Source organism: Cyprinus carpio, chromosome B21, assembly GCF_018340385.1.
Source record: "Cyprinus carpio isolate SPL01 chromosome B21, ASM1834038v1, whole genome shotgun sequence".
Lineage (NCBI taxonomy): Eukaryota > Metazoa > Chordata > Actinopteri > Cypriniformes > Cyprinidae > Cyprinus > Cyprinus carpio.
In genome coordinates this window covers 17,154,150-17,442,507 of record NC_056617.1, presented here as the reverse complement: position 1 = coordinate 17,442,507, position 288,358 = coordinate 17,154,150, and the positions used below count along the sequence as shown (strand labels likewise).

Sequence of the window (288,358 nt, the reverse complement as noted above, 5' to 3'; positions counted from 1 at the left end):
ACTGCACCTTTACTATAAACAAGGCATTACACCTATACACTAAAACGGACCCAACCGGTCATTTTTGGCAACTTTTGTTAAACGTGTTGGTGATTCACTGGATTTTGTCCAGGCTTTTCCAGGCAGATCTGTGCTTTGTTTACAACTGAACAGTGGCAGCTACTTAGCTACTCACTAACATGTATCTTTAACCTTCTAGCTGTGCCTCTCCATTATGAGTTGATACATACAATATGAACTCATACTTTGAGCGTGAAGTGATGCATGGTAATATTTCATCCTAATTGATGAGCCTGCTTGATAAAAATGACACATATTAGGAAATTCTTCGCTCATGAGCAGGACCAGCTGTGTTCCTCATGCTCCTCATCGCACTGTAAGTGTCCTCCTCCTCCTTTGGTTTGCCTGGCGGGTTTCTCTAGTGCTGAACAGGGCCTCTAAGTCAATAAATCTCTGGGAGGACATTTCAGCACAGGGCCGAGTGTGTCTGCTCAGTGCAAATAAAATAGCAGAACTTCCACCTGGTGAAGATGTTAGCATCGCAACATTTGATCAGATGTTCCCCTGCTATCGGATACAAATACTGTCATTTTATTTTACTAGACAAATTATTTACAGTGGCAATATAAGCACACTGCAAAAATGGTTTTCTTACTAGGTTTTTTTTGTTTTTTGTTTTCTAGTATAAATATCGAAACATTCTTGAATCAAGATAAATTTATTTGAGAAGCAAAAGAACTTACAACATTAAGTCTTGTTTCCTGAAAAATGCATCAAGATTTTATTAGTTTTCCCTTAAAACAAGAAAAAAATATCACCCATAATCTTAATTCAAACACTTTGAAGGTGCTAATAAATGCAGTAAATGACTGCAGATTAAGGGTGCGCTACTCAACCACATCAATACTACTTCATAATAATGACCTGCATGGGTGTGTGGCACAATTTATTCTATTATTTAAAATAACCATTCGGAAACGTGCCTGGTTTTTTAGAATATTAGTAATATTGACCCAGTTGCAATGTAGACAAAGATTTTGTGGTCAAATGTGACCAAGATATATATTAACAAAGGTAGATACAACATCTAACAATGTTCACTTCTCAGTAAACAACAGCTACAGTGAGTTCATGTAAGCCTCATGCTGTAGGACTGCTTTTCATCAGCCGAGACTGAGCATTGTGTTAAAACAGAAGGAAGAATGGAACGGCTGCAAGATTGGAACTGCTCGGGAGACGGTTTATCTTTCAGCAAAACAATCTCAAACACACTGGAGTGGTTTAAGAACAACAAGTTGAGTGTCCTACACTGGTCCAGTCAAAGCTCAGATCTTAATCCAACTGAGAATCTGCAGAACTATTTGAAAACCGCAGTACTCAAACATCATCAAACAAAACTAAACAACTGGAACGCATCTGCCTGGAGTCATGGGCTGAAATTATACCTGAGAAATTTACAAAATTGGTATGTCCCTCAAAAGGTGGTGATTTACAACAAAACATGGTGATTTTTGCAAATATTAGATTTTATTTTTTATTTTATTTAGTTATATATCTATTTAAATGACAGAATGCAACTTGAGAAAATGCTTTTGAAAGCCACTAAGTATTAAATCCTGTAGAAAGACACATGTGCTCACTGAAATTCCAAACATGTTGTACTTTGTCAGCTAAAATATTCAGGTCAGGCAATTGGGCTATAGCTAAATGGGCGATTACATAAACTGTTGTCCATACATCTACAACAGCATGTTCACATTTCAGGGAGTGGTGTGTGTGTGTGTGTTTGTGTGTGTGTGTGTGTGTGTGTGTGTGTGTGTGTGTGTGTGTGTGTGTGTGTTTGTGTGTGTGTGTGTGTCATAGCACTTGCCTGGTAGCACAACCATTTTGAGGCTTGCTGCTTTCAAGCCCTGCACTTGTTAATCCCAACTCTTTCCTTCTGTCAAGTTAACAAAAACAAACAGATAATTTATCTACGTGGCTGAGCACACGGAACCAAGCTCTGGGGGAGTGGTGCGCGTCACGTTGACCTCATCTTCGGCGAGAAGCATTTGTTTGTTTCCTGCTGCTCGTCAGCGAACGTGTTATTTATTCTGCAGAAAGAATGTTATACTCTCTAAGCCTGGCACAGCACATCAGTGAGGAATTCTGTCTGAGAGTCGAAGTCGCTGCCTGACGTCATTTTATCAGCATGTTCATTCCAAGAGATTCACCACAGTGGAATAAACCAGCAGGTACTCAAGCTGGGTCAGGAGGGGGCTTTGGAAAATATCACTACTTTCTTAACCCTAAATATAGAGGATGCAGGTTTTTTAACACGTGGGTAGTCAAAATATTTTTTAAAAAGTACATCAGATGCCCCAGTCACTTAAATTAAAACCAAAATCTATAACTAAAGCAGCAGCCTTAAAGGGATAGTTCACCCAAAAATGAAAATTACCCCATGGTTAAGCCATCCTAGGTGTATATGACTTTCTTCTTTCAGATGAATACAATTGGAGTTTATTTAAAAAGCATATTAAAAAATGTCCTTGCTCTTCCAAGCTTTTTAATGGCAGCTAATGGGGGTCGAGGTTTTGAAGTCAAAAGAAGTGCATCCATCCATCATAAAAAGTGCTCCACATGGCTCACACCCAGATACAGCACATTACAATAATATAAAGGGGATGACACAAAGGCATGAACAATCTTCTCCATATCTTCAAAAGAGAGTATAGACTTCAATTTAGATATTAATCTAAGATGCAGCATTAATCTGCCGGTCAAATTTAAAGTCAGAGTCAAAAATGGCACCAAGGTTTGTAATGCTAGACATTTTTTTTTTTTTTTCAGGAAACATCCCTAGGCAATTATTAACACCCTCTGCACACCCCCTTAATATTATCAAATAAAATCATCTCTGTCTTATCCTCATTCAACTGGAGAAAGTTATTTGCCAACCAGCACTTGACCTCAGTCAAGCATTCATTTCATATAGGGACTGAATGGGACATTTATGCCCATCTTTCAGTGGTAAATAAATTTGAGAATCATCCATAAAACAAATAATAGTGAATCCCAAATTTCTCAAAAATAGTACCTAGAGGGAGCATATAAAGGGAAAATAAAATTTGTCCCAAAATAGAACCCTGAGGAACCCCACACACAAGAGGGGCAACAGTAGAAGAACAATTCCCTAAACTAAAAGTCCTATCTTTCAAATAAAAAGAAAACCATTTCAGGCCTAAACCCTGAATGCCAACCTGGTCCCTAAGACAATCGATAAGAATATTATGACCTACTGTATCAAATGCCACAGTAAGATCTAACAGAAGTAAAACAAACACTTAGGATGTCTTGAGGGTGAGTAAATCATCAATTTTTATTTTTGGGTGAACTATCCCTTTAAATTCATCACTGATCAAAATACCACAAAATAAAATCAGAGAAATAATTAATTACTTTTTGAATGTTTAAAAAGTATCTTCTATGAAGTAACAAATGTAATCTGTCTATATCTGTCTTTACCATGTGAGCTATCAGCCTTTTGAAACCAATAAGAGCCGCAGCTCAGAATGTCTAATGTATAGGCTACACAGAGTCTCTAGTGATGCACCAAAAGACTCTTTTAATGGGTCATTTATTTATAAATCAAACCCAGATGGAACATTTAATAAAAGTAAAGTCATTTGCAGTCTTCGTGTGGTGAAAGTGTTGTTGAAGCTCTCTCTCTCTCTCTCTCTTTCTCTCTTACTTTTGGCTGCTCCCGTTAGGAGTCACCACAGTGGATCATCCACATATTTATTTGGCAAAGATTTTTACACCGGATAATTGCTGCAGAAGCTCAAGCAAAATATAACCTAGCAAAGCACCATCATGTGCAGCCAGTGCCATTTTTACACATGCAATAATAAGTCCATAATGTTTGGAGAGTTTGTTTATTATTGAATTGTAGCAGGAATTTATATCAAGTTCCTTGGTTACATGTGTTGTAATCAAATACAGAAACTTGTTTATGTGAGACAAATAAAAAACAGTGTTGAATAAAATTTCACTGTAGTATCATTCAAAAACAATTGCAGAACCGAATAATTACACGTAGGAGAATTAGTTTTCTTATTTTTTATTTTTTTTAAATGACGGAATTAATTACTTGCTATTAAATATTTTGATCCATTGACAACCTTACTGATATCATGATTTATTGTGGTAATAAATTAGTTTATTTGACTGTCTATAGCTAACCCAATTTTGCAATGAGTTCTGACCCTTGAAAAACAGCAAACAGATAAGTGCAACATTACCCCATACACTTTTAAGAACCAGACATCCCGCTGTCTTTACTGGGTGTCCGTAAACTAGCCTGCCTGGACCTGGATTGGGTTAATTATTTCCCTGTGTTAATTTTACCTCCTCTTTCCTGGGAGCAGGGGTCACCCCTGTGTTTTTTATAATACCTCCTTGTGCTGGGGTATGATAAAGAGACAGCGAGTCATAAAGGGCAGCCGCCACCAGAGACTGGCGCGCCCTGAATTCATGCGCTGCTCAGCCGGGGCCAGTAAATCTGAGCATTAGTGTGAAGGAAGTATGATCCATAAAGTGCTAAGTGACGCTGTCTGCTCCTCCTCCGTCGCCCATGGCCCAGTGTGGAGGCATTATTGAGACTCTGTAAGTGCAAGCTGTCCTGCTGTCTGCTAAATGAGCTCCTTCCAGCCCCAGTAGTGAGGCGGCAGGGAAGGGCAGAGGTGTTTGGGTCAGGATGAAAATAGATGCTTTAAAAGGCAGTAAACTGTGTTACCTAAGGTAAGATTGCAAATGTTTAGGGCTTCTCTTGTGGTACCAATAAAACACTCCAGACTCCAGATGAATGCTGCCGTCACAGTTTAATGAAATTAGTGCAGTAAAGTCTTGGCACAGTCTTCATCAACGCAATTACTAAATAATCACAAACTTCTTTAAGTGCATTAAGTTTAGGGTTAGGTAAGTTTTCCCAAATGGTTTATTGCAGTTTATGTACATTCACAAGCCCTTATTTTAATCACAGAATGCTTTTGTTGTATGGAAAACAGCAGCATGAACATTCTACTAAACATATTTTGTATTCCATGCAATAAAATTATATCTTTTGAAGACTTTTTTATCTTTTAAAGAAGAATGCAAAGTGGTATATTTATTCTTGATAATCCCCTATGAATTATAAGTAAAATATTCAAACAGTGGTTACAGATTAACAGTGTTTACTTTTTTACATGAGCAATTCTAACAATATAGTGCATGCAAAAATGTTTTCTGAAGGAGGCCTAGGTTTTGTGTGGGTTTGTGTCCAAAATTCGTTTAACCAAAAATAGAGTAAATTTTAGCCCTGATGCAAAACCATCAATTTCTGAATCTCACAGCTGAACTCCACTTCAGGGTTTTTGTGTTGCTGGATCATGATCCCAACCCCGGATCTGTGGACAGCATTTTGCGGCATGTAAAGTAAAACAATCTACAGGGACAGCATTTGACTGCGGAAATTATTCATTAACAAACTTGGGTTTTACGGTCATATTTTTCTCATGTTGGCTCTGTAAGCACAGCGATTGCCAGAGGAAAAGATCTGGCCTGTACTTGACTCGCAGTGGAAGGATAGAGTGTCAAGAAGGACGGATGACCTGTCTGGCCACATTTCTTTCCAATTTTTTGTTCCTTTTTCCTCCATTCCACAATCGAAGATCTTGGAAAAGATTTGAAAATAGAACAAATTGCTCAATGAAAAAGTCCCTCAGGCTCTTGTTTGCTGTTTATGTCCTTGCGAGAGTGGCCTTAGCTGGCCTGTCCATGTTTGTCCCGATCCACAAACTGTTCCATCCCCCTCTGGGACGCAAGCCTGCATGTGCTTTGGAGGAAAACCACACAAGAGAGACCTAGCAGGGGGTAGAAAGTTCCAGAAAAAGCCGTGGCCGCTCAGAGCCAAGACTCCAGCGAGAAACCCAAGTGGATGTGGTGAAAATGTCAAATTACCAAAAAGGAAATGGAGGGGAAACCTCAAGGCAAACGAGAGCAGCGATATGCATTCGTATTTTGCAACACTCTGAGCTGCATCTAGGAAAAGAGGCCTGAGATTATCTGATTTTGGAGATTTGGTTTGCTTAATATGTAATAAAAAACAAAAAAATAAAAAAACAGCGACCAACATGCCACAGAACGGCTCCACAGCGGCTCCATCCCGGTTTTAGAGGACAGAGACCGCCAACAGTTTCCTCTTCACTCTATAACAAACAGAGAGAGGCCGGGCCCCCGGGGCTTCCTGTATCCCACACAGAGCCCGCAAATAAACACAATCACGTTCTTTAAACGTTCAACTACTTCCCCTCCACATTTCTTCCCTCTCTTTCTTAGAAACACTGTTTGACCAGCTACGTAACTTTTTCTCTGAAAAGGAACGCTACATGCCTTCATGCGGCATCTGGATGACAAAAACATGGAGTGGAATGTTTAGAGTCGTCCTGTAAATACATCTCCTCCCCCTGTATTCTGCACATATTCCCTGGCTGCACTGTCAGATCTAAAGAACCAGATATGAGTAAAGTTTTTGCAATGCTAATATTATATGCATTCATATATTTTACTCAGAAATCTTGATGTTGATTATAAAGTAGAGATAGACAGAATAGAAAACAATTGCACAGCATAGCTTATAAAACCACCAAAATATAACATTTGACTTTAAATGTGGTTTACAGGCCATTTGACTTAATTTAAAAGTTAAACTTATAAATTGAAACACAAATCTATCTAATTTTGTAATAAAAAAGCAGGTTTATAAATGGTAGTTCACTTGCCTAAATCCAGAATCCTTGTCTAATAGAAAATAATATACCCTATACATGTCCTCATCTGGTTTCAGCAATAGCTACACTTTAACCTAATAATTATTCTCTATCTTCGTACTCCAGTGCTCACTGCTTTGTGGAGTCATAATTGAATTATGACCATGTTCTCCTGTTGAAAGCTGAATCTTACTCCTCTGTGTAAAACAAAACCACGAAAGACCTCATTCGCAGCAATAAATGAAACAACTGGAAGGCAATGAATTTCTTTCCCACTTGTGGCAATAAAGAGAACAAACGTGAGCAGATTTTATGCAAATAAATCCCCAAGACAAATACTGGAATTTGAATGATTTTAATGTTAACTGTCAAGTAAATTGAAAATATTGAGTTCCTGTGGAGGGCAAAGGGACTGTTTGGTGCTGCCTTTGAACCCTTTTTGATTTGTAAAGAAGTCTACAGTAGAGTTAAGTGTAAGTTTTCTTAAAAACTTGAGTGTATGAGAGAAGTTTGTTTCCCTGTCCTAGAAGTTTTAAAGCTAATCAGAGCCTAAAAAGATTCTGTAGTAATATTAACCCATTTTTGCTTGACACACTCCCTAGAAAAGAAAAATCAGAAATGAAAACTGTTTGTTGAGGCAGCAATGAGATTAATTTTGTATTAATTTTGCTCAAATAAAATAAATATTGTAGCAACAATATTTAAGCAGTTGTGGGGGGGAAGAAATACATCAAGAATAAAAGTTTTTATTTATTTATTTATTTTATTTTATTTTTTGTAAAAGAAAACACTTTGTTTTTACTATTTTTTACTTAATATAACAATTCTCTGAAATCTTAAATTTTATGTTAAATCAGTTACCTATTAAAAAACGAGTCTCTCAGTTCCCATTAGTGGCAAATGTGACAACTTGCATGAAAACATTTCCTGCGAGCAAGATCTAAACCAGACCAAAATTATTAATACATTTATTATGGACTGTTTGAACATTATGTGTACCACATGTGTGTGTTGTGACAGGTTTTACATGTTTGCAAAACTTAGCTTTGACACATGCATGTACAAATCGTCACATGCAATCAAGAGCATGCACTTTTAATTATTGTTTGCAATTGTGTGCACTAAAACATCAGTTTTAACCCATTTTAGACTCCTCAGACGGAATTTAATTTACAAAAGTAACCCGTGGAAACAAATTGGTCAATTTTAGGATTTTACCAAGTACAATGTTAAAAAAAAACATGTATGTACACAATTAGAGAATTGTATCAAATTAGTAATTTAAATGTTAGTACAAAGTTAAAGATATTTAATACAAAATTTATCGAAAGACCCTGCTAATCTTACAGAACAGAACAGAATTCTGAAATTTCATTATGAACTTAGACCAAATTATCTTAGGTGTGCTATTTACAATCATTTAATTCCTCTTAATGAATGTCAACAACTGACCCATTTCTGTCTGTTATTTATTTATTCTACGTAAGTTTAGGAAAAACATCTAAGACTGAGTTAATTTCATGAAACATTCAACTATGTCTCAGAAGAGCAACCTCGGAGAGCGGCAGAGATGGAAATGATTAGATTTGTTTTCTGCAGAACCGTCAGCTGCAACAGTCGGAGTGCCAAATGCAAAGGTTTCTCAGCCTCGCAGGTGCATATTATCTGCAAGCTTTGTCATGTCAAACTTTATTTAAAAACTCTCCCAACTGACTGCCATCCAGACGCTCTCAGTTTTTTCATACAGTGATGTACTCAAATGAGCCTATAACTCAAAGAGCGGTAGATACTTTCTTTAGCGCAAACTGCATCTTGCCATCGTAACTTTTTTACATGATATGCATGCATATTTGCGTGCACATGGATTGTAATTACAGTGACTATGATTCTTGTAGATCCAAAAGAAGCATAAGCAAGGGAATTTCTAATTGCACAAAGTTGTGTGTATTCACATGCTGTTTTGTACCTTTTTCCGACATTGGCAGGGAAAGCCCACCAGGCATGCAGTCGGCCACCAGGATCAAACAGTTCCAACAATCACTGCACAATTAGCAATCACGCTTAATGCACTCCCACTAATTTGGGCCAATCATCTGGTATTTCCACTTGATGCCCACATCCTTGTGCTTTCATCCACCCTTGGTGCATTGAATGATTACAGTGCTTAACACCGCTCTCCTGGAAATAGCTATTTTAGGGAACACTTTGTCTGGCATGTGCTGTCATATTTTAATTCAGGTTCATAACACAAAACCAATTCAATGCAATGCACATTATGTGTATCGGTGAGAAGAAAATGGCCCATTCTGCCAGTTCACGCTAATACTGATGTTGAATTTTAGTGCACTTGGGTGAGATGTGCCCACCTGTCCACATCTGCACTGAGATGAGCGCGCTTCCCTGTGTGTCCCGGGAGCCTCTGCATCTCACTGAATGACTTTTTTCATCTTGATCTAGTTAACCTACGACATGCCTCTTTTTCCCTGGTGAAAAAAACATCCTGGATAAATATTTGAGCAGGCAGTGCGAGTACGCTCGGTCCCGGTTCTCTCAGAGGCCCTTCCTGGCCTGTGTCAGCCAAGATTAATGTAGATTCACTAATGCACTGGGGTGGGAGGCTCACAGACACACGCTTACACACATACACGCTTCTCCACCAGATCTCCTGTGCCCTGAAGTTTGTGGAAGGACTTTGGACATGAGTTTAGAAAAGTAAAGATGACCGTGGGGACATCATTTTGGCTGGTTTTTGAGATGTTAGGAAAGTGGACTGTGTTTGCAGTGAAAGAACCAGATGATAGACGGATGGACAGGGGAGAAACTGGATTTGTTAAAAAGGATGGACTTTGGTGGGGGTGGAAATGAGTTATTAGGGATGGATGCTCCAAAAACGGCTTTGTTAATACTCAGGTATAAGTATAAATATAAGCATAAATCCCGCTTAACTTTGTTTGTTTGTTGTCGTCTTCTAAATAATGCCGAGTGGGACTTGAGGAAGTGACGTCGGTCGCGTCTGCGCAGTGAGACACAGGAAACAGAAATACTGCAAAATAATAATAACGACTAAATGAGACGAAATAACATTAAAACATTTCATTTCGTCTCGTTTTGGTCAACGAAAATGAAGAGACATTTTAGCATAGTTTTTATTTTATAAACCACATTTAGTCTTGTTTTTATTCGTCAACAATATTGCATTATACATTTAATTATAGTCATTGTGACATGACCAGCATTTACGTTGCGTCTCGTCTCGTTTTCGTCACATGATAAAGGTTTGTTGACGACGATATTTAGTCATAATTTTCGTTGACGAAAGCAACACTATTTGTGGGTTGGTTATGTAGTCACTTTTCATTCTGCTGTTGATGGAAAAGATGCCCGGTTATGAGAGAGGTTTTAGGATCTCCAGCCAAGCACCAGCACTTTTTGGTGAAACAGTTTTGGTGAAACCATGGGGCTTGATGGGCTGGAGGAAAGGGTCTTGCCAATTTTGTAAGGCTGGACAGAGGCTTAACTGACATATCTGGATAAGATATAAAATCTTATAATTTGATCATAAAGAAATTTAGTTTTTAGAAATGTAGGGGAGTATTTATCAATTGGGAAGCATGTGAATGTGGAAGACCTACAAGTAGAGAAAGTAAAGGATTACGAGCAATTTGGACCTAATAAGTTGTGATGGATAGCCAGACCATTTTCAAAGAATGGATTTCAAAAACGAGTACCATGACCCACCACGTCCTCAACAAGAAGCCAACATTTCACACACACCTGACTGTTCTGCGTTCTTGGGTTACAGACCTCACAGTGCTCCTTTGAGGCATAGCCTTGATGGGCTCGATGGGTTTTTAACTTTCAACAGACTCTTGTGGTGCTTGGGTTGTGTAGGGTGCGATTTAAACATGACTCTATTGTTTTACACTTTATAATCGTTACTCCTTTGAGACCTAGTCCAACTTTTCTAGGTCTAATGTGTATTAATGCATCAGTTTGACATAAAACGATCTCATTAGCTTCAGCATCTCTAACCAAAAGAACTTCAGTTGAGTAATTGTTACAAAAGCATATTACATACCACAGTGACATGCAGAGGAGATATATTTCAAGCTGTGGTCACCACTTCAGTTTGGTTCCTGTTGCGGCATTCCTTTGAACGTCACTGTGGAAAAAGCTTACTCCATCATTACAGCTCAGAGCACAGAGGAATTCTCAACGTTCAGAGCCGAGTTGAAATGGGAATGTGGAAGTGTGGTGTGACACTGCAAAAATCTCTAGTTCCTGGATGTTAAAAACCTCATCTATATTCTGTGTTTTCCCACAGTTGTTCTGAAAGTCTTAGAGTCCTCAAGGGGTCATAAAATGAGGAATCATATTTTTACTGGATCTACTGAAATGAATATACTATGAAAACACTTTAAATCGCAGAGCTTTCTTTGAGGTCTAAAACTATGCTGCAAAATGTCATTCCAAACTTCAACGACTTACATATTGAAGAATAAGAAAGAGTAAGATTATTATTAAACAGCATAAAAACTGTAAGAGCGAAATGCTGTTACATTAGTCAAATGATGAATAAGAGTGTCCAAGATAATGCAAAGGAAAACACAAAAATCTTCTCTAATTTCTTTTGTTGGTTTCAAAATTGTTTTATACCATTCTCAACAAAAGTTTACATACAGTATATCATGACTTACTCATGCACCATATAACGTTTTACAACCTGAATATGAAAGTTTATTTAAAAAATTTAAATAGAATAATAAAATAAACAAAATAAAATAAAGATGGAAGCATTTTAAACACCAGAATTGTCTTGTGTTGATTGATTGATTGATTGATTGATTGATTGATGGGTAGAATAGTAATACTTCTTTCTAATGTATAGATTTTTTTCAAGTATTAAATTTTATTTAACAATTTTTAATTTAACAAACAGGTTTTTTTTTTTTTAGTGTATCTCAAGTTATTATCCACTCTGTTATTGTGACTACTGTCCCTTCAAATGAAATGCAAAATTAAATGACATTTAAATCATAAAGCTGACACACAACTATTTTTATTAATTCAATATCAATCTGGTATGTAATTTTTTTTTTTTTTTTTCAGGCAACAGATGCAGTCTGTTTTAATTCTTTGACAAATGTCTCTAGTTCCTCTTTGAACACATTGGATACTAATGGATAAATGTAAAATGCACAATCAGAAGACTTAAAAAACTAAAATCATACTAAAGCTCAGAGAGAGGGTGTAAAATGGTAAATCTTATGACTGTTTCTGTGCCAATTAAAATAGACCTCAGAGTAAATAAGCAAATGATATAAAATGGGTTTGGCCATTTTTTTTCCCCAATCCAACCTCATTTTACAAGATGTACATTAGAGCATTCTTAATGGCTTGGAGTGAAAAATCATGAAGGTTCAAATTTAGCAACTTGTGTATTTTTAGCTCGTCATATCTCATGACATTTGTTGTATCATGCATCAGGAAGCCAATGTGTGGCTCAGAGGATGTTTGTAAAACTAAGAGCGATCGCACCCGCTGTTTGCTCAAGTGTGGTAATCCATAGCTCGGTTTGCTGAAAGTCAAAGTTCATCTTTCTTATCATTGCCAGGACTTCAGTTCCTGTAGCACAGGAGAGACAGGCATAAAACAGGCCACCAGTAACCCCCACCAGGTATGGGTTTGTGTAGCTTTTTACTTTTAATCAGATCGGCCTAATGCCTACAGGTCGCCCACGCAGTGTGAGCCGGAGGAAACAATTGATACATATGCTTGTCCCTTTCCCCCTCCTCCTCCTCTCCGGAGTGGGACAACAAAGCATCTTTGTAACCCCAAGGAAGAGACACAGTGGACCTTTATATGTGTGTCTAGTGCATCCAAAAAAAAGAAAAACCCATAAAACCTTTGTTCAGTCGCCTTCCTGTGAGGTCATACGTATTACATAAGGGCTTGCTTCCTGTTGCACTGACTTGGTGCTTTTAGGCCAGATGTTGGATGGTTTCTCAGGAGTGGGCTATGTTTGTTGTGAGGTCCTGTGACAACATCCGGTAAAGAGCATATTCAGTCTATCATAAAGAGGCGGCGCTCAAGGGCTAGTTACCTTGCAAATGAAAATTCACACTCACGTCATTCTTGGGTTTGAAACCTAAGACTTTCTTCTGTCGAACACAAAAAAAGACATTTGAACATTTGTTTTCCATGCTCTTTCAATTACAATAAAGGTCACAAAACAGTTATTCTTGAATTCTTGCCTTACTAGAATGTCTCTTGTACCATTTGTCATTTTTCCCTATTCCTTGATGCCCTTGATGAACAATCAAATGTGGAGTGCTGTGGGTTTCCAGGACCAGGACTGAAAGACATTGGATAAGCACATCTGTATACAGCAGGTTTTCTTCACTCTGGTCCTCAAAGGTCTACTATCCTGCAGAGTTTAGCTCTAACTGAACAGGCTAATCAAAGTCTTCAGAATTACTTGAAAGTTTCAAGTTTTGATCAGGGTTGGAGCTAAACTTTGCAGAACAGTCGATCTCAAGAGCCAGAGCTCAGAAACCCTCTCACTCAATAGAAGACTAGAATATGCTGCAGAGTGTCCACCTCAACTGAAGATGGACAACCAGTTTTAGACCTTTCTTTGGCATTAGCTATTGAAATCCTCTTACTAAAATTTCCTTGCAGATAAACACACAATATACAAGCCACAACTTCAAAAGAAGATTAACACAATATGCTACAGAAGGTCCTTCTTAAACTCAGTTCTTGAACTCTTTGGTGTGTCTTACAACCTAAGATCACGCTCCAGGTGAGGCTCGACCTCATAAACGTGGTGTTGTCCCACTGCATACTGGTATATAAGTGCCACAAGGCTGATTGCAAAACTTAAGGAAGGTCCAACTTCCAAGTCTCAGTCAATGCTAAAGAGTGTCTACCACATTCAAGTGAGGCTTGAACTTATAACTCACTGCCCACAAACTGATTACACCACTGGGGCAAGACACTATAAGAAAGCCATCCAATATATTAAGTTTTATAATGAGTCTACTTAGATTAGCCAGATTAGTCTTGCTCAATGGAAGATCAGTAAAGACTGTACACCTGTTTTAAGCTGTTGAGCTCTGTGTTTGCCACCAATGTCCTAAAACCAGATGGGGCTCAAACTCTGCATTGTTTTTCTACATACCTTATAAGTATTGCACACTGTCTGATTACACTACTGGAGACATTTGTTAATGTAAATATAAAACATACTAAGAAAAGGTCAATCAAAAACCTTCAGCTTTTAAATGATTAAGTGTGCATACGCAACATATTCCAACCTCAAATATAGACTAACACATAAGGACCAGACTCACAGCCTCACCACTAAATATATAGAAGCGATATTTTCAAATTTTCTAAGTATTGTTCTGAAACCTTTTGAGTTAGATATAAAATTCCATATGTCAGTACCTCACTCTTACCTCTAGCAGACTGTAGATGGTATGTCATGTATGAGGTGAGAGATGGGTGACGTTTCTGACCAATAAGAGCAAATTCTTTCAAAAAATAAATTGAACCCAAAAGCAAAGATTTTAAGGTCACCACTTATAGGAATTCGTGTTCAGTCCATTAGTACTCAGTGAATTTCCTGTTCATTTTTGTGTGTTGTGACTTTACTTGGTTTATTATTTTATTTTATTTTATTTTATTTTATTTTATTTTATTTTATTTTATTTTATTTTTATTATTTTGTATTTTATTTAATTGTTTGTTTGTTTGTTTATTTATTTATTTATTTATTTATTTATTTTAGTGGACCAAAAACTATTTGGATATTTAAAAGCCACATTAAGATGACATAATAAAGCAAAATATCAGCCCAATTTTAAAAGAAATATAGCACAAGCACGTGCATCTTTAATAAAATATTTTACTATAATAAAATAAAAGATTTACTATTCAAAAGGAAGACTTGGATGCAGGTTATTAAATATTGCAAGTTGCTAAGTATCCAAATACTTTTTGAGACTACTGTATATTTACATTACCATTCACTATCATATTTAAAGTAAGTTAACAGATCTCTTAAAATTATTATTTTTTTTTTTATACTTATTTTGCTGTCCTAAAAACTGCAATGAAGTAAAAAAGCAACGGCGTGAGGACTTGTTAAGCGGGTTGCAGCTGTCTTCGGTCTGAACGCCATGCATGTATAAAATGTCTCTGCGGTCGTGTCGGTCTGTACACTAGAGGAAGTGTTTGGCTTTTGACAATGAGCTCCCTAGGAATGCACCACTGCAGAGGCCAAGTGGGCGTGTTGCACTTCTGATATCGAAAGCCAAGTTTGGTTGGCTCCGAGTCTCCGACCCCTCCGGAGCCTCAGGGGGCTGCTGCACTCAGTGGAAGGACTGTTTTTCACACAGCCCACAGATGATAAGCAAGCACTGTGTGTGTGTGTATACTTGTAGTGTTAGTATTTGAAACATGAAAATCTGCAAACTGTGAAACCAAAACATTGTTTCTAAACTGAAGCATTTATGCATTCTCAGTTTGCTTGTTGCTTCCTGTTCCTGATGTCCAAGGACAAAAGCATTGTCCAGCTTTGGGAGATGGGGTATTTCATCATGAATATTGACAGGGAAGAATCCTTCCAATAAAACATGGCAAATTTATGGGGCAAAAGTAAATGAGAATTTGTAAGACAGCCCTGCAATGCATTTTACAACTGTCTGCATTTGGAGCACTGAAAATCCATTTGGGCTGGGTGTTAGCATAGACCAGGCCTCTGATACGGACCGCCAATAAATGGTGATAAGAAGTGCTTTCCGGAGCGGTGGTGGAGAGGGAAAATGATGCAAGACAGTAGCCCTTTGTTTAAAAAGTTGCTCACTTGGGTCCATGCCATGGAGTTTGCAAAATGAGTGTGGCGAGCCGATTCAAGCTGGAAGATTTGGCTAATTCTCAGGGCTCTGTGTCTGGCCTTTCTTATTTTGCACTTTTTCTCAACTAAGATGATTTAAGATTACATTTAAATTTATACATTTAGCAGATGTGTCTATCCAAAACGACACAGCATGCAAGGTGTGGATTATTTTATTTTATTTTATTTTATTTTATTTTATTTTATTTTATTTTATTTTATTTTATTTTATTTTATTTTATTTTATTTTAAATATTCTCAACATATTCTAAAGACTAATTTACTTGAGAAGCAAAATGACTTGAGAAATTAAATTGTGTTAGTTTTTACTTAAAACAAGAAAGAATACAGAAGAGAAATAGAGAAGAAAAATAATCTTGTTTTCCCTTTGAATTAAGATTATTTTTCTTACCACATTGACAGATTTTTTTTCTTCTTTGTTTTAAGCAAAAACTAAATTTAGATACATTTTTCAGAAAACAAGACTTAATATCCTAAGTCATTTTTCTTCTCAGGTAAATTCATCTTTATTCAAAAATATTAAGATTTTTGTACTAGAAGTGAAAAATACAAAGAGTAAGAAGTAAGAATACTAAATACTAAGTTTAAAACTTAGTAGTAAAGTAGTAAAGTTATAATTGTCGTGAATAATTTAAAATGCAGTGTAACAATAAATTTATGATAATGTATTAACTGTGCTTACAACTATTCATGAGGTTGTAGAATGCATTAAAAGGTGCATTACAAGGCATTATTATTGCATTAAAACTACTTTTACAATACATTAAGGCTTTAAGTGAAATGTTAATCATAAAGTTCTTTACTTAGAAAATACTCTACATATAACTTCTGTATAACTAAAATGGATTTTAGCTGTGTTTGCATAATGCATAGCAATGGCCACCCTGGCAGGTATAGGTCTAGTATAACCTTGTTTCAAATGATTTTAAATGACACACACACACACATGAACCAGTGGACGTTCCATGAAGAGTTGAACCTCTCCATTTTGACTTCAGCTTTGCAAATCACTGAGCTTCACTCTTGTTTGCCTCTCTGGTGCATTGCATTCATATCCGAGCCTGGTGAGGGAGGGCTGGGGGCTGACAGAGAGATACAGAATGAGAATGAGAGGGGAGGGCATGAGTACAGCACCAGATGTGCTCAGGAGTTTTGCAATATGTCATTTGCAAGAGGACATTTTCTTGAACCAAGTCAGCATGGATGAGTTCACTTCGGAAATGCGCAGACTGAATTGTACAAAATGACTGGCCACATGACTTAGTGAGAGCAGATGGCAGATAGAGCAGCGAGGAGAAAAGTTCAGGTCTTTGATGCATGCAGTGAGTTGGTTTAAAGCAGGGGTGTCCAACCCTGCTCCTGGAGGGCAAGTGTCCTACAGAGTTTAGTTCTTACCCCAATTAAACACACCTGAACCAGCTAATCAAGGTCTACGGGATCACTAGAAACTTCCAGGCAAGTACACTTAGGGCGGGCTGGAGATGAAATCTGCAGGACTGGACACACAGAATCTTCTGTACAGTGAACAGACTAATGATTTTCAAATGGTGTGCAATTAAATGGGACAAATAAAAGTCCTGTAGACTTACTCTGAAGCAGGAACCCAGAATGTCAGGAGCTAAATTTACATGCAACCAAATAATCCATTAGTAATTGGACTGATGGCTCAGTTAAACTGAAATGACTTCATATAAACAATTCAACTGGTCAGACTCAATCCAAATAAAATTTTTAATGTATCGGACTGATATTCACAAATAAAACCTTTAAAGCCTAAATACAGTCGGCAGGCTATACACTATATCACAGTTGCATGACTTAAACATCACCGCCATTAAGCTTCTTCCAACTCTTTTAGTCTTTATTTAAAAAAAAAAAAAATAATAATATTTTCCCTAAAATTTTGATTTAGAATAGTTTGCAAGATTGTGATTAAAACACAGTAAAGGCTTTAAAATCAGACTATTGAGTAGAAGAGTTTACCTATTCAACGTGATGACATTCAGTGTCACTGATAACATCTATAGTCCCATTTAGCCACTTGTTCGCAACCAAAAAGGCAAGTAAAAGCTTAAAACAAGGGGGTATTACTGATGTATTTTGTGTATTAGAATAAAATAAGTTTGTGCTAACCACAGACCTTATTTATGGCATTTAACACACACAAAACATGGACTTCAGCACAAGTGCTAAAATGTGATCTTGTTTCCAGCCTACAAAAAAATGTCATCCCTGCAGCAGTCTGTCATACTCACAGTAGCTCTGGTAACATTATCACACTGGCTTTATCTGGTTCTAAACACAGCAACCGGGCAGTAAACCTATACTTTCTTCAGAATGCATGTAATGCACATGGAAACAAACATGAATCAGATCGCAATGTTTAGGGGTTCATATAAATAGAATGTGAAATCAGATCGGATTTATGAAAATGTGTGCATGCAGACATACCTATAGAGACTTGGAGGTGGGCTCTGTTGACATGGGCCAATATGAAAGCACCTAGCAACTACCCAGAATAGCCTAGAGAACCCTAGATACTACACAGAAGACTATAGCAACTAAAACCCACTCCAAATACATAGCCACCACAAAGCAACGCCCTGGCAATGACTTGCAGCATAACAGTGAATTTTGCACAAGAAAGGGGCATACTCACATTAAATTGAAAAAATGTTCATTAATCAATTGAAGTCAGTATGAAAGTATAAAGTGCCAAAATATAGTGGTTTTGAATGGGTGACATTTACCTTGACTTTTCCGGAGATTTTGCTAAAATGTAACCTTCTGTGTCATGGCACACACACACACAGAGGTCAATTTGTTGAGAGGTCACTTTCTGATTTTCATAGCTCATGTATGTAGGTACATAGGTGAACGTACTTATGTGAGTGTGTTTGGATGGATGTCAACAGATTCATGGCTGTGTGAGTCATCTGGGTTCGTAAAGCTTTTATGTGAGCTGCAGCCCCAGATCCTTGAGAGACAATATCTTGATACAAAAGCAATCTCATGTAAAGTAAGAGCCTCTCCCTGTAGCCAGAGGCCTGTGCAGGAAACCAGGACTGCACCTCGTCCTCCATGTGCAAAGATGATTTAGGGACACTCAGAGAGATATTATATACCTGCAGAACTGTTTTAATGTTTAATGTTTTAACTCAAAATATCGTATCTGCCCTTTAGCATCCAATGGCCATATATTTACGTTTCGGAGAACTATATAATTTATTATTAAATTAAAAGATACTAATAAGTGTTTTGAAAAACATTTTATGATGTAACCGGGTATTATTAAAAGCACTAAAATACTGTATCTGAATGGTTTAGTCCCTTACATGACCATTTCATAACCCTCTGAATTACTTAATTCTGACTGGTCACTTTTGGGATTCAATGGCATATTTTTGTGCAGTAATTACTAAAATGTGTAATTATCTATAGTGCCAGGAAAACAATTCCATATATAGCTTTAAGCTGCATGACTTCATCAAATGATAAAAAGATTTAATCTATTATTTTATGTCCATTTATTTGGAAATTAACCAGCTCATCTACAATATTTCTTAATTGACTACATTGTTTATTTATTTATTTATTTATTTATTTTTTTTTTTACCCACAAATCCACTTCAAAAAATGATTTTCTTACTTAGTATTTTTGTCTTGTTATCCATAACAGATACCGAAACATTCTTAAATCAAGATACATTTACTTGAGAGGCAAAGTGACTTAAGATATTTGGTCTTCTTTTGAGGAAAATATTTAAATTTTGTTTGTTTTTGCTTAAAACAAGAAAACGTTATCTGCCAATGGGGTCAGAGAAATAATCATGTTTTCCCTTTGAATTAAGATTACTTTTCTTTCTTTTAAGCAAAAATGAACATTTATACATTGGAAAAATAAATAAATAAATATATATGTGTGTGTATAATATATTATAATATATTATTTTATTTTTGCAGTGTGTCTTAAATAATCATATTTTCCAATAGCGTGTACTGTATGAATGCATTGACACTGAAGACACAACACACAAAGTTTTATATTTAACAATATATATTTTTTAATTTCATTGTACATTCCGTTTTGACATAAGCTTTTATTCACAAACAAAAGTAGGCATCTAAATAAATACTATATAAAATAGAACTTCAAAATAAATATATCTATAAAGGGACATTTTCATATGTGTGAGAGATTTTTTTTTTTTTTTTTTTTTGCTTTTTGCTTTTTTAAACAAAACAAAAGCACATTGCTCTTTTCTTTAATCCTCAACATGAACAATGAAGCCAAAATAATGCAGAGAGTACAAGCCCAGTTTGAAAGGCAGCTTAAAGTGGGTTAAAAAAGAAGAATGGGTTTCTAGTGACCAAGAAACTGTATCACGAATAGTCACAGCGTCCTGATGAAAATCTCTCACCAACAGCTCGACAGAAGGAAGATCGTTCAATTCCATCGTGCATGCCACAATATTAGGCGAACAACCATAAAGTTTACATTTTACAGCTGTATCGTTCTCCGTAGTTGACAGAATTGTGAAATACGAAAAATAAAAGCGAGAAGGTGGGGCGAAAAAGCAACACCGAATAGGATGGAATGGAATGTTACTTGAGAGGGATCCCCGTTCCTCCCAGACAAGTTCACACACAGCAGCTGTGTATGTCAATCAAGCACTGAAGATGTTGCACCATTTTAGGAGGAAGGAGGAAAAACAAAATGCTTGGCCACATTGGGGTGAAAAAGCGTTATTTTGAGCGTGACGAAACGCCGTTCCCTCTGCGAATTCAATTAAATCTACAGTTTCAGGGGCACTGAGGAACCGGGAGTTAGCCGAGCCTCTCTCGTGCTAATGAGGCATGGCTAGCATTAACAGAGGTATTTTTATTGCCTGGCACACTTTTCTAAATCAAGTGCTTGTAATCGAAATACCTAAACACCCTACCTTCTATGCCACAGCCACATAATCTTTACCCCCCAGCCCTCCCAAAAATATAATAATTCATTTATATACTTTTGTACTGAATTGTAATTAAACTGTACCATGCAATTTCTCAGGACATTTGAAACATATAGCTAGTTTTTCTTAAAACTATTTACAAGAACGTGTAACCTGCATAGGTCGAAATCTAAGATATCTATGGTACATTTGCAACTCTTCCCTATGCAGCTATGCAAGCTTCTCCATTCAGAACTACTCTGGCACCTATCCATGGGTTAGATTGCAAAAAGACTTAAACCCTAGCCTTATACATTCAAGACTAAGAACAGTAGTGTATTTCTGCTTTTCGGATTTGTGCAACAAGTACAAATGTTGGAGTATGTGGGACTAAATGAGTGAACCGTGGGTTTGTGTCGAACAGGCCGACAATTTTCCCTCATGCTCCCAGACTCTAGGAATCCTGGGAAGTAGAGCACCGTACCTTTAAGAGCTTCGCACTAATTGGCTAGAGTACAACAATGCATGCCCACTTGGAAACAAACGGTTATAAAAATGGTCAACGAAATCTCTATGGTGCACTCCTTTGGCAAAATCTCTATACTATACATATAACAAAATATATATGTGGAGAAAGCAGTTCGATACTAGGGCACGTCCATGTAGCGTTATGTTTGGTGCGTAGTAAACTAGAGGAATTTTTCCAACTACAGTGAAACACTTTGTACATGCTACTGTACATAATACTGTGCTTTTGCCTTATTATAATGGTGATACAATTGGCATGTTTTGTTTAGAAGCGACAGAGTAGTATACGCTAACTTTATAGCTTCTCCTTGTCCCGTAACTACTGGCCCAATTCTCCTGGTAGCTTATGAATGCTTGGTGTCTGAATTGCTGTGTTTTGACCACTGCCGTTCCCTTAACTCGAGTCACCCGACTAGTTCCAAGCTGAATTCACATGCTGCTCGTAATTCAGATGAACTGATGATCCCTGAGGTCATTGTCTACAACAAATTGAACCACTAACATTTGGAAGAGTCATTATGGAAGTTTATGTATGCTATGGCATGTTTTCAAAGGGAATTATGAAAGCTATTTTACCCATTTGCCATCAAAAACAAACATTCTGTCCCCACAGAAGATAGAAAACATCCTGTCACGTGGCTATAGGCGGTCACCAATGTCTTTCGCAACAGTTAAGGGAACTTAGAATCCTTCAATGAAACCAAATTACCTCCCGTGTTTGCATTTCAAACAACAGAAGAAATAAAGCTCTATAACAAGCTTGTAAATGTACTGTGCACAGAGATGAAGTCTGGTTATTTTGATTGTGACATGTGTTATCAGCTTGGAATTCACTGCAACCTTTCGGCAGTGCCAGATCCGGAGAGGGATTGCCAAAGTATAGAGTATTCTTGAATGGGTGATATTTACTTTGGCTTCTCAAAGCCGCCCAAAGAGAAAATAAACATCAGAGAAGGGATTGGAATCTTTCAAACAGACATTTTGCTCAAATGCAGCATTCTGTGTCAGCAAGTTATTTTACTAGGGGGTGAAATGGCAAAGACTTTGATCCCACGGCCATCACGCGAACCCCAGGAGAAGAAAACGCAGGCCTTTCCTTTGTTGTAGTACTTTACGAATGAGTAAAATAATGATTTGTGCCCTTTGGTCAGTCAAATGTTGCTACTGATTTACGGCAGGGTGCCTTGAGCGTGAGGATCATGCGTGAACTTTAAGTACCGTGATTTTGGGAAGTACACCGCTATCGGAGAAGGTCCTGCGAACTTTGCTCGCGAGTCACTTTGTACTCTCCGTTTCTGGCACGCCATCATGAGGCCTGTTTTTCCAGCTGACAGGCCTTGACCTCTGCCACCTTGCAGGCTTGGGTGCTTTTGCAGCGGCAGCCTGGGCGGCTGATGCCGTCGTAGCACTTCTGCGAAAGCTTGGCACAACCAGTGGCGGGCAAATAACACATCAGGCAGGGCAGCACCAATGAAACGGCCGCCATGAAGGACCAGCGTGCGCAACAGTTCGAGTGCGAGCAGGAGCATGGCTTGTCAGCACAGGAGCCTTCCTCATCCTCATCAGTGCAGTGGTAGAAGACGCCCTTGACTAGACACATGCAAGTGACAGAGTCCACTAGGTTCTGCGCTGAGCACAGGCACTCTTGGTTGCAAACCCAACACGAGGGCAGGGCCCGGGGCAAAGTGCACTCCGTGCATCGGCATTTGCCACATTTCTCGCACAACAGTGCATGCTTCTTCTCCACTGGCAATGCTGTAACCGCCTTCACATTCTGAGTCTTGGAGCTCAGCGCCTTGGGTTGCTCTGCACCTAGGGTCCTGCTGTGGCCATTGCCAGTAGTGTACGGATCCACAACAGGGGTGGGGGCTGCATGGTCCAGCAGCCTTTGGTCGGAGGAGGTGCTGCTGCTGCTGCTGATGGAGCTGGGCCGACCACTGAAGGAAATCCAGGGATGTGTGGTGGCATCCGGGACCTCGCAGCGGGACAGATGAGGATGGTGGGGGGCTCCCAGCAGGACTTCCTGCCCCCTCTTGCTTGCCTTGTGGCTTGGTGGCTGTTGTGAGATCACAGCAGGGGTGTCGATGTAGTCATTCTCCAAATGTAAAGATTTCATTTGGTCAATGGGGTAAATAGTTAATGGGTGCTGGAGCCGTCCGTAGGGAATGCGGCTGTCCAGCAAAGGCTGCACCATGATGGAGGAGGAGACTCCAGGAATGTGGTGAGGAACCCTTGACTCCATCTGTAGGTTGTGTTCCTCATATACCAGAGCTCAGGTCAGCATTTAGCACTCCTGCAAAGACCACAGCACAGCTTAGTACTGAAAACCACCCTCACAGAATTCTGATCAGATAACCTAACGATGGGTTTGTGTGGAAAAAGACCACAAATACATCTAAAATGGGCCCTTTGCATAACAGAGAAAATTGCATGTAACATTGTTAGGTATATTTCATTACAACTCATTATTAGGATTTAAAAAAGGAACCTGTATAAACTTTCACTTCCACAATCAGATTTATTAGTATCAAGTACAAGCCTGCGCTAGTGTTCTGATGGGAGGGGTTTATTCTGAATAAAACAAACATCAAGTAGATTAAACTAGGGTTAAGATTCACAACTTTTCTTAAACAATTAAATTACCATTTACTACGCTGATGGAGTTAGATTAGGTAAAATACTCTCCTAAACGCGGCTGCACGTTTTAAACAGTTAATCCAGTGAAATCTTTTCGTTGTATGGTCCTTTAAAATCGTACACAGCCAATCTGTTTGCTACAGAAAGCTGAAGAAAACTGTAGGCTATATGAAATGACAAATATCTACCTGTTGCTAGATTTTTGCTTGAGCTATGAAATATATTAAATATTGAAGTGGCGTTGCTTCTGCGCTTCTCTTTGTAAGCAAGCCTGCAGCCTCTAAAGCAGTTTCGTCTGAAGCGACGATTTATATGTTCGCGTGCCACAATTACCTACAGTTTCATACAACGCATACAAAATTCAAACGGCGTGTTTAAGAAGAACCATTACATATTAACCAAAATCTAAAAAAACTAAGGATCATTAATACAACTATGTCTGATATGTCTCTGACTAATCTCCGTTAAGTGCTAAAACTGTTTTAATGCTGAAGATGAGCTTCAGTGCCTCGAGCTGCAGAGAAGCGTCACGCAATGGTTTAAGATTTTAGAACGCGAACAAACGTGGATCATGATACGCAACACGAAATAGCCTGCTGTCGCTTCCCCGATCGAAGGAAACGACGCGTATACGGTTAACCTCGAATTCTCACCTGTTCTACGTGTACATTTCATTCTTAAATCGCCCACGATCCTGTCGTGGTTAGCTACCGTAGTTAAATATTTACACAAGGCGCAAATACACCTACAATGCGTTGCTAAAGAACGGCTGTATCGGCGCTTTGTGATAAACCAGCAGAATAGAAACGACTCGATTTGAAGCAAGAATATAAACTCGGTGTTATAGCGTTGTCCTTGACACTTGGATTAGATTTTTATATATATAAAAATAATAATAATATAATTATATATATATATATATATATATATATATATATATATATATACATATATATATATATAAACACTAATATTTTAAGATAAATGAAAAAACTCACTTATATTAGAAAACAGATCATTTCTTCTCAGATGAGTGTTGCGATATATTCCAGTAGGCTACCAGAGAGAGAATGATAGATAGATCCAAACGAAGCCGCGAAGGGGGAAAAAATCCGGACGACTATCCGTGCGATGTGCTCTGCTGCAGTAAGAACACAGTCTTCATACGATGTTGCAACTACATGAGGGAAATGGCTTTTTATGAATGGGAGGGTAAGAAACGTACTGCGCAGATGCTTTGACAGGTTTTTTTTTTTTTTTTTTGTGAATGGGAGGGCATTACGACTCGGGGGTTACACTTTTATGAATGGGAGAGCTCCGGATTTTACTGCGCGTGCGCCGTTTCAAGATTTCATGAATGGAAGAATGGGGGCTTTTCGTCACAAGGGCAATGTCAAAGCGGATTACATGAAGAAGGCGGCTACTACTGCTTTAATTCATGTTCTCTATACATTGCCTTATTCGTGCGTGTCTTCCAAATGTCCTGACCTGTTACGGTATGGAAGCATTCTTAATCATCTTGAAAGGAAATATAAGGCAACTGCGTAGGCTGGACAGTTTGAACATATGCCGTTGTCATGTGTTATTTTTGATATGACGCAGTGGATATATGAAATTGCACGATAACGTTTTAGTCCAAAACACTTTTGAGTTTCATCACCGCGGGTTAATTTGTAAGCCTCGAGTGGCGTGCACTTTATCCTCGGTTTGGGTAATCAGAAAACAGGTCAGGAACGATCGGTCTTACTTAAAATGGAAGTGGGAAAGATAGAGAGTGAGAGAGTTTGCATTTAAGCGGTCCCATTTTCATTTGTCATTTCCAGTTTGGCTGCAATGGAGTAGCACAAAAATGTTTATGACGCAGCAGCAGCATGAGGTCATGCAGGATCAACAAAAGAACAGGATGTTGTCGATTTGTAACGATCCCACAAGTAGGAAATGTGTGTGAATTTTCTTTTTAACATCCCTGTGTCTACCCTTCCCCCCAAAAGGATAGTTCCCAGCTTGTGGCTTGACTAATGCTGTCAGATGTTAATGGGCAGCCTCTACATTAGCACACATTTCCATGACAACATCTGCTTTCATATTAAAAATACAATCACAGCATTTGATGTGCTAAATTTAGGAGAAAAAGGGGTTCATTATTATTATAGCTTTGTTGTATGCAGTGTATACTGCACTAAAATGTAACTCTATGAAAAAAAAAAAAAAAAGAAACAGCACATTTAGTATTGATTAGATGGCAACCTGGGGGAAGGAGACAGAGCTAAATATAGTACATGTACTATTTGAACTCTGTGTGTTCCATTTGGTGCAAATGACCACAAACTGAGAATAGGGTTATCAAATGGGGCAATTAAACATCTCCAACACACAATGGGTTCCATACCATGGAAATGGTTTCTGCCTAATGTCATATAAATCTAATGATAAATCACTGATAAATAGGTTTATTTATTTATGTATTTCTACCCTAGTGAAATATGAATATAGCCTACTAAAACATATTTGAAATACATTTATTTCATGTTAAGTATACTAAAAAATACATATTTATGTACTTAATAAAAAATGCACTGCAATTGTACTTTTAGTATACTAAACTGGTATACTAAACATACTTTAGTATGCTAAATTGGAACAACTGATTTTGTACTTAATGCACTTTAATTGTGCAAATGTAGTGCTGTAGTCCAACTAAAGATATACTGAAGTATATTTGATTGTGCTCAAGTTGAGCTATTGCAAGTATACTGTAAGTACACTTTGAATATATTGCATTTAAAGACTGATATTATGCAAAGATCATATAGTCCTCATCAATAGTGACATTAAAACACATTTAAGCTTAATATTAAGAAATGTGCATTGTGCACAAGTAGTACTCCAAATAAAGTTTAATTAGAATTTTCATATCAGTAATCTCGTGCAATATGTCAGTAAATATGTTAATAGATTTGAACTTTACTAAGTGTGAAATAAATGTCTTTTAAATATATTAATTTTTACTAAGGTTGAAACTTTTTGGTTTTTAAGGTTAGATTGTTAAGAGATTTATTTATTTATCTGTGCAACCAGTTAAGGTTCATAAATAAAGCATTTTAAATTAACAACCCCACTGTACTATGCATAAAATTTAATCACCTAGTGCTTTAATCACCTTCATAAATGCAAAAAAAGTATAATTTTTTTTTCATGGATGCTCAATCCTTTTACTTAAATATGTGCTGTTGCTTTCAGGCCAGACTACAGTGGTGACCTGATTTAAAAAGCAGCAGCCTGTGGCCAATTGGGGGGTCCCTAGGTTTCAAGCCAAGCCCACAGGAAGGAGCTTGTGTGAGGGATATATGCGGAGAATGCAAGCCTTTGGAGATCTGGGCCTATGTGGGAAGAAGGGGTAGGCCCCTTCGTGTCCCCTGCTGATACAGAGGGGAAAGCTGAGCTCTTGGTGAGATGGTGACCCTCGACCCTTCTTCAGAGAATTGACAGGAGCGGTCCTGAACTCTAACCCATGGGACAAACTAGCGATGAAGTGTGACTTGTTGCTGGGGGCGTGGACCTGCCATTCAGGCCACAAGCATTCTGGGCATTCCACGCGCCATTCCCCTTACATAGCAGACTTCCCTCTCCCATGAGAACCCACACAGTACCCTTTTATCCAAAACACACAAAAAAAAACATCACAAAGTTCCCATTACTCACCATCAGTGCAAGACACACTAACCTAAATTTCCACACATACAAGCCTTTATAGAGAAAAAAAAACAAGAAAAGAGAAATAAACATACGAAATTGGTACCAGAAAGGACACTCAGCCTCTTTATGTATGTGTGTGTTTGCATACATGACAAGTGCCCACTTCCTGTGACAGCAGCTGGTTCTCGGCCTGCAGAACTGGATTAAATCAAAAGAAATGTGTGAGGCCTGTAATTACACTTCTACTGTTCCTCTTGTTAAACAACCTGATCTTATCTATAAAGTATAGCAGCAACTAGAGTTTACTTAGTGCTTAGTTTTCTTTGACCATTTTTATTGAAGTTATATGTTGTACGTATATGTGCTCTGTCAGGCTTGAGTAAGCAGTTATACATCTGGCCATAATGCCATCCGGTGCGGTTGGGTGGTAAAGTATAAGGGCAACCTGCGTGCTGTCCTCAGCGCTCCTTGTTGACATGAGAATGCCTGACCTTCATTAGTAGTGCATCATGGAGTTACTAACAGCGGGGAGCTATATTTGAGACCTGAATCAGCAATGCTGGCCCAAGCAAAGCACAGTGGATCAGCATTATCCATCCCAAAGAGGCCTTTGTTGACAAGCTATCGGCTAAAATAAGCTCCAGCCGGGAGGAGGCACACATCCCCATCAGCAGCCCACTTCCTGTGAGACAGCAATTTTCTGAATGATGAAGAAGAAGCTTGCACACATCCCTGGACGTTACTCTAGTTATTTATTTGTTCAGCATTAATGATTAATGAGCAGGAGGGCTTTGAGTGTCAGTCAGTGAAATAAGATTAGGAAGTTAGGATATTCCAATGGACCGATGAAGTGCTAACCTCCAGTGATATCCGCATCATTTGCACCCTTAGGAATTTGTTACATTTTTCACAGACCCAAAATCCTCAATATGTCCAGGGGTTTAGCTGCTTCTCTAGAATTTCCATTTTGTTAATTAGCCCTATTGTCTGCATATCAATCTGATTAGCTCTGGGGGATCTAGGTGGTGGGTGCTGAGTAGAGGAGGAAGTGCGGGGCTTTGATCTCTGCTAATGAGCTGCCAATACAGCCCTCAAGGGCTACTTCCTGGGGCCAGCTGGAAGCCTGCAAGTTAGGCCACCTGAAACAACATGTACTCTTTCCCTTTCCAAGTGCCTTCACCCCACCTGCTCTTCCCCCATTTTTCATCAATGGTAACCCTTCCCCCATATTGAACTCTGTGATAATTGGAGATAGAGGTGGGCTACAGTCACCCAGGGTTCTATTGTCCCCAGTGTATTAATTCACTCTCTAGCCAGACTTGTGGCCTGATGGATGTTCCCGGTGACACTTAGCTTCATTTAATTCAACTTTTTCTTTTGAGAAGCGACGGGTGTGATATTCAGTTTGTTCTGTCACTTTCCTCAAGCCAAGTCAGATTCTTTTTAAAGTTTGAACTTTGAATTATGAAACCCTTGCACACAAAACTTCCTAATTTCAAAACCAGACACCTCCAGTCTTTGTACACTGTTTGTCCATTACGCAAATTCACAAATGGAGGATGTAAGTTTGATGTACACTCTATTTTAAGATGGTTTCAGAATAACACATCATTTAGAACATTCGGTCTGATCATTTTCAAAATGCCGCGCCTGGAATGTCCAAACAGGAGTTTGTGATTCACATCCCTTAATCCTCACCACTTCCAGTAAAACCTCTCACCGCTGGGTATCCTCTCACTCCTTTGTGACCGTGGGAGAGGGTTGAAACAGAAAACTCAGCCAATCCTCAGAAGCTCTGTTTCACATCCATTCTCTTCCTTGATCCAGCTCAGGTACCTGCAGTCCTGGGAAAGAAGCGACTGGCCATGTCTTTCCCCACTGGACATTGAGCCATGCTGAGGTTGATGGCGAGCACACAGCAACCCCTTTGATGGGCGTGGGGACAGGGCGACACGGGACACTTCCTGGGCTGAATGGCGCCCCGACACTCGACACCTGGGACAGCGGCGCTACGGCGCTGGCCTAGTGCCAACCTCAACGAGGCACCTTTGTGCTCCTGGGCTCGGTAACCTATCTGGAAAGATCTCTCAGTGTTGGTTCCCATGCATCACTCCACTTTACTTCACACTGCCTTTGTGCCCAACTTGCTCGGGACTCTCCTCACTTCCTTTTGCCTTGATCCAGGATGTAATTGCTTGGTCCTAGTGAAAAGCAAGTATGAATTTGAAAGGAGGGGTCTAACCTTTGCTTTGCAGTAGCATTGTGGATCAGGCCACTGAATGCAGTTACTTGTACATGTAAAACTGTTCTCCGGGATTAATTTGAAGGCATTGTTCAAACACGGGTTATCTGGTGTCCCACTGTCTTTACTGCTGCTCTTTATGTCTTCCTCACAAAGAGGTACAAAGTGCTACATTCTCCCACAAAAAAAGCAAGCACAATGACTTCTTGTTGGGACAGCCCGTTATTGATCTTGAAGCAGGACATCAACCATAACTAGAAAGTATACAAATTTAGCAAGAAACGATAACTGCAGTGAATCAAGCACATTAAGACAGGGGTGTCAAGCCTGTCGAGATGTGAAGTTCCTAACCACAACAAGGCATACAATGGCTAACATGTGTGCAGGAGAACAGGTTTGCTCGTTTTGAGGTGCTGCCTCTGAGCCCTGGGCGGCTCAGTCCAAACCCACCAACCCGTCTAGCTTGTCAGACACACAAGGCTGTCTCCCCAGGATGGTTTAGTGCATTGTACAAAGTGACAAACCCATCAAAGCAACCGGGCCCAAATAAAAGGTCTTTTTATGACTTTCCTTCAAAGAGCGGCTAGGAGTTCAAAGCACACACAGTGAGCACAAGTCGATGGAAAGTTCAGAATCATACGGAGAGGCAAAGAGATGTGGGGGCAGGGGGGTTGGTGAGAGCCTCAAAGGGGATTCAATATTGCTCATGAAAGGCCTCCCCAACCTGGCATACTCTGTGTTCTCCTAGGCAGTAAATCTTAAACATTAGGTTATCATTCTCCTGTATACACCACCTTGCCACCGTACTAAATATATTTCAATTTCATAAACATATGACATATTCGCAGTATCTTCAACAGCATATGGTGTGTCTTTTGAAGGCGAAGCAGTCAGTAGCTGTGCAGTTTAGCCTGCTCGGCAAAGATAAGAATGCAGCTCGCAGTTGGGACAAATGATTTCGCTTCCCGCCCTCAATTTGTGCCTCTCTTTTCAGAAACAGAGAGAGCTCTCTAATTAAAAATGGATGTCACTTGTGGTAAAAATCTTTATTGATGTGCATACAGTTGTATGCCTAACATCAAATGTTTCTCTGATGCTAAGGCATGTTAAGCCCCAGTTCCATCTCAATTTATTGTGTTATGCACAATGTAATGTGAGCTTTCAAAAAGTACACAGCTTTGATGCAGAACTGCATCTTGTAATGCATTCTGAATGCAGTTTCTGACTAAACCCCAGTCGAGTTTCGCTGTAATGAAGTGAATCAGCCCAGATTTTTTGCTATCATGCAGTAGTGAGGAATGATGTGTCATCAAGAGAACCATGTGTCCAGTTTATCAACGTGCCTTCTGCAGTCGCAGGATTCATTTTTGATGAGTCATGTTGAATCATTGTAGAGCTCATGTCAATGTGACTCTCACACAGACAACAAGTACATTAGATGAACAAGTTTACCAGTGGAAACTCGAGAACTGGGGTAAACTTGCAATGACCCAAATCTGCGTATATCTGATGCTCAGAGGTGAATCCATTGTTCTGCTATGTACAGTATGCCACTATTTATAGAGAAACATGTCAGTGTGCTTGTGGAGCAACGGTAGTGGCAGAAAGATCCACCTTGGATATCTGTTTCATGAACAAGAGTTAAGATCAGTCTCCCTCAACCAAGCCTGGTTAACTCTCCAAATAAACATTCACAGTGAAGCAAAGAATCAACTCCAATCAAATGCAAACTATGAGCATGTGTGTGCGGCCTCACTAATTACAAAGCAGCCTGAGTTTACATTGGCTGAGAGGCAGCGAGTGCTGTGGGCTGATCCACTAACCAGCTGACAGATTGGCCATCCTGAAGTTTGGCTTCAGTGACTGTCATTCCATTCGCTCTGCGCCTATACCATATCAAGTCACCCGTGCCATTGTATAAATAAAGGTATGATTTCCGCTCGCAGATATATAATGCAGGTATCTCCTTACCAAGCCCTCCCTTCCCACTGGCTTTGTGCCTCTGCAGTGTTCCTGAAATCCCCCAGCCCTTTTAATCCCCACAGCAACAAGGGTCTGTTTCTCTGCTTTATACTGAAGTAGGCCTCTGAGGCCTGCTGTATGCCTTGGCCTGTTGGCTAGAAGCCTCCTATTTACAATTTCCCTATTCCTGTTTTTAATGTTGTTTCGAGAGCAGCCACAAAGGGCCAGTTTTGTCCAGCATGAACAAGGGAGCCATTAGAACAGAGATGGAGGAAGGAAGGAAGGAAGGAAGGAAGGGAGATTTGGGAGGGTGGGTTGGTTGGGGGAGGGGGGGTGTTCAGGTGCCCCAGAGGGGATTAGTTATCCCAACTGCTCCCTTTGGGGCAAGACATGGAAGGCATTTTATTTCAGGAGTGAGTGAGGGACAACTAGGATGCACTGAGGAAATTCCAACAAGAATGCTATGTCCCAGTGATATGAATCCGGAGATGTGTAATCCGGAGAAATTTGCATGCACATGTGTTCTCAGAGGTGTCTTAAAGACATACTAGATTTTTAAAACTTTACTCATTAGACACCAAACTGAGATCTAACTACAGGTGCTGGCATATCAGGAAGCTGATTACAGTGCATCTACATATCTGGGAAAATATGCAGCCTGCATGTAAAGCTATTTTAACATTAGGCAATTTCTAGAATGTCACAAAGTTGTCCCCTATTATTCCCTTAAAATGTGAAATATTACCACAATGTGCAATATTATTTATTTGTTATACTACCTTATAATGTGTAATATCATTTATGTATGTTTCTACCTTATTCTTCTACTATAAAGCTGACTCTTGAGAAACGCACAAGTATTCCAGTGTAGCTGAACTATAATTTACCTGTGCAAATGGCAATAAATTCAAATTTGATTCAAATGTCCCAAAGCATCAGTTCTTGCTATAGAGATGGCTTTTCTCTATGTATTGTCTATGGAATAATTCCCCAGGGTAACCCAGGACTGGCCAGCCCTCGTAGTGGAAAAGCAACACAAATTTTTCTTTTCTCCATATGGCAGCCATTTGTCTCAAAGAGCTCCGTCAAACATAAATAATATGTTATGAAAAAAGGGGCAGAAAGCATTACTTCCTCTGGGATAGGATCTCTGGAGGCCTGGGCCCGTATTCGTGAAAATTCTTAGTGCTAAGAGTTACTCTTAGTACGAAAATTCTAAGAAAATTCTTAGAAATGTGGGTGTTTCCTCTTAAAAATTAAAGAAAAGATCCTAGTAAAGAAAAAAGTAATTCAGAAAGAATCTTAACCCTTTAAAAGAGGTCTTAAAGTCCAAAATTGTTAGGAGGACGAACGAGGCTAAGAGTTTCTTTAGCAGTGGAGAAAATGGACAAAACATGAAGAGGGAGAAGAAATGTGTTGCACAATGCATGACAGTGAGTTAATAAGATGCTACACATTAGATGGTGCAGGGATTATGTTTGTGACCGATCTTGTTAGAGACACACTAACATCTCTGACACTGCACAGAAATGCCATAGTGCCAGAAATGGAAATAATCACTACATTAACATATCTGGCAACCGGAAAAATGCAGCTTTGCAGCAGAGATGATTTGGGTCTGTCACAACCTTCTATAAGCAAAGTGATCACACTAACAATTACAGCGCTTTCAGAACCTTAATGTGTCGCTGTTCATTTCCTATAAAATACATTAAGTATGACAGCATGGTAAATTAAAAATATATATACATATATAATGTGTGTGTGTGTGTGTGTGAGAGAGAGAGAGAGAGAGAGCGTATGGTAAAATGGGAAAAATTACACCTGTAATTTCAGAGTGAAGGCTTATAATAGACCCTACTCTTAAAAGCGTAAAAATAAAAAACTCTTTTATTTGCTTCTTGGACAAACAACCAATCACGGTCTTCAAAAGTCATAGCTAGCAACAGGGTCAGCCCCACCTCCTCACAAGATAAAAGTTTTTGTCTTTTCCTTGCTCAGAGTTGCTCTCAGATTGGTCCTGAATCACTTTTAAGCTAAGACTCCTACGTATACATTTTTAAGATAAATTAGGAGCTCTCTGAGAGGATTCTTAGAATCTTTAAGACTACAGGCCCTGGTGTCCTTCACACACAGACAAAAAAAAAAGAGCAAAAAAGAGACTGGTGCAGACTGGCTGCAACATACAAGTCTGGAGAACGCATGTAACCCTTAATCAAAACAGGCCCAGAAAATTCAGCCCATCTGTTTGTTTGCAGTGCATACTGGACTCAAGCTATCCGGAAATTACAGCGATGGGGAAAAAAAATCTGCTGAAATATAACACAATTCATCTGATTCATTCTACAAGACACTAGACATCTCTATAACCTAAAGACATGCTACTAACTTTTTCATTAGCACAGCAGTACTTCTGCTGTTGTCAAGGGTAGTTTTCTAGTAACAGTGTTCAACATGTATCAGTGTAGCACAGCAAACTCTGTTAATTTGTAATATTGTATTGTACTTAACAACTAACATGTTTGACCTAAATGTCCTTAGTGTTTCTTTTAGTATATGAAACATTTTAATTCATTTTAGTGAGTCGACCCATTTAAAATTAACTTAAAAAAGAGCTATGTTTATGTTCCCAGGGTTAATATTTTTTATTTTGTCAAATGCTGCTGTTTTAAACTCGATTAGGGTATGTTTGTTATGGAATTGTTTATGTTTGTTACGTAAATTGATTGATTCAGATGTTGAATTTGTGCTGTCACACAATTCAGATCGTCAACTGAATAATAAATATAGCTGCAATGCAATTTGCTCTTTCTTTTTTCAAAGGCTTCAACTCTACTTTTGCTTCCAAGTAACCTCCTGAACACTGGACATCTCAGCACTGATGCAATTAAAAAGAAATAGAGAAAAATGAATCCTTTAACTCTATATCAACTTCTCTCTTTCCTTCTGTTTCTTCAGCAGCCCACGAAGGGATCATGATTAACATTCGTTCAATTCGCTGAGGGACACGCATTCTAAGCCCTTCCTTCCTGCTGCAAGTGGAATTCTCATTAAGTCATAACTACTTTTCAAGAGCAGCATTCCTGCTTAGGAGTCCCTCCAAGACTCCAGCAAGATGATTTTCTTAGCTGCAAATTAATTGCTGAAGAAGACAAAGAAAGAGGGTAATTTTTCTTAGACCTGACACAAGGTCATTTATAAAAGAAAGAGCAAGTATGACTGTCACGCATTAACGGATGAGGTCTTGTCAGGAAGTAAAATCATTTTGTATTCAGACATGCACAGTGTTTAAACTTTTGATATGTGACATCCATCAATTTGTTAAAGTCAATGTGAAGTCAAAATGGACCTTATTTACCTCCTCAATGCACTTTTCTGTTTTTATTGTGCATTGTTCATCATTATTCCATTTTTTTTTTTTTTTTAGGTTTATCTTCATAATTTTCCAATGAATATAACTACTTGCTCCACCTCTAAAATGACCTTTCTTCTCAGCTGATGTCACAAATCACTCTAACTTTTCTGCCCTCTGGCCAATCTCCACTTTTCATGATCCAATCCAATCCTAATGGATAAAGTCAAGCCCCACCCTACATTTTACTCGTTGATTATCTGGTTTTACTCAGATTATGAAGAGGTTGTATTTCATGTTGATTAGAAACTATAATTGTCAGGGAAAGTCCGGACTTTCCATTAATATGCACACCAGCACTAATGGAATCATGTAAACATAAACACTTTGTTTTAAGGTGTGCTTGATTTCCGTCTAGCCAGAGAAAATAACTGATGGAGCTGCCTGTTCCTGGGTTTCCTTCTAGTACTGGAGGGCTGGGCACAGGCCTTCTCGATCTTACCTGGGCTGAATGGTTCTAACTGGGGTAACTGAAATTGTGTGCCCCCCTACTTGACTCATTTAGTAATTTGTCTGGCTCTTTTCCTTCTTCCCTACGGCTTGTAAAACGATCCAGCAACTTAATTTCCCCTTTCCCAAAAAGATGGATGCTTATCCCGTAGGAGAATGAGAGGAAAGGGCTGTAGGCACTTAAAAATAACTCTTAAAACATAAGACTGATAGCAACATCTTTATGTAAAAGAGCCTCTCACAAACACAAATGCATGTGAAATCACATATAGTTCCAGTTTACATAATGTTTTCTATATAAAAAGTATGGTTAGTGATGGTGTCAGATTACAATATCGTGGTATGCAATGCTTAACATACAGCATGTCATGTACATGCAAATATATTGTCAAAAAGGATTTAGTTGCATTTAGTCAAATGGTCTAGGAGACAAATGCATTGTGACAATATTTGCCTGAATTGTTTGATGTCAGCAGATCAAGTAGCAGTTTTATTCCACCCATAGCTATGGTGTGTGCTGACCGCCGCTTTGCTGATGTGCAGGGGTGCCGGGGACCGGAGGCACACTTCTAGACTTGTGGATCAGGCAGAAAATGCATTATGGTCTGTTATGGCTGGCTGATCGCTCCCATTCAAACAGTGAGCTGCTCACAAAAGGGCCAGGGCTGAGTTCAAATAATGGATCGACACCCACCCCCTCTCCACCCTAACCACCCCATTTAGATGATCACGAGGCACTTTTGGTGGCAGGGCAGATTCTGTGCCCCCTATCCTGGTCTTGTTGTTGCGTACTGGTGATGAACAGCAGGCCTATTGGTTGGACTTCCTGTGTTTCAAAGAGAGTGTTGCTGACCATCAGGAAGTGAAGCCTGAAAGGCGGTACATGGATGCAGGGTTGCTCATTCAGACGGAGAAGAGCCCTTAGGGAGGGGGAAGTTGGGGATTTAGTTCAAAGCAACCACAGACAACTTAGACAACACAGAGAGTTACGAAGTAATGGTATGCATTTACTAATCAAGCAATTCTCAGTAAGTGTGTCCCTCACAGGCAAAACTAGCTGACAAGACAGTTTTTTTCTAAGGTCATGCTAATATGACTACAAACACTTTTTTTGTGTGAGTAAAGTTATAAAAGCTTTTTGTGTGAGTAAAGTTACTGCTTTACACTATCCGCATTTTAGAGGAGAGTAGGCCTGATCTTTAACATCTTTGCTAGTTTGCACCGCTACACCAACATAGCCTTGAAAAAACAGAATTTGAAAACAGCTTTCTCTTACTTTAATTTCCACCTAATGTTTTGCTTTTTTGGTTACTAAATGTAGTTGATGGAGTTGATACTTCTTTGCGTGAAACATATTTCCGTGTATATACTTATACTTATGTTTGTGCCACCAATGGTTCGCCATTTCGCAAAGTCACCATCTGGTCTTTACAACATTAATCTACAGCTTCTAGCGAGTGACAGTTAATTTGCACCATAATACTGTAGAGTCTGATTGGACGCACAGGGTTTTCTTTTTAGAAGCTGGTAAGTCTATTTATTCTACTATTCCAACGATGCATGATTATACAATTAGCTGCATTCACCATTGTTTTCCCCTGCTCTCCGTAACCCTACCTTGAAACAAGTATGTGACTGGAAGAAAAAATATATTGCAATGCAAAACTCATAATGGAAATATATATTTTCCTCCCATTATATATTTAAACATATAATCATGCATAATTAGAACAGAGAAAAAATAGCCTTATCAGCTTCTAAAAAGTAGAAAAAAAGAGTGTTCAAACAAACTCTACAGTATTATAGCACTAATTCAAAGTCAAAGAAACTTTACAGTGTTAAACAGCAGAATGATGTTTCAACAGACGTATTGTGTGACATGTTGAGCATGAAGACAATGAAAAACCACCCAGACTACATTAAATGAAGATTCACTTGCAACTATACTTGGTTTGTGCTTCGTACTGAGAAAAAGTGACTGCACAGAATGTAAAACTATTAAAATTCTAGAGACATTTAAAACCCTAACACTCATGGACGACTTCACCTAACAGTTGTGCCACTTTTGTGGTATTTCAACCAAAAACCTGTATCTTATTTACTACCCACTCTCAGACCAGCAGAATCAGACACTCTCTGTGCTAGTACAGTGATGTATTGTATTTAATTGAAGTCATTGCCATTCATTTCACCTCAAACAGGTTTATTTTTCCTTTCAAAGCATGACAGTTCACCAGGCAGCCATCTTGGGAACTTGTTGGTTTTCAGTCATGCAAGTACAGATCCTATCTAATTGAGAAATACCAAAATTTCAAAAATCACCAAACTTATGTTTCAGGAGCACATTTCAAATCAGCAAATACAATGTACATGAATGGTATCACAAACATTGTTTCTTACCCCCAAACAACACTATAAAAAATGTATGTTAAAATTTGGTCCAGCCTATGCACATGCACATTGTGGAGCAAAGGTTATGCGCAAGTTAAATGTAAAGAGCAGATGGTGTCTTTGCCTCTATTCCAATTGGCTACTTCATTAGGGAGGCAGAGTGGGATCCATGCTATTTACCTTACCTAATGTTGCTCTATTAGCACCTACTGAAGCAGTCAGTAAATGGAAGTTTGAGTACATTTGTTTGATGTAATTTATTAAATGATGGAGCACACTATAGGCCTGTTTTACTAAGCAGGGCAAATTAGCGCGAGAGCTAAAAGAGCTAAAAAGAGCGCAGATGGCGGTGGACATTTCTGCGGGTGATTTACTAAAAACGCGCAAATTAAAGAACACAGATGCAACATCTCATTTACATATCAACTAACACAGTATTCCAAGTGCAGCGCTAATTTGAGCAGTCACAAATAAAGAATAAAGAAATAAAGAAGCCATAGTACGTTGTTAAGAACCAGAGGCCAAAAAATGCTAGAAGTTGCAAGAAGTTTTGATAGACCTGGTATTGCATGACTCCTAGTTGAGGGTTCCAAGTCGTATTTTATTTCCTGAACCAAATTAAAAATAACATGGCTTGACAAATGATGTGTTTGTGTTCTTCTTGCATTCCAAATAAATTACATGTGCAAAAAAAATCCTCTTCAAGTGCAAAATAGTTTAAGACTTGCTTTTTGGGGGGCATTAAATAATGACACAAATACTAATAATTTGGCAAGCACAAACGTTAGTAAAATGTGTTGCGTGATCCATTTGAATACTCTCATCCCATAAATTTTGCGTCTAAAAGGGAAACGCCTAGAAATGCATATTCAGTAAGGTCAGGCGCAAAAATAACTGTGTCCGTGCCTTTTCAGTGCTAATTCTTCACTGCGTGTCTTTAGTAAAACCTGACAGTACTATTTTAACGACAAATGACGATTTGCACAAGCTGTTAGTAAAACTTGCCCTATAACTGGCATACTGTATATCCAGGTCACCGGGTCACCACTGTCATGGCAGGTCAGGCAAAATGAGGAGAACAGGATCTATTTGAAGCACTTTCACTTTAACAAAAACAAAGTAATACAAACCAAAAGTCCATGAAACGGACCATAACTGCAATGTTGGGGAAAGTAACTTTTAAAAGTAATCCATTACGATATTGTGTTACTCCATAAAAAGTAACTAATTGCGTTACTTTTCGTCACCTGAGCTAGGCTTGCTTATTCCCAGAAGTTATATTTTGGGGAACTCTTAAGGCCCTTTCATTCCAAAAGTGAAATTAATAAGCCTCATGCTGAAGGAAACGCAAGTAACAGAACATAACTGCAGTGTTGAGGAAAGCTACTTTTATTTGTAGTGTATTTTTATATTTTTTTTTTATATATTTTAGTTTATGATTGCGTTTGTTTGTTGCTTTTTATGGATGGTTTTGTGTTAATTTTTTTTTGCATTACTTTTTGTCACCTGGGCTGGGCTTGTTTATTTTTTTTTAAATAATCCCCCCCAAAACATTTTGGCAACTGAAAAGGCCCTTTCACACCAAAAGTGAAATTAAGGAAGAGCCTCTAGTAAATTTCCTTGAGATCTTTTCTTGTAAATTTAAAAGTAATGAAAAACTCAGCCCAACTGTCTACTTCTCTCCTTTCCGTGGCTCTCTTCTTCTCTCCTTCTCTGCACACAGCCTGGTTTTCATGCTCTCTGGTCCATTCTCCTCCTGTTCTTTCCTCATTTACTGTAAAGTAACAGTGGCGTCTTTCAGCTCTTGGAGAGTAAATGAAGTTGTAGCCCTCTCTGGCTGTGTGTTGTGGGCCCAGGCTGGAGACAGGACTCACGGTCCACCTCAAGCTCTCAGCTTCTGCTGGACGTATGGTAATATAGCACACGTGTGAACCAGATCCTCTGTCCTCTCTTTCGCAACTTCAGTATTTTCCCCACAGACATTTCAAGAGGATATCTGCTCAGTTGTTACATGTGCTGTCAGATACGCTGACACGAAGGCACCCGTCCAGTTTTGTAATGGCACGAAGTCAAAATCTGCCTTTCCTCGATGCTGGTTTGCAGTATTGTGTAATCAGCTCGTGTAGGTCATGCTTAGGTGAACTATGCAATAGAGCTGGTTGTTTTCGAAAAGCACATAATTTTTAATGATTACTCATAGCTGTACGGGGGGGAGTTGTTATTGTAGCTGTGCTATTACCCAAATCTGGTGGTACTTATGGTGCGGTGGGTTGTTTTTATTGTGTAATGAGTACATCTGAGTTCAACCTCAATCATTTATACCAATAGATCACACTGGAGTAGCTTTATCAATGTTCCGCATCATGTCGTTAACTTAGTACAGATATGGACTTGTAGGGTCAGCACAACAAATTAAAGAGAAAGAAAGAAAGAAAGAAAGAAAGAAAGAAAGCCTTTATAAAAATAAAGCCTCTTTTTGGACCATTAGGATTATATACATTACCAGTCAATAATTGGAGTAATTAAGATTTTTTCATGATTTTAAAATAAGTCTCTTATGCTCACTAAAGGTGAATTTTTTTGATCAACATTTAAATGGTAATATTGTGAAATATTATTACAATTTAAAAATATTTTTTTCTAGTTTAATATATATTAAAATGTAATTTATACCTGTGATGCAAAGTTGATTTATTGGCAGTAGCAAGTCTGCTTACTTGCTCTGTGTAGCAGATCTATTCCACCGAGACCAAACACATTAACATTGTCATGTATATTACCATGCAAATCACTCAGAGAGATGTCATGATAGAAGTATATATATTCTAATGGTCCATTTATCAAAAGCAACTAACAGTGCATTAAAACTGTACCTTTTTATATTTTATCAGTACACCTGGCCCATACAAGTTCTTGATAGATTCAGCATTTAATATGAATATGATTGAACAAATTTCAGCTGTTTGAAGGATCACATTGCTTGTCTTCGCATCACTGTGTGTCTTCGCTAATGTAAAACACCTTTGTAATGTAAAAAAAAAAACCAATCTCAAGCCTTCCTCTTCCTCTCGTTGTAATCCATCTCACAGCCTCTCCTGTCTTCTTGTGCTCCCCCTGCTCTTGGAGAGGCTGAGAGTTAGTGGCTGATAAGGGTGATGTCATACCTCCGCTTCCTGGGGATGTGAGTAACTGTATACGCTGTGCTGAGGGGCACGGTGGGGAAACCTCGCCAGAGCACAAGTGCTCTGAACACACACACACACAACTCCGTGAATGCCGTGTCCACCTCCATTTCGAAGCTTTGCAGAACATTTTAATGGTGCTCACACATCCTGTTAATCTCAAGATGCAAACACAAATGCAGATGCACAGTGGTTTTGGAGAAAATATAATTTTTTGTTCATGAAGTGATCTTGCTTATTTTGACTTACAAAGTTCTGATATTACAACATGACCTAATTATTATTTGCAGGTTTTAAGTCCATATCTTGATATTGTGCATGTCAGTGTCTAACTAAAAAAAAAAAAAAAAAAAACATTCAAACAAATAAATAAATAAATAAAGCAGACCTACAATTAATGTACTTTATGAATATGAATACTGATGCTGTTGATTATTACAAACCTTTCTTTACCTCGCTTTCCTTTTGAAGTCAATATGAAATAAAATAGTTTCTATTTACATTCTTAATTTACATTTCTGGTCTGGTCTTCATCAATTCTTGCATTCCAAAGGGGGAGAATATTTATAATAAAAATCTTTTTCAATTTTTATAATTTACATTTATATTATATAGTTCTGTAGCTAAAATGATGCAGCGGAAGTCCTTTCAAATTAAATTAAATTAAATTAAATTAAATTAAATTAAATTAAATTAAATTAAATTAAATTAAATTATTGATTAATAATAATAAGAATAATTCCAATAAAATATTATAAATCAAAGGCCCCTAATTCACCGCAAATGCAAACTTTGGTATCTTACACCAACTTTCCCATCCTTTTTTTGAATATCCTGTTTCATTTGTACATACATCCCAATACGGAAGTAAAATGTGTTTTGGAATAACATTTCATGTTTACTTTGAGCCCAACACCTGCATTACCCGCTCTGAATAGCCCAGTTGTCTTGTACACATTCTTTTCATTCTACTAACACAATTCTCTGGTTCATGTCATAAAAGGAGGCATAAAACAGAAGACAATTCCTTTTGTCATTGTCAAATGAAAACCTAAGCCCTTTTAAGAATGTAAACTGATATTTCCCCATTTATGGTACGGAAACGTGAGTCTACATGTATCTGTCAGCAAGCTGTCCTTTGCAAAGTATCTCTTTCCTGTAAGAGATTACTGTCTTGGAGGTTTGCTATGTAGGTTTAAAAAGATCAGGATGTGGTCCATCTTGTAATTTACACCATAAAAAAAAAAAAAAAAAAAAAACAAGGAACAAGTAAAGTTGCTCACAACGGAAAACCAGCAGAATGTCAGTCGTTTAATACTCAGTGTTTCTCTCTTTAGAAGATCTCGAGTCAGTCGTGTGTGTGATTTAAGGAGTGAATAGACAGAAGTTCTGCTTCTGCTCCTCACAAACTTTCACCCACATCCTTTTAATTCCACATGCATACAGAGACGCAGGCGAGCAGTGATGTGTGAGCTCGCCTCCGCTGGCGGGGCCCCAAAGGCTGCTGTTCTTCTCTAGTCTACCATGGAACTGCTCCTTTCACCAGCTCCAAAGGGACCTCTGATTAGAAATCCTTCTCTGCTACTGAATCTCATGTCCTTCTCTTGCTGTGGAGTCTGACAGAAGCTAACACAAAGACAAAGCAAACGCTAAGTCTTCGCTGGCCTGGTTTTAAACTGTCATTATCATTTATTTAGTATATAGGTTACAGCAATGTATTCAAAAAGTCACACAAAAAACTGAAGAATGACATTCAAACTTTACAAACTTAAACTTATTTGAGAACAGTGTTAGTTTTACAATTCAGTATGATAATAATATTAATAATAATAATAATAATAATAATAATAATAATAATAATAATAATACAATTAAATAAAATAATAAAATAAAATGAAAAATAAATAAAATTCAGTATGCAAATATTACAACAATACCATCAATATCTGTTAGATTTTGAATAGAACTAAAACTTAAATTAAAAAAAAGTAACAAACTTAAACTGATCTTGAATAAATCTTTTAAATTCAGTTGAGCTGAATTAATACAGAAAATTATGAAGAATAAAAATGTAAAGCAAAAATTAAGTGCATGTATTTTTTTTTTTTTTTTTTTTTGAATATGTTGCTTATTGTTATAAAATGTTTATATGTTGTGTTTTTGAAATAAGTATAAGTGTAATATATATATATATATATATATACACACACAATTAATAATATTTTGTTTTAATGATATATAGTTAACAATATAATATATTATAGGAAATATAGTTTTAAGTAAGTAAATTTTTTATTGTTAGGTTCTGCATAAAAGAAATGCAAGCTGAACATGATGTGATGCCATCTTTGAAGTGTAAATTTAAATGGTTAAATAGATAATAGACAGAATAATCACAATACAGTATACCAGTGAATACAAGAAAGGTCAATTGCAATCAATTCAGCAAATATTACTTTGATTCAAGTACTGTTGGTTAGAGAGCTAAAGTATAATGCTTTCCAAAAAAAAAAAAAAAAAAAAAAAAACCTTCATTACTCCTTATCTGTAACCTTATCAAAGGTTGAATTAATCATAACATTCTAGAGAAGATGAATGAATAAATGAGCTGCATTCCGAGCACTGTAAAAACAGCAGTCACAGAGGAGTAAAAAGAAAGACTACAGCACACAGTTAGAAAAACAGGGAGAAAGAGACCTCTCAGCTCATCTCTCACACACATCTGTGTCCAGAGCTCTCAGACTCTTCCAGACAGGAAGCGACACGTCTCTCCTGACGACTCCAGAATAATGCGGGTAGTATTGTTGATAATCTCTTATAACCTCTTATTACAACAACTGCTGCTGTTATGGGGCATTTTTTTTACTCCAGCAGCCTGTCCTACCAGAAATGAACTCTCAATGCAATGCCAACAACACCTGCAGGCTTCCTGACCAACCCATTACTGTAAATACACAGATGACTGATGCGTTTACATACACAGGCCTAGCATTTTCTGTAATGCTTCTACAGTAAAGCTGGAAGTTCTTTTCTATTGTAGGACACAACTGTAATTTTGTAGGGTGTTTCAATCAGTCATCAGAACGATAGCTTCTTTTTTTTAAATCTGAGAACTGCTAAAAGACAAGTTTTGTTTGGTACAATAGATGTTAGGTAAATATCCTCTTTATACAGCACTCTGTTTGTTTTCTGTCTTCTATGTGCAGACTTTTATATGATTACGGATTTTAAAAGTCACTTTCGTAATATGGAATTTTTGATGTGAGATTAGTGCTCTGTGTATTTTCATTCTAATGTGAGGTTAGTTGGTATTGACCTTTTTTTTTTTTTTTGATTTTGACATCTGTACATGAAATATTTTGAGTAACCTAAAGTGCAAGGCAAGGGGAACTGTGACTAGGAAGGAAAACCTTTTGATGTTTGATAATGGAGAAAAAAGAAAAAAAGTAGACTAGGTTACAGCAGGGGGCCAGTTCTCCTCTGGCTATACAGTCCAAATATTTTAGTATAATGTGTTTGTATAGTATATTCTGAAAAGGTCCTGCTCCATTTAGGATTCTCTGAAAGGATGTTTGACTCTTCTGCGTAATGTCTCACAAATCTACTTTTATATCCTCCCAGGAAGTGTCCGATTATCTGTCCTAAAATTAGGACTTTGGTCAACAGGGACTTTTAGGGCCGGGGGAGTGTTTGCGTGGCTTCACTCGAGACATTCCGTCCACAGGAAACTGCTCCGTGCCTCCTGCGCCCGGCCTGATCCACTCCCACATTGAGACAATGGCTCGCTTCAAAAAGGCTATTTGTTTGGACATTCCTGTGAATAAGGGAATAATTACAGCAGCTCTCCTGCTCTTTCACAAGAGAGGATGCAACTTAAAAAAGAGGCAAAGAATGAAGGACAAAAAAGAATGGGTGTGTGTATACATAGATAAGTGTGTGTGTGTTTGTGTGTGTGTGTGTGTATCCTGCAGCATTGACATCATAAAGGAAAGGAGATGCCTGGGTTATACTTGGTATGCGAGGCATTCACCATAAATAGGGCCACGACTCAATGGTTTTTGTTTGTTGTTAGGTTAGATGGTGGCTATTTTAATTCCAATGGGATTCTATCTAGAGAATGGCTGGAAAAGGAAAAAGGAAGTGATGATGGACGTTAAACCATGAGACATTCGGAGGCCACATTTTTTTATAGATGACGGTCCTCGGATGTACTTTTTTGTGGAAAAAGGAGGTGTGCGTGTTACACGCTGCCTTCTAAAAAGAGATTTTTCCATGAGAACATTAAAGGCTTAGTTCACACAGAATGGAAATTGTCATTGTTGACATATGTAGTTACAAATCTGTATTATTTTCGTCACAAAAGGAGATGTGTACCAAAAAAAAAATAAATGACAGAAAAGCACTATAAAATAGGGATGCATGATATTGGATTTTTCCGATATCTGATATGCCGATATTTTTCAAATCATTTTGGCCGATACCGATACCGATATATTTCCTTTTGTTTGGAAACAACACCAAGTCTCTCCTGTGCAGAAATTATAAACAAAATATTTTTAATTTTGGTTAGTTTTTAACAAGAACTTATTTGTTAGAATAAAAGAAACAGTAATGAACTACATTAAAGCTTTGAAAAAAAAAAAAAACTATAGCCTAAATAAACTATATATCAAATCGCTGCATTATTTTCCCAGAAAGATGTGGTTAACCCTAACATTTTATTTTAAGAATTAAAATTTGTAGATGGTCTAAAGCAGAAGAGTTGTAAAAAAAAAAAAAAAAAAAAAAAAAAAAAACAGAAATTCTTTAAGAGCTTATGATTTGTTTAAAAAATTAAACATGTTATACATTAATAAATAAATCATTATATATAAATGTATTTAATTTACAAGTGTCATGTTTAATTTTTTTTTTCTCCATGTAAGCTATGGCTTCTGACCTTTAAATCAAAACATACCCATTACTGAATGATATCAATTACTGCTTTATTTAATCAGAAAAACAGTCTAAGTAGGCCAACAGCGCCCCCTACAGATTAAAACCCCTTACAGAACGGGCGTTAGGACCTGGGGGAGGCCGCCGCTGTATGTGCTACTGTTGACTCTATCATACACGGAATGCGTCATTCTGTATTGCTTATTAAATTAGATTAAATGTAGTGATCCAAACCAGTCGATCTAATCATCATTCAGACAAAACTTTGCTTCAAGAATGAGCCACACTGCTGACTTGATCTAATCACTAGCACACCCTGAGCACATGTGAGTTAATGTATTCCTCTTATCGCAAGACATATCGGCATATTTTTTTTCATATCGGGCCGATACCGATTTTTACATTTAAAGCCATTATCGACCGATTTCGATATCAGAACGATAATATCATGCATTCCTACTATACAATTATCATAAAAGCATCCATATGAGTCATGTGATATATTTCTGTTTAGAATAATATAACTGCTTTTTGTGAGAAACACGGTTATATAAAAAGTTGGAAATCCTTGATGTCAGATCTGGAGTACCGATCAGTGTCAGGTAGATTACCTACAAATTGTAGTCCATTACTGATTACAGATTACATGATTAAAACTGTAGTAATCTAGGTTATTTATTTTAGGTAATGTGTTCTGACAACTTTTTGGATTACTTTAGATTACTTTTATCGATCTTGTTTTAAATTTACCATTAAATGTAGCATATTGATTTAAAAAAAAAAACCAAAGAGAAAGAAAATATATTCCATTATTTGACATCAGCATCATGAAATTCATTAAACATTACAGTTTTCCAAACTGGTCTTAATGTAAAAACTGGAGTGCGTTTATGAGTTGATAAAAAGCTTCCTCAGAGATATTTCAAGTAAATATTTTATGTCAAAGGGTTTTGGATTTTGACAAAAACATTTGGGATTCCCTGCATTTCATGAACAAACATTAATGAACATGAAAACAGCAATGAAATTACACGCCCAAAGTCTTCTAGGTTTGAAATATTTTTGTTCAGAATTACTGAAAGTCAGGAACTGAAGGTCAGATATGATAATGACAAAGTGTTTCAGAACTATACACCACCATTGTTTAGTAACTTGCATAATTGTGCAAAATCATTTGCATGAGTATGGAAGCAGATTAGTCTCAAATATAATTCACGCAAAAAAACACGATTCACACATGCGTAGACAATTTCACATGCATGAAACCTAATTCACGTACACACAAAAAAAAATTCACGTGCGTGAAAAAAAATATATATTCACAAAAAGCAATTCACATGCGCAAAAAAAATTATATATTCATAAAATGCATTTCACAAATGCAAAACACAATTCGTAGATATACAACTGTGCACAAAAACCTTTGAATGTTTTAAAATGTACGAGTGTCTGAATGTACAAATCGTCATTTACTACGAATCCACTCGGATTTGTGTGTGTGTGTTTTTGAGACTTTCCTGCAGAGCTCTCTTCCCACGTGGGTCTGTCGTACTCTTTAGCCAATCAGATGCGAGCTTACCATTCAACCAATCATATCATAAGCCACTGAGAGTGCATTCAAGGAGCACGATTCTGGGCACCTTTTGCGCCATATAGATTAATTAGAACGGAAATTAAGCCTTTACATCAGTAATCCCATAGACAGTAAAAGAAATGGACACAGCGACCCAATTGGAACTCAATTGAGACAAGTGAAGCCCATTTTAAGCGATTTTTAGCACTTCCGTTTCTGACGTGCAGACTCAAACTAAGCTTGATGACTTCAGCAACCTGTCTGACAGATGTAAATCTTCTAGTAGCTGTGCGTGCAAACTGCCATCGTTAATCTTGCAGAGACGGCGAGCTTGAGCGGGGAGTTCTTTGGCGTGAGTGAGCAGGAGTAAGTATTCTGTTTAATTATTTGTATAGTATTTTAAAATGTAACGCCAGGGCTTCTATGGGCTTCTCTCTTGACGTCTCCCTGATTGCCTGCGAGCTTCTGAATGCACTCTCGGTGGCTTATGATATGATTGGTTGAATGGTAAGCTCGCATCTGATTGGCTAAAGAGTACGACAGACCCACGTGGGAAGAGAGCTCTGCCAGGAAAGTCTCAAAAACACACACACACAAATCCGAGTGGATTCGTAGTAAATGACGATTTGTACATTCAGACACTCGTACATTTTAAACATTCAAAGGTTTTTGTGCACAGTTGTATATCTACGAATTGTGTTTTGCATTTGTGAAATGTATTTTATGAATGTATAATTTTATTTTGCGCATGTGAATTGCTTTTTGTGAATATATATTTTTTTTCACGCACGTGAATTTTTTTTGTGTGTACGTGAATTAGGTTTCATGCATGTGAAATTATCTATGCATGTGTGAATCGTGTTTTTTGCGTGAATTATATTTGAGACTAATCTGCTTCCATACATGAGTTTAGAAAGAGAATTTAGAATAAATAATGGATACTATACAATTTATGAATAATATGTAATCATGTAATCCATAAGAGTAACTGTAATCCGAATACGAGCATTTTAAAATGTCATTTAATCCAGGGCACTCCATTTTTGGAATCTGATTACGTAATCCAGATTACATGTAATCAGTTACTACCAGCACTGGTACTACCAATATACACAAACATGAAACATTTGACAGCTCAGAACTCACCTTCATTTTATTCCAAACCTGGATTACTTTTTTTTCTTCTTCTGTGAACCCAAAAGAAGATATTTTTTAATGAGAAAAAACAATATGAAAGCCTGTTGTTGTGGTTGTTGTGTTCTGCAGAATTTTGAGTGAACCCTTTATGTTAGATTATGTCATGTTTATGTCATATTTGGTTAAATTTCGGTTGTGTGATGATCAGGTGACCAAAATTCAGTGTCAATTCAACTTTGTCAGTGTTAATTTGATGTCCAATACTGACATCAGCTGACACTAATATGTGTTGTTTTTTGCTTGTGTAATCAAAATCCAATGTTAAGTCAACGTCAAATTGGCGTCAAATACTGACGTCACCCCGATTTTCATTCTCAACCAAAATGCAACGTCTGTTCAACGTCAACCGGACATTATATTGACGTCCTGTGCCTGCTGGGTTCAAGTTTCCTCAAATCGCATGTCTTCAGTAGACTTTAGAACAAATCGCACAAATTGTATGTACACGTGCATTTGGACATTCTTGGAGTTTGACAGTCACCATTCACTTTCATTGTGTGGAAAAGAGCGTGCAAACATTCTTCTAAATATATCTTATTTGTGTTCCACAGAAGAAAGACACAAAAAAGAAAGTTACATTTTCTTTTCAGGAGAACCCTGTTATGTTATTCCTTGACATAGTTTAAGACAATTTTCTCAAACCCCAATGACTGGGCTTCTGTGCAGCAAAAAAAAAAAAAAAGTGATTATCATAACATGCGCTATATGATCCAGTTTCATGCCAAAAATAAAGCTCTTCAGCACACATCACATAATAGGGCAGTTTAGATGAGATCAGTCTCTCTGATGGCCACTTAATTATTGAAGCTAATGTCAATATTCTATTTCCTGAGGATGTATAACAGCTCATCAAAGAAATGGGACAGGGATAAAAGATTGTAATATTCCATTCACACTCTCCTGCCAAGAGGGTTTATAATCAGGAAGTATGAAAGACAGGAGGTGGACTTCCTGTACTTCTGGATGGAGATGTAATAGCTTGTGCTGTATCACATCATGGGAATATCGAGAACGCATCCTGCAGAGAGCCTCGCTTGTGTTAGTGTGACGCACAAAGGGAGAGTACAGCTGCCATGTATTTGTTATCGTAACACTGCGCTCATCTTTAGATAGTTCGGAGGATGAGAGTCTATTTTTAGCTCTTTCCGCCGATGAATCGGTCAGTTATGTGCCTAAGAATGGGAGGTGTGACAAACCAGAATGTGGTGTGTGAGCTGGGGTTCTGGTTGTTATGGAAATCTCACTGATATCTCACAGCCTCTCACAGGAAGTGGAAAAGGTGAACAACACGCTAAATGCGTGAGTTACTAAGCACAGAGCTGAAGGACGCCTGTTCCCGAAAGTCAATTCATTTCCGTGTGGTCTTGTCTTCTTTTACTGAAATGCACGTTCTTTGTGTCATTTTTAAAACCTTTGGATATAAGATTGCATAATATGTCAAAAGCTTATTAAATCACTATTTGCCGCAAAATATAAATCTATTGAATCTTACTTTGGGCTAGTTACTAGTTTGGGCCAACATTGCTCAAATCTCGCAGGTCCTGTATTGATTATTATTTTTTCCTGTTGAGGTGATTTAGTTTTTAGTTTATAAGCAGCACAACTGTTTCCAACACTGATGATAAATCAGCATATTATACTGATTTCTGAAGGATCATGTGACACTGAAGACTGAAGTAATGATGCTGAAAATTCAGCTTTGCATCACTGAAATAAATGCTATTTTAAAGTATATTAAAATAGAAAACCATTATTTTAATGACAATAATTTTTCACAATATTAATGTTTTTTCTGTATTTTTGATCAAATAAATGCAGCCTTGATGAGCATAAAATACTTCTTTAAAAAAACAAAATATCTTTTGAATGGCATTGTATAAGTGTACTACATTTTACAACATGAATTAACTTTGTCGTTTCATAAAAAGGTCAAATTATCTGATATTTTGAGAGATGTATTGCTTGACACACACATGAGGGTCTACGAGAGTCCTCAGTGACACCATTTTCATGTTTTATTTTTTTGACACCATGTTTCTGCATGTTGGTTACACAACATGATTTTGTGGATTTTATAAATACACTAATAGACAGGACAAAAAAATAAAAGAGAGTCAAGACATTGACGCAATAACCTGGCAACCTCCCAGGACAATGTAGCGTTGTGATTAATGAGCATGAATTATTGCACAGTGGTGAATGAACCTCGCTACATAATTGTACACGGCTGAGTGAAAAATTCTGGGACCAAATATTGATGAGTTAATTGGTACTACAGAGTGCTCCAGAAAACCTGGAAATGAGTTTCAGCACTTCTGGTTCCATCGTCATGAAGGTTTGGGTTTTTGATTAAATGCCTGAAGCAAGGTCTGTGGTTAACACAAGCTCAAAATCTTTCACATTTTATTCTACCACATAAAATACATCAGTAAAACCACCATTGTGCTTTTTAAAAAAGTTTTTACTTAAAGGACGTGGCTAACCAGTTTATAGCCCGTGTTTAGCTTTTTGCTTCTGCCGATTGTATTTGGGGTTTAAAAAATCATAGTTGTGTTTATTTGTGAAAATTATCATGATGAACAAGGAACACTGTATGTCAAAAATAATAATAATAAATAAATAAATAATTGTTTAAAAAATATATATTTAAAAAAAATGACCACAAATATATTTGCTAAAATATGCTTCAAATATATATTTGCATAAATATGATTGAAACTATATTTTACAAATATTAATATATTTAAAATAAAACATATATAAATATATACATATATATAAAAATATATATATTTTATGCTAGGCTATATATTTCAATTCAAGATTTACAGAAAATCGTGTCTATAACACATCTGAACATATAACACATTTGAATAAAATTAAATGATAAAATAAGCTTATGAAACAATATAATAATATGATTATTCGTATAAAATAAGTATTATTAAATTATTATTAATGTAGTTTTGATCTCTTGGCTATTCCATCCACATTTGCATTTAGCACAAATGGATGCTACTGTAAAATTGGAAATTTATTTTTTTTGCCCCTGAAATACATTTTGAAATATATTTTGGTAGATGAGGGTTGAAACTAAATATATTTTCTATTTCAAAAATTTATTTCATTGAGCTTCACTGTTTACAACATATATTTGGCATATATTTATATCCAAAAGGCAATGTAAAAATCGTTTTTTGTTTTTTTTTTTTTTCGCAATCAGGGTTATGCCAACTTCCAAGTTGGCCTACAAAAATAGATTATCAGTGCAGCACACTACAGATGACCTTAGTGGCCCTGGGACCCTCAGACAACAGCCCTGCAATAGCGTTACAAACGAACGCTTAAAGAGCACAAGGATTCCTGGAGAAAGTGTCCACACAGGCCAGATCTGCAGTTTTGAACACTAGAAGGCCTGGATCCTAATAAGCCGTTCTCCGAGGCCCTACCGCAAGCATGCGAGGCGCACCGTAAAGAATTCTCCATTCCACCCCAACACCCCCCACTCTTTTTTTTTTTTCTATATTCTTTTTATATTCTCCCCTTTTGAGTCTTATATTTTTTGGAGGCTCTGGGGATTTTGAAGTGCTTCAGCAGATGGAAAGCAGTCTTTAATTACAGTGGAATCAGCTGACCGGCATGCATCCCTCTCTTTCCGTCCTGGATGGAATGGAACACGCTCCGCTTCTAGATGAGAGTTTGAAGATTACTCCAGAGGCACTTTGCGGGGGGTTGTGTGTGTGTGTACTTGAGGTAATGAAGGAGTGTTTGTACAATTTTTGGAGGATTTGTCTTCCGCTTTGACAGGGGTCTGTCAAAGTGCTTTATAATGCTGGTATCTTGGCTGCAGTTGCGCTGGGGGAGTCCCAGAGGAAGCTGTTGCTTGTTCAGTTTACAGTGAATGGCTCCCTTCCTGCTCCAACCGTGGCCCCAAAGGCTGGAGGCCAGGGTGCAGAGCTGTGTGTGTGTGTGTGAGAGAGAGAGAGAGCGCTCTCCCCTGTGCTTGTGTGGGTGGATATGCAATCCTACATCTGTTTGTTTGATAATGTGTGTGTGTTTGTCTTTTAACGCTCGCAGATTTGCACTATTAAAACATTTCTTGGACTTTCTTATTTCATTTTTTTAACTTTTAACTGTTTACAGAAGGGGGTCTCATTTCCTGGCATGACTGCTGCAATTAGCCATTTGTTTCAGCTGTCGCTCCATAAAGTTCAGTACCTTTACATAAGCAAGACAGCCCATTATCTGCATTCTTTTGTCTATACTAAATATCAGTCTGCAACCTGGAAATAATTTACACTCAAACTCTTACAAGAAAGTTTCAGTAATATATTCTGAGGTTACTCAGAAATGTGTGGAGGACTGCCATTTTCTGCCCAAGTCAACTGAAAAGTGGTTCATTAGATACATTACCGCCATCTGCTGGGGAAAGTACAATCTTTGTCCAAAACTTGTCCTGATGAATTTAACATTAGATTGTAAATTGATTTTCTCAAAAACAAAACAGTGAAACAAAATAGTGGCTTTTGCCCAGAACTGACTGCCATGATACTTGAGGATGGTTGTCAGGGTGTTGCTTTAAGGTTGCCACGTTGTTCTGGATGGTTTTTTTTTTTTCCTGGTTTAACTCTGAAATCTAAAAAAAAAAAAAAAAAATAATAAAACAGCTCTCCTAAAAATTAAAACAAAAGTAACAGTGACTTGCTTCTGTTGTACTATTTTTTTTTCAATCAGTGATGTAAAACTAACCTTAAAATAATAATAATAATAATAATAATAACAATAATAATAACCTGGAATAAATGTAAATATTATAAATAAAATTTTATAATTACAAAACAACAAATTCTACCAAAAAGAAAGAAGAAGAAAAAAAAGTTTAGTTAATAATTTGTAATTATTAACTAAACCTTTGTTTTTGTTGATTGAAATTAAGCTTAATTAAAATATAACATTTTAGATGAAACACTTAAAAAAATTAAACTAAAATGAGTGCCAAGTAACTGGAAAATGATTAAGTACTAAAATGAATCAAATAAAACTAAAGCTAAACATAAATATTAGGGGGAAGAACTAATAAAAATGACACACATAGCAAAATTAATACAAATTTATTAGAATATTTTTCAAAATATTCATAAATACAATGATAGTGTATAAATAATGTTAAAATAACACTGTTTGATAACATGGGACCTAGCATGACTGATAATAATGTAAGAAGCAGTACTGGAGGTTTATCCGTCTCAAAGAGCTCATTAGGTGGATCTTGTTTAATTGTTTAACTCAGTATTGTGTTCAACATTACACCGGGCCAAAGAAAAGTTCTTTTGTTTCCCTTGGGTTGTTCTGTATTCTCCTACTCCTGCTAAACACATGTTCTAAGTACTGGTGGAAACAAGCCAAAAACACAGTAAGGTGGGATGCACAACGCAGAAATATTGAGCAAAATTCCAAAAAATGTGCTGTTATTATAATAACTTTGGTATACATGGCAAAAACTCTTCAAAAGGAGTCCTCAACAGGTCTGAGTTGAAAAAAATAAAATAACATAAATATATATATTAATAATAATTCAAAAAATGCATATTGAAAGAACATGTTTTGATTATGTATTTTAAAGATTTGAAATATGTGACTTCACAGCTATTGAGGATATATTTTGGAGTTCACAATAATAATAAACGATAAACTCATTTGATTCGAATGTGTTTTGAACAGAACCATCAGTTTTATTGGCTTTTATTTGATGTTAAATGGTTAAAATAATGTATTTTTGCCCTACTAAAAGTACTTTTTCACAGTATTTTCACAGTGAAGCTAGGCTATTTGAGATATATTTCAGTCCTTACATACAGCCTAAATATACAGTATATGTGTACTTATGCAGTAGCCTTTATATGCAGTATAATTTTTTTTAATAAAAAAATTCAAAGGCTATATCAAAATAATTGTATTTGTAACAATACAATAGCAATCTTTTTAAAAAAATCTTTCTTTACATTCACATTTACTGACAAAAGACTCTCTATCTCCCTATACACACACACACACACACACTCACCTGCAAACACACACACACATACATAAAAGTAACGGCTAATTAAGCATCGTCTTTGTATTTAGAGAGCTTGAGTTGTTTTAAGGGCCTCTGATCAACACACAAGTTACTGTATGCTGCCATCCACCGGAATTGGCAGGAAGTAGATTGCATTTTGGCCCCTGTGTGTTTTGGAGCCGTTTTTTGCCCATCCATTCTTTTTGATCCCCACGTACCAGTCCCCGTTCTCCTGATACCTCTGTGAGCGGTATGTGTTGTAGTGGTTCTCCTCGATCTTCTCAATGAAGTAACACTCATCGTTCAACATGACCTGACACACAAAACACACACCAGGACCAGGTTGGATTTTTGTGATCAAAATTACATTCAATTTGATATGAAACTAATTAAAAAACTTACAGTGCCATAAAGTTTTCCATATTTGTCCATTGCCAGGTATAGTCCAGTCTCATGACCCCGAATGGCCACTAATCCTGCTTTCACTGCTTTTACCTTTAAAAGAGCTGTCATGCAATAAGTTTTACAGTAAGGTAACAGGTTCTTTTTACGTTACAAATAATTAGTCTACATTTTTACACCGTGTAGTAGTAGTAGTAGTAAGCTTTTATCATTATTTCATAGATATTTTAGTTAACATTTGTACATGTTAGAACATACTTTATGTCTCATGTATATCAAGTATGCTTGGAGAAATAATAAATAAATAAATAGATAAAAATCTGTATACTGCATACTTACTGTAGACGTCGTTCTCTTGTCGACTCGCGTCCACAGTCCCGTTAGGTTGGATCCGGAGATGGTATCCTCCATTCCTGCAGTAAAGTTTTTGCAGAGAGTTATGTTTGGGTTCTTTCTGCTCGGTGGTCGTCGGTAGGAGTGTGAAAGCGGTGATATCCCGCTCGGTCATGGCGCAGAAGTGCTGCTCTGAGACGCGCTGGTCACATCAACACCCCTGTGACTGAAATGGATGCGTCTTCCGAGCTCAACTACCACTTATAACAGCTATGTGTCACGCAGCCTCCTTCACACCGTCTTATTATAAACAGTCAAAAAGGTCCTGCTATTTTGAAACATAATTATAGTCCTTATCATTTTGGTCCATAAGAAGTATACTGCTAATTTGAAATATCAATTTTGGAAAGAAAAAAAATCTATATCTATTATTATATTGTTCTGTTCTTTTTAGGCCTATATATACGATTACACACAGTGTAATCTAGGTTACTGATTTAAGACAATGTATTCTGACTACTTTTTAGATTACCTTTAGATTACTTTTTTATCTAACTTGTTTTAAACTTAACATGAGACATACCATATTGATGTATTGTAAAAAAAAAAGCAAAGAGAATATATATATATATATATATATATATATATATATATATATATATATATATATATATATATATATATATATATATATATTCCATATATATATATATATATATATATATATATATATATATATATATATATATATATATATATATATTCCATTTTTTGATACCTACATCATAAAATGCATTACACATTACATTATAAAGGGTTTCCCAAACTGGGCTTAATGTAAGAACTACAGGGGAGTTGTGAGTTGATAAAAATGTAAAATAAATTATTTAAACCCTTGAACACCAAAAAAAAAAAAAAAAAAAAAAAAAAAAAAAATTAATTTGTTTACCTGGATGTCAATATGACAATTAAGCAACACTGAATTGTAAACTTGCAAATGTGTTGTTAAATTAATTTAATATTAACTTCATCAGAGATATATAAGTTACTGCAATTAGTTTAAATATTATATTAATTTTTTTTGATATTTTTTGTTTAGATTTATTATTTGTAATCTTTTCATTTGTAATTTATTTTATTGAGTTGAATTTATATATTATATCTGTTATCGCTTATTTTAAAAACAACAACAAAACCTAAAATGCATTGTTCATTATTAATCATGTTAATTGTTGATTATTATTAATAACTGGATAATTATTGACATTATTGTAAGATCCGGCTTGTAAGCAGGATTGACAGTACATATGCACAAGATTCCCATAATGGAAATACTTTATAGATCAACATTTGTATTTATGGGCCTAAAGCCGTTCAAGAACCCTGCTTAAGGCCAAAAAGGTAGTCGCTACTAGTTTTGTTTTCATTCACCTCAAAAGGCCTGAGCCAGACAGCACATCTGAAGTGGTTTGGAAAGCTATCAGAGACATGTTCGGAAGCAAGAAAAAACAAACAGTGCAGGAATTTTCCAAGCAGCCACTGCACGAATATATTGTATTTATTGAAAATAGAGCCTTAGTGCCAGACAGTTTGTCGAGAACACCGAGCAAAGCAGCCAGTGAGAATGACGGCCCTCAACAGAGTGCTAATGAACTGGGCAGGACAGCAACACTTGAGACTTACCTGTGACTTTGTTTCAGAGCTGCAAAGAGAAATGCAGGCTCATTGTACAGTAGCTTTGAGTTTTTTGACTTTGGATAACCCAGGTACTCCTAGATGGTGTTACTGAATACTTTCCAAAGCAAAAACTTCAGCTTTTGATGTCTATCCAATGCCTTCAGACAAGCGTGTGTGACGTGGGCCTGCGATATGCTCGGAAAAGCTACTTGTGTAACATCATCTGGTCATCAGCTGACCGTGTCTTTTCACTGAGGCATTTGCTCGGTTCCTGTAACTCCAATAGATGTGGTCAGATCTGTTAGAAGATATGTGACCTCATCCTGCCCAGACAGTGAACTATGTTGAGTTCATTTCAAGACATGATATATTTAGGTCTGAGCAGCTTTCCTGAACCTTTGACATACAGTAATAGTATAAATGTGTCGTTACTAAACATACAGACAAATGACTATTTATATATCCATTTGTGTTCTGTATTTTAAAATAACTTTGTATAGTCCAAATAAGCATAACAGATGCCTATTGGAAAGGGTTTAAACAATATTTTTCATGCTTATTCCATGAGCCATAAACAATTATTGCACATACACCTGTGGAACAGGCACTAACAGTTTACAGGCAGCAAACAATTAATGTCACGGTTCCAATAACGTAGGACAGTAAGTATGGAAGCCCGTTTCCGCCACTGAATAAAAAATGAAACAAGGTAATTGTGACTTTTTTTCTCATAATTCTGATTTTTTTTTTTTTGAAATGCGACTTTATATCTCACAGTTTTTTTCTCGCAATTCTGACTTTATATTTTCTGACAATTGTGAGTTCTTATCTCGCCTTTCTGATATTCTGATAAGTTATAAAGTCAGAATTGATGATATAAACTCACAATTGCAAGATATAAAGTCAGAATTGATTATATAAACTCACAATTGCAAGTTATAAAGTCAGAATTGTGAGATATAAATTTGCAATTCCGAGAAAAAAAGTCAGAATTGCAAGTTTATATCTCGCAATTCTGATTTTATAACTCGCAATTCTGACTTTATAACTTGCAATTGCGAAAAAAAAAGTCAGAATTGTGAATTTATATCACACAATTCTGAGAAAAAAAGTCAGAATTGTGAGATAAAACGTCTCAATTACCTTGTTTTATTTATTTTTTTATATTGGCGGAAACGGGCTTCCATAGTAAAAAGCTTTCTACTGACTAAAAATACCAGAAGAAAGATGTCCAGGGTTTCTGCTGCAGGAGGCATGAGGACTGAGCAATAAACTGGTATATCCTATAAGATGCCTAAAACAATGCTACAGGGAGACAGGAAGGACTGCTATTTATTACTACAGTGGCAAAATACAGTACAATTTTCACTATATAATACAGTAATGTTGTGAAATATTATTATAACTTAAAGGAACTGTTTTATTTTAAATGTAATTTATAACTGTGATTTCTGAACCTTCAGAAATCATACTAAAATGTTAATTTGATGCTTAAGTACAATTTTTGATTATTATTAATGAGGAAAACAGTTGTTTTTTTTGTTTTTTTTTGGAAACCGTGATACATTTTATTAATGATTCTTTAATAAATATAACATTCAAAAGATAATAGTTGGGTAAAACTTTATTTTGATAGTCCACTTTAGACATTCTACTACAGTAACAGTAAGTAACTCTGCAACTCCATGTCAGCTAGAAGTCATTAGAGTATTAGTAGACTGCTTAATATCTTCTAACACTTTATTTCGATGTGTCCACAACATACAACATGCTGACTAAGAGAAACTTTGCAAGTATATGTCAACTTATTCTTCTAACCCTAAACCTAACCTTACAGTCTACCCTGAGAGTTAGTAGACAAGACATGTATTTGCAAATGAATGAGAATTAGTTGACATGTAGTTGCAAAGTTACTTATAGTTCATAGAATGTCTAAAGTGGACAAAATAAATTGTAACCCATAGTTCATTTGATATTTTGACCAATTTACTGCATGCTTGCAGAATAAAATTATAAAAAAATAAAAAAATAAAAAATCACTGAAGTTACTATCAACCCAACATTATAATGCAAAAACAGCTGTAGTGTCAAATAAAGAACCTGGCTTCACAGAGAACTGTCACTTTAGGAGCTGAATACAGTATTTCCAGCATTTCTAGAACATGCATTAGAGTTTTGAAATAATTATTTGATTTTGAGATATGTTTGCAGTGTTTTGGTAGACATAGTGTATTGTGTTAGTGTATTATTGTATTTTGAAAATTAGTGATTAGAGTTTAGTTTACGATGTGTGATTTTGAGCATGAAACAATACATTACAGTACATTTTCATTACTGCACATTTCTGCACAGCAAAAAAATTATATACTGCAATATTAAAAATAATTAAATAGTTTAAATAATTAAAAATAACTTATAACTACACTTACCACTTTTAATCAAGCATCCATTCCTTACTTTCTTGAGCTGAAGCAACATATTATTACTTATTCTAATGTTGAAATGTAAGTTGTGATAACTAATTGCAGCAATCATTCATAGCTTAAAAATAATAAAACTGATCAAAACTAATAAAAAAAAAATGCACCATAAATTTAAATTTAAAATACAGGAGCCAAAAGTTCCAATAGAATTTTCATGGTTGCTTTATACTTCTGCGTGCATTAATTCATTTAATGCATGTACCTTCTGGGACACATGGTGGCAGTATACTCCATGTCAGAGATGCAGATGGTTGTGCTGGACCAATTCATGAAAATGATATGAGGCAGTTTTTATGACACTGAGGTTCCCACGCCTAGGGGCAGGTGTTCATGAGATACAATACTGTGGAAGCTTGAGAATTTATCAGCCATAGGCATTTGGGAGTAGAAACTGTGAAAAACAAGATTCAACATGTTTCTTTCTTAACCATTATATTCACACATCTTCTAGCCTACTTCTGCATTGCTCTTCACTGGGTTAGGCATTTTAGAGGATGGCAATTAAGGACCCACAGCACAACAAATGCCTTGTATGTCTCAAAAAATCCATGTTCAACTTTCTCAGTGCAACATATCTTTGTTGCACTGCCCCTGTTTTGTGTAATTTCTGCATTTACTTATTAATGCAATTGTATCTTTCAGTTTCTCTGCAACTATAGCAACCCCAAAGTGAACTTCCTCAAGATCAATGGCAATATGGCATTTGTTCTTGTTTCAGCTGATGTTATAAATATCGGCTTTTCATTATCAGTGTTGCCTAAAATGGCTTTAAGAGATACTGACAGGTTTGAACAAGACTCTGAAATATATATGCAGCAAAAGTGGAACAAACCCTGGAGCAAAGTGGGAGCAAGGAATTCTGGATGGTTGCAAAAAAAAAAAAATGACCATGTTTCTGTTTCAGTATTTCTCAACTGTCCTAGAGCAACTAAGTGGTCTATATGGACAGACAGACAGACACACAGACAGATAGACGGACAGATAGACAGACAGGCAGACAGACAGACAGTCAGACAGACAGACAGACAGACAGACAGACAGACAGTCAGACAGACAGACAGACAGACAGACAGACAGATAGACAGACAGACAGACAGACAGGCAGACAGATAGATAGACAGACAGACAGACAGTCAGACAGACAGACAGACAGACAGACAGACAGACAGACAGACAGACAGCTAGACAGACAGACAGACAGACAGATAGATAGATAGATCGATAGATCGATAGATCGATAGATAGATCAAAGAAGGATAAATGGACAGAGAGGCAGAAAGACAGATTGACATACAGATGGATAGACAGACAGACAGACAGACAGATAGATGGACAGACAGACAGAAAGACAGATGGACAGACAGACAGAAAGACGGATAGACGGACAGACAGACAGACAGACAGACAGACAGACAGACGGATAGACAGACAGACAGACAGACAGACAGACAGACAGCTAGACAGACAGACAGACAGATACAGACAGACAGCTAGACAGACAGACAGACAGCCAGACAGACAGACAGACAGATAGATAGATAGATAGATAGATAGATAGATAGATAGATAGATAGATAGATAGATATACAGACAGACAGACAGACAGACAGACAGACAGACAGATAGACAGTCAGTCAGTCAGACAGACAGACAGATAGATCTGTTTGTTTTTGGTTTTAATATTTTTTAGTGTTATAATTAGGTAGTTAAAGTCACAAAGGAAATTATGTACGTTGAGTAGTGTTAGGAATGTAGTGAATAATTTGGGTATGAATATAATATTTTGCCAATAATAATCTTTCCTATATATTCTATGTTATGTTTACAATGAGAAAAATAACAGAATATATCACACAGTTATGATTAGCAAGGAATTTTGACAAGTCAGAGCAAAATTCTTTCACAAGGGGGCATTTGAAAAAAAAAAAAGATAAAAAAAGATGATCAATAGAATACTGAAATTACAATTCTAATGTGCATTACCAAATTTTGATGTAAGCAAAGATTTAATTGTCGACTAATTCTTCTACTTTGTTGGGGTCACAAAAATTATAAAGAGCCATCCAATTAATCTTATCAAGAATTCCAATAATAATAATAATAATAATAATAATAATAATAATAATAATAATCCCCTCAGTGTAATGTTTTTTTCTTGACTGAAAAACATTTCTTATCATTTTATTACTACATTTTGGGGCCGTACACAAAGAATAATACAACCATCAACATAAAAGTGGAATAAAAAAAAAAAAAAAAAAATCCAACAACAACTGTATGATCTGAACTATTTTTTATTTTATTTTATTTTATTTAATTTTTTTTCAATTGAGAACATGTAAAACAACATTACAGAAAAAAACAGGCAACAAAAACAGAAACTCCAAAGATGATTGAGCAAAAAAAAAAAAAAAGAAAAAAAAAAAGGACACATTCAAAAGACACCAAATACAGCTTCATAATATCTTACAATAGAGGTAGCTTTTGATTTTTTTTTACAATTTTAAGAGACTTCATTAACAGAGTGAGTTTGTTAAAGAAAACCTCGTATAAAGGAGGAGATTTTGACAATCTACATTTATGAATGAAAAATTTGCCATTCAGGATGATAAAGGTTACAAAATTGTGAATATTTTTATCATCATTCTCAAAGTAGCAAATAATTTCTTTCAGATTCAGTGTTATCATTAGATTGATTTTAACTGAAAAAGTAAGAAAACAGTCTTTCCAAAATGACTTAACACTCTAGCAGTCAACAAACAGATGATTTAAAGACTCCTCACAGTTCTTACAAAATAAAATTAGAAAGCCACATATTAGTTGGATATATTTTGTGTAAGATCTTCAGGTGAATTTCTCTTACTTTGTTTTAAAATAAAAAAAAATTGTAAGGGAGCAGCCATGCTTTTCTTTAATTAACATCTCTTAAAATGGAATTCCAGTAAAATGTCCCTCTTGGAGTAACCCTCTTTTGTTTATGATCTGAACTAACATGAAATCCCCGCATTGCTGTGACATCATCGCCCTTGAAGCAGCTAACCAATCACATTCCTATCCTGTCGCACACAAAGCGTGCGTATCGCGTTCCCAGGCCGCTTTGGAATCCCGCGACGCTATTGGCTGAACGACATGTCAATCACAGGATTATCCGCTTCATGGTAGGTTGGTACAGACGCGTTTAAAAACGCCCAAGCAGGAGTCCGCAACATTACCGCGTTTTGTTTTATCATCACCCTGAAGCGAAACATTGTGACGTCGTCATGAGATGCGCGCGGGTCTTCTGTGGATTCCCTTGATTGACAGATCGCGGCCAAATATTTCATTCTTTTGCGCAGCGGCGTTGTAGGCAAGATGCACTTGTGATTTTTTCGTTCCCGACCACAGCTATGTAGTGTCTTCTTCAATGCTTTTTATGATTAGTTAAAGTTGCATTTAAGTTGCAAGTATGGGACTGCCTGCGTTAGAGTTCAGCGACTGCTATGTGGACAGCCCCCAGTTCCGAGAGAGGCTGAAGTCTCATGAACTGGAACTGGAGAAGACCAATAAGTTCATCAAGGAGCTGATTAAGGATGGGAAAGCTTTAATTCAAGCCCTGAAAAGTAAGATGTGTTTGCTTTGCTTACGAATGTTGCGGGGCATGCACTTTGTTTCGTTGTCTTGTGTAATAAACAAACTGTTACAGATGAATAAACACAGCTTAAAGAGTCAGAGAGTCTTACTAGACACTCTAGACACAGTAGAGAGCTTAAGATTCGTAAGACTACTTTTAAGTGAATCATTTGTCACTTTTAAGCCTGTTATAAACTGGAATAGTTTACATCTAGTGGCCCCAAAAGTATTTGGAATCTTTAGTCACACTTGAAAACGGCTGAATATCATTGTACCACGAAATAGCACACGAAATGTTCTCAGATATCTTGTTTCAGAGCTATATTGCAAGTACCATAAAACAACCAGGTTATTGTAGTGGATGTAGGAAGTCATTACTCAGGTTTACACAGGTGTTCTGGCAGATACACTTCTTCACATTAACTGCAACTAACATTTCACCAGTGCATCACACTGTCACAGTGATCTCCTGCAGTGACCCACGGATACAGATTTCCACTCCACTCCCCATTACCTTTAAAAACAAACACTGACTCCAGCAGAACGGGACTGACACCAGACTGGCTCTCTGTGTGTTAAAACCTAGAGACGTGCTCATGTGGTAAGGTTTTGAACACAGTACCGAGGTGTGTCCCAGCTCCCAAGTTTGACAGCTTTATATTCCTCCGGGTTTGTGATGTAATAGCCTCATCTTTGATGTGGTTTCTAGTATTGGAATCATCAGCTTTAACAACATTTGTCTGGGCGAGTCATAATTAAGGATGGGAAAAGAGAGAGATGTTTGCTTTCAAGCTTTGAAAATACGATATGTTAGGTTTCTCTATTACCCTTCTGTAAAAAAAATAAAATAAAATGTTCTGTTTCTCCGTTGCTAATTTTTGACAAATAACTGGTTCACTCAGTGGCTTGCAGTATGTGATGTTTGACCTATCATGAGTAAGAGTAACCTGCTTCATAAACAATAACCACATTAACTTGTTATTTTGCACCGATCATACAACTTCTTCCCACAGTCGGAGACCTGAAATCACATTTAATAACCATGTGAACTCTATATAGCTCTTGTATTCTGTTCAGATGTATTTTTGATATCCTAATTGACATTAAAAGACGGATGGTAAGTTGAGGAGGTTCTTAGGAAATAAGCAAATGTTCTAAGTGACTCATGTTTTGGCAACACCCAAAATAATGGCACAAGGAAGGACTATTTCACAGAGGAAAGCATGTCATTTTTAGACATATGGTATAGGGTGTCGGTAATTGTTAAGGTATTGTTACTTTTCAGGTTTACTATAAGTATGTCGTCTTTTACTTGAGGCGTTAAAAACAAAAAGTGTGTTGTGCGTGGCCAAAACTTGGTGAAACAGAGATAGAGAGATGTAAATGGGTGCTTAGTGTTGGGTGATATGCTCAATTGTCATATCATTCTCGTCAGCCTGGGAGATCACCGATATACGATATTATCGTGCTAATTTATTGAATCATTTATTTATTAGGTTTCATTGCCGGAAAGTGAACCAAAGGCGAAAATCAGCCTAATCTTACAGCCTAAGCCTAATAGAAATATTGTAAGTTACTAATTATAAGGCTTACATTTTCTCAGATATTCAAACAACTACAGAAAATGAGCCAAGAACATTTACAATACCGAAGAACACCATCACAAGCTCAGTCTAGCCTAGCCCAAGTTTCTGTAATTTAAAAAAAAAACCTCTGTTATAATCAGTGAAGCCGTTTACACTGTGTGTGATGATTAAATCTCTTATACTTACATCGCACGTACATCTACACTTTGTTGTTTATGATGAGAGAATTCGCACCAGAGCTGAATTCAGTCAGCGAGCGTGCACAGAACAACTAAACTCTGCTTTTTCAGCGATGACTCATCTAAACGCCTCTGATTGGCCACTGCATTCATTTAACTCAGCAGAATCGTGTGTGATTGGTTATAATGCACAACACTGTAAAAACATGATAAAAGAACACGTAAGCCCTTATATTACGTAGACAGTATTACTATCTTGATATAATAATAATAATATTAATAATCGTCTTGCTATTGTCAAAGGCATCAGCCACAGGTGATATCTCTGACTATCGTTGATACAAGATACTATCGTCTATCAGCACAACCCTAGCTTGGGTTTTGTTATGCAGTTGCTAAGGTATGTTTAGGAGGTGGTTGCACAAAATCACAAGAATATTCTGGTCTCTAGATATGGCTCAGGTTCAGTGTAACTCTATGGGGTTTAAATGAAATTATGAAGGCTTGTATATTAAAGTTAATATGTAGCTATGTCACTGCAGTCACATTTCTACTGATTGACTATGGCTTGTAAAATTTTGAATTGGAGTATAGTCACTAGATTTTTTGTTGCTACATCCAAAGAGCAAGCAAATCACACTCTCACACAAACTTGTTGCGCAGTGCTCTGTATATCACAATCTCTGAATTCCCTATCAGTGTACTCTTCCTCTTTTTTTCTTAAGTAAACGTGTGTATGAGTTTGTTTTACTTCATGCCACCAATGATTCATTTGTAATTTCCTTGTTTCTCCATCTGTCCCGAGCGGGCTGGTCACCTCTGAACCTCTGTAGGTCAGCGTGAAAGGCTGCGGCACCGCTGTCAGCTGCGCTTGATCGATGAGCCCAGAGCTGCAGTACATTTTGAAGCTGACGAATTCACGAACATTAGGCTTGTGCATCGCTGTCACACAATTTTTAGCGTGAAAACATTTTTATGTTTGTTGGAGTGGTTAAAGTAACATTGTGGCTGATGGTGAATATGGATTGTTGGCAGGTCAGGGTGCGAATTACAGAAGTTTGAAGTAGAGGTTATAAACACATTGTTTCAACAAAGTTCACACAATGTTTCAGTATACGCAAGTTAGGGTAGAAGTCAGAACACATTTCAACCTAATAGATGCTTGTGAACAGAAGTCACATTGGTCTGAAGCGGTTACTGTGGCAACAGTATGCTGGCTTCTGTTTTGGATGGAAAAAAAATATGCATTATTTTATTATAATTTCTGTATGAATTGCTTTAGCAATAGATCAGTATAAATTAACCGGGCCGGTTGATGATTTTGAGATTATTGCGTTAGCTAATATAAACACCTGATTGATGGATTAATTGTTTGAAGGGTAACAATCTACATTTTCAATCAGATCTTTTTTTGTGAATTTTGTGTAAAAGAAGTGACATTTAAGCTCTTATTTGTATAAAATCACAGCAATCATTAAATTGAATTACAGTGTCTGTAAAAATACTTGAACACACAAGCCATATTTACAGTGCTGGTAACTGATTACATGTAATCTGGATTAGCTGTGTAGCTATCAGATTCCAAAAATGCAGTACTTGTAATTAGATTATTACGTTTTAAAATTCTCATAATCAGATTACAGTTACTTTTTAATGGATTACATTAATACAAATAATTCACACAATGGCAGTAAAATATTCATAATGTAGATAGTCTCCCTAATTTATAGTTTCTAAAAAAAACAAAAAACTATAATATAATAATAATATAATAATATATATATATATGTGTGTGTGTGTGTGTATGTGTGTGTGTGTGTATATATATATATATTTAGTGTTGTTAAACGATTAATCGCATCCAAAATAAAAGTTTTTGTTTACATAATATGTGTGTATACTGTGTATATTTGTTATGTGTATATAAATAAAAACACATGGATGTATATATTAATGCAATACAGTATATGTTATGTTTATATGTTAAATATATTTATATATAATATAAAATAAGAATATCAATATATGCATGTAAATACATGTAAGTGTTTTCAAAATATTTACTGTGTGTGTATTTATATATAGGCCTGCATAATAAATATACACAGTACACATACATATATTATGTAAAAGATTTATTTAATTTTAGTTTGGATGCGATTAATCGTTTGATAGCACTAAAATATATACATATATATATATATATATGTATGTATATATATATGTATATGTATATATATATATATATGTATATGTATATGTATATATATGTATATATATGTATATATATATATATATATATATAATATATATATATATATATATATATATATGTGTGTGTGTGTATATATATATATATATATATATATATATATATATCACACACACACACACACACACACACACACACACACACACACACACACATTATAATACAACTTATAATTCACAAAATCTGTTTGTCAGGTATGTCTCAAAGACACAGTCTTTGTTTCACACACTGCAGTGAGTTTCTCAGGGTATAAAGGGAAAGAAACATGTTACCTCCCAAAGGATGAGGCTGATTTCACACTGCACAGCTGTGAATGGAGAGAAGATACATTCAGTAGTGCTTCCCTGCAGGGATCAGGGCACATCCACAGATTCACGCATGAGAGGACAACAAAGAAACAGCGTGTGTGTTTTAGTTTGGTTAGTGCTCCATGAGGAGTGGGTTGGAAGGGAAATTAGGGCAGCCTCCGCTTGATAATTATTGTCGCTCTATAATCTCAGCCCTCTGTGTCTGGAGGCAACCTACGATAGCTGATGTGGCTTCTCTTTAAGACTCCAGTCTATTGCGTTGAGCATGAGTGAAGCAGGATTATCGTTAGAAGGATTACATATCCTCTTTAATAAAGAAACTCAGATACACTGTGAGATTATAACTGCATTAAGTGTGCTCTAACACACAGGATTACAATCAAACAAGGCTCTCTATTACTAACTATAAGTGATGGATTATGGATGCATTAATAATGTATGGTTGGAATGTTCCTTAAAATGAATCTGTCTTTTGGAAAGGTACTTGGAATACATAACCAGTTACCTAAAACATTATTATTTGAGTAATATATTATGCAATATGAGTTGACTTATCATCATTACTATAGCTCATATTTAGTGTTAGACATTTGAACAAACCCTTAAGCTTATGTTTTTAACTATTTTTGTAACTCATACCACTCATTCCATGCTTTTGAGAGGTGTTTTGTTATTCCTTATCAAATTCCTTGGCGGTCTGACTGAAGGTTGGCATGACATTTTTCTTTTCCTTTTTTTTTCCAGAAAGAAATGTTTTCTGAAAACTGTTAAACCTACCTAAAAAGCACTGTTTATTTAATATGTATCTCTGTTCTGTTGTATTTATTTAAGCCTGTTGACTGTTAAATGGATCCAGTCCATGTTCATTAGAAATTATTTGATGATGCAGGAATAAAACTGCTAGTATAATTTAATGCAGGTGTTTTTGAACTTTGCTGATTTAAAACATGATCAAAATACTGTGTATTTTGATGCCAAAATTTCAAATAAGAGAGGAAGTGATAAATATCGGTATCGGTATCGGAATCGGCCAGTAAGTGTATGTTAAAATCGGTACCGTATCAGCCCCAAAAAATCCTATTGGTGCATCCCTAGTCAAGTGTTACCTATATTTTCTTCATAAACGTTACTGTATATATTAGCCAATATTAAAAGGTTGATTTCATACGCAAGCTCATTTCCTCAATTTTTATGTAGATCACATCTAACACTCACATTTAAAAGTTAATCTTTAAAAACCCTAACAATTTAAATTCACTTGTAGCATTTAAAATGATTGAATTTTGTTTTTTAAATGACTGATTTTAGTATTTCATTTTTTATTGGTTTAGAAAAAAGTCCCATACGGTTTTAATATTGGCCACTTATTTGGCCACAGCATAAAAAAATAATTATTGGCTTGTCATTTGCCAGAATTTGAATATTGTGCATCCTCGGGAAAAAAATAATAAATAATAAAAATGAATGAATGAATAAATAAAAAGTAGTTTAATTGTTATGTGCTAGTATTGGTTTTATGTTTATAATAAAAAGACAATTTAAAGTTAAAGGGTTATCATCATCACCTTGTTGGGTTCATTTTAGTTAATCATGAAGTTGTCTGCATAAATCTGGAAAAAGATGTACAGTCCCACAGTTTTCAACATCCCTTTCCAGGCAGGAAAAAGGAAGCATCGCTCACTTGCTTCATTCATCGGAATGTTCCGGGTTCATTATGAGTCAAGTTCTGTTGACAGAATTATTTTGTTATACTCAACGTTATCGCTTAACAAAATCATTTCAGCCGTCAATATGCTATTCATAGAGCTTAACTTGTATTTAACTGGGAATATTCCTAAAAGTTTAGGCTGGGATGCAAAATTCAGCTTACATTTATCTTTTTCTGTTGCAAAAAGACAAGAGAAACGTTCTGATCAAAGCTCCTTTGAAGTGTCAAGAGGCATGAATTTGTGGTGAGGAGGAAATGTATTGTCTTGTTTGTGGTTTTAGTTTAGGCCGTCTGCTCTGGGATAAGCTGTTTTTTTCTTGTATGATGTGAAGTATGAGGCCTTTAGCTGATGGGCTGTATTTCAGGAACGCTCATAACGAGGGATCATTCCACAGTTTTGCTGCATTGGTCTCGCATAGACATTCTCACTTGTTAAGACTTCCTGTTTAGTCGTATCCTCTTTGACCAAAACATCCATCATGAATTCAATGCATATGTCACAATCTTTCCATGCTACAAATTGAGCTACCAATTTTGTCATGTCTGTCAGCTTCAAGTGGAAGTCACGTCTTTTACATTTTCATTTTTCTGTCTAACAGAAAAGAATTGTTCACACAAATATAAAAAAAAAAGTTTCAGAAATTGACAGTACATTCACCATGAATGTAGGTCAACTCTTCTTAGGCTCTTAATTATAAACATAACTAAGAGCAGCTTTGTCGTTCTTCAAAATATCTTATTTTTTCTTTCATTAAAATTTTTCTCTCTTTTTTGGGATGAACTAATCCTTTACTGTTGAAACAGAACCCCCACAAAGGTAAACTGATGCAGGAGCTCCAGATTTATTTGAATCTGGTTTGTGGACTTAGATGAACCTTTGCTTGAACATGACCTATGTTGACCTGTGTTGCTTGTTTCATCGGTGAGCTTTGCCAGGGCTTTTTAATTAGCGAGCCACAGCAGTCAGGGGTTGAGGAGCCATGTGCGGTTTGGAAACTAGCTCAGCCTGTGTGAAATCTTGTGTGCGTGTGCCACAGTTTAAGTTCTGTTTTACATTAAATTGATCTTATTTTAACATTCTCCTGCTGTACCCTAACAGTTAATGAGTTGGAGGGCAGAGAGAGGACACAGGAGATGTTTTCTTGGATTGCTTCATGACTGTGTGAAATGCATTTAGGTACCTGCACAGGAAATTATTCTGCAGTTCAGCAAGTTTAAAGGAATAAAAGAGCCAAAACAAACTTTTAAAGCCTTAATATAAGAGATTCCAGTAAGGAAAAAACAACAACTCTTAAATTCTAGGAATGCTAATAAAATAGTAATACTAGAGCTTTGACAATCAGTGATGCACCAAAGTTATTTTTTTTTTTAATTAAATTAAATTTATTTAATAATCAGTGTTTGTATAAATAAAAAGTTTAGTATAAATATTTAAAATTAAGGTATTTTTTATATCAACATATTAATATATTGTACCATAGGATAATAATGTTTTGCTACAATTTGTTTGTTGAAATATAGACATTTAAACTGTGACTAATAATTTGAAGTTTCAAATCAAATGCATTTGATTACATTTACAGTATAATATAATGCCGTGCTTCAGAAAAGCGTAATAAATTTCATTAAATTCATTCACAATATGTACAGTTATTATTATGCATAATATGCTAAAAAAGGCTCAAGTCTAGATGTTTGTATCCCATTCTGGGCATGTTCAAAATTTTAATCATAACACGGTTGTCAATTATTAAATGTTTAGCTACTTACATATTACGTCTCACTTTTTGACCTTAAAACTGAAGCGTCAGACTTTCAGATTTTCAGATTTGAAAGACTAAGGTAAAATTTGTTTGAGCTCAGTCTTTAGTTTCTGGAGTTTGGCTTTCACACACAAACAAACGCATCTGTATGGCTCAGTTTTTGAGCCAGTAATATGCCAGATCTCTCCACAGTTACAAATAATTTTTGTGACTTAATCTTTATCTGTTATCTTAACTTAAGCCATTTAGTCTGAAGGTCAAATACTCCTTAAAGTTATAGAATTTAGTCTTTCTCCTTTAGGAAAACAAACCAAAACCATAATTTTCTGAAGCAACCATGCCATTTTAATTTGCTTCTACAAACCTTTGAGCTCTTTTACTGTGACTGGTGTTTCACGGGACTCATAATCACAAGTGCAGTGCTGTACCAGGTGACCCACTGAGCAAGTTTACATCAAAAACCAAACTGTATAAGCATAGGTTGTGTTAAAGAATATTGAAAATAAGCTTCCATCAGTGAACAATGCAGCAACACAATGGAAATTCAAACCCAGGTTTGAGCCCCAAGTGGCACATATAATTCCCTTCCATGAACTCAGACTTGTCTGACGATGAGTAACAATGGTAACTAATAGTATGGTGTCATCATATCACAGGCTCTGTGGAATGTAACAAATGGTTAAATGTCTGCTTATAAGTAGACCTGCAGTAGCACAAAATTTCAGTTGGCCAAAGCACTTCTGCATTTTGCTTGTAGCTCTAATTGCAACCTGCCATATTTGGGCTTAATTAGCATGCTGCTGAAACTTGCTGTAGGTGTCACGTACAGCATTTTCCAGGCTTTGCTGTCTCATCTGGAGAGGAAAGCAAAACGCAGGTGTATTTTGACAAGATGTAGGAGGGTCAGGCAGATGTTCTTAATGATTTTTCCCCATCATTGTGCCAAATATTGTCTGACTGCTCCACAGTCAGCCTCTCTGCTGTCTGTTATACAGTAAAAACCTCTCTTTGGCCTGTTGACAGCACAGGAACCAAAGGGAAGTGGGCGTTCAAGCATGAGACAATACAGAGTATTGCTAAGAACACAGGCTTTTGTTCCATCTGACAAACCCAGAAATCACCGTAAACACTTTGGAATTTTGGAACACATGTCTCAGGATTCTAAGAGACTTAGATTGATGCATTTAGAGATGAACGTTACTGTCCATATATGAGTATATTCCATATACTCATCAGTCCCAAAATCTACTACAATCACTGTCCCAAATTCCTCTTTTCCAAAGCCGTAAAATGTGTAGGCTTTGGGTAAAGTCCCCTTCGGTTATTTAACTCTCTCTGTCTCTTTGTGAATGCTGAGCATTGTGGCCGGAGGCCGCTCTGCCGTGTTTTGACACTCTGTGTGTAGAACCAGTGAGTCCCCAAGAGGAGCGCGGTAAGACAATGGGCCAGTGTTCACAGGGTCTGGCTGGGCCGGACAGAACCGTTGAAGTCGAGATACTCATTGGCCCTTGGAGATGAGGCAGGGACTTGAAATGTCCTGCCAGCATGTGACGGGTGATCAAGTTCTTCTCATTAACCTGTCAAATGAATGCTTGATGTTGCTGCTCTACTTTAAAGCAAAAGTTGTCCAAGATTGCGGGCTCAACCGCTAAACTACATTGGAAAACTTGCTGGAAGAATTGTTTTAGAAAGATTTCAACATGATTAATTAGGGACAGCAGAATGTTTCAGAAAATTGCCAGGATTCATTGGCTGTAATATCTGAAGAATTGAGGGGAAATGGGAGCACTGTTTTCAAGTTTATTCTCTTTTGATAGGTGCCTGAAAGTTTTCAGTTCCCTCTATAAGAGTTTCAATAACTCTTTAACTACTTTATTTTTGCCTTTTGCAAGCTTTATAATGAGATTGAGTGGATTTTTAAAAATTAACAATTATAATATACTGTAGCTATATCCATTTTTATAGCATTAGCCACAGAAGCAGTGGGTTAGCATTAAACTAGATTGCTGATATGAAGGCAGACATTTCAGATGCCTAAGGTGTCCACTTGTTTCTTTACAGGGCTTGCAAAATTTCAAAATCCCTGGAAGCCCTTCGGGCAGGCATTCTTCAGGTTTTGGTAGCCCAAAATTAATAAACTAGCCCAAATAAAAAAAGACATTGGCTGAACTTTACTGTGGACAAATCAGCATGATCAGCAAAAACTAGTAGCATATAGAGATGTAACGATTCACTAAACTTATGATGCGATAAAATTCACAATACATATTACACAATAATTTTCTTACAATTTATTTATATATTTACTTTTTGTACAAAATGAGATTTAAGACAAATTATAAATGAAAAGCTGTCCTTTTATTATTTATTATTTATTTGTTTATTATTCAGACAAAATGCTGCATATTTCTTTGTGAAAATTAAAAGAAATCTCTTCATATAAACAAAGGCTTTGCCTGGGCTTTATTTAAAAATCAGAGACAACCATTTGAAATGCTATCCAAAAAGATGCTAAATACATGTTATTTGGACTGTATAATTTAAAAATTTGAAGCAAAAACAGAATGGTCTGACTTTAGCTTTGTAAATGAGACGCAAATGTCACTCTCAAACAGCAGGTGGCGCTTATGGAACAGCAGGTGTTTATAGCCTGCTGCCCCTTTAAGACTGAATGCACGGATCTAATATTATAATGCACAGGAGAATTCTTTCTCCACTGTATACGTCCACTTAAAACATAACCGACTGTGTTTACAAGCATACTTACAGAGACAATTATTTTGACATAATTTTGTGTGTATGTGTTCATTCAGAAGCAAGGATACGCGAAAGAGGAATCAATTCTGTGTACACGCATTGTCTGAAATGCGGCTGTCTGTGCGCGCTTTGAATGAGTGCACGCAAGCTCAGAATGTGCGCAAATAGTTTAAAACGCATGAATGTTTAAATCGGCAAGACTTAGAAACAAGTGCAAATGATCAACTACGATCCGTTTCACCCTTACAAGCGAGTGAACAACGCGAATCAAGTTAGGAATTTTACTTCACTATTCAAGATAGCCAGTCGGGCAGGATGGTGAAACATTTTGGTAGCCTGTCTGGAAAACAAAATAGCTCCGGGACGTCGGGCTAGCGATTTTGCCAGCCCTGCTTTATTTTTTCAAAATCTTCCTAAAAAATACTCCAAAATACCACTGATACTACAATTATTGATTTTACCAAAACTACTACTCAAAGTATATCTATAATATTTTGTTGTGCTTGAAATTGCAATTTAATTATAATTATGCACAACATCTTTAAATGCACAACAAATAATTTTCTAAATAAATGAAATTAAAGTATATTTGACCATAAATGCCTGTCTGCACATGCAACAGTACCTTTGAATCTCATTTTAAAGACAATAGAATTATAAAATGACATATAAAATAGGTAAGACCTATTTAAGTGTTGAAAAGCACTCTTAAGCGTAACTAATTGCATTTAATACCATTCAAATCTATAATACGTTTGAATTGAATTGTAAATAACATGAAATTAAGTGTCCAAAAACATTATTCATTATTCATTTCAAAATGAAGTTCTTTTAAATTACATTATTTCTGTAATAAGTACATAAAAGTATGCTAAAGAGTACTTTTTTCCCACAAGGTTAAATAGATATAACACCATAAAAGTAGTCCAAATGACTTATCAGGTGCTTTTTTTTTATTGTTGTAGAATTTACTGACCAAACTAACAGACCTAAAAAGAAGCTCTTGTCCACTGAAAATCTTAACTACCCTAGCTCAGGAAACTGTGAATAGCACACAAATCCTTTGGACCACTTTAATAATACATTTATAGTATGGTGCTTTTGTGTCCTGTTTGAAGCTAGGCTCAGGTTCCCATTTACACTTTAAACAAATGTGTAGGTGAGGACAGCATTTTAATTTTTATTAGACCTAGTATTTCATTAGAATACATTACCTCCTCAGGTTAAAATGAATCTTATTTTATATAGTGAGGGATGTGATGGACTGAGGCAGTGTGAAAAGGAATTCACTCTGCAGGTCATTCTGTGAGGGAAATGATGAATAATTAACCAGGATCACTGACTGGGCTGCAGAAGGTCTGTCACTGGCTCTTATCGTCTCTTACAGACTTTTACTAGCCGTGCCATAAGTTTTAACAAAAGCGCTGTGTCTGCAAGCGGTCACAAGGGCCGGCGGCCCCATCCTATTCATCCACAAGCTGAGGGGTAGTCATGGCCTAATGGATAGAGAGTTGGACTTGTAACCTGAAGGTTGCGGGTTTGAGTCTCAGGTCCGGTGGGGATTGTAGGTGGGGGAGTAAATGTCCAGCGCTCTCTTCCCCCTCAACACCACAACTGAGGTGAGACCCTTGATCAAAGCACCGAACCCTCAACTGCTCCCCAGGCACTGCAGCCTACTGCTCCGGGGATGTGTGCATTTGGATGGGTTAAATGCAGAGCACTTATTCTGAGTATGGGTCACCATACTTGGCCACACGTCACTTCACTTTTACTTTCAATGCAACTGTCAGAACTGTGCAAACTAAAACAATGCTTGTATTGTATAGGATTAGGATATAGATTCAACATAAGGTCACCTTCTGTATATTAGTATTTACCTCACCTTGTGGAAAAGCTATGTGTGATGAGCTTTGATTCACAAGACTCGAAATTACGACCATTTAAGTCACATATGCTCCCTAAATTTAATGTGTGTGCGACGTCAAAAAAAATTTGGGAGCATTTGTGCGAGTGCAAATAATTGTTAAGGGGCGACTTGTTTTCATTTCTCTACAAAACGTTGGCTTATTACTGCAAAGTATGTGCCTGCTGAGAGCTCATACAGTGATCATATAATCAATTAAACTTCATCTTTACGTTCTTACGTTTAAAGCAGATTTTAGGCTGGTTAATATTAGCCGTCAATCACTCCCTTTCACTGCGCTCCGTTATCACATGACAGCTAACTAGCGCGGAAAATGTAAAGAGATGAAGAGAGAAGATGAAAAGAACACTGTTAAACAGGGCTCTCGACATTAACACTTGAGTTTTCATATTTATTACATATGATACAGTTAAGTAACATTACACAACCAAGAATGCTATTTTCCCGAATATCCTGAATAAAACCATTAAGACTGAAAATGTGACACTGATTTCATACGACAGTTCAGTAAACTGTAAATAGTTAAAATTAAATCACTTACATTTTCTACGCAATATTATCTGTTTTTGTTCTGTTTCAGCAGCGAAAATAGTTCCAAACAAAGATCACAACAGAACTATGGAGCAAAAATATGCAGATTTAAATGTCAAAGCTGATAGAACACCGATGAGAATATTGCTCATATTAAATATAGTTGTGTTGCTAAATTTTTGCTGGTGCTAAAAATTCACAAAACCTAAACCGTTGTTACAGTATATTTTACAGTAAAATGTAAAAATGTTATGTCCTACTTAAATGGGGAAAAAGTAAACTAATTTTATTTAATCTGAATTATTTTCAACCTTGACACATTTGCATTTTATTGTAAATAAAATTAAATTAAGTGTCAAAAACATAACATTCAGTTCACAGTTAAGTATATACTGTGTGTGTGTATATATATATATATATATATATATATATATATATATATATATATATATATATATATATATATATATATATATATATATATATATATATTATTAATATTATTAATAACTTCTGTAGCAAATGTAGCTATTGCTCATTGTGAGGTTAACTAATTAGATCTTATTGAAAAGTGATACCTATTGGTCTTTACAATTCTTTTGCACTTTAATCTGTGTAAAACTGTTTAACTTTATAAATTTTTTGTGTATTGCTTTATAGTATTTAAATTTTCAGTTATTTTTTTGTTTGAAGTATATATATATATATATATATATATATATATATATATATATATATATATTATACATATATATATATATATATATATATATATATATATATATATATATATATATACTTATGTATATATATATATATATATATATATGTATAAATGCTAGTTTTAAGAATTTCAATTTTAATGAGGCTTTTCCCTTCATTATTATGTCAAGACAGCTAATGTCATCCTGACATTTCTGCTGTTATGCTCCTCATCTACGTCACTGTAATCTGAAGCCATAAATGACAGATGGGTGCCACCCCCACACGATAAGGTGTGCATTATCTTGGTGGTCTCTGGAGGAGGCAGGCAAGCCCAGCGCCGTGTGAGCGTGTTGTGATAGGCCAACGGCTCTGGACTGTGAGCAGGGAGGCCCCGGGCTGCTGCTGGCACTTTATATGCCAACTCAAACAAACCACAACACACTGGCAATGAGTGGGAGAGCGCAGGCAAGCTCCTGGGCCATTTCCCTCCCATACTGCTCCAAAAATAACCCCTGCTGACAGTGTTTTAATCTCCACACAACCCCCTCTAGTCTCTCCAGGGGTTCGAGGAAAACTGTAAGGCAGAGAGACTTCCACAATTCAAGCCAAGTGCTTGCTTTAGAAAGAACGAGTGAGCCGTGGGTAAAATCTGGGAGTGATTTGCAGATCAGCACAGAGTGATTTGGTGATTAGCACCTGTGCACTGATCCAAAACCTCAGCAGCCTGTGAGAGCTTTTCTTAGCTCAGTATTGAGTGAGCTCCTCATGATGCCTAACCTCATCAAACAGTTTACAAGATGCATTCTCAGTTAGTTCACAGTATAAATAAACCCAAAGACATTCAAAGCCAAAGCGTTGTATAAAAATTTGAAATTTGAAGAATGTGCTGATATATATTTTCCTTGAAACGAGGCAGTCAAACAAATGTCAGTCTCTCAGTGTTATTGCCTCATAAACTTCATGGGATCATATGAATTTTGCCTTATATAATTTCATTGTGAATTTTTTGTTGCGATGCACAAAGGTTGAAACAGATACAGCCGACACAGCAATACTGGCTCAGTCAATAGCATGGGTTTGGAAAGAAGCTTTTATTATTTTGGGATAAATGAATGGATTTAGGTGGATTCATTGTTATTTTTTATTTAAGTTTAAATTTTCTTTTTCAGTATATACACTTTAAACACATTTAAATGTGCAGAGGCTTAAAACAAACTAATGTCCACAAATTAAATAAATATAAAAATAAATGAGCGCATACAAAATAAATATAAAATAGTTTAATGAAAAGTTATTAAAAGTTAAAAATAATACAAATAAATATACATTTAAAACTAAATACAGAAAATAATAATTAAAGAAAAAAGGTAATAAAATAAATTATTTATTCCTTTATTTATTTTCCTGTTATGACATTTATGTATATATGTATGTATGCATTTTTAACTTTAAATAATTAAAAATTTGCTAAATATTAAACCTAATCATTAGGGTTTTTAAGACTTTAAGCGAGCATAGATGATGGTAAATGTATTAAAAAATTATTCTAATGTAGAGAGATGCTTTCCAAAACAATGTGGCACTCCAATGAGGCGTGAAGACAGCAGCTGACCTACTAAAGCTTGTCTTCTTTCATTGTGTCATGAATTGTCAGGTTATCCAAAGCAGTGCTGCTGTATCACATTTCCTTAGAACAGAGGATTTTAAAAGTTAAAATGAGGACTGTTCAAAAAGAAGTTTTGAAAGTGAGTGGCCAGTTATTTCTTCATGTGACAGCGGCAGGCTCTGAAGCCAGTGAAGGTACTGAAGCTTGTGAATTTGTTCTTCCGGCCTATTATTCCTGTGCCCGGAACCCTAGAGTGCCAACAACAGCATAGCAACGAAAGAATACAGCCCGTTCACCTCTGAACTGAGCACTTAGAAACTGCTGTCCGCATGTATAGAATTATAAATGGGGAACTTCAGGTTATTTCGGTGATCTCAGTGGTGTTTTTTGTCTCAGAAAAGGGAAGAAACAACCTCCAAGAGTTTCAGTGGTGTTGCAGTAGCAATGCCATAAATGTAGCTATTTGTTTAGCGTGAGAATAGCGCAGCTATTCCAAAATAGCGTGCCGCTACAACCAGCTATTTGTTTTAGTAAAGTAGTGCTGAAGCTGGATGTTGCACACTCACTTGAAGTTAACCTTTTAAACCTAATTTAATAATAGTAATTGCTTTTTTTTTTCCTATTCTACATTATTATATCTATATGATTCCTAAACTTTCTTGAAGCTTTTTCTTTTTTAATGCATATATATATATATATATATATATATATATATATATATATATATATATATATATATATATATATATATATATATATATATGTATATATATGTGTATATATATATGTGTAATACACACACTATATATATATATATATATATATATATATTTGTTACTGGACGTAGAAACACAAATAGCCATCTTTGTTACTGGACGTGTGTGTGTGTATTTTTTTCTTTCTCAGAATTGAACTTTAGAACTCACAAATTGTGAGTTTATATCTCACAATTCTGAGAAAAGCCAGCATTGCGAAATAAAACTTGCAATTGCAAGAAAAAATTCAGAACTGCGAGTTAAATAACTACAAGGATTAATTCAATCTATAGTCTAACATAACTCAAACTATATAGTCTATAGTTCAAATATACTTTATAATTATACTCTCTTAAGAGAGTAACCCAAACAGGGAGGAATTAGTTACTAAAATGACAGGAAATAAAGTAAAAGGAAACATGTGATATTGGCCAGAATATTGGTATTATTGGTGCATTCCTTAAAAAAATAAATTAAAAAAAGTAAATAAATAAAAATTAAATAAAAGTAAATTTACTAACTACATAAATAATCCAGCTGTTTTTTTTTTCAAATTTGGGCGATTTTCAGTTGTAGTCCTATACATGGATCCATATTTCATTAAAACTAGACTTTAATTTAACGAAAATGTGAGTAATGTGTTAAACTGCTGTTTTGCAGTTACCAAGGTCTTGTTAGGTGTTTTTTTACTGTCTTAAGTCAGACTACTGAAGGTCTTTATGAAAATATAAGACTAATTCTAAGATTTTCTTCCAAGTTTATGAATGCTTGGAAAAAGTGTTAGCATACAAGTTACTTGTAACATTCTATTTTTGAAATGTCTGAACTGAAGCTGTACTACAAATATCTCGTCAACCGTTTCAAAGTAGCTTCCTCAGGACTGAGTTTCAGGTCTTCGCTCATAGCATTTCATTGCTTTCTTCTCAAATGGACAGATGTTTTGGTTTCATGCAACCCTCCAAGTCCTTGAGGGTTTTCCTTTGGGGTGTCTGTTAGGTACAGGCACCCTCCCCCAGGCCTTCTGCCTCATCCAGATAACAGTGATCACCCGCCGCCTGTTTACTGACTAGCAATCAATCCCATTCAGCACGTCCCTTGGGCTGCACCAAGACTGGCAGGTGTTTTCATGTTCTTCTGATCGAGCAAAAAGCAGCTTATGCTATCATACATGTGCAGGCATTATTAAACACTTGCTGCAAGTGTTGAAACAGCACAGAAGCAAACAAACACAAGTAAGCGCAAAAAGCACATGCTTGTAGGGTTAAAGTTATCCGTCACGGCTTGCCATAATAATGGGATTTCCCCGCTGACCTAGAATCCTCTTCCTAGCGGAGATCCCAATGCCTCCGCAGAATGCATTCAGCTCGGGACGTGTGCTTTTGGTTTTTGCCCTCCCTTTCTCCTGCAGAAATCACACTTAGCACATGTTCAGCATGTTGGCACGGTGAGCTCATGAATAATTTGAATGATTAATTTCTGTTTGGGGAAAGCAAGCAATGCTTGAAGCAGTTCTAAGAGGATCAAAGTGCATATTGATCCAGATTTCTTTGAATCTGGATTTTGTATCATTATCTCTTTAGAGGCTAATTTGTGGCTGTATTAATTAAAAGAGACAAGCCAGACAAGTACTTGCGTTAAGTGTTAGTCAACATGAAATGAAAATAACCCTATTTCTTTGAGAGTTAAATGTTATTCCCTATATTAAATAAGTTACGTTGTTATAGTGCATTGCACTAAAGCAGATTATTAATATATTATCTGGAAAATATGAAACCTATAAAGCCTATTGTATCATTATTGTATCTGTATCAAATTTTTAATAGTGGTCGACCAATATTGGCTTTTTGACAGCTGATGACGATATCTTGGAAAGCAGGGGGCCGATAGCCGATATAAAGATGATATAATTTTTTACGAATTTTAATTCATATTTAAAAAATTTGACATAATTTGACAATGGATTAAAAATTAAATGTGTAAAATAAACATACTTATACTTTAGATGACCATAGTATTTTTCACAAATAAATAAATATTTAATAAAAATATAATTAAAAAGGAAGTAAACACTAGGTGCGTTTACATGGACACTTTTTGCTTCCATCGGAATGAATTCATTCTGATTGACGAATCCGAACGTAGTGTTTACATGAATGCTAAATAAAGTGATCGGGTTGATATCCGCGTTTATATGTCACAAGCTTCTGATCGGATTTACTCTTTTGACATGTGCACACTGCATGAATATACAGAGTTTCCCGCTGCTGTCGCACACTGTTTTAAAAAGCACACGTGATATTTATCTACTCCGGGTCCTAATTAGGCGACGACCAGCACATGAACTGTTGTGCTGCTTAACGTTACTTTAAAAAAATAAAAAAGTAGTACAAGTGCCCCTTCCCGCACCCAAAACTAGTTGTCTGTTGATGAGAGTCTTAAACAAGGACTGGTGGGACGTGGTCCTGTTCCACTTCACATACGCTGAGTGAAAGGGGAGTTTTATAATGACAGGACACTTATTTATGACACTTTGTTCGCCTGGAAGAATAGCTCGTTCTGCGCGTCATACATCATTACACTATTTTTACGTCACTGTGCATGCGCAGTACTTTCCAGTTCGGATTTCAATCCGATGAAGTGTTTACATATCCTCTCGCTCGGATTACAAAAGGAATAAACCACCCCTTACAATCCGATCGAAATTTTAGTCGGATCTGGCCAATTCGATCCGATTGACGTGTTTACATGTGACTTTTTTATTCTGATTGTGCTTCTAGTCCTATTACGATTGGATTAGTAGGGTCCATGTCAACACAGCTACTGTAACCAACAAGGCACTGAGTATTCTGGGAAGTTTGTGTGCATTGGGAATCATATTTTTCAAATAAAGCCAAGGTAACACTCATTTTACATACAGCACACAGAGAAAATGACATGAATATGACAGTGGGGGAATGCATAAAGCACAGAATAATTTGAATTCATGAGTTTAAAGTTTAAAGCATTCAGTTCACACGGACCGACCATCACACACCGAACATGCCTTTCTCAGCGCCGTCAAAATAAAAGTCCCAACTCGAACACATCGGCCAAGCAGAAAAACTTATTGACCGATGCCAATATTTGAAAAATGCCAAATATCGGCAGATTTATCGGCCTTGGCAATATATATGTGTCGACCACTAATTTCTACTGCCTCTTAATTATCAGCATCATGAAAAACCTGTTGTACACAATCACCTGCTTGGTAGTTTATAATTTTTTTTAGCAAGTAAAAGGCCTTTTAGTATAATTCTAAAATGTTCCACTTTCAGGTCTATGCTGTTATAAAGATCTCAGGTATTTTAATAACAAGCTATACAATTTTCATCTAACATTTTGGCCATATATGGTTGTGAGTTCGAGTCTCAGGCCGGCAGTAATTGTAGTTGGGGGGAGTGCATGTACAGTGCTCTCTCCACCTTCAATACCTTGACTAGGTGCCCTTGATGAGGAGCCCTTGGGAAAGGCAACTGATCCCTGGGTGCTGCATGGTAAGTGGATGAGCATTGATGGGTGTGTGTTCACGGTGTGTGTGTGTTCACTGCTGTGTGTGTACACTTTGGATGGGTTAAAAGCAGAGCACGAATTCTGATACCATACTTGGTCACCATACTTGGCTGTATGTCACGTCAGTGAAGTCACTTCACTTCAATTGGTGTAAATACTGACTTCTTTATATTTTCTTATTTATATCCAGGAATTCTTTATAATTGGCAACTGCTTGCATGCAATTCAAAGAAAAAGTCAGAATTGCAAGATAAAAAGTCGCAATTCCCCTTTCTTTTTAATTCAGTAGCGGGAACTGGCTTACATAAGAAAGGGTATGAAGTAAAAAAAAAGAAAAAAATGCCTGAAACTGAGGTTAGTGGGACCTTTTTAGGTCCAGTCACATCGAAAGATTTATGGTGGAATCTTAAAGAATGACTCACTGCAGATGTAACGCTTCAGAATTTATTCCAATATTTCACTGAAGTATGTGCTCATATGGATTCAAAAAGGTTTGGACAAAGCTCTGAATATTCACACGCTATACAACCACCTCTGTTTGGGAAGTTTACTTGGACATATCCACAATGCGTTCATTGTTGACATGTTTAGCTATCTACTGACTGAAAGTACTGCATGCACATTTAAGTTGTGCTTCTTTCCAAGATCTGTCACATTCATAATGAGAGCTGATGGAAAGAGGTCATAGAGTCACCTCCATAACCCGTCAGCCAGAATTACGGATGCAGTTCTTTCAGGTCAAGTGTCATACAGCTAGAGCTGTGAGCCAGGTGCAGGAATGCTAATTACACCCAATCATTTTGTTGGATTAATTGACTTGTTTTTAATTGTCCACAATGGCTCTTTTGTAATCCAGCTGGGCCAGTTGTACTGTCCTTTACTATAATGAGGTTACAGCAAAGTTGGTTAGCAACATATGATGAGACTATATGCCTGCAGAAGCATAATCTGTATCATGTGTCGAAGAATATGGTACAATGCTTCATTTAGCACTTTTTAGACTCATGCGAAAACCACCGGCTTGAATGGCAGTGTTGTTCTACAGTCTTATCCATCTACATTACTGTTTATGACACTGTTTAATTCATTTAACATATGAAACTACTTTAGATATTCAGCCTTAGAGGAAAACATCAGATAACAGACTATTTTTTTCCAGTCTTGTTAGCCTGAATTTTCTGTTGATGGTGAATCTCTTACAATGCAACTGTGTCCTGTTTTATATTTTCCTTCAGAGATACAAATGCATCACAAAAGCATAAGTTAATTTCATGCCTTCATTCTTAAGACTGTTTCATTGTTCTGTGATGTTATATTTCCACAAGGCAACTTGAAATTCCCCATAAACACAGTAATCTAGTGACTCAATTGTCATTCATGTGACAGAAATGCTACTTTACTGCTGTGTATGTGAGAATAGCACTTTAACAGCACTGTAGCACTATTACGAGCTATAGCTTTGCACTACACCTGATCCTATAATTAAACTTTAATGTGTAACTTATGCAGCACTGTTTGTACATTGGAAACTATTGATACTTAAAATCATGCAGCTTGTTGAGGAAAAAGTATGATATAACATATTATGGGTGTGCAATATTTATTATAGGCTATATATTGTTGTTTTAACGATATGCAAGCTGATATTATCCAATATGTCACTCACTTTACAAAAAACAAAAAACAAAAACACTTCTTAAGAATCTTGCTTATGTTTTTTTTATTGTTAAGTAATAACACACAAGCAAGAGTGCTGTTTTCCTGAATATTAGCGCATGGGTGCGATTAATTTTGTACATCAGTTCAGAATGAGAAGTGAATATTGAGAGAGTTACATTATAAGACACAAATTTTCCTTTTCTCTATTTTGCCTATGAAAATGGTTCCAAAAAACTTGTCTAGAACATATGCGTGTCTCAGAGCAAAACACAGCGGTATTTTGTTCTGGAATGTATGTTTCTGTACAAATCAATGATTCAATAATCCATTCATAAAGTCAGCCACTTGCTTCCTTTCTAAGGCCTTGTTTACACTGCCAGGTAAATGTGACCCAATTTTTTAAATTATTTATTTATTTATTTTTCTTAATTGCTCATTGTGACTCGTTTTGTTAGCACAAGTCACATTATTTTCATGAGGAAGCACATGTGGAGGCAGTAAATGACAACAACGCATGCGCGATGTTTCAGGCGGTATGGCAAGTGTAAACACATGAATCGAATATGGCTCACAATTGAAAGAACGTGTAAATGGACAGCCAAAAACATCGGATATAGGCAACATATCAGAATTGGGCATCAAGACCTGCAGTGTAAACGAGGCCTAAATGAATCAACCATTTTGTAGGAATTGTTTGAATGAATGAGTCACTGAATCATTCATTAATCACTCATTAAGGGACTTGCTGCCACCTACTGGCAGTTTTAGTGTCATATTTATTTATATATGACAGGCCTAAACCAGCCAAAGTGGCAGCATAAAAATCAAGATATAATTTTTATATGTCTAAAATACATCTAATTATATTTTGCATAGGGTCTTAAACAGTACAATAGTGATGCTTTTGGACGTAAAAAGTCTCATTTGAAAAGGAGTACGCTTTAGCATAATTTTACAGAGAGCATTTATTATGGACATTAAAAACACACAACAAAAGATAAATAGTTAATTTTCAATTATTTTAAGTGTACCTAAGTGTATTTTGAAACATAGCAATGAAAGTTTCTTTTAAGTACACTTGCAATAAGTGGCCTTATATTTCATTAATATTATATTATAACAAGTACAGTTATTTAAAAATATAATTTTAAGATTTCAAGTACACTGCATTCACTGCATAAAATTATGCACATTTCTTTTTTTTTAACAAGGGTTAAACTAAAAGTTTTATGTAAAGTGACTATCTTACTGTAAGAAATGCTTTGGGTAAACCATGCATGCATGAACGTTTTATTCTGTTGCTCATGCAGTGTTGAGCCCTTTCCTGTTGCAGACCAGCATTTAGTTTCATTGTTGCAGCAGCGTGTTAAAAATGTCTGAAATCAACAGAGCCGGAAACTAGTGGAGGGGAAGGGTCGTACTGCGCTTCCGTATAGAACTTAGGAGTGATTTCATTTCTTTTTTTAGTATGACCTCCAAACCTCTTTTTCCTCTCTGGTTGCTGTGTCAGCGACAGCCAAACCAAAAGCCAAAATCTCTAACGTAGGATTCCGTCAGAGGGGGGAACAAGGAAGAAAGAAATCTTCCTGACTTTTTTGGGAACCTCTTTGTCGCAGTTGCTAGGAGACCGGAGCTATGTGGCCGAACATTGCATTGAGAGCGGGATAGAGAGGGTAGAAAATAGATATGGGACAGGCCAAAGAATAGAAAAGATGGGGGAAGGCTTGAAAGATGAAACGCCATTGAGACCAACCTCCTTATTTATTTGTTTTTGCATCCTTACACTAAAAAAAGTCTTTTTAATGGCTCTTAAATGGCTTTGCTGACAGAGACTGGACATGAATTCATCCTCCTTTCTGCCATCTTGGCATTAGGCTTCTGATAGGTCTTAGAAACTTCTGGAAACCCAAATAAGATAGTCTTTTTTTTATTGATGTTTGTCAACCCATGTGAAAATATTTTATATTTATATTATTATAATTAATTTTTAACTGTTAAATATATACGTTTGTGTGTGTGTGTGTGTGTGTGTGTGTGTGTGTGTGTGTGTGTGTATATATATAAATTCAAATTTAAAAAGTTTTCACCCCCCGGCTCTTAATGCATTGTGTTTCCTTCTGGAGCATCAGTGAATGTTTGAACCTTTTTTAATAGTTGTGTTTGAGTCCCTCAATTGTCTTCAGAATCATACAGTCACTGCTGGAAAGGGTTCAGATATGCAAAAGATGCTGAAAACTGAAGAATCTGCGGGAGCTATAGGATTTATTTGAAGAACAGTTCTCAGTTTAACTGTTCAGAACAAACAAGGGACTCATGAACAACCATCACAAAACACAAAAATATTCGTGGATAGGGATTTAACGATTCACTCAACTCACGATTCAATTCGATTAACGATTTTGATTTCACAATTCAATTTGATTCACTTTTTTTTTTAAACAACATGATATTTAAGACAAATTAATTAAATGTGACAGATAAATTAAATGAGTCCTTTTGTTATTGCTTTGACAAAATCCTGTACATTTCTTTGTGAAATTGAAATAACTATAATAATATACTAATATAGCACTTGCATATTATTGCTCTTTTGTTGGTTTTGATTGCTTATATTTGTGTCATTTGTAAGTCGCTTTAGATAAAAGTGTCTGCTAAATGACAAAATTTAAATAGAATGTACATGTACAATAACAAAACTAAACTGAAATTTTAAAACAAGCCCCAAATCAAATAAATAACACAAATAAAATAAATCTCTTCATAGAAACAAAATAAGGCTTTGTCTGTGCTCTTTACATTTAAAATTAGAGGCAACCACTGCATTTTAATCATGATCCAAACAAAGATGCTGCATACACAACATGAACAATTTTAAATTTAATTTAAATTAGATTGTATAATTTCGAAATTTTAAAGCAAAAACAGAATGGTTTGACTTCAGTTTTGTGAAACTATACATAAAAATATCTGCATGAAACAGCGGACGAGCTGAACGAGACACAGATTCACTCTCTGCCAGCAGGTGGCGCTTAAAGCGTTTCATTGGTTTCTGCTGTAAACGAAGCAGTGCTGCACTTATGAACTTTAATATGCATTATACAGAGGCAAGATGAAAAGAAAAAATACCATATAAACTTTTCTAAAGACAGTAAGTTCCCCTCAGACATGCATTCATATAAACTCCTATCCCTAAATTAATTGCGATTTGTTTAGCATCTCAACCGATTTGAATCGTCACATATTTGAATTGATTTTCAACCGGCTCGTGATTAATCGTTACATCCCTATTCATGGATCATCCAGGTAACCACACACAGTATTAAGAACCAAGGGGTTCACAAACTTTTGAAGGGGGTTATTTTAATAATTTCAGCCACTATATGTAAACATATTTTATGAAAAATATATTACTCAGGACAATACTAAATAAAAATAACATGCATTTTGTATGATCTCTCTTATTTTGTTAAAATTATTCACATTTTCAGAGATTCTGCAAGGGGTTCCCAAACTTTTGCATGCCACTGTACATATTGTTGGTCTTTTGTTAGTTTTGATTGCTTCTATTGTCCTCATTTGTAAGTCGCTTTGGATATAAGCGTCTGTAAAATGACTTAATGTAAATTTAATGTAATATTAATATATGCACACGAGTCTCTACCCGCCCACCAAGTGTTGTCCCGTGCCGCACTCTGCTGCGTTGGGTCCTGCGATCGTGCAGGTCTCTACTTGGAAGGTGCCTGTTACAATGTTATGATCGAGGCTCTGGACTCTGAGCATAACTTGTTTTTCTATAACAAACTATTGGCGCTTACCAACTGCATGGTACTGCACGGTACGGCTCGGTAAGGTTGGGGGTTTTTTCACTGGGTACAGTACCTGGTACCTGGTACTTTTTAGTACCACCTCGGTTGAGGTTCCAAGTGACTACCTGTGTCACTGAACTTGCGACATATACACAAAAGAACTGCTAGATTTAAATAAGCAAGCCAGCGAAGGATCGAACACAACTGTTTTGAACGAGCACACTTTTTTTTAGCAAGCAGCTTTAGCAAAGTTTCGTTGTCTGTTGAGGAAATACAGATGTTCCTCTCGTTGATAGCAGAGGAGCGGATCCAGCGAGAGCTTGATGGGGCCACGCTGAATGAAAAAGTTTTTTTTTTTAGGAGTCGTGGCAGTAGAGGTGGCGCAACTATAATGACATGTGAATAATCCCACCCACTCTAAAGTGACACTAAACTGCAGTGGAAACGCAAACTGTGCCGAGCCGTGTTATACCGTACTGAGCCGTGCCGAGTCGAGTCGTACCATGAGTGAAAAAAGCCATAAAAAAATATTTAAAGAAAAAAGTTAGTTGCCATGGCAGTGGCAAATAGCTTTGGTTTTATATGTAATTTGATTACATTAATGTTATAAATAGAGATTTACAATAAATATCTTAACTGCTACTATGTAAAAGGAATACTTCTGTAAAAAAGCACCATTTTTGTTTAAAGTGTTTGCAAACCAAATGTTATTTCACTTTTGTACATATAGTAGTACTTTTAAATGTAAAAAGTGCACAATACACTACTTTTGAATTCAGTATTGAATTTTGTGCATACAATGCGATTAACCACGATTAATCACACAAAATCATGCGATTAATCGTATTTAAAAATGTTAATCATTGCACAGCACTAATATATATATTTTAATAATTCTACATTATATTATTATTATTATTGTGTGTGTGTATTACACCCACACACAAATGTCTTGCATATTTCTTATTTCTTATATATAAATATAAGAACATTTGTATATATATAAATTAACCAAATTTCAAAGACATAAAAATATAAACATATAAATTACCTATAAAAATGAGTACTTAAGTGGGTCCTGATGTCCTCTAAATTTAAGCTAATTGCTAATAAAATATTAAACAAGAAAAATAAGAAATTAGTAAATACCAACATTTTAAACATTTGTCACCAACAATTAAAAATGCTTTTTTATTTTAAACATATTTTCTGAACACTCTTTATTTATGTTATTGGTTGCACAGATAGCCCCACCCCAAATGCATATTTTGGGAAATAAACCTAAACAATTTTAAATAGCTTTCTTTGCATATTATTCAAATAAACAAACAAATAACAAACAACACACACTTCAACTTTAAGTTTTTGTGTGAAACTGCATGACAGTCATGGCAACGGTTAATGACATTCTAAAGCATCCAGTGCCATTCACCTATGTTTTGCTTTTATTTTTTCCCGCACACACACACACAAACACACCTGTTCGCTGTGTTTCATGCTGACACTTGCTGGTTGAATGAAAAGCAGCTTTAGCCGAGACAATGGGTGTGTATCCAGCACATGTTGGACTGCTCTCTTTTGTACTGTACAGGACAAACAGATCCAAGTCACGAGATCCCTCCTGTTTACCTTTCCAGCAAAATCAAAACATGCAGGGTTGTTTGTGTGTGCACTTACCACACTTTGAATATACAAAACAGCCACATCTCACCAATGGGAAGAGAAAAATTGCAAAATGTGGCCTTAAAACTTTACACATTTCCCTTATCCTATTAGGATTTTTCCAATATGTCCACTATGTTGAGACTGTTTTGTTTACTGTACCTTTAAGACCAATATATGTTATTGGTCTTTGTTATACTTATTTGAATGTACCATATGGTGCAGTTCATCAGGGAGGGCTGAATAGCTCTTGATTTATTAACGTGCATGGACATGGCTGTGATGTCATAACATGAAGACTTGTGCAACTTAGTTTCAATAAGTGGTCATTTTGGACCGGGGATTGAGTTTGGAGTTGTGAACGTTACATAGAAGATCAGGTTCTTTTAGAAAAGCAAGAAAATCTGGTTTTTCACGATATGCCAACATTAATTTTCATCTTTGTTCCTTGTTTTCTACCTGTTTTTCACTCTTGTCATCTCACACTTCTGTGAGACTGTTTACACAAGTGAAAGCAATTAACAGGATATTGTATAACGAGTGTTGAGGTTAAAGTCTCTTTTATTGTGCACACTGTGGGATGTCTGATGTTTCTTCTTTCTGTTTCTATGCTGGTTTACTCTTTTTGCCTTCAGGAAGCAGCTGCTGTACATCATCATCATTTTTAACTGAAGTACTGCTTGCATGCAATCTGGTGGACCAATCTATTGGTCTTAACAAGTTCAACCATATTGACCCAATGCATGTGATGAAACTTTAGTGTGGCATCACTAAATATTAAAAACAATTGCTCATTTATGTCATGAATAATGCAATTATTGTACCAATTGCACACATTTTTTGAGTAGCGATGAAGTTGCAATTCAATGCATTTAAAATATGTAATACTGAATAACAGTTAAATCAAATGCTTTACATATGCTTTGGTATGTTTGTCAGCAAATCAGTACTTTAAAGCATGGCAAATTATTGAAACAGTAATTAAAAAATTACTTTAAAACTATTAATTTGACATTAGGTGCTTAAAAGTGTTTTAAAACAGTTATGAAAATATACTCTTTAAGTACTTTTAAGTGGCCTTTTATTCATTCTGTATTATTTGCATGTGCAATAAAACTGCTTTTAACAGAACATGACAAGTGTGCATTCAATACAATTAAGCACCCATCTTCTTCCTCTTTTTTAATTTATTATTTTTTTTTTTTTTTCAAAAGGAGACTCAGTCTGTGTGTTGCTCAACATACAATGCTTTCTTCTGCTTTGGCTTGTTTTGGAAATATTTTCATTTGTGGAACAAAAATTTACAAAATAGCTTGTTTAATGAACTGGGAAAAAATGACTAATTGAATTTTACGAAAAAAAAAAATTAAGGTAATTGGTTGCAATCAGTATATTTTAGCTACATTTAAATAAACAAATTTAGTTGACTAACTTTCAGTATTTTGTTTTTATTTAAATGTAGCTAAAATAAATTGCTTGCAACAACTTAGTTTTTTTTTCAGTGTATAAGTTCCTTAATATTAATTTTTGTTTATTGAATTATTGTATGAAAGCAGTATCATACTTATGTTTTTCCAGACAGCAATATCTTTGATTAGCAATTTAAATGTTGTTTTAGAAAATATATGTATTACCTCAACTGGAAATGTTGAGAGTAAACAAAGAGGGCAAAAGTATGACACAGAACCAACATGACCAAAGACAAACCAGAGACGGTGTTTGCTACAGGGCTACTTGCTCCTGCTTTGCTAATTGTATCCTTATGTATAATTCTGACTTGATGTTTGACATTTTTAATCATATGCATATGCTAATGACTCTGCCATCTAAACAACCATAATCTCCACAAAGTGCTCTGTGCTGATTACACTGTTATTTGAATACCATGAATTATTAATGCTGCACCAGCCAATCAGTGTTTGGTGGATGGGGCTATTATGCAAATTTAGTTTCACGATATCTAACAGGCAGAAAAAAAGGCAGATTTGACTAATTTTGGCTTTTCTGTGCAGATGACATTGGGAAAAAAAGTGCTGTAGCTCTACAAAAACATATCTGTACATACAATTTACTGCATTTTCTAACTGAAATGAACACTAGTTATCAATTAATAAAGAATTTTTTCACAGTTTCTTGCACAATATTATGTTTTGACCTCAAACACTTTAAGATGCATAGGGCGTACATGTTCATGAAAACTACATTTTTATGTATGGGTTTTCTGATATAGTAAACTTGCTCTGTAGCTCACCTGATACAGCATTGCACATGCAATGGTGAACTCTCTGGAACAAGTCCCGTTAAACACAAGTTGCGATAATTTGTTATTCGTTTAGCACTTCTCACTAGACATTTCCTATCCGAACATTTTAATTGGAAAGTTTCATGACGTGTGTAAGAAACAATGTAATATCATTTTGCATTTTGCGACTTCTAATGAGCCAAACATTTTAGTGTTTACCCCACTGTCAGTGCTTCTACATTTCTAGTGTAATTCCATTTCAATGATTCCAGTCAAATGTTTATTGGTGTGACATCCTTGACCCAAATTGTGTTGGTTTGAGTCAGCTAGTGGGACAGTGCCTTTAGTCATTAAGTTGCAGTGAATCATGTTGTAGTTGCTGACATTGCAGGGATTAAGTATCCGGTTATAACACACTTCCTACCCTATTATTCATTTCCTTTTCCTGTGGCATACCACTATCCTCCACTCTGAAGGACTTGTGTATCAGTGTTCGGAAATCCACTTTCATGGTCCATCGTTGCTCCATCAGAATCTGCTTCCTGTGTGCATGCTACGACAGCAGAGAAAACACAAGTTTTATTTTACTGGCATTTAAACGCTCTGACTATTACACTGGCATTTGTATGCCTTGAGAGCTGCTAACAGAGGAAATGTATTCCAGCGGCCATTTCTGGAAGGTTAAACAAGTCATTTCATGCTCATTGAGTTGCTAACACTGCTGTAACTGTACTTCAGCTGCAAGCGCCAACAGTGCAGCCACTGAACAAATCCCGGCTGGCCACAGTTTCATCTTATCTTGGTGACTAAACCAAATGAGCAGAAATTGTAGTGCTCTGAAACTGACCCAAAAACAACAAGAGGCAATTCCACAGAGGTCAATTAGAGGATGTAGAGTGTAACTGCAGGGCTTCGTTCTGTGAGCGAATGCTCGTCTGTCTCCTTCATGTTGGTGTACTGTGTAATCTACAAAGTTAAAAATGCATAATTGGCCTTGTTTCGAAAAGAAATTACATTTTGTGTGCTAAAACATCAAAAAAGGTAGAAGCTAAAACCGTATAATCCTTTAATGTACACACCGCTTCACTCTGGGAGCCATTTTTTTGTCACTGAATAAAAATAAAAAGTTAATTGTGACTTTTTATCTCCCAATCCTGACTTCTTTCTTGCAATTCTGACTTCTTTTTATTTTCTCAGAATTGCATGATATACACTCGCATTTGCAAGTTATAAAGTCAGAGCTACATGATAGAAATTTGCAATTGTGAATTACAAAGTCTGAATTGTGTTCAGCTCACAATTCTGAGAAATAGTCACAATTATGAGAAATGAAGTCAAAATTGCGAGATATTACTCACAATTTTGACTTTTTTTTCTCAGAATAATATAAACCTGCAATTGTGAGTTATAATGTTAGAATTGCGTGATAGAAATTCGCAATTGTTAGTTACAAAGTCTGAAGTGCGAGATATAAACTCTGAGAAATTCTGAGAAATGAAGTCATAATTCTGAGTTTATTTTCAGAATTGCGACTTTATTTCCCAGAAGTGTAAGTTTATATATTAACTTACAAGATATAAACTCACAATTTGTGAAAATACAATGTTTGCGAGATATAAACTTGTAATTGCAAGAAAAAAGTCTGATTTGCGAGATGTAAAAAGGCAGAATTGAACTTTGAGATAAAAAGTTGCAGTTACCTTTTTAAAAACAAAATTTTTAAAAATCAGTTGCGGAAACATTCACTACGTATACCAATGTAAAATGTAAGTAATTTCTTGATGTTATTCATCAGAGTATCTGTTAAATGACATAGTTACCAAACATTTATTGGTGGAAAATAAAAAAGGAAATGCACTGGTTCATGCCGGTCTCTCTTCATCCTGTGTAGTCTGTTTTGTAGATTTTGCAATAGAAACTGACTCTGTGCCCTGCCTTAACAGTGTGATCTATCGCAATGACGTCATTACAAGTATGACTTAATGTTTATTTCTCTGTAGTTTATGTGAATTCCCATTCGCATGTGCAACATGTTTGGTCTTTGATGACCTTGTTATGGTCCATATGTCAAAAAGTGTTCATTTTGTTATGAATGAACGAACTTGAATGCATATCTGCATCTTCTTCTAATTACATCTTCATTGATTTTTACCTACTAGAGTTCCAAGTAAAATGTCTCACAGGACATTATAATGTGTGTGTCTAGCAGTGATGTGGTGGTGTTTTGCTGAGTAGACTTTGGCTTCTGACTAGCTCTCGCTGTGTGGCCCAGTGCAGATCCCTGCTGGTAAAGTGCTGTGTGTAATGGAAGCTCTGCAGTTTGGGCCATCTGGAGAGATGTGTCTTCCAGGTCTTCACTGGCTTCCATCAAGAAGGCTTTTATCATCTGTTCTGCTCTATATTAAGAACATTTCTGAATTAATATATTAGAAAATTGTATCATCATTTACCCATTTGGCGTGCACTGCAAAATAATGAAAGTAAAAAAGACCTCGGGTTGCCAAATTCCAAATTGTCAAAAAAAAAAAAAAAAACTCAAAATTATCATAGAGCAGCCTATGTGACTCATACACTAGCTTTGTGAGAGGAACAGAACAAAATTTACATTATCCATTTGCACCGTAGCTCTCAAAATCAAATATGGTCCTTTTGCATGTGCCACATAACTTGTAAAAATAAAAATAAATAAATAAAATAATGCACACTTGTAGTGTATTTCAAAGCTTAAAAGTATATAAAAAACTGTACTTGCATATAATTGTTAAAATAAGCATTTTGTAAAATGGCAATTTTTAAAGAACATTTTACAGTAAATAATTGTTTTAATACTCTTGTCATGCTATAAAGCAGACTTATTTTGCATAGTTCTTCATTGTAGGGTGTTGTTAAATTTAGTTAATATATTGTACATGTACTACTAACTTAATCATTACAAATGTGTAATTACAGTACAAATACATTTCAGTACATGGTATATAAGTTAATAGATATGACGTTAATGTATATTTTAGTTTACCATAAATGCTTGAATGAATATATTCGACAAGATACTTTTTTTGTAATTTTGTAAAGAAATTGTACTTTTTAAATATACCAATATCCCATTTTTCTTTAAAATTCCATTCAATTTTTATTTGCAGTCAATTTCACAGCTTCGGCAAAGAATACTCTGTGAATTTGAAGTTGCCCATAATTTTAGTTTTTACCAAAATCTGCAGTAAAAATTTGAACAGAATTCTTTAGACTGATTTTTAGGTTTATGATGCAGGCACATAGTTGTGAATGCGTAACAGCCATACAGCATATGTTCAACAGAGTCAGTAGTTTGTACAAAGTGACTGCTAAATGTCTGCCGTAAAGGTCTTTAGAGACAATTTACACTCCTTCACTTGGCTGAAGCTGAGTTATGTGCTCCTGGACCTCAGCCATGGCTCTGTTCATCATGACATCTTTCTGCTAGCATTCCAAAACACTTCCAGGTTACACTGCAGACTGTTGAATTGCACACATGTTGAGAAGCATGAGAAACATGTTGAGATGAAACTGTATTTCATTACGCTATAAGATGTCATGTGTTTAAAGCTACCCTTTCGATAAAACATCTAACCAAATGCTAACTACATTGACATTTTCTAATGGGGGACAAAAAAACAAGAAAGCAAACCGAGCTCCTGATAAGTTGCTTGCAAATGTTGTTATTGTCGTACGTTTGTTGTTTTAGAGTACTCCTCAATACTAGTCAGAAAGACGGCTGTAGGTCTTTGTATGATTTGTTCATTAGCAATGAAGCAACTTTTATCTCATTCTAATGATTTCAAACCACTGCCACAAAAAAAGCACGTGTTCTGGAACATCTGAAAAAGTTGATGAGCATGATGATGAAGGATTTGGGAGGGCCGATCCTCCCTCATAGAAACAAATGCGAGCTCCCTGCAGACAGCAGCTGGTATCCGTTCCAGACCAGCAGTGCTCCGTCTCATCCCAGGACAGGAAACTTTCCAAACAAGAGCAGATTACATACTTCAAGCGTTTCCATTTTCTCACTTCAACAAACGACATCAACGACAAACCTTACATCATAGAGAGGTCTATAAGAAGTCTCTGATAGTATCAGAAAATTAAATTAACATTTTATGACATGACAATGGTTATTTTAGCTTTATAAAAGCCTCTTTGCAGACAAGCAACATGTTAACTAAAGCTCAGACGTCACATAAGGGTGCGTCAGCAGCATTCCACTGGAGCCTTTGGAAAGAAAACTGCTGCATCTTTTTATTTGATTTTCTGTTGGCTTGTATTTGTGAGTGTTTGTGCATGCATATACAACTATATGTGCACATTCCTTCCTTGGACGGCACCACTGTGTCGCCGGGTGGAAGGCAGGAAGCAGAGGACACTGGAGGAGAAACATTTTGGGGAATTCTGTGTTCTTATGCGCATGTGGATGTCAACAGAAGCTGCTTATTTTTAGCTCTGGTCACTAATTAAAGGGGTCATATGATGTTGCTAAAAACAACATTATTTTGTGTATTTGGTGTAATGCAATGTGTCTATGTGGTTTAAGGTTCAAAAAACCGTATTATTTTCCACATACTGTACATTATTGTTTCTCCTCTATGCTCCGCCTTTCTGAAACACGTCAATTTTTACAAAGCTCATCGCTCTGAAAAGCGAGGTGTGCTCTGATTGGCCAGTTATCCAGTGCATTGTGATTGGCTGAATACCTCAAGCATGTGACGGAAATGTTACACCCCTTTACATACTGTGATGCCGTGTGTCCCGGCGCGTCAAGACAAAACCAATAAAACCCATTATAAGCGAGGCATTTGTTGCATCCAGTGGGGACATAATTACTGATTATAATGACTTATACTGTCTTTTTACACATTGCATTGCGTATCGTGCTGTGTAAACATAAAACCATGTCTGCATTTGTGATTGGAGAAACGACAAACAACAAGCGCTACTCTAAACTGCTCAATACTCACGTTTGAATCATCAGTGGCAAATCCTTTACATATGAAAATGTACTTACAGGCTGTGAGTCAGAAGTGCCAGACTGTCCTTGCAAAGTTGGAATTGCTCCACTTTATTGAAACAGACACCAGCATTATAGTCTTCTCTCCCAGGATCAGGAAACAGTCCTCCATTCAATGCGTTGCACACATCTGAATATTAGGGTTGAACTGTTCCGGAACAGTGTTGTAAATACAACTTAACCACTGATTTCTAGTCGTGTCCTCTTTTGGAAGACCAAACAAAGTAGTTTCGCTTTAACAGCGAAACACACAGTGTCTCAACAACATGGCGCCGGCGGCAACAGTGAGAATAAAAGTTATGCGTTCTTTCTTTGCGTGATCTTTTTAACCTCCAAGCTTGGTAAGCCAAAGCAAGCTATTGCCAAACAGAATCATATTTCTTTCCATGAAGAACTGGGTCAGTATGTTTCACAAGAAGTAAATACATGTCCTGAAAAAAGAATAATGCATTTGTTACTGGCAGACTTGCCCTTGAGTTGATGATCAATTGTATCACTTGTGTCATTAGTATTGGAGAGAGTTTGCACACAGTTTGCCCAAAATGTGCTTTTGACACTTTGACAACCACATACAGAATGTCTGCTTCATATCGCACTGAGTGATACTTTTAAAAAGAGCTGCTATGCCAAATCCCTTAGCAGAGCTCTAGGAATTTGAACTTATTATTAGTAGTATTTATTTTTGTAGTACAAGTAGTACATTTTCAAAACTTTTAGTACAAGTCAGATAACATTTTTTCAAGGATTTCAGCATATTTTCAATTGTTAGTAAAATACACAAAATTACAAAGTATCCTTTCCACTACACATAATGCGTGTTTCATCTACTTTATATACATTTTGGTCACACTTTAGTTTTGGGACCAGTTCTGACTATTAACTATTAACTACAATGTTTGCCTCAATAAACTCCTAATTTGCTGCTTATTAATAGTTAGTAAGGTAAGTTTAGGTATGGGGTAGGACTGAGGGGTCAAAATATGGTCAGAATATGACATTAATATGTGCTTTATAAGTACTAATAATAGACATTATGCTAGTAATGCATACTAATAAGCAGAGAAAATGGTCCCTAAACTAAAGTGGAAAAAAATATTTTAATCACAGTGATTTCATAATGCTATTACTTTAAAACTATTCAATTACATCTCTTCCCATTCAGTTTATCTTTCATTTAATTCAGCTGATCTTAATAATTAAACAATCGTATGATTTGTATAGATATAGAGTCTATAGAACTGGTTTGCAATTTCCAAATATAATGAATTCTTATTAAAGTACAGTATATGCAATTTACATAGTTTCTCAGTTGTTTGTTTTTCTGATTTGTTTGTTAATAACATTTGTTTGTTATTAAGATTTTTTCCAAAGTTATGACAATCTAAAACCACGGGGTCTGCCTTCGGTTTATAATCTGATCTGACCAGCCAAATTCTCATTCCATGACAAACAGTGTTTATTTTTAGGGACTCGTTCTAAGCCCTGTCTCTCCTTAGTTCTTTTTGGACATTTTCCCCCTCGCAGTCTCTTTTTCTCGTTCCCTCACTGAACTCTTACTCACTTTGTCGGTCGCGTGTCTTGAAAGATCCAGACACCACAAAGTTTCCAAAGCGCAGTACATGTTCTCTCGCTTCCTGGCTTAAAACATTGTGGTTTTGTCACCTGGTGCTATTCTCATCAAAGAAATTTGAACATATCTCATCACATCTTTTACAGATTTGTCCACTGCGAAGAGAAAGTTTGCAGAGTCGCTGAACGAGTTTAAATTCCAGTGCATCGGCGATGCAGAAACAGATGATGAGATATGCATTGGTAAGATCATAACATTGTTTCTTTTGAATGTTTGTTGTTCCTTAGTGTATTATGCAAGAAACAAAAAGATTATACTACAGTTTTAAACCCCAAAGGGTTATTCATTTGAACTCAACTTTATAACACTTTCTTTGTTGAGTACAAATCGATCCATGGCCATCTGATCCCACTCCAGGTCTTGCACAATGTATTAATTACAAGCTTTTAACTCAAAAAGACAGGTTTTATTGAGCGCCGTCCACAACGACAGTTTCATTTCATCCCTACTACGCCACAATTAAACCAAGGTTTCAGCTCAACTTATATGTTTTTGCAATATTTCCTCTTGGTGGTGTGGCATCAAAGGCTTCAGTGTTGGAACCTGTGGGAATTTTTGTGGCTTTCTGTAAGTCCTGGCACCTTACATGGAAACTTGCTGAAATCCTGCTTTGCTGAATCTGAAGAAAGAACATGTATTGACTTGCCTTTATTCTGATCTCATCTTCAGTTGCAGCCTCGCAGTCCTTCAGTCTTACTTACTTTCTGTTGACCTTGTTCCTTATGAAGTCTAATATGAAAACTGTATTACATCTGGAAGTTTTCTTAGTAATGCATCCGCTGTGTGTCTGAGGTTGGGTATCTTGATGAGTTTGCTACTTTAGTTATGATAGAAATTCTAGTGCTAAGCAGTGGAATCGGCATTACTTTTGCACTTTTCAATACTGTCAGTTGTATATAATGGCCTTAATATAATTGGACTTTGCATAGCAGCACCCTAATACAACACTAAAGAAGTGCACTTAATTGTATTAAGTGTGTACTTGTAGTCATCTTCAAATCTTAAAAGTACATTTAAAGCACTGCCCTTGCAGATAATACAATATTAATGAAATAAGGCTACTTAAAAGTAGTAGTTTCTTAACACAGACTTTTAAAAAAGATACATTGTATTTGTCAAAATAATAAAAGTACATTTTAAATAATGTACACTTGTTTTAATGTGTTGACTTACTGTACATAATTTAGCACATGCAAAGTAATTATATTTTTAACTGTAGTGTGTTATTTGATATTACATTTAGGCCCGGTTTCACAAACAGGGTGTAGCTTAAGTCAGGACTAGGCCTTAGTTAAATTAAGATATTTAAGCAACTTTTACAAAAATGCCATAGAAGAAAACATTATTTACAGGTGTGCATCTTGACACAGAACAATGACACTGACATATTTTAAGATATGTCAGAGCAAGATATTTTCACTTGAGACAGCTAGATTGTAATTTTTTTGTAGGTGTTAAACACAGTCATTGCAGTTGGTAGTTGAAGTTGGTATTTGGCCTGTATTTATTTTATTTTTTTTTAGATCGCTAAACAAGCTGGCTCTGTTTTATCACCTTCTAATGGCTGTCACAGACTTTTGTATGTTAAACACAAACCTGATTGCATAATTTTGCTGAGTCGCGCTGTGGAAAGTGATGCTCTTATCTCGGTTTTGAATAACCATTTCTTACTTGAATTCTCAAGCTGTCCGTGGTGAACTATAAAATGACAAATGTCTGACTTCACTGCTTGAAGATGCAAATTATGCTAATGTGGTCAAGATGCTGTGTGTGATGACCAGTCTTATTTCTTTTCTTTCAAAGCCAAATCACTACAGGAGTTTGCTGGAGTCTTACAGAACCTGGAAGATGAGAGGACACGAATGGTCAGCAGGTTTTTTTCATATTCCATCATCAGTTTCATTATCACTGTGTTCATAACTAATAGTTAAAACGAATAGTTCACTAAAAATGAATCTTGCTCCCTTTCATTTCCTGAGTTAGACAGTATGATGATATAAAGTTCTGTCATGAGAGTTTTGCAAAGTAATATACATGACAATGTTATTGTGTTTGGTCTTGGTGGAATAGTTCTACCACGCTGCTGTTGCTGCTGCACATATAACATATATGAATAACCCTTAATATACAGTAACATGCATTAAATTACTTAGTAGCAGATCTTTACAGGTGGAGCTGGGGAAGGTGGAGGGCTTCTAAAGCGCACTGCAACTGCCATAGCAAGCACTAGCCGAGTATTTGAATGTTGAGCTGCAAGCTCATTGGCTGCTGATACAAAAAGAACCAATCAGCTGCGGCTTGTGAATAATGATGTCATTACATCAGATTAAGTTAGACCTATCAGACTGCGTCATCTAGAGTTTCATGACAGAACTTTGTATTTGTGGTCAAAAGTTTACATATACCTTGCAGAATCTGCAAAATGTTCATTATTTTCACAAAAATAAGAGGGATCATACAAAATGCATGTTATTTTTTATTAAGTATTGTTCTGAATAAGATATTTTACATAAAATATGTTTATATATGGTTCACAAGAAAATAAATAAAACTAAGAGGACTAAATAAACTAAATAAAACTAAGAGATAGAGAATCGGCTATAGCATTTATGTCCTAGTGCTATTGACAAAATCTGACACGTAGCAGAAAACTACCACCTACTCTGCAAACTCTAACAAGCTTTGTAGCTCATATGTGTGATTTCACTTTGACACGTCTGGTAGGTGGTTTATGGTTGCCAAGCAAAGTTGCTGTTCGCCAATGTGTGGTCACACCAACATAGGAACTTTTATGAATAATCTTATCTTTTGGTTTGGATTGCATCCATCCATCCATCCGTCTAAAAAAAGGTTACATTTCTAAATTGCCACAATTACCAAAACAATCTGTGTGGACATATGTGTGAAACTAATTAAATAAATAAATACATAAATTAATAATCATACTGTTATGTCTGCAGTATAAAGTCTTAATGCTTTAACATGAAGCAGTACTAGGGCTTGGGGATGTTGCAATATATATAAATAAATATTTAACATTAACTTTAAGGGATAAAAATATTAATCCATTTAGTTTTTAGTGAGAGTAAGCAGTTCTCAAAACATAGGTGGCAAAGAATGGGGACAAACTAGATGATAAATGGGGAGAAACGCTGGTGATAGATGGTAAAACGAACTCTAAGGCTTGTGTCTCCTCAGATTGAAAATGCCAATGATGTGTTGATCTCGCCACTGGAGCGTTTCAGGAAGGAGCAGATTGGAGCTGCAAAGGTGAGAGCAGAAGTTCAAATCGCTTTATGTGGTAATGGTATTCATTGAAGAGAGAGGCTTATTTTTTGCAGTTTTATCAAGAAGTACCTTGTTTGAAGGCGTTTTTGTCACTTATGATTATGTTACATAGTCAAAACCTGCAGATTAAATGTGGGCCAAGCAATCACAGATCAAAGTGCTTCTAAGAAACTGCTGTAACTTGTTTAAACAGCACTGCCATCTGTTGGTTATGATGTGTAAACACTTATTGTAGACGAATACAAACAGATGCAATAAATCTGTTTGACATGTAGCGAAGAATTGTGCATGCTTCATTTTCATTGTTTTTTATTTCTTGAAACAATGGTTCAGATTTATTGCCAACTTTACAGCTCATGCATGCCGCTTGCAGGCGTTTGATTCCCTAATGACAAATTCGGCTCTCACACACCACACCCGGTGGCTTTTGTCCATTATTGTGCATGTGCATGTGGTTATTAGACACTTACAGGTGTCTGGAGCTCAAAGGCCAAGCCCCTTAAGAAAATTAAAGCAGAAAAGCAAAAAATGAGCCATTGTAAAGTATTTTACATCGTTTAAATGTACTTATTACACAAATGGTGTACTTTAAAAGAATGTACGTAAGTGTGGAACTGAATGTAATGTTTTTGGACACTTAATTGCATGTTATTTGCAATTTAAAGTAAAATGTGATAGAGTTTAAATTTATATTAAATGCAATTTGTTGAACTTAAGATTTTAGCACACCTGTATAAGTAATTTCATTACTTACAGTATATTGTTTTTGAAAAATGGTTAAAATTTTACTGCCGAATGTACTCACAAGCATATATGGTGATGGTATGAGAGCTTCAGCATCCACCCCAAACACACTACTTGATTTTAATTTTTATTTTTAGTTTAATTTTATGTGTGTGAAACTACCCACTGTAGCTGCTTTTAAAAATGTTAAGTGCTGTATTTCCAGTTTCAAATGAATATGGATGTATACATACATACATGCAAATCTCTACATATAACATTTCAGCTTGTTTGTTTGTTTAGCTCTTGTCATTTCAGTTTGAGTCAGAGTTTGCATTTTTATCCCACAGGAGGCCAAAAAGAAATATGATAAAGAGACAGAGAAGTACTGCACAGTGTTGGAGAAACACCTCAGTCTATCTGCAAAGAAAAAGGAAGCACACCTTCATGAAGTATGTTCTGCTATTAATGCTGTTTTACTTGAGACTAAAATACCATTTTGCATGCGGTTGCACTTTAGACTAGCAATCATCTTGTTTGACTTCCTGTGAAACAGTAAACTGGGGGCAGATATATCGAAAGGCTTGACTTCCTTTGTAATAGCAAAAGCATTTGGTTTGCCATTGTAGACATGTTAACACGACAACGATGTAGTCAAAAATGGAAACGTTTTTCCTTGCGTTTTTAAAAAAGTTTCACATATATACGATAACGTTTTCAAAAACGTTTTTTATCCGTGAAAACGGCCAAAAAACGCTGTATTACGTATGGCAGGCCAGTAGTTGGCGCTGTCACCTTGTTAGTAAACAGTACCTGTAGGGAAGTGACAATATGTTGTATATGATGCGTCTCTGCTGTTGGTTGTAATATTAGTGAAGTAAATCCACACTTTGCTGAAGAAATGTTAGCATACTCTATAGCAGCAACAACAGTACCATGAACTCCGCCATTGTTGTGTATGTTTGTTCGCACTTGCCTTTAAAATTGACACGTACTGCGCACGTCTACATACCTAACACGTACTACACACGTGTGACGTCTCCGTTTTCAAAGATTCCCTTTTTGGGTGTTTACACTGAAATGATAAAGGTGGCATTTTCAAAAACTTGCACTTTGAAACCCGTTTTCAAAATTATGCGTTTTCAGTCCTCAAAACGCCATTGTCATGTAAAAGGAACAGTCAAAACGCTTAAAAAGTTTCCCGTTTTTGCCTGAAAACGTTGTCGTGTAAATGGCCCCTAAAAGCTATAAACACCCAGATTGAGTTGATGGATATTTGTATGTTTGTTTTTTTATTTATTTATTTATTTATTTATTTTTATCAAATCTACCCAGGCGGATAACCAGGTGGACATTGTAAGGCAGCATTTCTATGAGGTCTCGCTGGAATATGTCTTCAAAGTGCAGGAAGTCCAGGAGAGGAAGATGTTTGAGTTTGTGGAGCCGGTAAAACTTCAACACATTTTCATGTCCTTCTTTTTATATTATATTATATTCTAATTATATATTATATAATTACAATATATTATATTATTATATTGATGGCTCTTTTTTGTGTGTAGTTGCTGGCTTTTCTACAGGGTCTGTTTACATATTATCATCATGGGTACGAACTGGCCAAAGACTTCAACCATTTCAAGACAGACCTCACAATCAGCATTCAAAATGTGAGTGCATTTCTTACAACAGACCCTCATAGATGCTGATGTTACCAATTAGGAGAGCAGAATTAGTAGTCTGTGTGTATTTTTTGACTGTACTGTACTAAAGCATAAAAAATAATACATATGCTCACAAGTTCACATACTTGTTTCTTTGAATAACAATGCTACAGTTTTGCTTTGAAATGTGCGTTCAGAGTCAGAATGTGTTTCTGGTCTGTGTGATTCCGCCCACTGCCAGTTTACCGTTTGACACACTGTGTGGAAAACACAGCATACTGCAGCCATAGAAGCAAGCTAACAAACTGGGTCAGAGATCACAGACTCTACCCGACCTAAGCATCGACATCCACCCAAAAAGCTCTATGATCAGAAGCATATTAAAACACAGATAAATCATAAGGCTCATCACCTTCCATTGTGAACTGCACTTGTTCCTGTGCAACCTGCGTGAGTGTGGAGTCTGAGGAGGAGGGCACTGCAGTACCCATTTCAACCACTAGCTGTCAATATTGCATACTGCACCTTTAAGTAAATCATCATGTCTTGTTTGAAGTGAAGTCCAATCTTTTAGTTAAGGATGAGTCTTCAAAGCCGAATCACTATAGGAGTTTGCAGGAGTTTGCTCAAACCCAGTACCTGACAGGTGCAGTTAGTTTGCAAATAACAACTGCCATAAAACTAGCCGCTTCGCAATGTACCTGCTCAATGATCTGTTATATTTAAGGAGTGCAGTAGTTTAATGTGTTTTGCATTGCAGGTTTTTTTTTTTTACAGTGGCATGTTTTCACAAGCATTCTTAAATCTTTGTATCTTTTTGAACATTCACCTTCTCCTTAAATTGTCTTTGTTGTATTTCAGACGCGGAACCGGTTTGAGAGCACTCGCTCAGAGGTGGAATGCTTGATGAAGAAGATGAAGGAAAACCCGCACGAACATAAGAGCATCAGTCCGAACACAATGGAGGGATACCTGTTTGTGCAAGAGAAACGTAAGTTGAAAAGTGTGGAGCTTTTCCCGGATTTCTTAGAGACAACTAACTGATCACACTGGCTTGTGGCCACTGTTGAGGGTATGTGATGATTTGTGTGTGTGTGTGAATGTATGTGAGTCATGTTTACCTGTCATCATGCAAAATGACATCCATTATCTTTGCTTGTCTTTTCGATCCAAATGGCATGCCAACATTCAGAGAAGTCTCTGTTCACGTTGACACAAAAATTGTGGCAAAACAGCTTGGTAGCCCCACTATCATGAAGCATTGAGATTGACGTCGTTCAACATCATTATTCTCCCTGCATTCTCAAACGACTTGTGTATATATAGCTAAATATTTAGCAATACACTTAAAATGTAATGTATTTTATACTTATTACTGACTCTAAGTCAGTTATCTTATATCCCTAGGCCAGTGCTTCCCAAACTGTGGGCCAAAATCAGAGTCCTAGAACTAGACTGTCAGTGAAAATGTTCTTTGATAATGTAACTTGCAATGTTTTTGTTCGCATTATCTTGCAATGTTAAAATCACATTAAATATAAACTCAGTCGTATTAAAAATATGTTATAGCATGACACCCATATCTGTTAATTAAATGAACATACAGGTTGTTTATGCATATTACATTATTAGGTTACTTTGACCATCGCCCACTATAGATCATAACCTATAAAGGTGAGAATTAAGATATTTCATGATGATTCAGTTTGAAAAAAATAAATAAATAAAAATAACTCGTGCCCCCTCAAAAATAATGAGTGCATGATGCCCCTGAAAGAGACAATCTGTTTATTAAATATATTTAATATAAAAATATATCTAAATACATCTATGTACTATTAATCTATATTTTTTAAGGGGTGGGGGGGGGGCTTTTACTATGTTTTTGGGGGGCCTTACCCTTCTGAAGTTTGGGAAGCTCTGCCCTAGGCTATTGTTATTTTTTTATGATTTCATTGCTTTGCTATCCACAGTGCTTCATGGGATAAGTATGTGTCTTGTGTCTATGAAAATAAAGCATGTTCGGTTTTCTCCAAACAGATTTAATCACAGTGGTTCACGCGTGTATCTTAGAAGTTGATAAATTAAATGTCATATGTATAATCATAATTTGTGTGTAAAGGAATAGAAGTGTTTTACTGTCTGTACATGTAAAAGCATGTTTTTGCAATGAACCTGGGTTGGTAATTCATGGCTCTGAGCTCTTTACTGAAGATTTTTTGAAATCCCTATTAAGAAATGAATGAATTTTTATCCCAAAGATGGACAGCAACTGTTATGCTCTTGTACAGTATTGCATTTCACTTCACTCTGTTCTTTTCCTTTTTATAAATGCTTCAAAGTTTTACACAACCAAAGTCTTTAAAGAGTTTACCATATCTTTCCATATCTATCACACACAAAACTTTAATGGCTTAAAATAGTGTTTCCCAACCCTGTTCCTGGAGGCACATTAACACTGAATTCTGTGATCCTTTTACTGTTTATCTCTCTTTTTCTTACATGGCTCCCTGTTTTTTACCGAATCAGGTTCCTTCGTGTCCACATGGGTGAAGTACTACTGCATCTATCACCGAGAGCCCAAACGCATGACCATGATGCTGTTTGATCAGAAGTCAGGGGCCAAAAATGTAAGTAGTTCAGCTTTCTCTTTCTCTGTCACATACAGTCCCTCTCGCACCCTTTCACTCAGCAGTATGTGTAACCTTTGGCACAGGCCACGTGTGTGTTCCTCATGCTGGCATTGACAAGACTCTGATCTTGGCACGAGAATCGGCGTATCGCATCATTGAGCTGGCACCAGTGTCAGCTCCTGGCTCTGTGCCCGACCCGGTCTCCACAGCCACACGCAGGGTCAATAGCACGACTCTCGCACCAGGGACTGCATACAGACACTACTATCCCACTACTAGACACACAAACCTGCCAATCGCAAGAGAGAAGCAAACAGAAAACGTGTTTTATTATCATAAAAAAATTGAATACAGAGTCATATTGTTTCATGTTTTGCATGGTTATTTTATTGCTGACATATTTACAAGGAAATGTACATTCTGTTGAAACAAAAACCCTTTAATTTAATGTGGGTAAATTTCAGACATAAAAATAGCTTTGGAATTTGAATGGTTTCACAGCAAAATGCAAAACTGTGACGCTTCATTGACTGACGCGCTTCACTCGGCAGCTACAATGGAGTGCTATAAAATAATTTATTTTATTTAATACTCACTTATAAAGTATAATAGTATTATCACACTTTATTTATTATTTTATTTTTAAAAAATAACTAAAGTTCAATAAAACTATTATTAGTATTATTAATTTTTTTTATTTTTTATTGTTATGTTTAATTGGTCACACTATGTGCAGTGTGAGCACCAAACCAAATCTCCAGGTGCTCTCCTGAGAACCAGACTGAAAAACATATGTGCACCCCTGTATATGTTTACATGTCATATTTAGTGCTTAAAAAGAAATTTCATTCATCAAATTCGTCAAAATTTACATTTGAATTAGAATCCTGTTTTTTTAATAAACATTAACAATAAACATTCTGTACATCATACACGTTTTCACATTTTTCATTTACTATTCTGTTTTGGTTTTCAACCCATTGTTTATGTATTGCATCTGTAACGTCAGTTACAACAGTCATTTCAGCTCATCCTTCAGATAGTTCAAATGAACATGTTTACAGTAAATAGACTTCTAATGGAGGCTTAGCAGGCAAGAGGGATTATGAGCAGGAATTACAAACTCATATTTTAAAGCACACTGTGTGGAAACCAGTTGTTAGATAACAAATTGACTGCCTGTCCACCAATCTTCAACATATTTGGCATTATATTATCATTAATGAGCTATACTGTATAAACTGATCAGCCACAACATTAAAACACTGACAGTAAAGTGAATAACACTGGGTTACACTTTAGCTTGAGGACCAGTTCTCAGTCTGAACCAACTATTATCTATGGCATTTACCTCAATAAACTGCTAATTGCTGCTTACTAATAGTTAATAGTGATGCAAGGTCGTTCCAAACCTATCTTTTAATCATCAAATTAAGATATTTTTAATGAAATCAGAGATTTTTATGACTCTGCATAGACAGAAAAGCAAATGGCACGTTCAAGGCCAAAAAAGGTAGTAAGGACAGCATTAAAATAATACTTTTTGTGCTCAGAAAAACTAAAATAACGATCTTATTCAACACCTTATTCTTCTCTTCCCTGTCAGTCTTTGACGCTCGTTCGTGACATAATGTAAGCCTAAAGGCCCGTTCACACCAAGAACGATAACTATAAAGATAACTATAAAGATAACGATATTAGCGTTCACACCAGCGAACAATATCGTCTGTTTATTCTAAGCGCACGCTCGTCTGCCGCTTTAAATTCTCAAGCTTGTTATAGCAGGATTGATTCTGATTGGCTGTCAATGTTTGTATCGTTCATCGTTCTGAAAATGAATATTACGATGTCGTTTCTCTGTGCCTTTTTCGTTATAGTTGTAGTGTGGACTCTGCTGTTCTTTAATACTGAGAACGATTTTTAGAACTATATCTTTATCGTTATCTTTATAGTTATCGTTCTTGATGTGAATGGGCCTTAAGGGATTTTTTTCAGCTGTTAAGGCCCGTTCACACCAAGCACGATAACTATAAAGATAACGATAAAGATATAGTTCTAAAAATCGTTCTCAGTATTAAAGAACAGCAGAGTCCACACTACAACTATAACGATAAAGGCACAGAGAAACGATATCGTTGGAATCAATTTTCAGAACGATGAACGATACAAACACTGACAGCCAATCAGAATCCGTCCTGCTATAACGAGCTTGAGAATTTAAAGCAGCAGACGCACATGCACTTAGAATAAACAGATGATATCGTTCGCTGGTGTGAACGCTAATATCGTTATCTTTATATGTAAACGGGGCTTTAGTCTTATGAATTACAACAGTAATAGCACACCTCTTCTCTCAAGCCACACAATTTGATAAGTCATGTTTGTAGCACAGACGGTGTGGGATGTGTTGTGCACCAAATTGTAATACTTCAGGTTAAGGGTTTGAACGCTTTTATCACTGAAAATATGACCTTGTCCCAAATGGTGAGTTTATTGTATATATAAATGCAGTCTTGCAGACTTATTGTAGACTAGACGTGTTTCACCTCTCCAGACACTGCATTCTGTAAGCATACTCAGTTTGTTTAGTATCTTGTCCTTGCGCTAGCATTACGCCAATCACCTTTTCTGCAATGTGAAGAGAGAAGAAAATCTAGAGAGAAGTCACTTAGCAGAAAGGCGTGATGGAAACAATTAGACTGTCAGTGAGGAGGTCACTGAAGGAGAGAACGACAGCGCTCTGGTAATGAACTCCAGAGGTATGTGTGTAATGTGTTGCTAGTCGGTAAAGGAGCTGTGAAGTGTTGGAATAAAAATAGCTGGCCCCATTTGAACACCCATTCCTTGGCCACACTTTGCAAGGGAGTAACCTGACACTTTATCATTCATTTATAATCATTTATGTGATGACAGTGTAGTTGGTAAATATAGAACATCTGGTCACATTTTCCTCTCGGCCATCCAGGCTCACATAAATACCGAATAAGTGAAATGCTGAAAATGTGATGCCAAAATTTGGGCCTATAGTAAACCATTTTTTTCTTTTCAGGGAGATGAGGAAAGCTTTACGCTGAAATCTTGCACCAGAAGGAAAACAGACTCCATCGAGAAGAGGTTCTGTTTTGACATTGAAGCCGTGGACCGGTGAGTTGACTATGAGCATACCTGCCACCAGATGGCGCTTTGGTCCACGTAACATCCAGTGGGAGACACACTTCCTGGCTGCTGCTCAGGAAAGGGGTGGAGATTTGGACTAGGTCTGCCAGGCATGAAGAGAGTGCACTGTAGATAGCTTCGACCTGTCATAACTGTTGCAGTGACTAGGAAGAGAGAAATAAAGTGGCCATCTTATGGGTTGTAGGCAGGGGAAGGGAACCGATTTCTTTACACTTATTAAAAAAGACGCTCTAAGCCCTAATGACACAACGTTGTAATAAAAAAATAAAATAAAAAAAATTGTCTTGCATCCCAGCAAAATTGTGTCACGTAATAAGATTTATTTCTAGAGAACATTATGTAATTTTTTTTCTTTCCCCACTAATATTCGAATTTTAAGCATAAACTGTTTGAAGTTGCAAGAATAATAATTTTAATCCTGAATATACATTATCATCAAACGTTTACCAACGCTGTGTTTATTTAAAAGTGAAATTAAAGACAAATGTAATATTGCAAAAGGTTTCTATTTTAAATAAATGCTCTTCTTTTGAACTTGATGTAATTATTTTAGAAAACAAAACCTTTTTTTTTTAAGATTTATGATAGGAGCCAAAATTAATATGTAAGCCAAAGTAATGTTTGATAATGATTAAGCACCATATTAGAAAGATTTCTGAAGAATGATACTAAAGACTTAAGCTTTGCCATCACAGAAATAATTTTCATTTTAAAACGTATTGAAATAGAACTTTTATTTTAAATTAAATTGATTTGCCATCATGGATATAAATGACATTTTAATACATATTAAATCAGAACTTGAAAAAAGTTTTAATTTATGCAGTTTTAGTTCTATCTATCTATCTATCTATCTATCTATCTATACAATATATATATATATATATATATATATATATATATATATATATATATATATACCTATATATATATATATATATATATATATATATATATATATATATATTGTACTGGAAAAAAAGGGAGAAGTTTTAATGTTACTGGGGAAAAAAACATGAAATTTATTTTTTTTTTTATGTGGTTTGAAAAATTCTTCTTAAAAATGTAGCCAGATTTTTAGAAAATATGTCTAAGTATGAATGGTCAGATTCAGATTCAGGTGTTTTAAATGTATTTACAATATAATGTTCAGCACACTGGACATTATATATAGTGTTTTTACTTGAAAATATTTATACAGATACTTTTATAAAGAACAGTGACAAAAACAGTTATTAAGAATGTGGTAATGTTATGAAGTGTATATAGATGTGTCTGAATTGACTCATTTTGCTTGGTATTGGTGTGTCATAGTGAACTTGGAAAATTTTCTAGTTTTCCATCTTCTCTTGCCACATCAACAGCTACTCTCATAAAACACTCTTTTATAGTTGTGTGTGAACACTTAACTCATTACTATGGTAACCAATGTAGATATACCAGATATTGATGACGTTATTTGAACAAATGGATCATATTTCAAGCTTTGCATAATTACAGTACAGACAGTCCGTCTTTTAACAGTCCAGTGCTTTAATGCAGCTCTTATTTTACCAAGCAAAACACTTTCTCTGCTTTAGCGAGAGCCAGTTTACCGTGCCGTGTGTTGGAAAACCTCTTAATATTTCAGTATGGCAGCTCTATCGGTAAATCAGAAGCACACACTCACACACCATTAACTCGCGTGACAACTGAAGGTTAGGCCATGCCAGGTCAGCCAGAGTTATGGTAATAGGACTGGGTCTGTTTAATTGAGTTTGTGGTCAGAAAACCCAGATGGATTTACAATGTGGTAGTGCACTGCTGGTGTGGGGGACGATGTCATTTTGTGTATGCCATGCTGAGTATGTGATGTCATTTTTTTATTGGATTATGTTTTTGTGAGTTTGCAATTAGAAAAGTAGGAGCCTATTGTAAAATTGCAGTGTGTTTTGTGTAAAATACACTTTTGAATAGTTCATGGATGATGCTTTTACACTAGTGAAAAAGAAGTACTTTATAGAATACTTTTTAAAAAAAGAGTACTTATTAAAGAAATACTGTACTTTAGAAGAATGTACTTGGTAAAAATGAAATCCACTGTTTAACTTATAATTAAATGAAAATGTATTACGCAGTTAATTTAAATAAATTGCTGATTTAATATGTTCAACACATCCAAATAAGTTTACTTCTTTAAACGTAAAAGATTATAAAATCTCTTTTAATTTGACAATGTACTTAAGTGTGTAAAGAAACCATAAATCATAAAAATCATAAAAATGTACTCTTTAAGTGCACCTTCAGTGCAAGTGGCATTTTATTTACTTATTATTATATTATCTGCAAACTACAGTATTTTTTTTTTTAAACTATACTTTTAAGATTTAAAGTACACAACAAGTGCATATTGAATACAGTTAAGCACAATTATTTTTCATAAGTGTGTCTCTGTAGATTTTTAAGAAAATGAATTTTCCTCAAACACACATGCTCAGCAGTGTTTAAACTAACAGTGTCCTACAAATATACATGCATCACAGGAGAATTGTGTGTGTGTGTGTGCATGTTGACTGTCCTGCTGTGCATGCTTGCGTGTGGATGGGTGCATGTTTCAGGCCTGGCGTGATCACCATGCAGGCGCTGTCAGAGGAAGACCGCAGACTCTGGATGGAAGCCATGGATGGAAGAGAACCGGTACTTTATCTGAGACATCAGAAATTTCTTTTGCACTCAAATATGATAGGATTCATCTTAAGAGCATTTCACATGCTTGGCACTGCTGTGCATCAGATAAATGTATTCTCATTTGGAACGTATATTCTTGAGACTTATTGTGTCTCATAAATATGCGTATTCAGGCCTTCTTTTTAATCTGAATTCAAAATGTAGTGGTTTAGTTGAGTGTTGGCTTCATAATTGAATCTGTAATGTATTGTAGGATGATTTAGGCTCTGTTCCATAATCTAGTGAGCTGTCTCACTAGAGTACTACCTACATAGACTTTAAGGGCAGTATGATAATTGAATGGGACATTATCAGTTACTGATGAAACATTCTTTAGGCATCAGCTCGATTAGTGCTTATCACAAAAACACACAGGACGCTCAACAAACTGATTTCAACAGAGTTTGCTGTTAGAATGCTACTAGGCCCTAATTAGCATAAACATTCATAGAGCACACAAATATTTTGTTAAACAGTAAAATTTCTATTTATTTGACTATTTTTGATTAACATTAATTGGCTTTGAATGAAATATCTGGTTCAGTCCTGAAACTCTAAATGGTGCAGTTCTTCTGAAAACCTCCACCTCCCCCAGCTCCACCTGTCTAGATCGGCTACTGGATTTATTTATGCCTGTTCATGCAGCAGCACACACAGGAGCATGCTTAAATATTCTGAGGGTTGTCATGATTATAGATATATATAGAATTATATTATATATTCGTAATCCACATTTAAGTCATCCACTATCTTTTTTTTTTTTCACTGAGGTTGTCGTAGTGCATTTTGATATTGCCTTCTCAACAAAGGCTCACTAGGTTTTGTAATAACCATGATGTCTTAGCATGCTAAATGACTCTTTTAGTGTGACAAAGCTTTTCGAAAGCATTTAGCGAACAGATTATGCATGTAAAATAGTGCAGATGAGGCAGTGGTATTGTGTGCTATAATAGCTTCTCAGCTGGTATTATAAAATTGTACTTGTTATGCAGATTTTTTTTTTTTTTTTTTTTTTTTTTTTTTTTTAAAGCTGTTATGTTAACAGCCATTTACTTGACCAAAATGTGTTGTCTCTCAGGTATACACCCTGAATCGTGACAGCCAGAATGAAGCTAGTAAGTAGTGCTATTTCAGTCCTTTAAAAAACAAACAAACACATAATTCAGTTGAATCACAGAATCGTACACACTTATCATGCTGTTTTCATTTTGTTTATTACTGTTTTACCGTGAAGTTGTATTGAGGTTTATTTTTTTTCCCTCTCCTAATGAAATTTCTATTTAAGTGGCTCAATTAGATGTCATCGGCTTCAACGTTGTCAAAAAATTCATCTATGCCATAGAAACCAGAGGTACACCTCTTGTTGTTTTTCAGTTCAGACATAGAGGGCAGATGGTGGCCAGTACATGAGTAAGTGTGACAGTCTATGGTTTTCTCTTATCAGGTATTGATGAACAGGGGCTATACAGGATCGTCGGTGTCAGCTCCAGAGTGCAGAAACTACTCAGCCTGGCCATGGGTGAGCACTCCGCCGCTGGTGGTCATTTTGTTTTAATGAAACCAGGAGATTAACATGAAAAAGAATTTCAGCCATAAATGTCACATATACAATTTCTCAGCCTTAAAACGGTTTTGAGTAACACAGTGTCTGTCCTGAGAGTGATAAGTAGGCTAATTCAGAATATGTACACTTTTTTCACATTTCTTCTGAATTTATAGAAATATCGTAATGCAGTGTACCAGTACTGTCTTTGTTGGATACCGAATGCTTTATTGGAATAGCCAAAATCACAATGCTAGAATTCACTCCTACACTTTGGCTTATTATAAATGAAATGGAAGGTGGATCAATGGCATATGAGACTTTTTTTTGTCGCAATCTAATCATTTATTATTTTAAGAAAATGCAAAATGCATTCATACATCGGTTTGAATACTCCTTTTCTATGTTGATAATTTTTTTAATTTAAGAATTCAAATTTGATATGATGTGTTTTAGGGGCATAAAGTCATAAAAAGTGCACTTTGTAATAATTTCACAAGAAATACATTTTAAATAATTAAGTTCTAATAATATTTTTTCATGTTTTACACATGTACTTTTAATTAAAACTTTAATATTACATTTAAAGTAAATATATTTTAAAACGACTAAATACATCATGTACTAAATTGTACATAAACTTCATCATTACAAATGGTAATTACAAATATATTTAAATGCATAACATACAAGTTTGAGTAGAAATTACATTGAATTTTAATTCATATTCAAGTATATCAAAAAATTTCAACTAACTGCATTTTATATAAATTTATACTATAAAGCATTTTCACGTTTAAAGGGATAGTTCACCCAAAAATGAAAATTCCTTCATTAATTACTCACCCTCATGTCGGTCCAAACCTGTAAGACCTTTGTTCGTCTTCAGAACACAAATTAAGCTATTGTTGATGAAATCCGAGACCTTTCTGACCCTGCATAGACAAAAATGTGACTGACAAGTTCAAGGCCCAGAAAGTTAGTAAATAAAATAGTTAATATTGATAAAATAGTCTATGTGACATCAGTGGTTCACATTTAGTCTTGTGAATGGCGTCGACTGACACGGAATAGAAGAAATTGTTGAATAAAGGTGTTATTTTTGTTTTCTTGGGGCACAAAAAGTATTCTCATAGCTTCATAACATTACGGTTAAACCACTGATGTCACATGGACTATTTTATCAATGTTCTTGGTACCTTTCTGGACTTTGAACGTGTCAGTTGCTATGTTGTCTATGCAGGGTCAGAAAGGTCTTGGATTTCATCAAAAATATCTTAATTTGTGTTTCGAAGATGAACAAAGGTCTTATAGGTTTGGAAATGCATGGGAGTGAGTAATTAATGACAGAATTTTAATTTTTTGGTGAACTATCCCTTTAATTCCAAATAGCATGCAATTGTGCTTGAAAACATTGCATTCCATTTCACACTTAATTAAAATCTTTTAAATTGTATTATTTCCATAATAAGAATTGTTTTTAAACGTACGCTAAAATATGGTATTACTTTATGCATGATGTCTAATGTATATGAGTATATAAGCATGTATATAAGAGAGTACAGTTCTAAGAAATTGACACATGTATTAAAAATAGTTTTAAACAAGATTTTTAATAGCTTTTCCTTTTTTTAATCATGTATGTTCTTATTTGTCACTGACACTGGTGACTAGTTGTCACAGTGATCACTTGCATTTTTTTTTAGACAGCTTTGTTCATTTTAATGTGAGCGCTAGTTGTCACATTGTCACATTAATTATCACTGTAGACAGCTTTGTTGATTTATAGTGGAATGTGTTTTGGTTTGTCGCACTACGCCCTTGCAGTGTAGACAGATATATTGGTTATTATGTGAGCGACCTAGTTTTTTGATGCATTGATCTCGTACAGACAGATATGTTGATTACAATGCACTGAGCTTGCTTTTGGTCACTATGCCAAAATCCATGCATCCACCTCCCATATTACAATATTTTTACTGCACTTTTAAAGCACATCTGCCTCAACTAATATCAAACAGAGTTATCTGAAGTATTAAATTTGTGTGTAAAGCTTCACTTTGCGAGGAACCATTATTCTCAGCTGCTTAAGTACAAACGCAAACCTCTTCACATGCAAAAAGTGACAGGAATGCCGTCACACCCTGCGGTGAAAGCAGAATGAATAGATTTTATTGATGTTGTGGTGTTATTCACCCGATCACCAGTATTTAACTGCCTGCCTCAGAGTGATAATGATATACTTTGACAGTTTTGCTTTAGGAAATGGTTTGCAATTTCGATGCTGATTGGCTGTTGCCAGCACGCATATGCATAGTTTGCATGCACATACTGGCACTGTGCTGAGTGGGTAATTCCAAAGGTTCAACAGAGGTCACCTGCAAACTAAATCTGCCATAAACCATAATACCTTCCTCTAGACCCCAAAACCTGTGCAGATGTGGAGCTGGACAGCACAGAATGGGAGATCAAGACCATCACCAGTGCAATAAAGCATTACCTCAGGTAACAATCTGCCCCTTCACATATGACCACATGACAACAAACAGGCTAAATTACACAGAATTTGTGTTAGCTGTCTTAATTTAACTGGCTCCTGTAGTCTCAAAAGTTAGCCTGACTGCTAAGGCATCAGTCCTACAATTGCTTATACTCAGAGCTGTTTACTTAAGTATGCCATGCAACCCACAAAATAAATTTAGAGCTAGTAGGCCTATGCTTAGCATTTGAAGAATGAGAAATATTTAATGTCAATAACTTTGCTTTATTTACCAGTACAAATAGTTACAAAGTTAAGACTTCTTATATTGAGTGTGTCAAGTCGAGTTTCTTACCCGCTTACATTATTTGATTTAATGTTATGTAATATTGAGATGTAATTTAGTTACTTATTTATGTGATATTTTTATTAAATGAAATGCTTAAATGTACCGACAAGCAATTATGGTAAACTGAAATATGCTTTAATATGCTTTAATGTCATTTCTTTTGAAACTTGCATGTATTATAGTACATTCCAAGTGCATTGAAAATATATTGATTTTAATTGTACGTAATTACATTTAATTGTAACATTACAGTTGAAAGTATGATTATGTTGAATATGCTTTAGTATGTTAGTTTAAACATTAAAATTGAGTATTTTTTATTAAGGCTATTTACATAAGATTATTGAAACATAATGATTTAAAATGTAGTTTAAAGTAAGGTTTTATTTAAAAATGATTACAATATGCACTTTTTAAAAATGTACTCAAGTGTGTTAAGAAACATCGTCATGAAAGTATACTTAAACACTTGTAAAAGTACACTTATCTGGACTTTTATTTCATTAATATTATATTATTTGCAAGTACATTTCTTTAACAGAGTGTCTATTTACACTAGGTGCAAATAGCTGCCTTGTTGGCAGAGGCTGTTTGCTCTTAATATAAATAGCATATCGCAAAAACAAAACTATTGTCACTTAGTGTAAATAGAATCCATTGCTATTTGCACTTAGTGTTAATAGCATCTGTCACTAAGAAAATATGCTATTTTCTCTTAGTGTAATAGCCTCTATTGCTATTTGCACTCTATCGCTATTAACACTTACCACTGTGCAAATAGCTGCTGCCTTTTTTCTTTAAATATACTTTTATACTTTTATAAGTGCACATTCAATACAATTAATAAGTACACTTATTTTCACAAGGGAGAACATGGCACCCCATGTGGCGACCACCCACAACATGCTAGCACCGTGGCAGTTTGGCATTAGCAATAAGCAAATAATTTTCAAAAAAATATACAAATATAGTAAATCATGTTATAAACATGAGATATTGCAATTACCACTTACGTTTTTGTCTGAAAATATAAAAATACAGTCTAACACACAGTCTGATTATTCATGCAATTCAGCAACATTGCTAATGATAATCTACAAATTAGTCTGCAGGCTAAAAATAAAACCTCTCGGAAGTTAGCAAATAAGTAGTAAACAACTTTAAAATGGTAAAGGAAGACATATGATCCTCATGCATCCAAATATTTTCAGTGTACTCTGTCTCGATGCCATGATTTCTTCTGTTTTTGAGTCTGACTGTTATCTAATCGCTAATCTCTTCTCTTCTTCTGTGCTATCAGGATGCTGCCGGCCCCTCTCATGACCTACCAGTACCAGAGGAGCTTCATCATAGCAGCCAGTGAGTGTCTGGCCTTATTTCCCCTCCTCTGATCTATTTTGACTATTTGAATCTATTTGACTACAGTTCGACACAGTGCAGAGTAGGAGTGTTCAAGCTAATAGGACGCGGTCAGAAACAGGAAACTGAGGTTTAGAGGAAAGAAAATGGATTTACAGTGTGGCGGCTTTGGTCTGAGACACCAAGGGATGTTGTTTCTTTTCCAGATCGTCTTTTGTACCATAAACTTTGATTTTCACACTGCAAAAAAACTGACCTCGATTAGAAATTTCACAATTTCGATTTAAGCACAAACTTAATTACGTTTTATTAGATTTGTACTATTTGCTAAAATTATTTAAAATATTTAAATATTAAAATTATATTATAAATTATTAAAATCAATTAAACTTTTTTAACTAATTAAGGAAGAAAAAATAATTACAGATTTTAAATACTAAAATAAATATTCTCTGAAAACAAGATTTAATGTAACTTTGCTGCTCAAGTTAATGTATCTTGCGTTAAGGATGTTTCAATACATTTGTACATGAAAAAAAGACTGATTACAAAGATGTTTTTTTTTTGCGTTCTATCTCATGCTATCTTCATCTTATCTCATTTGCTTTCTGCTGTCGTTCCTTTTTTTGTCTCTGTTTTTCTCTCTTTCTTGCTGTGCTTTTTTTGCCAGTGCTTAAGGGTGACGTTAGGCCCTTGTCCTCATATGAACCTTTTTTTTTTTTTTGAGAGCTCCACCCCTCCACCCCTCCCTGTCTGCCTTTCATTTTCTCTCTTTTTTCCACCTCTCCCCTAGTTCATTCCTCTCCATGTGAGCCATTTATGTGATAAAGAGCAAGGTGCCATCTGGAGTTTGCCCATGAGCAGAGAGAGAGAAAGAGAGAGATGGGAATACGGGAGTGAGAGACGATGTGAATGTGTATGTAACTGGAGGAGAAGAGAAAATCAAAAAAGTGAAAATGTGTGTGTGCGGTCTAAAGGTTCAGTTTCTGATCAGCATGACCAAATACATGTCTGGTCTGGTTATGTGCTGTCTTTTTTAAACAGGGGTTTTTGCAGTTTAATATTTGAACACTTTGTATTATCAACAGATCATTTTCTTAATCTATATGTTGTATATAAGATAATAAGACTTGTTTTCAGACAATATATTCCTGTGTTGAACATACTGTATATATATATACATATATATATACATACATACATACATATATATATATATACATACATACATACATACACATATATATATATACACATATATATACACATATATATATATATACATATATATATATATTTAGGTACTTATATTAATATTTATTTACTTTTCACTAAGGAATTGGTCAGACAATACACACACACACACACATAATTATAATTCAGTTGTATACCATGTCATAAAAAAAGTTGTGGTGCTGTTGCAGGCATTGTGTGTTTAAATTTGGGCTGTGGCATTTTCAATGAAGCAATGAAGTTGAGGCTACAAAAATATAATTATGCACACACTGCAAAAATTATTTTCTAACTTAGTGTTTTTGTTTTTTTTCCTAGTGTAAAAATATAAACATTGTTGAATCAAGATGCATTTACTTGAGAAGCTAAATAAAGATATTAAGTCTTGTTTTTTTTTTTGTTTTTTGAAAAAAAAAAAGAGGAAATTTCGTAAATTTTTGCTTAAAACAAGAAAAAAAAAAATCTGCCGAAAATCTTACTTCAAGAGCAAATCAATATTATTTTTCTTGCCCCATTGGCAGATATTTTTTCTTATTTTAAGCGAAGAAAAAAATAACATTTTTGGAAAAGAAGACTAAATATCTTAAGTAAATGTTAAATGTTGCTGTGTTGATGTTAAGTTAAGTTAAATCTTGATTTAAAAATGTTTGTATGCTTACACTAGTAATTAATTTAATTTAATTACATTTTTTGTCCCTTGTCATGTCTAAACAACTTAATTTATACCTCTCTTCTCTCGCTGTACTCTTGTTACTGGGGATTATTAGGATATCATGGCAGCCAGATAGATGACTCTAATATTTCAGTGACCTTTAAGAGCCCGCATCTGGCGGCTTAGCTTTGCCCTTAATGGACTCTGCTGTAGCCGTCACTTACACTAGGTGGCACTGTGCTTTTACAACAAGACAGACACAAACACGCAAACACGTGAGCATTAATGTCAGTTTAACTGGAATAATGTGTCTGTGTTGGTCCAGAGTGTGTCAGGAAGTGACCTCACAGAATCAGGAATGGGATCTTTTGTTCTGTTTCACAACATCAGCAACAGATGCAGCATTTCAGACCTGAAATGTGTCTGTACACAGTGAGACTGGACTCCCATTCCCAGGCAAACAGCAGTAAAACGCCTACAGTTCATGCGGAGCAAAAGGAAATGTGCTTTTCCTTTGCAACCGCTCATTCTCTCGCTTCCTCTTTCTCTGTCTTCCTAGAACTAGACAATCCCGAGGCGAGGGTGGCAGAGATCCACTCCATAGTGCACCGTCTCCCGGAGAAGAACCGCCAGATGCTGGAGCTTCTTATGAAACACTTGGCCAAGTAAGTTTTGGTGTTGACGGCCCCTTTTTACTGTGTTACAAATCCAGCAAAGCCAAAGACCGAAGAGAAAACCACAACCCTGCTGATGGTAATAAAGGCCTGAACTTCCCCTTTGTGTTTGCCCAGCTGAAAAGCGCGGATTGTTTCCCTTCACCTGTCCTTTCCTCCATCTCTCATTCCCAGCTCTGTTTTCTCTTGTGCAAGTTTAATTTGACACCCTGAGGGCCGAGCTCTGCGGGGGCGTTCCTCGGTGACGCTGGCAGATCGAGGAGTATTTTGGAATTTTACGGAAAACTCCAGAGTGAAAATGCTTTACGCAAAGCAGCTTGATGCAAAAGATCAGATTCATGATCCAAAAGAATTACAGGAAGTAGAAGTTTAATGCCCACTTTGCATGCGGATTCAATGCCTCACTTGCTGTATGCCCTCAGGACAAGTTTGGAAATTATGCTGTAGTGAGGAATGACTAGTTTTTTGACAGTAGCAATGAAAAACAAGGTTCAAAGGGAATCGTTTAATATTGACAGTATGCTGATTAGATGAAATTATTGTTGTAAAGGTTTTACCGTGGGTTCTGTTGACACCGAATCATCATTTACAGAAGGACTGTTTAGCTTGCTCATCACATTCACAAACATTACAGCTGTTTGATACTGATTAGACGTTAATTTGCCACAAGCAGTATAAAAAAAAATGTTAATATTACCTAAAATGATATATAATGTACTAATAATTGTGTAACTGCAAGAGTAGTTTAATATCTGTTCAGCAGTTTAAAAAATCCTAAAAAGCTACACCATTGAAGTCCACATGAAATCACTTGATGAACAGAATGATATTTCCTGTGTTGACATATTTCCTTATGAGACAGGAAGTTGAAGTGGGGCGTATCAAATGGCTTTCCTTTTTTTAATTAGACAGTAGGCTTTAGTTTAAAACCTGTTGTTTTGAGTTTTTAGGTACTGTAACAGTTTATTAAAACTTTTGACAATTTTTTTTTTTTTTTATTGGATATATCAAGATTTTATGGCTCATGATATTGGAGAATTGTTTGCTGGTATTTATATGCCCATAAAGTAAGATGAAATTCTGATATGTTGTTTTGTGAATATATTATTTATATGTTGTGAGCAAAAGTGGAATTTTTTTATTATATTATTTGTATGTTGAGTTTTCACTCTATATCTCTCCCAATAATGTCTTAAGATTATATTTAAATGCTTTATTTCGTGATCAAAGCTCTGTAGTTTTATCATGGGGGGCAAAACATAATGCAATGCACTACAATGACTGAAAAATGTACAAATATTAATTTCTCAAAAGCCTGATGTATCATATTCAAAACTCGCATTTGAATGAGATTTGTCTAAATTTATGTATTTATTTTTTCAGCCCAGTTAGTGTTCGTCTTGAAATATTATCAAGAATAGCCAAGAATTACCAAGATTTTACAGCAAAAAACACATGTACCACCTGAAGATGGATATTTTTTGATTCATACTAAAAGCCTTTACTTGCTAAAAAGTATAAAATTTCAATCAGTCAACAAAAGGCATTAAGTAGAAGTACAACAGGTTTTTCAGCAAAGTTTTTTTCAAGTAATTTGGAAGCCTTAGATATTTGTGTATCAAGTATGATACAGTAGGCTTTATGGGGTTCAGTGATGTCTTCGATCAAAGCCAAGGCAAACTTACTAAATACACTTTATATTAGGTGGCTTTAACTACTATGTACTTACATCAAAAAGGTACAATGTACTTATTTTGTTCATATTGTATGCAAAACACTTTTGCTGCTACTGAGGTGGGATATGGGTAAGGTCAGGGACAGGTTTCGTGGTATGGGTTGGTTTAAAGGTGGGTTAGGGTGTAAGGAATGAGTCAACAGTGTAATTATAAATGTAATTACAGAAATTAATTGCAGATGTAATTACATGCAGGTATTTAAATAAATATATATAAGTATGATGTTAAGACGTGTATGTACACAATAAGTGCATTGTATTGTATTTAATTTAAATGTAAGTACATAGTAGTTAAGGCCACCTAATATAAAGTGGAACCTAAGAATGCATAATATTTTACTGCAAATTTAACAAAGAACATTTCCATTATTTTTGTTGATTTTATTGATTAGTTATTACAGTCCTATTTTTGTTATCAATAAAGCTAACTATACAGAAAAGCACCACACTACAATAAGAAGTAAATGACTTCAGATGTCTTACTCTCTCATCAGAGTGGCCAGTCACCACCAGCAGAATTTGATGACGGTTGCTAACCTCGGCGTAGTGTTCGGCCCTACGCTGCTGAGGCCTCAGGAAGAGACTGTCGCTGCAATCATGGACATCAAGTTCCAGAACATTGTGATAGAAATCCTGATCGAGAACCACGAGCGGGTATGTTTATGAATGACTACTAGCTGACCAGGGGTGCGTTTCCCAAAAAAACTATGGTCGTTAGTACCATTTAACTCTATTGGTAATGACGAAACTTGCGACCATAGTTGCTTTTGGGAAACGCTCCCCAGAGTAGCCAGTCATCACCATATTATATACTAGGAAAATTGTTTAAGGATTAAAAAAAAAAGTTTTGTGGTGATGATCTACACAGCTGATGAGTTAAATGGCTCATTAGGTTGTTTAGTCAGTTGGTCACTTCTTTTCTAAGTGTAATCACCCTACGGTGCACGAGCTGTGTTGCTCACACCTAGGTGTTAATGAAGGATGTAATTTCTCTATTGAAGTGCCCCTATTATACCTTTTTGACTATTACCTTTCATGCAGTATGTCATGTAGCTGTTTGTGAACATAAACTATCTGCAAAGTTGTGAAGCCGACAGTGCACAATAGATAAAGTTATTATCTGTCAAAAAAAAGAGTCGACTCGCAATTGCCGAAACGAGTTGTCAGGAATTTGAATCTTATTCTGTTACGGCTCTATGTCACGAAGTAACACATTTGCATAATGTCCGCCCACGTTTTAGGTCGGAAACTTGCCTGCCCACAAACACAGTAAAGTTTCTATGAGGTTAACATAATTTCGAGAAGACGCTGTTTCCTACGCTGTAAGAGAGAATTTGTTTGATCACATCTCATAATTACCACAAACTTGTCAACACTTGACACTTACCACTGAGAAACATCCTGCTCCAGTCGTGCTTGTGAATCAGTCTCTTGTCAATCAACCACTTCAACCGTTTCATCATCAGACTCCAGCTCGAGTTGGTAAGCTACAATCCATAGAATCTTTTCTATGTATTGACAAGTCTCCAGTCATTCTATCAAGGCAATTGGTGTTTGTTTCCGACACGCGCTGTACACGGTAGACCAATCCAGAGCGGTAGAGAGATCTCTGGACCAATCACAAAGGACTGCGCCATCTGACCAATCACAGCAGTGAGGGCTCACGGAAAGGAGGGGTTTCGAAAGACTGATTCTTTGAACTGTTCACACGAGTCGTTTATGAATCATTTAGATATGAGGTCAAATTAAATCTATTTTCTGAGAAAACTAACATGTTTTTTGACCTTGCATGCATGTAAACCTGTTTTAGAAGACTCATAAAACAATATTGGCAACCTTAAAAATGGCATAATAGGGGCACTTTAAAGGAGGCAACATGCAAATCGGCTCAAGGCTGATTTCTTAAGCTGAGCCCCCCGCCACATGACATAGGGTCACTTCCTCCTGGGGTAAAGTGGGTGGGTTTTAAGATCAAGACTGTCACTATGTCCTGTACAATTAACCTTCCCATGTCCCATCCCCTTAAAGACACGGCACACACGTATGTTCCACTGTGAATGAGGTTAACCTGTAATGAATCTTTCAGCTTCAGCTCAAAAGCATGGATGGCTACCTATCCCATATCTCTCAACAAATACACACAGTTATGTACAGCAGGAAACAAAGCGTAGACTGACTGTAACATAAACCTGATCCTCCAAAAGCTTTTCATTCACAAACACACAATAGGCTGTTTGCATACAGCTTTGCATAAAGACTTGTGACCGCCATAAATTCATTTTCACGGCAACTGTTTTCTAAATGAATGTTATTGATATTTTTGCAAATTCGTCTGTGCATAAGTTCACCTCTTTTTTATTAATAATTTTTTTTTGGACCTCATAATCCTTAACTCTTTCGCTGCCATTGATAGGATTTTCCAGCTTTCCGTGTTTTCACTGTTATATGGCAGGGGGCGCTATAACACATCTTCTGAAAGAGTATTGAATCCCTGGATCAAAACACACCGAAGAAGAAACAGAAACAAGTGATCACATATATGAATAGATGCATAAATATATAATAACATGTTCCTCAAACAGCATATAAATCAAAACTGCGTAACGTTACTGAATGAAATGTTGACTCTGGTAGTGGTTTAGGACTGAAAAGCTTGACTCCATCTATGTTTTGATCATTGATCTGAATCTGATCCAGATGAAGTCTTTTATAAAAATGTTATTTCCTCAGCATTTTGTTTAAAATGTTACTTACTTGCCCTCTTATCTACATTCATGTGTTGATAAAAAAAAGAATGCATGAAGCTAGAATAAAATGTGCTAGAATAAAATTCTGCGTTTTTCCGTTAAGAGAATGGCGATTATCTCTCGAATCGATTCTGAGCTTAGTCTTTAACAGCAGATGGCCCTGGTTGCATTAGAAACAGCCTTATTCTGCTTGCTTCCAGTTCCTTACACACATGCCACTTGAACCTAAAATAATCATTCATAAAGTTTGAAAAGGTTAAAGCGAATTACACGAGTGGGCTGTGATTACATTAATCTCTTGTTATGAAAGCATAAAAGCCTAGGTGCAAGTACATTTAACCATTTACATTTCTCAGCCGAATGCACAAGTGCTCTTCTTCATGAGCGTTTGAGTGTGCAGTTAAAAATTAATCTCAGAATCAATTCCAGAGAGAATCGCAATGCATTCAGAAAATCACAGAATCGATCCACGAATCAATTTATCATCCCACCCCTATACTGGTGGCCATGAAAATTTTGTGAAAATGATCAAAAATGCAGCCAGTGACTGGCAACATTTAAAAAAAAAACACTGGTGGGGAATGAGTTCATTCTTTCAGAATGGTTTAGAAAGGCTGCTGAAACAAATTATATCTTTGAGGGATGTGACAGTCTTGCAATGCAGAATTCTTTGTTATAAGCCATTATGTAGTCATTCACAGACGTCAACACCTAATGTGGAATACAAAACTCAACAATGGTGACTGCCAACAAATTATATTCACATAAAAAGATAACGCCAGCTGCTAAATATAACAGTTTAGTATATTTCCAATGTGTTAATACTAGGGCTGCCCCCTAATAATAAGAAGAAGAGGCTTGGTCGACTAAAATTTTATTAGTCGCTTAGTTGCAGAAAAAAAATAAAAAATAATCCACAGGCAGTCACACAGCTGAAGCAAGGTCGAGGGCAGCCCTAGTTAATAAAATACACAAAATCACAATTATCCTTTAAAATTCATATAAGTGTTTCATCAATTTATATCAATGAAAGAAGTACTACAGTCCCATAAAACACTGTGAACAACATACTTGAAATAAAAATGATGAATAAAATCTATTTACTATATCATTTTGACAGCTAGTGGTTGAAATTGGTACTGAAGTCCAAATTCAAAATGGAGAGAGTCTGAAGAGACTCATTTCTCCTGCCCCTCCTCGACTTGACGCTCACACTGGTTGCCAGATAGAGGACCCAGTTTGTTTGCTGGTTTCCATGGCTACAATACACTGCTTTTTCCACCAGCTGGCAGCCCAAGGTATCGAAATCCTGTTGGGTAAATTTTAATAGGAGCCAGAGTTGCAGTATAGTAAATTTACAGTTGAATTGCAAAAAAGTTTTTATAGTGCATATTTATACATGCGATGTTGCAGGAAACATGAGAACCAATTAATTTATCAGTAACATAACATTTGATATTAAACTGACTGTGATTCATGCTCAAATATTCATATGTGCAAATGAGATTTGAGGGGTTTGGTGGAGGGGAGGAATTCAGTGCAGAACTCTGTCTGTTTGTACACATAGCTAACTTATGACTTCAGACTTGGAATGGCGTGTATGAGTCATAGGGACCTTTTTTGTATCTTTTGGAGCCTGACAGCCACTGGTAGCAGATTGATAGCTGTCATACAGTATTTTTGTATGCAAAAAAAGAATAGCTTTTTTTTAGTGAAGAAAAATAAATAAATCTAATTGTCAATTTATGACTAGATATATCTGCGTGGTCATATCCTCCCAGCATCAGTAGCAGCATTTCAGTCTGTTCTGTTTTTGTGGAGACACTCATCCCATCATTGTGGAGCTTTGACATTTTCATGCTGATTTGAATTTCCTTTCGGCTCTGCAGATTTTCAAAGACATGCCAGTGTCTGGAGGAGGGCAGGGCAACTCCCAGCTCAACCTGCCCAGGCGGAGAAGTGCAGACAGCAAGGCCCCGTCCTGCAGTGAGAGACCCCTCACACTTTTCCACACCCCCTCATTTTCAGAGAAAGACAAAGGTACACCAGCAAGTTGTTTCTTTATAAAGTTAAAAATAAACATAAATTATAATTTTTTAAGAATAAAAATTATGCTAAATTTATGCTTCCTTTTTGGTCAAATAACAAAATATTAAAACAAACAAAATAATATATATATATATATATATATATATATATATATATATATATATATATATATATATATATATATATATATATATATATATGAAAGTGACTGTGAAAGTGACATGACATTCAGCCAAGTATGGTGACCCATACTCAGAATTGGTGCACTGCATTTAACCCATCCAAAGTGCACACACACAGCAGTGAACACACACACACACACTGTGTACACACACCCGGAGCAGTGGGCATCCATTTATGATGCGGCACCCGGGGAGCAGTTGGGGGTTCGGGCCTTGCTCAAGGGCACTCTCTAACCACTAGGCCACGACTTCCCCGGGAATAAATTGTTGTGCTAAAAATAACAATGGAATTAATCAGGTTAATTTCAGGTTTAAAGTTGGCACACCTATGACCAGACACCACCCTCTTTGCATTTTCTTTAAAACATTTTGCGGTCAACCTCCTCTGTGCATGCGAGGAGTGAACTAGTCGCAAGCATTAGATGCCATTCAGTTATTGTCTGAAGACAAAAATCACTAGCAGTATAACTAGAATTGCTTATTGAAAAATATAAACCGCCATTCAAAAAAAATGCAAACCAGTAGATCCCACCAAACCTTGTTTCAGCCACAGGCTGGAGTAATTACATTAGCCTACTATGTACTCTACATTAGGATAGCAACATTTCTGCTTGCCTATCAGCAGTGGAGAAGAGGAACAGTGTGGATGTTAACTCCAGTGCAGACTTGCCATCAGTAAATTGCAACAGCATACTCAACTGGACTCGACTCAACAACATGCCCACCGGAGACGGAGACCAAGATGGGCTTCAGCTGTCCAAGCAGAGTCGGCCTAATTCACTGTAAGTGCACAGTACTTTCTTTAAAGCTAAAGTGTGTTAAAATATTGTCTCCTCTTTTCTTTGTTGCCGGTATTTATTTAAGTGTCCTGGCTAGCCCAACACAACAACATTGGCTGAACCAATGCCATGAGTTTGTTCAACCAACAGAAGGTAGGGAGAGTGTTCAGAATCTTAAAAGCCAGATTTTCCAAAGATCAAACCAAGTAGGTTCTGTTTTGTGTCGAAAACCTAAATACAGTGAAAACCTGAAATTTTTGGCTCTCACTTGAAAGTCCAGATCGCACAGATTCGTATTGGGATTACTGGGTCTTGCCAAGGAACAGTACTTGTGACTGTACCTTTAGTTAGGGTTGCTTGCACCAAAAAGTTGTCATAATCTAGTTTTAGTTTGACCATTTTCTCTCTGACCTGTAATGGACTTAAAGATGTTCTTATATAATTGGCGTCTGGCACCATGTCTAAAGCACATGCGATAACTTCTTTGTTGTTGGTTCAATGTTAGAGCATGTCAACTCTAACAGTAATAAAAAAAACTTAATACATCATCTTTAATTTGCAAAGAGAGCAAGGAAAATCATGTTTTCCTTGATACAGCACCTTCAAAGCAAAAACACACAAATAGAAACATGCTCTCTCTCCCAAGACCTGCAACAATGCTTTTCCCTGTAACCTTTCCAATCTCCTACAGGCTTTTTCCACTGTTGGTTCTCTAACAAGACACACTGTTTGCTGTCTCTGGTGGGCCATGGGTTAATGGATTTTTAAATTTTGGGTCCATTTTGAGATCTCTTAACTGTGCACAGCTATGGGATGAGAATGTGGGAAGTTTTTTAATGCTGCTTCACTATAGCATAAGCACAGACAGAGCAGATGTTTACTTCACTCTTGAATGACAGGGACAAACATGCAAAATAGCCACCCAGTCTCCATGTTCTCAAGAACTTGAGCTCATTGCTTTTTTTTTTTTGGAAACCTATTCGAAATCTGAATTTTCTCAAAAATTTTACTTTGCTGACTGCACTGAGGTCAGTTTAAACTTTTCGAAAACGTTTGTATCTTATTAGTGGTGTTTGATAAGGTGAACATTTCTGTTACTTTAGAGTGAAAGCTCTAATCCTAAGAATTACATTTTACCGCAAACTTTAACTTATCCTCAGGGGCCCCTGACACGAATGGTATCTTAAATTCATGTGGCTTTTTGGGGTGAGGTTTGTCATTACTTTTCAGTGCAAGAGGACTTAATGTTTCTTGCAATAGAAAAAAATAAATAAATAAAACTTACACTGAAATAGAGCTTTGAGTAATATTTTCAGAACAGAATATGATATACAGTATAGACCAGAAACTAATATTCAGAGAACAATATGCTAAAATACATGCTGCTGTATAAAGTCATCCTGTTAAAGTACTAAAATGTGTGTTCCTCAGGGGTCAATGTTGGGACCACTTTTTTTTTACATTATATGTTAATGGTTTGCCTGAATGTCAAATGTATGAAGATGGTGCAAATATTTATATATCAGCAAAGACTACAAATACAAATTTGAGCAGTTTTTGTATAATTAGACCTTACATACCAAGTAAAATTATGTATGTACTGTATGTAGTAGATTTTTTTATTATCTCAAATATTGTGTCACTGGAGTCAAGCTCATCGTTCTATTATTATTATATATCTATATAAACAATTTTTCAAACAAAAATGGTTTACTTAGTTTTATACATTTCTCATGTTTCGAAAATAATATTAAATATGCAAGTGGTTTTACCCCATAGGTTATTTTTCAATTAATAAGGAAATAAGAGAGGGGGGTTGGACGTACTGAGACCAGTGTTGGGCATTAACGCATTACTTAATAACACGTTACTGTAATTTGAATACTTTTTTAGTAACAGAGTAATGTAACATGTTAAAATTTTCAAAATAGTAATTAGAGTATAGTTACAAGCCGAGGCCTCTATACATCACTGCCGTGACATCACATTGCTGACAGACATCACATTGCTGACAGAATGCAGTGTTTTATAAACTAGAGATTGTAAAAAGGATGTAGCACATGCACTGTCAAGTCAAGTGCCAGTGGATTAGAGACCTGTTCTCCTGCGAGACCCGACGCAACAGAGTGCAGTGCGGGACAAGATGAGTGAGTGCTGGTGCAGGCGGGTAGACACTTGTGTGTGTGCGGGATGTGGGAAATTAAAATGATTCACTGGATTCCCGCAAAATAGAAATATCTAAACAGAAAGTATCTAAAACAAATAAAGTGTTATTCATCTATTGCACAAAAGCAACAAGAGCTAATATAAAACAAAAATTTTGATTCCACTTTATATTAGGTGGCCTTAACCTCTATGTACTTACATAGTACAAAAAAAAAAAATTCCAATGTACTTATTTTGTTCATATTGCATTACAAAACAGTTTTCTGCTATTGAGGTGGGATACGGGTAATGTTAGGGACAGGTTTGGTGGTATGGGTAGGTTTAAGAGTGGGTTTAGGTGTAAGGGATGGTTCAACAGTGTTATTACAGTATAAATGTAATTACAGAAATTAGTTACAGATGTATTTACATGCAGGTATTTTTAAAAATATAAGTACAGTGTAAAAACAGGTATGTACGCAATAAGTGCATTGTATTAAATTATTAATTTAAATTTAAGTACATAGTAGTTAAGGCCACCTAATATAAAGTGGGACCAAAATGATAAACAGGCGCAATCGTAGGCAGAGTTTCTATTTAGGCTATAACACGTGTTTGTTGCATTGAGCAATGGTGATTTCTGGAACACAATGGCCAGGCAGGAGTGCAGTGCTGCAGTGTGCATGCTCACGAATCCTCTCATTATAACACACGAATTGTAGACATTATGAAATATTCATTAAGCATATATTCATTGTGTTATAACAGAGCTTTGTGAGATTGCGATGAACTGAGATTTCATCTTTTTAGAGATTATAAAAGCAGCGCTATTTCCTAGCATTCTGCCATGGCAAACCATGTACACAGCAGCCTATGCTTGCTTTGGTTAAAAATAACAGTTTTCTGTTTTGTGAATGTTGATGCTTTAATAACAAATATTTATTGGGAGCTTCTATCCTGGGATTTCATGTAAATTTCATGGATGTAGCCACAGAAGTAACATAACTAGTAATGTAACTAATTACTTTTGAAATAAAGTAATCAGAACAGTAACATGATTACTTTTAAAAGGAGTAATCAGTAATTTAATTACATTTTCAGAGTAACTTGCCCAACACTGACCAAGGCACAGAACAGCCTTGGGAAAGTCATAAATTTCACTAAAGTACAGTTTTGGAATACTTTACCAAATAAAGTTTAAAAGACAAAATTAAAACAATTCAGTAAAGCTAATAAAATAACTTAAACAGAATCAATCTTTAGTTATTCAGGGCATACAAAGCTAGTTAATTAATTATTGTTGATTTTTCCCCACATGTGTTACCATGTTTTGATTTGAAGCTAGATTTTTTATTTATTTACTTTTTTCTTTTTTAAATTTGTTTTGCATTTTAGATTGATTACTGGTTGTTGTATTTCTTAGGACAAGTTATACATAGAACATCAGCTATAATATGTAACAAACAATAAATTAAATAAATAGAGACATCATAGAGCAACTATGTACACTGGCCTTAGCAACCACTCAGAGCACCTTCACATAATCACATAACAATGCCTTACCACAGGGGTTTTCAAACTTTTTGGAAACAGGGACCCTTTACAGGGCAGAACATTTTTCAAGGACTCCGTCATAATTATAATAAATGGTCTCCATTTTATATGTACTGTTTAATTTTATATGTACTGACTGCTCTGCTGATCTGGAGTTCCTGATTATCAAGTGCAGGCCATTCTATCTACCACGTGAGTTTACTTGCATTATTGCTGCTGCAGTTTATGTACCTCCGGATGCTAATGCTAACGTGGCTATGAAAGAACTTTGTGCTGCTATTAGCAAGTTACAAACCCTGCACCCGGATGGAGCCTTTATTGTTGCTGGGGACTTCAATCACTGCACTTTAAGATCTGTTCTCCCTAAATTTAACCAAAATGTCTCCTGCACTACAAGGGGACATAAAACATTGGACCACGTTTATACTAATGTGACTGATGCCTACAAAGTCACACCCCTCCCCCACCTGGGTCAGTCTGACCACCTCTCTTTGTTCCTGCTCCCCAAGTATACCCCGGTCATCAAATGTGTGAAACCTACAATAAGGACTGTTAAAATCTGGCTGGAAGGTGCTGACTCCACTCTTCAACATCAATTCCAGCACACAGACTGGAGTGAGTTTGCTGCCCAGGCCACCACAGACTCTCAGATTAACATTGACATTTACACCAACTCTGTCTTGGAGCACATCAACAGATGTGTGGGCAGAGTGACCACACACAAAAAAAAAAAAATTTTTCCCCAATCAGTAGCCCTGGATGAACAGAGAGGTTCGCCTCCTGCTCAAAGCAAGAGATGCAGCCTTCAGGTCTGGAGACCGGGAGGCTTACAGCTCAGCCAGAGCCAACCTGAGGAAGGGTATCTGCCAGGCCAAACTCGCGCATAAACAGAGGATTGAAGAACACTTAAATTCTTCAGACCCCCGGCGTATGTGGCAAGGCATACAATCTATCACAGATTACAAACCACCTAACACTGTGCCCCCCTCCAGCTCTGCCTCCCTCCCTGACGAGCTCAATCACTTTTATGCTCGTTTTGATAAAAATAATAAGGAGATCTCACTCAAAGCTGAGCATCAATCCAGTGAACTGCCTCTCACACTCTCCACCTCAGCTGTTTACTCCGCTCTGCGTAAGGTGAATGCACGGAAGGCAGCTGGCCCTGACGGAATACCTGGTCGTGTGCTTAAAGCCTGTGCGGAGCAACTGGCTGAGGTCTTCACGGACATTTTCAATCTGTCCCTGGCCCAAACAACTGTCCCAACTATCTTCAAAACCTCCACCATCGTACCAGTACCGAAACACTCCACTGCCTCGGTCCCTAACAACTTCCGTCCTGTTGCACTCACCCCCATCATTGCCAAGTGCTTTGAAAGGCTAATTGCATCCCACTTAAAATCCTGTCTCCCTGCTAAACTAGACCCATTTCAATTTGCCTATCGCCGCAACAGGTCTACAGAGGACGCCATCTCAACGGCACTTCACTCTGCCCTCACCCACCTGGACAGTCAAAACACACATGTGAGAATGCTGTTCATTGATTTCAGTTCTGCATTTAATACTGTAATCCCTCCCAAGCTGATCTCCAAGCTCAGCCAGCTTGGAATCAGCACATCCATCTGCAACTGGATTCTTGACTTTTTGACCTAACAGACCTCAGTCTGTTAAATTAGATAACCTCTCCTCCTCCATCATCACCCTGAACACCGGCGTGCCACAGGGCTGCGTACTGAGCCCTCTCCTGTATTCCCTATTCACCCATGACTGCGTTCCTGTTTATGGCTCCAACACCATAATCAAATTTGCAGATGACACCACGGTGGTAGGTCTGATCAAGGACGACCATGAGTCAGCCTACAGGGATGAGGTGCAGCACCTAGCTGTGTGGTGTGCCACCAACAATCTAGAACTAAACACCCAGAAGACAAAGGAGATCATTGTGGACTTCAGGCGGACTAGGAGTCATGCACACACCCCCATCTACGTCAACGGAGCTGTAGTGGAGCGTGTGTCGAGGTTCAAGTTCCTTGGCATCCACATCTCTGATGACCTCACCTGGTCCCATAACACCTCCACCCTGGTCAAAAAGGCACAGCAGCGCCTTTACTTCTTACGGAGCCTTAAGAAAGTTCACCTGAGTCCCAGGATCCTTGTGGAATTCTACCCGCTGTACCATTGAGAGCATACTCACAAACTGCATCTCAGTATGGTACAGCAATTGCTCCGCATCTGACCGCAAAGCACTCCAGCGAGTGGTGAAAACTGCTCAACGGATCACCAGCACCCAGTTAACTTCCATTGAGGACATCTATCACAAGCGCTGTTTGGGCAGGGCAAGAAACATCATCAAGGATGCCTCTCACCCTAACCATGGACTTTTCACTCTCCTTCCATCCGGCAGACGTTACAGGAGCCTACGATCTCGGACTAGCAGGCTCAGGAAGAGCTTCTTCCCCGAGGCCGTGACCCTTCTGAACGCCACACCACCAATCTAACCGGCACCTACTTTATTACTGCACTGGTCAAAGTACTTTTTGCACTATTTGCACTACTCATATTTTGCACATACTGCACACTGTTCTAGTTATCGCACTGTAAACTAAGTTGTTACTGTACAAAGCACAGTAAACTATTCTATAAAAATATAATTACACTACTGTTTTTGCATAGAATTCATTTTAACAATACATTTGCACACTCATCCAACTGTATTTATTACCACTGTTCTCACGTTGCTGCTGTTCATAATGTGTATATATAATCCTACATTGCTCTGTTCATAATGTACATACAATCCTACACTGCATTCCTATTTATATTCTATGCATACTCTGCTCAATACTGTATATAGAAACCCCACTGTACATTCTGTAAATCATAGCTTCACTTATTCTGCACCTTTTATGTATATAAAACACTATATTCTTGCACTTCTGGTTAGATGCTAACTGCATTTCATTAGCTCTGTACTTGTACTCTGCATAATGACAATAAAGTTGAATCTAATCTAATCTAATAATACAAGACAATATTTTGCTTTGCATATTTTTTAATATTTAATATTTTTTGCAACTTTTCCATATTTTATGGAAAGTTGCATCAGGTCAAGAAAAAACACACAAGTCGCATTTTATTATTTCTTTCAGAAATAATGTAATTACTGATAATTAAATATGAATGACAAGAAACAATATTCATTATAAATTATAGGCCTATAGCAAACTTATTTGAGCCAAAACTGAACCTGAACCTCGTGGTCTGATGTACCTCTTATTCAGCATGAATCGTTTTCCACGAATGCATCGTTAGAAGCGGTGTAATATTTGGTTGCTAAACTATTATTATTCATCTAAGGCATGCTTTGTACTTCTCTCTTGTCCGAGTTTACCGTGTGGGAGGCGCAAACACAAACACTTGGATTATCATCGGTACTTTTATCCGTTTGGTAAGAGTAAGACATAATTCAAAACAGTCTATTTGTATTTGTGTACCTTCAAAATAACAGTGAAATGTTGTACTTTTGTAAGATAAAGAAAAGAACAAAAATGCACTTGCAGTCTCGCTCTCCGTGAACCTTGTCACACAGACATTAGAAACATATTTATTGAAGCCTTTAAGTGCCCAATTTTAAGTGTTTGCATTTTGCTTAGGCTATTTGACATTAACTGCATTATATGTCACTTTTGGAATGTAAATCAAAGCATGTTTAGGAAGATTAAAAAACACGACTTGTAGTCTGGAAAATACGATACAGCACATTATTTTGCGGACCCCCTGGCTTTGGGTCACGGACCACAGTTTGAAAACCCCTGCCTTAGCAAGAACAAGGACACAATAACAGTACCAAATAGAATAATGATTTATCTCTGTTTGCTCTAAAGTAGACAATCTTTATTACTGTTTGGAGATCATAATGATCATGCACATAGTTTTTAGTTGTAGCTTTTGTTTCAGGGTCAAAAGGGCAGGTTGTTTTATCAGAGACTGAACAACGTTTTGATACAATCTGCGTTTCATTTTCACTACCTTACATTGGCGACAGTCTTTGCTTGCTTTGAGGTTTTATAATGTGAACGGAAATTATGAAACCCAGCACAGCCTTCAGATTCTCTCAATTTCCTGCCATCATATTTACTGTTGAGATCCATGACTGCTGAGGTCTTGATTTTAACTGGTGTTCCCTATGATTCTGTCCTCGAGCCTTTCCCAATCTCACCCTCCCAGTAGGATATCATGCTCTCATGTTTCACATTATAAAAAATCGTGTTGTGTAAAACTTTGAAAGTTTCCTGTGAAATACACTCACAACGATACCAAGATAATTGCGGAAAAAGCAAGTGATTCTCTAGTGATTCTGGCCTCTCAAGTATTTTTGTGGAATACTGTCATAGAAATATTTTCCTCTCTGAACATCATACACAAAGTCATTAATCAGCCTCAGGGCAAGTCAAGACATGCTCTGCTCTGACGTGGCTGAAGTAGCAAGCACTCTTGCAGTGTTGCCATGTCGGTTTATTATAATCAACTTTATAAACAAAAATTTAGTGTATTTCACCTTCCTCCTTTTTAATGTTTCATGCAGGTTTATACTTATGAAATTAATAATCTGATCTGGATCTGTTCTTGATCTATATTTTGATGAGTCAAGTTGCTTATTTTAGGCTTGTTTTGTCTGCCCATGTTGCTTGGCTTTCTGGCATTTGCCAACACTTCACTCTCTCTCTCTCTCTCTCTATCTCTCTCTCTCTCTGTTGCTCAGTTAACATCACACTCTTGTTGCAAAACATGCAAATAACAGAGCAAATCCACCATGTTTAACAGAGCAAGCAGCCAAACTCCAGGATTTCCCAGTTTCGAAGGTTGCAGAAACACACACAAGACTATGTAATGGGAAGCACACAGAGAACCAAGTAACAAATGTGAATGCATAATTAATAAACATGTATAATTTAGATTTTATTGATCCAATGTGTGAATTCTGGGTATTCTGTTAAGCCATGCTAATAATTTTTATTCAGCAATATTTCACCTTGACCCAGTTTGAAGGTAAAAGAAGAAAGAAAGCCAACTGCTACGATTGAGTGATTTCTTTCACTGATAAGAAGGTCCATATGAGAATCAGTTAGGTGGATAGCATGAACATTTTGACCATGCAGACAGAAGATTTATTTTTTTTTGTCTGGTGTATTTTTTTCTTATATTGAATCAAACTCAAGTTCATTGGTGCAGACCTTTTTGGCAGGTGTGAATACAGCAATCGCACTCGGGTGCAGACCAAACCCCCGTACTGAGACCCAACTGAAAAGGTGGTCTCGGTCCTCTTCCAAACGAACTCTGGTACGGTTCGTTTAAGGTGCGAATGTGACCCAACCTCGATCCGACCCAATTGCAGAAATCACACTCAGAAATGGATAGATCACGCATATAGTGCTGTTATTTGCGTTTCAATGGCTTAAATTACTTGTTTTTACACCACAATGCTTAAAAACACATGCAAATGATGAGTTTTCGTGACCATGCCGCACAGCAACGTGACGCGAGCGCGTTAAATAGGCTAAAGCTTGCCGCAAAAATTACCATGACTATATGTTGGGGGAAAATAGTAAGGAGATATTTGAATTATTTATTAATAAACTATTTTTTTATGAGTCAGTTGATGATCCTGACTCGCCATCTCATCAGTGGACACACCTTTAGAAAGAAATGCATCATTACAGATTACATAATAATAAGAGTTTTGTAGTAATTTAAATTTTTCTATAGATATATTCATCATGTCTGTAAGGAAAATATTCGGTGGAAAAATGTGTTTTGGTGCATTTTGTTAAGCGCTCCTGTTCAAAGACCGAGACGGCAAGCGCATCCTATTTGTTTTCTTTATTTAAAAAAAAGCACAACGTTTTCTTGTTACTGTGAGTCCACACAAATAAAAATAGAACTTTACAGTTCGGAACCATGTATTATTCTAACCTATTATGAGCAAAAATGACGGCGTATTTAATTTGTTTCCACTGATGTCCTGAAGCGCGCTTGTCCGAATATCAGTCAGTATCTGGTGTGACCACCATTTGCCTCACGCAGTGCAACACATATCCTTTGCATAGAGTTGATCAGGTTGTTGTCTCCAAAGTGCCAGATGCCATCGAATGTGAGCATTTGCCCACTCAAGTCGGTTACGACGACGAACTGCAGTCAGGTCGAGATCCCGATGAGGACGACGAGAATGCCGATGAGCTTCCCTGAGACGGTTTCTGACAGTTTGTGCAGAAATTCTTTGGTTATGCAAACCGATTGTTGCAGCAGCTGCCCGGGAAGCTGGTCTCAGATGATCTTGGAGGTGAAGATGCTGGATGTGGAGGTCCTGGGCTGGTGTGGTTACACGTGTTCAGCGGTTGTGAGGCTGGTTGGATGTACTGCCAAATTCTCTGAAACGCCTTTGGAGATGGCTTATGGTAGAGAAATGAACATTCAATTCATGGGCAACAGCTCTGGTGGACATTCCTGCAATGTCTGTGGCATTATGCTGTGTGATAAAACTGCAGATTTTAGAGTGGCCTTTTATTGTGGCCAGCCTAAGGCACACCTGTGCAATAATCAAGCTGTCTAATCAGCATCTTGATATGCCACACCTGTGAGGTGGATGGATTATCTCAGCAAAGGAGAAGTGCTCACTAACACAGATTTATGAACAATATTTGAGAGAAATAGGCCTTTTGTGTATATAGAAAAAGTCTTAGATCTTTGAGTTCAGCTCATGAAAAATGGGGGCAAAAACAAAAGTGTTGCATTTATAATTTTGTTCAGTGTAGAAACAACTCAAAACTAAATAATTACTGCTAATTACAGTTTTTTTTTGTTTTGAATATATGAATAACTGCAGTTACATAAACAACTTTAGGTTATTGCTAAAAAAAAAAAAAAGTCTGCCGTGAAATGCAGAAACATTAAACAAAATAAAATTCAGCAGTTTATTTAAATATGGCATGATAGTAGTTTGGTAGTATCTAAATACTTTTGTGGATTTAGCATAAAATCCTGTTTTTGCAATCCCAGCAACACCTATTTGTTTTGTTTTGTAGTCAGTGAAGGTTAATCCAGTTAAACGTCTTATGATATTATGAGATTAATAGTCACAGCACTGCTCTGTGTGTATGTGCTCGGTTGTAAATCAGCTGGGAGGATTGGTGGCTCAAAGCCACAGGACTGAGATGAATGTTGTCGTCTATATATAGACATATATATATTAAGTGTGGCAGTACTGATATACCCATCCCAAAGGCCCCTGAGGACCCAGCAGGTTGTAAATCAATGAAGACCTGGAGATTGATGAACTACTTGAGAAAACGTGTAATCAGCTGAATTATGTTGGCTCTCACAGTCTTGAAAATAAAAGTGGTACCTTTACTAGAAATTAAAGTAGCTTAATGCAAAGGGAAAGTGCATGCAAACATCCACACTCATATGAAAGCCATAGGAAATTGTAATAATACATATTATGGAAAGTAAACGTCAAACACATAAAGGTAATACATCTCTCCATTCGTTCATTTTCTAAACTGTTTGTATGGATTAGGGTTGTGGGATGCATCTCTTGCCACTGTAGACAGGGAGACACCCTGGAGAATTGGCCAGTCTATTGAGAGTAGGTGGCGCTGTGACCAAATTCACATGGTATTCTCAAATCAATTTTCTATTGAGAAGTACGTGTAATGAATAATGCATTTCTTGTCAAAATATAGAAGCTTTTCCAAAATGACGACTTCCTCCTCGACATCTTCGTTAGTAACTTTTTTGGAATTATAGAAAAAAAGTAAGCAAATCTGTAAACTGATTCTTGAAAAAAACCAATGGCCATAGTAATAGACATGAAGATTTGGGCAAAATGATTACAAAGTTATAACAAGTTTTGGTCCATTGTTATGAAGCTTTGGCCAGTAGGTGGCATTGAACATCTAGTACAGTCAGGCTTGGTGTCAGAGATTCCAGCAAGTTTCACCATAGTATTCTACTTCCTGTCCGATCTGATCCCAGATTTGTGTCAATAATAGTTCTGAAGAGAATATAGTAAATATGTTTTTGAAATAAGACTTAATGCTCTCGAAGGCTGCATTTATTTGGTCAAAAGTACTTTAAAAAAAGTGGTTTTGTGAAATGTTATTGCAATTTAAAATAACTGTTTTCTGTTTGAATATATTTTAAAATGTAATTTATTCCTTTGATGGAAACACTGAATTATTAGCAGCCATTACTCTAGTTTTCAGTGTCACATGATCTTTCATAATTACAATTTTTCATAAACAAATCATTCTGATATGTTGATTTGGTGCTCAAAAACATTTATTATTAATGTTGAAAATAATTTTTATAGTGCTTAATATTTTTGTGGAAACCGTGAAACACTACCAAAAGTTTAGGGTTTTTATTTATTTATTACTTTTTTTTTTAACAGATTACTATTTTTATTCATCAGTGACAGTAGTGATAGTAATATATATTCCTAATGTTACAAAATATATATTTTAAATAAATGCTGTTATTTTTAGCTTTCTGTTTATATATATATATATATATATATATATATATATATATATATATATATATATATATATATATATATATATATATATATATATATATATATATATATATATATATAAATCTTTTATTCATTACAAAAAATAAACAAATTACACATTTTAATATCTGCTATGACTTTGCCACAAAGAAATAAATATAAATAGTTAATGGTTACTAAAAATGGATCCACACACATTTATTTTAGTGTCACATGTTCAGAATAAATATTTGAAATGAGATGCCCTTGCCAACATAGCATTTGCCAACACAATATATACATATTTTAGTTAAAATAATTTTATTAACCAAATCATTAGGTTTTATCTTTCTGCTGGAATATATAGTTCCTGGCAAGGTTAAATATCGAGATAAACAGATATTTGGCGTCATAACTGTATATTGCATGTTTTATCATTTCTAGAGTGGTTTTATTGAGTAATGAGCACTGGAACTTTCCATTTTATAAACAGTAAATACAGAAGGAAAGGGCTCATATGTATGTATGCAGCATAATGCATTTAGGCTTTGACTAAGTGAGAGTCCTTTAACACTACGGATGTATGGACGTTTAGATTATTAAAGTTAACTCACCACTTGTGGTCATGCTGTTCCCATGACAACCCCACTATCTATCTACTGTGAATAGATGCTGATCAGGTTAGTGATGAGTGTGTTTGTGTGTGACCGATGCTTGGCTACAAGTTCCACAGTGTCCAATAAGCAGCTTCATTTGTGCAAATACAATACTGATTATGATGATTTTCACTTACTTTCACTTTTATGCCTCACTTATGATTCACTCACAGGAACAGCAGCAGCATTGTTTCATTAAGCTCAATGGTGATGTGTATCATTTCTGTCACCAAACGGAACTGCAAAAATAATGAGGGTTTCCGGGGTTTCCATCTTCAAGTGGTTGGACAAACAGATAGTCGCACTCCAAACTTGTGCCATTGGTTGAGCCAGTGTTGGTGGTCAGAATGCTGAAACAAACACAAATATTTTATGCTCCTTAATATTTAGAAAGTGCGAGCTTCAGGCATACACACACACACACACAAAAAGAAAAAAAAAACATGTCGGTAAAAGTTAGGAGATCCTATTGATATAAACAATTATTTAGTGCTGTCAAACAATTAATTGATCAGTTGACCAAAATTAAAGTTTTTGTGTACATTTATTATGTATAAAAATACACACACATACAATATATATTTTGAAAATTATATACATTACATTTTTTTAAGTATATAAATACATGTGTGTGTATTTATATATACATAATAAATATACACAGTACACACACATATATTATGTGAATAAAAATGACAACACTACTATTAAATATTAAATAATAATTCAATAGTTTAGTTAATCTCTTTTTTTTGTATATTCATGAATGTTAAGCTGAGACAAAAAAATGTTTCAAATGTTAATATTGTTTCTATATTTACAGTCAAAATCCCAAAGTTCGCAGCAGCATGTCGTCAAGGTAAGTTTGTCCAGTTTTCAGTTTAACAGCCAGCATTGAAGTTTTCATAGACAATTTTGAAAGGGTGATTTAAAAAAATAATAATAATAATAAAATAAATAAATAAATTACATGAATACAAACCCTGTCAGGTTAATGTGAGGCTACTCATGTTACATTAACACAAATTATGACTAATGCATGTATAACTCAGTTCGGCTAAATGTGACAATTCAGTCATCGTTTACTCACCAAATCTTTGTCTGACTTTCATTCTCCAGTGGAAATCAAAAAGAGATGCTTTGGCAAATATTCACACTGCTACAGTGTTTCACATGCAGCATGCACAGAGACCAATGGCTGTCATTTCAGGAGCTTGACATGAACATCGTCAACACATCTCTTTTTGTGTTCACAGGACATGAAAGACACGAGTTGTGTAAATCATGACAGAATGGTCATTTTTGCCTGAACTTTTTCTGTTAGCATGAAACTCTCAAGCATGTTTAACTGCATTTATGTCTGTTTCTTTAAACCGATGATGCAACTCCCTCTTGAAGTCTCTTGTGAAAGCTGCAGCTCAGCAGCTGCTGTAACATAAATGTCGGTGCTGGGATCACATAGTGTGTGCCTGCGTGTGTGTTTGTCGCAGCCCGGCTTCACCCAGTCCCACCTCACCGCGCTCCCCCTCGTGGCCGATGTTCTCTGCCCCCTCCAGCCCCCAGCTGGCCTCCAGCACCTCCAGCGAATCCTCCCCCGTCAGGTGTGTGTCCTGCTCTGGCCTGCTTAGGCAGCTATCTATAGCAGTGCAGTATTCTAATCGTTCAGTGTTAAGCTTCAGCTTTGCACATTCACACCTTCCCTCCTCACATCTGAGCATATACATCAACTAACTTCATCACTCTGATGCACTGCGGGGAATAATATACCGTTCTTTATGGGAAGTGTCATTTCTGTCATTGAATAAACTGTATGTATGATCAGGGGTGGACCTGTTGGGGGTCTTAAACACTTCTGGTCATTGCGTTCAAGAAATTAACATATATGTCTGTGATTGGCTACATTGCTCAACGCTGCAAATATCTTTTGCCAATATCAGAGGGGGCCCCTGATTTCACTTACCTCGCTTAAATGTTAAGTCCGCCCCTGTGTATGATGATGTATTTCATGTTTAATGATCAGAATAAATGTGCACCAATCAAATTTTGGTTGCACTTTATTTTACAGTACGTGTACATACAGTGTACTTACCTAAGAAAGTACTGGGTTAAATAAGGTAACTGCATAAGTTGAGGTTAGTTTTAGGGGAACGTTCAGGGTTATTACCTAGTTATTACCCAGTTATTGTAATTATTGTGATAAGTACACGTGGAACAGGACTGTAAAATAAAGTGCATATTTTTCTTAAAGGTGCTGTATGTAAGTTTTTGACTCTACTAAAGCATAAAAATACCATAATATGTTTGTAGATATTTAAGAAACATGCTAAGTTAACATACTTGTTTATCTGAAAAACAATGCTACAGTCAGTTATTCTTTGAAAATGTGTGTTCCGGGTCGGAATGACGGTCTCTGTTTTGGTTTGTGAAACCCACCCAAAGCCAGTTTACCCAATTGTATTTCGGCACCCCGGGTTGCTAGTTGGCAGAAAACACAGCACATTTCATTCATCTTGCGCTCGTTCCTGTTTGTGTCGTCAATCTGGCAACCTGCCTGTGTGTCAAGTCTGAGGAGGAGGGGCCAGGTGAAAAAACCCTCTCCAATATTTTGAATTTGGACTGCAATACCTAGTTCAACCACTCTGTGTCAATCCTACATACAGCACATTTAATCTTTACTCTGGTACTACTGTGGTGATAATATGGTATATTAATGTACAGTGGAGAATACAGTTGTACTTTCTGCTACTTTTTTATCAGTCTTATTTAACTGTTATTCAAAAATTATATATACATAATTCACAATATATCTGTACCATAATGGTCATTAGCTTATTAGATTTATTATTATTATTATTATTATTATTATTATTATTTATCAGTATCAGTAGTTATTGTATATTTGCTCATAGCCCTTATTTTTATTTGTATATTACCTTTTCTGTCTTCTAGAACTCACTTAAATTTAATCTTTAAATTTAATAAAGTAATAATATTCATCCATTAAGTAAACCTTTTCTTCATACTGTACATGATTATTTTGATTTGTAATTCACTTGTAGCATTTAAAATGACTGATGTTTTATTTAGTGCTTTATTATTAATTTGTTTTATTTTTTTTTTTTTTAGACAAAACAATATCAAATATTAATATTAGCCAGTATTTTCATATGGGTGCATCTCTATTATATAATATGGGGCATAATTACATACAGTATTTACATGCTAACACAAGGTATTTCAAAAACCAACATGATCTAAATATTTAACTAGTAAAGGATAACATTACCCCGGCATCATTTTCAACAAGCTATGGTGATATCATGGTACTTTTGAGATATGTTTTATTTACTGATGTTAAAGCACTGAACATTTGAAGTCAAGTCAAGTTTTTTTTTTTTTTAATGAATTTAGTGCATTAGCCTGCTTAAACATGCGTGCATTTGGAGCAGTTCCAGCTTGACGTACCACATTCAAGTTTATTTTTTTTTTTTTTTTAACTCTATGGGCCCTATCATACACCTGGCGCAATGTGAAGCAAGGCGCAGCGCAAGTGTGTTTGCTAGTTTCAGTCCAGCGCCGTTCGCATTTTCCCGTCCAGCGCCACGTCATTTAATTAGCAAATGCATTTGCGTCCATTTGTGCGCCCATGGGCGTGCTGGTCTAAAAAGGAGGTGTGTTCAAATAGCGCATTGCTATTTTAAGGAGCTGAAAATAGGCTGCGCCATAGACCAACTCAAACCTGGTTTGTATTATGTCTGGATGTTTTTTTTTCTTTGTTATTTGAAGAGTGTGTTAGTATAGGCGGGTCCACAACGCGCGCGCACGCTGCTTATTAAACACAGGGATGCACAGCAGCACATGCCAAATATTAAAAGTTAAAGGATTCCAATACATTAGAATTTTTTGTAGGCTTATTAAATATAGAAAATGCCTACATGTCATAATGGATAGTAATCGCATGTATCAGAATTAGGCTATCTATTTGCTTGCACACGAGCAGCTCCGTTTCATCTCGGTGACGCATTCTGTCTTTGCGCTTGCCAAATTCCGCCGTGTAAATAGCAAATCCGTCATGGCACTAGCGCAACTGGCTCTTAAAGGGAATGGAATATCTATTTTTTCTCATTAATAGTATAGGGACAACCCATTTAGACCATGCGCCCAGGCGCGCCAACCGTTTTTCTGTCGTTAAAATAGCAAAAGTGGATTTGGACACGCCCTGAGTGCACCTGCACCATGCGCGTTACACTTTGCGCTAAGATCATTAAAATAGGGCCCTATGTCTTTGAATTACTTTCATGTAGGTATTTTTCTTATACTGATTGCAAATAAATGAATTAATCTGCAAATTATGCACTTAATTTAAAGTTTTAAAAGATTGATGTGTGTGTGTGTGTGTATATATACATATTTATATATATATTTGTATCTTCTCCAGTCCTCCGCTACGGAAGGCACGTGCACTATATGCCTGCAAGGCTGAACATGACTCTGAGCTGTCCTTTATCGCAGGCACCATATTCGAGAATGGTAAGTCCCCAGCAAGGGGGATCTCCATCTTTAGCCCTCAGTGGGTGTATTGCATATATCTGGTTAGCTAAGCAGGTTAGAGGCTTTAGCGTCGGCATAAGAGGAGCAAACTGATATCTCTGCTTTGTTCCACCTTTTGCCCCTTAACAGGTATCAGAGCTCCAAGCTGCCACAGTCTGACACTTGACACCTCTTAGCAGTAGATCAGATTATTGTTTAATGAAACCTCAGGTGTGTTCACAGCCGCTCTACTGCTAGAGCAGATAGGGCTGGGTAAAAAAAAAAAAAAATGATTTCTCGATTTTCATCGATTCTCATTTTTACTAAACTATATTGATTATCAAATCCATCCATTAAATTACAATAAGCTTACCGCTTTGTTAATTTTGATGTGAAACAAAGTCTCAGATTTCAAATTCTGTCCATTTTATTACACTATTTAAACAATAAATACCATTTTGGCACTGTTTAATGTGGATTATTACACAGCTCTCTGCAATACTTGATTCTGATTGGTCAGTCACGACATTCCGAGGTCATTTTCTCCGTTAGTAATTATATGCTTAATGTATCACTCTGCTGCCGCTGATCAAGGTTTTGTGTCTAATTATTTACTTTTGTGACAAGCAGCCGTGTAATAAGCAGATCACTGTAGCGTTCAAGAGAAGCGGCAGTGCAAAGCGCACGTGAACTGATCATCTCTTCCGCTTTACTACCAGTTACAGCACAAAATAAACACAAATAATCATTGGAAGGTGTGTTAAAAGAGAGTACAACTTACCGAAATCCGTATCCCTTCTCATAGATTCACTCAATCAGTGTTTCAACCTCAGAAAGATGTCAATATAAACAATACATCACGTAACATCACATATTCAGTGACCATAAACTCGTTAGTCAGCTAGAAAAATGAACTCTACTGAGGAGCATTTTGCTAAATATATGCACCATATAACATATTCATTACAATTTTTACTATTCTTCAGTATTTAGTTTGTTTAAATAAATCCCTCATGTATTTTTATGACAGCCACCATTTAAAGGTTTATATTTCAAAAAATGAATTGGAGTAGAAATTTGCCTATGTAATTGTAAAGTTAGTATTATAATGTTGTTATTATAAAAACATGAGTGTAACTTAAGTGTTTGTAAACAAATCAGTTCATTTCAGTCTTCATGTAATGCAGCACCAACTAACTCTCATGTATATTTTACAGCATTATGAGATATTTTTGCTTGAGAAAATTTGCCATGTTCTGTACCTGATGCATCCAAAATAATTGATATCGTATTGAATCACAAGCTTGTGAATCTAAATCGAATCGTGAAATTTGTGTCAACACCCAGCCCTATTAAATAGAGGCTTCAAAATGCTTCGAAAGATTATTTGTTAGGCCTCTTTGAGAGATACAGTCAACTTGATTATTTTTAACGCTATCTCACGACCAATTCGCATGTATTTTACAAAGCAGCTAATTCATATGAATTGGTATGACCTCACTCGTATGATTTTGTACGATTGTCTAGACCCCAGTGACGGTTAGGGTTAGGGGTAGGCCATACATACGAATTGGGGAACTCATAAAATACATACGATTTAGCAAAAATCTTATAAATTCGTGAGGGTGAGGATATACGAAATTAGCCACCTCGTAAAATATGTACGAATTGCCATGAAATCAGGTTGTTATTATTTGTGGGTGATGCTGCACATAGAGTCTTAACTTGAATCTGGAATGGTCCTTATTCCTTTCGCACTGTGGAAATAGAAAATAAACGGGATAAAGTTGTCAGTGGCAACCAAAATGATCTTCCGTTTGCATCTTTGTCTCTTAGTTCATCCGTCAAGGGAACCAGGCTGGCTGGAGGGCACCTTGGACGGGAAGACGGGGTTAATTCCGGAGAACTACGTGGAGTTTGTGTAGCTGGGAGTCAGTGAAAGCGGTGAGGCACAGAGCCCGCTTTTGAAAACAACTGAACTTCAGTCAGTCAGAAGAGCCGAGTTCATATGCCTGAGGGTGTCTGTGTGATAGTATGTTTTTTTGGCAACTGTGGCGTTCCCCTAGCGTGAAATTGTTCCACGCATCCCACAGTGCATTGCCGTTGTTTAACACAAAGTTCAACGCAAAGTAAAAGGGAAAGTAAACAAGCCCTGGGACCCAGCTGTTGCTTCTATCTCGGCCACAGTCAAGCAATTGCATTTTTAGGGGCTCGTTATGAATTATGGATGTTTTTATTACCATTATTGTTTTTGTTTTTTAAATAATGCTTTTATATGTGAGCACTTCCTGGTTCTCCATGATGTAAAATGTGTGATGTTTCTAGGCAGTCTGAGGCTTTTTGAATGTCTTTTGTATCCTTCAGGTCCTCGCAGCTGTTTGGTTGAGAACTACTAAGAGATAACTGTTAATTATGCACTCTTTTGTATATCGGGAAGCATTTAAAAAAATATTCAGAATTTTCTCCTTTCTTAACATGTAAGTGGAAAAGTGTAAATTATCTCAATGTGAATTAACGTCATATGTAAACCACTCTTATTTAAGCATTATCTTGGATGAGATTTGTGTTCGTTTGGGGTGTATTAACATTGTAAATAAGTGATAATTGATGAGGTATAATTTTTTGTAAAATGTGAATTATATATATTTTTATTGTAGCACACTAACTTAATTTTTGATAGCCTAATTGATCTTTTTAATTGTTTTTTTTTTTTTTTTTTTTTCTGAGCCTTAATATTCTTTAGGATGTCAAATAAATGAAAACATGGTTCAGTTGTTTAGATTTTTTTTTCTATCAAATAAAATAACGTTCATCAAATTTCCATTTAAACATGTTTTTTTTTTTTTTTTTTAATAACAAAACTGCTTTGAAGTCTATTTGGACCTGGGGCCTGTTTCATAAAACAAGTTTACCAAATAAGCCAGGCTTATTTCAGTTAGTCTGACTTATTTTGAACCAAATCAGCTGACAATAAGTCAGACTAACTGAAATAAACCTGGTTTATTTGGTGAACTTGTTTTATGAAACAGCCCCCATGTTTGTTTGGTACATATGAACTATTCTATAGATACAGGCATTAAACAAGTTTTGTGACAGTGTAGATTTATGTCAACATTCAGATACAATGAAAAAAAAAAAATAATAATAATAATTTCCCAGTATAACAAAGACACTACCCTTCTTCTGAACAAATGTTGTCCAACATTTAATCAAATATGTGTAAAGATCGACAGTGACTACAGGAGAGGTGTAATACAGAAGTCATACAAAACTATTGTTTCAAACAAACAGACATCGTATTTCATTTACATTGGATTATTTTACATATAACTGAAATGCAAACAAAACAAAACAGACTTTAATGAAAGCCATATACCAGTGAAGTATAATTTGCCCTTAATCTTTAAAGATAGTATCTGCATGAATTTTTGTACAAAATATACTATGTCAGGCCAGTATTAGGGTAGTGCTAATTCTCAGGCTTTGATACATTACTTTTACACACAGCTTTATTTATGTTTTTACTAGTTAATTTTACACCATTATACATGAGATCAAAGCCTAAATCTTTATAAAAGAAATATAAAAGGATAAAATAATGTAAAAAGAGCCTAGAATTGGGTAGTAAGTGCTACTGTAAAATGTAACTGCTTTAAATATTGATTTTTATTTTATTTGTTTTTTTTTGTTTAAATCTGCATTGCTTTGGTCACTCTGTTGCACTATACAAAATACACTTGCATCTCTGACATAACTTGAAGCTGTCATTCTGTAAAACAGTAATTACTCATAGATTCCCTATAGATTTATAGAATTTACATTTACTGTACATACAACATGACACTTTTTTTTTTCAAAAGTGCATCTGCAATACAGATAATCTTGACAAAAAAAAGATAGCAATACAACTTTATGTATTAAAATTATTTCCTTGTAAAATGATATATATCAAAGATAATCTGTGTAATTATATTTTAGTTTAAGTTGCTTTTAAAAAGGATTTTAGACATTTCAGCATACTTCAGAATTTATACAACCTATGTTTTATGGCTCAAAAACTCCCTTTGCAAGGCCTGCTGTGAAACAAATAGAAAACTCACAAACCTAGCGAGGGATCTGTAAAAAATAGTCTCTTAAAATACGCTAAAATATTTGGGGAAGCCTGAGATATGCACTGTGACATTTCAATTTGACATCAGCCGTTGGAAATGAGCATTAAACAAACAGTGTCCCTGTAACACTCCAAAAGCACGAGTCCAGTGACACACTGCAGATTCTCTCACATGCTGGCAAAAAAGGGCTGCACTGCTGGAAATGAACCTTTTACCCTCTGATCGCCATGAGTTGTTTGATACTGTGCATGGCAAAATTAATTGCAAATTGAGTCAAATGAACATAGTTGTATATTGTTTAAAAATAGTTTTGTTAGGTCAATATTTGAATGTTCAATTGTTTTATGTACACAAACACTAGAAATTCCAGAAATATGCAGGATACTCAGGTGCAAAAACAAACAAACAAAAAGAATATTATAGAAGGAGTATTATATAAATGAAAATTCTGTCAATATTTACTCACCTGTGTGTTATTCCAAACCTGGTTGCCTTTTTTTTTTTTTTTTTTTTTACCTATCTCTTGGAACACAAAAGATGAAATTGTGAAGAATCTTCATGAAGCAGTTTTCAGACAGAAAAAAAACACTACATATAAGTTTGGAACAACGTGATAAAAATGACAGAATTTTCATTTTTGGATGAATTATTTCTTCTAAGATGGTAATCAAGCATAAATGGTGCAAAAACCCTGAAGCGCAGACACCAATGTCAGTTGACACGTAACAATGAGCAAACACATGTCCGAGCACGAGAACCACAAATGTTCCTTTTGTTCTGAAGTTACCACAAAAGAGTGCGTTTGTGGCTTGGCACCACAGGGACACATCAAAGACACAGACAAGAAAAGTGGGTCAAAACTTGTGGCCCTCATATGGGTTACCAGATTTAGATTATGCAGAGAGAATTCCAAAAACATTCAATTAAAAACGGGATGACAGAAAATAAAAAAGTCTGAGATGCTGGTGGATGTGCAACTTTTAACACGCACAAACATTCACCAAATGACATGAACACACGACAGTCGACAGGAGGGGAATGCTGGGATACACTAATCTCAATGGGACCAGACTGGATGGAAATCTGACAAATGAACCCTGAACTCATTCACTGATTTCATGACTTAGCATCACGTGTAGTGTAGTATTTGCTGTCAGTCATGGAACAGATCTTGATTTGAATTGAATTATATTGTGGAATTTTCATGCAAAATTGTTTTACGATTTGGAGATTCAATGAGACTTTAAAAATACATTATATGGTCTTATGCTTCATCAGCGGCATCCAAAAATTCCTCTGGGGAGCACTGAGCTGCCACCTACAGTGAACCATCACGGCAGGTTCAGACAAGGGCAGAAACAGACATGATGAATGTGAATCATCGACATAAATTTTCTATGCCAGGTCATTGTGTTAGCCTGAGAAATGTTCAAAACTGATTCGCAAAGCGCAAAAAAGGCACATTTTCCTTTTTTGATATACCTTTGTAAACATTTCAGCAGTGTACATGCAAAAAAAATGGGAAATTATCATTAAAAAATGTTCTCAAATCTCAGTCACATTCCGTAAGGTAAGAAAAGGGTGGCGTTAAGGCATTGTTATGATCTAAGGCAGTCATTTCTGATGGAACAGAAGAGGCTTGACACTCCCATCTTTAAATTTTGGTAGCTGATGGCTGATGATCTCCGCCAACATCTCAGGAAACTCCACGCTCAGAGATTTATTCACAAATGTGTAGAAACAGAAGTTGAGAAGCTCCTCCACCATCTGTGGACAAAAGTAGCATTACAATAAACACTGCATGACCCCAACAATGCAACCTAATGCGTGTACATTCATAAGTAGAGATCGACTGATATATCTGCAGATATTCTGTATTTTTAATTATCGGCACTGGGCAATGCATTTTCTGTTTGGCTGGTAACTTAATAAAAAGCGGGACTTTTATTCTGACATCAATAAGAACCCAGCGCACATACTTCATTGGCTTACTGTCTTTATTTAACAATTCTGCCTAATAAAAGGCAAAAAGCTCTCTCTCTCTCTCTCTCTCTCTATATATATATATATGCATTTATACCTTTTAAACAAGTCTAGAGTGCCTATAAACTAAATATTGAGGATTATTACCAGTACAGGGTAGATTAGATGCAAATCGTAGCCCATTACTGATTACAAATTACATAATGAAAATTGTAGTTAATAATGTAATGTGTTGGATTTCACAAACTAGGTAACGTAGTCTGAGTACCTTTTGATTATTTTCGAGCTACCTTGTAAACAATATCTTTCATTCATTGTTATCAATACTAAAAACTGCATTAAACATCGCATTAGACCAAGGTTTTCCAAACTGGGGTTGGTGAGGAGATGAAAAGCTAATAATGAATGAAATCACCAAATGTCAAAGTGGCCTATCCATTTTCTGTGCAATTATAGTCACCTCCGGGTGTGTGCAGTTCCATAAAACTGGAAGATTTTCCAAATGTGTATAAGCGGTAAGATTTTTTAAAAAACATAAGAATTAGGCCGAATCAACACATTATTACTACTGTACTGCCATTGTGTAAATAATATGTAATCATGTAATCTATAATCTGATTACAGATACTTTAAAATGAAATTATAAGTACTTAATTTCGGAATCTGATGACGTAATCCAGATTACATGTGATCAGTTACTACCCAGCACTGTTTCTCACTGCAAAGACAATGCACTTGAATGTGTTCCTAAACGCAGGGGTGCCCAGTCCTGCTCCTGGAGCTCCAACCCTAATCAAACACATCTGAAGCAGCTAATTAAGATTTTAAGGAACACTTACTTATTACAGGCAGATGTGCTTGGAACTGAACTCTGTGGGAAGGTTGTGAACAGGACTGGGCATTCTGTCTTAACTCAATGCACCATGTACGCAACGTGCTGACCGAACGCTTACGTACATGCATAAAGTACGTTTCTGGCCTGGCGTGTTCTTTTCTCTTGTAGATGCAATAAAACCATCTGCCAGTAACGCATCTAGTTTGCTTTTGCTGATTGTTAGAGATGCCAGCTTACCTCCTGCATTGAGTCCAAAAGCTTAGTGAGCTGGTAGAACCTCTGCCAGTTCTGGCTGGAGTTCTCCTCTCGTTTAACAATGGCTTTGCCCAGCTCCTTGATGTACGACATGCGGATTTCATCAAACACAGCTTGGCTTTTAAGGCCGTCCTTTGGTACTGTGGAAACAGATGGGGTCAGGATGAGACGTTTACTTTACATTATTGCCTTTAAATCCAGAAAATATTCTAAGGAGAAACAAATTCTGTATCTCATTAAAGAGTCAGACTTAAACAAATGCCACATGCAAATACTAAAAGGACTTTCACACTGGAGAAAGCTCTGACATAGCATTTCACAGATCACCTGCTGTCAGAATTGCTCTAATTAGAAAAACTGCAATCTTCAAGCTTTATGAAAGGTCAGATGCGACATCGAAACAGAAGTGGCTTCGACAGTTAAGCAGAACCTCTGGAGGCTTTTTACTCACTGATATGCTTTCTTCCGTCTTAACCGCTTTGCAAAAGCACAAGGAGGTCAATTAAGTATTTCGCTGTCATCAACAAGACTGAGCACATGGATACATTTTGCCTTTGTAAGCGTCGTCATAGGGACAAATAATTCTGAATGCGAAAATGTAGAGATATTCAAGTTGACAGATTGTTATCACGGTAAATCCAACATGACGTGAAGATCTGCGTAAGTATTAGAAAAACTCTGGAATACAAAAAGCGTGTTTTGGAAAGCCACTATTGGACAGTGGCTGGTTATGAGAGTGTTGTATGTGTTCACATTTTTCCTCAATGTTTTTGTGACTTGATTTTGCAGCATTCTCTGATTCATGAGCTCTGGTGTGCTGAGGCAGCCCAGTTCTAAAAGTGAGAGTAAATGCACAAAAACAAAGCACATCTTTCAGTGGATTGAGGGGAAATAAAGTTTATACACCAAAGGTCAAAGAAAAGGATTGGAATAATTACGATTTTTAATGTTTTTTGAAAGCAGTCTATGCTCTTCAAGACTGCATTTATTTAAATATAAACATTTTAATGCATTTTAAAATGTCATTTAAAGCTCAGTTTTCTACAGTTATTATTCCAGTCTTCAGTGGCACATGATACTCTGGAAATCATTCAAATATGCTGATTTGGTGCTCAGTTATTAATGTCTCTTATTACTATCAGTGTTAAAACAGTTTGTACAGTTTACAATTTAGTTGGAAATCATGATCCATCCATCAGAATTCTTCGATAAATAGAAATAAAAGCATCCTAATGTTAGTGTAATCTATTAACTACACATTGTATCTATTTAGTCGAACAGCATATGAATGTCATGTCATAAAATATTTCGAAAATGACTGAATTTGTATTTAACGTGATAATTTAATAAAAACATTGTAAGTGACTAATTATAATGCTTACATTTACTCAGTCATTTAAAAAGCAGCTACAGAAAACGAGCAAAGAACATTTACATTTCCAAAGAACATCATCACTGACTTAAAAAGCAGCTAAATGTATTGATCTATATCGCACAATTTTGACTTTATAACACAGATTGCAAGTTTATATCATATATATATATATATATATATATATATATATATATATATATATATATATATATATATATTTTTTTATTTTATTTTTTTTACGGGAATCTAACAGGAAGTAATGATTTTCAAAAATGTAATTAAATCTCTTAAAGAATAAGTTGAAAAATTTCTAATGCCTTTGTGTTGAGACACAACATAAAACCACTTCATGAAAACAGGTTATTAAAACAAAAGTCTAGACCATCTGTGAGGGCCCCAGAGGCACGAGGCCCTGTGTGGGCGCTCCGCCCCCGTGACAGTCTCATCAGATCACATCCAAGTCAAAGGAAAATATGCAAACCTGAAGTAAATGTGAATGTGTTTCACGTAATGGCTGTTGGCCCTGAGGCGTTCAGATCAGTGGTGTATCAGCCAGGGATCTGAGGCCCAGGCATGCTGGATTTCAGCCCAGGCAAACACTTAAGACTCAAATGAACCTATGCAAAGCGCCGCAGAGGTTGATAGTCTCTGTGCAATTATATCTTGATCTCTTATCAGATGAGACAGCATGATTTCAACACAGAGAGATCTGATGTGCAAATGCTGTGGCTTATTGGTAAGCATGCCGGCTTTCAGGCTGTTTACCAATTGTGTATTATACACTGCCAACTATGTGTAAAAATAGTACTGAAAGTTAAACAGACTGCGGGCATGCAAAGTATTCTCTCTACACTGTTTTCATATACCGTAACCTCACATGTGCATGTTTAATTCGGCAAGTTGTGTCCAGTTATCATTTGGCCGGTCAGCACAGCCGTCTATTAGGCAGTCATAGCTGAGGTTTAACATTATTACAAGGACATAAAAGATCACAGTCTTTGCCATTTGCTTGAGAAGTAGATCATGGACGTCTTCAAGATCGATCATTGCCTAAATAAGTCTCTGGGATGCAGAGCACTTGATAACAGTCAGATTCATAAAATGATGATGATCCAGGAACAAATGCCTGACCTCAAGACCTATTTTCATTGACAATATAGAAATGGTTTAGTAGTCAGAGCCGATAGCCTCGTGGGCAGCATGTCGAAATGTAGCACCGTTGCGCTTCGGGCGTCCCATGTTTGAGTCCCGGCTCGTGGACCTTTTCCGATTCCATCCCCCCTCTATCTCTCCAACTTGACTTCCTGTCTAACTACTGTCCTATCAAATAAAAGGCAAAAATGCCAAAAATAAATCTAAAAAAGAAATGGTTTAGTAAAACCAGAGAAAGACTTCATGAATAAATGCAATTTCATTAAGAAGCATAAAAGTGCATCCTAGGGTTTCCTTTTTCTATTATTTTGGGATTTAAAGAAAATGAAAATAAAAGTGTTTTTATGAGTCAACCTGTGACTTGATCTCTAGGTTTATTCAAGTTAGATCACTAACAAGCATCATAGTGAGTATCCCAAATAGCCAGTAAAGGATATACTGTGTAAAGTCAGCATAGGGCCGTGGCCCCAAAGAGTATTTTGACTCAGAAGTCACATATTAAAAATTAAGGAATGCTTAAGTGTCTCTCAAGGTCACACAGATGTTCAAGCAACGTAACAACAGGTGAAGTTCATCACATATGAACATGTTCCACTAATGTCTGAAAACAACACAGTGTCCAAATACATTATTTAGTCACACTTTATTTTAAAGGTCAAATCCTCACTATTATCTACACTTTTTGCCTAATTTGCTGTTTATTAACAGTTTGGTAGGTTAGGTATGGGCTTGGATTAAGGAATCCAAAATATGGTCATGCAGGATAAGGCATTAATACAGTATGTGCTTTTTGCATTAGTACTTATACTAATAAACAGCCAATATGCATGCTGATAAGCAACTAGTTGATAGTGAGAATTGGTCCTTAACATAAAGTGACACCATTATTTTTCATTTTGAACAAATTATTGTTTTCATTTGGTGAAATGTTTGTGCTGTCTTTAAAAAAATGTTTTTTGATGTCACTGTACATGCACACTTCCTGTATGTAATTGTGCTGACTGCGGATACCTGTGCTGAGGAGCAGGAGCACTTTCATGCAGAGATACTCGTCGTAGGACACCTGCAGCCTGACCAGCTCATTGGCGATCTTCAGCATCTGGTTACACTGGTCACTCATGTAGGGTAGTTTCATCCTCTCCCTTTAACACACACAGAGAAACATTCTTATTCTGCAAGCATTTCACAGCATCAAAGAGAGAGAGAGAGAGAGAGAGAGAGAGAGAGAGAGAGAGAGAGAGAGAGAAAAAACATCATGACCAGCAGAAGAAACTTTTAACATCTGACAAAATGATTGTTGACATGGACATACAGCAACATGCCAACAAAATGATCCATATTTAACTATTTATTGATGATGAAAATATTTTTTTATATGATTTGCTCAAGCAAACGTGTAACACAATTAATTATAGCTACCTATTTAATTAATTTATAAATTAAATTTATTAATTAAAGGCAATTTGCCATGTCACATTTTACATTTTAGCATTTATTGATGATGGATGATATATTGAAAGAAAAGAGTATGTGGTATGAATTTGCAGTTTCCAAACTGACAAATGCAAAGTCTATACTGCAGTCAAAATTCAAAAAATGGTGAAAATGCATTGTGTCCATTGTTTGGTATTCCTAAGATATTTACAAAAGTAACACGGATTCATTTGTAATAGACTTACAATATTCCACTAAACAATGCATGCATAATTGAATCGCTTTTACAAACACAGTTGTACAATATATTTGTAAATATTATACACAATTTTAAAAGTTAGACTTTTAGATGCTATTAGATGCTATTTTAGTAATGCAAATTGTAAATTAACTTACGTTGAATATCATATAAAAATGTTATAATAAATATAATATAAATACTGAATATTGAACTGAAATATAATAATATTAAATGAAATGTATAATTATTATAAATATAAATTTGGATGTTATATATAATGCCTATATAATATTCAATATAATGCATTCAGTTATATTAAATATCTGGGGGTTTTCAGCCTTAAACATAAAGCCTTTTTTTGCATGTACTTTGCATCTAAAATGCATTTAAAGAACGTTTTATAAATGTTATCACACTACATGTAAATGAACATTAACACAATGACAATACACCAACACACCAGACTAATCCAGCAAATGTTTTCCATTTTTTGAATAGGAGACTTTGGGTTTTGAATTAATGCTCATTTGACTGCCTTTTAGATTACGTGTCATTTTACTACGACAAGACACAAGCTTAAAAACCACATAATCTGTCACCAAAAGCCAAAACATTCCAATTGTGGGTAGTAAAGGTGAACTCACTCATTGATGACGAGGTCTGGAGCAAAACACAGCATGCCCCCGTTACACTGCTGGTAGGATCTCCAGCCCAAGCCGAAAGACATTAGGAAGAGCCAGGAGCACTGCAGGAGCGTCATCTGGTCATCCAGGTGCAGGTTTCTGAAGCCTTAACGTGACAGACATTAACACTTAAACACCATCTCAAGAGTCCTACAAAAGCAACATAGTTCAAAATATAAAGAACAATCTTTGCTTAAACAAAGAAATGCAAAGCATCACTGAAGAACCATCATTTTGAGCTTTGCTTTAAAATGTTAAATGGTTTTAATTACAATTTGATTTTGAGATTTAGTTTCAGCCGGTAAAATAATAATATATGATTGCTGTTGCTTAAAAAACCCTCTGATGCAGCTTTATTATGACATCTCTGTTCTGATTTTGATGTCACTAAAATCAAAACCAACTCTTTGGCTCATGTATAATCATCTTTCCTGATTTCAAAACCTTCCAGAGACACCGAGCTTTGTTCATAAAACTGGAGCGGATCAAATTTGTGTAAATCGTTCATGAAACCACTGTTACATAAAATGTCAGATTAAATTGAATGAATTAATTCATCATTAGGGATCAGATATATCCATCACAGAAGGAAAAAGAGAGGGTTCACTAACTTTTGACTTTCACATGCCATGTTTTCAAATCTCTGAAAGTAATTATTTGTCAGAATGCTACAGAATGCTAAAATGGCTACAGTATAATGTTGTCTTTTTAAAGAGGACGTACAGCTCACAGAAATGAGTTTGCTCAAGCATGTGGCTCTTACATAATCCTCTTCCACAAGTATTATGAAGATATATTTGCATACTGCAAAATAATCCATACAACATACTCTCTAAGGATAGACACTTTATACCATTGTAATGATTACAGCCCGGCCAATATGGGTTTTTGGGAGGCTGATGCCGATACCGATATTATGGAGTAAAAAAAGACCGATATCGATATATCGGCCGATATCCTTTATTTGTAGGCTATATTATAGTACAGTGTAGACAAAAGTTTGGACACACTTCCCATTCGTGTGTCCACACTTTTGACTGGTACTGTATATAGTAGGGGTGCACGATAAATATCGGCCGATAATTAATGCGCATCTCGTCAGTAAAGCCGGTTCTCTAATCGGCGGTAAATTCCATAAGGTGCTTGATTTCTCATAGAGCAGCTGTTAGTACACCGAACCATTGTTAACTGACAAGCTGTGCAAATCCATGCTGATAATGAACATGGATTTGCGCAGCTTGTCAGTTAACAATGGCTCTATGTAGTAACAGCTGCTCTATGTGAAATCAAGCACCTGATGGAATTTACCGCTGATATCGTATTGTATATTGTTCCAGCTGGTTAGGAAACGGTGTTACATGTATAAATTGAAAAATAATGATTCAAAACAAAACAAAAGGTTGTGTTATGATTAACTGTATATCAGCTAATATCGAGGACTCACCAGGAAGAGCTTTGGCCCACTTGACGGCAGAGACGACCTGGCGGCCTCCCAGGCGGTTAAGTGTCGTCATGAGGCGGGTGGAGGTGTCTGGGATGGTGCTGTCATAGCCCGCGTAAATGATCTCAGGCTCAATGGCTTTGAGCAGGGACAGCATGGTGGGCACCAGCTGGGGCATGGCTTTGGGCACCAGCGAACACATGCGCTCATCAGGCAGAGCTGGGGCCTGCTCACTTGAGGATGAATGACCCTGTAATCGCAACTGTTTCTTCTTTTTCCGAGCTAAGATGAAGGGGAGAAATTTGATTATTTATAATTCAATGAATAGAAATTTCATCTGAATGTTGAACACAAGGCATATCGGTGAATAGTTACTTAATTCTTGCATGACTAAATCTGTGACTAAATACACTTTTATCTTTTGAATCGTGATACAATCTTTGGGAAATTAATCCCCATAGCTTCTATTGCTGCACAGATTTTGTAAACGAGTCAGTAAGAAGGATGTCAAAGATGAATAGAAAGGAAATCTTTTTAAAGTCTAGTATAAATCATATCTGCCAAGTTAGTGGTGAGAAATATAATATTTGTATTCATGTTAGTTTCAACCATTGTTGAAAAATGCTTGCATCTTCAAAAAAGCAAAAATGGCAAGAATTTCTGTAAACAAGTCAAGTGAAATTTATTCGCAATACACATTGTTTCAATTCAGCCTTATTAGAAAGCTGTACTATCTTCATGCTTTAACACTGAGCAGTTTTAGGGAAGGGCAATATGACAAAGTTGCAGAACAGACTATTTATTGGTTAAAAAACTGTTGCTTTGCCTTATAATGATATATAATTTGAGCTTCACATCATTCATTTTTGCATTGTTACATCACATCTGTAAATAAAGAGAAGGTCTCTGGGTGGGAGGGGAGTTGTTATTTCTGACAGCTTGTAGCCATAACTAATGAGCTTAATCAATAATGGATTTTTCAAAATTGCAGCCATCTGAGCTGAGTTGTTAAAAGAAATAAAAAGAGTAGAGCTGACTTTTTTGGACTGTTTTTCAACAGCTCAGAGTCCAGTCATTTAAAAAAATGGAATTTACTGTATAATGTGGAATGTTATGGAATTTGGCAAATTTTGGACAAATAAATCGAAAGTAGGTCAGTTCACTTACATTGCGATATGGCTGGTTAGTGTCTGAGTATTAGGCAGCAAAAATACTTTCAAATATGAATCCTGCATGTTCTGTGTGTCTCTGTGTGAACGAATGATGCAGACACACTGTTTCGCTTACTACACATAATGAAGTGTAGAACACGCAAGTCTCACTCGACTGGAAAGGTGCTTCACATTTCCGGTCTCTGGTGTTTCTAGTCAAATTAACATATTTTCAGAGCCGTTAAACCTATGAAAATGGTTTTAAAAAGCACATTACACCATAATTTCATAATTATGTCGCCTGTCATAGTTTAATGAGTGCATAGATGACATGACTGGACATGCTAGCTGCATTGAAAAAACAGATGAGGGCATATATCCTAAATACAGCTCCCGATCGGGGTGAAGTTCAAGGAATTATGTCCAAAATGCGGTTCTAGATATGGGTTAATTTGATGGAATTTTGTGCAAAAATTTATTGTGGTAGACTTTATTTTATTATTTTAAATATTATGACATTTTTATATTTAGTTATACTGGAAAAGTTTCCATTCAGTCAATCTTTTTTACACCATTTTAACATGGATTTCTATGGAGACTGGAACGCGAGAGCACCCAAACAGAAGTAAGAATCCTTCATGGCGCCACTCATCGGTTACTCAGGAAGAAGGTGGATATTAAAGGCAATGCTCTCAAGTGAAGTGACGCCCATAGGATAAGAACTGCTTTCTAGTCATTTACAGTGAATTCAAGCAAGTACTAATTAGGGTTGCTATTACGTCCTCAATATGATTATGACTGTCAAATGATCATGAGGCAGAAATTTGAGCATGCCATGTATGAGGTGTACTCCCGCTCATACTGATTCCTTAAATAAAGGAGTATTCCAGTGTCCTTTCTTGTATGAATCTTTTGAATTTCAGCACAGATACCATACAAATGGAGCTTGCAGATACATGTACGCCCTGAATTCTGATGTGTGAATGCCTCTTGAAGGTTTTCTCTTTTAAAATTATTCAGCTGTTCTGCTGATTGAGAGCTTACCATCAAACCCAATGTCATTCTGTCCCACTTTTTAAATTTTCTGCCATAAATGTTTCTATGGCAACTAAAAGCCTCTCTGGTACATCCCCAGATTTAGTTTGCACCTAACTGCATCAAGGGTTTGTTTTTTTTCGTTTGGTGCTTCACGCAAATAAATCATCCACAATCGGGTGAGACAATTTTAAAGCCTTCCACAGAGATGGACAAATTCTGCCCAATAACTATGAAGTACATCAGCACGCTGTCATCAAGAAACTGCTGCAGGTTCTTAACGATTTTGGCCATTTTATACCTTCTTTCATCTTTTGTGCATTGAAGGAAAAATCTTTACAAACAATTTTTGGTCTCACTATGTTTCCACCACCTACTTAAGGATGTGGACAGGAGAAAATGCATACAGCACAAGGAAAAAGCAAAGTGATTTGTAGGATCAGTAATCCACATTCATAAAAAAAATACTGGAACTCAGTTTTTTTGATAAATTACAAAACTATAAATTATTTGTTGTCATTTGGTTTGTCAAAATTTCACAAACATAAATGTGAATGGGTCTTTCCTTCAAAGCTATTCACTTTAAATCTTTTGGGAACAAAAACAAGTGGAAGGAAATGATGGTAAGATATTATTTTTGGAAAGTCAAATTCCTCTCGATTGTCATTCTTAATTGCTCACTGGTTTGTGACCCCGTGCAGTGGCATATAAAGGCCATATAAAGCACTCAAACAAACCGCTCATCAATCTATCAGAGCGTCCTCACCTTCCAAGTTCATGCCGGCCTGAAGACACTTGCGAAAGCGGCATGCCGGGCAGTTTTTTCTTCTTATCTTGTCGATGATGCAATCGTTCCTTCCTGCGCAGAGATAGTTGTGCTGCCCTGGAAGAAATACAGGTATTACTCACAGCTTCATGGTCAAACATTTTAAAGGACCACTGATGTTTTGGGGTTCAGCATCACACCCCCCAAACCCAGACAGAGATGTAATTACAGTGGTAAAGTGACGACTGAATCCATATACTACTACTGTGTTAGTAGACTGTAGGGCTGCCCTCGATTTATGATTTTTCTGGAATCATTCGTTTGAAGCATTAGTCCACTAATCACACGTTCATTAATAAACCATTTAAATCATAATATTGCACCTTTAATTGCCTACATTGCCAAATAAGCACTCAAGCGCATGCATAAAGCTTGCCATGGCACACTGGCAGAAGTAATGATTATGAATGTGTCAGGGAAAAACAGTAAGGAGGCTGCATTAACATTTTATTATTACGTCGGGGTCCTGATCACCCTGTTGGGGTTTATTCTGAGATAACAACCGGCTGGATGTACATTATCCCTTACATATTTCACTTATAAACTAGAGATTTTTTGTTTTCAGTTTAAAAGATGAAGTAGGCGACACTGACTCGTCATGTTTCATATGGATTACATAATCTGAGAATATTTGTTTTCCATTTGAATTGGTTTATTTGAAAGTAGACATTTCACTCTCTATAGATATATATATTTTTATGTCTGAAAGGCAAGCATACACTGAGTTTCAAAGTTTCGCGCTCAAGTTCACAGAGATGGCAGAAAGCGCATCCTGTTTGCTTTCATTATTTTACAAAAGTGCCATGTTTTGTTGTTACTTTGAGTGCACACAAATAAACGTAGACTTTGCAGATTTGAAAGATGTATTACTCTTATCTGTATGAGCTACAGTGAGGGAGTATTTTAAGAGCCGGTGAACCGCACTGGTGCCTCCATCTGTCCTGCAGTATTTGAAAGGTGTATTAATTTTATTTTTATTCTGTCCTGCAGTGAAAAGTTTTGATTCAGTGCAGTGAGCGCACTACTGTTCAGTTTAAAGTTGTTGCTATTAAAATTTTTTAGATGATTTTTCTTGTTTGATGTCGGTTTATGATTGGCAAGCGTTTGGATGTCCTGCCTGATGTATTACCACATAGACCAGCCGCTAACGATCTTCATTGACTTTACCAATGTAGATTTTTATTGATTTATTTATATTTTCTGTGACTAAGCAACTAATAAACTTTTGGTCGACCAAGCCTCTTCTGGTCGACTAACGGTTTGTCGACTATTAGGGGGCAGCCCAAGTAGACTGTATTATCACTAAGAGTCAGGCAATGTAATAAACTGATTGAACTCATGTTTTAAAGGTAAAATGTAAACGTAAAACTAACTAAAGCTGGCTTGAGCCTAATATGATGGTCTTTCCAAAGTAGTAAGTCTTGAATCACATCTCTTTAATATCCATTGTTGACAATAGAATAATCAAATATGAATATGTAACAGTATGGAAACCTGATTAATAAAAAGCTAATAATAAAAGCTTTTTTTTAAAACTTTGGAGTGAAAAATGTATAAAAAACAGTGTTCTTTTACTTAATATTACTGGATATATATATTAAAAGTTTATTTTAGCCTTTGGCACTGGACCAGTATTAAGTTATTGGGTTATATTTGTTGTATTTGTTGCAATAGAAAATTGTCTTTGTCTGGGTTATAGATTTTTCTTTTATGTCAAAAATCATTAGGATATTAGGTAAAGATCATGTTCCGTGAAGATTTATTAAACATAATTTTTAATTAGTGATACGCATTGCTAAGAACTTCATTTGGAAAACTTTAAAGGTGATTTTCTCAATATATATATATGTATGTTTGTTTGTTTTTTTGCACCCTCAGATTCCAGATATTGAAATAGTTGTATCTTGGCCAAATATTGTCTTATCCTAACAAACCATACATCAATGGAAAGCTTATTTATTCAGCTTTCAGATTCCATATAAATCGAAAAATTGACCCTTACGGTGGTTTTGTGGTCCAGGGTCACACACACACACACACACACACACACACACACACACACACACACACACACACACACACACATATATATACTGTATACAGTGGTGTGAAAAAGTGTTGGCCCCCTTCCTGATTTCTTATTTTTTTGCATGTTTGTCACACTTTAATGTTTCAGATCAAACAAATTTTAATATCAGTGGTGGATAACACAAGTGAACACAACATGCAGTTTTTAAATGAATGTTTTTATTATTAAGAGAAAACAAAATCCAAAACTGCATGGCCCTGTGTGAAGAAGTGTTTTCCCCCCGTTAAAACTGTGAGTTATCACACCTGAGTTCAATTTCTCTAGCCACACCCAGATCTGATTACTGCCACACCTGTTCGCAATCAAGAAATCTCTTAAATAGGACTAACGTAGACAAAAGTTTAACTTTTGGAAGGTGTGTGTCCCATTACGTCTGGCGTAAAAGTAACACCGCTTTTCAGAAAAAGAATATCATACCAACAGTAAAATATGGTGGTGGTGTGATGATCTGTTTTGCTGCTTCAGGACCGGGAAGACTTGCTGTGATAAATGGAACCATGAATTCTGCTGTTTACCAAAAAATCCTGAAGGAGAATGTCCGGCCATCTGTTCATTCAAACTGAAGCGAACTTGGGTTCTGCAGCAGGACAGTGATCCAAAACACACCTGCAAGTCCACCTCTGAATGGCTGAAGATAAACAAAATGAAGACTTTGGAGTGGCCTAGTCAAAGTCCTGACCTGAATCCTATTGAGATGCTGTGGCATTTCATGCTCGAAAACCCTCCAATGTGGCTGAATTACAACAATTCTGCATAGATGAGTGAACCAAAATTCCTCCAATGCGCTGTAACAGACTCATGCGCTGTAACAGACTCATTACGCTTGATTGCAGTTGTTGCTGCTAAGGGTGGCCCAACCAGTTATTAGGTTTAGGGGGCAAACACTTTTTCACACAGGGCCATGTAGTTTTGGATTTTGTTCTCCCTTAACAATAAAAACCTTAATTTAAAAACTGCATGTTGTGTTCACTTGTGTTATCTTTTACTAACATTTAAATTTGCTTGATGATCTGAAACATTAAAGTGTGTGTGTGTGTGTGTGTGTGTGTGTGTGTGTGTGTGTGTTATGTAATAAGTTTATTTTTGGGTGAACTAACACTCCAGCTCTGATGTACATATCTTGCCAGCCCAACCATCACATCTTTATTCATTCCTAGTCGAGAGAATCCAAAACTTCAAAAGCTTTGAAAAAGCCCTTCCAAGCCAGAAATGTTTGGAATTAGTACAGAATGATAAGCCAAAACAGATATAATAAGAATATAAGATATAAGAATAATCAAACGCCACCTCAACCAGTCAACTGCTAACCACTCACTCAAAGACCTTTGAGGATTTCTCCATTTGGTGTGGAGAACATGCCATCCAATAGTCTGTAGAGACCCAACTTGCAGAATTGTTCATTTTGCATCCAACAGCCAAATACAGTATTCAGTGTAGCTAAAAGCAGGGTTTCTTTTTTCTATTTTTCAGTAACCAAAAACACTGCCAGGAGATTTTTGTTTGACAATCTAATTAGAAAGCTATACAGAATCTTCTTTAATTGTTATTTTATATTTTATTCAATAATGAAAAACTTACTCGGTTAATAACGTAACTAATGCTCCCAGAAACAAAAACTGATAGTGTGGAACTGCATTCGGTAATGACAATTGCATTTACATCAAACTTACACAGAGAAGCTGAAGAATACTTCAGATAATATATCTTCATTTATATTTAACCATTAACCTCACAATAATTTGTTAGATTTATGGCTAATAAATGAATCTGTTGCTCCGGCTATCACCACCTTGAAATATCAGAAAATTCACTTGCAGTGAGAACAGTGTGATCTCATACTTTATATGAGAATACTGTCAATCAGATACTTCCTGTCTGATGCTGTCCTGTAATTGGATTATACCTCAACTAACCTGACTTTTTTTTACTGAGCTCCCTTACAAACAGAGCTTTGAAATGTCTGCCAACTTGCCTAAATTGATTTTTCTGTGCTGAAGCAAAGTCGAAGAAAAGTTCACAAAAGACAATTTATCCTTATCTTCATCCCGCAGATCACCACTCCAAGCCATTTCTTTTTATTAAAGGTTTGAATAAAACAATAATGTCATGCTCAAACATGTTTAGCTGGCTTGAAGCACTGTGACTCATGTGTCTTCCCATTAGTCATGGTAAAGACACATCAACAAAACCCATCAATACCAACACAGTCATACAGCAACTCAGAGGGACCAACTGGGATGCAAGGAAAATCAAGCAGTGCAACTATGATGATTATCAGAATGCAAACTATAAGTGACTAATAACTAATGCAGTTTACATGCTTGTGGAGAGGGTCAGAAATTAACTTTGGATGAAAAATGACACCATAAGTGACAAAAATATCCTACGTATATATAAATGATTGGAAACATTTGAACTTAGGGACCAGTTCTCACTATTAACTAGTTGTTTTTAGTATGCATATTACTAGCATACTGGCTGTTTAATAGTACTTATACAGCACATATTAATGTCTTATTCTGCATGACCATATTTAAGATCCCCTAATCAAACTTAACAACTACCTTAGTATTAATAAGCAGCAAATTAGACATTTATTTGATGCAAAAGTCACAGTTATTAGTTAGTTAATAGTGAGAATTGGTCCCCAAACTAAAGTAACCAAAATATTTACTAATTCAGAGGCAAGTGCTGTTGCAATTGGTTTTATTATGTGATAAAAAAAATAAAATAAAAAAAATCAGCTCTGAAAAAGACATAAGGTAAGTTATAGGCTATAATCTAATACATGGACCTGTCAATTATTTCACATTTTTCCAATGTTTATTGTGTTATGATATGTTGTACATTATTTTCAGCTACTTGAATTTAATGCTGAATCGGTTTTATCTGTGGAGAGGGTCAGAAATTAACTTTGGGTTTTATTTAAATTGATTAAATTGACATTATTGGAAAACATGTTATATTATTATTAAAAATATACTGATTTTATATAGTTTTAACTGATATATAGAAATATATTTATTCAAAAAGAAATTTAAGAAATCATATAAATGTAACATATAAAAAGAAATTTCATGCCATAATAAAGGTTAAAAAGAAATTTAAGAAATCATATAAATGTAACATTTCTTGTAACATATAAAAAGAAATTTCATGCTATAATAAAGGATATTGCCCCTCAAGAAATTTTTTACATTTCTGACAGTGTTTGTGAGTGATTTCTTTTTCCTGCTCTGATGATTGAACTTCATTAGATCTGTGTTACTGCTATGAATTATTACTAAAGACAAAAGCATTTTAACACAAGTGCATTGTGGGGCGAATGAAACTGGAAGCAAAAGTATTATTTAAGGTGAATTTATTTACCATCTGTGTTTTGTCGTGCTCTCCATCCCACCATTGCCAAAGCAACCGAAGAAATGAGGGAAGAAAAACAAAAATAACAGATATAAATGTTTCAAGTGCTGAAAACACAGCTCAGTTCATGCTGACACAAAATGTGAAGCTAGTCATTTCATTCGTTTGGTTGCAACTATGAGTTTTAAAATATAAAAAGTCCTTGATAACACTTTAATTTAGGGGCCAATTCTCACTATTAACAAGTTGTTTATTAGCATGCATATCACTTGCATATTGGCTGTTTATTAGTACGTACTTATAAAGAATACATTAATGCGTTATTTTGCATAACTATATTATAGATTCCTTAATCCAACAACACACTTGAAGTTAACAACTAACTTATTAACTATTAATAAACAGCAAAGAGGCAAAAGTCACAGCTAATAGTTAGTTAATCATAAGAACTGGTCCCCAAACTAAAGTGTGACCAAATCCTCTATACAAGGCACATTCATATCTGTTATTTTTGCATAAAGGAGACCTATTTTTCCCTGCTTCTTTTGACTTTTAGCTTCTTTACCACAAAAACAGCCGCTTTAAAAGTCCTCGCTCTGAGCTTTAAACAGTGCCCTAACCAGGTACACAACTAGTCTCTCCACATTAAATGCTAAAATACTGTGCAATGCAACAAATAATATATGATGTTTAACATCAGAAATGTAAACCAACCTATTTGTCAATTTTAGCCAACATTAAACAAAATTCTTGTTGGTTAAAAAGATTTACAAAGACAAGACAACTATTGATTATGCGTCACTTTATTGTGTCACTTTTAATACTGTGCTACTGTACCTTTAAGACTTATATATGCAAATTATCTTTGTTATGATTGGACATGATCTTTAACTTGTTCTTTCATTCATAGAGACAAGCCAAGTTGTTGAATACTGAATATGGGCGGATATAAAACTGAGCTTAAATAGAGGTAATGCAAATCATTATGCAAATTACTTATTGATCATCAGCATATAACTAATGAAACTTAAATTAAACAATATCTTATTCCTCAGCGTTCATTTCCAAAAAAATAAAAAATCCTTCTGATATAGACATGGACATTTTAACTATTACCAATCTATACCAACAGAAAGGTATATTTTTATTAAATCAGGATTGTTATTTAACACATTTTCTTGGCACTCTAGAGTGCAGCAGTCCACATTTAGCATCTTGCTTCTAAAGTATTCAACTTCAGTTAAAAGACTGATTGAATCAAAACCAATCTGCTCCAAAATGAATCACAACCTCATAAACTTTGATTTGAAGAAAAAAGACAAGACTGCTTACTTCTTTTATGAAGCAATTAACTATGCATCCCATAAAGCACTGCTTTGATTAAGACAATCAAATGAGAGTACAATTTGAAACTATTGATTTAGAATCACTGACTCATGAATAGAAACCACTGGCAAAATATTTAGAATCAAATACTTTTCTAATTTGTGGATTATGGATAGCTCTTCACCAGGACTTTGGTTATCTTCCATGGTTTCCTATTAATGCAATTGCTCTGACTCTGAATTGTGTAACTGGCTTCTACAGAAACAGCATCTCTTCAACCTCTGAGCACATATATTCTGTTCTGAAAGATTTATATATTATCTAATTACTGTGGCGAAAATGAATTGGATTTTTACTTTTTGAATGCCAATGTTTTGCTCTAAAGAGAATGGATGGCAGATGATGCCAAAGGAGTGGATATTGTAGCAATATTATGCAGGTGGACTCGGTTTCAGTATTCAGATGGAGCATGTGTTAAAACAGGAGGGAATTCTATCGAGGAGCCAAGCACATGAGCTTTACTGCTGCGTGCACTTTTTCTAAACGCATTCTGTGCTCCAAACATTAGAAAATATCTAATCTCAAAGTCACACCTCTGCAGGAAACCACGCATTGACAACATGTTTTCTCTGTGAATAATTAAGGCAAACCTGATCATCTGTCTTTTAAGGTTTCAGAAAACTGTGATTGATGGAGTAGATCACACAAAAAATATTCAAAGGATACCAATTAAAGTCACACCCTGACTAGTGCTACTGTTTGAGATTCAATTAGGAAAAAAAACAAAAACAGGATGGTTGAAAAAATTATATTCAAAATATAATTTAAACAAAACTGTATTTCTTGGAAAAGAAACAAATCATTAATATTTCAGACTCTACACTATTTTCTAGGTCAGTGATTTGTGACATTGACCATATGAACAAAAAACTGTACTAAAGGTCAGATGTTCCTGCTTTGATTGAAGCACGAAATGACTTTGGGAACATTCTCAAATCATGCAGAATAACATGGATCAGCATTGCTCCAGTGCTTAATCATTGCTTGTAATGGCAGTTTATGCTGCCATTATAGCAAAATGGGGGCAAAGAAATTGATTCAACTTTAATTCAAATTATTACAATAATATAATTTGTATTGAAAAAAAATGGAAAGACACAAAACATGCTTTTACAGTTTTTCTCAATCGATTTGACACTTTTCTCCAATGTAATGAACTTGTTCTCAAAACAACTATCATAGCTATCTAAAAACAAACTTATCTTAACCAAACAGTTCAACTTTACCTCAAAATGAAGCACTGCTATTTCTTCTAGTAATGCATTTATTAAAAGTAAATATTTAAAGTGGTCATATAATGCTGCTAAAAAGAACATTATTTGGTGTATTTGGTGTAATTAAATGTGTTTATGCAGTTAAAGGTTAAAAAAAAAACATTATTTTCCACATACTGTACATTATTGTTCCTCCTCTGTGCCCCGCCTTCTGAAACACGTTGATTTTTACAAAGCGAGGTGTGCTCTGATTGGCCAGCTATCCAGTGCATTGTGATTGGCCGAATGCATCAAGCTTGTGACGAAAATGTTACGCCCCTTAACATATTACGATGCCCTGTCCGGCCGGAGCAACGAGACATAAACATAAAAACCATTGTAAATGTGATATAAACATGATTTCTATTCGTGTCCTCTTTTGGAAGGCAAAAACAAAGTAGTTTCGCTTTCTCAACGAAACAGCATCACACATTGCGGCCTTGAGTGAGCCGCGGCCGGCTTGAGTGAGCAGAGGTGGGTGGCTTGAGAATGGCGCAGCTGATGGATTTGACGAAGGAGCTTGCAGCAACCACATGTGACGACCCCGGGCTGGAATCCGCTTTGTCAACGATGAAAGCCGATTCGGCAATCCACAGTGCAAAGTTGATGTATTTCCTCAGCGACCAGCACGGATCAGCTCCAGGCATGAAGAAGCGGATATCGTCCTCTTTTGGAAGGCCAAACAAAGTAGTTTCGCTTTCACAGTGAAACACACAGCTTCTATACGACATGTCAGCGGCGGCAACAACAATACTACAACGAGAATAAAAGGTACGCCTTCTTTCTTTGCGTGAACATCTGGGTGGCATTATGCAAATCTTCCCACATACTGACGTAGAGATGTGGGGGCGTGTTAGAATGAGCCGTTTTAAGGGGGTGTGGACGAGTATTAACTTTGATAAAGAATATCTCTTTGGATTTGAGACTTTAGTCTTTGCAACTTCACAGATCTTCTTTATTCACCAAGAGCTTGTAACACTCCAAAGAGAAAGGAAAATTTGAAATCGCATCATATGAACCTTTAATATCAAATCTGTTGGTGTGTTCTTTGTTGATTATAAAACATAACCAGTGGTAGATTCAGAAATATGCTAATGAAAACAAGTTTATTGCATTTTTTTAGCAGGGAGTTTTGTTTTATATAAAGTCAGAGTTGGAAACGTCTTGGGAAAAAAAAGCATATTTTGTTAACACTTTAGAATAATGTTCCAGTAGTTAATGTTAGTTAACTTCTTTAGTTAATATTAACTAAGCAAGAACAATCCTTCTACAGCATTTATTAATCTTAGTTAATGTTAATTTCAACATTTACTAATGCATTTATCAAATCAAAAGTTTTGCTTGTTAACATTAGTTAATGCACTGTGAATTCGCATAAACTAATAATTAATAGCTGTATTTTAATTAACTAACATTAACAAAGATTAATAAATACAGTAATAAATGTATTGTTCATTGTTTGTTCATGTTAATTTATACATTAACTAACATTAACTAATGGAACCTTATTCTAAAGTGTTACCTGTATTTTTTCAAAACAATTGTGTGTGTGCAATTATTATGTGTGCAAATTGTATAATATCCAAGGTACACATTTCTAGTAATTGTAATGTTAATGCTCATATTATATTTCCAGAAAGTTTTGGAATATTTGTCCTCTCCCCAGACTTGGGTGAGGACTGGAATTGAGAACCGCTGCTACTGTCATTATAATCAGTAATTATGTCCCCACTGGATGCAACAAATGCCTAGTTTATAACAGGTTTTACTGTTTTTGTTTCGGCTCTCGGGACACAAGGCATCACAGTATAGTAAGGGGCATAACATTTCCGTCACACACTTGAGGTATTCAGCCAATTACAGCACACTGGATAGCTGGCAAATCAGAGCACACTTTGCTTTTCAGAACGATGAGCTTTGTAAAAATCTTAACGTTTCAGAAGGCGGGGCACAGAGGAGAAACAATAATGTACAGTATGTGGAAAATAATGTGTTTTTTTTTTTTTTTTTTACTTAAACCACATAGACACATTTCATTACACCAAATAATGTTCTTTTTAGCAACATCATATGACCCCTTTTAAGGGTTCATTAGTTTGAATGTACATTGATCCAAAAAATATCATAACATCTTAGTTGATGATTCAGTATACTTTATTTTTGACAAAAACTTCCCATGATTCAGTAGTGACAGCACATTTTTAGATAATTTTGAACCTAGCTTAATGATGCTAATCAGCACATGGTTAGCTAACACAGTTCTGAACAGTGGTATAGTGTTGGGTAAGTTACTCAAAAAAAAGGAATCCACTACAAATTACTAATTAATTACTTCTTTAAAACTGTAATTTGATTACTGATTACTGCATTTAAAAATTAATCAGATTACTTATTACTTAACTTTCAAGTTACTTTCATGTTTACTTTACTTTTCAAGTTATCAAACCTTAACAATACACTTCAAAGAGAAACTGAGTTCTTTCATTAATTTAATATTGACTGAAAAATTACATAAGTATTATTTGTATACACTCCCAATATTAACAAAAATTTTTAAAAGGGTTTTTTAGAATAAAGAAAACAAATAGGGTGCTCTTTCTGCATTCTTAGTCTCTGTGAATATCTTCCTGAAACAAGTCACTAAAATGAACGAAAATAACATGAGAAATACAGTATATCTAAAGAAACCTTGAAGTGTCAATTATTAAATGAAGTAAGCCATGTCCGAAAACAAATATTTTCTGATAAAATAATCCATATGAAACCAACGCGAGGTACAGTCTTTCCCGTCTGAGCTCACCTATAACGTGATCATGCCCATGCACATTGCGGGCTATAAGATAATCATCCATGCAAAACCAGGCTTGAGACGCGCGAACATGTTAATGTCCACATCACCTCCGTGAACAAAGAAAGATTCAAGTTCATCTTGGCTACTTTTCGTTTTTGGAAGAATGCACGCTGTGAGGAATAAGCCTTGAATTGTGATGCCGACGAGGCTTAATCCAGCGGCTGATCTCATTCAGATGTGTCATTTATTTTTACTTATATTACTGTTACTGTGACATAAACTTGTACACATTCACTTGTTGAACTTTCCCCAAACTACAATGCCAGACTAAAATATGTGAAATTGAGTGCAACATTTTGAAATTTATTTTGAAAAAATTAGCTCCTATCACCTATGTGAAAAACTAATTGCCCTTACTTAACTTAAAATCTGTTTGTGAATCTGTTTGACTTTTTCAGCTGGTGAAAAACTAGTGTTCTAATAATTTTGGCCACCACTGTATATACAAGTGTGTGTTTGCTGTATACATGAATTATCCTGAATTATTGATCATGCCTTTCATTTTCATCTGGAAGAGAATTTCATTGCATTTTATCTATACTACATATTTGATGTGCTTGCATCATAGGAGAAAAAAATGTACGGTTGAATCCATGCTTGACAAGCTCCCGTCACAACATCGCCGCAGGACTCTTCCTTTGTGGCTGGTGGTGTTGTTCTGGACCACCATGTCAACAATGCTTCTGTTCCATTCAAAATAATCTTGATTGTCCACCTGAATGATCTCAAAATCAAGCGTAGCATCAGTTCTGGCAGGCCACATTAGTCAAGCTGACTCTCAACTGATCCATGTCTACCTATAGAAATGTGACACCTATCACAGCACTCATATATATGCTCCTTCAGTATCATCACCAGCTTTCACATTGCTTAATAGCTTATCAATGGCAAATTCAGCAGGCAAAAACCATCATCTCACTAGGAATTGTGTAACCGGGAATTTAGAGAGACAAATTAATTCCCCTTATGAACTTCACCTCGATTTATTCAAGTCTGTTAACTTGAACACGTGCTTTTGCAGCGGGGTTTGTGTTCGATTTTCCTCACACATTCATGGATAAACGGCAATAACTCCAAAACAACAAAAAATTTGAAAACAGTATTTTCGCCAAAAGGGCAAAGCTGATAATGTTTCTCAACATTATTTTTCACTTGATATAATAGGCACTGCCCCGCACAAACTGTTGTAACGTGCTAAGGTCCTTCAGTATTATCACCAGCTTTCACGTTGCTCTATAGCTAATTACCCTCCTCTATCCCCAACTCCTCCTCTCGTCAGTCAGGATTCAGCCTTCTGATGCTCATTGAATCAGACTAATTTCTTAAATGTTACATTCAATTTTGAACCTTTATGATATCTGCAGTGCATTCATGTTGGTTCTGTTCTGTTTACCCTGGGGGGTTATTGCTGCTCTCCCTGCTCTTATCCATGCTAGGGTGCATGAATGCCCAGGGAGTTCTTGCCCAGAACGGAACCATACTGCCAATCCAAACTGACATTTACAGTAATTAATAGAAGTTGTCCCAGGAAAAAAAAAAAAATCTGTATTATCAACAATCATAGTACAACACTTTATAAGTGTTTTGATATTTTACATGGTCAGTTTGGGTAATTCTGATTTCATTCCACTCAGTTGTCCTCTTTGTATACTTTCCCTTTTATTATTACTCTAAAACAACTGTGATAAATGTGTTAACGATTAGGAAAACTGCATTTCCTGTGTTGTGTGTATAATTAATTAATTAGAGTTGTTATCAGTTTAGGGCCAATCGAAAATATACCATGTTCTTTGATAGAATGACAAATTACAAAGTTTTGTTTGTTGTGTTTGGACAAAGGGTACATAAATGTTTGGGATTTGTGTAAAAGCTTTTTTCAAACATTTTAAAGTATTGGTTGGTTGTATGAACTATTGTGAATACATTGGAGAGTTTTGTGCACATTTGTTTGAGAAAATTATTTGCATGATTTGTAATCTGTATGAAATTAATGAAAACGCACAATCTGGACAATTACAAAGTGTTCAGTCCACTGTGTTAAATGATTTGAGAACAGTGACCTGAGTTTGGAGAAATGTGTCAAATCGATTGAGAAAAACTGTAAACACAAGCAGGAAATGGCTACTTATCACCACATATTGAGTGATTTACATTATGATCACAATAATAAATTCATTAATAACAGCAATATATAAGTAAATATGATTAAATCAAGTCAATATAGCCATTTTACAATTATTGGCTGACTATCCGAATTATTAATTTGAAATTCTACAGTGTACATATACTGTTATTAAATATTGCATGAAATAAGTTTTTTTTATTATTTTATTTCAATTAATTTCAGCAATTTTCTTTGAAACTCATTTGCTACCATAAAATTACTATTAATAGTTTTCCCGCCTGTTTGATGTATTTCCTGTTGAAATGGGAGGTTGAGGCATACATACTACATAGAATACATTGAACATAGTAAGAGCTCATCTGCAAATTTGAAGAGACATTCCAAAAATAAAATCACACTTTTAATGTGACCTAACAGACATGGATTAAAATAAAACTCAGTTACGGGTGGCTATATACAAGCATTTTATCTACCATCAAACATCATTCAAAATGTATGCAACAAGACACCTTGACAATAAATGCGATTCCTTTGTTTTTCACCATTTGATAAAATGAGAATCAAAGCATTTATAAGCCCAGTGCTTTCCACTGAGTCAGCTCTACTGTCAAAACAGGAGCATGAAGAAGTATGTGTGTGTCCTTCAGGCTCACCCTCCACGGCTCTTTTGAAGAAAACCTTGCAGCTGCCACAGGTGAGCACCCCATAATGACATCCAGAGGCCTCATCGGAGCATACCAGGCAGATCTTATGAGTGTTTCCACCGGGCTTGACTGATCCTGATGGACTGGAGCTGCTCACTTCAGGCCTGGCCAAAGAGCTAGAACACAAAATCAAAGAGAGTTTTAGACATTTCAAATAAAAACATTATAGATAACTTCTGTCCAATCATCAACATACAAACCCGATTCCAAAAAATTTGGGACACTGTACAAATTGTGAATAAAAACAGAATGCAATGATGTGGAAGTTTCAAATTGCAATATTTTATTCAGAATACAACATAGTTGACATATCAAATGTTTAAACTGAGAAAATGTATCATTTTAATGGAAAAATAAGTTGATTTTAAATTTCATGGCATCAACACATCTCAAAAAAGTTGGGACAAGGCCATGTTTACCACTGTGTGGTATCCCCTCTTCTTTTTATAACAGTCTGCAAACGTCTGGGGACTGAGGAGACAAGTTGCTCAAGTTTAGGAATAAATGTTGTCCCATTCTTGGCTAATACAGGCTTCTAGTTACTCAACTGTCTTAGGTCTTCTTTGTCACATCTTCCTCTTTATGATGTGCCAAATGTTTTATATGGGTGAAAGATCTGGACTAGAGGGTGGCCATTTCAGTACCCAGATCCTTCTTCAACGCAGCCATGATGTTTTAATTGATGCAGCATGTGGTCTGGCATTGTCATGTTGGAAAATGCAAGGTCTTCCCTGAATGAGACGATGTCTGGATAGGATCATATGTTGTTCTAGAACTTGGATATACCTTTCAGCATTGATGGTGCCTTTCCAGATGTGTAAGCTGCCCATGCCACACGCACTCATGCAACCCTATACCATCAGAAATGCAGACTTCTGAACTGAGCACTGATAACAACTTGGGTTGTCCTTGTCCTCTTTAGTCCGGTTGACATGGCGTCCCAGTTTTCCAAAAAGAACTTCAAATTTTGATTCGTCTGACCACAGAACAGTTTTCCACTTTGCCACAGTCCATTTTAAATGAGCCTTGGCTCAGAGAAAACGCCTGAGCTTCTGGATCATGTTTAGATATGGCTTCTTTTTTGACCTATAGAGTTTTAGCCGTCAACGGCGAATGGCACGGTGGATTGTGTTCACCGGCAATGTTTTCTGGAAGTATTCCTGAGCCCATGTTGTGATTTCCATTACAGTAGCATTCCTGTATGTGATGCAGTGCTGTCTTAGGGCCCGAAGATCACGGGCATCCAGTATGGTTTTCCGGCCTTGACCCTTACGCACAGAGATTGTTCCAGATTCTCTGAATGTTTGGATGATATTATGCACTGTAGATGATGATAACTTCAAACTCTTTGCAATTTTTCTCTGAGAAACTCCTTTCTGATATTGGTCCACTATTTTTAGCCGCAGAATTGGGGGAATTGGTGATCCTTTGCCCATCTGAGAGACACTGCCACTCTGAGAGGCTCTTTTTATACCCAATCATGTTGCCAATTGACCTAATAAGTTGCAAATTGGTCCTCCAGCTGTTACTTATATGTACATTTAACTTTTCCGGCATCTTATTGCTACCTGTCCCAACTTTTTTGAAATGTGTAGCTCACATGAAATCCAAAATGAGCCAATATTTGGCATGACAATTCAAAATGTCTCACTTTCAACATTTGATATGTTATCCATATTCTACTGTGAATAAAATATAAGTTTATGAGATTTGTAAATTATTCCATTCCTTTTTTACTCACAATTTGTACAGTGTCCCAACTTTTTTGGAATCGGGTTTGTATATAGGCTACTTATAAAATCTTGATGTTTAGTTAGAAACTGGTTCCCTTCCGAGAGAACATCGAACTGTGTCCTCTAGCAGTCACTTTGGGGAATGCCTTCAGCATGACCAATGTTTAAAGCATACATCTAAACATGACAATGATACTGGCCGGCGACAGCCTATGATGTCATTACTGGCACGACCACAGTATAAAAAGGGCACCGGGAGAACACTAAGCCCCTAGCCCTCCAGCTCAAGTGAGCCTTATATTTTTACCTGCTCTGCATGTGGAGATTGAGAAGGCTTGGAAAAATCTGTTTTTATCCCACATCTATAGGTTTCAACATACTTGTTATGACAATATTGAGGGGATGCATGAGAACGGTTATGAGAAAATACCCCTTATTGTATAGATGCTGGCTTGCTATCTCTCTGTGGGTAAGACATCTTCTCTTAAGCCTCCCTCCCTGCCATCCGAACCCCTTCAAGATACATCTCGTTTGAATGCCAGAGTGTATGCAGCAGCAGGTCAGGCTGCAGCTTCGTTGCACACCATGGCGATGCTTCAGGCTTATTAGGCTGACCTGTTGAAAGACCTGGATAAATGTCAGGGTCTATCCCCTGATGAAGTGGCCGAGTTGCATTGCACCACAGATCTCACTCTCCGTGCCACTAAGTCATGGTGGTTATGGAGAGGCATCTGTGGGTGAACCTGGCAGATATCAGGATGAAAGAATCCTTTCTCCTTGATGCACCAGTTTCCCCTTCTGAGCTTTTCGGTGATGGCTGACGGTGGTCGAGAAGTTTAAGGAGGCCAAGAAAAAAAGCCGGCTGCCTTTAAATCTTTCATTCAATGAAGGTCCAGATCTGAACCTGAACAACAAAGAGGTCCTGGCCCATCTCGATCTAAGGCTCAGAAGTGGGCACAGAAGACTAGTGTCGCAACTTCAGGTAGAGCTCAAAGGAGGTGTGAGTCAAAGGGTAAAAGGCAAGATTTGAGGGAGGTGATCAGACGAGGAGTTCTCAACACTCTCGTCCGGACCAGAGTAAAACCTGAGCTATCTTCTCACCTCCCTGTGAGAGTATTAACATCTGCTCTCATCTTCCTTTTCTATGTCTCATAGAACTACCTACTGATGGTCCGGACCCAAGCGCTCTTCGGACCTTGCCTTCAGATTATATCCGTGAGCTTGAGTCATGCGCGGGAGCAATGACTGGTGAGTACGATCCATTTAATCTACTCTATTGCAAGTTTTATGTGAATTCACTAACTAGTTTTCTCCGCAGCACTACTTGGACCTGTCCCTGTTTTTCTGATTTTGTTTTAGGGTTAGGACCTCTGTGAGCACCTTCCCTGCTGAAGTCAGAACCTTTTGCTGTTGACCGATTGTGGTGATGGTCTCACCCGTCGGTACTGGATTCAGGCTGGATGGTAGCCCTACATCTTCGGCTTCATGCCTACTGGACCACGCAGCCATGTCACTAAGCTTCTGCAGGAGCCTCCTTAGCCATCAAATCCCCAGTATTATGCTGCAACCTCAGGACTCTCGGGTCCTCCATTCAGGCTGAGCATCTTTCAGAGTTTAATGCTTCGTGACATTCTCCCTGGTGTCCTGGCTGGGTGTTTGCTTCGAGAAGCTGCCCCAGCCAGAAAGCGATGCTCATGTCTCGCCCGAGGGGTCTCTTGAGATTTGAGTCATCCTCGCAACCATAATGCATGCTCTCTGTGCAAGAGCTCCTCGCGCTGAGCCGTTGAGTGGCTTAACATGCCTTAACTTCACTCTGCAGTTCGACAGATGGTCAGACCCATGGGACCTCTCTGTCACACTGCCCTTATGGTTAAACCAGTGATTCGCCCCTTCGTGGAGTGGTTTTGAATACACTGCATTCCCTGAGGTACAAGTGAGATGTGTTTCCGTGGAAACCCTTCCTGAGTGCTTCGGCTCTGAGAAGCAGTATGCATGAATGGATTATTGGGTCCCGTTGCCCCTACAGGTTCATTTTGGACCTGGTTAAACGGGACCCATGTTATCTATCTAGAGAGTATAAGACTGCTCAAAGCCTCATTAGTTGACAGTCTCTCATTGGGCCCTTTTAGACTGCCCCTTCTAATCTAGCACTGCCTTCTGGTCGAGCTTGGAATTGCTCCCCTCACTGTGAGGGTTAGCTATGAGCCTACGCTCCCAGTTTGTGGTTTGAGGGCCCGCCTCTGCTTGAGAGCCAAGAATGCTGCTCCCGAGAACTCCTTATGTAACAATACTGAGTTGTTAGGCCAGTCCCTGTCGCTTCCTTGGTATGTTGCCTCTATGCTGGGACCCTGTTGGATTGTGTGATCCCCTCTTAGCTGGATCCCATTTCTTATGCTCCATTTACAATCAATCTGCTCCTCGGACATTGTCGTGCTCCCCTCACTGTGGGAGGGTCTTTATGAGCTTGCCGGTCCTGGGCAGATTATGTGAGTCCTCCTCTCTACTTAAGAGCTAGGTACTTTGCCCCTGGGCTAATGATCACTTCAAGCTGGGTTCCCCTCTCTTTGCTAAAGGTCGAGCCCTCCACTCTTTGAACTCCATCACATCAACATCAGGTGGTTTGACTGCTTGCTGCCTCCCTGATAAGTTGCCCCTATTTGGTTGCGCTTACCAGTGCTCCCCTCACCTTAGAGGGTTACCTTTGGGCATGCCGCTCCCAATTGAGCATCTGAGGTCTCCGCTCATGGGGTCCTCCACTTCATTGAGCTCTAGTCAGCAGTCATGCTAGGTTGCTGGGCCACCTTCTGCCTCCCTGCCAGGCTGCTTTTTGGTCGAGCTAGCAGTGCTCCCCTTACCATAGAGGGTCACATGTGAGCACGCCGCTCTCTTCTGAGTATCGGTGTTTCCCTCTCATTCAAGAGTCAAATCCTTTGCTCCGTGGGCTCTGCCAGACAGTCATGTCAAGAGCTCTGCCTTCCTCTTTAGCCTGCTCTCTTGGTGAACTTAGCAGTGCTCCCCTCACCCTAGAGGGTTACCTGTAAACACTCCACTCACTTCTGGGTGTCTGAGTTTCCTCTCTGCCTGAGATTCAAGTTCTCCACCCCAGAGCTCTGTGAGTCTGCAACACCAGGTTGTTAGGTATTTCTGTCTCCCTGATATGCTGCTCTTGTGGTTAAGATTTTAGTGCTCCCCTCATTCTAGAGCAGGGGTAGGCAACGTCGGTCCTGGAGTGCCGATGTCCTGCAGAGTTTAGATTCAACCATGAGAAAAATCCTTACTTGTCTGTAGACTTAGTAATCATGAAGACCTTGAATAGCTTGTTTGGTTGTGTTTGATTAGGGTTATAGCTAAACTCTGCAGGACAGTGGAACTCCAGGATTAACGTTGCCTAAGCTTCCAGTTCAAATGTGGATGTTACCCTCTCGGTCTAAGAGCTGGATGCTAGGCCCCTTCTAGTTATGTATAACCACATGCTCCGTAGCCTGTTCTGTGACTGCTATGGTTGAGTTGACAGTGCTCCATGGAAGGTTTGCAGCACAACTGTTTCCAGCACTGATAATAAATCAGCATTTTAGAATGATTTCTGAAGGACCATGTGACACTGAAGAATGGAGTAATGATGCTGAAAATTCAGCTTTGCATCACAGGAATAAATTAGTATTGTATTGTATATTAAAATAGAAAAAAACTTTATTTTACATCATAATAACATTTCACAATATTACATTCTTTCCTGTATTTTTTATTAAATAAATGCAGCCTTGATGAGCATAAGAAACTCCTGTAAAAACATTAAAAATCATTCTGATCCCAAACTTTAGACCGGTAGTATATACATATTTCTGTCATGACAACTCTTGGAGGGATTGGCATGGTAATGTACATGGCAGTGTTAATGTATTTGGTCTTGGCAGAATAGATCTGCTACGCTACGCAGTACAGAGACTTGCTACTGCCAATATATCCACAACATGCTGCTGTGAGCATGTAAGAAATACTGCTGCTGCAAATATAATACATGAAATAACCCCCATATAGCATACATTAATGACCTCATACAGGTGCAGCTGAGGAAGGTGGAGGATTTCTGAAGAAAGCTACAACTGCTACGGTAAGCTCTAGTCATGTATTTGAATGCTGAGCAGTGAGGTCACTGGCTACCGATACAGGAGAGCACCAATCAGCTGTGCCATGTGATATTGATGTCATTAGGTCAGATTGAGTTAGACCTATCGGACTGCGCCATCTAGAGTGTCCTGCCAGAACTCTGTATATTATGTGTATACATATATATATATATATATATATATATATATACACACACACACACACACACACACACACACACACACAGATATGACACTCTGTATATATACTCTGTGTGTATTGTCAGTAGCAGAACTTTCCACTCCCAGTGCTTTTATGATAATTTGCCATGTTTAGTAAATCTGGCCCTTAGTGTTTTGATGGAAAAGAAAAGTAGGGATGTCTGACTGATACTGATTAGTTGACACTTATGTCCATGTTATATGAATTATTTATTTCATGGCAAATAAATTAACAATAAAACAAAATAACTTAGTAAATAAGTAAATTTAGGCATCAGCTTTATAATACGCATAATGAAAATGGATATTCATTTAGCCACAGATCACATTTAACAATATTAAATTATTAGTGTTTTTAAAGATTTTAAATGAGCATGAGGATGAATGTAATCTAAATATTTATTTAACATCAAACATTAAATTTTTTTTTAAAAATTAAAAATGTATATCAGCTGATAACCAAAATAGTAAATATACCAATATATCATGCATACCTAAAGAAAATAAATTCACGACAGTAAAAGTTAACGTACATAAAATCTTGTATGGTTTCCATTTTATCGGGTACAGTAACTATTTTGCTAGTCTTTATTGTATAAATGATTAACAGAGAGTGAATTCACGAGTGAATTTATTCAAATTCCAAATGGATAATAGCCTAGAAATCGGGTAAAACAAAAAAAAGTGACGTGACATACAGCCAAGTATGGTGACCCATACTCAGAATTCGTGCTCTGCATTTAACCCATCCAAAGTGCACACACACAGCAGTGAACACACACTCCGTGAACGCACACCCGGAGCAGTGAGCAGCCATTTATGCTGCGGCGCCCGGGGAGCAGTTGGGGTTCGGTGCCTTGCTTAAGGGCATCTCAGTCGTGGTATTGCCAGCCCGAGACTCGAACCCACAACCGTAGGGTTTGGAGTCAAACTCTCTAACATTAGGCCATGACTTCCCCAAAATTAGCTCTCTCTATTTAATCACTCAAAAGCTGTTAATCATTTTAGTTTAGTTTACTGCAATCTCACAAATTTTCGTATTTATATCATGTCTGCACTTTAGGGGTGGGCGATATGAGCTAAAATTCATATCACAATATTTTACACTGTCCAGGCGATATCGATAATACATTGCGAATAATATATTGAGAAAAAAAATTACAGGCAAAATATTTTAATCTTATATAAAAAAAGTGAGGGATTGGACATAGACCTGAAATCATCAATGTTGTAAACATTTGTGCTGCTTTTTTCATGATTCTTTTAGTTATGAATATTTGAAATTGTTCTCGTGTTGCTTCGCGCCGCATCCACAGCAGAGAACATCACTGGGTTCTATTTGCTTTGCTTCGATTTTCAAAATCGAATCGCAATCGCGATTTAGATGTTGCGGTTTTGCTAATCGCAAAGCCTGCGATGTGGACGCTATATTACTCTGTTCCAGAGCATATGCATTACTGCCAGCCTTGAGTGGCAGCCTTACTTACCAGTAGAGTAAGCGCACCTCCGTTCTCCCCAATCAGAACTGCTCTAGCCAACTGCGTAAACACCCACCATTAAAAAAAAGCGGGTGAGAGAGTGTGTGTGTGATTATGGACTGTAAAAAAAAGTCTGTAGTTTTTACAAAATAATTTTGGCAGCTGTGGTTGCCAGAATACTTTTGTAAAAAATACAGAAAAACTGTCAACACAATTACGGCCAAAAACTGTAAATTTTACAGTATAAAACTGTTATTTACAAACAAGAAAATTTGAATGTAAACCAGTAAATTCAACAACGCACACTGCTATTAAAATCTGTTTTGTACCTTTAACATACTGACAACCACCATAATAATGCAGGTGGTAAAAGAGAAAAAACCACATGAAGAATCGAAGTTCATCACAAGTAGCTTCGCCACAAGCAGAAGTTTATATTAATATATAGAAGGTGCACAAAGTCATTCATGCAAACACAAAACACCATCATGGGTGACACACGATACTTAAACAATTCAATAAACTTTCATTAAACAGCAGAAGATGTAACATAAAGCCCAAATGTACAACTGATAACAAAAAACTATTAAAAAAAACATGATTATTTAAACAAAATACTTTCAAATGTGGAGCGTCACACAGGGAATTCTGGGAATATCAGTTTACAGTTTTTGACTGTAAATTATACATTGATTTGTTCTTTTTTTATTTCTAAAAACTGTAAAATTAACAGCATTTTACTGTAAAATTACATGAAATGTCTGGTTAGATCTTTTACAGTTTTTCCCTGTATATAGTACAGGAACTTACTGTTAACCTATTAACACTTTTTTTTTGTAGCGTTTTTACAAAATTGTACAGTTAAAATGACACTTATTTTTTACAGTGTGGATTATAAATTTTTTTTTGTATAGTTTTTAAATAATTGTGAAGTTATTATGTAATTTGTTTTTTCTTCGGCTTCGAAATGACAGACACCAAACAAAAATGTAACGTTAATTTGCAAGAGCTGTGTCACAACTTATATCAAGAGCTCCCTTATCGGTTCTGCTTTCAGTACCGGAGAATAAAAAATACATTCTTAGATGTTTTTGTTAGTACATGAACATTATCTTGCACATTTTATCTCCCCAACAGATTCTAATTTGAAAGTTTATAATTCATGTTCGCTATTCCCAATTCAGAAAAGCACACACACAGCCTGTGTCTCTGAATGCTTCTCATACTCGCTCCTCTCATCTCCGTCTCACGGAGGAGCCGTTACACTTGCCGCACACACGCAGCCTGTCTCGTAATACTCGGTTATACTCGCGCGCAGACCCACAACGCACGTCTCCACGTGGCAATAAGGACGAGGTAGATGCACGAGCGCAACCTGTGGCAACTCACGCCTGGCTCCAGGTTTAAAACAAGTGTAAATTCAGTCTAACTGCTTTGCTAATTTCACTTGGATGAAATGAAACATTCAGCACACTTGTTCTTAAAATCCCAACTGCTTAAAAATAATAAATCAGCCTATGTAACACTTTTATAATTGACTGAAGTAATACAGTTCTTTATTTGCACAAAATAATTACTAAATTTCACAGAAAAGATTAGTTTAAGAAAATTCTGTAAAAGTAGTAATATAATATTCCCTGCTGAAAAAAACAAACAAACAAACAAACAATAGAACCCCTCTCAAAACACAATAGAAAATGTAATGGATTTATTTATACTGAGAATTATATTGGCTTTAATTTCATATGTTATCGCCAGGATGCACGTCAGTGCTGTAACCATTATTATAAGGATACAACAAGCACTGTAACATGATTGATATGCAGACATTGCACTGTAAATAGCTAATTATTAAGATATACATCACTCTATCAGAGTTGGCCTAAATGTCTTTTTGATTGTATCCGTCATGTTTATTTAAATTTAATTAGGGATATTATATTAATGCTGATCCATTTTGTTTATTTAGATTTTATATTATTCTAACATAGCTATTACAAACATTTAAAAAAAATAATAAAATAATAAAAATACAACCATTAAATTTATATCAAGACTTTACCTCTCTAATAATGCCTCAGTCAGGTCAAAGAAATGTTCTATTAATTGCTTTTCATACTTTCGTCTGATACAACACTCAAAAAGAGTCTCGAGAGAGAGAGAGAGAGAGAGAGAGAGAGAGAGAGAGAGCTGTCGTAATGGAATGGATGGTTTATGTCTTTAGCACAGAGAATGAGCACGAAAAATAATATTTGATTCATGAACAAATTACTGACAGAACTATAAGACTATCAGAGGAAAGAATAGACAACAGTTACACCCCATTTTTTCATAAAGAACAAACAAAATTGTGATTAGTAGAGTTTTATTTCTAAAATGAATCTAATACAAAAAAAAAAACTAATACAAAATAAACATAGCTTACATGCCAAACTCTTTCATTCAAAAAAGAGTCACCGTTGCTTAAATAAAGTTTGAATACACTAGTAGTTTAAAGGGGTCATATGTTGCTTTTTTAAAGATCATTATTTTGTGTATTTGGAGTAACAGAATATGTTGACATGCTTTAATGTTCAAAAAACATTATTTTTCAAATACTGTACAATATTTTAGGTCCTCTATGCCCCGCCTTTCTCAAACGCTTCAACACTAACTGCGGTTACTGAAACCACGCCTTCTTTCTTTGCATGAACATTTGGGCGGCATTATGCAAATATTTCCACATAGTGACGTAGAAATGTGGGAGCGTGTTTGAGAAAGAGCCATTTGGGGGGGGGGGGGGGGGGAGAGTCTTAACTTTGATGAAGAATATCTCTTTGGATTTGAGACTTTAGTCTTTGCAACTTTACAGATCTTCTTCATGCACCAAGAGCTTGTAACACTCCAAAGAGAAAGGAAAAATTGAAATTGTATCATATGAACCCTTTAAAATCACAGTATAATATAATTTGTGTAAGCCTATGAAACACACTTATATCTCGTAATTACAGTTTCATTTACATTAAATACTAGCTTCAATAACAGCCCCACTTTACGCATGCACATTAAAATCCAATACTGCACATGCTCGTCAAACATCTAATACATATTGGATCTGATCCAGCTATGTCATCGTGCTACAGGCTGCAGCGAGGACCTCTTGGCCCATTTTGGGAACCACTGGAGTAGGCGATTTGTGCTCTATTAATTTGGTCTGTTACGATGCTCTATGTGTTTGATTACTAATGCCTGTGTAGTACAGGGTTGCACACAGAGGACAAAAATGTTCAGCCTCGACTCTTTATCATCATTTGTGTTCAAGTGTATCAAATTGAACAAAACTATATAAATGCAAAATTTGAATTCATGAATATATAACGGTATCCACGGTATAGCAAAATCCATATCATGGAACAACATAATACCGGTAGTCACTTTCACACTGATATAGTGCCCACCCCTAAAACATATTTTTGAGGCTCAACAATGGTGTTGAATGATGAATTAGCACATCATTTGTCTAAGCATTTTAAAAACACCAAAAAGACATGTAGACAACGTTAAAAATGTACAAATTTTCACCACAGGAGGTCTTTAAACTCTCTTGAGACTTAAAAATGCATGTAGATTAACCCAGCCTTTATCGTTCAACATGACGCTCTCTGAGGTTAACACTACTAATTAGCTGGCAGGAGATGCTCAGGACAGCTAATAATCATTGGTGGCAGAGTGCCATGAAGCCACTGGTCATCAACAACTGTTGCAGCGATTTCACTCTTCCGATACAGCTTCATTTGTGCTGGTTTACCTCTTTGATGATCTGCTTTTGGTATTACAAATCCCAGACACCTTGTCGTGTAACCAGAACTGTCTCGCAGGTTAGCCAACATGCCACACGCTGCCATATTTAGCTCCCATCTGCATGAACACATTAAGCCATTTGTCAGCTGATTGACAGGTTATTCAGAGCGAAGAAATATGCTGTTACAAATGAGTAATACCTTCCCACCCATGTAAAGAACTACACAGATTGCAATAAGGGTTTCAGAATACTGTAACACCAGGCCCCACATTTAGCTCTCAAGAATGCTTGTATTCTCAAAGCCAAGAAGTCTGACCTAGAGTTAGGTCTGTGGTTCGACTAGAAGGATCACTAGAAAGATGACACTAGTTATAAACCGACGAAGCAGGAACCACTGAAATCACTTACTCTGTGACTACAATTCAGGTAAAACAAGCAGTAAGATGAGCAATTGCATCATTTAAACATTTGGTTCTCCCTGTGAGTTACAAACGCTTATCAATACGAGGACTGTGTTTAAGGCATTTGGTGATATTGTGAAATCATCCGTTTTCATAAACCAACAGTATTTAATTAGTGTTCATAGAGATCGAGTTGCTATAATTCTTTCCCAGCAATGATCAGGACAAACCTGTGGTGCGCATGGTTAGGAACTGACATATACAAAGTGTATTTTATATGCATTCTAGAAATACATATTGCACGTTTCCAAGTTGGTGAAAACAGTACATGAAAGTAAGAAATATTAAATCCTAAGAATTCTTAAATAGCCAAAACAGCCGCCTTTAACTGTGAAAAGTAAAAATGTGCAGTTAAGCAGCTTTTTCTAATGGGTGTATAATTGTATTTGTACTTTATTTAATTCATTAGTATTAAAATGTCTTTTGAATTGCAAAACAATTAATTACAGTATTGATGTCAGCTGTGCTGCATCTGTAGCTTACACATAGACAGAAAAAAATTATATTTAAACTAACCAGAGGAAGAGCCGTTTTCAAAAGGTAGTATTATGAAAACAGCAGTAGCATAGCTGCCACTTTATGTACAGTACTAATATTATTTGCTCATATTTTAAACAAAGTTATGTCAGCAGTAACTTAAAATAATAAACAAAGAAGGTCTGCAATGCTTCACACTGCACAAGACAAACATCATAGTTTGCACTGATGCTAGACTTATTATTAGAAAATCCAATCTTTTGGTTTGCGTAATTTGTGTTCTACTGAAGAAACAAAGTCACCTACATCTTGAATGCCCTGGGGGTAAGCAGATAAACATCAAATTTTCATTTTTGGGTGAACTATCCCTTTAAGTATGAACAACTGAAGTATTTTGGCACTACTGATGGTGAAAAGATGCAAATTAATTTGGAGCTTCCATAAAGCACGTCCTAGACTGAAACGTGTCATTGTGTTCAAACAGTAAGTCTTTGAGGGCTGAAATGTAGTGCTAGGCACTATGTTTGTTTGTGTGTTTCTTCCATAGCCACTGTATGGGCATTTTTGGCACTGTAGACTTTTTAGAAAGAAAATTATTATTATTATTATTTTCTATTTCTTTTAAGGAAACGTCTCAGGTTACGCATGTAACCATGGTTCCCTGAGAATAGGGAACGAGACGCTACGTCCTCTAGAGGGCGCTATGGGAACGCTGTCAGCGTTGCCAGTGCCTGAAGCATGAATGAAAAAAAAAACGACAATGAACTTGACATTGGCAGGCGGAAGCCTATGACGTAAGCTAATGAGCGACTGCGGATATAAAAGGGCACTTGTAGAACGCATCACCCTCTTTTTTGTCTGAGGAGACACGGCATGATTCCGAAGCATGGCACAGAGACGCAGCGTCTCGTTCTCTATTCTCAGGGAACCATGGTTACATGCGTAACCTGAGACGTTCCCTTTCGAAAGGGAACTCCACGCTGCGTCCTCTAGAGGGCGCTCTGGGAACGGTATATACAACACCGCCATGCTGAGGGAAAAGTGCCTAGGTAACCATTTCCCCAAGTCAGGACTTTAGGAACAGCATCCCTACTAGCGAAACGCTAGGCTTTACGTGCAGGCTCACGCTCAATCATCATAGACTAACTCACCATCCAAGTCTGGAGCTCTAAGAGTGGAGGTCTCAGTATTTACGAATCTCTGAAGCGAGAGGAGACCCAGCTACACTCCACGCCAGCGGCAGGTAGTGACTACTGCCTAGGCGGAGCTCTGGGGAGCGGAGGCTTCAGCAAGATGAGGCCTCTCTCTCCCTCTCTAAAATGAGAGGAAAGCTACGACGCTCAACCCTGCAGGGGAGCTCTTAAGAGTGGAGGCCTCAGCATAACAGCCTGACAACACTCAGTGCTAAAGACAGTTAGCGAGGCTCACAGAAAAAGGAGCCTACATACCAATAGTACTGTTTTAGCAGAGCTCTGGGGAGCGGCGGCTCCAGCAGAATGACTCTCAAAATTAGAGGAAGCCTACCATGCTCAACCCTCTTAGAGAAGCTCTTAAGAGTAGAGGCCTGAGCATGACAACTCTCTAGAGTGAGAGGCGGCCTGACAACACTCAACGCTAAAGACAGTTGGCGAGGCTCACAAAAGAAGAGCCTACCTACCAATATTACAGTCCGAGCGGAGCTAAGGAGAGCGTAGACTCCAGCAGAATGACTCTCTACATGAGAGGAAACCTACCATGCTCAATCCTGGTAGGGGAGCTCTTAAGAGTGGAAGCCTCAGCCTAGCCACACTCAACTTCAAAGGCAATAGTGAGGTCTCTAATGCCTAGGCGGAGCTCTGAAGAGCGAAGGCTTCAGCAGGATGACTCTCTTAAACGAGAGGAAGCCTAACGCTCAACCCTCTCAGAGAAGCTCTTAAGAGTGGAGGCCTCAGCATGATGACTCTCTAAAGCTAGAGGAGACCTAGCCACACTCAGCATCAAGGCAGTTAGTGAGGCTCAGTAGAAGAGCCTACACCCCTCTACTGCCTAGGCGGAGCTGTGGGGAGCGGAGGATTCAGCAGAATGACTCTCTGAAACGAGAGGAAACCCATAACCCTCAACCCTGGCAGGGGAGCTCTTAAGAGTGGAGGCCTCAACATAACAACTCTCTAAAACGAGAGGAGACCTGGCTACACTCAGCGCCAGAGGCAGTAAGCGAGGCTCTCAAAAAAAAAAAAAAAAAATCATATCACTGCCCCTGACGGAGCTCCAAAGAGCGAAGGCTTCAGCAGGATGACTCTCTTAAAAGAGAGGAAGCCTAACACTCAAACCATCTTAGAGAAGCTCTTAAGAGTGGAGGCCTCAGCATGACGACTCTCTAAAACGAGAGGAGACCTGACTACACTCAGCGCTAGAGACAGTTAGCGAGGCTCCCCAAAGAAGAGGAGCCTACCAACCAATATTACTGTCCAAGCGGCGCTATGGAGAGTGGAGGCTTCAGCAGAATGACTCTCTTAAATGAGAGGAAACCTACACACTCAATCCTAGTTTGAGCTCTTAAGAGTGGAGGCCTCAGCATAACGACTCTCTAAACGAGAGGAGACCTAGCCACACTCAGCGTCAAGGCAGTTAGTGAGGCTCAGTAGAAGAGCCTACACCGCTATACTGCCTAGGCGGAGCTCTGGGGAGCAGAGGCTTCAGCAGAATGACTCTAAAACGAGAGGAAACCTACAACGCTCAACCCTGGCAGGGGAGCTCTTAAGAGTGGAGGCCTCAGCATAACGACTCTCTAAAGCGAGAGGAGACCTGGCTACACTCAGCCCCAGAGGCAGTAAGCGAGGCTCAAAAAGAGCCTACAAACTCATATCACTGCCCCTGATGGAGCTCTAAAGAGCGAAGGCTTCAGCAGGATGACTCTCTTAAACGAGAAGAAGCCTAACACTCAACCCTCTTAGAGAAGCTCTTAAGAGTGGAGGCCTCAGCATGACAACTCTCTAAAACTAGAGGAGACCTGACTACACTCAGCGCTAGAGACAGTTAGCGAGGCTCCCCAAAGAAGAGGAGCCTACCAACCAATATTACTGTCCAAGCGGAGCTATGGAGAGTGGAGGCTTCAGCAGAATGACTCTCTTAAATGAGAGGAAACCTCACACTCAATCCTAGTTTGAGCTCTTAAGAGTGGAGGCCTCAGCATAGCGACTCTCTAAAACGAGAGGAGACCTAGCCACATTCAGCGTCAAAGGCAGTTAGTGAGGCTCAGTAGAAGAGCCTACACCCCTATACTGCCTAGGCGGAGCTCTGGGGAGCGGAGGCTTCCGCAGAATGACTCTCTAAAACAAGAGGAAACCTACAACGCTCAACCCTGGCAGGGGAGCTCTTAAGAGTAGAGGCCTCAGCATAACGACTCTCTAAAGTGAGAGGAGACCTGGCTACACTCAGCGCCAGAGGCAGTAAGCGAGGCTCAAAAAAGAGCCTACAAACTCATATCACTGCCCCTGACGGAGCTCTAAAGAGCGAAGGCTTCAGCAGGACGACTCTCTTAAACGAGAGAAAGCCTAGCACTCACCCCTCCTAGAGAAGCTCTTAAGAGTGGAGGCCTCAGCATGACGACTCTCTAGAACGAGAGGAGACCTGACTACACTCAGCGCTAAAGACAGTCAGTGAGGCTCCCCAAGGAAGAGGAGCCTACCTACAAAAAGTACTGTCCAAGCGGAGCTATGGAGAGTGGAGGCTTCAGCAGAATGAGTCTCTTAAATGAGACGAAACCTACACTCTCAATCCTGGTTTGAGTTCTTAAGAGTGGAGGCCTCAGCATAACGACTCTCTAAAACGAGAGGAGACCTAGCTACACTCAGCGTCAAAGGCAGTTAGTGAAGCTCAGTAGAAGAGCCTACAAACTCATATCACTGCCCCTAAGGAGCTCTAAAGAGTGAAGGCTTCAGCAGGATGACTCTCTTAAACGAGAGGAAGCCTAACACTCAACCCTCCTAGAGAAGCTCTTAAGAGTGGAGGCCTCAGCATGACGACTCTCTAGAACGAGAGGAGACCTGACTACACTCAGCGCTAGAGATAGTTAGCAAGGCTCCCCAAAGAAGAGGAGCCTACCTACAAAAAGTACTGTCCAAGCGGAGCTATGGAGAGTGGAGGCTTCAGCAGAATGACTCTCTTAAATGAGAGGAAATCTAACAACGCTCAACCCTGGCAGGGGAGCTCTTAAGAGTGGAGGTCTCAGCATAACGACTCTCTAAAGCGAGAGGAGACCTGGCTACACTCAGCGCCGGAGGCAGTAAGCGAGGCTCAAAGAAGGAGCCTACAAACTAAATCACTGCCCATGACGGAGCTCTTAAGAGTGAAAGCTTCAGCAGGATGACACTCTAAAACGAGAGGAAGCCAAGCACTCAACCCTCTTAGAGAAGCTCTTAAGAGTGGAGGCCTCAGCATGACGACCCTCAGGAGCGAGAGGAGGCCTGACAACACTCAGAGCTAAAAAATAGTTAGTGAGGCTCACAAAAAAGGAGCCTACAAGCCAATAGTGCTTTCTAAGCGGAGCTATGGAGAGCGGAGGCTTCAGCAGGATAACACTCTTAAACGTGAGGAAGCCTACCAACACCCACCTAGTTGAGGAGCTCTTAAGAGTGGAGGTCTCAACGTAACGTTTCTCTAAACAAGAGAGGACCTGACTACTCAATGCTAGACGCAGTTAGTGAGGCTCACATAGAGCCTACATACCAGTTCTGTCTAAGCGGCTCCACAGAGCTCCGTTGAGAGAACCAGGAACTGTGATCTCAGCCTAGGCCCCTCAAGAACCGCTGATCAGGGAGGCTCACAGAGAGCCTCACACCTGGGCTGAGAAGATGAGGAGGCTCAGAGGAGGCTCAAACAAGAGCCTAACAACTCAAAAAAAAAAAAAACTTGCCTTTTTTTTTTTTTTTTTTTTTTTTTTTCAAGTCAGGAGCCTCCTTCACCAAAAATGTAGATAACCCACATTATACACCGTTCCTATTCTAAAAATCTATACAAAAGGAATTCTGGAAGAAAAAAGCATTCCACGTCAGATTCCTTCCATGCCCCGCCTACAATACCCGTGATCGGCCTGATTAACTGCCTCGGCAGCCGCGAGACCCGAAACGCAGGGGAGAGGCGCTAAATTTTCAAAAGAATCAGGCATTCTCAATGCAATCACCTCTCGCAGCGTGGCTATCTCCCCTGAGAGCCGTACATTCTGATCAAAACACTTAATTCCCTCAAGAATCAGGCGAGAACAGAAACCGCTGCGAATGCATCGCATTAAGCTTGTTCAACTCCACCGAGAGGCGAACGCGCTCGTGCAAACGCTGGCAAAAACTCGAGTACAGACCTCTGCTCTAGTAGTTCCGCGAATGCAACAGTGAGCGCATCCTACTCCCTCGTGAGTCAAACGCACATGCTTAGTACACAAGGCTTGAAGACAAAAAAGAGGTTGATGCGTTCTACAAGTGCCCTTTTATATCCGCAGTCGCTCATTAGCTTACGTCATAGGCTTCCGCCTGCCAATGTCAAGTTCATTGTCGTTTTTTCATTCATGCTTCAGGCACTGGCAACGCTGACAGCGTTCCCATAGCGCCCTCTAGAGGACGCAGCGTGGAGTTCCCTTTCGAAAGGGAACTTACTTTTTACAAAAAAATTGAAACGTGACTTTTTTCATAAGACATCTTGATTTCAATAATTGGTTTATAGCACCAAACCAATAGAGGATTATGAAAAATGCAAACTGTTCTCCCAAATGCTAAAGTCACAAGGTTGCATTACATGTGATCCCCATTTCCTATATGAGATGCTCCCTTCTCTGTTTATTTTTGGGAGATGTTCCTCACAGCAAGATGGTGAAAGATACTCTTCTCCCAGAACCAAGCACACACTAGCAGATACAGCAGAGCACACATGCTCCTCAATGACACATCCTGAGATTTCTGAAGAGGAATATTTTAAAACACTTCACACAAGTGAAGTGCATCAAAACTACCAAATGAATGTTTGGGAAATTAGACCTGACATGTGGCACATATTTGCTTTATTTACAGAAATGTGCCGCTCCTCTCAAACTCAATTCTCTGAGGTATTAGACACAAGTAAGAGCCATGTGTTTAATAAATTATAATCACATTAGTCTTTTGCCTGAGGCAAAGTGCCTGATCCAAACAGTGCCTTAAAACGACTTGCTAATGTGCAAAAACAATTTTGCTAAATCAATATCGGAACATTTCACAGCTATAAAACCCAAAACTGCAATTCAAAAAACACCAAAACATTTTGAGAGTCCAACTGCAGGCCCATTTTATCTTTATTCTGAAGAGCAAATCTGTGCAAATAGCAGGTGAGTGATATATAAAATGTGCTAAAGATACATGCTGAATGAATTTTTAGTCAAACGGAGGGGCTGTTATTGCTGAGACTGCTCGTCAAACAGGAAAGTTTAGTTTCACAACAGCCATGCTGCTGCACAAAATTCCTATTACGTCCCATTATTCACAGCTCTGATGGCGGTAACGTGCAAAGATGCAGTCCGTGCATTTCGCATTTGCATGTGAAAATGACTGAGTGGGAATGTGGAATGTTATTGGGGTGATATCTGACACCCCAGTCAACAAATTCGATTTAAAAACTCCTTAATTCATCTTTTTTTTTTTTTGTATCCTGAACATGGTGCTTTTAAAGCAGCCTGCCAAATTTTTTAACTTTTAAAAACAGTTTGACTCTCCAGACCCCTGACTTCTCCAATTATCTGCCCAGTGTAGTCATTGAATATAAGGATTTTAAAGTCCTTTTTTAAAACCTGCACAAATAAATATCAGCATGTTTCCTTTAGAACTGGGTACAATTAAAAAATAAAAGTACTGGATTCAACAAATAAATTATTACACAAACATTTAAGGCTACAATATAGACAAAACATTGCATCTCTAAAGTGGCATTTAGGTATTTTTACACAGAGCCAGCATGAATGCATTTATTACACTGCAATTCATACCGCAAAAATAATGCTAGGAAACAGAGTTTGAAATGGGCATTAATTGGTTTAAAAAACTGAATAGTGAAATATGAAATTATTATTTTTATTTCTTTTTAAATAAAATGAGACTTTACATATGAAACTAAAATTGCCAGAATGTGGCATCCTAGATGGCTAGTCTGATTTTTAACTAAATTGGCTCAGGCCATATTCAGATGATACTGATTATTAAACGTTTTTATATAGACCAACCCGTTCTTATATATTGTATCAGCAAATTCAACAAAGATCATGCTAAAATGGAAGTTAGGCTATGACTTCTCTCATTACATGATGACCTGAGGGAACGTCTACCATTCCGGCACAAGGCCAACTACTGGTCAAGAGTCATTTTTTGCTAATAACTTTTAAAAAAGTATGTCCAAAAATCCTGAGATTGGTCATATTAGTATCTGTGTGGCATCAAGCGATACCCAGATTTTCCACGTTGAATATATTTTATGAACGCTTAGATGTACATAAACTTGATGCTTGTGGATTCGGCATCATGCCATAAAGAAACCTATGAAGTTCTGGGCTATTAAAAGTTACAACAAAATATTTACAGTTTTTGTCAATTTTGTCTGATGGACATCATTCTTACTTGTTCGAATGCAATAGTATATGCATTTCAACAGTCTGTCAATTGTGTCAAATGCATCAGAGTAAATTATGAAAGTAAAAATTATTTAATGTGGCATAATGAAAAAGATCATTTCTGTCACTGCTGTGTACTGACAAACATACAAAATCCCAGAAAATATAGACATATATTTTTTGTCAATATCACACAGTGAATCATCGATGTAGAAATCTTCCAAAAAAAACAATTGCCTCTAAAAATTGGCATCAGTGCTCTTAAACTAAAAAATGCAGAGCCCTGAATACAATGTTCATTGGAGTCTAGCCAATGTCACATACATATCACATGTGTTGGACTGATAGAGGGAAGGGCCTAACGTTTGACTTCCCCTGAGAAAAAGACATGAGTTCTTTGGCCCTTTGAGTGAAAAGAGTTCTCACGGGTGTCACTGAAAGAGTGTATCTGAGAGTGTTTTCTTCAGCTGCAGAGCCCTGCCCTCTCTTCCTCCCTTCACTTTCACTCCAGCTCTGAGGTGCTTATATAATATCTAAACTGCCATTACAGCTGCACTTGCAAAGCTTGAGCTCACCCAAATCTCGCTACACATGAAAAGTTATTTTCCATAAAAAAATGTAAAAAGCATAACAAGCTCCATAATCAACAATTTCTTCAGTTTGAATACATTTTTATTCTCTTAAACCAGTATTATATATCTGCACATTTTGGTATAACCATTTAAGGATTGCTACTATACTGTAATACCATTATTACAATGTAGGGCAATGCTAATAAGCTAATAATAATAATAATAAAAACAATAATTATATATATATATATATATATATATATGGACAATAAATGCTGATTTTAGAATTCTAAAATATTCTGTACAAATAAATGAACATTAAAACACTAAAAACTCAAATCTGCTAACATCATACAAATTACAGTGCATTTACATTTATGTATTTGGCAGATGCTTTTATCCAAAGTGACTTGCATTGCATTCAAGGTATACATTGACCCCCTTGCGATTCCAAACACGATGCTCTACTGTCTGAGCTACAAGAATGCTGGGTAGCAATATATCATGCTTTAATACTGTAGCTAGCTGAACAAATTCACATTAATAGTAGCAAATACAGAACTCTCAAGAGAAAAGAACTTCTACTTCCACTCATGTTGATGTTTGCTAGTTTATGTTATTCTCTTTAGCCAATCAAGCGTGATTAGCCAAACTTGCCATGTTTCTCATTACCACTAATTTCCAGAGATGCTGCCAATAGAACACTGAGTTTGCATGCTGCTACTGCAGCTAAATATGAATCAATTTGTCATTCACTACTGAAGATTGTGACCTAAAATGTCGCTGTCTGTTTTTTAAAGTTTAATAAATGCATCTATTAAACCTCCACAACCCTTGATCGAGAATTTAAATGCAGAGGGCGTGACAACAAACCCACAGTGTCGCTTTTGTGCATCCAATTTGTGTCTGGAACGCTGAAGAATGAGCCTTTTGTTTTCTTCACAGTCTTTATTTTCAGGAATATAATTTGGACTCATCACTGAGTACCATCTGACCTTGCACTCACTAAACTATTTTAGGCTCTCTCTGGATGCATTAATCTCTTTAAGCAATGGCATTCACCGATGTGGTGTCCTTCCAGGGGCGTCATGCACTCATGATTTTTGAGGGGGGGCTGGGATGGGGGCTTGTCATGTGACACAGCAGCCACAATAGCACTGTATAACTGATATAGGCTTAGGGGTGTGCGATATGATGATTTTTGATTGTGGATTATAAAAATGTCTACATGATCTGCTTTTGAAGAAAAATCGTAGTATCGTGCTACAGCGCACATTCTATCAGTTACAGTTCTGGTGCCTCCGTCTCAATAAACTGTACAACACCACATACATTCAGTGTTAGAGGTCGAGTTACACTCAAAGGACATTGCACTTACTGTATGCGCAGTCACAAAAGTACATTATTTGCATATTTGTTTTAAAACCGTGCCAGTTAAAGGGGTCATATGATGCTGCTAAAAAGAACATTATTTTGTGTATTTGGTGTAATGAAATGTGTTAATGCGGTTTAAGGTAAAAAAACCATATTATTTTCCACATACTCTACTTTATTGTTTCTCCTCTGTGCCCCGCCTTCTGAAATGCATAGATTTTCACAAGGCTCATCTCTCTGAAAAGCGAGGTGTGCTGTGATTGGCCAGCTATCTAGCGCATTGTGATTGGCCGAATGCCTCAAGCGTGAGACGGAAATGTTACACCTCTTAACATATTGTGAAGCCTTGTCCAGCCGGAGCGACGAGCCAAAAAAACCCCATTATAAACGTGATTTCTAGTCGTGTTTTCTTTTGGAAGGCAAAAAAAAAGTAGTTTCACTTTTTCAACGAAACAACGTCACAAACCGTGGCCTTGAGTGAGCAGAGGCCAGAGGCCTAGAGTGAGCCGGTTGAATGAGCATAGGCAGGCGGCTTGAGAACGGTGCGGCAGGCGGATTCTACTGTAGCGTATCAGAACAGAACCAGACAAATTAAAGATTCGATCGGGAGCATGGTTGAAACATGAGGAGCCGAATTCCACAGAAAGGCAACAGGATGTTGTAAATCAACTCCTACCACCACAGTCTGAAGAAAGATAAACAACCAGCTCTTTCAGAGAACAGCTTTCAACATTAACACCATTAGAACAATTATTGACAATTTCAATTCAGAGAAGAGATTGTCAAATTTGGGGCAAGTAATCCAGATTGATGGTCAAAGAGATGCACAGCCTGACCATCACATGTAAACCCATGATGGTAATCATGATCACATGGATTGACTTCCCCCACCTACAAGAGAAGAACCAGACTGAAATTCCTTTAAGGGGACCTTTTAACCTTATGTCAGAGAATGGCACACAAACTGTCTTTTACAGATGCATAGATGCACCAAAATGAACTCAAAAAAAGACTTATAAAGGAATATCAGTCCATTGCTTAACTCCATATCATAATATGAAACTCACACATTTGACTATCATGTTTCTAATCACTTGTTTTGTATGTCTTTTTAATAACTATTGAATAGCTTAAGTGTTCATATTCATGTTTAGTATGTGTGTGTATGAATCTTCTTACTTGAAATGTTTCTGACCATCAGTTATTTGTCAAATGTATCATATTTTTATCATAGGAATCATGTCCAATATTATACCCTGCAAGAGCGGGAAAATTCGGACCACATGATTGATAAGATAACATGTGATTTATGAATGGGTAGGACAAACAACGCAACACCCCGAGCAAAGACAATATCTAATTGGTCAAGACAACATTTGAGGTGTGATTAAATACTCAGGACACCATCAAATTTGACTTTTAGCTTTGGCTTTTAGCCATGCTTTTTGTCACTACGTTTAGCGTTCTTTGAGCGCGGTTCGAGCGTGCTTCGGCCTGCACACCTGCTGCTACTTAGCCACGATGAGAAGAAACACCACCTAGTCTCGTCGAACTTTACTTCTATTCTTTTACTTTATTTTCTTTTCTTTTCCGTTGAGTTTCGTGTTCTGAGTTAAATTTTGTAATGCTGTGTCTCCGAGTCTGACCTCGCGTGCCCGTCTAAAACTTCAACCAGCCCACAACTCCGCATCGTCAGCCATCGCCCAACCACGGGCTTCCCAAGATGTCACGTCACCGACTACTGAACTTCCAGCCAATCAGCGACCTCAGGAAACCCCCTTTTCAATGACAACAAAGGGAACCCCCTTTACACAGGCAATGCAAGTAACGTACCTCCAGACTCTGATCTAAACTGGTGTAGCTATCTAATATAATTTTAACCTCATTGAGAAACTCAGTGCGAGGGTTAATTAAGTTATTGATGGTTGTTCATGTTTATGCAATTTCACGTATTGCTGTAAACTTGGGATTTCACATTTTCATTCTCTTAAACTCATTCTTCCCTAACTTTCTATCTTCCTGCAACTTGTGTGAATGTGTGAGTGCGTGTGCTTATCTGTTAGATTAGTTTATATGTCTTAGATTTATCTAATAAAGCCTTATTCTTATTGAAAAGAGAAGTATCTTGTTTTGTGCTCACAAGTTAATGTCTTAAACTGACAATCTTTTTACTGTGCTAGTTAATAGTGTTTTCACTATACTTTGGATATTGATATCCATTGCAGAGTTGATGTTATATGGGTTGTTCAATGAATCGCTGGCCGTCTCAGTGATCAGCCGTGAAACAGTGATTCTGTTCTAATTCCCTTTAAAATCTTAAATGATTCCCTTTGAGCTAAATTGACCTGATTCCCTTACACTGCGAAGGAGCGTACCTTGGTCTTGCAGCAACCACATGTGACGACCCCGGGCTGGACGCCGCTTCGTCCACGGTGAAAGCCGATTTGGCGATCCACAGCGCAAAGTTGATGTATTTCCTCAGCGACCAGCACGGATGAAGCGGATATCATCCTCTTTTGGAAGGCCAAACAAAGTAGTTTCACTTTCACAGTGAAACACACAGCTTCTATACGACATGGTGGCGTCGGCGGCAACAACAATACTACAACGACATTAAAATATACGCCTTTTTTTATTTGAGGGGACATCCAGGCGGCATTATGCAGATCTTCCCACATACTGACATAGAGATGTGGGTGCGTGTTAGAACGATCCGTTTCAGGGGGGTGTAGACGAGTCTCAATTTTTATAAAAAAATATCTCTTTGGATTTGAGACTTTAGTCTTTGGAACTTCACAGATCTTCTTTATGCACCAAGAGCTTGTAACACTCCAAAGAGAAAGGAAAATTTGAAATCACATCATATGACCCCTTTAACATTTCATTAATGCTCAGACTAACTAGTATAACCAATTTGACAAAAAAATTGTGAATCGTGACATGTAAAAAAAACAACAACAAAAAAAAACATTGTGTTATGATATTTTTGCCATATTGCCCACCCCTATATAGGCTCATGTTTTATTTTATTTTTTTATTTTTATTCAAAATATTTCCAAATGTGTTAACTAGCAGGAACTATCTTGATTCTCAAACATGTGTTAGTAAATGCGTTGTTATTTGATCTATAATAGGTGATGTGGGGAAAAAAATAATAGTGTAATCTATTAACTACACATAAAAACCCGACTTTTTACTTAAGTACCAGATATGGGTGTCATGCCATAAAATATTTTTAATATGATTGACTTTGTATTTAATGTGAATTTAATAACAATATTGTAAGTTACAATATTATAACATTTTCTTTTTACAGAGAGCAAAGAACATTTACATTATCAAAGAACATTTTCACTTCAGTCTAGCCAGAGTTCAGGCACTCTCAAAAACTCCCATTAAAATCACTGAAGCGGTTTACACTGTGAAATTAATATCTTACTTACATTCGTAAACACATCTGCACTTTGTTGTTTATAATTCAGTCAGCGAGCAAGTGAACAAAACACACATTTCGGCGATGACTCATCTGAACGCCTCTTATTGGCCATTGCATTCATAAGCTCAACAGAATCGTGTGTGATTGGTCACGCTTTCATCAAAGCGAATTAAATGAATCCTCTGTGCTAACCACTGATGGTGTTAAGAAAAAAAATCTGACTTGCTTGCTTTGCTTAAAAGCAAAGTTTTCCCATCTAAATAAACTTGGCAAAGGCTCTTCGACTGTCATTTGTAATATTGATAATAACTGAAATAGTGACTTGAGTGAGGCTGGGTATCGAGTTCAATAATTTTTAGGCACAGACCGAATTGCCTCGATGCCAAACTTCGATACCTAAGGGGTTAATCTCGTCAATGTCAGTAAGCCAATAAGCTTGCAACACTAGGTGTGTTTGACTAGAAATGGTGCCGCACAGATTGATTGGTGTTTGACATCTGCGAGAGCAATTCAAAAGCATACGGAGCAGTCTGCTCTGTATAGCTCTGGCAGTACTGTAATACAACGATTGGTCTTGTGCAGTGCCACGTCAAGTTAAACACACCTACTAGTTTACACTGGTTACATACAGAGATGTGGTGCACACATGAGGCTGTAGTGTGAAAGCGTCCCAAACCCCATAGATGTAAGGCTACATTTACACTGTTGCAATTTTGTTTTGAAATGAAAACGATCCTAGTCCATACTGGCGTCAGTGGAAAAACAGTGGAAAGAATAGAAATGATGATTCTGTCTAAGCTATGCATTTTAAAATGAACATGCACTAGTGTAAACATAGCCTAACAGATGTGTAAACTAAAAATGATTGGATCTATAATAAAACTATTTGCATTGATTTATTGTGTTGGTTACATTTTTGTTCCTTTGTGAAGTTTTTGTTAAAAATGTAGGTGTAGACGTAGTACATATCCCTCAGTTCGAGGGCTACCATAAGCTGTCCTACCTGCCTGTAGATGTATGCCTTTGGCATACCTCCGTGCACTCTGTTCTCGCAGACATGATACGTCATCAGCGCTTTCCAAAGCAAGACCGAGCGAGAATGGAAGGCATTATTTTTGTAATATTGTGCACTTTGTACTGTAATGAGACATGAGGGAATCTGACAGTGTTGCAGTCAATCCTCCACCAACAGCGTCTCTCAACCTGTCGCTGGTTAGCCTCTGATCTGACTGTGCACATTCATGAGTTTTGGAGGAGGCGTGGCTTTGGAGAGTGATTTACAGGTAGGGTGGGATCTTATGCTTTCAAAGCTAGCTTGCTATTGCTAGCCTCTCCGAAATCACCTACCCTACATTTAAAAAAATCTGGCATACAAGTAGACAACCTTGAGAAATGCTTTTAACAATTTTCAGTTAGTGAAGTTTAGTTCACGGTGCCATTTTGTCAGTGCTGTATTTAATTCTTTACCTGTAAAATATATATTTAAAACTCACAAAAAACAAAACATCATTGAAAATATTGTGCCAAAAATGATGCTCAATTAATTTCTCTGAAAATTCTGGTCATCAGTGGGTTAAAATACTTTTGCTTTGCATGTAAGAAAACAACAGACTTACTCTACTACATTTTATTGCAAAGCAGCGTGTTGAATACAGCAACTGTGCTTAAGTCATCAGTAGCCTATCACTGCACTGCAACAGAAAGTCCACAGTTCCATGTAAGTCATCAATCTTTTAGCACGTCTGTAGAATCACGTCAGAACGATAAAATGAATGAACACAGAAGGAAATAAACAAAAGGCAGAGACAGCACGGGCTTCTCTGCAAAATGGCTTCAGCTTCCATTTTAAAGTCTTGACAAAGAGACAAATATCTCCAGTACGGCATGAGGAAACCCAAGGCCAGCGCGGTGGGCCGGCCAACAGCTAGTCATGACGCCAGAATTTTACCTCCATAACACCTTTCTGAAACCTCAAGACTGCATCCTAGTGAGTAAAAAAATTCAAGCTGTAACATTTTCAAGGACGTTTTTGTAGGTTGTGGTGACACTTCTAACGTTCCAGCTTGCAGAAAAGCAGGGTGAATGTTCAAATGATGCTGCTTTTCACTACCACAGGGCAGCAATAAAGGAATTCATGGATTGGGTGCAGAGAAGCCAATTCGATTAACACCTGACACATCTTCACTGTTAAAGCAGACGAATGGTTAGGGAGTCGGTGGACACTGCCATGTCCTTGTCCGTTTTATGCGATTAGCCTTCATTTAGAACATTACAGCTGCAGCAAAACTAATGGGAACACATTGTTTGTACACATCTGACAGATTAAAGTAGCCAGACATCTGTGAACTTTTATTTCTACACATTTTGGAGATTTCCATAGCTGTTGGTTTCTTTCTTAGAAAAATAAAGAAAGTAAATGCTCTGTGGTGCTCTTTAGATCCTCGCTAAAGAACAAATCAATGTTCAAAGCTTTCAATCTAGGTTAGTTAAACAAAAAAGTAAAACTGTGTGGGGGGAGCAGAAACACTTTTTCAGAGAATAGTCATGTGAGATCAAGTAAACAATTCAAGGAAAATGCTGATCCGAACAGCAAACTGCAAAGAGAAAAACGTGCGAAGAACAATTTCTGTGAGAAAAAAAAAAAACAATTACAGAATAGTAGGCAATTTTGAAAATGCATGCACAAATGTAGGTTTTTTTTTTTAACTGATAAATAAATTGTGATAAATAAATGGAGATGTTGAAACGCTTTTTAGGTAGAGTGAATCTGTTAAAATAGCCTATTGAAGAGACCGGACATGAGCTACTCCCAAAACTATGACAACAGTGACAAGTACTTATTACAACAAAGAGAAATATGAGCAATATGAAGTGCCTAAAATAGCTAGTTAGTCTAATAAGCGTACCCATACCTTTCATTTCAATTTGGCGCTTACAGTAGAAAATGACATACCTAAACTTAATTATTTAATTTTATGACTGCTAGATTATAGTCCTAGTCATGGTCTTTATCAAAAGCCATTTTTGACACTTTTTGGTGAATTAAAAGCAAGCAGTAATGTAACTGAAATTAAAACAACATAACAGAAGCCTAAATTTATTTTAAAGAAGATAAAGAAAAATTAAATATGCAAAAACGTTTCACGTGTAAGTGTTGTCAGTTAAGATGTTCTAAAAAGGCTATTTCAAAATACTACATAAACATCAAGGGCTAATACACAGTTGTTGGCTTGTGATTTTAAACTCTATATTGATATTTTTCTGCTCCTCTTCTCTGCATCGCTTCCTGCCTTGTGCCCCTGATAATTTAATTTTTTCACTATTTTTTTCAAAATGATACTTTAAGAGCACATAAACTGCATGCACCATGCATAATTAATGTGTTATGATGACGTATTATAATTATGTCATGACGCAGAAAGTGTTTAAATTAGTCCAACATGAAAATGTCAAATCTTATGATTTTTCGTTGAGGTCAATTTTATTTTATTCGAACATTATTTTAATCAGTTCGATGAACGATTATTAGGCTAATAAAATTATGTTAACTGTCAGAAAAAATTTGGCTTAATATATGGGTGTAGGAGCGCATGATGGTCACAAGAGGGCCGACCAAAAAAAAAAAACTTTAGTGTGGCGCCCCCCCCTAGTCATTTTGCGCCCTAGGCAACTGCCTATGTCACCTATTAAATTGGGATGCACTTTTAGATCACCTTTAAATTGTAAAATGTGTTATCTGCTGTTACTATGAAATCAGGATGAGCATAAATCCCTAGCAACAAATACATGCTTGAAAGGTATGAAAGGTATATAGGGATTTTTTGTCCTACTGTTTAACATGCTATTCTCACTTGTGAAACTAATTCTTAAATGACCTGATAAACTGATAATAATATAAAAAAATAAAAATAAAAAAAAATAATAATAAAAATAATAATATATTTATATAAATAAAGATGGGAAGGGGTGTCTAATTTAAATGTACAACATCCAAACACTTTCTGTATGTGAGGTTTAGGAAGCTGCTTTTCTATGGAGAGACCACAATTAAACCCCCATACAAATAAAATAATGATGCAGCAGTCTCTGCAAACCATTAAAGACAACACAAAAAAATACTGCAGTACGCCATGATGCGAATTATAAAAAAAAAAAAAAAAAACTTTCATGGGAAATTTGATGTTCCCTTTCAGTGGGTTGTTTTGGGAGAAATGTAGTTTTCTGACGAAATCGGGATATCGCTTCGATAGACCAATCTACTTTGAGTGTAAACTAAACGAGCCAATGCACATTGGCATGCAATTATTGCATCCAGCTGCCGCTGATCACAGCGTGAGTATAATAAGGCAGCAGGTGCAATGCATACCAGCTTTTCGCTTCGGAGCCGAGCGTTAGTATCGTTCTGCTCAACTGTGTCTGCTGTGAACTACGAGTTCAGCACGCTCTCTGAAGCTTCATGTGTTGGCGAGACGGCGCTTCAGCGGTGGTCGTTCCAGCGTCGAGTGGATTGCACACTTCAGGCTGCACTACCCCCTGTCGTGTTGCAAGCGGCCAATTCCCCTGTGCGCCTCAGCACTAAAAGAGCATTTCCTAAAGAGCAAATTTCTCTAAAAGAGCTTCATGGGTGCATCTTTGTAACGACGACGGATCGTCCTTATAAGGATGCCGTTTCACCCGTGCGTTTCTGGGTGCGGTCATTACCTGGCAACGGGTGATGGTCACGATTGTTGCCTCACGTGTCTGGGCAAACACGCTGAGGTAGCTTTCGTGGATGAGTCATCTTCTCTCTGCGGGAAGATGACCATCTCGGAACTGCGAACTGCGCTCCGCTTCCTTCAAAAAAGGGGGCTGAGTCTCGTTGCCGCTGCCGCGATCTGGGGCTCGTTCTGGCGGCCGACAGACGAAAACCATTTCCAGCAGTAGCACGGGCGGTTTGAGGATTATAGTGGTGGCAAACCCCGCAGGGACGGTGGCAGAGCCTGAATTGGATCCGGAGATGACAGATATGCTTTTCCGGGCCGCCGAGAGGGTAGGGCTCGAGTGGAAATCTCCACCGCGTCCCGAGCACTCGAGGCAGGATGATTGGTTTCTCAAGGTGGTGCGCGCTGGTTTTCAGCGCCCCAACCTGGTGCCTTTCTTCCCGGAAGTGCATGACGAGCTCACCAGGTCGTGGATGGCACCTTTTACTGCCAGAAACTGGCTGGTGGGCTCCTCCTCCCTCACCACTCTCGATGGCAGTGCAGCGAAGGGGTATTCGGTGAATCCCCCAGTGGAGCGGGCAGTAGCGATGCAAGTGTGTCCTAAGTCTGCCTCCTGCTGGCGGGGAGACCCGGTGCTTCCTTCCCGGGCCTACAGGCATTCGTCTGGTCTAACCGGCGGTGCCTATATGGCTTGCGGGGAAGCTGCTTCTGCCTTACACGATGTGGCGTTACTGCAGGTGTACCAGGCCAAGGCACTGAAGGACCTGCATGAGAGTGGTCATGATCCAGAAGTTCTGAAAGAACTCAGAAACGCCACTGGCCTTTTGCTCCGAGCGACGAAGGTCACCGTGCATTCTCTGGGTTGTGCGTTGTCCACGCTTGTGGTCCAGGAGCGCCATCTCTGGCTGAGTCTGGTTGAAATGAAGGACGCCAACAAAGATCAGTTCCTTAATGCCTGTGTCCCAGACCGGCCTCTTCGGTGACGTGGTCGAGAACCTGGCCCAGCAGTTCTCGGCTGCACGGGAGCAGAGTGAGGCGGTCCAACCTTCTGCCCGGCGGGCAGCTGCTGCCTCCACCCGTCCGCCGGTTGCAGTGCCCCAGCCTGCTCATCGCCGAGGGTGGCCCCCTGCGTGCCTCCACCCGTCCGCCGGTTGCGCAGCAGCTGCCTCCAGCAAGTGGCGCCGTAGAGCTGGGCGTAGGCAGGCCGCCCCACCCGTCCTGGCCCCCGTCAAACCTGGCGGTGAGTGGAAGAGCAAGAGGCCCCAGGACGGGTGGCCCAGAGAGAGGTAGCCGCTTTCTGGGGGATGGTGAACGCACCTCTCCCTCCCCTGGAGGAGGGCCAGGGGAGAATCTGGAAGAGAGAGAGTGGTTTTCTCTGTCTCTGGGTCCCAGGAGGGCACGGAGAGTTGCGGACGGCCAAACACCGGACCTCACTCATCCTCCTCATTCGCCAGATGGCAGCAGCGGGCGGTTCGAGAGCGTCAACAAAGCCCCTACTCACGCACCCTCTGCCAACCCGTGGAACCAGGTGAGCTCTGCACCCCACACTCGCACCACAATCAGGCCTGCTCACAAGCCGCCCGAGTTGGGTCCCTGTTTTCCACCTCGCTGCCCCACTGCGGGTACGGCTGTGGTTCCGCTGGTCCCGCTTATACGGTTTCTAAGCGCCTGGTCAGCGCTGCCCAGCCCGTCTCGCTGGCTCCTGCGGACCATCAGCCTCGGCTATGCGATTCAGTTCGCCCGGCGTCCCCCCAAGTCCAGCGGTATCCGCTTCACTACGGTGAAAGCGTCCGATGCCCCTGTTCTGCGGGAAGAGATCGCAGTCCTACTGGCGAAGGACGCGATAGAGCCGGTCCCTCCAGCTGATATGAGGATGGGATTTTACAGCCCTTACTTCATTGTACCCAAGAAAGGCGGTGGGTTATGACCGATCTTGGATCTGCAAGTTTTGAACCGGGCCCTTCATCGGCTACCGTTCAAGATGTTGACGCAGAAACGCATCTTCGGGTGCCCGAGATTGGTTTGCAGCGATCGACCTGAAGGACGCGTACTTTCATGTGTCGATCCTTCCGCGCCGCAGACCTTTTCTGCGGTTTGCGTTCGAAGGACGGGCATATCGGTACAAGGTCCTGCCCTTCTGGCTGTCCCTACCTCCCCCGTGTCTTCACGAAAGTCGCGGAGGTGGCTCTTGTTCCCCTCAGAGAGCAGGGTGTTCGCATTCTCAACTATCTAGATAATTGGCTGATACTGGCACAATCTCAGGATCAGTTGTGTGAGCACAGGGACCTGATGCTCCGGCACCTCAGCCTGTTGGGCCTTCGGGTCAACTGGGAAAAGAGCAAACTCTCGCAAACGGATCTCTTTTCTCGGTATGGAGTTGGATTCGGTCGAACAGGCAGCACACCTCACAGAGGAACGTGCGCAGTCGGTGCTAGCCTGCTTGAATACATTCATGGGCAGGACAGCGGTCCCACTGAAACTTTTTCAGAGGCTCCTGGGGCATATGGCGGCTGCCGCTCGGCCTGTTACATATGAGACCGCTCCAGCACTGGTTTTATGGCCGAGTCCCGAGGTGGGCGTGGAAGCGCGGCACTCACCGGGTCCAAGTTACACCGGCCTGTCGCCAAACCCTCACCCCGTGGTCAGATCTTGCATTTCTCAGGGCAGGGGTGCCTCTAGAGCAGATCTCAAGGCATGCTGTGGTTTACACGGATGCCTCCACCACCGGCTGGGGGGCCACGTACAACGGGCATGCAGTCTCAGGGGTTTGGACGGGCCCGCAGCTGCAGTGGCACATCAATTGCCTAGAGTTGTTAGCAGTGCACCTTGCCTTGAACCGTCTCAAAGGTCACTTACGAGGCAAGCATGTGCTGGTCCGAACGGACAACACGGCGACCGTTGCGTACATCAACCTACAAGGTGGTCTGCGCTCCCGTTGCATGTCGCAACTCGCCCACCACCTCCTCCTTTGGTGTCGGAAGGTTCTGAGGTCACTTCGTGCCATTCACTTTCCGGGCCTGCTCAATTGTACAGCCAACAAGCTGTCTCAAGCAATGCTCCCGGGAGAATGGCGACTCCATCCCCTGATGGTCCAGCTGATTTGGAGATGGTTCAGAGCCGCTCAGGTAGACCTGTTTGCTTCTCCAGAGACCTCTCACTGCCAGTTGTTCTACTCCCTGACCAAGGGAACTCTCGGCACGGACGCACTGGCACACAGCTGACCGCGGGGCCTACGCAAGTATGCGTTTCCCCCAGTGAGCCTTCTTGCACAGACACTGTGCAAATCCGGGAGGACGAGGAGCAAGTCTTGCTAGTGGCGCCGTATTGGCCCACGCGGACCTGGTTCCCCGAACTAGTGCTCCTCGCGACAGCCCCTCCTTGGCCGATCCCTCTGAGGAAGGATCTACTGACTCAGAGACGGGGGCACCATTTGGCACCCGCGTCCAGACCTTTGGAAACTCCATGTCTGGTCCCTGGACGGGACGCGGAGGTTCTAGGTGACCTGCCCCAGGAGGTAGTGAACACCATCACTTCGGCAAGAGCACCGTCTACGAGACACGCTTACGCCTTGAAGTGGAACCTGGTCGTCGAGTGGTGTTCTTCTCGCCGAGAAGACCCCCGAAGATGCCCGATTGCGGTTGTGCTTTCCTTTCTGCAGCAAGGGCTGGAGTGAAGGCTGTCTCCCTCCACCCTCAAAGTCCAGGTGGCCGCTATTGCTGCGTACCATGACCCAGTGAATGGGAAGTCTTTAGGTAAGCATGACCTCGTCATCAGGTTCCTTAGAGGTGCCAGGAGGTTAAATCCTTCCCGGCCCCCCTCCATACCCTCTTGGGACCTGACTCTGGTGCTGAAATCACTACAGCAGGGCCCATTCGAACCTTTGCATTCAGTCGAGCCAAAGTTTCTTTCATTGAAAAGTCTGCTCCTGCTTTCACTGGCCTCCATCAAGAGGGTAGGGGACTTGCACGCATTTTCGGTCGACGATTCGTGCCTAGAGTTTGGCCCGGCTGACTCCCAGGTAATCCTGAGGCCCCAGCCCGGCTACGTGCCCAAGGTTCCCACTACACCCTTCAAAGACCAAGTGGTGAACCTGCAAGCGCTGCCCCTGGAGGAGGCAGACCCAGCCCTGGCTGTCCCGTCCAGGCATTGAGATTATATGTAGACCGGACACAAAGCTTCAGGACCTCAGATCAGCTCTTTGTCTGTTACGGAGGCCGGCAAAAGGGGAATGCCGTCTCTAAGCAGAGGATGGACCACTGGATTGTGGATGCCATTGCCCTGGCTTATCAGGCACAGGGTGTGCCCTGCCCGTTCATGTTGCGAGCTCACTTAACTAGAAGTGTTGCATCCTCCTGGGCGCTGGCTCGTGGTGCCTCGCTGACAGATATTTGTAGAGCTGTGGGCTGGGCGACCCCTAACAGGTTTGCTGGGTTCTATAGCCTTCGTGTAGAGCCGGTATCCTCCTGTGTTCTCACCTCAAACGGGTAGTGGCACCGAGAGGCCCCGGTTAGTGTCGGCTTGCTAAAACTGCTCCAGAGTTTTAGTACTGTAGACCCTGTTGAGATCCTCCATCACCCTAGGCAGCTGGATGCGGCGGAACGTCCGGCTCCAGGCCTTCATGATGAATCCGTGAGAACCATGGAAGGGTGGGTTCCATATTGAGACCTAAGTGGTACTCGTATGCGTATAGTCCACGGTATAGCCTTAGAGCCTGTGTTTCCATGGCAGACTTCTGCCTTTCCAAGAGGGTTTGAATCACCTCAAATTTCTCCATATACACCTAAACGGATGCTATATGTGTATTTGCTTCCGAAAACTCCTTTGGGAAGGATGGGGCTTCCGCAGCGTCCCCGTTCCAGGTGGAACGGGTATGTTTTCTCAGTGTTATCCAGTCTCACCCAGTGAGGTTGTGCTTTGACAATGGTGAGTGGAACTACTTGTTCCAAGCCCCGGCCTACACCTAATAGGGGCGCAGGCGGCTCGCACAGGGCACTGGAAGGGGCAGCACCCATGGCGCTTTGGTAGGGATCCCGCTTTCGTCGGTCACCGACGTGGCGTCGAGAGTGACCGACTGAAAGGGAATGTCTCGGTTATGTATGGTAACCTTCGTTCCCTGAAGGAGGGAACGGAGACGTCCTGTCGCCATGGTTGCTGTACCACCGCTGAGCAGCCGGGTCTCCGGCTAGTGTCTTGGTCGATAACCTGGTATGCATTGCACCTGCTGCCTTATTATACTCACGCTGTGATCAGCGGCAGCTGGATGCAATAATTGCATGCCAATGTGCATTGGCTCGTTTAGTTTACACTTGAAGTAGATTGGTCTATCGAAGCGATATCCCGTTTTCGTCGGTCACCGACGTGGCATCTCCGTTCCCTCCTTCAGGGAACGAGGGTTACCATACGTAACGGAGACGTTATTTTAAGCATTATGCAGTTTCTGAAATAATGTTGTATGTTTGTTTGTCAGTCTGCTTGACTACCAGCAGGTAGCACTTCACAACAGCAGTGAAGTGTGCATTTGAAGGTTGCTTGTTCAAGTGAACATTGAGAAATAAATGAATTTCCAATGACCAATATGGAAACATTTGGATTTGTGGTGAACAAGAGGTGAGTCTATACATTTACATTAAGCCATATGTCAGTTTTGCCTTCTCTCTTGAGATCTGGTCTCCAATTTCCCCACACATATAGTATAACATCACATTTGTGTAAATATAATTCAGTTTGGTTTAGCTATGAAATTTCATGTAATTTATTTTGCTTTTTATGCTCAAGGACTTGTATTTTTACCATTTCCATGGTAATGCAATTTCCGATTTCAAAAAGGTTTTCACAGGATGAATTCTGAGGTTTTAAGTTTTAAAAATGATATGCAAGTTACGCGTATTACTAAGATATGTAAGAGTGGACCGGTGGCACTTAAGAGGTTAAACCTAGCCAACAAGCCATATGTGTTGTAATTACTACATTTTTGTGTCAGTCCATGTTCATATTTACTGAAAACAATGTGCTGTTACTTACTGAGAGAGAAAGAGAGAGAGTGCACGGTGATTCACTCCCACTGTTTGTGAAGTTACTTCTCACACAAGGTTTTCAAATTACTTTACAAGTTATTTAATGAAGAAATATAGCATTATAATTAGTTCACCCGCGCCAGACAGAGACTGCAACAGTGCCGCTGGATGTCGTGCCAAACCTCCCCTACTTATTTTGTGCTTGACAGAAGAAAAAGTGTTTGAAACAACTTTACAGTGAGCAAATTACATAATTTTTGGGTGAACAATCCCTTTAATTTTTTATTAAATTGCACAACATGATGCCTCTGAAGGACCCTGCCATTTCTACCGAAACTGAAAATGAAAGAAAAAAAACCCCAATAAAATTAATATGTACACTGCCAAAAAAATGTAATAAACATTTATTAATCAGAGTATAGCATCAAGTCAGGTAAACTCCTGGGATTTTGATCTGGTCAGTTGGGTGTAAGTGGTTGTTGTTAATATGTTTATTTTGGTTTGGTGTTAATGAAATTAACAACAGGTGCACTAGATGGGCAACAATGAGACAGCCCCCAAAACAGGAAGGGTTTTCAGGTGGAGGCCACTGACATTTTTCCCTAATCAACTTCTCTGACTGTTTTTCACAAGTTTTGCATTTGGCTATGGTCAGTGTCACTACTGGTAGCATGAGGCGATACCTGGACCCTACAGAGGTTGCACAGGCAGTTCAACTCCTCCAGGATGACACATCAATACGTGCCATTGCCAGTAGGTTTGCGGTGTCTCCCAGCACAGTCTCAAGAGCATGGAGGAGATTCCAGGACACAGGCAGTTTCTCTAGGAGACCTGGGCAGGGCCATAGAAGGTCCTTAACCCATCAGCAAGACTGGTATCTGCTCCTTTGTGCAAGGAGAACAGGATGAGCACTGCCAGAGCCCTACAGAATGACCTCCAGCAGGCCACTGGTGTGAATGTCCCTGACCAAACAATCAGAAACAGACTTCATGAGGGTGGCCTGAGGGTCCGACGTCCTCTATTTGGTCCTGTGCTCACTGCCCGGCACTGTGAATCTCTACTGTGAAGCTCTATTTGCCACTGAACACCAGAATTGGCAGGTTCGCCACTGGCGCCCTGTGCTTTTCACAGATGAGAGCAGGTTCACCCTGAGCACGTGTTATGTGAAAGGGTCTGGAGAAGCCGTGGAGAATGTTATGCTGCCTGTAACACCATTCAGCATTAGGGATGCTCCGATACCACTTTTTCCAGTACTCGGCCGATACAGTACTCTTATTTTTGGTACCTGCCGATACAGAGTAGGCTACAAATACGGTATTTTCATTGTAAATTTTTTACATATTGGGTACAGAAACCAAAAGAATATGTATAATATTAGTAGGTTAACTTCATTTATCAAATAGATATATCCTTAAGTTATACCCTTTGATTGTTTGGTTATTTTTTTAATAGCATTAGAGCCAGTCCATTCCATCAAACAATGTGGCATTTGAGTATAGATATCCAGAATTATATTTTTTCCCATTGAGATCTGATGTTTTCAAATTGTTCCTTTAATTTTTTTTCCTTTAATTTTTTTTGAGCAGTTTTATATATATATATATATATATATATATATATATATATATATATATATATATATATATATATATATATATATGTATATTAGGGCTGTGAGATTAATCGAAATCGTAATAAAATCACGATTTGAGCGTGCGCGATTTCCCGCGGTCCCGACCTCCCGCAGTATGCTATCCGATCTAATCAGAATGCAGCGCACCTAAGTGGAGCGCGAGAACAGAACAGACTGGGCATATGCCTAACTCCAAGTTCACACACTCTGTCTGTGATGCATATTTTTTCTGAGCCCATGTGAATGGATCAAAACGTTCACACTGCACGGGGTAAAAGATGTGAACAGAAAAGGTTAGAAATCGAAAGGTGCGAAAAGAATGAATATCTAGCGCATGAGCATAGAGAGAGTTGTGAGTGAGTGAGTGAGAGGAGACATGTTTTAATTGCGCGCACTCTCTCCGGACGAGAGCAGCGTGTATCTGAGCACGCGTGACTGGTTTTGTGATAGAGAAAAGGAAATCTGCGTGCGAGCGGAGAGATTCACCCTTGCACATTATTTTAATGTGCTTTTGCGTTACAATAACTCGCTCTCGCTGCTGCTTCTGCACCGCATACACATACTGTATACGCACTGCAGACGGAGTACGTGTGAACCTTGGCCAATAAATATATTTCAGCACCTGAGACACTGCTACAATGACCTCTATGACCAATGCATGGCAAAAAAAAAAAAAAAAAAAAAGCCCTGGACACGGGTTTTATTTTATTTATTTATTTATTTTATTTTGCCATATGTCTCTAGACATTTTGTTTGACATCTTAGTGATTATTTTGACTTATGTCTGTTCTAGAGGCATGTTACAACTTTTTGATAAAGCTCTCATTGGTTTTCTTTTGGAAATATGTTTCAAATTTATACTGAATGCATTTATGACTGTATAGCATGTCTGTGTGTCAAAATCGTGATTAAAATCGAAATCGCAAAACTGATCGCAAAAATTGTGATAGGTTTTTTTGTCCATATCGCACAGCCCTAATATATATATATATATATAAAATTTTTCTCTCTCTTCAAAGCTCTAGTAGCCCTGAGCACTCTACGTTTCATACTAGAACATACAATTAATAGTTCGTCCTGGAAAGACACAAAGTATTCAACCACAGTTTGTGGAGTCTTTTATTGACATTTTTATTTGTTAGCATTGGCCATCTGTAAACCACCAGAGCATCAGCAATCCCAAGCAGCCCACCTGGCCCGCCCTCAAGAAGGCCAGTAAAACACAGGAAGTCTATGTTGAATGAATGAGTCTATGAATAAGGCTGGAAGCATTTACAAACCTGTAATCAACATGTGTTTCTACAGGCACAAAAACAGGCTGATAAACCTAAAAATGCCATTAATGAGCTATTGCAACATTCCACCTCTGGGAAACATTCCGAATTTTGATTCTTCATTCGACCTTTAAGTGACAGGTCAGTGTTGAGAGGAAATGGAAAAGAGGTCACCTCAATGGAGGATGCCACTAAAACTACTACACCTTTCTTTATGTGTGCATGGCATGCTTTGCATCCACCCACCATCTCACCCATGAGGTACAGATGCTCAAATGAAACCAAAAGGAAAGAGAAAACAAGTCAAGCTTCTCCTACAACAAGAACAGTTACTATAAATGTACACTGTCACAGTTCAATGTAATCTGGTGAAGGGGAATAAAGCAATTTGTGATTCATTTTGTTTCTCAACTATATTTTCCTCCTAGTAATGGCAAACAACCCAACTCACCAGTCTATCTCAATCTAAACATGTATTAGCTAATGGCTAATGACAGATAAAAATTTGTTTCAAATGAATATGGATGACCCAATTACAGGTTTGACAACAGACAAAAAAAAAAAAATCCCAACGGTTAGTTAGGCTGTTTCATATTTTAATTAGCATTAAAACCATAGTTGATTATGCAATTTGAAAATCTTGTGGTATGTTTTTCTTGTATTTAGTGGCACTGACAACTGTGTGGGTTGACCATGAAAAGTGATGCACAGTCAATGTTCATCTGTTCTCATCATAAATAAATGAATGCATAAGCCTATATGCTCATCCTGTAGGTTCATTATTAAAAATGAAAATGTGAACAAAAATACAAGAAATTAAATGTGTTATAATTAAAATATAAATATATTTAAAAAAAAAAAATTTAAATAATGGGTAATAATAAATTATGATGGAATTTTTACAACCCTGTCCATCAAAATGATGGACAATGTTAAAGTCTAACACAACCTCTGATATATATACTCTCATCAAAACTGGAGGAAAGGTTAAGGAATAACAGCTGTTTAATATGTACCACCCCCTTTTTCAAGGGACCAAAAGTAATTGGACAGTTGAAACAGTTGACTCATCAGAAATCTCTATGTGCTATGAATGCATAGCTGTCAACATTGAACATTGAAAATAAGGGAGATTTCCCGGAATCCATCCCCAAAATAAGGGATTTTTTTTTACACGATTCTTACCCACAAACTTTAAAAAAAGCACTAATCATTAACAGTCTAAAGAGTTTATAACTACACAATATATATTAAAGAATGACAGACAAATGTTAAAAGTGATCTATTTATGAACAAGGTAAACATTACTTACACATTTTCATTTGCTACATGTTTTAGCTTAATGTTATGAGACAGAGTGAGAAAGAAACAGAGAGAAAGAATGTAAGAGGCAGTTGAACAAATGCGTTATCGGAATTGAACGCAATAAGATTTTTCCAGGGAATGCCACGATTCCTAAAACCAGGAAAGAAAAGGAAAATGGAGCCACAATGTCTTTGATAAATACTGTATGTAAACTTAGAGTGTGAGGGAGAGACAGAGACAGTGTGTGTGTGTGTGTGTGTGTGTGTGTGTGTGTGAGAGAGATTGAGAGAGCGACCTTAGTGTTATGTCCACCTTGTTGAACAAATTTTCTGCATTGCCCACATTACATGGCTGCTCAGGTAGTGTAAGGTGGTCTCCCATTTACTCAAACATCGGCATAATGTCCTCGGTTTCGGTTGGTGATTAATTCGGTGATTTGGGCCGTCGGCGTGCTGATCCATCATCGCACATCACACTCATCTACTCTACTTTCGAAGTTCACTCCCGGCTACTTTTTTCCTCTTCATCCCGCCCGCCGGTGCCGCTGCAACTGTCTTCTTCTTAGATAGTAGCCTAAGCTACTTTATACTGCCACCTGCTTTACTGGAGGTCTAGCAAGCCACTTCACAGGCACAGACAGTTACGTGTTCTGAGTTAAAACAATCAGAGTGTAAAAATACGGGATATTTTACGGGAAATTACTAAAACGGGAAGACAGCGGGAAAAGAGCTAAAATACGTGAGAAACCCGGAAAAAACGGGAGGGTTGACAGCTATGTGCTATGAATGTATTATAGGCAGTATTATCACTTAATTCACTGAATGTCTCTCATCACATTCTTTGCAAGCAGGAGTTAGAAAGGGGTTAAAAAGTTAAATTAACAATCACACTATGTTTAATGCTATTTATGTTATATCATTTTTGTGTTTGGAGCCCTGTTTTCAGATTTGAAAAAAAAAAAAAAAAAAGAAGATCAATGAAAGCCTGAACAGGATGAGGAAGCAACAGAAATAATCTTTCATGATTGAAACGCCTCAAAATAGTGCAGTACTTTCCAGCTTGCACACAACTGGGTTTCAGAAGATGTGATGTAATATTTCTTGTCATTGCATCGCATTTTTCAGGATGTAGTCATGTCATGATATTGCTATGTATATGTGGGGAATGAAAAGCCAGTTCAACTGACTTATCAAAAAATTGTCTGCACATTTGGAATTAAAATCTCTTATCTTATAACACCTCAAAAACACAGATGAAGAAGGTGATGACCTTCAAAACTGAGTGCAAGTCTGCATGTTTGTAAATGTCTGGTTTGCGGTCTTGTGTGGTACATTCACAGCAGCCTTGTTCCCACTAAATTAATTATAATTTCTGATATATGGGGTGATTGAGTTTTGCAGACTGCTGATTAGAGCGTCCAGCCGAGGAAAACTTGATTATCTGATCTCTCTGCAATTGTTTCTAAGAACCAGTGAAGAGGTGGAAAGAGCCTTAGATAACCAACAATGACAAACACGTGTGGGGTTTTTTCTCACTGAGGGCTCTGTGGATGAGAAAGATGGCAAAATATGCATGACTGAAAGCTATCGGCAGAATTTACAAATCATGTTTACATATGAGATACATGAACTCTGTGGATCTTGGAGATGGCAAAAGACTGCCATGTGTGGAGAGTTTATCTTTCATTTATTCATTAATTTGATCAATACAAAATGAAGCAAAAAAAAAAAAAAAAAATTTCACAATTTCAGCTAATGTTTTTTTCCTCTCTTTGTTCGTCAAACCAGTGTCAGATGGGAAGAATTTGAGGACTCTAAGAAAAAATGGAAGTGTAGATAAACCAACCCAAGGAAAAGCAATTTTATATGAAAAAAGTAAAAACAAGAACAGCAAACCTACACTAATGATAATGAGAATTAGTTCACTGTCTTGCCATTCGAATGCAGCATGTCTGTGTGGATTAAAAACCCAGTCTGAAATAAGAGTAGAAAAATCAATTGTGCATCAAAAACAAGATAAATAAACTGCAGCGGCTCCGTTATCAAAAAGAACAGTCCCACGTACGGATGATGTATATCATGGTGTGAAACAGATTGAGGTGGCATTCATGGGTGTTTCACACCAGCTAAAGTGATGCCCACATAAAAGGTGAGAACAGACAGGAAGTCATCAGAGGTAAACATGAACATTCACAAGACCCTGAGCTTCACCATGCCAACTAATGCATAGGTGAAGACCTGCATTAAAATCAATAACTGGGGCTTCTATACTTATAATTCTACAGCTGTTTCCAGATAATTCAGCTATTAAATTGTTCAATATTGTGTGTGTGTGTGTGTGTGTGTGTATATATATATATATATATACATATACATATACATATATACACACACACACACATATATATACCTTTTTTTTTTTTTTTTTTTTTTTTTTTTTTTACATAGAACAAACCATTTCAAATTACTTTTCTTTTCAGTCAAAGATGTGCTATTTATGGTGCAGGTGCAATTTAGTTTCTACTTTTGATGCAAATAGAGGGAAAGTAATTTTGCAGAGAAAACATCTCTCATTTAGCAGTTACAAAACAAAGCAAAAGGGAGTTTAATTAGAGGCTGAATGTCGATCTTTGCATTCAGATGTCAAGCACATGACAGAAACGTTCATAAAGAAGTGGGGAAGTCGTAGCCTAATGGTTAAGACTCGTAATCCAAAGTTTGCGGGTTCGAGTCTCGTACTGGCAGGGATTGTAGGTGAGGAGAGTGAAAGTACAACGCTTTCTCCCACCTTCAATACCAAGACTGAGGTGCCCTTGAGCAAGGCACCGAACTCCCAACTGCTCCCCGGGCGCCGCAGCAAAAAATGGCTGCCCACTGCTCCGGGTGTGTGTTCACGGTGTGTGTGTTTACTGCTGTGTGTGTGCACTTAGGATGGGATAAATGTTGAGCACTAATTCTGAGTATGGGTAACCATACTTGGCCACATGTCAAGCCACTTTCACTTTGAAAAAATAACTGCCGTACAAAGTTGTGCAATTCACCTTTAACAGGACAGAACAGCACAATAATTCCATGTGACAGAATACACAAAATAAGCAGAGGCCTGAAAGACAGATTGATGGAGAGCAAGAAAAATAACATTCTGTGTGATGGAGACCAATTTAGTTAGTTGCTGATTAACAGATGTTTTTTAAACCTTTTTAAGTGGCTGCCAGTGTACTACGTGCAAGGACAAGAGAGCTCTGAATTAAGGTAAAACAAACCAAAACATATCAGATGTACATTACAGTCCCTGAGAGCTTTTACTTTAAATGGTTGTACATTAAAATGCAATAAAAGGTATAACAGCCTGCAGTGGAGCATGTCCTACTAACAGCTTTTTCTTTATACATCCTACAATTCTAACATTTTACTTCATATGGAGTGTCCCTAACCAAAATATAAAAAATTGTCAGCCTGTTAAGATCGGTGTGTAATATTTATATTAAGAATGTGCAAAATGTTCCAATTGCTTTACAAATCCCTACCAAAGAGAAAATGAAGAACATAACAAAATAAATAAATAAAAACAATGTCAGCAAATGCTGAGCCAAGCCCACTTTAGTTACAGTTGCTATTTCAGTCATTTTTCAGTAGCTTTTTGTTCCAAACATGTAGAGAAGGAATCCGAGTCTGTGAATTAACCAAGCAATTATTAAATATCAGTAACCATTAGGGGTGGTTACAGACACCAAAAGAGCTCACAGTATGCCTTGGAAGATCAAATCCAAGACGTGAAATTGGGTAAATGTATTTTGGTAAAAATACATATTATTTTTGTTGTTGTTGTTTCATTGTCATTTAGATTACAGTTAAAAAAATATATATAATATTTTCCCAATGCATTCTGCTTTTCAGTCTGAAACCTAACAAATATTTCTGTGTTAAATGTAACAATGTTACAATGTTAAGTGTGCTTTCCTTAAAATTATTACCACTTTGATATTTTGTTATAATTCAAAGATATTCTTATGACTTAAATGTACAAATACTTTATGGTTCCAAATAGTTAGTGCTGGGCAGTATACACCTACACCTACCAAATACCGGTGTTTATTTTTGTTATGATATGAATTTTTAATAAACCGCAATACAGTATGTCCCTTAAGGCCAATTCACACTGCACAGATAAATGCCAACAAACACCAACAAACAAGCTGGCTCAAGTTTGCAGTTGAATTTAGAATTTTATGAAAAATAACTGTCATGTTCACACTGCTCCAACAAACACCAACAAACTTCAGGTCACAGAGACTTAAGTAACACCGTGTCTCACCGGACGCATTAGTTGTCGCACCGTGCCACATCCAGTGAAGACGGCGTACCTGATTATAATCAACATCTGAACATCTGACGTGACATACAGCCAAGTATGGTGACCCATACTCAGAATTCGTGCTCTGCATTTAACCCATCCAAAGTGCACACACACAGCAGTGAACACACACACACCTAGTGTTGTCATGGTACCAAAACTTCAGTATTCAGTACCGATACCAGTGAAAATCCACGGTTCTCGGTACCAATTTCAGTACCAAAGCAAAACACAAAAATATGCTAATTAAAAAAAATAAAAATAAACTTTTTATTACTAAAAATAAAACCAATGCCATTCTTTATACTTATTTACAATTGTGTTTAAAGTTTTTCTACAAGTAATATAATTATGAAAAACAGTAAACAAGTTTCACCCAAATTTAATTTGTCTTTTAATTAATGAAATTTAAACACATTTTATTTTTTGTTAAATAAAGGGGATTTGCTATTAAAACTAAAACATGGAAGAAATATTGTGTGATTTATTTCTTTAAAAAAAATAAAGTTTTATTAATTTTTTCAACAGTAGTAGCAGTATCACATACATTCTACTAAATAATAGTAATATTTCTAGCACAATGCCTTTATGTAAAAATGAACTTTTATTTTGAGGGTTGCAGTGTTTCCCACAGCCTTCCCCCGCCCCCATATATACATATATATGCAAATTCATTTTCTGCCAGCAGGAGGCGCTTTAAGAGCGGGAGAGGTAGAGGTTTCTCCGGTAACGGCTGTAAAGCAGCGCCGAGCTCACAAACGCTGCCTTATCAAGCATTACATGCAAAATGAAATGAAAATAAAATCGAAAATTTCCTAAATACTGTCGGTTTCCTTCTGAAATACAGTGATATAAAAACAACCGCATCGGTTTTTGATTTTGAAACGTGCAGTGTTCATGTTTATTCAGTGAAGTCAAAGCCTTTTGGAAAATCTGTTTGTGGCGGTCAGTTTTGATATTGTAATAAACCAATGTGTGGGAAACCCTGGGTTGCCGTGAATACCTTTAAATTGACACTGGTTTTACTCAAATGAAACGGTAAAATGCTTGTGAAGTGACTCAGTTCTGGTGATGTTGTTTATGTATATATGTCCTCATTGAGACGGCAGATGCTGAAATTACTGCACACTTCACGCGCTTCAGTCTATGTAGTAAACTAAACCGCACATCTCTGCCATTCATTCATTCACACAGAGATGCGCAGAACATTTACAGATACTGGTCCATATGGAGATTTGGTTTGATTCATTTATGCTAACTTTGACAAATTCCGTGACTGTCCATTTTAAAATGTAAATTTAATTTTCATGACTGGATTTTGAGATTCCGTCCGCGTTTTCTGCTTCGCGGAAATCAGCACTGTATGCGTCAAGAACCGGGTTGACCGGGTACTCAGTACCACCGGTACTTAAAGAAACCTGGTACCGTGACATTTTAATTTTTTTAGTACCGACTTGGTACCGAAGTACCGGGTCTTTTGACAACACTACACACACCGTGAACACACACCCAAAGCGGTGGGCAGCCATTTATGCTGCGGTGCCCTGGGAGCACCTGGGGGTTCGGTGCCTTGCTCAAGGGCACCTCAGTCATGGTATTGCAGGCCTGAGACTCGAACCCACAACCTTAGGTCAAACTTTCTAACCACTAGGCCACGGCTTCCCCCAATAATCAATAGAAAAAGCGAGGAAAAGAGGGAAAACTCAAATAAACTAACAATGAACAAGTGCTTTATGCGAAATTGCTGCTAATTTGAAAGTGAAAGTAAAATGCACGCTTTTACAAGCTATTTAAAAGTGAAGGACAGAGAGAAAATGATGTGATACTAGTACTACCGTTGTCGTCACGCGTTGATTAACCGGTGGGAAAATTTCCTCACCATCACAACCCTAATATACCGTGAAACCAGTATAATTTTGAAAAATACTGTGATATAAATTTTTGGTCATACTTCCCAGCACTACAAATAGTTACTATATTTTAAATCATTATATATATCATACTGGAAATATACTTGCTAGGGGGGCTCCGATTGTTTAGCTACTGATCATTATCGGCCGATAATCGCTTTGGAATGTTTGATCGGTGGTCTCTATAAAGGCTGATCTCAAAAACAAAAATGATCTCAAGCTGATGACGAGCCTGCCGTCAGAGGATTGGCATGACATGCATGTCTCAGTCTCTGTCTGGTGCAGGTGAAATACTCTAATTGTAATGCTGAAGGAGAGTTACAATCCATATTTCTTCATTAAATAACTTGTAAAGTAATTTGAATACTTTCTGTGAGACATAATTTCACCAATATCATGAGTGAATCACTGCGCACATTCTCTCTTTCTCTCTCAAAATGCGCAAATGGCTTCAAATCACATCGTGTCTGCACTATAAGCGAGCTGCAGTCTGCACAGTTGACACAGGAATTGTCCCTTGCACTATCGAGTTTATAAATTGCATTCCTTTTTAATTCTTGCCAGAGCTTAAATTATTCAGCACTCACGCGCTCTCCTGGAGACTGTGCACTCATGCAAACTCAAAGCGAACACACATAACGCCAGGTTCACATCACTCCTTTTGCAGTGAGTATGCTGTGCGTATTTTTTTTTCCACGCTGATGTTAATGGATTAAAGCATTCACACTGCACACGGTTGCAATCCGGCAGTGCGTTCCAGGAGTGGAGCGTCTGCAGCAGTGCAGCGTTTGCTTCTGCACCGAGTCTAGTTTTGCTGCACTGCAAGTTCTGAATTAAAGTAAGAGCACATTGTTTGTGGTAAATAAGAACATGGATTGACACGAAAATATAGTAATTACATCATAAATGCATGGTCGATTGCCACTGGCAGTGGTGCACATCACACATTATAACAAGCATAAAATACTTAGTTCCCCTTCAGGAACTCGAGCTGTGTCGAACGCTTTGGGAACGCCTTTAGTGTGACCACGCACTGAGTCATGTGTGTAATCAGTCCAATGGATGGGCGAGGCAGCTTCTGTCATTCAGCAAGCGCTCTGTGTGTAAGTCTCATGATTTGTTTGTCAGTCTTATTTACTGTTGTTTGTCCCAGTTTGTTGCACAATCGTGCCTATGGCGAAAGACAAACACGATGGCGAGAGCAGACAGCATTATAGGCTGTGTGTTCCTCCCTGCCCGCACTACATTAGAGGTAGGGATACACACAGTCTGTGTGTTGTCTGCTTGGGAGCGAAGTGCACGGAGTTGGCTTTCGAGGTAGCTGACTGCCCGCATTGCAAGCTTTTGTCAATCCACATGCTTCACTCCCGGAAGTCTCTCTTTGAGGAGGGAGTCTTTGCCTGCGTTCCTCGTGGTACTGGACTCTCTTCTGCCGAGGCAGAGTGGTGGTTGCGGTCGTAGGGATCGCAAATGGATCTGATGGAGGGAATTGAGACAGGCCAGATCCAGCACACTCTTTCAGGGAATGGAAGCCTGCACTGCGGTTTCTTCCCACTGGGAAAGGGCTAGATGTTTTGCCTGTCTTCCTCCGAGGAGGTTGATGTGGAGAACATTGACAAGGCTGGGGACTCGCACACTCAGTCTCCCCAGTATGAAGAGTTATTGGAGGTGGTTACTTGCGCTGTGGCCAAGCTGAATCTCGAGTGGCCCGCAGAGAAACAGACCAAACCACCAAAAAGCAAACTAGATTAATGTTTTTGCGTAGTAGGCCGCCACCTCCTCACTGGGGCCTCCCGTTTTTCCCCAACCTTTACACCAAGGTGTCGAAGTCGTGGGTGAAACCATTCTTAGCCCACATCTTCAGCCCCACGTCTAGCCTGTTCGGCGACGCCTTCAACTTGGTTGTCGACAGGTTTCAGGAGGGCCATAAACCCATGGCTGCATACCAGCGGTTCTTCCCTCGCCATTCTCTAGCTTCTGGGGCTACTGGGTGGGAGCAGCCCCACTCATGTACCGGCTCCTCATACAGGAAACAGCAAAAATAGAGCATTGCCTCTCGTGCTCTTCCGCAGCGGGTCTGAGAGCAGCAGCGCTCTAGTTCGGGACCTTCAAAGTTGAAGCCAGATCTGTGGACCATTCTTTTGACTAAGAAGGCCTCAGGGCTTCTGAGGGCTGGTCCCTCTGGGGAAGAGCAGTGTACACCACATCATACAGTGCCTGTCTCTCCTCAGTGCACCAGGAGATCGATCTGTCAACCCTGCCACCCACGCTGCTTCATGGCACAGCTGTCTCCAGTGAGCGCTTCTCTCAGTTTCCGCCCGAGAACGTAGCGATACTGGGAGGCTCGTTACCTCCATGTAGGTCTCTAGCTAGGTCTGCCATCCCCCGCCAGTCCTCCGCTTCAGGGCACTGAGCTAGCAGCTCTGATAACACCAGAGGTCAGTCTCAAGAGACTGATTCCCTTAGTAGACTATTTGGCAGCGTGGAAGCTTCCGTGATCAAGGTCACGTGGCGATGCTTTTGTGCCTTAGACATGTGGCGGAAACCTTGGTTTTTGTCACAGGGCCCAGTGCTGGGAGCTCTTTGTCATCTTGTAACGCTAATGACGAATGCGTCCCTCACTGTTTGGGGAGAGGTCATGAGTGGCCATCCAGTCCGGGGTCTGTGGGCGGCCACAATCTCACGTAGCACATCAACTGCCTGGAGATGCTAGCCGTGTTTCTAACACTGAAACACTTCTTCCCGGACCTAAGAGGCCACCATGTGTTGGTGCGCTGCGACAACACAGCAGTGGTCTCTTACATCAACCACCAGGGAGGTCTGCGTTCACGCTCCCTTTACAGATTGGCGCACCAGATCCTTGTGTGGGCCCAAGGGAAACTCTTCTCGCTGAGAGCAGTACACATCCCTGGGCATCTTAAACAGGGAGCAGACACCCCTTTGAGGCAGGGGCCGAGGCCCAGGGAATGGAGTTTTGCCAAGATGTGGTGGGTTAGATTTGGAGAGTGTTTGGACAGGCTCAGGTGGATCTGTTTGCGACTCAGGAGACGTTGCACTGTTCCCTCTGTTTCCCTCTGACTCATCCAGCTCCTCTTGGACTGGATGCCATGATACAGACATAGCCGACACCTCGTCTGTATGCTTTTCCCCCCGATTGCTCTGCTCCCAGGAGTTCTGGAGAGAGTGCGCCAGAATGGGGTCCATCTTCTGCTCTCCATGGGAGATTTGCATCTAGGAGGAATCTCCTCTCACAGGCAGGGGGTACCACATCCACCCCCGACCAGAGTTGTGGAAGCTGTGGGTGTATGTAATTTAAAAAAATAAATAAAAAAAACTTCACAAAGAAAAACAAACTTTGAAAAACAAACTTTTCTTCACTTTGCAACTAATTCACACACAATCATTTGTTGGTCAAGTTGTTGTTGTTTTTCAACTTTAGTTAGTCTGTAATGTTGCTGTTTGAGCATAAATATATCTGCAAAGTTACTACGTTTGAAGTCCACTTCAATAGGAGATATTTTATTTAACAGAAATCACTTTTTTTAAAAACTACAACAAACGACTCATTTGGACTACAATGCATATTTTCTGGGATTTGTGATATCACAAATACCAACAAATGGGACGAGACCTGGTTGAGCTGCACTAGTGGGGCACAGCTCATAGCCTCCAGTCTCTCAACTTAGGTTGTTCTGACCATCCTTCAGTCCAGAGCTCCCTCCACAAGGAAAATGTATGCCCTGAAGTGGAAACTTTTGACTTCATGGTGTGGCGACCACAAGCTCAGCCCAGTTAACTGCCTAGTTGGTTCAGTGGTCGAGTTCCCGCAGGCCCGTTTCTGCCACCATCACTGCCCTACTGACCATCAACCACATTGCCCTCTATATACTGACATATGCTTCAATAAATATGTTTGAAGAACAAAAAATAAATAAATAAAACATTAGCTAAGTAATGCTATGCCTCAAATATCAAGTTTGTTAAAAAGTTATTATATATGGCAGCATTTTGTGTTATTATATACAGGGTTTACTGAACCATTTTTCCCCAGAAACAAAATCAAAGTTTTATTTGTCAAATTAACCTCTTAAGAGTTTGATCTTTGTGAGGTAATCCAGTCCAAATAATACTATTCTTCCATTCTCAGCAAAAAAAAATTTTCTCTAGCACAACCACATCCTGCTGTACATTTCCTAACTAAGAGCAGTGGACATCTGTCTAAGCACTAATCTTTAGATTTGGTTTAAATCTGGTAAAAACCACAGCTTGTGTGTATATAGCAATCCCCCAGAATTCAATGCATGAACAGCTAAAAAAACACAATGAATTTGCAGGGGAAAACACTAAGGAGCCGATGAGAGGACTCAGGTACTGCCTTCTGCAGACTGTAATAACTTAACACCCAAAAGCAAATTCAACCCAAGCTCCTAGAAAACTCAAAACAAACAGAGAGAGGGGAGGAATTCACCAAGCTTGAGGGCGAAGTTGCAAATTTAGTCCAGCTGGCTCCAGGCCCACTTAAAGTACAGCTCAACACCTCCTCCAGTGATATTGAGGGGAGGACAGATGCTTCTGCTGGAGCTAGGAAATTAGGCCAAGGACTCTCACTTGAAGAGCAGAGCAAGAACCGAGGTCTTAAAGGAACAGTTCACCCACAAAATGAAAATTCACCATTTGCACTCATCTTCGATCCAAACACATGTGTCTCTTTCACAAAAATAAGTGCTGAATTTCAGAATTAGCCTGGCTATTTTTTATAATAAAAATTTAAAAAATTAATAAAATAAAAATTAAATGGGCACTAAGATTGTTTTACCAAAATTTTCAAAAGTTCCAAAAGGTCAGAATTTTATTTAAAATAGAAATATTTTGTAACAATATACACTATTTTTTCTTTCTTTTTTTTAAATAAATTAATTTTTATAAAGCAATTATATGTTACACTGATATAAACTTTTAACTTTTTATTCATCAAAGAATTCTGAAAAAAAAGTATTACAGACTCCAAAAATCATTAAGCAGCACAACCGTTTCCAACACCGATAATAAATCAGCATATAAAAATTATTTCTGAAGGATCATGTGACCCTGATGACTGGAGTAATGATCCTGAAAATTTAGCTTTGCATCACTGAAATAAATAATATTTGAAAGTATATTAAAATGGAAAACCATTATTTTAAATTGCAATAATATTCCACAGGTTTTTTTCTTTCTGTATTTTTGATCATATAAATGCAGCCTTGATGAGCATAAGACACTTCTTAAAAAAAAAAAAAAAAAAATACTAAAACTCTTACTGATCCCAAAATTCCGAACATCAGTGAACATATTATATTTACCTTCTTTCATTTTTTAGACATAATTTAAAGTTTTGTTAGAAAAGTTGGAATGTACTGTAGTGTATGTACTACTTTTATGAATTCTTTTGACTTGACTTTTTTTTTTTTTTTTTTTTTTTTTTTGAGCTTCACAACCACAGTCCCGTTTAACTTCATTATAATTTTGGAGTGAAGGCCTTTGTTCACTTTGTTTTAGACGGCTCACAGACTACACAACTGCAATTGCATAAGTTCACGTGCAAACATTACACATGGCACCACTGATGTCCCTGTTCTTACTGAATAAATACTGCATTGGATAAACAGAGTGAGACAGGCAGTCAAAACAGATGCGTGTTTGTTGGTGGCACCACTGTGACCCACATTGCACTCTTCTGAAAACTGTACTACATTTTCTACTGTACAATAGGCTTCTCAGAAAAGCACTGTGCATCAAACAATCCATTCCTAGCAGTACACTTTGCAGAAAACCTTTGCCCCACATTTGTTGCATTTTAACGCATATTACCACAAGGTCATGTTCAAATTTGCAGCACTGCTCAGCTTCAAACAGGACATACATCATGACATAAATACTTGAAGCTAATGCTTCTTCCTTTAAAACTTTAAAAGAGAAAACTAAATAATATATTTATATATAAATCTATTAAAAAAAAAAAAAAAAAAAAAAAAAAAAAAAAAAAACATTGTATCCAGACGGCCGGTGATCTCCTCATTCTAAGAATCAATGCCAGATTACAAATGAATGAGACAGCCAGTAGCATATCAAGAATATCATTTCCACATCATTTATTTTTTCCTCTCCATGCAGCTTCTATGCAACAGCAATAAAAAAAAAAACACCAAATAAAAAGTTCCAGACAATTAATAATTAAAAAAAAACAAAACAAATAGCACTACTTCAACAATATTTCTTGAAAATTAGCATGAAAGTTCTTTACCAAAAGATAATACCAAAAATATCATGTTATGATTAGTTCAACTACGGAACGAAACCAAAAAAACACCAATTATTCACTTTTTTGCAACCACTGGCCTGAATCAAGCAATCTAAACTGAGGCTAAAACGAGTCTTATTTTCAATCAGATTTATTTTTATTTTGTGAAGACATCTGCTTTCCACACATTAAACCTCTTATGTCATTCTATTACATATACTAGATTAAACGAGTAGATTATATCATTATAATCCTTTGAGCTGTGATAAATAATGAAATGAGAGACAGAAAATAATGAAAACTAATTTTACTACATTATATTAAAAGAATTATCAAGTGTCATGCACAAAAAAGAGAATATCTAAAAAGGAAGATTTAAAATATGCTACATTCTATAAATGTAAGCCATGAATAAAGCAAAAGACCCTAAAGGCTTACCTATTTATAATTAATAAAACTTTTGGAACTATCAAATATCAGCACATTGAACACACGCATAATGGTTTTTCCCATGGGCAGCGCTGGAGGGTTCTAGAGTGTGACCGCACCCTCTAGAAGTGAAATGAAACCAATCAGCAGGGGGTTTGTTGTGTCACATGACTACACAACACAGAGCCTGACACTTATGCTGTGTTCCAGGCAGGTTTTTGAGGCCGTAAATCACAACATCCAACCACCACTCACGACTTTGTAGCATTCCAGGCAAGTCACGCCAAACTGCCTGAGCGCAAGGAATTGTAACTAGATTCTTAAATTTATTGCAACATTATAGTTCTTAAGTCTATTTCTAACCGTGTACCACTTGGGTTACGGGTTGTCTGGAACATGGCATTACAACTGGCACTCATAGTTTTTCAGGGAAGAAAAACTAAAGGCTATTGGCTATTTTTTAACATTGCTGGTTGTATCAAAATGGTTGAGGGATGCACAAGCAATGCAGGCCTTTAAGTACTGTACTTACATATACTGAAAAATTTTTGTGAAAAACTTATTTTTAACTTGATACACACATCACTACTACCCGCTTCTTATCTGACCTGTTACATGTGAATGAAAATTTATGGAATGTTTGATTCATCGTCACTGTTCTGCAGGAGGTCACATTCCTGAGCCTGCGTGACTGGTAAATCCTTTGAAGCAAACTGGACAAAAATATATCAAACATTTCCACAGGACCTACAAATTAAGACTAACTAAATAAAATTCATTATATCAAAAATTGTCCTTCTGTTTTTGAATGATTATTAATAATTATATAAATACCATCTAAACTGAAAAAAGAAAGAAAAAATACTAGGGCTTGCAATGCATTAAAATAATATTATGGCTTACTTTTTACATATTAAATTGTAGGTTTTGTCTCTGTGTAAATGAAATTCCTCATATCAACAGATATGTCTGTGATTGGCTACAATGATCATCACTTCACGCTCTTTACTGAGAAAGCCTTGTCTATCAAAGGATCTGTCTATGAGCATATAAGTTACACTTTATTTTCAGGTGTCCTTGTTTGCAATGTAAATATACATTTAAGTATTGAGTAATAATAATTAACTATATGTACTTACTATATGCCAGGGCTGTACGTTAACTTTTTTTTTTTGCACATAGCACTGGTGCTACAGAGTTTGAAGTTTTGTAGCACAGGCAAAACAGTTGTAGCACAAGTATAAAACATCTGTTATCATGTCTGAAAACAAACAAATACATCACTTAATAAAAACTCTAAATAAAATACTAAATTTGCAAACTAGCAAACTAACCAATACCATGGAACTCCTCTATGAGACTAATGCTCTCAACAGTTGCTATAGTGCATAGTGTGTTTGTCACAGATCTAGCATGTCTGTTGGCCACTCTTTTGTATCTGGTCTCCTGGCCCTTTTAGAAGAGGTCATCTATTTAGCTGGTATACTGTACACCATTTGGATTGAATTCCTCTAAACAAGAGCTGTTGGTCAGCATCGCAAATAAATCATTTTTCCACTCAGGACCGAAATCACTATATACATCAGTAATTTTTATTATTATAATTTTTTTTTTTTTAAGCAACTGTATTAAAGTTCATCAGTCAAGAGCAGTGAGTGATTTTTCTTTGTGTTTTGTTGTTTTATTAATATTGGAGGGATCGTTCACCCAAAATGAAAATTCTGTTGTCTGTCAATTCTGTCTTAGTGTTTTATTTTTATACCATGATTTACTCCGTCTGAAGCTGTTTTAAACCTGAATTAGTTTCTTTCTTCTGTTGAATGTAAAAGATGCAATCAAACATTTGCTGTATAACTACAATGTTTAAGAAATATTAATACAGTGCTGCCATGTAAACAATGTAAAATTAACTAAGATAAAAATGTGTCAGGGGAAATTTCAGGTAACTAACACTGATAAGTTTCCCCTAACACATCACTAAACTGTCCAAGTTTGTTTAGCAGGAGAAACATGCTGACCTAAATATCTCTAACTTGGCTTTCTAAGTAGACTGCCAGATTAACATTCAGCCATTGGGAAAAGGTTTACAGGTTTCTCTTGTGCAAATGAGTCTGGCATGGCGGATCAAGTTGGATAGGAAATTACAACAAAACATTATCAAATAACAAGTGAGTCACAGTTTAACGCTTTCCCGTGACACGTTCAAGTATAACCGCCAGGTCATTAAAAGTCCATATCTTTCAGGCTCTCCCAGAGCATATAAATTCATATCTCAGTCTAGAAGTCTGGCCGTAAAACACTTTCCATTTCATCAGAAAACACAACCCCAAGTAGCAAAGTAATACTGGTCAAGAGTCAAGACCATGGACACACTTTATATTATTTCCAGTACTCAGGGAATTTTGACCCATAATGACTCATAACTTCTAGTCCTTTCCACACTCACCGAAATACAATATCACATCAGCAACAGCACCATTGATGCTTAGAGCCTCCTGAAACCAGACTCTTAGAGGAGCACATGTGTGCCGTTCTGGGCCGAAGGGAGCTCCATCAGGCCCATGTGTTTGCTTTGGACAGGCAAAGCACCAATACAGATCAGCACACATGGGCTCCTGGGAGAAGAAGCGGACCAGCACACGCTCTGTTAAAACTAATTAAAGCTGCAAACAACAGCTTCATCAAATAGCATGAATGTAGTTATGAGAAGTTTCATGTTCAGTGTTTTTTATATAACTACGAAATGTATATTCACTATAAAACCTTCAAAAATGTTTAAAATTGTATCATTTTATCTTTTCAAGATTGCAAATCGTAGTTTTAAAGCTTATAAAAACCCTTTGAGTTGTAAAGTTTTCCACAATTGCATTTTGCCGATATGCCCCTTGGTAAGGGAAAGGGAATTTCCCTTAATGGCCACATTTTCACACAATTTCATCAGCTGATGAAACATACAGCTCAGAATAACTACACAATTTATATTTACTTCAGAAAAGACTGCATTAATTTCCTTTTCAGGTATGGAACTCACACTTTTAAAATTCTCAGATGTTTTGTCCTAAATATATAAAATAAAGTGCACTACCACAGCAGCGGCTCAGCCTATTTTAATTTTAGAGCAAATTATTCACTGTTTACCTTTTTCATCACTCATAATCATTAAAATAAAGCTGCTTATTCAACAGCCTTTAAAAGTCATTCCTACCTGCTGTACGGATATGTGGACGGAAGTACTGTCTCATTGGCTCGCTGCATCCCAGACGGATCTCCATATCCATTTCCTCGAGCCCAGCCATCACTTAAGGCAGGCAGGGGAGGAAACAGGCCAAAAAGAGGTTTCTGATCTGGTAAACTCACAGCTGAGGCAGTGTTGGCTCCGTAGTGGTATCCCTGTCCGCCCATATCTCCCAAAGCGGTGGGCCCACCGTGAGGCCCACCCATCCCTGACATCTGACAGTAGCTCCGCCTCTCATTCTCCTGTTTGATGACACCCGGCGTACACAGCTGGATAAAGTCTGGGTCTTTCTCTGTCTTTATGTCCGGCATGTTGACACTGGCTTCCACCATCTGCTGCCGTTTCCCCGTGCCGTTCACATTTGCACAGGCTGCACTGTTGCCAGTGACAACAGGCCTGGTATCTTTTAGCAAGTGGCTCTCTCCCAGCAAGGCATCATCCACTGCCAATGAGGACAGAAAGGCAGCCTCATTAGCAACGTAGAACTCATTCATGTCAGATAGGGAGTCAGGTAAGTCCAGATCGTTTAGGATGTCAATGGTGTTGTCTCCAGTCACTCTCTCATTACCATCCATTTCCTTATTAGGATAGCCGTAGGGTTGAAAGTCCACCCTATCTTTCTCCATAGGGGAAAACTCCATTTTCATTGTAAAAGCATCAGGGGCCTGGATGCCAGAACCACGATTTAAGTCCGCAATGCTCTCGTCTAAGAGCGAAAAGTTCTCCCCAATGTTGAGGGGCTCTTTTACCTTTTGCTGGTGCTGCATTCTGAAAGATTTAAATGCCTTAACATCTGGTTCTTGTATGTTACATCCCATTAAGGACGGATCTGCCATAGAGAGGTTTCCTTGAGCGTCACCACCTCTCTGTCCATTTGAGAAATCTTTTGATGTATTTAAAGCGGACGCATTGACACCAATATCAGAAAAAAGGCCTCTCTCAATACAATCCACAAAAGTTACATTCTCAGCATTGTTACTGCTGCGTTTTAGTCCACGATCCATATCTCAAACCTGTTGTGTAGACAGAAATGTATTTAATATAAAATTTAGTTATTATTATCAAAGAAATTACATTAAGTTTTAGATATAAAATGTAGTAAATATTTACATTGCGCCTATGTTTGAATAAGACAGATGTAAACAAATACAAAACATTTTTTTAAGAAAAATAAAATTTTGCACCAAGGCCTCTAACATTATTTACAGGTGAAAATATTAAAGATTCAGACTTTAAATGTTGTATATCTGGACAGAACTCCCACTAGGAGTTCCTCTCAGCTGCTAATGGAATGAAATAATATGATATGAAACTACAATACACAAGTATATTTTCTTCTATCAAATTATTTGAATCGACAGTCTGCATTACGAACTAATAAATTCTGAAGCTAGGTTTATCAAAACTACTGCAACGCATTCAAACTCATCCCACAAAATGGAGCTTGAATGGCTTGATTGTTTGCTCAGATAATGACGGCTTGAGGCGCGTAGAGACATTTAAACTCATAGAAATCCTCCAAATGCATTAGATTAGCCGATGCACCCCAGTGCTGCCACCTGTCAGTTCAGCTCAGATACTGCGTCCAAAATGAACTTTAGTCTGACAAACCGCTTAATGTGCATTAAAGCTTGTCAAACCTACATAAATGTCAAACAGCACGTGAATATAAACTAAATGACTTAACGAGAATCTTAAACAAGTCTGAGGACATGGTTTAATCCTTAAAAAGCATGGAGTGTCCAAATGACGCAAAATGTTAAGGCAGCAGAAGCTTTAAAACCTAAATTAAAGCTACAGCAGCTGCTATGCTTGTTAACAATTAGAAACGTCAAGGTATGTAAGGCTACTCGTTAAAACAAGAAAAACATGTGCAGGTGGTATGCAATTGCAAAAATGCACAATGCATTCACAACGCATGGACAGCAAATGACCCCAAGTACATGAGGCAGACTTACCTTTAAAAGATTTATGTCGAAAAATCCATTTCTATACAAGTCCAAAGCTGTTTAAGCGTTTAGATGGGGTCCGGAATAGTTTTCTGTTGAACTTCCCGCATGGTCAATAGATTTTACAAGACGCTCTGCAGCTTCGACACGCGCACGAACAACTCACGAAAATGCGCATACGAGTCGTGTCACGAAATAAACTTCGACGCGCTCTGAATACGCGCTGTTTATTCGTCTTTTGAGGTCAAGCGGGGAATCGCCAGCATTACATAAGCACAAGCTGCTTGTCAAACTCCCGACAGCCCGTGATCTACCCGTCAAAAAGCTTCTGCGAGCTTCAACACGGTAAACGCCCCTCCAACAGCGACAAAAACCTCCAGTGCAAGTTAGCCCTCTGCAGTGCGAATGCAAAACATAATAAAAGGAAGAATAAAACCCGCGCGAAATCGAAAAAAAAAAAAAAAAAACGAGCTGACAGTTACGCTAATGTCAAAAGTGTCACCGAACATACAAACACTGCCGCTTCAGACGGATGCGGTCGATACAGAAACGGTCACTCCCGTGTGTACCCTCGTTGTCATTTCAAACCGACGACACCGTAGGCTATACAGACTGTCAACAGCGAATAAAACCTGTGTTTGTACTTTAGAGCACGAAAAGACTAGAGTACGAGAGCGCGCTAGCTAATGCACGTTAGCAGTCGCGCGAGTTGCGAGACCGCTGCAACTTTCTAACATCACGACGCAACTTTTGTATGCGCCTTGCAGCAAACTGAAGAAACACTAAGTATCTCTAAGGCAAATTTGTGCTGGGGAAAACACGGCGGAGAGCTGAAGACCGTAAGAAAAGTGCATGCAGAATGACGCAGTTCAGTCCGTAAATAAAGGGGCAAAGGGCACCTTCACGCGATAAAACCGAAATAAAGCCAGTGGAGAAAGAAAATGGTTATTCCCGTCTGTAGTTTCGGATAAAACGAATAACAGCTGTCCAGTATTGCACCATGTAGGCCTACGCTAATTTGTCCCCATCTGCTTAATAGAGATAAATGTAAAAATGATAGACTTTGAGTAAAGAGAGATCGACATGCACACAAAGGGTCAGTTTAATGTCAATAGGCTATTCGTATTTACACTAGCGTTTAAAACTGTGAATGTAAAACATGGTGCATAGGCTACTGAATATATTGCGTTTGCATCTATTATAATAAACTGTTAAGCCATGTGAGACTGAAAAAGTTTGAAATAGCTATAACTCGTGTATATACATATATACAATTTACTAATCTATAGCTTATGTAGCCTAATGTTCCCAGGTTGCTGAGGTATATTTTGGTTATAGTAGCTTATATAAAAGTGGTTAATAAACTACCCAAAAGTGTCCTAAAAATGAAATATTGGACAATGCAAAATTACTAATAACATAGGCTGAAATAAATTAATCAATTTTACAGTGGCAGAGTGATTTACTAGCCTAATATAGCCTGCTGAATAGCCTAAACCAGTGGTTCCCAAACCTGTCCTGGAGGACCCCCAGCCCTGCACAATTCTTACTAACGAGCTGTCGTGGAATCAGGTGTGTTAGATAAGGGAGACATACAAAAGGTGCAGGGCAGGGGGGCCTTCAGGACAGGTTTGGGAAGCACTGGCCTAAACATTTTATTTTTGTATTAAATTGCCTAGCAGCCATATTACCAAGTGACAGATTAATTTGTCAATTTTTTTATATAAATCACTGGATGCATAGCCTTTGATGTAAACAACAAAATTGAAATAAAAGCATTTACTCCGTTTTATTGTTGATAAGCTAACTACTTCCAGTTCACCCATAACACAGGAAATGGAGGGTCAAGTCGGGAGCATTGCATTGTGATATATAACAGTATTCTGTGACGTGTGTTGTTATTGTATACTACAGTGCTACAGTGTAGCATATTGTGGATAAAATTACTAATATTTACTGCAGCAATAGTAAGAACAGTGTGTTAGTATGCTATTCCAAAAGTAGTCAGCATATATAGGCTTCTGCAAAGAAATAAGTTAGTAAGCTAGAATTACTTTCCCAACATGTAGATTTATTCATTACAACATTTCAAATTTACTTAGAATTGAACATCTTATGTCACTTGGCTAATAATATGTCCTCCTGTTGTTTCATATATTGACTGCATCTGCTGCTAAGCTGAAGGTACAGGTTACCATAGAATGTCATGTTTTATTTATTTATTTATTTGCTATGTAAGCAGCCCACTTTCAACATGTACATCTCTTTCCTGACATCTGCCAGCACTGAGAGATGTGCTTCAGTATAAAAGGTGTAATGCTGGGTTAAAGATGGCAGAGTCTGAGGAAGAGAAGATGGGAAGGTGTTCTAAGCTGTTAGGGAGTGAAGAGACAAGGCATACTCACTCCCCCATCCAAACAAGTTCATTATGGGGTGACGGGTGTGTCGTGGGCATGCGGATGTTTAATTATGCCAGTGGAGAGAAAAAGCATACAAACCATCTCCAGGGGCCAACCAGAAGAAATCACACTGTTCTTTGACTCTGTAAAGTAGCAACAGGGAACACAGAGCTTCCAGGTTGTTGTGTGAGATTCTGTGGTCCTTATTGATCCACCAACACCCTCCCCTCTGTCTCTAACTGCAGTCATGGGTCATGATTAAAAAACACACAGCCACTTTAAAAATTCTGCAGATTTGTTAGGTTTGGGCAGGCGGCTATTCAGTAATTGTAAACTGGTCTTCAGTAGAGGATTGATGGTGAGCTGTAGAAAGAAAGATATTTTCCAGATGTCTAAGGAATAGTTTACACAAAACCGTGAATTCTGTCATTATTTACACACCTTCATAACTTTATCACAAGCATAAAGCATAAAGGCCACATCATAATAAAATAATTTTAAAAGCTTAATTAAAACGATGAAATTCTTAGGAGGAAAAGGTTGCACTTTATTGAAGGTCCAATTCTCACTATTAACAAACCATTAGATTTTTGCCTCAAAAAACTCCTAATTTACTGCTTATTAATAGTTAGTGAGGTAGTTGTTAAGTTTAGGTATTGGGTAGGATTAGGCATGTAGAATATATGGTCATGCAGAATATGTGCTTTATAAGCACTAATAAACAGCCAATATGTAAATAATAGGCATGCTAATAAGCAAAGTGGTCCCTATACTAAAGTGAAGTGTTACAATGGAAAACTTTAAATAGCTTGCAATACACTTTTTTATTATTTATTATTACCTCTTAGAAAAATCAAAGGTATTGGTGGGGGGGGGGTCTTTGTTATTTAAAAAACACACACAGACACACCGGAAAGTAGATTATAGCCATATGGTTCCTGGGATAATGGTAGCAAATGGGGAGTAATCCACAATGCAAGGAAGATGATGATGGCTGAAATAATCCACAGTGGAAGGAAGACAAAGTGTAATCATCCATATAAGGTGTGCAAGACTGTATTAAAGATCAGTGATAGTTCTTTGTTAGAACTGTTAGACTAAGATTGCAAGGAAGGTAATGTAGAGGGAATTGCTGGTGGAGTGACTGTGCCACAGTCCCAGGACATCTAACACCATGGACAACCCTTCCACATACGTGGAAGGTGGCCAGCATGGTTGGATCCAGGATCCATGTTTGCATGGAAGGTGGAAAGTAGGGTTGGGTCCGGGATGTTGTCTCAAGCCACCCAAGATCTCTCTTCTAGGCCGTACACCCCTCAGTTTTTGAGGTACTTACGACAACCCCAGGATGTCCTGCATTGTCTTCACTAGGCTATTCTCAAGGAGCAGAGGCAGAGGGGGATCACCAAACTCAGCAGACTCTGTGGAAGTAGACAAACAAGGATGGTGAGGGTTGACATGAGAGATGTGAAAAGTGGGTGCAATTTTATAATTACGTGGCAGTTGTATAAGTGATAGAGGTCATGGTAAATTGGGCCACTGCGTCTGGGGCCGGTTGCACCAGCTGTACATGAGTTACAACTTAGGCTAGTTTTGACATAAATGGGCACTAATTTACAACTTACGCACGACTAAACATTTTTTCGTTGCACCATTACACCTAGATGATGTGTAACTCTAAATTACAAAACTCTAAATCTTATAAAATAATTATTTACGGAAGCAGGAGGGAGCTAGGAGCCATGGTGAAGCCACTTGGTTGATGGGCTGAGGTGGCAGGGATTCTGCAGCCACTGTGATGATGGAGGATGGCAGACCCATGGAGCTCACACTGTTTTGAATGCTTAACTTGGGACCAGGACCCCTCTCAGGACTGGACATGGGAACAGGAGCCTTCTCTGGGCTAGACATGGGAACAGGAATTTTCTCTGGGCTAGACATGGGAACAGGAACTTTCTCTGGGCTAAACTCAGGAATGGGAGCCCTCTCTGGGCTGGACGTGGAAACCTGAGCCCTCTCTCTTTCGGAGTTGCACAGTCCCAGATCCATAATTAGCTCACCTTTGGCCACGGTGCAGGGGGTGGAGCTCCTCTCCGCGCTCTCACTGTCCGCAGCTTTCTCCCTCACTGCATGAGTTGTAGCCGGCTCTCGCACCAGGTCTGATGATCCGAGAGGCTCTGGCACCATGGCGATCCTCAGCTCTGTCGCCCTTCTTGGTGATGACTTGTTGGTCATGACGGGCACGGACTCTCCGTCATCAGTGGGCTTGGGCTTGCACTCCGCGCAGCGGGGAGATGGTGGGCTGGGCTTTGGGTCTGGCTGTGCTCTGAATAGACGCTCTCCAGACACTGGATAATAACTTCCATCCTGCTCAGTCCAGAGGTGTCTGGGAGGTCAACGGGATGATAGTTATTTGCCCCGATCCAGAACTCAATCACATACTCCATTAGGGAAAGATCTTTGTGGGCAAGGGAGGTGACTTTGCGGCAAGGGAATCCATGGGGAAGGAAACAGTACAGTAATAAAAAAACACTAAATGGAAAATGGAAAACAAACGGAGAGGAATACAGGCCGTCAGGTCTTGGTCAGGTCTTCTGTCACGCTACTGAATGGAAAGAAGAGCCATGGATAAATGAAACTGTCATTTATTAAAGTTGGCATGAAACGGAAGTAGCGATTGTCTTTTTTTCTCTACTGTGACGTCTATCCGAGTGAAATGGCATCTGAAATGACAGGACGGGACCTGATTTCATCCTTCGGGTATTGATTGGCTTGTTGGAAGTTGGGGCGTTGCTAACAAAATGGAAGCAGATCTGAATGCCAGTTTGCGGTTAGTTGTGAGGGGATTTGTCTCCACTGGATTCACTGGCGACACCCTAGCATGATTTTTTAGCACCCGTAAATTTTTTATTTATTGAGGGAAGACGACGACGAGGACGATCAACGTCACAAAACATACCTAACAGCGCTTGCGATAGAGAGAGACTGCCTGAATGACTGAGGGCATCCTCCATCAGGTTAAGTCATTAAAAAATAGTTTGCGATGTCCTCAGAGTAACGTTTTGGTAATATTGTAATATCCTCTCAATTTTTAAGGGTAGTGTACTCCCCCATGGCTTGCATCAGCACTGGTCAATCCATTGATTTCTATAAAGTGAAGCATCAGCTTTCCCCCCTGTCGTTTATCCCAGCGCTTACCCCTAACTTCACCAGCTCCGCCCTTGCGCCACAGCTCATGACCGGAAGAGAAGATGAGTTGTTTTGAGGGGGAGGAAAGGTTAATGTTTTTGATTAAAGGGGTCATATGATGCAATTTAAATTTTTCTTTTCTCTTTGGAGTGTTACAAGCTCTTGGTGCATAAAGAAGATCTGTAAAGTTGCAAAGACTAAAGTTTCAAATCCAAAGAGATATTCTTTATAAAAGTTAAGACTTGTCCACGCCCCCCCTAAAACGGCTCATTTAAACATGCCCCCACATCTCTACGTCACTGTGTGGGAAGATTTGCAAAACGCCACCCAAATGTTCACGCAAAGAAAGAAGGCATACCTTTTATTCTCGCTGTTGCTGCTGGCGCCATTTCATGGAGAAGCTGTGTGTTTCATTGTGAAAGTGAAAGTACTTTGTTTGGCCTTCCATATCCGCTTTGTAGTGCCTAGAGCTGATCCGTGCTGATCGCTGAGGGAATACATCAAGTTCGCGCTGTGGATCACTGTATTGGCTTCACCGTGGACGAAGTGGAGTCCAGGCCGGGGTCGTCACATGTGGTTGCCGCAACCCCCGGCCACTCCTTCGTCAAATCTGCCGGCTGTTCCTAGTTATAGCCGCAGGCTGCCGCTCACTCAAGCCGCAGGCCGTTCCTTACTCAAGCCCCCGGCTGTTCCTCACTCAAGCCGCTGGCCATTCCTCACTCTTTGCAAGGACAGTCTGGCGCTTCTGACTCATGGTATGTAAGTAGGTTTACATATGTAAAGGATTTGCACGAATTTTGAACAGTGTAGAGTAGCACTTGTTGTTTGTCGTTTCTGCAGACATGGTTTTATGTTTACACGGCGCGGTATGCAATGCAACGCGTAAAAAGACAGTATAAGTCATTATAATCAGTAATTATGTCCCCACTGGATGCAACAACTGGATGCTTCATTTGTAATGGGTTTTATTGTTTTTGTCCTGTCATGCCGATGTTCTGACCGGGACACGCCAGTATATGTTGAAGGGTGTAACATTTCCGTCAGACTTGAAAAATTTGGCCAATCACAACGCACTGGATAGCTGGCCAATCAGAGCACTCCTCGCTTTTCAGACCGATGAGCTTTATAAAAAACGTTCCGTTTCAAAAGGCGGGACATAAAGGAGAAACAATAATGTACATTGTGTGGAAAATAATGTGTCTTTTGAACCTTAAACTGCATAAACACATTTCATTACACCAAATACACAAAATAATGTTCTTTTTAGCAACATCATATGACCCCTTTAAAGATTACTAGGGCTATCTTTTTTAGCGGGTTACTGAGGGAATTCTGGTCCAGGTGGGTAAAACAGTTCCAGCTGTTCTGGTGGAGATGGCAGTATAGAATGTTTTGTTCTGCCTGATAATTTGTTAGAGGATTCTACCAAGGGGAGAGATTGACAGGCAATGACTTTGAGAAAGGTGATTTTGGACCCAGAATGTTGAGGCAGAAGAGTGATGTATACATTAATATTTTTATACATTATAATTTTTATACTGAAACAAGCAAAGATCATTTTCCTATTTAGTGCCTAAACTATGGAATAACCTACCTAATATTGTTCGGGAGGCAGACACACTCTGTCAGTTTAAATCTAGATTAAAGACCCATCTGTTTAACCTGGCTTACAAATAACACACTAACACATTTCTAATACTCAAATCCGTTAAAGGATTTTTAGGCTGCATTAATTAGGACAACCAGAACACTTACCATAACACCCGATGTACTTGCTACATAGTTAGAGGAATGGCATCTAGTCTATTAAGTCTGTTTCTTTCTTATTCCGAGGTCACTGTAGCCACCGGATACAGTCAGTATCCAGATCAGATGGTCACTTCAGTCACTTGGATCCAGTACATATCTAGCCCAGATGGTGGATGAGCACCTAGAGATGACCTCTACAGCCATGAAAGACAGCGGAGACCATGTTGACTAGATGAGCCCCAGAGACAGATCCGCAGTAATGACCTTGTCTCCTAGACGGCCACCGGGACAAAACCACAGGAACCAGATCATTCTTCTGCATAATCTGACCTTTCTGCAGCCTGGAATTGAACTGCTGATTTTGTCTGGCCAGAGGAGAATTGGCCCCCCGACTGAGCCTGGTTTCTCCCAAGTTTTTTTCTCCATTCTATCACAGATGTAGTTTTGGTTCCTTGTCACTGCACCTCTGTTCGCTTAGTTGGGGACACTTAATTTCCAGTGATATCATCGACTTGATTGCACAGATACTATTTAAACTGAACTGAACTGGATGATGACATTACTGAATTCAATGATAAACTGCCCTTTTGTATTATTGACACACTATTTTCCTATTTAATGCTGTACAGTTGCTTTGACACAATCTGTACTGTTAAAAGCACTAAATAAATAAAGGTGACTTGACTTAATGTAGCCCAATGCAGTACATGTAGCAAGGTTTTGTCCCCCATCCCCATATATATATATATATATATACAGTGGCGTGAAAAGGTTTTTGGCCCCCTCCTGTTTTTTTTTATTTATTTATTTTTTTGTTTTTACTTTTTTGCATACTTGTCCCACTTGAAAGTTTCAGATCATCAAACTAATTTTAATATTACACAAAGATACCCCGAACAAATACAAAATGCAGTTTTGAAATGATGATTTAATTTATTAATGGAAAAAAGCTGTCCAAACCTGCCTGGCACTATACGAAAAAGTAATTGTTGTTGAATCATGAACACTGACCTTAATTGAAGCAATTGAGGCCTGCAGTTCTTAAGATGTTGTTCTGGGTTCTGTTATGACCTCCTGGATGAGTTGTCGTTGCGCTCTTGGAGTAATTTTGGTAGGCTGGTCACTCCTGGGAAGGTTCACCACTGTTCAAGGTTTTCTCCATTTGTGGATAATGGCTCTGACCATGGTTCGCTGGAGTTTCAAAGCCTTAGAAATGGCTTTATAACCCCTTCCGGACTGATACATGCCAACTATTTTGTTGCTCATCTGTTCTTGAATTTCTTTAGATTGCGGCATGATGTGTTGGTCTTTAAGCATGCTTCTCTATGTCAGACAGGTTCTATTTTGAGTGATTTCTGGATTAAACAGGTCTGACAGTAATCAGGCCTGGGTGTGGCTAGTGAAATTTAACTAAGCTTTCTAAAGTAATGTAGTTATTCACAGTTCTTTCATGATTTAAAGGCACAATATGTAATTTTTCACCGGTAGAGGACATATTCAAAACAAACAAAGAAATTTAATGATGCTGTGACTGAGTGTGGTATCATGGGATTTGTTGTCTGCATCCCCACAGTCGATGCAATACGATGTGACTCGGACAGAAATCATGTACATGGATGAGCTAATGATTTATTAACGTGGTAGTATGAAGCAGTGTGAGGCTGAAAGCCATCGAAGCAAAACGAGGCTGTTGAACAGGCGCGACACTGCTCAAAGTGAATCTTTTATTATGCCACAGTCGACCGCTTCTGCTCCTTCCGGTCGTGCATTTGTGGGGAAAAAAAGCAGCGCTGTTTTTCATACTAGATACATTTGAAAGTTCTGTTATAATGCTACTCTGTGTGGTCATCACCGGTCTATTAAAACGCACAATATATTAAAGAGTCTTTGGTGTTTCAAAACAAAACTGGAAATCGAGGGGTTATGACGTCATTGGCAGGCGAGACAATGACACTATGGACATGGCCCGTGTCACTAGTTAAAATTTCTTATTTCTCTGGATTTAAACAATCTTCAAAACATTAAGGGATAATGTAAGTACACAAGTCAGCAAAATATATAACACTGTTCTAGTGGTTTTTGGATATTTTAATAAGTGTGACAAATATGCAAAAAACCCAAAAGCTTCATTCATCTTCAGAACACAATTTAAGATATTTTGGATGAAAACCGGTAGGCTTGAGACTGTCCCATAGACTGCCAAATAAATAACAGTGTCAAGATCCAGGAAAGTATGAAAAGCATCATCAGAATAGTCCATCTGCCATCAGTGGCTACGTTTACATGCACACTTTTTGGTTCAATCAGACTGAATTCATTACGATTGATGAATCTGATTGTAGTGTTTATATGAACGCTAAATAAAGTGATCGGGTTGATGTGCACGTTTATATGTCACAAGCTTCAAATCGGAATAGGTTTTTTGACATGCACACACTGCTCAAATAGTGAAAGTGAAAAGTGAAAGTGACAGATAATATAGAGTTTCTCACTGTTTGCACATAATAACCACTCCCCTACATGGTTTCTTTATTTGTTTTTAACAGCAGAATTAATATTTACCCGTTTATGGATAAATATACATATAAACCGCTGTGCTGTGCTGCTCATATTTATCACGCAAAAAAAAAAAGCCCCTCCCCTTGCCAAAAACTGGTTGCCTGTGGATAAGTATCCAAAACAAGGTTGTCCTGCTCCACTTCACAGTTGCCAAGTGAAAGGAGAGTTTTATAATGACAGGACATGCATTTATACAGCACTTTATTCAAAAGGAAAAGCCGCTTGTTCTGTGCGTCATAAGTCATTACGTTATTTCTGTGTCATTGCTCATGCGCAAGTCCTTTCATTTTCGTGGTTCAATCTGATCGAGTGTTTACATGCATGCTCAATCGTATTAGAAGAGGAATAAACCACCCCCTTCAATCTGATCGAAATTTAATTCGGATCGAGCTCAATTGGATCGATTAAGGTGTTTATATGAACGTTATTCAATCCGATTGAGCCGTCAATCCGATTACAAACGGATTATTTGGGTGCAAGTAAATGTAGCCAGTGATAGCGCCATTTTGACAAATCTGAAAATGTATTTATTAGTTTTATTAATTAATTATTTTATTTTAAATTGTGGCTATAAATGAAGATTACATTCCCCTGTTTAAGTTAACTGAGACTTCATTCCCTCATTTTAATTAAATCAAAATGAAGGGAACAACAAAATTATTATGACAAGCAAAATGATTAGTACAACATTAACATGATGTACTAAAATCGAAACAAATTCTTAATTTCAAGGCCATGATTTCCTTCACCTCACAGTCATTCTGGCCACCGTTCATTGCAGACTTGCTCATGAAGCCCTAGTGGAATTGTTTTCTCAGTAGTTATAATAATGAGGTGGTTGCCATTTTTTTCCAATGAGTTAAAAGGAAATCTTGCACTACTGGGAAGAAAAAAACTAAGTAGGAGCCCCGAAGAAGATGTAGGCCCACAGTTGCTTTCTTTCCATCACTGCCTTATAGAAACACCAGATAGAGGGTGTTAAAAAGCATCACTATTTGGAACAATGTGGGGCTTTTTGCTTTGGCTTTGGGAGGCGTTTCCAAAGAATGCCAAGTACGGCAACAACCCAAATAATCTACCCACCTGGTTAGTTACTAGCCTCTGTTGAGAACCTGTCATTAAATGCAACATGCTTCATGTCCTGTCATCCGCAGTGCTGCTGTATTTTGACAAGAAAAACTCAAGCGAGAGAAACTGTATTTTAAGTATCTGTGAGAGAGTATGCCAGATGAAATGAGCTCAGACAAATTGCTTAGCAAGTTTAACACTACACCAAGACGTACTTGGCTGTGCTTTTACTTTGTAATCATGCAATTAATATGGATGTATTCATGCATGTAGAGTGATGTTGTAAAGCCCCCAGGTGGTGTTTATGTCTTCAGATAAATGAATCAGGTTGACTCACAAACCTATTTCGCAAGCACAATAGTGGGGTAAAACAACACACTTTGATGAGCAGATCAATACATGAACAAAGGAACTCAGGACCGCAGAACAAATGTGGTTAAAACATGTGAATGTGTCAGAGAAAATGTGTATTTGAAGCAATTAGTTAAATTTTTGGCATCAGGATGCAGATTTTACACTGGACATCAAGCGCCAGATTTACTAACAGCTTTCGCCAGCGCAAACCGTCTTTTGGCATTAAAATAATAGGCTACTGTCAGGATTTACTAAAAACGCACAGTTAAAGGGGTCATATGATGCAATTTCAAGTTTTCCTTTGTCTTTGGAGTGTTACAAGCTGTTTGTGTATATAAGATCCATAAAGTTGCAAAGACTTAAGTCTCAAACACAGTACTATTACACAGTACTGACACAGCCCTGGTTAAGGTTCTTAACAACCTTCTCTTAGCTTCTGATTCTGGTGCTGTTAGACCTCAGCTCAGCTTTTGACACTGTCATGATACTCCTCTCATGGCTTTCAGCTATTGGAATTATTGGCACAGCCCTTGAATGGTTTTCCTCTTATTTGACCGGGAGGCAATAATTTTTTATATACCAGAAACACAAATCATCTACCAAATCCATCAATTCTGGTGTACCTCAAGGTTCTGCTTTGGGCCCTCTCCTCTTTACCCTTTATATGCTACCAACTGGACAAATAATCAAATGCTGTGGGTTTAATTTCCACTGTTATGCAGATGACATTCAAATTTATTTTAGCGCACCTTATACCTCAGTGTTTCCTCCGCCTGCATTAACAAATTGCATCAAGGAACTCAAGCTTAAACCTAAAATTTAACTCTGATAAAACTGAGGTAATTCTGTTTGGCTCTAAACCTGTTGTATCTAAGCTCTCTGGTCAACTGATGGATGAGATGCTGTGTGTTTCCAAATATGGTAAGGGGCATAACATTTCTGTCACACGCTTGAGGTATTAGGCCAATCACGACGCACTGGATAGCTGGCCAATCAGAGCACACCGCTCTTATCAGAAGGACTCACACTCATGTCTACATCACTGTGTGGGAAGATTTGCATAACACCGCCCAAATGTTCACACAAAGAAAGAAATACAGTTGCGTTGTGCTTTGAACTCTCAAAGAAACAGATCAAACTACACATCATATTATTATATTGTATATCTTGGAAGGGAATACAGTCATGTTGTTAATCACTGAGAGATTCAATGCTAACACTATAAATACATAAAATTAACTAAGCGGACCGAACTTACGTTCAACTGAGTAGAAAAATATGATTTTGGATCGCTTTGATTTGATGGAAGTTGAACAGAGCCGAGCAGCCACTTGCTTCAGCAGTATGCGCCGAATGCTTGTTGCCTTGGCCAATCAGAGTGGCATTTACTGGTTGGGTTATGATGATGTGATGCCTCAGCCAATCAGAGTGGCGTTTACTGGTTGGGTCATGGTGACGTGGTAGCTCAGCCAATCAGAGTGGCGTTTACTGGTTGGGTTATGATCACGTGGTGCCTCAGCCAATCAGAGTGGCGTTTACTGGTTGGGTCATGATGACGTGATGCCTCAGCCAATCAGAGTGGCGTTTACTGGTTGGGTCATGATGACGTGATGCCTCAGCCAATCAGAGTGGCATTTACTGGTTGGGTCATGATGATGTGGTGCCTCAGCCAATCAGAGTGGCATTTACTGGTTGGGTCATGGTGACGTGGTGCCTCAATCGTTAATCGGTAAAGTCAGCGCGTCACTGCAGCTGCTGTTAGAAGCATCCCGGTTGCTATAGAAACAGTCAGCGTTCAGCGCATATGCACTGGCTGATCTAGCCTGAATAATAAGCTTTTTATAGCGCTATTTGAGCAAAATAAACAACATTTATGACACAGTTGTTATCAGATTTCTTTGGTGATTTCAAATATGAAATTTAATCGACAGCCTAGTGAACAGTTTTGTAGAATTTGCTGTTTCCCCATTCAAAGAGATAGGAGTTGCACTTGGATGCCCGAGAGTCATTTCAAAGATGGCCGCCAAGTGACATGAATTGTCTTAAAGGGACTTTCACGCAAGTTCCACCACTGCAATGTTAGCTTTCGGTTAACTCAAAGGTTAGAATGCTTAATTTTCTAACCTACAGTGTTGTATTTGCCTTGATAAAATGTTAAACACAATCGGAGACAATATGACACAAACCGGTCCAGAGACAATTAATATAAACAAGTAAATAAGAGAATAAAACAGTAAAATGTAAAACATGTACTCAATAAATAAATAATTAAATAACAAATAATGTTTCATCACAAATAACCTATATTGATATTAATTAACCATGTTGATAACAACAATGTTGTTATTTGTCTTAAATAAAATAAATATTACATTCATTAATAATGTCACAGGTCTTAGACGTCCAAAAAAGTTACCTAGTCCGACGTTCAAATGTTGAACTGCATATTGACGTACAAATGGGTTCTTGGTTAGACATCCAAATAAGCCGACCTAGTTTGCACGCCGTGTAGACGTGCAGAATTGGTCTTGTACCGACGGATGCAATATAGACATAATCTGCACATCCAGTGTCATTGGTGTTGTTTCTTTTTCAGAATAATTCGACACCAGACATCAATGGACGAGTCACTCGCCAATTAATCTCTGTTAAAAGAAATAAAGCAGTCTTTTAAACCATATAAGTTTTCTCTTTTAACTTCTCCCCCACACATACACAATGTCAAAAGGGGAAAAAGAGAGAGAAAGTATTTTTGTTTCTGTAAAATGACATATTCAATGAAAGGAAACAAATAACCTAAAACAAGTAAAAATGTAAACAACAATCATAATGGGAAAATAATGTCATTAACATGAATTGAAAGAAAAATCTATATCTAAATATTATTTTTTAAAGCTAAAATGTAATTAGATCAATTAGAGCTTAATATAAGCCCAAATCTTCCAAACAGACACAATGCCCAATAAGAAAAGGAGGAGCCAAGGCTGACACATTGCTGTCTGAAAATTAAAGGGAAAGATGCACAAATATACACACAGGTGCATCAGGGGGTATTCCAGAAATGGGACAGCTCTTGAGCAAAATGTATCCAAGTGAGTAGTACCAAATGCAAATAGTGTATACACAGGTTAATAGTACATAGGTTTACTTGAGTTTGAAACTGAACTACTGTCTTAAGAATATCTGGAGTTTTGCAAGAATGTGTAAGAATCTGGTTAAGCTGCCATACAATAACATTCTTGTGTGAAAAACTGGCTAATGTTACAATACTGCGAAACACAAGTCCTGGATTATGAGAATGATTAAAATAATAATAATAATAATAATAATAATAATAATAATAATAAAATAAATAAATAAAACTACTACTACTATTACTACAACTAATCACTGTCATAGCCAATGTCAGGAAAATAATATTAAAATATGACAAACAAATTTATAACAAAATAAAAACTATCCAAATAAGAAAAAAATTAATAAAACTAGCAGAAAAAAAGAAAAAGAAAATTCTGTCATCCTGTTAAAGAATGTAAAATCAATACTCAGGACCAGAACTGATATGTTCTGGACCACAATACTTCTGAACAAAGTGCTATAACTGCAAACTCAATGTTTAAAGATCGGAAACATATCAATGTCTCTTTGAGGACCCTATTGTTGGCTGCAGCAATTTAAGGTGCACAGAGATCATGTTCTTTTTTTGCTTACTCAGCCCTAAATTCCATTAGCATTTTTCTCTGGATCAGAGATGAGAGAACCTAGCAATACACAATGATGCATTCTCTAATTTATTTAAAGCAAACTAGCCATGCCAGAAGAGACAGCACTCCAACCATGCTTCAAGAAACTGCAGAAAACAGCACACCTGCAGTTTTAGGCTACATGCAGTTCACCCAAAATGAAAGTACTGTCATTATTTACTCACCCTCAACTGTTCCAAACCAGTGTGAATTTTCTTTTTTAGTGCTAGACATTAAAGAAGGTATTTTGAGAAATCTGGGTAACCAAACATTTTCTGGGCCCCATTGACTTCCATAGTACCCCCCCCCCCCCATACTATAGAAGTCAGTGGGGACCATTGGCAGTTTTACTTCAAAATATCTTATTTCATCTTCAACAGAACGAAACTCATGTAGGTTTGTAACAACCTGAACTACCCCTTTTAAATGAAAATTTGCAGAAAATGTACTCACCCTCAGGCCATCCAAGATGTTGATCTGTCATTTTCATTCTGACTGTATTTTTTTTTTTTTAAATATTAAACTAACCTCACTTTCATAAAAATGTCAAATTATCTAATATTTTTAGAGCTCTTCATACACAGTGAGGAGGATCTGCAGTCCTTTTTGACATTTTTAACTACTTCTAATTTGGTGGACAAAAGCTTTTTAAATATTAATAAGCAGCTTTATTAAAATATTATTACAATTTTCACAATCTCTAGCTGGAGTGGCCATGAGCTTTGCTAGAGGTCATTCCATTCCAGACACTTGCCAATTATCCCTAACTCCATTTTCCAGGACCCTCTGCCTAGTAGCCAATTACGGACTCCACCCATTCCTATCAGGAGGACTATAAGAGTTGCACACACACAACTCTTGAGGCCCTGTCCCAAATGGCACCCTAAACCCTCGTGGTCTGCACTTTTAGAAGTCTGCTGCGGAGCTCGTACCAGTGCGGGCTCAGCAGAAGTGCGGATCGAGGACGCATAACGGCTGTAAAGGGGGCACTCGCAAGCACCCTTCTGAACACTAAAATGACAAATGGGACACCCTGTGTTCCCGTGGACTTAACGGACACACATACGCGGTGACCATCGTAAGTCTGTAAGACCGCAAGTGCACATTTGGAACACAAGTGTTCCATTTGGGACAGGGCTTGAGATAACTGAGTATTAATAGCCTGTAGCTTATTCCTAGTTCCTGTGTTTTCCCCTGATTTCATAGTTCCTTGTTTTCTTGCCTTGCCCTCATGCTTTTGACCCTGGACTGCTTCCTTGTTTTTGATTGTATGCTGGCTGCCCTGGTCATTGCCTATGTACTGGATTAACTCTTTTGTCTCTCCTTGGATATTACTGGTTTCTGGTACAAAAATATTATGACAAAATAATTAAGTAATTAAAGAGGTCATCGGATGCCCATTTTCCACAAGTTTATATGATTCTTTAGGGTCTTAATGAAAAGTCTGTAATATAGTTTGCTTAAAATTTCTTAGTGGTAGTGTAAAACAACATAATTTTTACCCTGTCAAAAACAGCTCTGTTAATAGCAAGCTGTTTCCTTGCATGTTGCTTTAGATGCAGATGAGCTCTGCTCACCCTGCCCCTCTCTTCTGAGCCGCTCTCTGAGAAACTGTAAACTTTAGCCGCATTCATCATGAAACTTGCTAACTAGCACATTATTAGGAAAGGTGATTTGCAAAGATTCATTAAAAAACCTTATACTCACTTCTTCTGTAGGTGAAGCTGGATAACAAATAAATTAAGAAAACATAAATGCACTTAGGTAGATCTGGGGCGCATTCTCTTCAGAAACAAAGGCAATCTACTGTGTCTTCAGAAGCTCAGATTTCTGGAGTAAATGACGACTGCTATGTTCATTATTACACACAACAACAGAACACCTCAATTGCTTAGGAGACATTATTGTCTACATCTGCTCTGGTCGTGAAACAATGGCGGACTGAAGCTCACTCAGGGCGGGCCTAAGGTAAGACATCAGTCCAGTCTGTGCTGAAATGCTAATGTCAATCAACAATTGTGGGTGGGGCACATACAGGCATTTGAGAATGGCTTGATATAAGAAAGGGGAAATGATTTAACAAGAAAAACAAACAAACAAACAAAAAAATCTTTATCTTGATCTTTATCATTATATGGTGGTTATGTACACACACTGCCAACACACATTTCAGTTTAAACAACTTGCAAAAGTGCATGTGGCATCCAATGACCCCTTTAACCTGTTAATTTACACCTGGATGCCAGTGCACTGAACGCCCTTTGTTTGCATGTGTCAATGTTTACGAATATATTAAATGAAAAGGGACAAAATTAATCTTGACAAACTATGTAATATTCAAAAGGTATAAGCCATAAACATCGATGATAGATCCTTGTTTTTCAATAGAAAGCTTATAAGGAATGTATTTGCTAAATTTGTAAATTTGCTAAACATACCAGATTCATCGTAATAACGAGTCACAAACGCATAGACTGTTGTGTATATTGGTTTTTTTTTAGAGGTGTAAGGTTCAACTAACAAAATTCCATTGGGTGCTTTTTTTGTATTGTGAAAATATAGTTGTAAAAATGGATGGATATTCCTTTGTTTACGTCTCATTTCTTTGGGGAAAGTTATTATTTGTATCTGTTATGGAATAACTTACGCTCAAAAAACTGCGTCTTGGTAGTAAAAAACAACAACATGGTTTTATAACATACAGTGTCACAAACAGAATGAGACCATCAACTAAAAAAAGTAAAAGATAAGCAGAATCTTGTATATTTGAATTCTGGCGCTCACTTGTGACGACTCGTGATGCAAGCTGTGACGCAAGCTGTGACGCACCTGTCATCTGATGGGACGTTACTTAGCGATCGGCTTTTTAAACAAATAAATTTTTTTTTTTCTATACAACATTTTTGATATATGTGTGTGTGTTTTGTGGGGAATGTGGCTGTATCTGGATGATTACCATCTGTATGAGTGCACATCAGGATGTGATTACTGACTGTATGACCAGCTATCAGTGTGAATGCTGTCTATATGAACAGCCATAAGAGTGTGACTATTGACATTTTTCTTTTTATTATTCAAATTATTCTTATTGTATTTTTCTAGTGCTCAAATAAATCACTTATGAGATGTCTAAGATTCTGTCTATTAATTTATAATTTAAAAAACCCTCTGCAGTGGTATGTATTATGACTAAAATATTTGTAGAACCCTTTAATACATTTGGTGGCTATTTTTCCTCAAATGGTTTTATGTATTTATGAAATTAAAGAAAAATTCAGTGTGGTACAATTTTTTTTTTCAAGGCACTTCAGTGTCTATAACTTATCTTTTTGATCATTATCAACTCTGGATTATGAATAGTAAAGCCCAAAGGGTCTTCTTTCCAAAGACAATTTTTTTTTTGTCTGGACTGTTGTAAGGAACTGTTACAATTTTAAGTTAGGTAAGTCATTTTCAGCTGCAAGTGCCAAAATGAGGGGTGCAGGTTAACAGGTTAAGGCTTTTTTTATTTATAGTGACATCAAGACAGTCATATCACCTTGACATTTTGGATGTTATGTCCCAAAAATATTAAAATAATCTGTAATCCCAACATTACAAGCATTGTATTGCAGCTGTAATTTTGCATAAATTAGACCATTAAATTAAAAATTAGCCCAATTGTGCCATGTCCTTCACACAGTAAGTTTCATGAGTTAAATCAATGTAATATAAATATAACCTTAAATCACATGTAAGTCCACATCTCATATGAAATATCTCTATGCAGGCAAGGTCAGAACATGCTGCTCTTCTGGATACTGACCCTAACAGTTCAATCGATGCAGTCAACCTGACATTTTTATTATGTATTCTGGGAGCTTGTGAGTTTTTGCCAGTTTATAGCATGTCTGAATGGTTGTGGGAGGGAGACTGTATGAGTGTATGCAGATATGACTCAGCCGGGGAGGGTGGGAGGAGGAAGAGGTAGGCACACACTTAAAGGTGCATCAAAAACAGACACACAACATCAACAAGCAGACATATGGGTGGATCGTTGGCGTGTTTTATGCACAAACACACTAATATGCTTCTAATATCCAAATCCATTAAAGGATTTTTCGGTTGCATTAATTAGGTCAACAGGAACTGGGAACACTTCCCATAACACCCGATGTACTTGCTACATCATTAGAAGAATGGCATCTACGCTAATATTAGTCTGTTTCTCTCTTATTCCGAGGTCACCGTAGCCACCAGATCCAGTCTGTATCCAGATCAGATGGTCACTGCAGTCACCCGGATCCAGTACATATCCAGCCCAGATGGTGGATCAGCACCTAGAAAGGACCTCTACAGCCCTGAAAGACAGCGGAGACCAGGACAACTAGATGAGCCCCAGATACAGATCCCCTGTAAAGCCCTTGTCTTAGATGACCACTGGGACAAGACCACAGGAACCAGTGGAGTCCTCTGCACAATGTGACTTTGCTGCAGCCTGGAATTGAATTGGAATTGAATTGCTGGTTTCATCTGGACAGAGGAGAACTGGCCCCCCGACTGAGCCTGGTTTCTCCCAAGGTTTTTTCTCCGTTTGTCACTGATGGAGTTTTGGTTTCTTGCCGCTGTCACCTCTGGCTTGCTTAGTTGGGGACACTTCATTTCCAGTGATATCGTAAACTTGATTGCACAGATACTATTTAAACTGAACTGAGCTGGATGATGACATCACCGAATTCAATGATGAACTGCCTTTAACTAAAAAAAGTGTGTACTATTGTCATTTTGCATTATTGACACACTATTTTCCTTATTAAAGTTGTTCTGTTGCTTTGACACAATCTGTATTGTTAAAAGCGCTATATAAATAAAGGTGACTTGACTTGACAAACAAAACGTAACCCTATGAGAAAACAAAATATTTACATATTCTGTTTTGTAGATCTGTTACAAAAAATAATTTTAAGGTTTAGCATCCTCAGGGTGGTCTAGCTGGAGAGAGCTATCTGTTAGCATTTATCTCAGTGGCAGCTGCTGCTCGGCTAATGCATTATTTCCACTCGGAAACTTTTTTATTTATTTATTTATTTGCAACAGAGATGAGACAAACTACAGGAGCGAGGTGAGCCGCCTGGCCGGGTGGTGCAGTGACAACAATCTCTCTCTGAACGTGGAGAAGACGAAGGAGATTGTTGTTGACTTCAGGAGAGTGCACACTCAGCATGCTCCTCTGACCATCAACAGTGCGACCTTGGAGAGAGTGAGTAGCACCAAGTTCCTGAGTGTGCACATCTCAGAGGACCTCTCCTGGACCAACAACACCGCAGCACTGGCCAAGAAATCACAGCAGCGTCTCTACTTCGTCTGCAAACTGAGAAGAGCCAGAGCTCCGGCCCCCATCATGTGCACCTTCTACAGAGGCACCATCGAGAGCATCCTGACTAGCTGCATCACTGTGTGGTATGGCGCCTGCAATGCGTCCTGCCGGAAGACTCTTCAACTCATTGTGAGAGCAGCTGAGAAGATCGCTGGTGTCTCCCTCCCTTCCCTCCAGGACATTTATGGAACCCGTCTCACCCGTAAAGCCCTCTGCATTGCAGGTGATCCCACTCACCCGTCACACAGCTTCTTCATTCTGCTGCCATCAGGGAGGAGACTGCGGAGTCTCCAGGCCAGGACCAGCAGACTGAAGGACAGTTTCATTCATCAGTCTGTCAGGAAGCTGAACTCCCTTCCGACCTTGCCCCCCCTCCCCCCCTTTTCCCCAGGCACCACTGAACTTTGAACCTCAGTAGCCAGGAATGGTGAACAAAAATGTTCTAGAAAGTGATTTTTTGCCTCTCTGTGATGGTACCACGAGGCGTCGCTCACAAGTGGATCTCAGACTTCTGGAGGGAATGTAGATTCATAATAGTGAGTGGACGTAGGAGGTTGCTGAGCCTGTGGTTGTTCTATATGCAAGCATCAATGTCTTGAACTAGATGCAAGCCGCAACCGGTAGCCAGTGCAAGAAAATAAAGAGAGGTGTAACATGGGGTCTTTTTGGCTAATTTAAGACAAGCCATGCTGCTGCATTCTAAATCATTTGTAGAGGTTTGATTGTGCATGGTGGAAGTCCAGCCAGAAGAGTATTGTATTTGTCTATCCTAGAAATGACAAGGGCCTGGACAAGAAGTTGAACAGCATGCTCTGTTAGAAAGGGCCTGATCTTTCTAATATTGTTCAATGCAAACCTGCAAGATCGAGCAATCTTTGAAAAGTGGTCTTTGAAGGTCAGCTGTTCTGACCGAACTTGATGGAGTAATTTTTGAAGAACCTAGCTGGATGGTAAAAATTATGCTGACGAGTTGGAGTGGCAGGGAAGACAAGAAGCTCAGTCTTTTCCAGGTTGAGCTGTAGGTGATGTTCTTTCATCCATGCCGAAATGTCCGCCAGGCAGCCTGAGATCTGTGCAGCTACTGTTGGATCATGTGGTTGAAATGAGAGATAAAGCTGTGTGTCATCAGCATAGTAATGGTAGGAGAAGCCATGTGCCTGTATGATGCATCCCAGTGATGTAATGTATACAGAGAAGAGGAGGGGTCCAAGAACTTATCCATGAGGAACCCCAGTGACCAGTTGATGAACACATAAACGAGAATGCATTTTTATTTCATGGAATCCAGGAGCTTATAGACATAAAGCAACACAGAAAAGGATACATATAGTATATTTGTATATTTTTGATCAGTTATTGTAGACTGGTGTTCATTTTTTAACCACAATTCTTATTCCGATCCATTACCATGCTTTCTTGTGAACCATACTAAGTATTTGCATGAGGTTTTCTGGCAGCTTCAGTGCATAAGATCTTGCATTTTTACAGAATATAAAACAATATATGATGGTTGTTTCTCTAAAAACCACAATGACCCAAATATGGCATGCAAGTTTTGGTTCACTCAACGCAGTCCTTACAGTCTGTGCGAATTAAACTTAAATGTACAGAAGCATAAAGCTGAATGCATCCAAAGCAAAATGTTTTTATAATTTTGCAATAAAATGCAATATAATTGCAGCTGAATTGATATTATTAAGAAAAGGAATTTAAAACATGGCGAATTGTCCTAACCTTCAAATAATTTTGTATTCTGCACGGAATCTTGTTAAATAATAGCACAAAACTTTAACACTTGAATTTAATTACTTTCACTTTTAATTTTAATAAACCATCAATCATTTAGTATGAGAATGTATGACAAAGCAGTAAAAAAAACAAACAAACAAAAAAACTGCAGCCTGGCTGACGGTGAAGCAGGAGCCAGACCTATTGTTTTAGTTATATAATTTTTACCCCTGAGATGTGTGTCAACCATAATGGCTGACAGTCGTAGTAAATTTTAGTAAACAAAGTAAAAACCTGACAAGTGATGATCTGGAAAAATCCAGTCATGCTGAGAGTGACGTTAGGTGAAGAGTTAGTCTCACATAGCTAGACCTTTACACTGATGGCAAGAGGTCTGGACTCCATAACAACTTTTATTGGCCAAGGACCATTCACGAGGCAACCAATCACAGTTTGTTTTGTTCCACTTCGTGTTTAAGGCCATAAAAATGTAAAGTTGATGTCCCTATGATAACAGACTGGTGTGTGTCTAATGAATTATGCATTGACTTTTTCTTTTATGAGGGGGTTTGGCATCACAATGCCTTTTGTTCTGTCCTAGTTTGCATACTATCCATCCTAAATAATATTCAAAAACAGAATTAGTGTGTCCCAAATTGTAGTATTAGTGTGCCCCAAATCATAGTATGTTGAAATGAGTATCTCAAAGATTTACTCAAAGTTTACTTTTTCTGGTGTAAATTCGAAATGGGGATCCATGGCTAATCTTGCCCACAACCCACTGCATGTTGGATGTGGATTTATTAGAAACACAAAAGCAAATTAAAAGTGTAAAAAAAGAAGAGTTGTGTGATTAACAATCAATATCTAAATATCTAAAAAGAAATCTATATTATACACATTATATTTCATTTGCAATAACACTGTGAACTTTAGGAAATATTTTAATTATTTAAATGCATCACTATGCACACACTAATATACAGTGTGTGTGTGTGTGTGTGTGTGTGTGTGTGTGTGTGTGTGTGTGTGTGTGTTAGTGCTGGGCAATGATTAATCGCAATTAATCGCATCCAAATTAAAAAATGTTGTGTGCATAATATATGTGTGTGTACTGTGTATATTTATTATGTATATATAAAGACACAAACATATAGTATATATTAAGAAAATATTTACATGTTTTTACATGCATATAATTATATTAATATAATTGATAATAATAAATATACACAGTACACACACATATATTATGTACATAAAAACTTTTATTTTGGATGTGATTAATCGTTGGCCAGCACTAGTATTTACACACACACACACACACACAATAATAATAATATTATATTATAAAAATTAATAATAATATTATATTATAACAATCACACATATATATACAGTATATATGTGTGTGTGTGTGTGTGTGTGTGTATGTATGTATATATATACAGTATATATATATATATATACACACACACACACACACACACACACACACACACACACATAGTGACTTTGAAGGAAATAGTATTGGTAGTATAATTATTACTAAAAAATAATATAATACATCCGTATTTGCATACTTTTTTATAATATGAAGCATAAATAGAAGTAATAAATGTAATAAAATATTTATATGCATCTACAAAGGCTGTTAGGTCAAAACATATTCAGTATAACAGGAACAGGCTTCATCTTAAATTACTGCACAAAACAAATTACAGGATTAATAGTACAAATACCTTAATCTGTTTTTATTATCGAAACTCACGTGAATGGTACAATTGGTTTATGTAGTTTTTAAATATTATTCTCAAGAATTCTATAGCTTACAATGTATGCTTTTAAGAAGTACATAATTATTTAGTTTCATTTATACAGGCTTTACTGAGACTTATGCAACACTGTTGAATTTGACAATCATGAACCATATTAACTGTGTTTTTATGTATAATATACAGGCATTTCATTACCTTTGTTCTTGGTCTCCTAATAGAATTTGTGTTTATTCGTTGAGGCAATTTGTTGCTGTCATTACAGACTATTAGGAAGAGGCCATTTTAATTAACTATTAGAATGCACTACGGCCGATGTTCCCTTATCTACTCTCTGATGGACGCAGCTGTTTACAATGCCATGTTCATATCAACAATTGTCTCTTATTTAAACAGCGCTGTTAACATGGCTGGACACATGTTAAGACCATGGCAGTGGACACAACCAATATTAACAGATGTGAAAACAAGGGGGGTAGGGTGCATTAAACCTTCATTAAAGATTGCAACCCGTACGTGGGGGTGAATGTTCTCCAAAGATTAGGCCTGAAAATAAAAATATGGAAAATTATCTCTTGGGTTCAATTTCAGACAGAAGTGTGTACCACCATATTGACAAAATGCAATATAAAAAAATGGAGAACACTTCTGGTTAAAAAAAATTCTGCTCTATCTTGGAAAGATAGACATGAAACCAACAGGATAGTAATGTGGAAATACCTGTATACATAAAGAGGAAGAAGATGAAAATGTATGATAAAAAAAACTGAACATGCATTCAGATCATTTTCTGGGAAGTCGTATGACTTTATCTCAATACTTTTTAGGAGAAACAATTGAGATGTTAAACTCTTGCATGGCTCTTATGCCACAAACAGGAGATGGACGGAAACACGGTTGGGTGTTTTACACACTGTAGCTCTTATGCTCCATCTGTCAGAGATACAAGCAGCTTTTTTCTTCTCTGGCACCGGACGTAGAACTGGGGGTGATGTGAGACAGATGACATCATGTGATGCATGACAGTAATTTGACATGTAGGTTGCTGATCCGACTTCTGCTCATGACTGTTAAATGCCTACTGCTACGCACATATTACTCGTTTGAGTAAAAAAAAAATAAAATATATATATATATATATATATATAATAATCAATTGTTTAAATGTTTTCATTAGTTAAAAGTTTAAATTAAGGCTTACCTATATCAAATATATATTACCTATTATATATAGGGCCTATATATATTACCTACCATATATATATATATATATATATATATATATATATATATATCTTTCTGTGGAACACAAGATATTTTTAGAATTGTCTGTGTTTTTAGTATTTCTGTGTTTTTATTATTTTTGTGGGGTGACATCTTTAAGCCAGTGGAATTAAATTTCCATATCTGATATTTAACAGGTTGTAGTTGTCTGGATCAAACCTGTCATACTCCAAAATGCTGTTTTCACTTATATTCTGTAGATTTGAACAACATCAAATTAAAATAATTTATTTTATAAAATATGTGAAATGCATCTACATATGACAGAGATTAGGATTAAGATTCTGGTTAATCTTTATTATGACCGTTTTCATGATCTTAAATGTAGGCAAATCGCAAACATTTTATTGAACATTAAAATCTGTTTTAATGGAGATATGTAGTCTCACATCAACTTTGATGTGTTCACCATCACATTTGTATAGTATATGATTGTGTGAAGTGTTTGACAGTCATAATAATAACAATAATAAATAAAGGGTATCCATAATTAATAAAACTTAATAACAAATCTAACATTGTTCAAAGTTTATTAGATACAGGGGCAGGCTCAAATTATTGATCTTACGCGCTCTCTCCTCTGGCTGTTCTAGACCTCTCCTTCTATTCTCCTACTAGAAAGTACCTTCTTCCTCATTTCAAAAATGGACATTCAGCTGCCAGTTAAATAAATTTTTAAACAGCCACTTTTTTAATGCAAACTGACTGGACACCATTATTGTTTAAATCTTTCCACACGGTATCATCTCTCTTCTATTCTCATTACAGACTGCTTAGAACAGCCACTGCAGTAGCAGTAGCATTCCTTCCCTTAATTAGATTTATATGGCTTTGTGATTAACATTCAAATCATTCTGTTTGTATTTAATGAATGAGGCCCAATGAATATATGATTGTTTTTTACTTGTAGCAGATCTAGACAGGTGGTGCTGGGGGAGGTGGAAGGTTTCTGACATGTTACAGTAAAAACTGGACTAAACTATTTAAATGTTGATTAGCAAGCTCATAAGCTGCAGATTCAACAGAGACCAATCATCTTGTGCCATGTAGTGAATGATGTTATAGTTAGCAGATTGAATTATGACTCTATCAATTCGCAATTTCAAATCAGCAGCAAAATCTGAAATGAACTGCTCCATGAATGTTGTTTCTTATGCTCAAAAAGCATTATAAAAGCTTATTGTTAACATATTTTTAACACATTTTTTTAACATGCTTATGACTGCGCATGCGCATTGGCTGGTCTAGCCCCAGGTTTCTATGGAAACCTGAGTTTCTAAGTGACGCAATGACTTTACCAATCAGCAATTGGCTCTTTCATTTAGAAGGTGGGACTATGCCACAATATTGCATGTAGCAATTTCTTCCATTCATAAGTACAGGAGTGAACTGTTTTTGTATTTCTATAGTCTTTGCTAATGCACAGACTTGGGCTCCATAAGGGGTCCCTCTGCATTCCTACATTTTTCTATTCTTTTTCTGTGTTGGCCCTGCATCATACAGGTTAGCGTCCTCGCCTGGGCAGCCAGGGGCAATCATGTGTGACAGAGGGCCACTCATTAAATAATGTAGAATGGAGAGTTCAAGGCGCTGTCATAGCGCGTTTCATAGATGAGTGCTCTGTGTACTATACTGCTCCCATACCACATCCCCCCATGCCAACAGAGCACCAATTACTTCCAGTTTGGTTCAGAAAAAAGAAAATGCATAAGCAGCATATGCTACTTCCAAATCAGTCACATTTTTAATAATGTTATGTGAAAGAATCATCATTTATTTTTTAAATTGTAAGTATGTATGCATCAGGGTATGAGTTTATTGAATTGCCTTTCATTCATAAAAATTGTAATATAGTCATTTTAACTGTAAATACAGTAAAATATAATAAAATATAATTGTTTAATATAATGCAATACAATACAATATATATTAAATATAGAAGATTTTATTTGAAAAAAGATGTAATTATATTTAAATATAATTATACATAGAATTATTTCGATTTTATCTATTTGCTTTTTTTATGGGGGGCGCTAGATCCACACATTATCTCACTAGAACAGTCATTACGTATTATTAAAGAGTTGATTGTTTTGTGGATTTTGAAACTTCATTTAGTATTTCTTAATTTCACTGGGATGGGACAGCATTTTGATTGCAAGTCAAATGTATATTTGCTAACCATTCAGCAACATTTTAACATTATGTCATTAGGTAAGTCTCATAGCACGCACTTTAACACATTTATGCTTTCATATTTCTGTAAAATATACATTCCACACAGATAATGGTCACCATTTATTCATCCTTGCAGAGTAACTGAGAATAAATAATTTAATGTCAACTTTGAATGTGTAGATTCATAATTTAGAGTATACTGAAGTTTGCCTTTCAATGCTTCTGAAATGTAAAACACTAGGATGATGCCCAAGTCCTTCTGTGAAAATAGTCTTAAAGAAATGAAGCTCAGATGTTATTGCTAACAGCAGCATGCACAATGCAATCTCAGCACTGCCTCAGGGGATGCTATAGCGTGTGCTACTTCTTTAAGGCTATACAGGTGCTGGTCATATAATTAGAATATCATCAAAAAATTTATTTATTTGACTAATTCCATTCAAAAAGTGAAACTTGTATATTATATTCATTCATTACACACAGACTGATATATTTCAAATGTTTATTTCTTTTAATTTTGATGATTATAACTGACAACTAAGGAAAATCCCAAATTCAGTATCTCAGCAAATTAGAATACTGTGAAAAGGTTCAGTATTGAAGACACCTGGTGCCACACTCTAATCAGCTAATTAACTCAAAACACCTGCAAATGCCTTTTAATGGTCTCTCAGTCTAGTTCTGTAGGCTACACAATCACGGGGAAGACTGCTGACTTGACAGTTGTCCAAAAGACGACCATTGACACCTTGCACAAGGAGGGCAAGACACAAAAGGTCATTGCAAAAGAGGCTGGCAGTTCACACAGCTCTGTGTCCAAGCACATTAACAGAGAGGCGAAGGGAAGGAAAAGATGTGATAGAAAAAAGTGTACAAGCAATAGGGATAACCGCACCCTGGAGAGGATTGTGAAACAAAACCCATTCAAAAATGTGGGGGAGATTCACAAAGAGTGGACTGCAGCTGGAGTCAGTGCTTCAAGAACCACTACACACAGACATATGAAAGACATGGGTTTCAGCTGTCGCATTCCTTGTGTCAAGCCACTCTTGAACAACAGACAGCGTCAGAAGCGTCTTGCCTGGGCTAAAGACAAAAAGGACTGGACTGCTGCTGAGTTATGTTCTCTGATGTAAATTTTGCATTTCCTTTGGAAATCAGGGTCCCAGAGTCTGGAGGAAGAGAGGAGAGGCACACAATCCACGTTGCTTGAGGTCCAGTGTAAAGTTTCCACAGTCAGTGATGGTTTGGGGTGTCATGTCATCTGCTGGTGTTGGTCCATTGTGTTTTCTGAGGTCCAAGGTCAATGCAGCAGTATACCAGGAAGTTTTAGAGCACTTCATGCTTCCTGCTACTGACCAACTTTATGGAGATGCAGATTTCATTTTCCAACAGTACTTGGCCCCAGCACACAGTGCCAAAGCTTCTAGTTCCTGGTTTAAGGACCATGGTATCCCTGTTCTTAATTGGGCAGCAAACTCGCCTGACCTTAACCCCATAGAAAATCTATGGGGTATTGTGAAGAGGAAGATGCGATATGCCAGACCCAAGAATGCAGAAGAGCTGAAGGCCACTATTAGAGCAACCTGGGCTCTCATAACACCTGAGCAGTGCCTCAGACTGATCAAATCCATGCCACGCCGCATTGCTGCAGTAATTCAGGCTAAAAGAGCCCCAACTAAGTATTGAGTGCTGTACATGCTCATACTTTTTAGTTGGCCAAGATTTCTAAAAATCCTTTCTTTGTATTGGTCTTGAGTTATATTCTTATTTTCTGAGATACTGAATTTGGGATTTTCCTTAGTTGTCAGTTATAATCATCAAAATTAAAAAGAAATAAACATTTGAAATATAGCACACTGTAAACCCTAATAAGTTCACAGAACTCAAAAAATATTTTGTAACAGATTACACAAAAAAATGTAAGTGATGTTTTCAAATGTTTTAAGTTTAAATGAAATAAAAATTACATTTCCAGTTGCCTTAAATTATCTAAATATTATCTTATAAATATTGATATTTCTCAACTTATAATTAGGGAGTAATTCACTAAAAATGTTCACTATTTTTCAACCCTTATAATGTGGGAAATACACTCAAATGTAACTACTAATGTAGTTATCAAAAAAACTCAAAATATTTGCATATAAATATTTAAAAATCATGCAGTATACAGGTTATAACCTTTGAATTTTGCCTTCCATCCTCAACCTAACCACAGGCTCTACTCTTCACCAAAACGGTAACACTACAAAACTAACATAATAGAAACATATGTAAATCCTAACATAACACAACTTTTAAGTACTAACTTATGTCTCTCTATGTAATTCTTGTGTAAAAACACACAAAATAGCACCTAATTTCTACATTTATTTTTTTTGTTTTGCTGATGCAATGCATGCTGGAAACTTGAAAATGCAATAATTTTAAGTTCACCTCACTACAACAGCATTTTGAGTTTACAGAACTTATTTCAATTAAGTCCAATGAACTTTCATTATTATTTGAGTGAAATTAACTTTAATTTTTTAATTAATTTCACTGTTCGGTTTTACAGTGCACTCTGTGTGTAATGAATGAATATAATAAACAAGTTTCACTTTTTGAATGGAATTAGTGAAATAAATAAACTTTTTGATGATATTCTAATTATATGACCAGCACCTGTAGTTTTCTCATTTCACTGTCAAGGTGGAGCAACAATTGGAAGAGAGTACTGCTGAGCAGGCTGGATAAAGTTGGAATTAACAACTTTAAATTATTTTTAATGTGTCAGTCATTTGTCTGTAAAAAATATAATAAAGGCACACTTTACTTAATAAGCAGAGCATGAGTTTTGTTTCACTGAATAAACAAAAGTGAAATGAAATATGGCATGAGACAATAAAGGATTCAAAGCAGGTTCTTGTGAAATGCCTGTTTTGTGTTGTCGGAACAAGCATTTAACGATAATGATGCTATGATTAATGTAGGGATGGTTGATCTGAAACTCACGTAGAGATCAGGTCTGTAGATAATTATCTATTTGGTTTTGTTGTGGGGTTGAAAATACCCTTTCACAAGCTAGCACATGCCCCTAGCATGAACTCTCACATCTACTGGAACTTTATCGTTACTGAAACTCGTTATTTACTCAGCGACCAAACCACACCATTTGAACAAAGATTTAAAGGAACAGTTCACCCAAACTGCATAAAGTGACTAAACGGCTAACCAAATTTCCTCCCAAAAACAAGTCTGTGGTTGCATCTCATCTTCCTGGTTTAGTAGTCTGGAAGTTAAAAATTCTTGGGGCTGTCCTGTAACATTTCATAGTGTGCTCTTAGAATGTTTTGTACTTCTATAATGTCTAACTCTATTTTATTTTGTATACCCCTGGCATTTTTTGTATTTAACAAAGTCAGAAATCAGAAAAGGAGTGCATACTTCATTATGCCACTGTAGTTTTTAACAGCTCCAGTGAAAATGCACATAAACAAATGAGACCAGAAGGACACGTGTCATGGCGATACAAATCAGGGTGATACAACTGTCCTTATATCATGAAGGAGAAAAAAATGCTCTTTAATTATTTTTTTAAAATAGTAATTTTGCATGATCTTTTATTAATATTAAAAAAACAAACAAACAACAACAACAACAAAAAACAGATTCACTGCATATTAATATTCTAAAAAACATTTACCTCCCAAAAAGGTTATGTTGAGCAAACAAATAAAATGTTACAATTAACATGAAAAAATATACAACACGAATTAATATCATAGTAAGGACTCTTGCAGACCATCTTGACTGGTCAACAAGTCTATTAAAAATTCAGATAATTTGACTTTATGACAATGCAAGTTTAGATCAAGTTATAAAATCCATGTAGACTTATTTATTAAAGATGGATTTATGTTATATATATATATATATATATATATATATATATATATATATATATATATATATATATATATATATATATACATAGTATTTAAGATGTGTACACTCGCATCTATTCAGAGCTTAATAAATCACATGAAGTACTTTTTACTTCATGGTGAAACCACCAATGCTTGACTAAACCAGTGAGAATGTAAGAAACAGTAATAAACTGACTTAATTGGAGGTAAAAACTTTTACAAGCCTGGAAATTTCTTATTTGCTTTCTGATTTGCATCATATTCAAGGATTCCCAAGAGATTGTTAAATTAGAAATAGAAAGAGTGAGGCACTGCCAGGAGGTAAGTTTTGCTGGTTAGCATTACCCCATTAGACCCTGCTGATGTCATAATTACACCATCTGCCTGAAGACAATGAGTTTTTCCATTCATGACCGTTCAAAAGTAGATAAAATAAAAAACACAACAAGCAACATATTTATCTCTAATATTTCAATATATTATTGTTAATGCTTTACTAGTCACGAATTTGCTTTTTAAGTGCTCTTAAAAGCATGAACTTTTTAATTTTCTCCATGTCTGCTTCCTTCTCAACATTAAGGTTAGTGGTTGATCAACATTAGTTTAGTTTTTCAGTGGATGTCAAACTTTCTTAGCTTGTATCATTTGCTCCTTCCTCAATTTTAAATTGAATATTTGGTTACATCCTCAATGAAAGCACAATTAAACCAAAATCAAACAGGCTGAACTGGTAAACAGATTGAAAAACACATTAAAGTGTTGCACCCCTCTAACAAAGTATAAATAAACAGGCAGGACAAATCACCTTATTAAAACATTTAAAGCTTATCGTATTGTTCAGTCAAATTAGCCATAATTTATCTAAATGGATATGATCCTTTAATGTGTTTGTATAAAGAAGAAGAAACAAAACACAGACTGGTAATAGGTTAGGGCCTCTAAAATTCCTTGCAGGGTATAGCCCTTGATGTCAATTAAAATTTCTAATTATTTGTTATTTGATAATTAGCAAATGGCTGTTATGCAAGGCTACTTACAGCATATTCACTGCAAAGAAAGTCCCTCTGGAGCTACCTTGGTTGGTTAAGTGCCTTGCTTATAGCACAGTGATGACAGGGTGTGAATAAATGACATTTTAGTAAGACTTTACAGCGAGGTTACATTTGCTAACACTGCTTAAAGGAATAATTCACCCAAAATGAACATTTACTGAAAATGTACTCACCCCCAGGCCATCCGAGATGTCGATGAGTTTGTTTCTACATGGGAACAGGTTTGGAGAAATTCTGCATTGCATCCTTTCTCAGCAATGGATGCTCTTCATTGAATGGGTCCAAACAGCTGATAAAAACATCACAATAATCCATTAGTAGTTTTCAAAACCATACGAAACTTTAATACAAAGAGTAGTCTACATTCTCGACGATTCAAAAGAGTTTCTTTTCTTTATCATGGATACTCTTATATGTCATTGACCCTAACATGTGCATCTATCTGGTTTATTTTCATATTAGGAATCATCTTTATTATTCACATAACACCTTAGTTGGCCGACATGAACACAGTGGATGGCAATCTCACTAAAGCGGCAGCTCATCGAGTTCTGAATCGACTTGGAGTCCATGCATCGAGTGTGATAATTAACTTAATGAAGAGCGGATGCATTAGGAAGTCACACTTAGTGCTCAAGTAACACTGATGCCTTGAATATTCATGAATATTGAATATTCACTCACAGATTCATAATGCATTGCACCACTGAATACCAATAGCTGCATTTCCCGCCAAACACAATGCTCACATGCAAATCGTGCTCATTGAGTTCATTATTTTTGGTTCGCTCTTCTCACAGACATAAATTTCTGCCTTGATGAAAGGCACAAAGCAAGACATATCATTTTCTAAAACAAGTCACATAACCAATATCTATTCAGAGAAAATTGTATTGCTTAGATCAGGGGTTTTCAAACTTTTTATGGTGATATAAATAAAAAAATTAATTTGAGCACAGTTATAGAGATTATTGAGATCCTCAAAGGAGTTTATGTTCAAGATCTTCTTCTCAGAAGACAAGCAGGATACTTACAGTAAGAAGTCTCCATTGGCTCTCATTTTATTTCATTAGTATCAAGGGAAAACAACTGACAGATTACAGAAATTTCATTTTCTTGTGTAGTTAAACCACATGCTATTTGTATTATTAAAAAGGCATTTCACTGGATTATAAAAAGGTCAAAATGTAGCACAACAACAATGCCTTTTTAAATTTAGCTTGTTGTTAGCTCGCATATGCTAACATCCCTTACCAAAAAGTAGTATACTTCAAGTTTATTTTATTAAGTATACTTAAGTATAGTTCAAGTATATTTAGACTTTTTGTAAGTATAAGTCAAGTATACTTAAATGTCATTTTAAGTATATTTCTGAGAAGTACATAAAAAGTAAACTAAAAGCATACTTTCCTATTTTTTAGTTTAAAAGAAGTATACTAATAGCACACTTGAATAAACTTCTTTTTCGTAAGGGATGCCATAAACAGTAGCTTGGATACATGCTCTCAGGCCTGATGTTGCTAATATTATTATTATAATAATATTGCTAATTTTTAATTTACAACTGGTAAATAAGTAGTCAAACTCTTTCTTCTTTATATTATGGAGTTAGCATTGCTAGAAAAATGATTAAGTAGTTTTAAACAAGCTAGTACGCTAATCTGTCATGAGAAGTAGCCATGATTGTTAAATGCACAATATTCCAATAATCCAGCCTCTCTGAGCTGGGAACTTGAAAAATTGTATCTTTTTTGCACAAACACAATATAATACAAAATCATCCAGAAACACATCAAAATGCTTTGTCATTCTACTCCTTCGTGTTTTTATTATTACATATTAAACGTTATTTTAAAAAAGAAACTACTAAACTTCTCAGTATATGATATAGAAAAAGAATACATTATGAGATTGTCCTTCAAGTGATTAAGTCTTGTATGAATACAGTAATTATGATAAATATGTGCAATGCTGCACAGATAATGATATCATTTTGCACATATCTTGATTAAGAGACTGGATCATGTCTGTTGACGTCAATGCTGAATGACTAAGGGCTCGTCTGTGAAGTTTTGTAATGTGGATATTCACAGAGGTGGGGGCGGTTTATAAATCTGGACTGCTAACTGAAAGGTTGTTTATCACTATTGTGCCCCTCAGAAAAAAAAAAAAAAAGAAAAAAAAATTCTATTGCTTTGGACAAAACAAATAAAACTGAAAACATTCCTAAATGTCACTGCAGTATCTGCCCTTGGAAGCTACTGATATAGAATTTTTTTTTTTTTTTCGAACTAGATGGGCGGTGACCTTGATTTCACCAAGTACAACATGTTCCTGGATCAACATCCTCGTTGATCCTGGAACAACATTCCAATCAACCAATCAGAATGTGTTTTAGGCTGATGATCGGGGTTAGGTGCTTCTACACCCCAGCTATCATTTCACACTGATTTTAGGAATAAATTATGGGTAGGGTAAGGTTTAGGGGTAGGGACTGGGTTAAGTCTATATTTTTGGACAGTAATGTTGATCCAGGATAAACAAAAGATGTTGATCCAGGAACATGTCTTACTTGGCAAAATCACGGCGACCTTGATGGGCTGACCTTGTGCAACTTCTGCTGGCGATCGAATCGATTTGAGCTTGTGAAATCCTGCCAAAATACTGATGAACAACTCAACACTGCCATCTGCTGTTGTTTTTTCTAGAGGAAATGGTTCGGTCCATTGGCAGGAAGACGTCTGTGACATCAGCTGGAATTTCCTTCCAGCTTGTCTGAAGTGAGCAGATGTCAACATGCACTGCTGACTCATCTACAGTGCTATCTGTCTGTCTGTCTGTCTTTTTTTATTTAAAATTGCTCTCTTTCCATATCTACAGAAAATTCAGCATATGCAGCTAATATTTCTGAAGCCATCAGAGTTTCTTTCCATGTGTTGTTTCAGTAGTCATCTCACACTTCAGATCGGCTCTGAAATGAATGATTCTCGACTTGAAGAACTTAAGTGACAAGATGTTCTTTTAGATTAAAACCACATGCTCTGATATCCTGGTATTTGGTCGTAACCATGCGTCATATGACGGTGGACTGTTGCTACATTCAGAGGACCAAGTATGAAGGAAATGGTCCATCTGACAGATCGTTCTTGGCTGTGCGGTTTGTGAAGTACAGACCACGGTGAAGTAACGTCAGCAATGTGTGCTTTAATGTTTAGTAATGCTAAATGAAATCTAATGATCACGGATAAAAGTATTACGTTTGAATTCTGGGTATGATTTTAATGTTGCAGGACAAATTGCTCATAACTGCATTTAATACAATTTACAAGATATTGTATTTAACATCTAAATATGAGTAGATATAAACTACATGTAAGCAGTATTGCAACTTTATTTTATACACACACACACAGGGTCTTACTTAAAGGATGATGGTGAGTGTACTTCAACAAAACAATTTTGAAACAAAAGTTGCATTTTTATTTAATTAAAACAAGTTTACACAAGTGTAACACCCTACCAGTTGGTCACAGATTTTCCACAAGACAGCATTGATAGAAACTTTTGTACTCTTCTGGATATACAAAACAGTTACATTGTATATAAATATGCCCATCTATCTGATAGAACAGTCATGGCTCCTTAATTAAACAAAAAGCCCATACATACAGTCCACATGTCAGAAAGATTTATTCTGTAAATTTGACTGCTTTTAGAATTATTTTAAATAAAGCTTAACCTTGGCTCTGCCTTGTGCATTTCAAAAGATAAATGTGTGAAACCTAATAAATCAGAAATGGAAACAAAATTCAGCCATCAGGGTTCACTAGACAGAAGACTGATCTGCAGACACGAGATTCTGTTAAAGGGTGAAACGCATTTGGAAAACAAATCAACTGACAACATTTCAACAGTCTGCGTTAAAGTTTTGATGAAATTTTTTGAAAAACTTTTTCATTGACAATTTTATGTCATTCCAAACCTGTATGCAACAAAGATATATGTATATATGCAGAAGTATGTATAACTTTTAATTGCGTTTTTATTAAAATTAGATGTCATACAGATTTGGAACCAACTGAGAGTGAGTGAGTAAATAAAAAAAAATTAAAGCATTTTTCATTTTATCTAAAATACTCCTCTAAAGCGGCTTGCAAAAGATGCACAAAAGTGTGATTTTTGTACCATTTCATTTAATTTGCCTAGTACACGATGGGAATGGTGTGGATATATAGGCACTCTTACTGACCCCAAGTGTATGAATGAACACAGTCCGAACAAATCATCAGCAATTCAGGAATGTACAGAATAACAGTTCCAAGCAAACTTTGCAAAAAAAAAAAACCTACTGGAGTGAGATGCTTGCTTGAAACACAAAAGCTTTAAAGATGTTGTGTAGGAGGAGAGGTGTACTCTTTGCATTGATTACACATTCTTCTCTTCAATAAACACACTTCATTTTCTGGCTCTACTACAGATAACTATTTTGGAAAGAACAATGGAATGCCGTGAACGCATTAAAAAACAAGAATGAGTTTTAACCTGCATTACGTAAGCAAAAACATTTCTCAAGAGTAGGTGGTCAGGTAAAAAAAAAAAAAAAAAAATATTGCAGAAGAAATGAATGCCACATTCTCTGAGAACATGATAAACACTGGAAACACTCAGCAGGAGGGTGTGTGGTGTGGTGGGTGTTACAAAAGCAGTCCTCAAATAAAAGGATGAGAGTGCGTGTTGCGCCAGTTTGTCCATTAAAAGAGGTTGAGAGTTCAAAAAACAGAGATGAGGGCGAAGACTCCGTACAGCAGGGCGCAGGGATACGCCACCAGCAGCTGCTGCCCATCCATGGCCAAAGCAGAGATGATGATCTTAGAGGCCGAAAAACTGCACCAACCAATGATGGCAGCTGTTAAAATGATACCCAACATGCCCCTGAAAGACACAGGAAAACACTGGTTTAGAAAGCTGTATTTTATGAACTAGCTCAAGCTTTAAAATGATGGAACTGCAATATATATTCATATATATTATAGGATTAATAATTAATATTAAATACATTTTATGCATTAAAACACACCACCAGTCAAAAGCATGGATTTAAGACTGAATGTTTTTGAAAGTACTCAAGGCTGCATTTAAGCAAAAAAACAATAAAACAGTAATATTGTGAAATATTAGTTATTTCAGAAATCATTCTAAAATGCTGAAAACAGTTTTTGCTGCTTAATATTTTTAATGAAGCCATTCAGTACCATTCATAAGTTTGGTATATGAGTAAAAAAATCAATAATAAGAAATATTATTAATAATTGTACACCAATATTAATCTATAATAATTGAGCACCAAAACAAAATACTGGAGTAATTTCTAATTGCTGCTGAAAATTCAGCTTTGTCATCACTGGAATAAATTACATTTTAAAATATAATAAAATAGAAAACTGCTCCTTATTATTGCAATAAAATGTTACAATTTTACAGTTTTTACTGTATTTTTGATTAAATAAATGCTGCCTTGGTGGCCATAAGATACTTCTTTTAAAACCATTAAAACATTTTTAATTATTCCAAACTTGTGATTAGTAGTGTAGTTGTAAATTAGTTATACTATCATATTTTTACAAATAAAATGCATAAAAACACTTGCTTTTACACATTTTATCTGAATTTGATGTTACTGTGATCTTTAACAGAAAGATTAGTAAATATTAAATATATTAAAATAAATAAATAAAAGAAAGCCTGACTTACTGCAAGGAAAAGAGGACCCCGAAACTGGACAGGATGATCATGGGCAGCAGGCAGTAACCGAGAACACTAGCCACACAGCCAAACGAGACCCCCGTCATGCTCATGAGGTTGAGCAGGCAGTACATGCCGAGGCACCCGATGGCACTGATACCATACACGTAACCAAACTGGATCTTACCAGTCTAAAACGAGGAAGAAAAACATCTTTGTTTAGCAAATTTAACATTTTACTTTTTATATTCTATCATTTACCATTCAGCTAGAATTTAAATTAATGAAAAAGTTGATCAAGTACAAAAAAAGGGTTTGTCTTACGAAGAGTAGCGTCGCCCCAAAGGCCAAACAGAACACCATGGGACCAGCCAGGTCTGTTTCATTCATTATACTGCCATCTGCTGCCTTCAGCGGGTGCAGCACAGTCAGAGTTTTCTGCCAGATGTGGTCAAAGTTGATCCCCAGCTCTGGAAATAGAAAATACATTTTTACTTTTTTTTTTTAAGAATAAGTAGCACATGCCCTGCACAACTAAGCACCGTGCAGGATTTCCCAAATGGGGTTCATGAGTTGATGAACAGCTAACCATCCATCACACATTAAATGTAAAATTAAAATAAATAAACAGGGCTACCTTCATTTATCTTATCTTTATTTGTGTTCCGAAGAACAACAAAGGTCTTACGGGTTTGGAACAACATGGGGGTGAGTAATGACAGAATTTTATTTTTTTGGGGGGGTGAACTATGCATTAATACAGCACTTTATTGTGTATTGTTGAACACCCAAAGTGCTTTACAATCATATGAGCGCATCTCTCCTCAGCCACCAGCAGTGTGCAGCATCCACCTGGATGATGAGACAGCAGCCACAGAACAACGGTGCTAGTGTGCTCACCACAAACCAGCTACAGGTGGAGAGGAGAGAAAGTGTTACAGCCAATTCAGTGGATGGGGATTATCAGGAGGCCATGATTGATAAGGGCCAGTGGAAGGAGTTTGGCCAGGACACCGGGGTTACACCCCCACACTTTACAAGAAGTGCCATGGGATTTTTTATGACCAGATAGAGTCAGGACCTCGGTTTAACATTTCATCCGAAGGACGGTGCTTTTTTCAGTAGAGTGTCCCCATCACTATAATGGGGCATTAGGACCCACACAGACCACAGGGTTTCCACTCACCATTTATTCAAGCCAGTCAGATAACATTGCAACCAATTACATGTCCTGGCCCGAATAAATCTGCATTGGTTTAATATGGAAATACAGATCCATAAAAAAAAATGGTACAGTATATTAAAGTATATCAAGCCAATTAAGCAGTATTATATTATTAATATTACTACTACAGCCCGACTTATATATCGTCTTGCCGATTTTATCGGCTGATATGAGCCTGTCGCCAATATATCTGTATCAGAGATTATGCCGTCGATTTTTTACAGAACATATAACGCAGATACAATGCTTGAAATGGTGTAATTATTAAGTTTGTCTAGCAGAGCGCACCTACTGGCAACCTGGATGAAATGCTTTAAAGCTCAAGTCTATGGAAAACCACTGAAACTTTGAACGGCCATATCTCCGTAACGGCGCGGCAAGTCGAGTGTACATCTATAGGCCCTCTTTCAAATGAGGTCACCCCCACGTCCATAGCCCCCAGGGTTCGGGAGTTATGGGTGGTTAAAATGACCGATCTAGCGATCCCAAGGGGGCTATCGACACGTGGAGGGTGGCGTTCGAGAGGGCTCCTTGAGCTGAAGGGATCCCCCGAATTTGGTGGAGAGCCACCAGCGCTTTCGGGAGATAGTGACACAGTCAACACTTTCACTTCAGTAAGGAGGTCTCTTATTCAGGCAACAGAATTCAAGTGTTGCCTTATTCGACCGTAAGTGCCCTGCGAAGTGGACTTCACATGAAATTCAGCCATGATTCCAGTTCCAAGGGAACGTACAAGTTACATTCAAAGGGCATTAAAGTGCGCTAGATGTGAATTTATATTGTATTTATTTACAGAGGTATATTATGTCACAGTTCACACTTCTCTAATAAGTTTCGTCTTTGTGTGAAGACAAATCTGTGAATCCGTTAATGAATGTTCCTAAGTGAAAAACTTCAACGGAATGAAGTTGAATGGAATTTAATTGAATTAAAGTTGAATAAACTTCAACTTTACTGTTCAGTGCACTGACGACAGACTCATTTTGGATAATACAGTTTATTGTTAAATTGTTAAATGCCCTGCCTCCATTACATATCTTCGTCACATCATTGTAAGTGTTTGATCACCACATTTGAGTGATCATTGAAATAAATGTGTATATATATATATATATATATATATATATATATATATATATATATATATATATATATATATATATATATATATATATATTCTGTTTACGTATATACTGTATTCTATAAATAGTACTAGTCAAATGTTTGGACACACGAATGGGAAAGTGTCCAAAGACTGGTACTGTACTATAATATAGCTACACAGAATATCAGCCGATATATCGATATTGGCTTTCTTTTACTCCCTAATATTGATATCGGTATCGGCCCCAAAAAAAAACATATCGGTCAGGATCTAATTACTACACATCTGAAAATGCTAGATAAACACCACTTTACATCTCTGTTATGGGAACAACTCAATACTGGATACAGAGAGATTATAAAAGCATAACATTATTCAAGATGGAATGAAAAACCTCAATAAGCAGCTGGCTAATATGTAAATGGTCAATTTTGTGACAAACATGCAAGAAGAAATTGTGAATGATCACAACTTGTGTTTAATCCTGGTTCATCTTGATTTACTGATTCTGATAGAAATACAAAGAAAAAAAAAAAACTTTTGAAAATGGGATGTTTTGACCCCACAAACAGCAACAGAAATCACCGAATTCAGTTATTATACTAAAAGTCCAGGACTGCAAGAATAATAAAAATATTTCACAATCATTTTACAAATTTGCAGTGATTCATAAATGGACAAGAAGCAATTTGCAAATGCGTACGGTGATGTACAAAAGAATTCCAGCCAGAGCGGTGTGACACTTACAAATCTCATTTTATTTATTTGTAAATTTAATTAATTTTTTGAAACTCCTAACATATACTTGTGACTCTCATTCTATTTATTTGTGAATTTGTTACATTTTTGTGAATCGTGCATGGTAATCTGTTTATCTGGAACAAAACTTCTCACATATCTGATAAAATAGATATTTTTTTTTTGTTTTATGCTTTCCCCCCTACATGCTTAATTTTTTATTTTTTTGATTATGAGTAATGTTAATAGTGGTAACAGTGATGTTTGCCATAGTGAGCAACACTAATAAGGCAGAAGATTAGAATAATAGAACAGAATTGAAGTTGAAGTCTAATGCACAGCATGATAAATGCACTTTCAATACTGGATGACAACAGCGACCAACAGTAATCGGTTAAGTGGCTTTCTCTGCCTCTCTCTAACTGCTGGTCCATTTTAAGCACAGCTCTGAGGAACTGGGGCAAGTGAGTTTCACAAGGACTACTTAACTTTAGTATGCAAGGACACAGATGTGGTTTGTAGCAAACACAGCCCCAAGTGGCACTTTTAATATTTAAAGCAATGAGTCATTCTCAAAGTTTTGGCTTTGGGATGTAGGAGACAATGCATTATTGATTTTTCTGTAAACACATAAATTCTCCCCTGGGAATCACAGCAGTGTGAGTAAGGGAAGGGAATCTCCGACTCTGAAAATGATTGTATACATTATTTATAGGGCTGTCAAAATCAACGCATTAACGCAAACTCATTTTAACGACACTAATTTTATTAATGCACGATTAACAGTGCGCATTTTCTTTTTTTGTGATCAACTTTTTATTTTTATATTAACAAAATAACATCCATTCAAACAAACAGGGAAGAGGAATCAACAGACATATTAACAATAATTTACAATCTGAAAGAGAGAAAAAAAATATCTTTGTTAATTCGTGCTGTTGTACATTCACAGGTTCCTATTTTAAGCAGGCTATGAATCCAAAATGTTTTTGCACACGTGTGCGGAGTAAACCAGTTTTGTATTATTGTCTTCTTTGCAGCTGTAAAACCAGCAAACAACGTTCTCTTCTTTAATGAACCTAGTGAGTTAGAGTTGTCATTTAGAAGCCATAAACCTGAATTAGACGTGTAATCAATTTGTAGTAAAAAGGACAAAACAGAATTTACGTGAGTCCATAGGTTGACAACAATTGGACATTCCCAAAACAGTGCTCATTTTCTGTTTGACCTGCTGCCTAGACCGTAGTTGGAGAAATGGACATGCTGACAGTGTTGCCAACTTAGCAACTTCTTTTCCAAAAAAGTGCTTAGCAACAATACATTAAACATTATTGGAAAAAAAACCCTACAGTTTCTGAGACTCGCCGCTACTGCCATGCAAGGTTTTGTGTCTGCTCTGTTCCACAAGCGGCTGAGAGGAGCAGCACTTTTAGTTAAACCAGATATGATGTTGCTTATCTAATTTGACATGCAATATAGCCGAAATCACAGCACAGCTATTATCTTTATCTTATATATTTATCTTATTGTATTTGATTTAATCAGACGATGGCTCAATTATAAATTTAGGATTTTTGAGCAGATTAATGTCTTGGAGGTTAGAGCTGGTGTAGTCTTAATGGGTCAAGTTTCAGTCATTATTTCATATTAATTTGGTTGTCTGACAACAGAAACAGTAAAATATAACAATGAAAACAGCTTTATTGAGAATTTGGCTGCATCAAATTACAGTATGTGGGCACAGAGAGGCAAACAAATGTAATAAATAATAAATGTACATTTTGCATGTTCAGAAGAAGTGAGCTGCCCTGTCCTGCAAATAATGAATCTTTGGTTAGACAGCGATTCGATTCACAGGTTTTGATTCGATTCAAGAACGATTTTTGCTAATTTAGAACGATTCGATTTGATTCGATTATAACAATTTGATTCTACATTCAGTAAAAATTTATGTAGGCCAAGAAAAAAAAAAAAAAAGATCTTTAAAAGTATTATGCTAACATTGTCACACCAGGGGCGTAACTATCATTTCAGAAGTGACAAATGTCAAATACAATAATTTTATGTATTATAATTATTATTTTTTTTAAAATGAATTCTTATCTATTACTTTAAATTTGCAATAAATAATCAAATACACTGCTGGACAATAATCAATCATTTGTAATCAATATTTTTTTCATAATGGTAATATTATGATTGTTTTATATACTACAAACAATTATTTAAATTTTCTGCACAGAAAAATTTTTTTTGTAAATATAATTTATAGTTTCTGTACTGTAATAAATGATATGTCAATTTGCACTGCATCATTCATAAAAAAATTTTATTTATTGTATTTTTTTATCCTAACGTTTCATCAGTTCATTCTGCTTTTTATTCAGCTTAGCTGCAGATGTAGCCTGGCGTGACTTAAGTTCTATGAGCGCGAGATCACTTCTCTTTCAGTTTGAAAACTTCTTTATCTCATTTTCATAAAATAAAATGCTATAGTATTGAACTTTTCCTCTCCATCAGCGAATGATGATTCTGAAAGAAAACATGCCCAATGTCTGCTAAAGCAAAGAACGCTACTTTCATGTGTCTGATAAACCTCGCGCTCTTATTTCAAGGTTGCTGTTAATGCTGTGGTTATTTTAACAGTTTCCTTCGTACATTCGGTTCAACAACATTGTTAAAACACATTTCATATCATTCAATGGAACTGTGCGTATGCTTCAGACACTTACATTTCTGCTCCGTCCATGCAATATATACACAGCCTTCGACTGCTCAGGTAACGCCGTCGGAAAGATGCCGAGAGCCACTGAAAAACTACAGAAAAGTAAAACTACTTCACTTTAGCATTACTGGCCACAAGTCCTAAGGAGAGATCACACATCAGCTGCTCATAAAATGTGTCAGTGAGAAGAATGAAGCGCGAGCGCAATCCTGTGACAGTCACAGGCGGTTAGTGCAGCGCGTGAAGGAGAAATGCGAGGCACGAACTCTGTTCAAGGTCTCCATTAATTTGTGCTTGTAGTAGTATATTAATGTGTATATATTCTGAAAGCATTGAATTGCTATAGAAATCGCGATTCATACGATTCTTATCATTTTAAATCGATTACTGTCCGACATCTGCGATTCACGATTCAAAAATCATGTTTCAAGATGAGTGAATCGTTACACCCCTACTAATACTAAAAATAAATTATAACAGATAAAAGTGTGCAATTAAAATGTGATTAATCACAAGTTAACTCATGACAATCATTCGATTAATCGCGATTAAATAATATAAATTGATTGACAGATAAAAACTTGAAAAATATGAATTTAAGGTACATTTAGAACAGATAAAAATGTGCAATTAAAATGTGATTAATCACGAGTTAACTCATGGCAATCATTCGAGTAATCGTGATTAAATATTTTAAATTGATTGACAGCCCTAATTATTTATGAAGAAAAAAAAGTTATAACATTAAAAAGAAAAAAAAAGGTGCATGGACGGATCAAGATCGTTTATTATAAAATGCATTTAGAAACCAGATTTTTTTTTAAATTTGTTTTTAAAAAACAGCTAATTTCAAGACGCTGACGTCACGTCTGGTCGTCACATGGCTCACCCGCAGTGTAAGATGCTCAAAGCTCAAGACATCTGGTTTGATGTTCGATCGGTCGTTTGAACGTTTGATTTTAGTACAAAGTATGTGCCATATATTTCTCTGTTCACGCTCCACTTCATCTGGCAGTGAATTCAATGATCTTATCAGATCTCCAGCCGCCATGTTTCGAATGATCCAAACGTAACACGCTTCCGCCAATCCCCACCTTGAAGCAATGATTGATGGAGGGTGGGCATGATCAGCTTGGACTGCATTTCAAAGCCGCACTGAATTTTGCTACAAATATCCCACGGCGTCATGATAAAAATTTAATCCTAAGTGTCCTAACTGTTAGTCTAAATGCATTTAGGACATATAGCATTAAATTATCATTTGGCTACCATTTCTGGTTGGACATGTTGACCATATCAGATTAATTTGGTTTATACATTTTCATTTTATTTTCACAACTTATAAAGCATTAAAATTAGTATGAAATTTACATATTAAGACTACTGTTGGAAATGGCAAATGTAATTTATATAATTTAATTTTCATTTTGCACCAAACTTTGCACATATGGAAAATGGAAAACATAAATTTAAATATAAAAATACGTTGTTGTTTTGAATATTGCATTGCCATTTTGCATATTGCATTTTCTATGGAATTTTTCTACCTATATGCTTCCATATTTCTGTATCCTGACAATTAAAGGCCTTAACGATTGAACCTGATGATCCTGAACATTTTGCCACACACTTGCATTTCTTGTGTTTGGCACTCACTCTCCGTGTTTAACCAAGCTCTCGAGCTTAAAGTGTGTAGATTCGGTGGCGAATGCTGTTAGTGTTACCTGCCATCTCCGTCCCACAGGCTTTAAAGTGAATGCAGTGCTGCTCAAAGTCTTTCAACAATTCTCTCTGAAAACTGTACGCCTTCTTTTCGGCTGGTGGATCAACATGCACCACATGATCACTATCACCAGAATCATTATATGCAACTTTGGGTGGTTTACAAAAGAAATCTGTCAGTGTTGATTTTTAATTTTCTCTTTGAATTTTCCCACGGTAGTTAGCTCCCTGTCACCTGACAGCGGAAAGCAGTGACTGTGTGATTGACAGCTAATATTAACCAATCTAAAATCTGCATTAAATTTAAGAATGTAAAGATCAAGTTATATAACTTTTTTTAAAGGGGTCATATGATGAGATTTCAAGTTTTCCTTTCTCTTTGGAGTGTTACAAGCTGTTTGTGCATAGATAAGATCCCTAAAGTTGCAAAGACTAAAGTCTCAAACCCAAAGAGATATTCTTTATAAAAGTTTAGACTCATCCACGCCCTCCTAAAACGATTTGCATAACTCCGCCCAAATGGTTACGCAAAGAAAGGCGGCATATCTTTTATTCTCGCTGTAGTATTGTTGCCGCTGGTGGAGACACTGTTTCATTGTGAAAGCGAAAATACTTTGTTTGGTATTCCAAAAGAGAACACAGCTAGAAATCAGTGGTTAAGTTGTATCTACAACACTGTTCCAGAACAGTTCAACCCAAATATTCAGATGTGTGCAACGCATTGAATGGAGGACTGTTTCCTGATCCTGGGAGAGAAGACTACAATGCCGGCTGTTCTGACTCACAGTCTGTAAATACGTTTACATATTTAAAGGATTTGCCACTGATGATTCACTGCACAAATGATTCAAATCTACACTGTGAGTTTTGAGCAGTGTAGAGTAGCGCTTGTCACAACACACTGGATAGCTGGCCAATTAGAGCACACTTGCTTTTCAGACCGATGATGCGTTTCAGAAGGCGGGGCATAGAGGAGAAACAATAATGTACAGTATGTGGAAAATAATGCTGTTTTTTTTTTTTTTTTTTTACCTTAAACCGCAAAAATATTGCATTACACAAAATATTGTTCCTTTTAGCAACATCATATGACCCCCTTTAAAGAATGCAGGGCTCCAAACAAAAAAAATCGAGCAAGAAGCAATTGGCTCCTATAAGAAAAAACTTAGGTGCCAGATTATTTTTTTAGGTGCCACAGAATAAATGTGTTTTATAGATTTCTTTTATTTCTTCTTATTTTTTTTTTTTATATTTTAACATTTCAATAATATGGTCATGTGTTAATGTCTCATTTTTTCTTGACCCTATCAGCATTTAAATCCATCTTGTAGATGACCTGGGAACTAAGGTTCACTTAAAGTGAGAACAAATTTTTTTTTCCAACTTGAAATATACAGTCACCATTGTTTATTACACAGAATCTCTACCAATATCATGGACCATAAGCATCACTTGGCCATTGAGTGTAGTTTGGGCTCCTCCTCAATACGTCCTGTAAGTGTTGTCATACACTCTTAAAGATGAAGGTGCTTCACAATGCCATAGAAGAACCTTTTTTGTCTAAATGGTTTCATAAAGAACCTTTAACATCTGAAGAACCTGTATTAAATTAAATTAAATTAAATTAAATTAAATTAAATTAAATTAAATTAAATTAAATTAAATTAAATTAAATTAAATTAAATTTATGCATTTAGCAGACGCTTTTATCCAGAGCAACTTACAGTGCATTCTGGCTATCAATTTTTACCTATAATGTGTTCCCGGGGAATCGAACCCCCAACCTTGCGATTGTTAACGCAATGGCTTGAGCTACAGGACATGTATGTTTCACAAAAGGTTCTTTGTGACGAAAGGTTGTTTGGATTATAAAAAGTTGAGAAAGAGATGGTTCTTTAAAGAACCTTTGACTGAATGGTTCTTTGTGAAACCAAAAATGGTTCGGTGAAGAACCTTTCGAGCACCTTTATTTTTAAAACTGTATGCCTTTCACACTTTCAGTCTGTTTTTCTTAATTAGTAAAATTCAATTTTATAGGAGGAGTTGAATCATGTAGACAACAGGTTAAGTAAAAATATTAACTTGCAATAGCGCATAAATATAGCAAAATGCTCCTCTTTACAGTTATTTTTCTAGATGACTGATGAGCTTATGGACACTGAATGGTTATTCTGAGGTAAATGTATATTATGTTGCAATGTTTACAAGCTTTACACATTTTCCGCGGTTTGAAACACTTAATGAGCTTTTACATGAGACATTTGATTTCAGTAAGTTGTACTGTAGGCTCTCTTATAAAATAGCCTACCTTTTGATGTTAATTCATGTTCTTATGTAGGCTATTATAGTAGTAAAGAGAAAGATTAAATGGGTTCACTTGCCCATTGAACCGCGCTTGCGGCATTAAAGGGCGTCAAAACTGTATTTATTGTTTGTATTTCGTTATGAATTTTGATAATTTTAAAGCTGATACCTTATTAAAAAGTAACAAAGCACAAAGCTTTTTGCGATTACTGGACGGCAAGTGCGCTTCAAATAATGAAGTTGACATATTAACATAACACAGCATAGACCTAAGAAGAAGCAGCCATATTATTAATGATTATAAACGAGAATTGTTAATGACATTGCCAATATCCACACAGCTGACAGCTTTACCTGTTGTAATTTGCTTAAGTTGTGCACAGAATAGATGCTGCTTTTCTGCTCTTTCACTTCTTACGTCTCCGTCATTTCAATCTCGCTCGCGCTGCACAGCGGAGCTGCATTTATCAGACTATGTGCGTCAGCGCTGTTGTGTGGCAGAGATGAGGACTGTTTGAAAATCTATTTTCCACTAAAACTTTGATGTGCATCATCTCAGTTTAATACGTGAACATAAAAGATGTGATTGCAAAACAATCAGGAAAAAAGTTATATATTTTAAGTTATAACATGTAAAGACATTGGCCTAGTCGCCAGTGTCAACCTCGACAGAAACTTCACTTGCAATTTTCGATCATTTCCATGATCGATCGCCGTTTAAATTAATGATTAATCGTTAAACTTAATGCAGCAAAATGAGTCTATTGCAGCGGCATGCAGTCACCGGTATGACAGGATGTGCAAAAGCCACTCAAAAAAACAAAAACAAACAAAAAAACTCTTTCTCACTCTAATTAAAGGGTTTTTAGTCCGAATAAAATGCTAGTAGCAGGATTATAAAATGAATAGATGTGATTAAGATCATTTGATAAAATGAAGAGAGGGCGCCATATGTTTGAGATCATTTTACTTTATTGACTGTTTTCTATCCCGGCACGGACCACTGAACACGCCTCTTTAAATGGTATTTTAAAACACAATTGCAATGTTTTCAACTGACATTATGGCTTTTAAAATAAAATCATCCCAAACACAGGCCTAACTGTGGTGCGTGTGGCTGTGCTGCGCAGTCAGAGAACCGCTTCCATAGGCGCTGCTGCAGCAAAACACACTGCCAGGAGTCATGCCCATTCAAAGTGATTCTGATTTCTGAGTCAAGTGGATTTTAAATGCTGCTTCCAAAGGACAAAAAAATTTGTTTTTAATATTTGATATGATCACACCGGTGTGATTAGATCGTTCATCAGCTGCTAAATTCAAATCTGTGTTCGCTGGTTGGTGCTGAGCCAGAGACAGACGCGTTCGTACAGCGCTGCATTTTAACCAATCACACATGATTCTTTTGAGCTTATGAATGCAATGGCCAATAAAAGGCGTTCAGATGAGTCAGTGCTGAAACGCAGTGTTTTGTTCACTTGCTGGCTGACTGAATTATCTTGCGAATTCTCTCATCAGAAACAAAGTGCAGAAGTGCATACAAATGTAAGCACGATATTCATTTCACAATATAAACAGCTTCAGTGATTTTAATGGGAGTTTTTGAGAGTGCCTGAACTCTGGCTAGACTGAATGAAAATGTTCTTTGATAATGTAAATGTTCTTTGGTCTCTGTAAAATTAAAGTGTTATAATCAGTAACTTACAATATTGTTATTAAATTCACATTAAACACAAATTAAACCAGTCATAAGATATAATCCGCAAAAGTGTTTACTTTCAATTTGTGCACTCACAATAAAAACAGAAGATTTGTGCTCTTGTAAAATAAAGCAGACAAACAGAATGCACGTTGTTTTTTTTACATGAACTTATGGAGCGCCGCCATTTTTTTTTTTAATGAAAACAAATTGTTATTTTTATGTTAGGCCTATGAAAACCTGTGCCCTAGGTTAGTTAGGTCCATGCAGAAACTTGTGAATGATGCTCGGCGTCACCGTTTAGTGACATCATTGAACGCTCCGGGAAAACGTATTGTCAGTGTCGGTCACAGTGCCTTTTAATTGCTGTTTTGAATCCAGCATTTATTTATTTACAAATTATAAGCTCTGATTATGACAAGTGTGGTATAAAAGCTTTGTTTATTAGAGGAATAATTGGTTAGCTGGAAATTGTTACATTGCAACCATGCCTTTGGATGCGTTCCAGCCCATAGCCTACATTTACACGGCTCTGTTCTGGTTTGCCGGTTGGTCACGAATTTCCACAAATTCAATAATATCTTGGCATTGTTTCTTTTCCTAAATCCTCACCACCTAACCCTCTAATTTCCCAGGTTTATTTTATTGTCTTTCACTTTTAATCACTGTTTTCGCATCTCTTCCTGTGGTAAACATGCAGGAAGGGAAATTAAAGATTTCATGAATTAAGAACTCGTGCTATTTATTAATTTTTTCCCTTATTTCAGTTAAATCATGGGTTATTTAAGGAACAAATTAATGAAACATGGACAGTTGCCACAAATTAATAAGTCGTAGAAATGAATTAACAAGTTGATAGCCTGTTTGTCCTGTGTCCCACAGCCCTGCAAAGCGCACGATATGAAACAATTATCTGGAGAAATTACTTAGTTACTACATTTCCATTGCTTTCCATGTTGAATAACTTTGTGTTGTTTCTATTTTAATGTACTTTTAAAATCACATTAAAAGCTAAATTTGTACAGTATGAATGAATGTCAGCGCTCGCACATGTTTTGCGCATGAGCTGCACGCAGCCCAAAATCAAACAGGTTAATCGACCATGATTGCTTTAATCGATTGCATTTCTTATCAACAATTAATCGATCATCGATCAATCGTTGACATCCCTAGTTTGGAGCCCTGGCACGGCAGACAGGTCACCATATCAGCACACAGAAGGCACATAACTGTGAATGTTTTTAGACAAATTAAAACAGGTCGCACTACAACAATTATATGCACTCGCACAAATGCTCCCAAATATATTTTTAGGTTACACAGATTTAATTATGGGAGCATATGCGTTTCGAGCCTTGGATTCTTCGATTTTCCAAATGCATCGCGATTGTCTCTGGAATTGATTCTGAGCTTAGTACTGAACAGCAGATGGCACTGCGTGCTTTCAAAACAGCTGTACTCTGCTTGCGTCCAGACTCTTACGCACACACAACTTAAACTTAAAATAATCATTTGTAAAGTTTGAAAAGGTTAAAGCGAATTACAAGAGTGTTCACAGTGGGTTGTGTTTACATAATTCTCACGTAATAAAAGACGAGGCGCAAGTACATTTAACCACTTACATTACTCACCCGAGTGTGCAGTTAAAAACTAGCCTAGTGCGCCATCTGCTGTTCAAAACTAATCTCAGAATCCATTCCAGAGATCTATTTATCCCTACTTTGGCACAATCTGTATTGTATAAAGCACTATATAAAAAAGGAGACTTGACGTCTTTAAGCTTAGTCTCTCTCTTACCCTCAAGCAACGGGGGCTCATCCTCAAAGCTGCTACTGTACATGGACTGCGTGGAGGCTGGCGTGGGCTGGAAGATCTGCCCTGTGTACGGCTGCTGGGGCTGCATTATTCCCGGAGCCGCCGAGTAGCCCATTGGCTGCGAGTAGTCATACTGTCCATATGGACTATCAGATGCAACAACAGATATACAGTCATAATTAGGTGACAGACATATTCTCACATGATTACAAAATCTAAGACACTAATTTAATTCACTGCAAATATGAAATAACACCACCATGACTTAACGTAAATTTGCATGCATTGTATGCTGATTACCATCTAGAACTTTGTATAATATCAGCCAGAAATATATTTTAAGTTGGATATACAGTACACCCATGTAAAGCAATATATACTGTGCGTTATAGCAAATCATGGCTGAGTGATTGTTTATGTAGTCACAAAATGATTCTATATTGTTGCAGTGCTCTGTATAAAGCTGGACAAGTATTTCCAACTTATATACTTGAATGAATGCATGAAGATAAAAAGATATTATACACTTTAACATCATTGTTTGCCTGTAAAGCTGTTCTGAAACAATATATATTGTGAAAAATGCTATAAATATAAAACTGAGTTATGAATAGTGCCATTTATTAATAACATTAGATGTCTGTGCAAGGCTCAGGCCTACTTGCTGTACTGTACATCTGTGTTGCTGTAGCCACCTCCTCCTTGGTTCTGATCATCTACACTGAAACTAGACTGATAAAAGTCTGCGTCGAGGTTGTCAAACCCTGACATTGCAAGAAGCCTGGAAGATATTCAGCAGAGAAATCAGTCAGCAGTGCACATTCAATATTAATAAAACTGACTTGTATAACAGTGTGAAAGCCAAGTGACCAGTGAGTGAAGATCTGCTGGAGATATTAGTGAAAGCCAACTATGTTATTTAAAATCACACATTCATCCTATGTGCATATAGTATGAATGTGTGGATATAGGATCCAAAAAGATGCAAAAAAAAAAAAAAAAAAAAAATGCACCATGGTAAAGAGACAGAGTTAGATTTTAATACCATGATACTGAAGGCTTAAGGACCTGCTATGGCACTACCATTACACTAACATTACAATAATACTGCCATATTAAAACCAAGGTATTAGCACAGTGTATATCCAAATAAACATGATATATGTTTAAAAAGAAAATAAAGTCCAAAAATTAACCATGGTGCTTTTTTTGTGCCAGAGGAACACTCTATATTATAGATAAGGTTATATGTTAGCTAAAAGCAATGCAGCACTAATGTTGTCTTTGCCATATTTGTAGAAGTCACACATGTTTGAAGTGGTTTTAGCATTAATGTTTGTTTCGTTTAGCTCCACTAAAGCAGTGCAACGACGCACTCAGTCACTGTCAGCGTCATTCAAGCACTGCCATACACACATCTTCAGATACACAACACAGCTAAAATATGAACATCTATTTAAGTAGATTCTGAAGATTTACTCACACCGTTAATCGCCCAGGACTCGAACTACGTGTCAAGAAATAGCAGCAGAACTTCCGGGTCATGGGAACGATGACGTCACTTCGCTAGTTTAGGCTGCAGAAGACTGACGTGCGTCCTCTAGGGGAGGATGCGCTCACTACATTTAGTTTATCATTTTCTCAACCATTTTGTCCAACGCCACACCACAGCATATAAACCAAGGTCTTTCTGCTGTAATTTCTGCTAAAAATGGTTAACCGTGGTAATTTTTGCAGAACTATGTTCCTGTGCATTTTACTCAGAGTTGACGTGAGAGTTTGACTGTTTAATTAGGCTAGGCCTGTATTAAAAATAATA

At 37.3% G+C, this 288,358-nt stretch overlaps 5 protein-coding genes across 10 annotated transcripts; 1 reads left to right on the top strand and 4 right to left on the bottom strand.

Moving 5' to 3' along the window:
* Nucleotides 1-19,753: 19,753 nt before the first annotated feature.
* Nucleotides 19,754-25,060, bottom strand: LOC122141195 (protein sprouty homolog 4-like). The gene is made up of 2 exons (XM_042747552.1): nt 24,815-25,060; nt 19,754-23,472 (listed from the first exon to the last, which is right to left on the bottom strand). The coding sequence occupies exon 2, from the start codon at nt 23,419-23,421 to the stop codon at nt 22,486-22,488; it is 936 nt and encodes a 311-aa protein (XP_042603486.1). The 5' UTR covers nt 23,422-23,472; nt 24,815-25,060; the 3' UTR covers nt 19,754-22,485.
* A 28,876-nt stretch (nt 25,061-53,936) lies between these two features.
* Nucleotides 53,937-55,925, bottom strand: fgf1b (fibroblast growth factor 1b). The gene is made up of 3 exons (XM_019124378.2): nt 55,656-55,925; nt 55,317-55,420; nt 53,937-55,227 (listed from the first exon to the last, which is right to left on the bottom strand). Exons 1-3 carry the CDS (start codon nt 55,822-55,824, stop codon nt 55,024-55,026), a joined length of 477 nt encoding a protein of 158 aa, XP_018979923.1. The 5' UTR covers nt 55,825-55,925; the 3' UTR covers nt 53,937-55,023.
* Nucleotides 55,926-62,948: 7,023 nt separating this feature from the next.
* Nucleotides 62,949-149,209, top strand: LOC109070285 (rho GTPase-activating protein 26-like). 5 transcript variants are annotated; one of them, XM_042748393.1, is made up of 24 exons: nt 62,950-63,408; nt 99,185-99,280; nt 100,902-100,963; nt 102,297-102,368; nt 103,460-103,561; nt 104,445-104,555; nt 104,672-104,776; nt 105,632-105,761; nt 107,300-107,400; nt 110,453-110,547; nt 113,178-113,256; nt 114,365-114,401; nt 114,572-114,637; nt 114,731-114,805; nt 117,250-117,334; nt 118,958-119,016; nt 121,461-121,566; nt 123,805-123,964; nt 127,947-128,097; nt 128,914-129,070; nt 142,800-142,835; nt 143,467-143,577; nt 146,415-146,506; nt 148,343-149,209. In XM_042748393.1, the coding sequence occupies exons 1-24, from the start codon at nt 63,255-63,257 to the stop codon at nt 148,429-148,431; spliced, it is 2,331 nt and encodes a 776-aa protein (XP_042604327.1). In that variant the 5' UTR covers nt 62,950-63,254; the 3' UTR covers nt 148,432-149,209. The 5 variants fall into 5 exon arrangements, with proteins under 5 accessions (XP_042604330.1, XP_042604329.1, XP_042604327.1 ...); XM_042748392.1 differs by having other exon boundaries at nt 128,911-129,070; XM_042748394.1 differs by lacking the exon at nt 143,467-143,577 and having other exon boundaries at nt 128,911-129,070.
* Nucleotides 149,210-149,687: 478 nt separating this feature from the next.
* LOC109060192 (glucocorticoid receptor-like) lies at nt 149,688-236,152 on the bottom strand. Of its 2 annotated transcripts, XM_042748207.1 has the most exons (10): nt 235,132-236,152; nt 233,144-234,186; nt 176,747-176,913; nt 168,488-168,514; nt 162,970-163,086; nt 160,021-160,299; nt 158,538-158,682; nt 157,230-157,360; nt 153,674-153,831; nt 149,688-152,385 (listed from the first exon to the last, which is right to left on the bottom strand). In XM_042748207.1, the coding sequence occupies exons 2-10, from the start codon at nt 234,175-234,177 to the stop codon at nt 152,233-152,235; spliced, it is 2,211 nt and encodes a 736-aa protein (XP_042604141.1). In that variant the 5' UTR covers nt 234,178-234,186; nt 235,132-236,152; the 3' UTR covers nt 149,688-152,232. The 2 variants fall into 2 exon arrangements, with proteins under 2 accessions (XP_042604141.1, XP_042604142.1); XM_042748208.1 differs by lacking the exon at nt 168,488-168,514 and having other exon boundaries at nt 235,132-236,148.
* A 34,772-nt stretch (nt 236,153-270,924) lies between these two features.
* LOC109106872 (protein YIPF5-like) lies at nt 270,925-288,148 on the bottom strand. The gene is made up of 6 exons (XM_042747646.1): nt 288,023-288,148; nt 287,201-287,320; nt 286,522-286,685; nt 273,534-273,679; nt 273,219-273,400; nt 270,925-272,399 (listed from the first exon to the last, which is right to left on the bottom strand). Exons 1-6 carry the CDS (start codon nt 288,082-288,084, stop codon nt 272,237-272,239), a joined length of 837 nt encoding a protein of 278 aa, XP_042603580.1. The 5' UTR covers nt 288,085-288,148; the 3' UTR covers nt 270,925-272,236.
* Nucleotides 288,149-288,358: the final 210 nt, after the last annotated feature.

Bases quoted from the DNA above. Each gene is read 5' to 3' on its own strand.
- LOC122141195 (XM_042747552.1), bottom strand. From the start codon at position 23,421: ATGGAGTCAAGGGTTCCTCACCACATTCCTGGAGTCTCCTCCTCCATC.
- fgf1b (XM_019124378.2), bottom strand. From the start codon at position 55,824: ATGACCGAGCGGGATATCACCGCTTTCACACTCCTACCGACGACCACC. The intron at 55,421-55,655 runs GTAAGTATGCAG...ATTGCATGACAG, and splicing joins ACAAGAGAACGACGTCTACA to CTCTTTTAAAGGTAAAAGCA. The intron at 55,228-55,316 runs GTAAGTTTTTTA...TTTGTGTGTCAG, and splicing joins ATGGAAAACTTTATGGCACT to GTCATGTTGAACGATGAGTG.
- LOC109070285 (XM_042748392.1), top strand. From the start codon at position 63,255: ATGGGACTGCCTGCGTTAGAGTTCAGCGACTGCTATGTGGACAGCCCC. The intron at 103,562-104,444 runs GTATGTTCTGCT...AAATCTACCCAG, and splicing joins AGGAAGCACACCTTCATGAA to GCGGATAACCAGGTGGACAT. The intron at 110,548-113,177 runs GTGAGTTGACTA...TGCATGTTTCAG, and splicing joins GACATTGAAGCCGTGGACCG to GCCTGGCGTGATCACCATGC.
- LOC109060192 (XM_042748207.1), bottom strand. From the start codon at position 234,177: ATGGATCGTGGACTAAAACGCAGCAGTAACAATGCTGAGAATGTAACT. The intron at 158,683-160,020 runs GTGAGTCCTCGA...TGTCACGTTAAG, and splicing joins GTGGGCCAAAGCTCTTCCTG to GCTTCAGAAACCTGCACCTG. The intron at 153,832-157,229 runs GTATCCGCAGTC...CTGTTTCCACAG, and splicing joins GCTCCTGCTCCTCAGCACAG to TACCAAAGGACGGCCTTAAA.
- LOC109106872 (XM_042747646.1), bottom strand. From the start codon at position 288,084: ATGACCCGGAAGTTCTGCTGCTATTTCTTGACACGTAGTTCGAGTCCT. The intron at 273,401-273,533 runs GTAAGACAAACC...TCCTCGTTTTAG, and splicing joins TTGGGGCGACGCTACTCTTC to ACTGGTAAGATCCAGTTTGG. The intron at 272,400-273,218 runs GTAAGTCAGGCT...TGTGTCTTTCAG, and splicing joins GGGGTCCTCTTTTCCTTGCA to GGGCATGTTGGGTATCATTT.